The 282,709-nt window shown below is 50.3% G+C and overlaps 7 protein-coding genes and 3 long non-coding RNA genes across 14 annotated transcripts; 4 read left to right on the top strand and 6 right to left on the bottom strand.

Annotated features, from left to right (window-relative positions):
* Positions 1-6,328: 6,328 nt before the first annotated feature.
* Positions 6,329-34,844, bottom strand: BCL7A (BAF chromatin remodeling complex subunit BCL7A). 2 transcript variants are annotated; one of them, XM_082698571.1, is made up of 6 exons: positions 34,464-34,844; positions 27,207-27,288; positions 23,715-23,811; positions 19,529-19,696; positions 12,598-12,719; positions 6,329-9,375 (listed from the first exon to the last, which is right to left on the bottom strand). In XM_082698571.1, the coding sequence occupies exons 1-6, from the start codon at positions 34,553-34,555 to the stop codon at positions 9,304-9,306; spliced, it is 633 nt and encodes a 210-aa protein (XP_082554697.1). In that variant the 5' UTR covers positions 34,556-34,844; the 3' UTR covers positions 6,329-9,303. The 2 variants fall into 2 exon arrangements, with proteins under 2 accessions (XP_082554697.1, XP_082554696.1); XM_082698570.1 differs by having other exon boundaries at positions 12,535-12,719; positions 34,464-34,744.
* LOC309847792 lies at positions 23,807-24,928 on the top strand. Its single transcript, XR_014302622.1, has 2 exons — positions 23,807-24,080; positions 24,271-24,928. It is a non-coding gene; the product is annotated as an uncharacterized lncRNA (long non-coding RNA).
* A 12,612-nt stretch (positions 34,845-47,456) lies between the features above and the next one.
* Positions 47,457-111,846, bottom strand: CFAP251 (cilia and flagella associated protein 251; the record flags this gene model as incomplete). Its single annotated transcript, XM_082698182.1, has 22 exons — positions 47,457-47,717; positions 49,685-49,786; positions 51,160-51,388; positions 70,764-70,907; positions 71,119-71,209; positions 75,373-75,536; positions 76,184-76,298; positions 81,912-82,096; positions 83,284-83,457; positions 84,578-84,729; positions 85,054-85,304; positions 86,048-86,242; positions 88,585-88,799; positions 91,090-91,140; positions 92,972-93,049; positions 98,920-99,000; positions 99,265-99,376; positions 103,499-103,608; positions 105,237-105,377; positions 107,953-108,288; positions 109,191-109,646; positions 111,841-111,846. 22 exons carry the CDS (start codon positions 111,844-111,846, stop codon positions 47,593-47,595), a joined length of 3,513 nt encoding a protein of 1,170 aa, XP_082554308.1. The 3' UTR covers positions 47,457-47,592.
* Positions 111,847-112,035: 189 nt separating this feature from the next.
* PSMD9 (proteasome 26S subunit, non-ATPase 9) lies at positions 112,036-134,069 on the bottom strand. Its single transcript, XM_082698553.1, has 6 exons — positions 133,849-134,069; positions 129,809-129,911; positions 126,893-127,104; positions 124,491-124,592; positions 114,230-114,318; positions 112,036-113,717 (listed from the first exon to the last, which is right to left on the bottom strand). Exons 1-6 carry the CDS (start codon positions 133,984-133,986, stop codon positions 113,690-113,692), a joined length of 672 nt encoding a protein of 223 aa, XP_082554679.1. The 5' UTR covers positions 133,987-134,069; the 3' UTR covers positions 112,036-113,689.
* Positions 134,070-138,337: 4,268 nt separating this feature from the next.
* LOC309847782 lies at positions 138,338-180,856 on the bottom strand. The gene is made up of 5 exons (XR_014302602.1): positions 180,676-180,856; positions 176,841-177,030; positions 167,101-167,182; positions 139,557-139,704; positions 138,338-138,632 (listed from the first exon to the last, which is right to left on the bottom strand). It is a non-coding gene; the product is annotated as an uncharacterized lncRNA (long non-coding RNA).
* Positions 170,612-181,045, top strand: HPD (4-hydroxyphenylpyruvate dioxygenase). Its single transcript, XM_082698515.1, has 14 exons — positions 170,612-170,746; positions 170,861-170,887; positions 171,524-171,586; positions 171,951-172,055; positions 172,624-172,666; positions 172,859-172,941; positions 173,861-173,950; positions 175,470-175,573; positions 176,223-176,300; positions 176,837-176,999; positions 177,107-177,178; positions 178,548-178,670; positions 180,484-180,600; positions 180,698-181,045. Exons 1-14 carry the CDS (start codon positions 170,744-170,746, stop codon positions 180,806-180,808), a joined length of 1,182 nt encoding a protein of 393 aa, XP_082554641.1. The 5' UTR covers positions 170,612-170,743; the 3' UTR covers positions 180,809-181,045.
* Positions 181,046-184,385: 3,340 nt separating this feature from the next.
* SETD1B (SET domain containing 1B, histone lysine methyltransferase) lies at positions 184,386-208,049 on the bottom strand. Of its 3 annotated transcripts, none has more exons than XM_082698264.1 (17): positions 207,975-208,049; positions 207,026-207,213; positions 206,682-206,780; positions 205,716-205,986; positions 203,546-203,658; positions 201,430-202,668; positions 197,137-197,964; positions 196,517-196,778; positions 196,072-196,436; positions 195,883-195,982; positions 194,791-195,306; positions 192,254-193,507; positions 191,262-191,428; positions 189,321-189,452; positions 189,114-189,233; positions 188,898-189,035; positions 184,386-187,018 (listed from the first exon to the last, which is right to left on the bottom strand). In XM_082698264.1, the coding sequence occupies exons 2-17, from the start codon at positions 207,197-207,199 to the stop codon at positions 186,845-186,847; spliced, it is 5,952 nt and encodes a 1,983-aa protein (XP_082554390.1). In that variant the 5' UTR covers positions 207,200-207,213; positions 207,975-208,049; the 3' UTR covers positions 184,386-186,844. The 3 variants fall into 3 exon arrangements, with proteins under 3 accessions (XP_082554390.1, XP_082554388.1, XP_082554389.1); XM_082698262.1 differs by lacking the exon at positions 207,975-208,049 and adding an exon at positions 207,719-207,943; XM_082698263.1 differs by lacking the exon at positions 207,975-208,049 and adding an exon at positions 207,322-207,340.
* Positions 208,050-209,062: 1,013 nt separating this feature from the next.
* On the top strand, positions 209,063-216,891 carry LOC309847786. 2 transcript variants are annotated; one of them, XR_014302614.1, is made up of 5 exons: positions 209,063-209,129; positions 210,202-210,307; positions 212,214-212,310; positions 215,728-215,780; positions 216,324-216,891. It is a non-coding gene; the product is annotated as an uncharacterized lncRNA (long non-coding RNA). The 2 variants fall into 2 exon arrangements; XR_014302615.1 differs by lacking the exon at positions 209,063-209,129 and adding an exon at positions 209,240-209,379.
* A 1,103-nt stretch (positions 216,892-217,994) lies between these two features.
* On the top strand, positions 217,995-229,199 carry RHOF (ras homolog family member F, filopodia associated). The gene is made up of 5 exons (XM_082698574.1): positions 217,995-218,655; positions 218,943-219,030; positions 226,548-226,657; positions 226,745-226,879; positions 227,660-229,199. Exons 1-5 carry the CDS (start codon positions 218,524-218,526, stop codon positions 227,819-227,821), a joined length of 627 nt encoding a protein of 208 aa, XP_082554700.1. The 5' UTR covers positions 217,995-218,523; the 3' UTR covers positions 227,822-229,199.
* Positions 227,158-272,979, bottom strand: TMEM120B (transmembrane protein 120B). Its single transcript, XM_082698538.1, has 12 exons — positions 272,773-272,979; positions 253,502-253,620; positions 252,537-252,653; positions 248,134-248,193; positions 247,371-247,466; positions 241,681-241,770; positions 235,699-235,764; positions 235,012-235,073; positions 233,590-233,682; positions 231,765-231,829; positions 231,327-231,395; positions 227,158-230,814 (listed from the first exon to the last, which is right to left on the bottom strand). The coding sequence occupies exons 1-12, from the start codon at positions 272,839-272,841 to the stop codon at positions 230,701-230,703; spliced, it is 1,020 nt and encodes a 339-aa protein (XP_082554664.1). The 5' UTR covers positions 272,842-272,979; the 3' UTR covers positions 227,158-230,700.
* Between the last annotated feature and the right edge of the window lie 9,730 nt (positions 272,980-282,709).

Here is a 282,709-nt window from a genome sequence, read left to right as displayed (position 1 = left end):
GGGGGAATTATGTAAAGAAGGCTACTCTAAACATTTATGCACAGGCTTATGGACATCTTGATTTCTCTTAGAGTAATACGTGTAGGAGTGGGATTTCTGGGTTGCATGGTACGTTGATGTTTAAACTTTAGAGGAATCTGCCAAACTATTTTCCAAGTGGCTGTACTGTTTTAGCTCTGCCATGCGAGAGGGGTTGGAGGGGTCTGGCTGAAGCGCGCCCTCGCGGACTCTTGGCGTGGTCTGTCTTTCCAGCATTCCACTCACTGGGAGTAGACTGGCATCTCACTGTGCTTTGAACTTGCATTTCCTAATAACTCTTGATGTTCAGCATTTTTCCTGTGCTCATTTGCTTCCCATATATTTTCTTTGATGAAATGTCTATGCCGATATTTTGCTAGGTTTTCTTTTTCTTCTTCTTGGTGGGGGTATTTGCTTTCTTATTACTGACTCTCGAGAGTTCTTTATATAGGACTGGGTACAAGTCCTTTATCAGATATATGTTTGACGAAGACTGTCTCCCGGCTGTGGTGTGTCTTTTTGGCTCATAACAGCGTAACTTTAGCAGAGCAAAAGTTTTGAATTTTGATGAAGTCCAGTTTTATCAACTTTTTCTTTCGTAGTTAGCACTCTGAGGTCATGTTTACAACAGCTCTGCCTAACCCCAGTCACGGAGATTTTCTCCTATGTTTTCTTCTAGAATTTTAGAGTTACATTTTGGTCTATGGTCCATTTTGAGTGAATCCGGCTGGAAGGCACAGGGGATGGACTGAGGTTCATTCTGTTTCCAGGTGGCTGTCCAGTTGTTCCAGCATCAACTGTTAAATATTTGCAACGAGCATTCACACTATTAGGAGTCCCAGCGATCCGGGGGCTGGCAGGCAGCGAGAGGGCATCCTGGCCCCACCTGTCTGGCAAATCTAACAGCTGGGGCCTGCTGCCGGTCTTTGCTGGCAGAGGACATGGTTTCAGGTCACTTTACCTCCTCTCTCTCTTCCTGAAATCTCTAGCATAAAACAAACCATGAAAGGGCAGGGGTGGCTTAGTGGTCTGGCAGCGTCCCTTTGAAAATAAACAAGTGCAGAAGCTGAAAGCCAAGGGCCATCTCTGGGGACTACTTGGAGAAACAGTTTGGGGCCGGTGCTTCCGCCGCGCGTGGCTCTCCTGCCCCCGTCGGCTGCAGGTCGGATGCGGCAAAACAAAACAGGATCCTGATCGCTTCAGATGTCACCTCTGCAGGGAGATACCCCCACCGCCCCGACCCAGGCCTTTGCAGAGAGGCCATACTGGTGGGGGGTGTCTGATCGTGGGGGAAGCCAAAGAGGCCCAGGCTAAACTGCCCTTGACTGTTTGCACAATGGGCCTCACGCATCTACTGAGCAGCGACCTCTCTCTTATAGATAGGGAAACTGAGGCCGGGGGTGGGGGCGGCTGTGTGTGTGTGCATGCGTGGGCATGCACAAAGAAATAGAGGAGTGTGCATTTGGAATTTTGGGGGGACAGCCTTATTGAGGTATAACTTACATCCCATAGGATTTCACCCACTAGAAGCATAGAGCTCGATCAGCTTTATAGAAACACAGCTGTGTGATCCTGCCGGCCATCCGCTGTTAGAATATTTCCATCACCTCCTGCCCTTTTGCAGTCCATCCTTGCTGCTCCCAGTCTCTGACAACCCAGGCTTTACCTTCAGTCACAGTGTTTTGCTTTTTCTAGAAAGTTCGTGCCAATGGAATCCTGCAGTGTGTAGTCACAGTGGGATTTCAAACCAGATCTAATAACTAAGCCAGAGAGCCAGGACCACAAAAGCACCACGTTACCAAAGCTTTCCAGGCCGGCCGTGTCTCCAGACCTGCACATCTTCCAAATGAGGCGACGCAGGGGTCCCCCTGTCAGGGTTGAGGCCAGGCTGAGACCAGGTAATGGGGGTCCACTATCTTGCATAGTCATCTCACTGCATGGAAACTGGAAACAGACCAAGTGGCCAGCAGCAGGAGAATGGGTAAGTACCTTCCTGTGTCTTCACCCCGGGGCATCTTCTCTAGCAAGAATGGACTCCAGTGATGGGCAACCGTATTGTCAAGTTAAAACTCACAAACACCGCGTTGAGTGGATACAAAGGAGCACATCCTGTGACTCTACAAACGGAAATGTCAAAACCAGGTGAAACACGCCTGTGCAAAGAGAAGTAGGGACAGTGGTTGCCCTTTGGGAGGTAGTGACTGGGAGAGTCAGAGGGGGGCGGTTAGGCAGGTGTATTCAGCGTGCGCAAGTTCAAGGAGCTACACCTTTACGTGGTGATTAACACACCAGGAAAGCCTTGTTAGTGCCGGGCACATAGTAGGGCATGACTATTCTTGTTCTTTTATCTACACCTTGTTTCCGTGGGAAAGTGTGATCAACCGCCGGGGTTGGCAGACTTTTCCCATAAAGGGCTAGATACTAAGTATTTTTTACTCTGCCAACCATACAGCCTCTGTAGCTTCGATTGACCTTTGCTGTTGTCTTGTGAAGGCGTCCCGGGATGATGTGTAAATGAACACGCGTGGCTGTGTTCCAGTAATAACTTGATTTACAAAAACAGGCGGTGGGCTGGATTTGCTGAGCCCTCGCCTAGTGAAAGGCTGAATTCCAAAGCCTCGTTCACTGAGTCTGTGTTCAGGTCCTTCCCTGGCCCCAGTTTTCCTATCTGCATAATGGGGAGGCTGGTCTCTGTTCTAAACTACCATCCCAGGGGGCACAGAGGTCAAATGAGCTTATTACCAAGGGAGCCTTGAGGGAGAAAAGAGCAGGAATTAGAAGAGTCTCTTGAGATCCTTTGGTGCAAAGCAAACATTTCTTCCTGCCAATATTCCTGTCTGAGGAGAGAAAGCCACTGGCCTCGAGTCACCCAGTGCCTCCATGGGCACCAGCATTCCAGGGGTATCCTGGAAGGAGAGTAGGACCCACAGGCCTGACGCCACATCCTGGTCCTTGCTCCCCAGAGGCTCTTTTCTCAAGAGCCTGTGGAGGAAGAAGAGGGGTGAAGGCAGCCTGGAGAACTGAGTCCCCAGTGGGCTGCTCTTCTGAGACCCCGGGCCCCTGCAGCTCTCCACCTGGGCCTGCTTTACTGAGCAGCCAGCAAGTGCAACAGGAGTGTGTCCTCATCTCCTCAGCCAGGAGAGTCTTCCCTTCTTCCTGTTTCCTAGCAGCCTTCTATTCATTCAAGGCACGATTCAGGCCATCGATGACTCTGGGTGGATAACCCCAGGGTCAGTCATTTGGGGGAAAGGCTGGTCTTCAGAGAGACAAGCATAACTCAGAAGGCAAGCCCAAAGCAGCCAGAGGTGCGCAATTCTTGCCTTTCCCTGTGCCTCATTCTCTAGGAGTGGAACTCCCGCAGTCTAGACGTGATCCAAGATAGTAACTGTAATAGTAATAATAGTAGCCGTGAATATTTATTGAGATTTCCTATGTGCCAGGACCTGTCCCAAGCCCTTCACCTGTATTAATTCATTTAATCCTTGCAACAACCCGAGTAGGCACTAATAGTCTTCCCACGTTACAGATGAGGAAATGAGGGCCCAGAGAGGTTAAGACACTTACCTGGGGTGACACAGCTCTGAAGTGCTGGAGCTCTGAGGGTGACAGCAGTGGCTGTTTCAGAAGTCCAAAACGGGTTTGGTTATCCTGTTTATATCCTTTTCCTCAACTCAGTGAATCATCTAAGTCCTTGTCACATGGGAGCGTTAAAAGGGGAAGTTGTGAGGGGGAAATAGAGTTTCTCAGGAGTCAGAGCTACCATAGGGCTAACCACCCCTCCTTCTGGATTCATCCAGGTGGTGCTCCAAGCCCTGGGACAGATGACGGGGTGGGGGGTGCTCATGTGGGAAAAGACCCAGGGAAAATGAACCTAAACCAGCAAGGGCATTCATTGACTCACAGGATTGAGAAGCTCAGGAGGCGGCTGGCTTCAGGGCCAGCTGGGGCCGAGTGGTTAAATGCAGCTCTCTGGAAGCTCGAACTCCTCATCTTTCTTTTTTTTTCTTTTTTCCTTCTTTCCTTGCTCTCTTTCTCTCTTTCCTTCTTTCTTTTTCTATCTTTCTTCCTTTTTAAGATTTTATTTATTTATTTGACACACACACACACACAGAGACACAGCAAGAGAGGGAACACAAGCAGGGGGAGTGGGAGAGGGAGAAGCAGGCTTTCTGCTGCTCAGGGAGCTCAATCCCAGGACCCTGGGATCACCACCTGAGCTGAAGGCAGACGCTTAATGACTGAGTCACCCAGGCGCCCCTTGAACTCCCCATCTTTCAACTTGTACTAGTGCTCCCTTCATTCTCAAGCAGGACTCTCCCAACATTGCAGCAGAGGTGGCCCTTTAGGGAATTCCCTAGTGAATACTTTAGGAGGACCCGTTCGCAGCAGTTCCCACAGAAATCCCAGAGCTGACTCTCACTGGGCAACCTTGGCCCATGTGATCATCCCTGAACCAACCCTGGTGGGGGGAGGGACCATGCTGCTGGTACCTGCCTGCAACACCAGGCAGGCTGGCCCAGGGACTGAGAGGGCAGGAGTGACCCCTACTGGCAGAAGAGGAGAATGCAACCAGCAAAGAGCAAGGTGTCTTCTATGAGCCTCTAGAGAGAAATAAAGCATTCCTCACCCGGAGAAGGGGGATGGTTAGACTTGGCCTTGAAGGTCTGCAATCCCTCCTTGGTCTTGACTGTGGACGTCCAGGACCCCGTTGTGTTGTCTTAGTCTGGGCTAAGACCTGGACGTGAGTTTCCCTACCTGCCCCTTCCAGCCCACCTGACTCCACCCCACCAGGCTGCAGTGCTGATTGCCTGAGAATATCAGCCTTTTGTCAACTCCCGGCCTCCTGCATGGCCTATCGCCCCAGTTCCCTGCTTGCTTTGCCTCACCTAGTCTGGCTTTTTCCAATCCATGCCCTTCCCTGGATATACCATCCCTGTTCCAGCAGGGCCCTGGTGCAGAAGCCTCCAGCCTACTCCACAGCATTAAGGAAAAACGACCTTCTTAGCCCCATGCATGGACTCCCTCTGCCCAGAAACCTCCCTGATGCCGACCCCTCATCGAAATGCACATCCCCTAATTCCAAACTGTGCTGGCCATCCTGGCACCAGCTCTTTTTTTTGCCTAGAAGGAAAGGCTCAAGCTTGAGTCACTGCTGCCCAGGGCCCAGCACACACAGGATGTTCACAGGAACACCTGCAAAGCCTACATTTCAAGCTCTTGGGCATGACTGCTCGTGCACAAGATTAACGGCACATGAGGGCAAGTCAGAGAGCTCCACACACGGACAGGAAGCCGAAAGCGATAGGGAAGCCAAGACAGAAAGAGAATGACTGAGAAACATAATGGTGGCGGGGGGGGGGGGTGTTGGAGACAAGGGTGGTAGAGCCAGAGAGACAAGTCTGGAAGGACCTTCTTCCAAGACAGAGATGCAGACACACAGGGAAGACATCAAAGGAGGGAGCCAAAGGGCGTGAGCTGAATTTTTGCTTGAGCAAACAGGCTCCTGTGATTTTTGTTTTGTCAAGTTGAACCTTCTCTATCAGAGTTCAGGAGTTTATTTTGCTGCGTCATCACTCCTGGGAAAAACACTAGAACATGTTAAAAAGGAGGAGGGGGTGGAGAGGAGAGGCAGACAAAACAAAGGAGAGAACATTTGCCTCCAGGTGGGTCAACATGGTGAGTCTTGGCAGGCCTGGCTTAAACCATAATCTTACCCCCGCCACACACACACATACGCCTTGCAAGAGGCTCAGTCAAGTTCAGGTTTCAGGTGTAAGATGAGGCAGTGAGACGGGCCAGAGAAAAAGAAATAGTCAACTCTGGGGAAGGAGTCTGAGCTCAGGGAGAGAAGTGCCCCCACTGCTGGGAGAGGGATGGGCCTTGGGAAGGCTCTGGCTCTGGCCTGGCCACAAGTCACTTAGTTAAGAGAAGTCGAGAAAAAGCTACAATCCACCCCTGAGCTGACCCCTCAGAGCCCCTGCGTCACAACCTCCCAAAGTCAGGAACATAGCAAGCTGGTACCCTTGACCAGGGAGCAGGTGTGGCTTTTCCAGAAGGGCTCTGCCTGGCTATGTGACGGGCTGTGTTCTCACCTTGACAGGGTGGTCTCCAACACCCGCCCAGAGTACCCAGCCCATGCTTCGTGGTGGAAGCTAACAGGACAGTGGGAGTTGACAGTCCCTGCCTGCAAGGAGCTCAGTGTCCCGCACAAGGTCAGGGCCACACAGGTGGTCAGGAGGCCAGCACTGGTGCAGGACCTTCTCACCATCCATCACATTTACTATTATAATGCTACAGAATCACGTGGTGGTCATGATTTGAATTTTTTTTATTTTCTGAAATGGAACCATTGTACATTGTACAAACCATATCTACTTGATGGAATAAATAAGTGAAAAATTATACTGCTGTACAACACACCAAAAAAAAAAAAAAAGAAAGAAAAAAAGAAACAAAAAAAAAAAAAACCAACAACAAAAAACAAAACAAAAAACCCAAAACATAATAGGAAAAAAAAAATTAGGTAACGGTGGAAAAAAGGTCTTTATACCTCTAACCGGGTCCTTGGCGATAATGAACATTCCAAACCATGACATCGCTCGTAATGGGAGGTCACCACCCTATACACGGGTCCACCGCCTTCCGGGTTCCAGGTGTAAGTGCCAGCACTTTGTGGAATGTAGCTCCCTCGACGTCATGGGTGGCGGGGAGTAAGGTTGCCCTGGGAGCCCTTTAGGCCATTGGGGCCTGGTGGCCGCGGAAGGCATCTGCTGGGGACCCCCGCCCCTGGCTCGGCCGGCTGAAAGGTCTTAGATTCTGTGGTGGGAGGGGGCGAGGGGCGCAGGGCAGGCGGGGACAGTGGCTCCGGGGAGCGGACTGCGTTGGGGAAGGAAGCACGTCTGGATTTTTGCAGTCTCACCGTCCCGCGTGGAAGGCCTTCCCGGCCAGTGATGAGTGCAGGGCCGCCGCGGCGGGGGGCACAGGGGCCCAGTGGGTCCCAGCCACGGGCCTCTTCCTACCTTCAGGCACTTCAGAGAAAAACAAATGACAGCCTCGGTGTCGCGGATGTCGTCTTCATCAACGGCCTTGACTCCCCTTGCCTGTCCAGAGAGGCCACCACAACCGGAAGGGGACCCCCATGCAGGGGAGGGGTGAGGCGGGGGGGGCCTGGCCGCCGTGTGGTGTCTGTGGATGCGTGTGATTCTCCTTCAGCTGTTTTGCTTCTAACCTCTCATTTCCCAAAAAGAAAGGAAATAAATATCCAAATTCATCTTTCGTCAAAATGGAGTTTCGCTGCAAAGAAAAAAAAAAGTTACTCTAGCTTTAGAGGCCCTGGAGGTAAAGCCGCCTGGAGATATGTGAGAGGTAACGCAGAACGGGGTTCTGCATGGAGCGGACTGCCTGAGGGGCAAAACTGATAAGGGTTTTTTTCTTTTTTTTTTTTTTTAAGACAGAAACCTTTCGGCATTGCGAACTTCAACATTAAGATTTTCAAAGTTTGTGTTTTGTTTTTTGTTGTTTTTTTTTTTTTTCCCTTATTTCAGGAGACCATTTTGCATGAGGTATTTGAAATTCAGGAACATTTTGATTCTTCTTGAAGTGCAGGAAACAGATTGGCTCCCCTAGAAACAAGGGAGAGCCCACCCTCAGGAACTGGCAGACACTTTCCATGGTGGTCAGGAGAGAGAGCCCCACGTCAAAGGTCTCGAAGGTAGTACCTGGATATGCACCAATCAGCAAAACGAAAAAGAACAAAACAACAACAACAACAAAAAAAACCACAAAACAAAAGCAAACCCCCTCCCCCCGACCCGCCCACCCCCTCACTCAACTCAAAGGGAGTTGGAACTCCAGTGCAGTAAAGAAAGCTCAGGAAAAGGGTTAAGGTCCGAGGAGTCCATCTAGGAATTAAGAGCAAACCAGGCCTCAGAACCAAACAATCAGGCAGTTTGTCCAAGGGGGCATCTCCATTTTAGTGAGAGGAAGGTGTCCCAGCACAGGCAGAGGACCGAGGCGAGGAGGGGCCTCGGTCGCCCCCTTCGGGAGGCGTGCAGAGAATTCCACTCTCTGGTGCCTTGTTCTGGCCTTTGAGGCCCAATCGTCAGGGTCAGCTCCCCCGTGGGGACCATCCGTGCATCCTAGGAGCAGGAGGCCATCTGACTGCCGGCTCTGAGCGTCAGAACACTTCGCAGTTTTGCCTCCCTGGGGCGCGGGGAGCGTTGCCAAGTGAAGCTGGGGAGGCAGAGGGTAGCAGGTTCCTGCGGATTTGAAATCCAGGCAACATCCTATGAGAGAAAGTTCAGCACCGGCTCTTCCTGCCGTTGGCTCCCCGCCCCCTCGGCCCTTTTAGCGTCCTAAGGAGACAGTCCTGCAATCAGCCACAGAAGCCATTTCGTCTTCGGAGATGTGGGAGAAAGCGGTGTGGTCGGGGTAGAGGGTGCGCGTGTCAGAGCGGTCGAAGGGTTCTGTGTGTCCGTCTGGGCCACGGTGGGCTTGGAAACACCGGCCTCAGATGCCCCGAGGAAGTGAGAGAGAACATCCCGAAGCCAGCCCTTGGGGACAGCGCTCTGACATCCGAGACTCCTCGGACCTTGGACCCAGGACCCAGGGCCCAGGGCACGCCCGACACCCCCACACCGGCAAACCGGGCGGCCAAGGAGGTCCTGCTCGTGCGAGGCCTCCAGCCCCCTCCTCCCTGCCTGCTCCGCTCCAGCTGAAGTCCCGGGTCAGGGAGGAGAGAGGTGTGAGGACGGTGGCACCGGCTGCCCGGACAAAACCGAGGGCACTTTGCAAAGGGAGATGCAAAACAACCAGGAAAACATGCCAGAGGTCACCTCAAGGGCACAAGGCACAAAAAAAGAAAGCGGAAGGAATCGGGCGAACAGTGAAAAGCCCGGACGAGAACCGATTCCCTGATCGGTACGACCCTCGAATAGCTTATATCGTTAAATAGAGAGGTTGGGGCGGGGGGGACACAAAACAATACAGCAGCAACACAAATGTAATCTTGGCTTCAGAGACAGTGTGCAGACACTCCTGAGCGGTCGACCCCGCCTTCCCAAGGACAGTCCCTCCAACACCCGAGTGTTTTGCTTCACAGCAGAAAAGTTCTTCAGTGTCTGAGAAGTTACGCTGTTCTGGGTTTTCTTGGATTTGCACTTGGTAAACTTGGAAAGTTTGTAGTTCTGTCCGCGCCCCAGAGGATCCGCGCAGGTGAAGCCGTTCTGGGATTCAGCCTGCAGGTGTCTCCCCCGTGGGCGTGGACAGCAGGACCGAACGCAGGGTCTACATCTCCTCAGAGTTCTGTTGCGAGGTCTCCAGTTTCATCTTCTTCGAGGGGGGCACTCCTTCCAAATCCTTGGGGGAGAAGAAGATAGGAGGCGGGTTACCACGCCAGGAAGGCAGGCGAGGCCGGCCGTGAGGCTGCAGGCCGACCGGGGAGGAAACGGAGCACCAGCCTCTGTGGATCGAACTCACAGTTCCGACCCTGCGTCTCCCGTTCACCAAGCCCTGTGACACCTGGGCCTGCCTGTCCCCACCACGGTGGCTTCCCTCTTCCAAGCATGTGCCTCTAAGCGCCCCCGGCCCCTTCCCCACCCCAGCCCCAGGCAGGTCTCCCCATTATCGGCCTTCTGGTCTGTCATGAATTGCCAGAGTAGTCATCTATGCACGAGCTCCGAGTGGACCTCTCCAAGCTCGAAGGCCTAGTCCGACCTTGCCCTGTGGTCAGCGGCTCCCCCAATACTCCGCGTTTGGTGAACGCACACGCGTGTTACTCTGAGGAAAAGCCCATTAGCTGTGACCACATTCCGACATCCCGTGGCCCAGAAAGGTAGGGAAATCACTCCGGCACCCCGACTTTCCCACACAGGCATCTCCGCCTGACCCAACACCCGAGAGCAGCTGATGGCTACGCACCCCGACGGCCCCTAACCAAGTCTGTCTTGACCCCACGCACGCCCAGGATCAAGCTGACAGCACCCCAGTGGCCCCGTTTCCTCTGCCCGCTCCCACACCCCACCTATCAGCGAGTCCCACCAACTCCATCTCCAAATACCCTTGGGCCCGCCCCCCTCCCCTCTGCCTGCAGCCGTGCCCGCCCCGTCTGCACCTGTACGCCACCTGCCCAGACAAAGCCGCACCCTGCTCCACAGTCTCCTGACCCAGCCTTCCACATGGTTCGAGAAATCCCAAAACAGCAACCATACACAGAACATACAACCCGAGGATCCTTTCCCACTGCCTCCAGAGCAAAATCCCAACTCCTCGCCAGGTTGAGAAGGCCCAGCACCCAGCCCGCGCCTACCTCAGTCCTCAGTGCCTCGCCTGCCCGTTCTCTTCCTCGTCCGCTAGGCCCCAGCCACCCTGGCCTCCCTTTTGTTCCTCAGGCTTGCTCCTGTCTCCAGGCCCGGCCCAGAAAGCCTGCCCTCATGGCCCTCTTTTTCTCCACCTTCAAATTCCCACTCCTAGCCTGTCTCTGTGCCTACACCAGCCCGAAGAATGCTCTACCGTCAAGCCCCTCCAGCCTCATGTGGGTTCTTCCACAGCACGCGTTATAACCTCGTAACCCGCCTATGGCTGCCAAACCTGGCTGTGTCTCTTCCTGCCCCCCACCCCACGGTGGGCCCCATGACGGCGGGGAGGGACCCCATCTCCGGCTCACCCTGGGTCCCTAGATTCTGACACAGCGCCCCCCCCCCAAGTGGGTGCGCAACATATGTTTAAGGGAGCCCTCGGGGCCTGATGGGGACTGTGTGGGAGTTTCTAGTGACAGACCCCGAGAGCCGGCATCACAAGGAGGCCCGAAGAACTGCTTCTGTGCTCTCCTTGGTTCTCATTCCAAAAGCAACAGAAGCCCGATACAGATGCAACGGGAGAAAGCAGGTACTGCGCCTTCAGAGGACGCTGGGTCCTGTTGGCGAGAAGGTTCTCTGGTTCTGCAGAGCACTTGGATGGGGGAGCGTGGGAGTGGACGAGAAAGGGAAGGGGGACCAAGAGGGGCGTACGAGCTCAGGACAGTCTAACAGGGGAGAAGAGCCGGAGTTCTGCTCCTCTCGGGAGGCTGGGGTAGCTTTTTTTTTTTTTTTAAATACAGAAATGGCCAACTGTCAGTGTCAAGTTGCTTGCGCAGCTGTACGGTATCCTCCACCTTGCCCACAAACCTAAGCTCTGTGGATGAGTATCTGTGTCCGTGTGCTCTGAGAAGTGTGGAAGAGGCTCCGTTCCAGGTCTGGGTCCCCCGGAAATGGGAGCGGAGGAGGGGCGCTTGTGAGAATGGGAGATCCCTGTACCTTTCAGATATCTGGGGCCGGGCGGGGGCTACTAGATGCCCCCAGGGCACGGATCAAAGGTTCAAGCTAACCTTTCGTCCAACGAGTTCAGGAGGCCAGGAGACCCGAGCAGATGTCCTGTCTTTATACACTACACAGGAGGCTCTGATTTTTAATCTAATGGGCTCCAGCTGTGCCTGAGGTTCTAGATCTTGCTTTTCTCATTTCACATCAGGAGGCTATTTCTTTCTGGTCAGTCTGTACCTGGGTCAGCCACGCGCTTTATAACAGCTGCATACTGACCTGTTTGATCCATGACCCCCGGTTAATTTAAGCAGTCCCCTTTGAACAGACGTAGGTTGAGGCCTGCTTCCTACCACTGCAAACACACCTTCCATCAACGCTCCTTCCGTGTCTTTGGGCCTTTGGAGGTGGGCTCTGCAGGAGGAGGGGCTGCAGAGCCAAGGGGAGTTAGACCTTAGAGTCCCGGAGGCACGGCCCCCTGCGGGAGGCCTGAGTCAAGGCTCTGCACAGCCCAGACCAACTCCTGCTGCAGCCTGGACCCTTCCAGTCTTTCCGTGGCCACTTCCCATCACGTTCTCCAGAGGGACCAGACTATACTCTTATTAGTTCAAGTTTCAACACCTCGGAGTCCCCACTCATCTTAGGTGAGCACAGAAGGTAGACGGTGAAAATCCACAGACACGGCACCTGAGGCATCCGTGTCCGGCCCCACGCCGTGTGTTCGCCACATTCTCTCATCCCATGTGCCCTGACCCCAAGACAGTTCTGGGGTCCCAGTCGGCAGCTGCAGACAGGGACGCTCAGTTATGCCAAGTGAAGGAGCTGGGATTCGAACTCCGGATGTTTGTTATTAGCTACTGGCCACCTGCTCCTGCACAGACCAGATGCTGACAGAGGGGGTGACCCAGAATGAGGTGCAAGCAAGGGGGTGGTGCAGTCAGTTGCAAAATTCCAAAGGACGAGTTATCTGGCCTTCAGGATTCTGAAGACGTATCGTCCCTGCGCTGAAGGAAGTTGACTCTGGGGCCCGAGAGCAGGCAAGACGTTTGTGACAAAGTGACAAAGCTGAGGCTGGGATAAGGGCCGCCTCCTCTTCCTACACCCTGCTCCCTGAGGGTTGGGGCCCGGGACACTCACGGCTCCCGCTCATCGAATGCAGGCGAACGCCAGTCTTCCAAGCGGAAAACAACGGAACAAAATAACAAAATACCTTTCAACGTACCCCTGACACCCCAATGGGCTCCCGGCTGATCTGGCTGCCCCTCTGAGACCTTGATCGAGGTACCTGAGAGGCTGCCGACATCTCCGCAGCCAGACCCGCGTCTCCAGATGGCTGCCGCTCCACTTTCTCTGAACTGTTCACCGAGTTTTCCACTGAAGACTGCGAATTCTGCTCGTCAGAAGCATCTGAGGGGAAGCGGGATGACAGAAGCTGTTTTCAGACACGTGAGATGTGGAGCCAGATGGACCCATTACTAAAAATACCTGGAACTGGGGAGTTTTGTGGCCAGGCGGACTGCCGGGCCTGCAGCGAGCCGGGGCGCTTGGGAAGCCTCTCTTGGGGCGTTGTCCTAAGCAGCCCTGGGGCCCCCAACCCTTGCCTGCATACCCACCACCAGCCGTGTGCCCTGAGAGGCAGGACAGTTTAGGGGCCGCTCCACGCTTTGTGCCGCGTGCGGCTGGCGCCCTCTGGTGGGCACAACGCACCCCGACCATCATGGCTGCTGACTCCTCCCTTTTCCATCCCGGAGCCCGCGTCCTCCACCTGGGGAGCCCAGAGAGGTAAACTGCCCCTTTGTAGACATTTCTCTTAATAATGTGGGTATTTTCCTGATCATCAGAGCCATGACTGACGATTGCACGGAAACAGAAAACACAGGAACAAATAAAGTTAGAATCACTGATTATCTCACCCCACCCACAACTACATCCCACTAACATTTCGGAGGATTGATTTCCTAACATCTCAGAGGATTTATTTTCATCTCTCCAGATGTTCCCCCCCTCTACGTGCATATCATTCTCTGCTCTCCCCAAATAGAGATCACACAGAATTTTGGAAAACATTCTCACGTCTTTTAAAAATTCTCTAAACACAAGAGTGGACAAGATGGCTGCACGGCTTCCAACAGGCAATCACTTATTTATGAATCCTGTTTTGCCAGTCAGTCGGGCCATTTCTTATGCATCGGTCTCTCTGCTCCCCTCCCCAGCACGGTCCTCTAGCAGAAGGAGGCCGCGGGCCACAGCTGTCCTTATGAGGCCGTGCGGCTGTGGGCGAGGAGGCAGCCGTGTTTGTACCTGACGCTTATTTTGGGCACTAAGCCACAGAGCTCACGGTGGGAGCAGTGACATCTTGCCCAGGGCCCCACTCTGCTTGCACTCGAGGCCCCAACAACACCCGTCACCCTTATTTTTTTCAAAGGGCACTAGAAGACTCAGGAATGCCTCACTTTCTAAAGTTCCTGAGGCAGAAAAGAAAAAAAAAAATCAATCAATCTATCTATCTATCTACAGGCTTAACTTTTTTTTTTTAAAAGATTTTATTTATTTATTTGAGAGAGAGATCTCAAGCAGGCAGAGAGGCAGGCAGAGAGAGAGGAGGAAGCAGGCTCCCTGCTGAGCAGAGAGCCCGATCCGGGGCTCGACTCCAGGACCTTGAGATCATGACCTGAGCCGAAGGCAGCGGCCCAACCACTGAGCCACCCAGGCGCCCCTACAGGCTTAACTTTTAAAGGGAGCAGAGGGCTGGGGAGCAGGGCAGGAAGGAGGTGTAAGAGCTCCCTCTCTCAAGGAGGCTGACCTCCCAGCATGTCCATCCCCGGGGAGCTGCTCTTAACACATACTCTGACTCCCCAAACCCCAGCAGCCCTGATATCCTGAGGGCAGCACTCGGAAACCCACCACCCCGCCAGGGCCTGAGCTGGGTGTTCCTGCTGCCCCAGGGAGGCTCAGGGGTCCGCCCTCTCCCGGGCTGGGCTCTGCCTACAACCTGCGACCTGGGGGACCTAGGGTTTAGAGACAGACCCGAGTTCCCCTCCGGTCATTCCTCTGCCGCTTGTTTCCTCTGGGAGGCCTACAGGTCATCACGGCTGACAACAGCCACCCTGTGGAGTTACGGTGAGGACTTAAAAGGAATGACAGGGAAGTACTCAAGGAACAAAATAACCCCAGGGGGGACTAACTGTACCTAGGACACACTCCCTATAAACCCGGCAGTTCTTTAATATTTTGTTTTACCTTTTTAAAAATTTATTTACTTAAGGAATTTCTACACCCTGTGTGTGGGGTTCCAACTCACAACCCCGAGATCCGGAGTCACACAGTCTACTGACTGGTCCAACCAGGTGCCTCTCTTAGGTTAAGTTAAACACAGAATCCCTGTACAACCCAGCTCCTCCACCGTCAGGGAGAGACCCAAAAGAACGGGAAATACGTTCTCACACTCGTATTTGTACACCAGTGTGCACGGCAGTACTAAGAGTGTGCACACATCCCAAGAGAGGGGGATGAAAGAGCCAAAAGATGGAAACAGCCCAAATGCAAATTAACAAATACGTCAAACGACAGAACGTGGTAGGGGCATAGTCCACACAGTGCAGTATTACAGAGTCACAGATAGGAAGGAGGGAGCAGCACCTGCCATCACGCGGAGGAACCCCGAAAACATGATCCCATGCGAAAGAAGCCAGACACAAAAGGCCACATACTATACTCCCACTTCTACGAAACACCCAGAACAGGCAAAGGCACACAGATAGAAAACAGACAGGCAGATGCCGGGGTTTGGGGAAGGGGGAAGGGGGAAGTGACAGTTTATGGGCACAGAGTTTCCTTTGGGCATGATGGAAATGGTTTGGAGCCAGAGAGAGGTGAATTTCATCTCAATTTTTTAAAAAAGGAAGAAATCCACATTAATGTTATGTTCTAGCTCATAATGGATGTCTGCTTTAGCCAACTTTGAATTGTTTTTGCCCTCTTTTGGCCTCCCTTCTCTGCCCTACAGTGAGCTCTGCAGGCTGGACACGGAGGCTCGGAAATCATGGCCAACCATCCAGAGAGTCATGCTGACCCCCGGCCCGGCCGAGAGCTCAGCGGGAACTGGCCTTAAGGAGCACGCAAGGGCTCGGTGCAAGGGCCTGATTCTCCTAGCGCTGGTGCTGGAACTCACCCAGGGGAAATTATTTTCCTAGGGCCTAAATTTAGTCCAGCGAGTTAGGACATTATGTCATTCCCTGAACTCACTCAGCAGTAAACAAGTTCAAAGCAAGGTCAACAGCTGGTGACTAACCCACCCTGTCCCGCAGGCTGCACGGCCCCACCTGGGAGGCCTTCACGCCTTTCCCGTGGGGCCTCCCCCTCCCTCGAGCAATGCTGCACAACTGTGCAGGCCCAGTGACCTGGGGTCGCCAAAAGAGGACCCTCGTGTGGTTCCTGCCTGGACCGGTAAAGCTTTTGGTGGTGGAGGGGGGCAGGGGGCTTATAGTTACCAAAATGGTTCTGGAACCAGCGACCCAAGAAGCAATTTCTGCAGTTGTGCTTTAACTGGCTGTTAGGGAGAAGGAGATGCAGCCCCGAGGCAAGGGAGCCATGAGGGAGAAGGCACGTAGGACAGGGAAGGAGCCGGGATGTGTGCACACCTGGCCCGGCAGGTGTGGTGACCTCCCCTCGCTCACGCGGGGCTCAGGCCTGGGCGAACGCTTCTGCTTCCTTCCTGCCCCGCTCCCTTCCGGGACTGATGCAGGAGGCAACTTTCGTTTGCCTCATTTCATAAATAAGGAAACAGGAAAGCTCACAGGAGGTGACGCCACCAGCCCAAGGCCACACGGCCAGCAAGTGTCAGCCCAGATGTGACAGCTCGTCCTGTTCCTGGTCCCAGCCCCCTGGTTCCACCACCCACTGCCCGCAGAGCCCCAAGAGCAGGACGACACTGGGGGCCCCTGTGGGGACAGGAGAGGACGCTCACCCAGAAGGCCCTCGTCCAAGCTTCTCCTACAGCGGCTCCCCATGGACAACGATTCTGCCCCTCGGGGGGACATTTGGTAGCCTCCAAAAATATTTCTGTGTCACACCCGGGGCGGGGGTGGGGCTCGCTCCCAGCAGCTGGCGGGGAGAACCGAGGGAGGCCTCTCTACGCCCGGCCACACACAGTCCGGCCCCACAGGCGAGACCCTCGGAGCCTGAGGGCCAGCCGCACAGAGGCCGAGAAGCTCTGCGGGCCACGTCCTGGGAGGAGAACAGTGGGGTCCGCCTCACCTCTGACTGAGCACATAGTCCCTCCGCCCGCAGCGCCAGCGCACCTGAGCGCAGATCAAAGGAGGCGTGGACGAGACTCCCTGCAGGGTCACGTGTGGGGAGAAAAGATGGAAAAAGCCGGAATGATCGTCAGGGTGGGGACTGTTTAAATAAATGACGACCCGTTCCTGCCCCTGAAGAGTACGAACCTGGTAAAGAGAGTGAGACAAACCTGACGTCCCAACACGAAGCAATCTCCATGGTGACTGTTAAGGGAAGTAGTCTAAAAAAAGGAGGTTATACTCTCATCTAGATCCTTCTAGGTGCGCAGACTACCTCAAGACCGCCGCACTAGACTCGACAGCGGTTCTCTGGGAGTGGGGAGGGGGGACACTCGAGGCTCTGGCTTGGGGCCGTCGGGTCTATGTCCTAACACCTGGGTTGTTCCCCATGGGTGGGGTCGCCCGCGCCCTAGCCTGCCCCTCCCCCAGGCCTACCTGGCACATGAGCCGCCATCGGCTTCCGGCTCACAAAGGGGGTGCTGCACTGAGCACCTGAGACCCTCCCGCCTGGCTGGCTCGCCCCTTTCCCCACACGTCCCCAGGCACTGTCCCCGGTCCCTTGTGGCTGCACTGTTTGTTCCCTCCTATCCCTGCTCAGCCTTGAAGCCCAAGTCAGCCAGCACCTCCCCCATCTCCTACGGCCTCTCATGGCACTGCCCACAAACACAAAAGCCCCCTTTAGGGCCAGGCAGTGCCATGAAGGTGTCACCAGGGCTGCTCAAGCCTCAGACCCAGGTAAGGGGGAAAAAAAAAAGCCCTGAAGGAATAGTCTGTTCCTCAGAGAAATATGGATTCCCCCAACCTCTCGGGCTTTTGCTTGTCCATTTTTGATAGAGAAACATGTTTAAAAAACAGAGCAATTTTTCCTTTATATGAGCAATAAGGGGGCGCCTGAGGGGCTTGGTCGGTTAAGAGACTGCCTTCTGCTCGGGTCCTGGGATCGAGACAGCCTAGACAACCTCCAACCTGCTCGGGGGAGAGCCTGCCACTCCCCTGCTTGTGCTTTCTCTCGCTAATAAATAAAATCTTTTAAAAAATAAATAAATGAGTAATAAGGAAAGCAACAGTGATCGCGGAGTGACACAGGGCCAGGACTCTTGGGCCTCGGTGTCAGAAGGACAACAGGGAGCAGCAGGGAGTGCGGCAGTCGGCAGATGTCCGGCTGTTCACCCTCCCCGGAAGCCACATCTCTGCTTCGACCGGTTGCCGCTCCCTGGAAACGCAGAGCCGGTATCGCCGATCTTCTGATTTTCTCAAGACAAGGTGGAAATCAATCTTATTTTAAGTGCAACTGTTTAATTTTAAAGTTCTGACATCCAATTCAAATTAAAAATAAAAACTGCACCAGGCCCGTGGCCACAGCCACATGCCCTGCGCTGGATCTGGTCTGTGACCTCTGGGGTTCCAGCGGATGCCACAGCAGAGAGAGGCCTTCCTCCCATGAAGACCCGTCCCAGTCCCTCTCCAAGCACAGGGAAGCCTGGACTCCAGGCCAGCCATCGTCCCCGCGGGGTAAGCGGCCCAGCAGCCCGACCTCATGCTCAGCGTGGCTGTGTGCAGCATCCCCCACACCACTGGCCTCTTCCTCCTCCTCCCTTCACAGATGCTGGCAAGGCCATCCCCCCAGATGCTAGGGGTCACCCTCTAGCCCCCGCTCAGGCCAGGTGCCGCCTGCCAACACATCCTCCGCCTCGGAACCTTCAAAATCCACCTCGATATCAGCAAGAACTAGGGGCCCGTCTTCTCAGGTGTAATGACGGTACTTGTGATGATGTAAGAACACATTCTTATTTCTAAGAGACGTGTACTGACGTGTTCAGGGACAAAATGTTTTAAGATCTATAGTAACCTTCAAATGCCCCCCCCAAATATTTACAGACAAAACAAAACAAACAAATAAATGCCAAATTCAGCTGACACACGAGGGAGAGCACCCTGTTCATTTTTCTGTACGTTTCAAAATTTTCTTGTTCAAGAATCCAGAGATCTCAAAATAGACAAAAATAAACCAAAACAATACAGATCTGGTGCATATACGTCTTCCACAACCATACTGCTTCTTACCACCTCGTCTGCTCCCGCCCCGGACACACCAGCCTTAGCCCGACTACGTGTTCTCAATCACAGCATCCAAAGCAGTCCTCCAGACCATGGCAGTCAATCCCAATGGTTCCTGCCTCCCTTGACACAGAAGCAAGGGCCTGTTTAGGGACGTAAGAGCCACCTACACTCAAGGTCTGGCCTCTTCTGACCTCATCTCACTTTGCGAACCCCTCATCTGCCCTTCCCTAGCCACTGAGAGCACTCCTGCCTCAGGGCCTTTGCATTACCCATTCCCTCCCCTAACAGTGCTTCTCTCCCCCTTTTCCATAGGGTTTGCTCCCTTACCTAATTTTAGCCTAATCTGTTTTAATGTCACCTTCTCAGTGAGGCCTTCCCTGGCCGCCCTATTTAAAATAGAAACGCTCCCCATGGGGTGCCTGGGTGGCTCAGTGGGTTAAGCCGCTGCCTTCGGCTCAGGTCATGATCTCAGGGTCCTGGGATCGAGTCCCGCATCGGGCTCTCTGCTCAGCAGGGAGCCTGCTTCCTCCTCTCTCTCTCTGCCTGCCTCTCTGCCTACTTGTAATCTCTCTCTGTCAAATAAATAAATAAAAAAAATAAAAAAAATAAAATCTTAAGAAACGCTCCCCATAATTCACCAAGACTCTCCATTCCTCTTTCTTACAATAGTTTACCAGGGAGCTTATCTTCCCAACACTAGACTGCCAGATTTTTAAATTGTTCCATAAGAAGATGAGCTAGTCTAGGCATTATCCTTCTTCTACTGTGACCTTCTACTGTGACCTTCAGCATGTGGCAGGGCCTCCCAGACACCTGTCAACCAACCGCACGGAGGACCATGCCCCTGCGGGCACGTACCTTCGGTCCCAGGAAGCTCCTTCCCGTCGGCCTGGGCCTCGTCTGCCTTGGCGTCAGTGCCTTCGCCGGGCACGGCTGAGTTGGGCTCTGGAGCAGGGCTTGAGTTACTGCTGTTCTCCTGTTTGATCGGGGAGGCGTCTGCTATGGAGCTCTGGTTGCTGTTATCATCTGCACGGGGGGATGGGGGTGGGGAGAGAACCAGAGGCTGAAATCCCACAGCTACTGAGGAAGTGGGGGTTGGGGGCCCAGCCTCCCCAAGCCTCTCTGCCAGCAGCCCACGGGACCCTCTCTCAGGGAAGGAGACACATCCCCGCCCTCCAGACCTTGGAGATGAGCCACCAGGGGCCATTCCACAGGTCCTGCAAAGAGAAAGCTTCTGGGAGTCTGCCTGAATGCCCCCCGCTGGCTCAGCCCTGGGTCGGGGGGCAGCAGCGACACACAGTGGCCTCCCACATTTCAAGTCTTCAGGGGACATCTGAGGCCTCATTCTGGGTGAAGCAGCCAGATCTGTCCATGAGACAGCATTGCCAAGAACATCCCACTGCTCTGATCGAGCGTCTAGACCACCTTCCACTTGATACAAAATAAAAGAGGGAGAGAACATGTGAACAGAAAGTAGGATGCTATTTCACAGGACAGTTGGCCCAGGCTCCTCAAGTCAGAACAATTAAAGAAAAGAGAGAGGGGGGTGGGGAGGCAGAAGGGAGAGAGAAGCAGGGAATATTGTTATGAAGAAATTTAAGAGAATTAACAGCTAAATTAAGGACATGTAAAAAATTATTTCTGTTCTATTTTGAATGTGTCAGCTTATAAGGGACATTTTGGAACAACCAGGGAATCTGAATATAGTCTGGGATTTAGAAGATACAAGGGAATAACAGTTACTTTTATTAGGAGTGAAAACAGCACAGCGGTGTATAGAAATGTCATTTATTAGTGACGTGTGCTGAAGGGTTTAGCTGCGGACTTAAAACACAATGCAGGGAAACTTACTTTAAAACAGTTCTGCCCAGACTGCCTACAACTGTCAGAATTCCCTGAACTGAACACTCGAGAGCTGTTTTTATACATAAACTGCATTTCAATTAAAAAACTTAACCCATTAAAAAAAAAAGATGAGGCAAACATGGCGTGTGAGTGAAAACCCAGGGCGTATGCAGTTCATCCCACTAGCCTTCCCACTGCTCTCAATTACGAGATTTTTCACAATACAGAGAAAAAAAGAGAAGTAACTGGAGCCACGCCTTCGTGGTTGAGCTGGTGGCAGGGCTGGGGGTCCAGGGGGCACATACTGCCCAGCACTGGACCCTGTCTTCGGCACAGAGAATCATGTGAGGTTGCAGATACCCAAGTGGCGATTTCAGAAGTATCAGCACCCTGCTTCTCTGGGCCACGCTGCACACCTGAGACCAAGGCCACTTTTGTGAAACAGAACGAGGAGACACGGAGCAGCAGGCCCACATGTCCTGGGCCCTACTGCCTGCTGGCACTTGGGCAAAAACCGCCGTAGTCATCTGCTTCATCCTCCCGACGGCCTGCCGGGTGGGTGCTGTCACCTCCCTCGTTTCCAGAGGGGGACACTGAGGCTCTGAGCAGCAGAACCCCTTGCTCAAGCAGCTCTGCCCCCAAAAAATCCAGATTCAATCTGCCAAGGAGGCATCAGGCAGTCCCATGGTCCCAGCCAGGGAAACTGCACCTTATTCTAAGTGTACTAGTTACACGGAAGATCCTCTTGTGAATTTTGGGACTTTAAAAAAAAAGGGGGGGGGGCGCCTGGGTGGCTCAATGGGTTAACCCTCTGCCTTTGGCTCAGGTTGTGATCTTAGGGTCCTGGGATCCAGCCTCACGTTCGGCTCTCTGCTCGGCAGGGAGCCTGCTTCCCTCTCTCTCTGCCTGTCTCTGCCTACTTATGATCTCTCTGTCAAATAAAAAAAAAAAAAAACAGTGCACTCTCCTGATTTGCCTTTTAAGAAAATCTAAACTTCCTTCCTACACCAAGCTATGTGTGCATGTGTGTACAAGGCAGAGGCCTGACCCACAGGTCCCAGCACCGAGTTATGTTAATTAATGACAACAAGTACTAATGTTTAACGAGTTAGTTGCTGGAGCCTAACCTGGTCACCCGGTAACCACATGACCCTGGCATCTGAGTCAACATCAGTAGAATCTCAAGACTCGAAAAAGGTGGCTACAGACGCCCACTGCCCCACTGGGAGCCTTCCCGATAATCCTGTCCAGGCCCGCATCTTTCCTTGCCTCTTCCTGGCCGTCCGTGCCCTGCGGCTGGATGAGGGTCTTGGCCACACACTTGTGCTAAAATGTAAGGATACTGAGAAGAGGAGCCAGGGTCCGGGCCGGCAGCCACACACTGGGATTCAGCCTCCACAGGACCTCAGGGCCGGGCTGCATCCTGGGGCGGCCGCCTGCCCAAGCCCTCACTTCCTCATCTGCACAACGGGGCTTGTTTTTAGGATGAAATGAGATAAGGCATGGAATGCGCTTAGCAAGATGCTTGGCGCATTGTGACAGCTCCTAAATGTCAGCCTCTAACATGCCAAGGGCTTCGAGGGGGTTTTCTCACGGAATACACACAGGGACCTTATAAAGTGGGCACGGCAGTGCCCACTGGGCAGAGTGAAACCAGAGCTGACAGTTACATGTTAAGAAACTAGTCCAGGATCACACAGCCGGAGTGGGGGATGGCCTAGGGAGCCAGATGTGAACCCAGGTAGGATCTTGTCCTCTGCTCCAAAAGGCCCTCACCTGTGAGCCAGGTAGGGATCTAAGCATTGTGGGGGTGGGGGAGGGGGGCAGATTACATCCCAGCTCCAACACCTGGTTCAATTGTGTTCCATGTTTCAAATGGGACTGCACGGTCAGCGAGGGGCTTTCTTGACACGTGAGCGATCAGCAAGACCCCTCCGTGCTTTCTGAGGCCGGCCCAGCAAGAGGCAAGACTGTGACTGTTTTCCAGACGGGTCTATCTGGGCAAATGGAAAAGTTCCCTGGCATGCCTTCCCCAGAGCAAGGCAGCCCTGGAACCAGAGGGGCAGAAACGCAATCAAACCGAGATTCCTTTTTGATGTACTTATTTATCTAATACCACCGTGCTGTACAGAAGGCCTGGGTGGTCAAAAGGAAAAAGACGTTGAAACTGGGATCAAGAAATGGGAAGGGGGCGCCTGAGTGACTCAGTCGGCTGGGTGTCTGCTTTCAGCTCGGGTCATGGTCCTGGGGTCCTGGGATCGAGCCCCGCGTCAGGCTCCCAGCTCAGCCTGGAGTGATCACAGCCGCTGTAGGAACAGCTCTAGCCGCCTGGAGGGGAACACACTCCCCGAGTTTCTAGGTCTGATTGCTCAAAGCATGGCAGAAATGCAGATTTCCTCGTTTATAAATAAGGGAAACTCAATGTTACAGAAATTTCATGTTTGACTCTTTCAGGTCAGAAGTCGGGGAGCAGTCTTCCTCATGGGGCGGGGTGGGGGGGAGATAACCGGGGGGTGGCCAGGCACATTTCCATCTTGACCTGGGCCGGTTACATGGGTGTATACCTATCATGAAGCCAGTGCCCTTACGATGTGTGGCTGTCCTCTCCGTTAACAAGGTAAAACGGGAACTCAGTGCAAGCCGTGTCAAAACCCCAGACTGGCTAAGGCAGGCCTCCAGCCTGGATTCCATCAGCGGGACACTGGTTAGGACTTTGGAAATAAAATGGCAAAGGAAGGTAGGATGTCACTGTGGAAGTCAGGTCCCTGGGTTCCACAGTGATTAACGGGATGTGGAAATCCAGTCTGGAGTTTCCCAGCAGCCAAAGCGAAATAGGAAATGGAAAACAGCATCATTTTTACGGCAAGTCAGACCTAGGAGGGAAAAACATCGTAGACCCACAAAATGCTCCTGAGCGCACAAAGGGCTGACAGGTCACCCCCATGAGGGTTGTGTCACTGGGCTCAGAGGGTTGTGTCACTGGGCTCGTTAAGGTCTGGTTTTATGTCTCTGGCTTGGTTTACGTTTCTTGGCTTGCTGTGCTGGGAACAGCTTCCCCTCCGCTGAGCCTTCCCCTGGGCACCGAGGCCTCCCGGTGCTGCCCAGCCCTCCTACCCTTGCCTGGAATGTGCACAAACCTGCTAGTGAGAACAAAAACCGCGTGCTGTGCCACAGCCCAGGGCCTGGCGGGAGAGCTCACCGTGCATGTCCATCATTCCTGGGGAGGAGCTGTTCTCCGGCGTGGTCACCTCGGAGCCACACTTCTCATCTTTGCCCTTTTTCTTGTTCTTGTTCTTCTGGAGGAGAAAACGGAGCAGAAACCAAGTCACCACCTTGTGTGTGCATTTGCGAGCAAGCCATGGCGAGGGGGGGGGGGCAGGAATATTTTATTCAGCCAGTTCACCTTGGAGCCTGCAAGTGTCCCGAGGGCTCTCCTTGGCCTGCATTTGAATGTGTCCCATGAGGGGCCTCACCTGCAGAAGGGACGATTCTGGGGCTGGGCAGAAACCTGCCGTCGGTGAGGGAGCGGCACCAGCAGGCATGCAAACAGGTACAGCGATGCCAGGTGAGGGACAGAGAAGACACAGGTCACACACTCCCACTACCTACAGGCCCCGTGGCTGCCCTTCTCAAAGACCAGTCAGCTGACCCCCAGCACCACACTGGAAAGCCAGTCGAGGAGGGACATCGCCAGGAGGAGGGATGACGAGGATGCTTTTGTGTACGGTTCAATTTGTTTTTCACAAATGGAACAGAATCGTGTTGGAAATGACCTACGTCTGCTGGTAAGACTCGTTAAATTACAGCACATCCTTGCCATGTAACGTAATGCAGTAATTACTGAGAATAAGACAGCAGTTCGTGTACCAATACGGAATGATCTACGGAAACATCAGCATATTAGAACATCTCCGTTATCTCCAGGATGGACAGAAGGAAGGTGCGGAACACGGGAAGGGAAGGCCACTATTCACGGAAAGGAAAGGACACTTGAGTGTCTGTCCCCACGTGTGTCTGCGGGCGCGCTCTCTGGAAGGATGAACAAATGCCGGTCAGCTCCAGGGAAAGGAGCTGGGAGGCGTGGGCGCACACAGTACGGGAAGCAGATTTACAAGAAGATGTACATACATAGGTACATATATATTTGTATCTGAAAAAAAGTAGCATTTGAAGAGGACGGACACCTCTGGAGCTGGAGAGTCAGTGGGTAGATTCCAGGAGCGCGGCGCTGGTGGGGCAGGGACTGCTAGCAGGTGTGAGGTTTTCTTTTTGGGGGTAGTAAAAATGTTCTGGAATTAGAGCAGTGATGGCTAGAGGACAGTGAATAGACTAACACCGACAAGTACACCTTAAAAGAGTGAATTCTGTGGCATGTGTGTTGTCTTCAGTGGAAAAAAAAAGTTTTTAAAGCAACGTCTGAATTTTGTAAATTGCTTTCCCTATTTAAAAGAAAAGACCTGGGGCGCCTGGGTGGCTCAGTGGTTAGGCATCTGCCTTCAGCTCAGGTCACGGGTCTCAGGGTCCTGGGATGGAGCCCCACATCCCACGCTCCCTGCTCAGCGGGGAGCCTGCTTCTCCCTCTCCCTCTGCCTCTCCCACCAGCTGGCACTCTCTTGCTCTCTTTCTCTCCCTCTCTCAAATAAATAAATAAATAAAATCTTTAAAAAAAAAAAAAAAGGAAAGAAAAGAACTTGCAAGAGTTATGAAGGGGAGGGGCGCCTGGGTGGCTCAGTGGGTTAAGCCTCTGCCTTTGGCTCAGGTCATGATCTCAGGGTCCTGGGATTGAGCCCCACATCGGGCTCTCTGCTCAGCGGGGAGCCTACTTCCTCCCTCCCTCTCTCTCTCTCTCTCTGCCTGCCTCTCTGCCTACTTGTGATCTCTCTCTGTCAAATAAATAAATAAAACCTTAAAAAAAAAAAAGAGTTATGAAGGGAAAAAAAAAATGGTGCAACTATGTTGTAATTGGGTGTTTAGAAAAATGAGAAGCTACCCCCACCCCCACAATTCAGATTTCTGGCCACAGCCACCAGATTCCAAATCGGACGTCTGGGGTGCGGCCCAGGGACCTGCATTTCTCCTCTGTTCCCAGAGGATTGGATGCTCAGCGGGGGGTGGGTCCCATAGCTCTAGAGGGAAAGGGGGTGGGGGAAACACCATATTGTACATCTTGGAGGCTCAGAGACAATGGCAAATTAGCATTTTTCCAAGTGCCGCGGGTTCCCCAGCCCTCGGTTAAGTTCTCCACATTTCATGTGCTGCCTTCACACTGTTGCAGAAACCCCAGGAACTGGCTGATGCTGCTCCAAGGTGTAGAAAAGGGAACTAGGGCCCAGCAAGTTGGGGTCACTTGTCTGACGTCACAGGTTAATGGCGGGGGGACGCCTGTCTTCTACCTCTCTGCCCAGCCTGCAGCTGCCCTGACCTTCCCGGCAGCCCACATATTACACTTTCTCCTTGATCGCAATCCATTTTGGCACTTTCCTGATGTCTGCTTCATGCTATTCTATAATTATCTTTCCAACGAGATTATAAATTCCTTGAGAGCAGGGACCATGTCTTCTCAAACGCCACCGTCGTTTATACAACACCTAATGACATGCAAGGCGCAGACGGGGCCAGAGCCGGGAGCGGTCTCCGAGGAGCCGGCTGCACTCTGCTCTCCCCTCCAGGGCGGCCAGCTCCAGCCGCAGCGAGAGGCGAGGTCTCGGGGCCTCGAGGAACGCAGCCCTCGCGGCTGCAGGAGTTCAGGCTGGAACCAGAAAGGAGGACACAGACGTCCTCAGCCCAGCGTTGGGCTTGTGATCACAGCGTCAAGAATGGAGCCTCGGCCCTGCCTGGAGGCCGGAGATGGGTCAGGGCACGTGGTGGTGGGGAAGCTTGGCCTCGCCCTCATGGCTCCCCGGAAAGCCCCCGATCATGGTCATGGGTCAACCCCCCAGGAGCAGATGGAACCGTCCGTCCAAGCAGCTCAGCGTGAGCCATCTTCCTGGGGGAGGACAGCCCCCGCCAAGGTCTGCAGGCGGGCCCACTCTGGATGCTGACTGGAAATAAGAGGAGCTGACCTGGGGTATTTGGGGGTAAAATGGCCCAGGAGCCCCGAAACTGAAACACTACCCGCGAGGGAGGGCGGCAGCGTCCCCGCCGGAGAGCAGGCCCGGCTGCTGAAGCTCCCTCTAGTGGTGGTGGCCCCCTTCCCCCCACCCCAGGGCCCCAGCAGGGGCTGTGTTCCCGAGCTCTGGGGTCTCCAGCAGCTCCAGCCACGGGAAGGCTCTCCACCAGCAAAGACAGCACATGCTCTGGAGTCCAACAGACCCGACACTTGCTGTGTGATTCCGGGGAAGTGGCTCATCTCTCTGAGCCTGTGCCCTCACTTGTACAAAGGGGATAAAGAGTCAACCCGACAAGACGGTCAGGGGCTCGGGAGCAGGGGTCCAACAGGGATGGGGGAGGGTCTGCTCGGCTGGGCACTAAGGCATGTCCCCACTGGCAAGCTCTAGGGCTCTCTGCCCAGAAGAGACGACTTGCAGGGGACATGTCCCAGCTCCCTGAGGGCCACTCTGGGGCTGGACTATGAGTGGGTCCTTCTGCTTCCCAGGGGGTGTTGGCCCCAGCGGAGGACAGCACCTTCCACCTGTGCTACAGGGAGCGCAGATGGCTGGCCCCACCGCAGGCGTCTGGCCCACATACTCACATCATCCACCTTTGGCTCTGTCACAGGGACCCACTTGTAGATTCGCAGGGATGTGTCCCCCACAGTCACCCACTTCTTCTCCCTGTAGATGAGGAAGAGCTCGTTACCAGGGTGTTTCTGGGGAAGAATCCTGAGTCCCCCTCGCGGGGCACACGGGCCATACTGCCTCGGAACAGCTCCGACACGGGGGCTGCTCAGCTTGGGGTTGAGGGAAGGTGCTGTGGATCACTCTAGATCTAGTAGCGGGGCTGCTGGGACGAGGACTGTCACTCACTAACCCACACCTCAGTCTCCCCATCTGTTAGACCTCAGAGGGTCATCAGTCTCTGGGCCACCGTGAGGATGACAGGAGACAGCATGTGGGAAAAGCCTCCCCATTCCTTGAAGGATGTGCCTGGGGAGACGGTGGGGGGGACAGAGGGGCTGCCATCAAAGAGGGTTCCTCCGAATGAAGGGATCCGGGCCCCGGGGCCCTCCGGCTTTGGTGCCTCACACCACTGCCAACTCCACGGAGCCAGTGGACTGGGCCACCCCAGCCTCTGGGGCAGCAGAGAGGGCTTTAGGCCAGCAGGGCATTTCCTTCTCGGGGCTGGGGGTGGGAGGGGCCTTCACCAAGGGCACCCAGGGGCTCACCCTGTCCTCCCTACAAGGCCTCTGAGGTCAGAGGAAGGAAGGCAGGAGAAAACAGCATGAGTAACCACCCCGTGTTCTCCGAGGCAAACGCCATTTGGAGCGGCCGGCAAGGAGGGGTGGGCAAGGGCAAACCTGGATGACCAGTGGCCTTGGCCCCAAGGGTGGTCCCCAGGCCTCAACAGGGATGCACAGCCCAGACTATGGATAGCAGCCGCCCAGAAGGATGCTCTGAGACCCCATATCCCAACTCTAAGACAGGCCTGTGTTTCTGGGTCTTCCCTCCTAATACCCACATCTGCACACGGGCCCTGACCGTACACCTACCCCAGCCTAAGCTCCTAAGGGACCGCATCCAGGGATCCCCACTACCAGAATAAAGTTCATGGGTAAGGAGAAAAATCACAAGGCAGGAGAAGGAAACGGGGTGACTGGTTTCCATTAAGGATAATAATTAACATCCTTTCCTCCTCCACTGTGCTCCAAGCCACCATCATTCCCTAGATTCCTGCCACAGCCTCCAAATGTTGGTCCTGGACCCCTGCAGTCAACAAGTCAGGTCATGTCCCTTCCTGTCCCTAACACTGACAATATCAAGGCCCAGAGGAATCACCCGGAAGGAAGGCTGGGCCTCCAAACCAAGCAGTTTGGGCTCTAGGGTCCCAGTTCCAGGCACCAGGCTCTGCCATCTCAGAAATGGGAGATCACAAAGAATCTCTTGTGGCTGCTTGATTCAAGGGACCCACAGCGGGATGTCGGGGCCAGACGCACACCTAGGACAGGTGACAGAGCCGCCAGAAGCCCCCAACAAGTTTAGTGACAAGGGTTCCTCCAAAACCGAGACTTACATGTCACAAGAGCACCTCTGTGAGCTGCCAGGCACCTGACCACCTTCCCTCCAGGGGTGGGGTGGCTTTCACAGGCTGGTGGGACACGTTACAGCCACCTGGCACCCCTTTCCAACAGGGGGTTCGGGGCACCCAAGCAAACTCGAAACCAGCTAACCCAACCTACAGAAACCTCCATGCCCCAAACTGTGCCTGTTCAGATCCTACACATTCCCGACCAGAGGAAGCCACAGTCTGGCTTTTACTTATTTTAGGACTATTTCTCTTGTCTTCTATGTACTAAGCTCCCAAATACACTTGCTCTCGTCTTTCCATAACCTTGTGTGGCAGGAACAGTCACCCTCCCCATTTGACAGATAAGGAAACCCTCGTAAAGAAGGTGAAGCCATCCTCCCCAGGGCCCGTATTCAAAGTCTCCGCACCACACTGCTTAAGGAGCAGCTTCTCCCACTCCCACCCCTGCCCCCTTTTAGCCCAGAAAGAATTAAGTGAAGGCATGTATCTAAGTCACCACCCACCCATCTCCCACGTCTTGGAGGCAGGATGGACAACCCGTACCCGTGTCCTTTCCCCACCTTCATTCTGAATAATCAGAAGGCACCTGGAAGGGACAGGAGTGTTCCAAGGAACAACCTTGGTGACAAAGCAACAACCAAAATAGCCATCGTGTGCTGAAGGCCAACATCTGCTAAGTGCCTTATTTACAATAAAGCCCTCTTGCCCAAAGACTGCCCAATAAGCCTACTGTCACACCACTTTATGGGTGGGAAACAAGAGGTCCAGAGAGGTTATGTAACTAGTTCACGGTCACACAGCTAGTCCAAGGCAGAATGAGGACTGGACATGGGCTCTGACCTAGAGCCACTCTCTGCTACTCTGTCCCCTGTGAAAAACTAAGAAATCATTCCACAGAGTACATCAGTTACAGAAGCTGGACAAAGAAACACAAATTGCTAGCATCCTACGTAAATGGCCAAAGGCACTCACTACTCAAAATCTCTCAACCGGCTTCCACAGGCTAGGGCCCCAGCAGGCCAGCAAATCCGAGGTCTGGTTGTGTTAAAAACAAAAACAAAAACAAAAGTAATTGACTTGCAAAACACAGGACAAGTCTCAAGGCAGAAAGTGTGCCAGATCTGGGCTCTGCCGCCAGCAGGTGCGCCAAGATGAAGCCTCAAGCTGCACGTGCTTCCCAGAGTGGCTGACGGTCTGCAACCCATGGGCGGCCTGCAGCCGGGTTCTCGCACCTCCCTTTGTCCCAGCTGGTGACCCCTTGGCCTGAGTCCCCCCCCCCCCCCGGTTCACCCCAAGGATTAGAAACCTTTCTTCATCTGCATTTCTACCGGACACTGAGGGGCTCTAGGACATAGGGAAAGGCACTTGAGAACCCCACCTCTGCCCAGCAGCCACGCAGGGAGACAAGGCCCTGGGGCGCGGGCAGTAAGTCAGAGCAAGCACCAGGCAGGACAAGAAGGGATTCACAGACATGACCCGGGGGCTCTGGGTGACTCCTCAAGCTGGCAGCTCCCTGGCAAACAACACACACAAGGGCTCAGGGAAATGGCAGAGTTCCTGCTAGTTCCCCAAACCCATCATCCCGGAACACACGCCGCCCTGGCTCTCACGGACGGGATTCGGCCGTACTTACTGGGATGGCAAACGAGAGGCCCCCAGGTATGTTTCGTCTGGTCCGCATAGTAGTTTTTTTTAACATTTGAATCAATTGCCAAACTTTAAGAAGAAAAACGAAGACCCCACAGAAAAACCCAGATTCTTAACGACTCTCACAAAGGCAGTGCCGTGGCCATGAGGGGCCCACATGTGTGAGGAGTCGGGGCTCTCTCAGAGCGCCCAGCACTCACCCGGTCACTGGAGGCACCGGGCCCAGATTCACCACAGCCAGCAGGCCACACCCCTCACTGTGCCCCACAGTGGCCAGAGGGCACACCGGTCGGGTTCCTGCCCTGCCCCTCCCCCGCCCAGTAACCAGCCAGGCCCAGGTTCAGGTACGCTCTCTTCCCCTTCAGACCTGGGCTCCTGGACCTTGGGCAAATGGGGGTCCTAGCTGTAGCAATAAAGCCCCAACAGCACCGCCCCGCCCCCAGCATAGGCTCCCATATAAACCATAAACACCCGGCACAGATTTTCCAGGCCATGGTCAATTTCTAATGTTTTCCTGGTTCCAGGTTCAAGGGCTAGCCAGGGAGACCGTCCAAGGGTCACCGTCCAAGGGGGCCCCACTGACTCCCCCAGAGACACTATGAAACCCTCACTCTGCATTCACTTCCCAGGGCTAGTCCGTGACACCTGAGGAGGCCTTGTCTATGGCCGGGGTCGTCTTAATTAGGCCCAGGCTCACCTGACCTGCCCTACATCTGATGAGAGCATACCCCCAAACGTAAAGGGGTGAGGCCCTAAACACGGTCCAACTTCCTCCTCCCTCAGGAACGGGTGGGAAGTCTCCAGGGAGCAGGCCTCTCTCTTTCAGTAAGTCCCCGAGGGACCCTTCAGACCGAGGGCCCAGGGGTCCCAGGCCTAAGCCTACTTTGTGGCTCAAGCCTTTGTCTCCCACCCCATGACCCTCCTCCCCTGCTCTTCTCCACCCACACTGGGCCCCTAACCCTGGCCCAGTTTCCCAAAAATGGGCCCACCATTTTGTTCTTCTTCCAGCCATCTTGTGGCTGCCTCATAGCCTACCAGCCTGCCTTGCTGGGACAGCAGACAAGGGAGGAAAAACGGCTGGCAGCTAGGGACGGGGTGGTCACGGCTGACTGCCGGCTTTTTCTGGGGACGAGGGAAGGGAAGGGTTGCCAGAGGGGAGATTTTTAGGGGTCCCCAGAGCCGAGAAGAAATACTACCCTGGACCCACTGGATAAATGGTATGCTAGACACCTCTGTCCTCCGGATAAAATACAAGATGCTGAATTAAATTTGAATTTCAGATCTGTCACAGTTTAGTGTGAGTATGTCCCAAATATTGCATGGGACATACTTATACTAAAATTTATACATATGTATCACTTATTTTTTCAAAAGTTATTTCACTGTTTATCTGAAATTCAAATTTAACTGGGTGTCCTGTAATTTTATTAGCTAAATCTGGCAACCTGATGTCCCAGCCACTAGTGAAATGCATGGTTGGTGGCCACACAGTTAATAAACAACCCAAAGCCTCAAGGACTGACTGGAAGGCCTATTCTAAAAGTACAGTGAAAGTGAGATCTGGCTTCTGGGAACTGGGGAAACCCTGAAAATGAGGCAAAGTCTTTTTTGCTTAAAAGGGGCAAGAAAATGGGGTGCCTGGGTGGCTCAGAGGGTTAAGCCTCTGCCTTCGGCTCAGGTCATGATCTCGGAGCCCTAGGATCGAGCCCTGCGTCAGGCTCTCTGCTCAGCAGGGAGCCTGCTTCCCCATCTCTCTGCCTGCCTCTCTGCCTACTTGTGATCTCTGTCAAATATTTAAATAAAATCTTTTTTAAAAAGGGGGAGCAGGGGAAAAAAAACAGCAAAACACACACTTTATGGCACCCACCTTACAATAAGGACACCCTTAGTGACTGCTCCTGTTTGCAGGAACAGGTGCTTTGGGGGACGTGATCTTGTTCTAGGAGGTAGAAAGCAGCCCCAGCCCCACGGCTGCCATGGTGAACGAAGTTCAGCAGTTTGCCCAAGGTCACAGCGAGCGAGGAAGTGAACTGGAAGCCCAGCCCTGAGATCCTGAAGCCTGAGGTCTTTATCATGACCTGTTTCCTAAAACACAGGGAGGGAGGAAAACCCTTCCCCCAAACCTGGGCCAGGCCAGAGGGAACAGGCTGCCTGTTCTGCCACCGCCAGGGTAGAGAACCCAGAGCTCCATCTGGCCTCCCTGCAAAGCAGCTGGCAGACTGGCCTCAGAGAGGCAGCTGTCAGGGTGCCACAGCCTCCGTCCTGCTGGGAACCTGGAGCAGAAGGCCCCACCACGCCTCTCAGAACAGAGAAAGGCAGCTTGCCCCTGGCCGGTTTCTCACCTCCAGGCCTTGACAGAAGGGTCTCGGGCCCAGACACTGGTTCTTTTTTCGCCCCTGCACTAAGGCAGGGGACAACCCCAGCCTTCCTTCTGGGAATCCCACCGGAGAGAGGACTGCGGGCTTGTTTTCCTGTGTGTGTTTTGGCCCAGCTGCTGTTTCTGCCATTTTTAAATGGCTCCAGTTGGACCGCCCCCCGGAGCTCCCACAGCCCCGAAAACTCGGATCGCAACTTTGGAAGGCCTCTCCTTCTCACGGTTCTGAAAATTCTTTGTCCCACTGGAGCCAAACCCAGCCCTTGGCCGGGCATCCGGCCATCCGCAGACAGCCCTTTCCATAGGAGGCCGGGAAGCACGTGGACTTTATTGATTTTCCTCTTGCCTTTTTTGTTGGGTTTGACTCAGAAAGGACAGCTAACTTGTGACACGGCTAGGCTGCAGGCTTACCCCCAGCGGTTTTTAGAGACCAAGGCGTTACTCAAGAAATAGCTCCCCTAAACACAAACATACCCCACCAGGGGCCTACCCCGTTTTTTCAGTCTTTAAAATACAAGGGTCAGGACGAGCCCGCTGGGGCTGACACTCCAGATCGTCGCGGCTGCTCCTCTCTCTCCCTGACCCTGGTGAAGCCGTGGGAAAAAAAATAATAATAATAAAGTTGAAATCAAGGTGCCAGGAGTTTTCAACAAGTCTGCCCCAACCTGGCGATGTGCTCGCGCCTGGGGCCTGGCCCGTGGGCCGATTCGGAGCCAGACCCCGACCAGGCGGCGAACGCGTTCAGTCCTATTACAACAAGGCCACGCCGGACAGACTCCAGCGTGAGCTCGAAGAACACGCACGGCCGGCCCCGAATCTCCTCTCCCCCGCGCAGAGAACAAAAACAACGGCTCTCTCGGCAAAACAAACACGAGCTGCTGCTTTGGGAAAGGCAGACTCGGCCGCGGACCGGTTTCTGGCCAAAAAGATTCGCCCGCCGACCCCCGCGCGCGGGCGCCGGCGGGGCAGGACGGGCTGGGCGGGGGTGCCGGGCGCCCCGGGCCCGCGGCCGCCCCGGCGCTTCCTCCTCGCGCTCGCCCCCATCTTTCTCCCTCGCCGAGAGCCCTCGCTCCAGGCAGCCCAAAGCGCTAAATTTAAACGGCTCGCGCTCTGCAAACTCCGCAGACTCGAGGGCGCCGGGCCTGGGAGGCGGGGAGCGAGCGAGCGAGCGAGCCAGCCAGCCAGCCAGCCAGCCGGGGAGGGAGGCGGGAGGGAGGCCCGGCGCGGGCAGGGGCGCGGGGGCCGGCGCAGCGCCGCCCGGGGCGCGCGGGGAGGAGACGGAGACGGCGGCGGCCCGCTCGGTGCCTGCACAATGGAGCTCGCGCTCTCCCCTCCGCCGCCGGCATCGCGGCCCCGGCGCGCGGGAAGCCGCTTTCATGTGACTTGCACAAAACGAAATGGCTTCTGGGGCCGGCCCCGAGCCCCCCTCCCGGGAGCCGAGCGCCGCGGCGGGGCCGGCCCGCCGCTCCGCCGCCCGGCCCCGGGGCGCCCCGCCGCCTCCAGGCTGCCGCCGCCGCCGCCACCGCGCCAGGTGGGCGACAGGCGCGAGCGCACCTGGGCAGCGGCCGCGGCCCCCGCCTCGCGCAGGTGACCCGGCTCGCGCGCCGCCCGCCGCTCCAACTCCCGGGCCCGCGGCCGGCCCGCGGCGCGGCGCCCGCCGGCTTTTTGTATGTGCTCCGGGGGTCTGGGGCGGCCGCGGCGCCGGGCGGGCGGGCGAGCGAGCGAGCAGGCGCCTCCGCTTACCATTTGCGCACTTTCTCGATAGCCGCCATGACCCTCTTGATATCATCTTTGGCGCGGCTCCTGGTCTCGGCTCGAACCGACCTGCCCGACATGGTTCTGGCGGGGAGAGAGAGGCTGGGGGAGCGCGCCCGCCGGGTCCTGCTCGCGCTCCGCGGCGGCCACACTCGCGCCCGCCCGCCCGCTCACTCACTCACACACTCACACACACACTCTCTCACACACTCACACACACTCACACACATACACACAAAGCCGGAGCCGCCGCGCGCCCGGGGCCCAGTGCGCAAGCGCCGGGCGCCAGCTGCACCGAGCAGGGGGAGCAGCGCCGCCGCGGCCGCCAGCAGTGCGGCCTCCGGGCGCCGCCGGCCAGCGCCGCGGGCCTCCCCCGCCCGCCCAGCGAGGCGCCCGCGACCCCCCGCTCCCCGGGGGGTGGGGAGGACCGGCGACCCCCGGCTCCCGGCGCGCGGGTGGGGGGTGGGGGGCGGCGGGGCGCGGGGACACTCACTCGGAGGCCGCAGGTGGCGCGGGGTCCCCCGGGGAGGGGGCGCCGGCGGGGCGGCCGGCCGGCCGTAGAGGGGGCGCATTCCTCGGGAGCCAGTTCGGCGGCTGGTCCGCTGCCCCGGGTGTGTGGCAGCGGGTGCAATAATGCAAGTTTCCTGTGGGGCTCCCGACTTCTCGGAGTTGAAGGCGGCGATTCGGGATGCGAGGTGCTCTTGGAAAGAGTTAGGAAGCACGGATCTCTGCCGGCCCTCTGCCCTGTGCAAACACGCGAGCTAGGACGTCGCTTGCCTTTCCCTCGTCCTTTTGGAAAACTAGAATCGGAGGAAAGGGGCCAGGGGCGAGGCGACCACGAGACATTCGACCTTGCCTATTAAATAGCTTTCTGCGAAGGAACAGCTCAAGGATTATCAGCATTTCAACTGGGGCTCTTGCTTTCCCTCTGGGGTTGCTGTCAGAAAAGCCCGATTTAAACTGAAGCTACTCCTGCCTGGAAGTCCCAGGCTCAGACCAGGTGCTGCTACCCCACAGATGGCCCTAGCAGGTGAAACGAGCTGGGTGGCCTACAAGGAGAACTTTTGAGGTGGTTTCTTCCCCATCGTGCCTCAGGACAGCTCTGTGGAAGACTCTGCAATTATCCGGATAACCCAGGTGGCCACGTCTTTGTGTTCAGCTGCCACTACACGGACTTGACCAGAGCTTCTTCCGGCCCAGATGGTGGCCAGGGGCAAGTGAGAGTGACCCTGTTAGCAAACCTAGTGTCTTGGAGATAAACTAGTCCAACACCAGTCTTTTTCTGGGGGGAAATTGAATTGCAGGGAAGCTCAAGGTCACAGCCTTAAGCTAGACCCCAGACTCCCACTCATTCTGGAACCAAGCAGTTTTCCCTGAAATTTTGGTTTTGGGGAGAAAAGCTACTGGAGAAATGGGATGCCTGATACAAAAAATAAGAGTACCTCAGCGAGTCATTCTGAACATCATGTAGGAAAATATGTCACAGCATGTTATAAAACAGAGGTCTCTACTGTTGGTCCTCTAATGGCTTAGGACCACAAAGAACTTCTGAATATATGGGGCGCCTGGGTGGCTCAGTCCGTTGAGCATCTGCCTTCGGCTGGGTTGTGATACCAGGGTCCTGAGATCCAGTCCAGCATTGGGCGCCCTGCTCCACAGGGAGCCTGCTTCTCCCTCTGCCTTTGCCTCCCTCTGTCTCTCATGAATGAGTAAATAAAATTTTTTAAAAATCTGAATATATATATGTATATATATACACACACACACATATATATGTATATGTATATATTATCTGAAAAAAATAGGAAGATATTTGGGACACCAGGTTGGTTCCCTTTGAGGAACATGCTACTCTTGATCTCCAGGTAGTGAGTTCGAGTCTCTATATTGGGTAGATTACTTAAATAATAGAACCCTAAAAAAAAAATAAAATAGGAAGATATAAAAAATTCAAATATCAACTGACGAATGGATAAATGTGTATATCCACACAATAGAATGTTATTCAGGTGTTAAGAAGGAATGAAGTACTGATACATGCCATAACATGGGTGAACTTTGAAAACACACTAAGTAAAACACAAAACAAGCCAGTCACAAAAGGATAAATATTGTATGATGCCACCTACGCGAGCTATCTAGACTGGGCACATTCATAGAGACAAAGCAGATTGGTGGTTGTCAGGGCCTGGGGGTGGGGGCAGGGAATAGAGAGTGACTTCCAAGGGGTATGGGGTTTCTTTATGGGGTAGTGAGAAAGTTCTGGAACTATATAATTGTGATTGCCATACAACATTGGGAATGTACATAATGTCGCTGAATTGTACACATTAAAATGGTTATGGGGGTCAGTTTTATGTGTATTTTACCATAAGGAGAAGAAATCCCAATGTCCAGCTTCTCCAGAAAGAGCAGAAGATCTGCAGACTGGTCCCACCAGTGCCACATGGTAACAATCAGCTGGAGGTGAGGAGCCCAGTGCCCATCACACGAAGCTTTCCAGGTCACCAGTGTATCACCAGGTCACTTAACTCATCTGCACTACCAGATGGCCCCTGAAGGTATTTGTGTACATGATCTCTGATTAAACTATAAAGCTTTCTACAAATGTTCTAAATCTAGCTGGTCACTTTTTATAGTTCCCTGTCCCCTGCAGATATTTTTAACCTTCTCTCAACAAAGCACAGCTGTCTTACAGTCTGTATCTGATAATTCTAATATTTGAAGTATTGGAGGGCCAGTTTCTCCTAGTTTTGCTCATGGTGCCCTATTTCCTTGTGATCTGCCTGGTTCTCTTTGGCCAGGCTGGACACTGTATTTTTAAATTGATTTATAGGGATAATTTGAGGCCTAGGATGAAGTTACCTTCCTCCAGAGATGACTTACATTTGCTTCTGCCAGGCTTCTGAGGACCTTGCTCTTCCACGACTACCTATATCCAAGTTCGGGTCTTATGGGTTCCTGGACCACCCAAGTGATGCAAATACAGGCTGCCTTACTGAACTAGTCTGGTTTCCTTATTGTAGCCTCCGGAGGCACAGGAGGGAGGTAATCAGTGATGTGAGCTGACAGGCCTGCACTTCCCAACAGTGACCCCATGTTGATGGTTTGAAATCAACTGTAGCAGGAGTGTTTACACTGTGGAAATTGGCAAAGGCTATATATCAGGATCCTCTTCCCAACCCCACCCAGAGCTGACCGGCAAAACTCTACCAGCACAGGGTCTCCCAAATTACTGTGGGGCAAGTCTCATCTCCCACCTGGACTTTTATTTCTGGCCTCTTGCTTCAAAAACCATTCACGCTAGAGTTCAAATATTCTAGACTTGACAGATATCTGCCAGGTTAAGAGGGCTTCTTTCCTGGATTATCTTTCAGGATTCATCTTTATCCTTTGATTTCAGGTGTTCATTCTTATTTTGTCAGCATGTGGTGGCTTTTAGAATGTTTTCAGATACCTTTTCTACCATTTTAAGTTGCTTTTAGCTTGAGAGTTCATCTGGATCCCTGGTTACCAGAAACTGGGAAGTTGGGTTCTCTCTGAATGTTAGATATTGTTCCAGATGTTAAAAGAGAGATCATAGAGTTACAGAAGTGAGTTATTTAGTTATGGCTTGTGTCTTAACCTCTCTGTGCCTCATCTGTAAAATGGGAAAATAGAAAGAACACCTGCCTTACGGAGCTCTCATGAGAATGAAACACGGTATTTGTCAAGGACTGAGAACAGAGCTTGGCACATCGTAAGTGCTAGAGACCCGGAAGTATTTGTTGAATAAAGGACCTGGGGATCCTTCATCATTATGAACCACACAGGGTCAACTACCTCTCTTTCCTGGGCTGTTAAATTCAACCCTTAATCCACTGTGAATGGGGAAGGGGTTGGTGAGGAGGTTTCCAACTCTGGAGTGTGATACATAATTGTGCAGAAGCTCGGGCCCGGCTCCTGCTTCTAGGCAGCCTTGGTCCTCACCTAGCAACTTGCAGCAGCGAGTTGTTTTCGTAAACAGTGGTGCTTTGGTGTTTGGGGAGCAGGCCATTAGCAGAGGAAGAGTACTGAAGAGAACCTTCCATCTCCCCTCTCGGAGACAAGAGCCAAAGGGTATGTTGCAGGGTGTGAAACCCCACTCCTGTTTCGGAAAAGGACACGAAAACTCAGAAGTCACGCAGCCAGTTAGCAGAGTTCTGGCCAGAACCCTGCTCTCGTGCTGTGGTCTCCAGGATTCCCGGCTCCACATACATCCCGAGGCTGGAAATCAGCATGGCGGGAATGTGGACGCTATGGAAATTGGCAAGTGCTGTCCACCTGGCCCTCCTCCACCCAGAGCTGGCGGGTAAACACTTAACAAGCATACCACTGCTGGAGCTTAACGGGGTCCTAAACAAAAGTGAGGGACATCTCCCTAGAAATGTGGGCCTTATGATAGACTGGAGGTCTTGAAAATTTTTTTTGACAAGCCAGATACTGTAATCTGCCATCCCTATCTTTCTTGCCTGAAACTACAACTATAAAAATGGTCGCCAGCTCAAATTCCAGTATATGGGCAATTTGCCTATCCATCCACGCAACCATTGGCTTGCCCAGAAATTGGGCCACTGGAGGTTATTTAAAAATAAAGAGAGAGTGGACATGAAGTGCTTTGAAATACTGATGCGTTCAAAGGTGAGTCAGTGTAATTCAGACGCTTTTCTAACAATAATGATTAAATACAGGGCGTCTGCTCAGGACCCAATGACTTGGAGCAAAATCAGAGACCTATCCACAAACAGGCTTGGTGAGTTCTCTGGTCAGGAACCTAGAAGGCTGCCCAAACGCCTTCTGCCGCCTTCCTGCACACTACCCGGCATCTGGATATCTGTCCCAATTCTGGGTAAGCCCTTGGGGGTGAAGGCCACCCCCCCACTACAGAAGCTAGCAGTGGGGGCCTGTCTCCTTCTTCTGCCAGGGCCTTAGGTCCTGGGCATGGGTCCCAACCTTAGCCAGATGGCAGATGGTTTAGCCAGTTGGTTTTTTAAAATAATAGCTTTATTGAAATATAATTAGCATACCATAAAATTCACCCTTTTAAAGTGGTTTTTAATATGTTTACAGAGTTGTGAAACCATCACCACAATTATTTTTAGAACATTTTTGTCATCTGAAAAAGAAACCCTCTACCCAATGACAGTCGTACCTCCCCCTCCCACCCCTGCACCCCCCCCCCCCCGCCCCTGTGCCGCCCCCAAGGAACGACTCAGCTACTTCCTGTCTCTATGGATTTGCCTATTCTGGACATTTCACATAAAGGGAATCATACAATGTGTGTCCTTTTGTGTCTGGCTTCTTAGCATATTTTCAAGGTTCATCCACGTCTCACTTTGGTTCTTTTTTATGGCGGAACGATATTCCTTTGTGTGGGTTTACCACATTTTGGTTGTTCCGTCACTGGTTGATGGGCACTGGGATGTTTCCCCTGTTTGGCTCTTACGTACAAAGTTACTATGAGCATTACCATACAGGTTTTTGTGCAGATGTGTTTTTTCATCTCTCTTGCCTGTATATATACGGAGGAGTAGAATTTCTGGGCCATATGGTAACTCTCTGTTTAACATTTTGAGGAACTGCCAGACTGTTTTCCACAGCAGCCACACCATTTTCTGTTCCCATCAGCAGTGCACGAGGGTTCCAACTTCTCCGCATCCTCACCGACACTTGTTCTTTTCTGTCTTTTTTATTTTAGCCATCCTCGTGGGTGTGAAGCGGCATCTCACTGGGGTTTTGATTTTGACTTTCATTTTTTGAGGGAGCGGAGGAGCGGTAGGAAGGTGACTTACAGAGGAAGTGGCCACTGGAGAGCCCAAGAGCGTTGGAGGCACTGAGCTCCTGGCGTGGCGGGGCCGTGGCATCTGGCCGCCTTTGGTTCCTGCTCATTTTCAGAACTCATTTCTCCATCTTTCCATTGCTTCTGTGAGTTACTGGATAGGCTTCAAATAAAGTCCCTTTCCGCTTAAGCTAACCACTTTCTTTTGGGGCAAATCAAAGATCATGATGGATACTATATTTAAGCTATCCCTTAGTCTCGACACTTACTTATACTTCCCTGAATTTGTCTTATTGTAATCCTTCCCTTCTTCTCCCCAAACTGCTGTAATAGTGTCCTCGCTGTTGTCCCTTTTCCCAGCCATCCCCTCGGGTCACCCAGTCCTATGCTTCTAAGATGCAAATGCAATCCACTTCTCCTTTAATCTTCAAGTTTCACCTCCTTGTTTTAGTGCATGCGGCCATCCATAATGTAAACACTGCTTTCTCTGGGTTGCTCTCCTGCCACCACCCCGGGGACCCCTCAGATGGACTTCGAGTGCCTCATTTATGTGATTTCCTCTCCACCTACCCTGATCTCCTCCTTCCCACCGCATCTGCTCTAGATGCCCCTACATCTTATCACAAGATACTGTAATTATCATTGACATGTGTTTCCCTCATTACAATGTAACCTTCTTAAGGGCAAGAACCAGGCTCTGCGCCACATTGTATCCAGGGCTTACCCCCGCTGTGTTGACACTGAGGTCACTTCCTAAGAGGATCTGTAGGCCGCCGGTTATTGCCGTTTCATCATCTATTCTAAAAAAGTAAAAAAAGATAGAGGGGGCCGGCTGGACACTGAGGAAGGAGTGATTGGTATGCTTCGCTGAAGCTCTTTTGCATAGTAGGCTGCCTTCTGGCAATTACCAGCGGCTAGGGGCAAGGAAGAGTAAAACATGATTGTTTGTGAAGGCACAAGATTGTGGAGAGCATTGTGATTACATTTTTTAAGATACGGAAATCTCTGGGAAACTAAGGAAGATGGAGTGATGTCAACTCAACACCTAAGGTTTCTGAAGCAGGAGCCAGCTGTAAGCATTTCCACCTTTGGTCAGTGTCACACGTAAAAGAACGCGTCAGCTTCAGGGCTGGCTCCCCGCGTGACTTAGGGTCTTTCCTGGGATCCTCTATCTCACACCAAGACTCTGGATATAAAAAAACGAGAGCGGCCCAATCTTCTACTTGGGAGACCCAGCTAGCCTCCCTTCCTCCTGCTGATTGTTCACACGAAAACATTCCTGTTCAGACTCGTGAGGAAGAATCATATAGAAGAAACTTCTAGACCACTGAGGTGTCATCTTGAGCCTACAACCCTCTCTATGGTCACTGAATGCTTCTGGCTTTTATGCACACTGTCTTCTCCATCTGGAATGTTCTCCCCTATCTCTTCCCATGACTGGCTCTCAGCATCTATGTCTCGTCTTCAGAGAGACCCTTTCCGACCATCTTAAGTAAAGCGTATTCCCCCTTGGTATTCTATGTCATAGGGTCTGGGCTTTTTCTTTAAGGCTCTGAGCACAATTTGCAATGACATGTTTATAGGTTTGTTTCACATGAGCTCCCTAAAGACAATGGCCATGCCTGTCTTGTTCACCCCCGCATGCCCAGCGCTAGCGCTCAGTAACTATTTGCTGGACTCATGAATGGACAAATGGATGGATGAAGCCCATCTGTGAACTCAGGCTCTCGCAGAGGAGAAACAGGACAGCAGCCGGTCCCTTCGAAAGGACAGTGTGCTCTGGATTTGCCACGACCCCCTCTCTCCTTCGTGTTGGAGCCTGAGCTCGATGTGTTCATGGTGCTTCAGACCCCAGGGCCGCGGCTCCCTGCTCCAGGGCGGGCATGCTGCCGGGCTGGCCGGGGACACGCCCCTTGCGGCACATGCTTCCATCGGGTTTCGAGTGCTGGTGAGTCTGTGCTAGCTGCTTAGAACTGGACTGCTTCTCCTCCCAAAGAAAGCAACCCCGCTTGCTTTGAAGAGTAAGATATAGGGGCACCTGGGTGGCTCAATGGGTTAAAGCCTCTGCCTTTGGCTCAGGTCATGATCCCAGGGTCCTGGGATCGAGCCCCGCATCAGGCTCTCTGCTCAGCAGGGAGCCCGCTTTCCCCTCTCTCTCTGCCTGCCTCTCTGCCTGCTTGCGATCTCTGTCTGTTAAATAAATAAATAAATAAATAAATAAATAAATAAATAAAATCTTTAAAAAAAATATAAAGAGCAAGATATACAGAAATAAATACCATGTGTGCACTAAGGTAGTTTGTGACTTCTGATCAACAAAACAAGCAAACATGAAGGACTTGGGAAGGCCACGGTGGTTCCGTCCTGTTCTGCGGCCGCACCTGATGTAAAACGCCCCGCATCGTACACTGGTCATTGCAAACTACCAAGAACGACAGTGGGACCAGCAGTGGCCGGTGATCTTCCTGGGCCTGATGATTCTCACCTGAGCATTGATAAATACCCATCGTGACCTAGAAAGGCCGGAGGCCTGCCTCACCTATCAGCAGCTCAGGGTAACAAGCTCAAGGGCACAGGGACCCCGCTATTAACTGTCCTGTGAGGTCAGTCGGTCCTTATACTCTGTATCGCATTCTCATTGAAGAATGTCACATCAACCCAGGGTGTCATTTCAGATTTTGGGGCTCGGTCCCAGGACCCTGGGATCATGAACCGAGCTGAAGGCAGAGGTTTTAACCCACTGAGCCACCCAGGCGCCCTCAGATTTTATTTTTAAGCAATCTCTACCCCCAGTGTGGGGGTTGGACTCAACCCCGAGATCAAGAGTTGCACGCTCTACTGACTGAGCCAGCCAGGCGAGCCTGGATTGTTTTTTGGTTTTCGTTGTTTTTCCCTTCAAGCTAAGCTACCGGAGGGTAGTTCTATGACATACGAGTAGGGTGGCAAGTTGCTGTTGATTCCCAATGCCCTGTATCTATTTATTACACTCAATTTGGAAGCAGCTGCCTGCAGGGGAACTGTTAGCCAAATCCCTAAAGAGCATGTTGAGGCTGAAAACACCAGTGTTGAGGGAGCCGTGGCTTAAGGACACAGATCTTTAGAAAAAAGACCCTTCTTGTCCGCATTGCCTGGAAGCGCAGCAGAGGCTCGAGTTCGCAGAGCATAGACAACAAGTGAAGCGAGCCCAAAGCAGTTGACCCCGACTGGCTTCAGGAGTGTTTGCTTGAGAATGGAGAGGTGCAGGGCAGATTTGGAAGCAATTTGGGGGTGACTCAGTCAGAAAGGTGGTACAGATTTTTTTTAAGACTTAATTTTGAGATAATTTTAGATTTTTTAAAAATATGTTTTTATTTATTACTTTAGAGGGAGAGAGAGAATCTCAAGCAGACTCCCCACTGAGCATGGAGGCTGATGCGGGACTCGATCTCATGACCCTGAGATCATGACCTGAGCCAAAATCAAGAGTCAGATGCTTAACTGACTGAGCCACCCAGGTGCCCCAAGATAATTTTAGACTCATAGGAGAGTTGCAAAGGTAGAAGAGAGAGTTCCCAGGGACCATGTGCCCTGCTTCCCAGGTGTGTATACCCAATGTAACCACTATACTGTGATCAAAACTAGGAAATTAACACTGGTGCGATGCTGGTAACTACATTACAGACCTCACCTGGATTGCCTTCTTTCCCCAACGTCCTCCTCCTGTTCTGGAAATCTGTTCTGGGATTCCATTTCTCCACTGTGTCTCCCTAGTCCCCTCTGGTCTGTGACAGTCTCTCAGTCTTGTCTTGCTTGTCACGACCTTGATAGGTTTGAAGAGCGCTGGTCAGGTGGGTCGTAAAGACTCAGTGTGTTCATAAAGATCTGTGGGGACGGGTGAGCCTGGCCTCAGAAGTTCAGTGGCCTATGGACTGAGGCACAAAGGAGGTTTGCAGTTGCTCAGAATGGTTTTCACATTTTTTAATGGTTGCAAAAAAATCAAAAGAAGGTAGGGGCGCCTGGGTGGCTCAGTGGGTTAAGCCTCTGTCTTCGGCTCAGGTCATGATCCTGGGGTCTTGGGATGGAGCCCCGCATCGGGCTCTCTGCTTAGTAGGGAGCCTGCTTCCCCCACCCCCCTGCCCTGCGCCTGACTCTCTGCCTACTTTGTGATCTCTTTCTGTCAAATAAATAAATAAAATATTTTTTTATTTGATTTTTTAAAAAGATTATTTATTTATTCGAGAGAGAGAGACAGATATTACAAGTAGGCAGAGAGTCAGGCGGAGAGAGGGGGAAGCAGGGGCTCTGCCAAGCAGAGAGCCCAATGCAGGGCTCGATCCCGGGACCCTGAGATCATGACCTGAGCTGAAGGCAGAGGCTTAACCCACTGAGCCACCCAGGCGCCCCAATAAATAAATAAAATCTTTTTTAAAAAAATCAAAAGAAGGTAATTTCATGATATATGGAAATTATCATGAATTCCCATCTCAGTGTGCGCGAGTAAACAGGATTGGAACGCAACAACACTCACTCATTTCTGCATCTTCTGTGGTTGCCTTTCTACTCCAATGGCCAAGTCAGGGAGTTGTGACAGAGCCCATTTGACCTGCAGAGGCTCGATATCTGCTCTCTGGACCTTTATAGAGAAAGTCTGCTGACCTCAACATCGAGAGCCTGGCAGGACTTGGCGTTCGCCTTCATTTGAAAGCAAAGCCAGCTATTAAAGAGCTCCAAGTTCATCTGTCCAGTCATTCTACGGATACCACTGAGGACCCACTGTCAGAGCCAGCAGAGACCCCTATTTGAGCAAGCACTAAGGAAGCCAAAACTTTGGAACTGGAGGAGGTCAGTGTCCATCAGCGGCCTCCCCGGGTCTCCGTGCGGCGCGTCCTATAATAATAGCTGCTGCCCTATTTTGAGTTCTGCCTATGCTGGTAACGCTGTACTAGTGCCCTCTCCTTTAATCCTCTCAAACAGCCAGGAGCTGTTCCTGGAGGAAACCGAGGTTTCAGAGCCACACCCACGGGCACACAGGGAGCCACTGAAGGGCAGGAGCAGAGAATGAGCCCAGTTAAGCTCATGGGCTTCCAGAACAGAAGCCGGGCAAAGATGCAAGCCATGCTGGGGAGGAACCTTGGGGTCTGGAGCAGAGGGGCGAGGTGGAGGGGTGGCAGGGAGGGCTCCTGGGGTTTCCTGAACTCTAGAAGCACCAAACCATTGATCAGCAGCTGAAACAGTATTCTCCTTCCAAAGGAACAGCACAGTGTTCAGTGATTGGGCCTTCAGTCTTGAAGTGCAAGCCCAACGACTAAACTTCTTTGGCTTTTCCTCGCTCCCTTCCTGGTATCACTGCTCAGCCGTGCATGCTGTTGGAGGGTATGGGGGCTGTGCTCACTCTGCAGGAAGGCTACCCACCACTTCCTACGCCTCCAGCATCTGTGTGGTCAGCAGGTGGGGCCTGCCGGGGACAGCAGGCAAAGGGCCTCCTGGGGCTGAAAGGTACACGGGTCTTCTCCATGTTGGTCAAACAAGTCGAGAGATTCCCAAACAAAAGCACTGCAGAAGGGGGCTCCAAAGGTGAGATGGGGAACCCCTGGCCACGCTGGGCTGGGAGTGGTTGGAACGCTATTGACAGGAATCCTGCTGTCCCTTTTTGGCTTCCCCTCCCGGAGGAGACTTGGAGACAGGGAAGCTGGTTCAGCACAGTGGGAGCATTGCAGGGACCGTGCGACCATGGTTCCAGCTCACTGGTCCAGCCACAGTGGGTCAGGCCGCTGGCCAGTCCCTCTTTAGACAGTGATTCCAAAACATGCAGTCACCAAGAACAAAATCAGAGCGTGCCCAATTTAATGAAAGAAGCCTCTGCTTGGTGTCCAGGCTGCATCCAATTCTGAGCAATTTTTTGAAGACAACAAGTCATCTGAGAGTTTCCTGTTCCCTAAAATGTCCCTAGGAACTTTTTAACCAGCTTGGTAATATATCTCCTAAGCCCTTAGCAGCTGCAAAATTGATTCGTAAAGTTTGTTTTTTTTTTTCCTTCTCTCTTTTTTTTTTTTTTTTTTTGGTTGTTTGGTTTTTTTTTTTTAAACAAAATGTAAACCTGATTACCAAGCCTGGCACCACAATTTGATGAGCAGACGCCACGGAAAACCGGCCCACGCTGTTGGTCCCAAGGTCGCCGTGACACAGCCTGTTTTGGGGTAGACAGTTCTGTTCTATGTTCCAGAGTTCCAAAGACTCACAGAAGCCAAGTCTCCAAGTGGATGCCAGGCAGGGGGGAGCGCTCTGCGCACACGGACGGCGTCCTGTCATTTACTTCTCTCACGCGGACTCTGCTCCTGAGGAGGAAGGGCTCTTGGGGGAGCCGAGATGTCATCTCCCACGCCAGGGCCTCCGGGGACAGACCCGGTGTGGGTGCGAAGGACTGAGCATGTGTAGAGAATCACATTTGGCACACGGGTCTGCGTGAGAACTCATTACTGGGAACAAATCTCTAAAATCAGACCGTCATTTCACTTGTTTACACAAAGATGGTGCTCTATTCCCAAGGTCAAAACACCGCTGAAAACTCAGTCCTGTTCCCCCAAACATCCCCCGAGCTGGGCAACTGGGCCCTGTTTTTGCCTGCTAATGTGTTTTGAAGCCCAGCGGAAATTGAGGCAGCGAATGTCCCCACTGCTGGTTTTGGGGGGGAGGTGTGGGGGAGGGGGAGGCTCACAGACTCTGGTCGGTGAGTTCTGCCCTCTGGGGGCCAGCCAGGTGGTTTCTGGCCCAGGTGCAGCACGCAGGGCCCCAGGGGGGCTTTTTTTGCATTCTTTCTGGCAGTTGCCACCAGGGCTAAGCATGGCCAGTGATGCTCTTCCCTAACGGCCACACACAGCCGCTTAGGTGTTTTGCTGATGAGAACCCAGAAGCAGGGTTCTCTTGCTTCTGGGTTCTCCCCTTCCTCCCCTAGTCAAACTGCAGGTAGGGGTGACCCACAAGAGGTCTAAGGTCCAGGTGGCCCTCGAGGGCCACATGTGTCCCTAGGACCAGCCTACCTCCAGGTCCTTTCCAACTCTGCTCTGGTAGCTTTGCCTTACATTAGGCAGAGGGACGGGCCAGGGGACCCAGCCACCCCGTACATCCGGCTGCCAGTGTGTTTCTTGCCTCCACCCACTTTCCTATTTCAGAAACAGTGGAATGTCCAACTTTGTGAATTCCATTGCTTAACAGAAATTTGCTTTTAATGTCTAAATATCCCAAAGATTAGAGTGGGGGCAGGGAAATGCAGGAAAGCAGTGCCTCTTGGGGCGGTGGGGGGGAACACCCCACACACAAAGTCTTTTGTGCTTCAAACATTCTTTAAACTTCACTGCCCATAGGATCTTGTCTGAAATCTTGTGAAATGGTTAGGCCAAGAATGTCCGTCGTGAATATTTCTGCAGTGATTTCGTCTGGAAGTTCTTCTTCAAGGCAGATTTCTGAACCTAGCCAAACAAGAAAAGAAAACAAATGCTTTCATAACGATTAGGTTTCTAACTTAGAAGAATTTCCCCAAAATACAAAGAACCTATACTAGACAAAAGTGAGAGGTGCTTTGTGCTATGGTTTGGCTGTAAGTTCTTAAAAACCCCTGGGTGGAAATTGGCTGAAATCCCTCCTTTACGGTTTGGAGCACTGTTACCAAATCTCTGTGAACTCCATTGGAAAGCCTTAACCACATGGTTTGGTTGATTTATGTGTAACAACTGGGAGCTTTACATCCTGAGGTCCCACGGACACAAGGAATGGGGGAGGGGAGCTTGGAGGCTGGAAATGACCCACAGGATACTGGAGTCTAGAACTGTCTGAGATCAGGAACCCTGTTTAATGTGAGACTGGGAATGAACAATGAAGCTGAGGGAGGAGCGTCGGGGTGGCTCAGTAGGTTAAGCGTCTGCATTCAGCTTGGGTCATGATCTCGGGGTCCTGGAATCAAGTCCCACATCAGGTTCCCTGTTCAGTGGGGAGTCTGCTTCTCCCTCTCCCTCTGCCTCCTCCCCTGCTTGTGCTGTCAAATAAACAAAATCTTTAATAAGAGGACCTCATTATAGAGGCACCACCATTTTTTTCCCCCAAGATTTTATTTATTTGTCAGAGAGAGAGAGTGAGCGAGCACAGGCAGACAGAATGGCAGGCAGAGGGAGAAGCAGGCTCCCCGCCGAGCAAGGAGCCCGATGTGGGACTCGAACCCAGGACGCCGGGATCACGACCTGAGCTGAAGGCAGCTGCTTAACCAACTGAGCCACCCAGGCGTCCCAATAAAATCTTAAAAAAAAAAAAAAAAAAGCCACCTACAGCTATCTGAAGTCTTCACAAGGTTGTTTGGAAAAAAAAAAAAAGAAAGAAAGTAAAAAGGGAGGCAGAGGGAGAAGGAAGCCTGGCAAGGGTTTGGTAATGATGGCAGGCTCTGACCACCATGGGGCATCGGGCGGCATCTGGGGCTTGGCAGTGGAGACACCCTTGCAGGCCCGGGAGAAATGCTTATTTATTTATTTGACAGAGAGAAATCACAAGTAGTCGGAGAGGCAGGCAGAGAGAGAGGGAAGCAGGCTCTCTGCTCAGTGGGGAGCCCGCTTCCCTACCACCACCCCGCTCTTTCTGCCTGCCTCTCTGCCTACTTGTGATCTCTATCAAATAAATAAACAAAATCTTTAAATATATATATTTTATGTATTTATTTCAAAGAGCGAGAGAGAGAGAGAGAGAGAGAGAGCATGAGCAGGGGGAGGGGCAGAGGGAGAGCGAGAAGCGGACTCCCAGCTGAGCAGGGAGCCTGATGCAAGACTCAACCCCAGGACCCTGGATCATGACGTGAGCCAAAGGCAGACGCTTCACCAACCAAACCCCCAGGTCCCCCTCGGGAGAGCGGTTTAGACTGGATTCTCCAGCACTTAAATTCACAAGCCCAACTTCAGGTCCATTGTCCTCGCTCGGGTGGGCTAAAGAAGGAGGTGGACCATCCTCCAGCAGGAGGGGAGAGGAGGGGTGAGCTTTAAGAACTTCCAAGCCCTGGTGGCTTGAAGCCAGGCTGATGCTTGCTTGTTGCCTTGTCCCTACTCAAGTTTCCCAACAACGCCTCTCGCAAAACACCTTCCAGGCTGTATCTTCTCGTGCTCGGGACTCACGCACCCCAGCCGGAAAGATGGAGACCGGGTCCATGGAACTAAGGGAACGTGCGAGCAGAAGGCACCGAGGAGGGACCGCACAAGGCAACAAAGGCTTTCATCTCTCAGACACGACCCCCGCCCTCTGGTCCTTTCATAACTTATTCATGGTGGGTCCCCAGCCGACTTTGCTGTGTGCACGGTATTAAAGAGAGAGGCTTGCACCAGTCAAGAGAAATAAATGCACTTAGGTCTCCAACAAATTGGGAAGCCACAGCTGCACGCCCAGGCAGAGCCTGCCACTGTACCTTTGACGGAGGAGGCCACAGGCTCGGATTTCCACCCCTCAGGGTTCAGTCCAAACAGGGTAGCGAAGCAGTCAGACATCTCCTCTTCAGTCATGTGCTCACCTGAGTAAAGTAGAGGAAAAAGTGTCCATTCAGCTCCCGGGACGCCACCTCACGTCAGAGCTTATTAGCATCATTGTCCTGAGGTCTTAAAGAGAATTACTCCACGATTTCCTTTTCTCAAGACACAAAAACAATCTACGGGGTCCCATGTCACTGTCATATATCCTTTTTCATGTTGGGGTGAAGAACGGTGCTCCCAGAAGGGGAAGGCTGTTGGGGCTTGTAAGGAGAAAGAAAACTTTCCTTCTTTCTTTTTAAAGATTTTATTTATTGGGGCGTCTGGGTGGCTCAGTGGGTTAAAGCCTCTGTCTTCGGCTCAGGTCATGATCCTGGGGTCCTGGGATCGGGCCCCTGAGCTTTCTGCTCAGCGGGGAGCCTGCTTCCTCCTCTCTCTCTCTCTCTCTGCCTGCCTCTCTGCCTACTTGTGATCCCTCTCTGTCAAAAAAATAAATAAAATCTTAAAAAAATATATTTTATTTATTTATTTGTCAGACAGAGATCACAAGTAGGCAGAGAGGCAGGCAGAGAGAGGGGGGTAAGCAGGCTTCCTGCTGAGCAGAGAGCCCGATGTGGGGCTCGATCCCAGGACCTGGAGATCACGACCTGAGCCGAAGGCAGAGGCTTTAACCCACTGAGCCACCCAGAAGTTGCCCCAGAAGACAACTTTCTGATAAAGGCCATGTTCAGCTTCATTTCCCCTTCCCTCACACCAGGACCACCAGGACCACCAGTCTGACGGAGAGGAAGAAAGCCTACCTGACTCCCTCATGTACAATAATGAGGAAAACAGTGGGGAGAAACAGAACATTTTACATTGGCGTTCTTTTACCTCACCATTGCGTCCCAATGTCATCGCAGCCCAGTGACACTGGCGGCTCACCCTTTCGCTCCCCTTTTACAAGTGAGGATACTGATCCTCACGGGGGTTCAGCAAGTTGGGGCATAAATCACATTCTTAGGGACCCAGGATGGCACCCTTCCAATCACCCTGAGTTTGCCAGCTCTACGGACCAGCAGGTAACGTCCCTCATGGTTGAAACCATGGTTTTGGGGGGAAGCAGACATCGTCTGCTGATGCCAGGGGGTCTGCTGCCCCCCCAAAACAACTCCTCTCCAGTGGCAACAGCCCAATGGTGTGATAGGAAACTACCTATTGGGGCGCCTGGGTGGCTCAGTGGGTTAAGCCTCTGCCTTCGGCTCAGGTCATGATCTCAGGGTCCTGGGATCGAGCCCCGCATCGGGCTCTCTGCTCAGCAGGGAGCCTGCTTCCCCCCCTCCCCTCTGCCTGCCTCTCTGTCTACTTGTGATCTGTCCGTCAAATAAATAAATAAAGTCTTAAAAAAAAAAAAGAAACTCGCTATTTATGGATTTACCTTTCGTTAGAAGCAGATTCAGGAAATCTTCTCTTCGTATGGCTTTCTTTCCTTTTGAATTGGTAAAACCAAGAATGTCAAAGCTCTCCTGGATTCCACGCATGGTGTTACCGAAAGGTGGCCTATGATTGAGGTAAACTTTGAAGAAATCGGGTAAGTTGATTTTGTCAATTAGCTTTCCAGTGTCCACATATTCACTAAATCTGACTTCGTTAAACATATCTTCAATCTAGGGAAGAGAGTTAAAAAAAAAAAAAAAAGACTATGGTGAGCAGGAGAGGCACTTCGGGGGCGCCTGGGTGGCTGTCTCGGTTGGTGGGGTGTCCAGCTCTTGGTTTTGGCTCAGGCTGTGATCTCTGGGTTACAAGATCGAGCCCTGTGTTGAGTCCTGTGCTCCGCATGGAGTGAGTCTGGTTGTCCCTCTCCCCCACCCCCTGCCCCTCCACCACACACTCTCTCTCGCTCTCTAAAATAAATAAATAAATAACACCCGTTTTTTTAAAAAAAAAGAAAAGACACCTTTAAAAAACATCTTTAAAAAAGAAACACCTTGCTATATTTCTAAAAATTGGACAGTAACAGACAGATGTTTACAGTTAGCTGAAAACCTGTCTGTCGAGGGTTGCTTATATCCCCCAAGAAAAAGATGTTGATGTCCTCACCCCCAGGAGCTCAGAATGTGACTTTATTTAGAAACAGGGCCATGGCAGCCGTAATTAGTAAAGATGAGGTCATACTGGGGTGGGATGGGCCTTTAATCCATTGTGAATGGTGTCCTTATAAGAAGAGGGGAGAGACACAGGGAGGGGACAGCCATGTGATGACAGAGGCAGGGAGTGCTGTTTCAAGCCCAGGGCTGCTGGTGGCCAGCAGAGGCTGGAGGAGGTGAGGAAGAAGGGAGGATTTCAGAGCACGCCCCTGCTGACAAGTGGATTTATCCTATAAGAGGATACACGTCTGTTGTTGGAAGCCACCAGGGTGTGATGCCTTGTTAACAGCCCTAAGACAGCTGGCCAGTTTTTCAATCCTATCAGCACTGTTACTTACCTACCCATCCCATCTACTTCCTTGCTTTGGCAAATAGAGCTTAATTTCATTTAGAAGGCAGAATCCTCACAAACTTGGAAATTAAAAGAACAAGCAAATAATTCCATGTGAAACTCAAATATAGGACCAAGGGCCCTAGTAAATTTCAATTAACTGCACCATGATTCTTGTTTTCTTTCCTCTCTTTTCCATTTTCAATGTGCAATATTTTATATATACAAAGGATTACATGGAACTTATGGGATTTGACTAAAAGATGAACACCTAAGAAGCCATCATTCATTGAGAAGTTCAACAAAATTGGTAAATCTTTAGGTAGAATAACCAAGAAAAAAAAAAGAGAGAAAAGACTCAAAATACTAAAATTGGGACTGAAAGAGGGGCTACCAGTACCAACTTTTCAGAAATAAAAAGGAGGGTAGCTCTTTCTGCCCACAGATCTTGTCTTTGTGTTTTAATAAAACCTTTTTTGCACCAAATAAAGTATGAGCAACAGCCTGTTAATAGGATAACTTAGACGAAATGAACACATTCCTAGAAAGAAACAAACGACCAAAGCTGACTCAGGAAGAAATAGAAAATCTGAATAGGCCTATAACAAGTGAAAAGATTGAATTGGTAATTTTAAAACTTCCACAAAGAGGGGTGCCTGGCTGGCTCAGTCAGAAGAGCATCTGACTTGATCTTGGGGTTGTGAGTTGGGCCCCATGTTGGGTGTAGAGATTGCTTAAAACAACAACAACAACAAAAACTTAAAAAAAAAATTTTTCCTTGAAGGAAAGCCAAAGACGAGATGACTTCACTGGTGAATTCTACCAAATACTTAAAAAATACCAATTCTCCACAAACTTTCCCAAACACAGAAGAAAAGGGAACACTTCCCAATTCATTCAATGAGGACTGCTTCCTGATTTGGAAATTCATTATGCATTTGCCAAGTTTTCTAGAATGAGAAAAGGGTGCTGACCTGTCTATGGATTCGAAGGAAAATACGGTGCCCTTTAGTACAGATCTCCAATGGGTCTCCTTAGGGAACAGGCAGAATGAGAGAAAGGGAGAAATAGAAAAACAAACAAAACCCCTCCTCAGTGTCCTCCTCCTCTCTCTCTGCACTATTTTTTTTTAAGATTTTATTTATTTATTTGACACAGAGAGAGATCACAAGTAGGCAGAGAGGCAGGCAGAGAGAGAGGGGGAAGCAGGCTCCCTGCTGAGCAGAGAGCCCAATGTGGAGCTTGATCCCCAGACCCTGGGATCATGACCCGAGCTGAAGGCAGAGGCTTTAACCCACTGAGCCACCCAGGTGCCCATCTCTGCACTATTTTTGTACCATGCATATTGCAGTCAGCTGAAATTCAGAAACCCAAGTTATGTCTGGCAAAGGGCTAAAAATTAGTAATTTACTTTAATATTTACATTTTAAACTGATATATTTCCTAATAAATTTTGAGACTTGGAATTTTACAGAGAGAAAATAAGAGTCACAGAAAAGTGGGAAATATTTTTTTCCCCCTGAACATGAACTCAGTTTTGGTCTGTAGGAATAAATCAGGAAATGAATCTATATTTGTATACAACACTTACCAATAGGGAACCAATTTTTCCCTGTCCACTACATTTTAGAAAACAAAAATTGGAAGAACACCCTTTTGAACCTACATCAAATATCAGCTGGTCTGGGGCATCCTAGTGCCTTGGTCTGGTCCCAAGTATCAAGAAGAAAATGGGGCGCCTGGGTGGCTCAGTGGGTTAAAGGCATCTGCTTTTGGCTCAGGTCATGATCTCAGAGTCCTGGGATTAAGCCCCGAATCAGCCTCTCTGCTACTTGTGACCTCTTTCTCTGTCAAATAAATAAATAAAAATCGGGATGCCTGGGTGGCTCAGTTGGTTAAGCAGCTGCCTTCGGCTCAGATCATGATCCCAAGGCCCTGGGATCGAGTCCCACACTGGGCTCCTTGCTCAGCAGGGAGGCTGCTTCTCCCTCTGCCTCTGCCTGCCTCTCTGCCTGCCTGTGCTCACTCGCTCTCTCTCCCTCTATCTCTGACAAATAAATAAATAAAATCTTTTAAAAAATAAATAAATAAAAATCTTTTACAAAAAAAAAAAAAGAAGAAGAAGAAGAAAATAAAAGTCTTTTGCAGTCCAACCAACCAACCGTAATTTCTGTGGAAGATCTGAGGTATTTTCTTTCCATTCCCCTCCCACTCATACAAAATATATATGTATATGTTTTGCAAAATTCTCATCACATATGTATATAGCTTTGTATCCTGGGTTTTTTTCCCCCCTTAAACACTGTATCTTAGTGATCAGTATTTAGATTAGTACTTAGATTAGTATTTTTTTTTTTTTTAAGAAAAAAAATTTTTTTTTGACAGAGACAGAGATCACAAGTAGGCAGAGAGGCAAGCAGAGAGAGAAGGAAGCAGGCTCCCTGCTGAGCAGAGAGCCGGATGTGGAGCTCGATCCCAGAACCCTGGGATCATGACCTGAGCCGAAGGCAGAGGCTTTAACCCACTTAGCCACCCAGGCGCCCCAAGCCATTTATTTTCAATGTAACATTCTAGGAATGATCTTTTTTTTTTCTTCAAGATTTTATTTATTTATTTGACAGAGAAAGACACAGCAAGAGAAGGAACACAAGCAGGCTTCCCAGGGAGCAGGAGCTCGATGTGGGACTCGATCCCTGGACCCTGGGATCATGACCTGAGCCAAAGGCAGATGCTTAAGACTGAGCCACACAGGCACCCCTAGGAATGGTCTTTAGACATAACATCATTCATTACAGATACGAATAAACTTTAAATGATACTACATAAGTAACTTTAAGTGGTAACATTTTCAATTGGAGCACTTATTTAGTTTATATTATGTACAATTGCAAGTCATGTATAATTTTATGTATATATAAAACACTACCCAGGATAACATTATTTAGATTTTTTAAACTGTATTAATTATAATTGTATTATAAACATGTGCTACTATTTAACTATGAGCCAGGAGAGACTAGGGCTCAAAGTTTGACCATTGATGATAGACCTAGGTTCAAATCTTGACTTTCCCACTTTCTTTCTGAACTGACTCAGTTTCCCCATCTTGAAAAAGGGGGTAACGGAGTTTTGAATGTATTTATTTGAATGTATTTAAGGTGCTAAACATTAATGCCTAATACATTGTAAGCTCTCAAAAGGCGGTAACTATTCTGGTGATTATTATACTGTCTATGCCCTTGCTAATTACGACCCATGTAATTATTATATAAATTATAATTTATAGTTACATAAAGTATATGTACGACTTATAATTACATAAATAATATACATGATAAATATGAATTATAAACATCATACACGATTTAACTCAATTCCAAAATAGAAGACTAACCCAAAAACAACAAAAAGGAGCTCTAAAGCGGGAGTTACTCATACCCAGAGTGCTCCGAAGACCTCAGCGAACGTTCTCAGCACAAACCGAGGAGGTGATTCACCTCTTTACCCTCTTTTCCCATGCAACTGATCAAGGATCACTGCTCGAAAAGCACCGAGTTGGCAGTTAGAGCACCCTTGACATCTCTTTCCTGAGCCTCCTTTGCAAGCGTGAGTTGAAAAGACAGACTTCGCTACATGTCGAGACAAAGTTCACGCTGGGAGAGCAGCCCCGGAGACAGAATGGAAGGCTGTGAGCCTTCCCCGAGCCCCAGAGCGAGGCCGGGCTGGGGAGGAGCAGAGGCTCCCGCCACCCTGCCCCGAGCGCCAGGCTTCTGCCAGGCCTTTTATCAGCATTCTGGCCCTTCCTCCGCGAAGACTGTGGTTTTCATTTGGTTCACTCAAGCAGATTTAAACATGGGGGCCCCTTCCCAGAGATCCTGATTTCATTCATCGGGGTTGGGGGGGGCAGTATAAGCAGTCGTGTTTTTTAAAAGCTTCCCAGGGGATCTGAATGTATAGCCAAGGTTGAGACGCACAGCTTCAAATCAGGGGTGCTCAAGCTTTGTCAGGGGGTCAACAGGACCAGGAGGGCTTATTTTAAAAAACACTGCAGGTCCCGCCCCCGGAGTTTCTGATTCAGTGAGTCTGGCTGTTGGGGGCCGGGGTGGGTGGTGGTGGTGGTGCAGAGAGTCTGTCTTTCTTAACAAGTCTCCAGCTTGCTGGCTTGGCCGGGAGGGGCACCTCTTTGGGAACAACTGCTCTTAGACCACAGAGCTTGGGCAGAGGGAAGACACCAGCCCCCAGAAGAATCGGGACCTGGCTTGGGGTGTTCAATAGAGAGGCACGTTGTAGGGACCCAGAGAAGTAAGAAAGGAAGTGAAAGAAAGCCCAGGATGCAGGCACAGGAGGTCATGGGAGAATTGTTCTTGAAATACACAAAAGTCTTCTTTAAAATAAACACTTGCAGGCACCTGGGTGGCTCAGTCGGTTAAGCGACTGCCTTCAGCTCAGGTCATGATTCTGGGGTCCTGGGATCGAGTCCCACATCAAGCTCCCCCTGCTCTGTGGGGAGCCTGCTTCTCCCTCTTCTGCCTGCTACTCCCCATTCCCCATCTTGTGCTCTCTCTCTCTCTCTCTGTGTCAAATAAATAAATAAAATCTTTAAAAATAACCACTTGCTGCCTTCGTTGTTTTAGTTCAGTTTAGTAGCGGTAACTGAGCATTTGGTTTCGTGCTAGGTGAATGGAAAGCAAGCCACTTAATTATGACGAGAACAGCCCTGCACTCTAGCACTTCTCAGGCGGCAAATATTTATTAAACACCTGCTAGGTGCCAAGCCCTGGTCTGGGCCCTGTGAAGAGACAACGTATACGGAGAGTGAACCAAAAGGAAGGTCTTTCACTGCGGTTTGGTTCTCAGCCCTGGCTGCCCGCGAAGCACCCCTGGGGGGCTTTCCTCATCAGCTGAGCCCAGACTCCACTCCTAGATTCACTGCTCAGAAGGGCGGCCCAGGCACCGGCACGAGTGACTTATGTTTGGATTCCGCAGCTCTCAGACCTTCGGTGCCAAATGCAGGTGCTCGGCTGCAGAAGCCCTCAGTGAGGTGGGCCTAGGAAGGCCTCATGGAGGAGGTGGATGGGGAGGTCAGCCAGCAAGGATCCGGCCAGTCTAAGGTGAGGGGGAGCACGTGTGAGGAGGGGGCGTGAGCAGCTCCCCCAAGCCCCTCCCACGTCTCCTGTCACTGTTGGAACCACCACCGACAAATGAAGCGGCTTAAAGCACACGAGCTGGTCTCCTTGTTCTCAAGGTCAGAAGTCTGCCATGGGTCTGAAGAGCCAACATGAAGGTGTGCGTGTGGCTGCGTTCTTTCTGGAAGCTCTAGTGGAGAATCTGCTTGTGTTGCCCTTCAGCTTCTAGAGGTGCCACTGTTCCTTGGCCCTTGGCCCTTCCATCTTCAAAGCCAGCAGCCTCATCACGAGCTCTGGCGCCTCCTTCCCTTCTCGTGCCTCCTCCTCTGACCCCGACCTCTTGGCTCCCTCTTCTAAAGACCCTTGTGATTACACCAGGTCCGCCAGATTATCCAGGATAATCTCCCATCTCAAGATCCTTAATTTAATCATACTTGTGACATTCTCTTGCCACGTGAGGTAGTGTATTCACAGGGTTGCAGGAATGAAGACACAGACCCCTGTGGGGGGTATTATCCCTCCTGCCACCAGACCGGCAGGTCGGGATTCCCATGAAGCACCGAGAACCTTGGTGCTATCGGCAGGTCAGAAGTGGCACACTGGCAGGGTTTGTGTGGGACTTCCAGAATTAGGAGATTTCATATAGAAATCTAGCTTTCAGGGGCACCTGGGTGGCTCAGTGGGTTAAGCCTCTGCCTTCGGCTCAGGTCATGATTTCAGGATCCTGGGATCGAGTCCCGCATCGGGCTCTCTGCTCAGCAGGGAGCCTGCTTCCTCCTCTCTCTCTCTCTGCCTGTCTCTCTGTCTACTTGTGATCTCTGTCAAATAAATAAATAAAATCTTAAAAAAAAAAAAAAAAGAAATCTAGCTTTCAGACTTCTCTTGGAAAGTCGGAGTCTGATGATGGTAGGCCTGCATTTCCAGACGCAGACCTGAGAAGAAACCATCCCTGTTAGAGAGAGGGGTTCTCCGGCAGGGACACCACGGTATCCAGGCAAGAGGGGCCCCCTCTGGTTAACCTCAAATGAGTCTTGGGGCCATAGGAGGTTCCCACCTAGACGCCCTGCCCTCCATCATAACCCATGCTCTGGGAACCCGGAACCCCAGGACTACCCCCGCCCCCAAATAACCCAAGCCCACTTCCAGGGCCTGCAGGTCTCCTGAAGTCTTCCTCGGAGAGGGACCTGCACTGTGACCACGCCCACGGGGTTGAAGGCTGGCCAAGGAGGGAGCCGAGCGGGAAGACAGGCAGTCGCCACTGGCCTGGCCCTCCTCATGCCTCCCGTCCAAGTGGGAAACGCAAGGAGCCCCAGAATCTGAAGGAGCCCAAGTCAGAGGGAGAACTGTCAGGGCAGAGTATTAACAGCTTGCTGCTTGGTTTGTAACTTCCCAGGCTTAGCCACGCGGTGCCTGGGCTTCTGCAGGCCCTGCTGTGTGGCCCGTGACAGAAGGGAGACCCGGTCCTGGTGGCCTGGGTCCCCTTGCTCAGGCTTGTTTTACTCTGCCTCCTCGGCCATTCACTCCCACGGCAGCAGAAAGCCACCAATGGCCTTAGCACCGTTTTCTACTCACGCTTTCTAACCTCCCTGTGAGGCAGAGAGGAACACGCGACATTTGAGCGCAGGCCTCCCTCGGTGGACAAGCAGGCTGCTGGCTGCTGGCACGCCTCTGTTTCTCTTGGGCTGGTTTCTCGGGCTCGCATGGCCAGGAGGACTCTCCGTCTGCTCAGGGCCCCCGACCCCCCCCCCCCCGTCCCCCGCCCCAGGGTGCCCTCTAGCGCAGCCCCAGCAGATGCTGAGGAGCCCACTGTCCCGGTGCGTGTCGTCACCGGGGACCCTCTCCTGGGGCCCCGGGCAGGGAAGGAGGGCGCTGGGGACGAGGCTGCCAGGCCTGGCAGCCCCTCTGCACACTCGCATCTGGAGACACCTCCGCTATTTATGCTGGGCTCCGTGACTCACGACCGCTCCCTGCTTCCTCCAGGAACTATATTTGGACGGCGGCTGCCTTTCTCCAGGAGTGAGACGGGCCACACCCGCGGGACGCAGTGGCAGGGTCAGGCCAGCCCTTGGTGCTTGGCCTCCGTGCTTGCTCTCTCCCTGCTGTCTGCGGTGAGGGGGGCCCAGAAACGAAAGCACTGCTCACTGGGGGCCCCTTAGGAGGACCTTCCCCCAGGCCCTCATCAGAGCCCCGGGGTCAAACACTTCTAGGCTCGCCCTCCAGGAAACGGCTTTTATTTATTATTATTTTTTTTAAGATTTTATTTATTTATTTGAGAGAGAGACAGTAAGAGAGTATGAGCGAGGAGAAGGTCAGAGAGAGAAGCAGACTCCCTGTGGAGCTGAGAGCCCGATGCGGGACTCGATCCCGGGACTCCGGGATCATGACCTGAGCCGAAGGCAGTCGTCCAACCAACTGAGCCACCCAGGCGTCCCCAGGAAGCGGCTTTAAAATCTAAATGTCAAGTCCTCCAGCTTGTCCCAGACCCACAGTCGAGGGTTTGTCAGTCAAGCGCTCACCGCTCTTCAAAGTCCTGCTTCCTTGTAGCTACCCAGAAACATGCACCCAGAAACTGGTTCAGGCCAAGAAATAGTAAATAGAGACCAATCTGGTCGTTCCGCAGGGAGTTATTGATACGGCAATTCTACCCCCCAGGTACGGAGGCACGAGAAATTAAAACCCAGCTTTTGTACACAAATATTCATAGCGGCGTTACTCATAAGAGCCAAAATGTGGAAACCACCCAAATGTCCATCATTCGATGAATGAAAAAACGCGACACATCCATACGAATGAACAGAATATTATTCAGTTACAAAGAGGAAGGAAGCATGGACACCTGCTACAACCCGGAGGAAACTTGCAAACGTGATTCTCCCGTGAGGGAAGCCAGACACAAAAGACCACATAGTGCATGAGGCCATCGCTATGAAATGTCCAGAACAGGCAAATGCATAGAGGCAGGAAGGAGACGGGTGGGTGCCGGAAGCGGGGAGGTGGGAGTGGGGACCGTATTTGGTGGGTCACCGTATTACATGCGTTCATGGGTGTGGGGTTTCTTTTTTTTTTAGGGTGATAACATGCTCTGGGATTAGACAGCGGTGATGGCTGCACAACTCTGTGAACTAAAAGCCATTTCAAATGCATGAACTGTAGGGGATGGGACAGAGCTCCGCAAAAGTTGTCAAAAAGAAAGAAAAATAATGGGAGGTGAAGTCATGGCAAAGGCAAGTAACAAAGCAAATAACACTCATAATTTTTTGAATATGTTTTCCACCACCACTATGACCTATCCTGTTGCAATCATAAAACCAATAAAGATTAGTACACGCTTGTTATAAAAAAAAATTCAAGCAAAGATATATAAGGAGAAAAGAGATATAAAATGAAATAAAATGCCCTATCATTCCCCATCCCTCAGCTATAACCAGCATTCAATGTCGCAATTTTTAGGTTTTTTTTTTCCTTGTTCGCACTAACGAGTACGTGTAGAAACAGAACCTGGGAAGCCCCACTTCCCCATCTGTAAAATGGAGACCATAAAAGCATCTTCCTGCCAGAGGGTTAAACACCAGCAGGGTTGGCATAAAACGGGGCGTGTGGCAGGAGACCCAGAGAGAAGGGCCTGGCTGTTGCTGGTGGTATTATGGTATTGTTGTCCCCTGCACTCTTTTTTTGGCGGTTGTGTGGCATTTTGGGATTTCTTTCTTTAAACGCATTAAAGTGTGAACAACAGAAATTGTTTTGTCTGACCCTGATCTCTCTGCAGGGGCACACACTGCTCCCTGGTATAGGGCTCTCAGCTGACCGGGAAGTCCTCCCTAGAGCACTGGGCCATAGAAGGAACTCCCAACATTTCTGTTTCAGAGCAAACCCAACATGTTGAGGGCTTCTTTTCTACGTGCAAATCTCCCAATTCCCATGGGGTCTTGATCGGGGCAGACCCTGTGCCCATGACCACTGGTTCAGATTTCTCCTCCTTGCATGGGGAAAGCTGCGCTGGTTGGCCACAGGCCCTCCATCCCAGCTGGGACCATGGTTTAGCCACAAGATTAGCACAAAGGGCTTTGGGAGGATTTGTTTGTTTATCTTCCTGGGTTTTGTTCTAGATACAAAAGCAACACAAGCCACATGCTTGTAGCTAAGAAAAATTAAAACATTACAGAACTGTATAGTGTAAGTCCCTTTCCCCATATAACCACAACTGTCTTCTAAGGAGGGTAGAAACTACTAAATGGGTAATTTTTCATTTATAGACCCTCAAGATGGGTTTGCGTTGCAGGTTTGGACACAGAAGCTAAGAAAGCCAAACTGCCATGGCTAACACAAGGAGAACGTGGCGTTCCTGGGCGTGCACCAGGACAGAGGGGGAGCAGAGCACGGAGTCGTGCGTGGGATGAAGGCCAGCAAGGAAGCCCCTGTCAGAGTGACTGGCAGGACTGGGGGAAACGTCTAAAAGCAGTTTCTGGTACATTGCTGGGAAATCCAGGTCTGTGTCTCTTTCTGATGATTCCCAAATTTTCAAGCAAGTTGTCTTCCACAAGTGGGCTTTGTGTTTTTGTGGAAACTGAGGAATGAGCTGAGTGTCAGGTCTGGAATGACGTGGGGTAGATAGAGTCTGCCCACACACATGGGAGCCCCCAGGGGAGCCCCAAAACCCTGACTCTCATGGACCAGAGCCAGGTTCCAGCTGGTACCAGAGGCCCCTGCTGACACGGGCTTATGTGCACAAAGTGGGAAGTAAAAATTCTCCCAAAGCCCACCCCTCAGAAGTCAATGTTGTTAAGCATTTGGGGCGTGGTCTTTCAGAGTTTTGCTAGGCATGTACGAATATCTAAATTATTATTAATGAAATGAGTTCATGCTTTACACATGGTTTTATGACTTGCCCTTTTCCCTTTAATCACAAATCCTCCGTACATGCTTTTTGAGTCAAAAAACGTTGGTCATGGGGCACCTGGGTGACTCAGTGGGTTAAAGCCTCTCCCTTTAGCCCAGATCATGGTCTCAGGGACCCAGGATCGAGCCCTGCCTGCATCGGGCTCTCCGCTCCGTGGGGAGCCTGCTTCTCCCTCTCCCTCTGCCACTCCCCCTGCTTGTGCTCTTTCTCTGTCAACTATATAAATAAAATCTTTACCCAAAAAAAAATTTTTTTAAGTTCAGTGATTGTTTATTCCTCTCTAAATATTCCTAAAAACACTAAATTCCTGAATCTATCAAATGCTACTGCTGATTACCCTGAAATCAAATAGTAATGTCAGGGATTCTCCTTCCCTTGTCTTTGTGCCAGATCTGACCAAAGCCCATCACCCCCTCCCTCCCTCATTCATCTGACCAACATTTGCAGAGTGTCCCTTATGTGAACACTTGCCAGACACACCCCTCTCTGCTCACATTTATAGAACTAAGTGGTGACCCAACTGTTAATTCAATGCGAAAACCTATCAGGATTAAACAAGGAGTGCTCTGCAAGCAAAACAGAAACATTGCCACCAGTAAGCATGTGACTTGCCATGTGACGCACAGGCAAGTCCCCAACAGGGCACTCCAGAGTCCTGCAGGAAAAGAAAATGATGAAGCTAGAAGACGAAACTTTGTCCTGTGTGTACGTTTTCCTGTAGAAAACCGTGATGCCGAAGTTTTGGTTCCTTCTATCACATTACAAACCGTGCAAACAGTTCATTTTAAAAAATGAAGATCTCTAAGTAGAGTAGGCCCTCCCTGACCACACTTTGGCTGTATTATGCCCAAGTACAGCGCTCTGCAAAGCATGGGAAGGGTTAGGAATTTGCAGGGAGGGTTATATTCTTCTGTAATTTGGCTTCAATTTACCACACTGACTAGATTCAAAACCCCTAGGCAGTTAAATTGACGTAAGAGAAAGATAAGTAACGTATAGCCTGGGTGGTGGTGGGGCACTGGTGTGAACCTCTGTGACTGTGTGTTTTATGGAACCAAGTGCTGAAGTATTCTACTAGCTCTGTGTCCTTCCTGCAGCTTCTCAGGGACGGGGGAACAGCTGCATCTTAATGGGAAATGTTTCATTAACCACAACGAAGCCTGAATTTGAAAGTTTCAAAGCCCTGAAGAAGTTCTTATGGAAGTCCCTATAAATCTAATGTGAAAACAAGAGATCAAAAAGTTTTCAGATAGAAACAGACTCATCAGCTCGTGAGGTCTGCACACTGATGTGGCCACATCTGGGCTAGGGGCCTTTGGAAAACATCTCCAGAGAGTGAATGTGTTTATTTAGGTGCACGGAAAACCCTGGAGGCCAAGGGATTTATGAAGACCTCCCAGGGGGCACTGAAACTCTCCTTTGTGACAGAGAGGAGAGAGGTCTCCAACAGCCATTGGAAACCATACAATTGCCATTTCCACTTCTTTTTGTGTATAGCGGAGGCTCGATGCCACTTTACATTTGCTGCAGACTAATGTTTTTTTTTTCTGGGGACGGTTTACTCACCAGCAAGACCTGGAGAGGGTGTTAGGTCTTAGTATGTTTTGCCAGTGACTGGCTGGCTGAGGACCTTCAATCACGGCACGAGTTTGCTTCTCCAGGAAGCAGGAAAAGGCCGGTCACTCTGAGCCCTCCATCTGTCTGTAGCACCTCATGTGGTAGGTAGCGAGGGTCACAGAGGCTAAACACCAAGAATTCCCTTACCAGCCAAGCAGGACTGCAGAGGACACATTTAAATGAGCTTAGGGCTGAAAATCAAGGATCCTGGAGGAGAGGTACGTGGCTGGCTGCCAGTAGAGCATGTGACTCTTGATCTCAGGGTTGTGAGTTTGAGCCCCACACTGAGGGTGTAGAGCTTACGAGAAAGAAGGAAGGAAGGAAAGAAGGAAGGAAGGAAAAGAAAAGAAAAGAAAATCCCTTCAAAAAAATCCTGAATGAGAAAACTGCTATCAGTTTGATGACTTTTCAGTCACTTATGCAAAGTGCCTTTACCAGATGAGTCAAGGAAATAAGAAACTGGTTTTAGAAAGGAAATTGTGAACAAAGAACCACACCGTCAGAGAAGCCCTGGCCCTGAGGTGTTTCACAAGCTCGCGTCTAGAGATGAGGACAGGGTGATACTCAATGGTATTTTCCAAACGTGTAACACGCCACGGCCTGTGCTAAGTAGATGCGCAGTCACTCTTCAGTCACCCGTCCCAGGAGGTGGGCGCTACTACTACTCCCACTTCACAGATGAGGAAACAGAGACTTGGAGAAGTCAGGGATGCGACCCAATCGTGCAGCTGCCCAGTGGCTCCAGGCAGGGGGTCGGCCCTGGGGCCACCTGACGCGGGAGGCGCTGCCTCTCTACACTGACGGCTTGAACCCGAGAGACATCTGATGCCCGCCCGCAGGACGTGCGTAGCGGTGAACCTGAGACACCTACAGTGGTGGGAGAGGGACCCTCTCCCTGGCTAGATGACGGAGTAAGGGACACCCCAGTTCCAGAGGCCTCCCTGTGAAGTAAGAGTGTGTGGCACCTGCTTCAGAACAGGCCAAAGGTGCCCAGGAAGTTGGTGGGTCTGGATGTAACAGGAGCTGGTAATTGTTGAAGCTGACTGATGGGCACACGACAGTTTATTACACTATTTTCTCTGCTTTTATCTGTTAGGAATTTTCTAAAATAAAAAGTTAAAAATAAGTATGAGAGGGGCTGTCTCATGTACCTCTTAAACAGAACACGCCGTGTTGACAGGAAATACGAAAGTGAGAAAAGGGGCTAATCAGTAGCTACTCCGGGCTCTGGAGTTGTGCCTGCTGCACATGGGCCCAAGGACCTACTACGTTTACAAAGCAACACGGAGGAAGGCGAGGCCTGGGGGGGGGGAGGGGACGACGCTTCCTGGCAGCAGCATGTGGGCCTAACCTAGGTCATTCTGGGCATTACCTCTACCTCGAGACTTGGAATCCTGCGAACCAAAAACTAGTCCACATTAGGTTTCGGTAACCTGTGACCAAAGGAAGGTCCTGACTAATAATCCTGTTTTGCTTTGTCTAATCCTTCGTTGAGCAGGAGCGACCCTGGGAAACACCTCACCGGGCCAGTGTTCCAAGGCAGCTGTTTACAGCCAGCCCTGGGAGGGGGAAATGCAGACTCCCAGCCGCCCTGCTTGGAGAGTCTGACCAGCTTGGTCCAGGATGGGCCCGGGAATCTGTTCTTCCTTAAGTGCCCCGCGTACTTCTGAGGCAGTTTGCTGGTTTGGGACCTGGCCGTTCGAAGGAACGTGCTTTGGAAGTGCAGCTCTCTGGAACACTTTTATGTGGGTTGCACAAACTTTCACCATAGTCGCTGCCATTTCTGGGCATGTACTTTTACAAAATGTACATTGGTCAAAAGGCCTTTTGAGGAGCTCAGAAAACCCGCTGTGCGGAAGGCACTCGTTCAAGTCTCTGCATGGGTCTCTGGGCCCTCAGAGCTCGTTTTTCCCGATGCTATTTGGAGAATAAAAGTCACCTTCTGGTCAGACCCAGAGTACACGGAAACAGGTGGTTCTAGGTGCGCCAGGAGAAGTAACGGGGACCACAGCTTCCCTCCCTGAAATGCACCCAGCCAGCAATGTGGGCACCACAGCGGAGCTGGGTTTCAGGCCTTCTGTGTGCCTGATGGTGGGCTGCGAAATGCGACATTTTTGGAAAGCTGCTTGGCAGCGGAGCCTTGAAGTTCCTATTCTCTGACCCAGTAATTCTATTTCTAGGACTTGGAGATGGGAAAATAATCAGAGGAGTATGCAAAAACTGGAACCAGAGATGCTCATCGTCGCCATTCTCAGACAGCTGAACACTTCAGACAACCAATGTGTCTGTCAGCTGGGGACTGGTTCAGTTAAGTACACAGCCTGTCAAAAGCACGTCATCTACATCAAACCCAAAAGCTTCCGCGCAGCCATAGAAATTAGCAAAATGAAAAGGTAACCTACAGCATGCGAGAAAACATTTGCAAACCACATCTTTGATAAGGGGTTGCTATCTAAATACATAGGGAACTCACACAACCCAACAGCAAAACAAACAAACAAACAAAATACCCCAATTTATAACTGGGCCAAAGACCTGAATAAGTATTTTTCCAAAAAAGATATTCAAACGTGAAAATGTCCTCGACATTACTCACCGTCAGGGAAAGGCAAGTCAAAGCTGTACTGAGCTATCACCTCCCCCCTGTTAGAATGGCTATCCTCAAAGACAAAAGGTAAGTGCTGGCAAGGATGTGGGGAGAGATGGACCCTTGTGCACTGTTGGTGGGAATAAACACAGAAAATGTGATTTCTGGCTATATAATGGAATATTATTCAGCCATAAAAAAGAAAGAAATTCTGCCACTTAGGACATGAATGAAACTCGAGGGTATTTTACTAAATGAAGTAAGTCAGACCGAGAAAGACATGTATGTGGAATCTAAAAAGAGAAACCCCAAACTCATAGGAACACAAAACAGACAGTGGTTGCCAGGGTACAAACTTCCAGTGACAAGATGAAAAAGTCCTGGAGAATGTTACATGCAGCATGATGACTATAGTTAACAATCCTGTATTGTATATTTATGTGAAAGCTGCTTGGGGGCACCCGGGTGGCTCAGTCCTTACGTGTCTGCCTTCAGCTCAGGTCATGATCCTGGGGTCCTGGGATCAAGCCCCGCATTGGGGTCTCCACTCGGCGGGAAGCCTTTTTCTCCCTCTCCCACTCCCCATGCTTGTGTTCCCTCTCTCAGTCAAACAAATAAAATCTTTGAAAAAAAGAAAGCTGCTAGAAAGTAGGTTTTAAAAGTTTTTTACCAAGATCCCACATGCCCATTGACTGATGTGGCATATATACACACAGTGGAATATTACTCAGCCATCAAAAAGAATGAAATCTTGCCACTTGTGGTGCCATGAATGGAGCTAGAGTGTTACAATGCTCAGTGAAATAAGTCAGTGAGAGAGAGACAAATACCATATGATTTCACTCATCTGTGGAATTTAAGAAACAGATGAACACATCTGGAATGGGAAAAAAAGGAGAGAGGGAAACAAACCACAAGAGACTCTTAATGACAGAGAACAAACTGAGGGTTGATGGAGGGAGGAGGGTGGGGGATGGGACAGACGGGGTGGGGGGTTGGGCATTAAGGAGGGCACCGGTTGTGATGAGCACTGGGTGTTGTATGTAAGTGATGAACCACTGAATTCTACCCTTCAAACTAATATTATACTAAATGTAAACTAACTAGAATTTAAATAAAAATCTGAGAAAGGGACGCCTGGGTGGCTCAGTTGGTTAAACAGCTGCCTGGTCATGATCAGGTCCTGATCCCAGCACCCTGGGATCGAGTCCCACATCGGGCTCCTTGCTCAGCAGGGAGCCTGCTTCTCCCTCTGCCTCTGCCTGCCTCTCTGCCTGTGCTCGCTCTCTCCCTCTCTCTCTCTGATAAATAAATAAAATCTTTAAAAAAATTTTTGAGAAAATAAAAAATAGATAAAAGTTTCTTGCCACACACATACACAAATGTAACTGTGTGAGGTGACAGATATGTTAACTAAACTTATTGTGGTGATCATTTTGCAATAATACATATATAAAAGCACTACACTATATATTTGCAACTATATAAGGTTATATGTCAATTATATCTCAATTAAGCTAGGGGGGAAAGTATACTGTCTGGGAATTTTTACCATCATGCTCACAAAACAATAGTTACTAAGAGTGTTGATATAAATATATCCATATATATGCATATATACCTATATACACCCACAAATCCTTACATCTACACATGCATATCTGTATACTGTTGATATACATGGACATATACATGTATATACCATATAATGCCAATTTTTAATTTTAAAATAGAGATGTATCTATATCCATATATAAAACAACAGAAGGGGGCGCCTGGGTGGCTCAGTGGGTTAAGCCTCTGCCTTCGGCTCAGGTCATGATCTCAGGGTCCTGGGATCAAGTCCCACATTGGGCTTCCTGCTTGGCAGGGGGCCTGCTTCCTCCTCCCTCTCCCTCTCTCTGCCTACTTGTGATCTCTCTCTGTCAAATAAATAAATAAAATCTTAAAAAAAAAAAAAAAAAAACAGAAGGAAGTCCACCAAAATGTGAACAGTGATCATCTCTGAGGAATTTCTATTTCTTTTTTATAGTTCTATTTTCTAAATCAGAAAAAGTTATAAAATTAAGATATGTCCACCAAAGGCAAGGGAAGCAGGGGCAAAAATGAACTATTGGGACTTCATCAAGATCAAAAGCTTTTGCACAGCAAAGGAAAGAGTCAACAAAACCAAAGACAACTGACAGGATGGGAGATGATATTTGCAAATGACATATCAGATAAAGGGCTAGTATCCAAAATCTATAAAGAACTTATCAAACATGGGCACCTGGGTGGCTCAGTTGGTAAAGTGACTGCCTTTGGCTCAGGTCATGATCCCAGAGTCCCGGGATCGAGTCCCACATCGGGCTCTCAGCTCCATGGGGAGTCTGCTTCTCCCTCTGACCCCCCCCCCACCTCATGCTCTCTCTCACTCTCTCTCTCTCAAATAAATAACCAAAATCTTTAAAAAATTAAAAAAAAAAGAAATTACCAAACTCAACAGCCAAAGAACAAATAATCCAATTAAGAAATGGGCAGAAGACATGAACAGAAATTTGGCAAAGCAGACATCCAAATGGCCAACATACACATGAAAAAGTGCTCAACATCACTTGGCATGAGGGAAATACAAATCAAAACCACAATGAGATACCACCTCATGCCAGTCAGAATGGCTAAAATTAACAAGTCAGGAAATGACAGATGCTGGCGAAGATGCGGAGAAAGGGGATCCCTCCTGCACTATTGGTGGGAATGCAAGCTGGTGTAGCCACTCTGGAAAACAGCATGGAGGTTCCTCAAAAAGTTGAAAATAGAGCTTCCTATGACCCAGCAATCGCACTATTGGGTATTTACCCTAAAGATACAAAGGTAGTGATCCGAAGGGGCACGTTCACCGAATATTTATAGCAACAATGTCCTCAAGAGCCAAACTATGGAAAGAACCTAGATGTCCATCAACAGATGAATGGATAAAGAAGATGTGGTATGTATATACACAATGGAATACTATGCAGCCATCAAAAGAAACGAAATCTTGCCATTTGTGATGATGTGGATGGAACTAGAGGGTATTACGCTTAGTAAAATAAGTCAATCAGAGAAAGGCAATTATCATATGATCTCTCTGATATAAGGAACTTGAGGGGCAGGGCAGGGTATCATGGGGATAGAGAGGGATAAAATGAAACAAGATGGGATCAGGACGGAGATAAACCATTAGAGACTTAATCTCAGGAAACAAAATGAGGGGGGTTGAGGGGGAGGGATAGGGTGGCCAGATGATGGACATTGGGGAGGGTATGTGCTATGGTGAGTGCTGTGAAGTGTGTAAGCCTGATGACTCACTAAAGCAAATAATATATTATGTGTTAATAAAAAAAATAAAGACATGTCCTTTAAAAATCATGTTTTCAGGAGAATCTAGGTGGCTCAGGTAGTTAAGCATCTGCCTTCGGCACAGGTCATGATCTCAGGGTCCTGGGACTGAGCCCCCCATCAGGCTCCCTATTGGGTGGGGAGTCTGTTTCTCCCTGTGCCCCTCCCCCCACTCATGCTCTCTCTCTCTCTCTCTCTCTGCTCTCTTTCAAATAAATAAATAATCTTTTTTAAAAAATCATGTTTTCAAAGAATTACTAATAAATGCAAAATGGTTAGAACAGCAAGTGGAAATATAGAATAAAAATATGTATTCAACATGGTACCCATTTGTTTTTTAAAATTTTATGTAACTGTTACGTCTGTGTATGTGGGATTATAAGTAATTATGTTCTTCATTCCACTTGTGTACCTTTCCCAAACTTCCCACGATGAAAATGTGGTAATCTTTCGCGTCTGAAGGAAAACCCAATTGGACGACCATTTTCCCTGCGGTGCTTCTGGTCCCTGGGAGCCCCGCGCAGCTGGGATGTGTTTTGTGAGGGTCATGAGCCCCACGGCCCAGCATGAGCGCCCACCTCCTAGCAGCACCCCATTCACACAGGCTGGGGTGGACAGCAACTGCTCCCTGAAAATCACCCCCACAACACCTATTCCCTGAGCTCTCCCTCCACGCCCAGCCCTGCGCCCCATGATTCACACGCATCACCTCCTTGAGCTCAGCGCGGGCCCGTCTGCCTAATTCCAAAACCCGAGCGCTTCCCCGGGTCACACTCCGGTAAGGAATAAGACTTTCCAGAATATCTTTATGGTAAGTCTGTTTCTAAGAAGCACGTCTGGTACACCCAGAACCTTCTTTCTGATCCGTTTATGTAAGAATGATGTGAAATTTTTAGCTTGACCTATAATTGTTGTTCCCAGAGGTCGTTTTCATAAATAACGGGTCCCACCGCTGCTCGTGTTTTGTTGGTACCTACCTTCTCTTCCGACGGGTAAAAGCCAATTGCCCTCATGACAAAAGGAAGCTCCGACAGGCAAATGTGTTCCGACACCTTTCTGGTCTCCATTGTATCAATACCTTGACTACGGAGCTGAGAATAGTAAAAATAGTCTTCCAGCTCCTACGTGGAAATAAAATGGAAACACAACACACATTTTGGCTTCAGTCTGAAGCATCCATTTGGACTCCAAGGGCATTTTCTAGAAAAGTACATTTCGAGCTCAGTGGGGAAAAGAGATTGGGGAAAAAAGCGAGAAGGTTCACCCCAGGCACATTTGTTTTACAAACATAACTAGATGTTACCAGCAAGTGTTTACTCTGAGGACAATTACCCTGTAGAATTTTCCTTCCCTGCCACCAGCCACCAGACCATAGAATGGGGTCAAGTCTTCGCCCCCAAGAGAAACAGCCGCGTCCAGCGCTCTAGAACAGTAACAGAAACACGGCTGTTAGAAGGCGCGAGCGCAGGTCAGCCGGCGTCGCCTGGCACCGCGGGCCTCACAGGGCATTACAGGGCCCGTACAATTAGGGGCTCTAGAAACCTGTTAGGAAGATTCCCTCGAAAATGAGGCTGAAAATGACAAATCCCATCGCCATGCAGAATCCGATGGTACAGGGCACCCGCCTTCATGACAGTGATGCTCTCTCGCTGGTGACAGCTCAGGCACCTGGCAATTTGTCTGCAGTGTTTGGGGAGCACGGCTCTCCTGAGGGAAGGCCCCCGTATGCTGAACCCACAGTCCTCCCCGGCAGAGCAGCTGCGCCCGTAACATGAGCCCTGCATATGGCCGGAGCCAAAAACCGGGATAAGTGCAGGTACGCTGCCAACACTAATTGCTTCCATAAAAACTCGGGAGGCCACCAGGGACCCACGCCAGTCAGATAAAAATAACCCTCTGCTCTCTAACATGGGGTCAGGCTTTCTAAAAATAGGCACTGTAAATGGTAAGAAAACCTACTTTTTGTATGAGACTGACTTTGCCCCATACAAAATACACGTAATACGAAGTCATCGTAATAATCCACTAACTGGATTTCTGCTAATCAGGCCATTAGCCTCTTTGTGGGGTTATTAAAACACACTTCAGTGTAGACCACAGCGGCGAAGTGGTTTAAGTATCCAGAATCTGGAGTCGAAGGGACAAGCGTGAGCCTTGACCCTGACACCTGCAAGCGGTCCGATCACGGGCGAGTGACAGCCTCCCTGAGCTCCTGTTTCCTCATCTGTAGCATAGGAATGATTACAGGCCTGCCTCACGGGGTGGTTGTGGAAATGGACTGAAGCCACATAAAGGGCTGGAGGGACACGAAGCCCTCCGTTCTCCTGCGAGGAGCGTCTGTTAAGGTGTGCTGCTGAATCCGAAAGCCCAGGTGTGAGTCCCAGCCTCTCCGCTGACTCCAGTGCCTGGGAGGGCCCTTTAACACCGGGGAGCTGGTTTCTGGACACATGGGGATGCCGTGTGGGGACACCAGTCGTCCCTGCCTCCCAGGATGGCTGTGAGATGAAACCAGCAGCGCACAGAAGACAGGCGGCACAGGGCCCAGCCCAGAGAAGGCTCGGTACGAGGGAGTTAGGGTTATTCTTCTCTGTTGAATGGGGTGTCAGTATACACCGACGTCTTTCTTCAAATAACCTCTTACCAGGCCCTGCATAAGCAGGCAGCATTGGTGTCTGGGGGTGCTGTGTGTTCTCCAGGTGGGTCCGAGGCCTCCTCTGCAGCAGGGACCAGCCCCCCCCCCGCCCTCAGCTTGTTCTCAGCCCTTATATTCGTCATGGAGGCAGGTGTCTAGCTGAGAGGGCCTCCCCCTCTGTGACCTCTGGGCATTGCCCAGGATCTGTGGGAGGCCACTTTTAGCCATGTGGCTTGGGCACAGAAGTGACGCAGAGGAGCCTGTCACTACGAGGAGTGCCTGGGAACATCTCCCTGGGGGTCAGGACTGTCCTGCACCTCCTGCTTCCTGGCCACTGCCAACAGACATGGGACAGCCGGAGGGACAGGACTGGGGTGGTCCAACCGGAGCCAGGGAAAGAGACCCACTGTCTGTGTGGTGCGAGCAACAGCTTGTGGGATCTGAGGACTGTCAGCGGCCGTGGTCGCGCCGGGTGGCGAAATCCAGGTGTACGAGAACAAAGCCCACAGCAGAGCCGGGCGGAGAGCGAACGCGGAGTGCACACCGTTCCGGCTCTCCCCGCAGGACCGACCGAAAGATGCCCAAGACCGTCTCACGAATTCCCCTCTGTGCTTAAGCTGGGTCTCTAATGCTTGCAACAAAAAAGGGGGTCATTAGGGCACAAAGGGCAGCACGTTTATAGAAAACCTACTGTGTGCTGAGACAGACAGACAGTACTTCCGGGAAATGAGCTCAGTCAGGAGAAGCAGCAAGTACTGTGACCCGTGGTTAGGCGTTCACACATGCGCCCCAGGGGAGGAGGCTCGGGGGCGGGGACACCAGCAGCGGTGGTACCCTTTACTCTCAAAATGCTGATGGTATTCCCATTTAACAGATGGAGAAACTAAGACCCAGGAGTTAAGGGACTAGCCCGAGGTCATGCCACAAGCAGGCAGGAAAGGTAGTATTTAAATGGGGTCTTTCTGCTCCTGTCTGAGCACAGCAGCAGGACTAGCGGTGGGTGTGAGGTTGAGCATCAAAAGTAAAGGGGGTTTTAAAACAGGTGCCAGACAAGGGAAGGGGGGGGCATGCCAGCAAAGACAGGGCAAAGGTCGAGTATGTGTAGACTGAACCTTAGGAGAAGATGCCAGGGAGGAGGGGTGCGCCCCGGAGAAGGGCCACGTGCTGCAGGGATGGTCTCTGGCCCAGGAGCACACGGATGAAAATCGTGGGAACGTAAGAGGACACAGGGTCTTAGTTTCGCCCTATGACTCCCCCCCGTCGGCAGGCCAGCAGGGAATTGTGTTTGTTGATTTGTTTAGCATTGTTACATTTCTTCCCATTAGCGAAGCACTGAACATATTAAGACACCAGAAGCAGCAATGAAGTGCTAATTAGTTTATAACGATCCTTTGTCCCCACAACAGATTAAATTGAAATTCTCAGAAGCCTGGACTCTGGCCAGGCCCAGGAAAGCCATTGGAAAGCCGGTGCCTTTTTTTTTTTTTTTTTTCCCTTTAATCTCTACCATGATTATGGAGAAGAGGACAAAATGAGAAGGAGGAGATTTTGTTCTGTCCCCAGGGTGTCGCTCACTCCCACTGTCCCAGGTGACAGTCTAGCTGCCTAGGAATCAAGCAGCTCCTTCTGGGCACACCAGCGGGAAGTGCTTTTTCAATGCGCGAGCTCACCTCTAGCTTCTAAATTCCCACGTTCCCAAGATCTGCTGTCTTAGCTGAAGGCAGAGGTGAAGGTCAGAGCTCCTAATGCAGTCTGAAACCAGTGTGGACCTACAGCAGATCTACCTGGCTCTTCCTGCCCCTGTTTTTTTTTTTTTTTTAATATTTTATTTATTTATTTGACAGAGAGAGAGAGATCACAAGTAGGCAGAGAGGCAGGCAGAGAGAGGAAGGGAAGCAGGCTCCCTGCGGAGCAGAGAGCCCGATGCGGGGCTCGATCCCAGGACCCTGAGATCATGACCTGAGCCGAAGGCAGAGGCTTCAACCCACTGAATCACCCAGGCGCCCCTTCCTGCCCCTGTTTAAGCAGCTTCAATGTCTGCCATAAAAGCGAGATGTGCACTTGGCACAGGAATTGAAGGAAGGAAGGATTCTCTGGGAGGGAAGGGTCCTCCGAGCTGTCGGCACCCAGCTTTTGAGTGTGACGCCGTGAGGCAGGAGGCTTTCTGAGAGGCAGGGGCTGGGAAAAGGTGCTCAGGGGTGGGAACCGGCTCTGCCCTGTGGCAGCTCAGTAAATCTGGGTAGACGAGAGGACTGCTGTAGCCCTCGCCCCCTTTTTCAGTAAGGCTCTTCAATAAGCCCTTCATAAATAGGAGAGAGAAACCAGTTAATGTACTGAGCCCCTAGCTCTGCGTTATTCAATCCTTACAAGAATCCTATAAAAGTCCGTATTACTATCCGCCCCCCCCCACCCCTCCTGCATTTCACAGGCAAGGACTCTAACAAGCAGAGATGTTGCAAAACAGGTCCTAGGTGTCACAGCCGGCAGAAAGGAGGCTCCACACCCGAACCCATGTCTGTTTGACCTCAAAGTCCGAGTACTCAGTGGTGTTCAAGCCTGGACCTCTCCGGCCTCACCCAAGGCAGTCTCAGCTCAGGCCAGGTGGGTCAGAAGAGCAGACCGGAAACACATCTTACTAAGAATACTATTGCTGTCACACAGGCTTTGGAGATTTGGGCAGGATCTTTCTAGCTGGCGTGAATCTGCAGATGACAGTGCGGCCCGCGCGGGAACAAGGCGGAGCCATGCCGCCTTCACTGCAACCCCCATCGGTCCCTGAAGCAGAACAGTAACCTTCTGTCTGTGCACACATATAGGCAGACGTCGTGGGGGAACCACCCAAAGGCCGGGCCCAAAGTAGGGGCCCGACACCTGTCTGCTGTGGCTGGTTAAAAACAGGGGGTCTACCGCTGACACCTTCCTTGTGGGGTCGAGCTTCTCGCCTGGTCACTTACCTTAAGTTGATTTCCCACTGCACCACCGATCGGTCCTGTCCTCCCGCCGTGAAGGCCCAGCAGCCGTCATAGGACAGGGCCATTCCCGCCACCCCACTGGGATGGCATATGATGGCAGCTGTCTTGTGTGGATTGCCATCAACTGGTAAGATCTGAAGTCCAACCTAGAGAGGAACAGGTCATTGGAAATTCAGATTCAGATGACTGGGCCCCAAGCTCGGGTCTGGCACGTCCACGCATCACCCCTAGTGCGGTTTACTGGAAGGGCCTATGCGTCTGGAGCCACCTCAGTGTGTGCCAGCCTGTTTCATAGGGTTGGGGGTTCACACACACACACACACCCCTGTGGGGTCGTCCCTCAGGAGAGATGCCAGGTTGTGGTAGCAACACAGGAAGGAAACTTTTACTGGTCTTCCTGGTCAGATGTCCAAAGTTTTCCGGGAGAGTTCTAGAATCTTATGATTTTATGCTTTTCAACAGATTATTTATTAAACGTAGAACCAAGTGTAGCTAGTTTGCACGTCTTTATGAGATTTTTCCATGTCAATAAATCGGAAAGAAAAAAAATCCTTTGGTGACCCTGTGTCTTCATGGGAGTATAGAAAATGCAGTAACTCTGCTCAGAAATGCTTCCTAAGACCCAATTTTCACTCGTTTAATGGCAATTTTCAGGATCACTGTGGACCGGGAGGAAATAGGTCATAGCTAGGCTATGACCTCTGGCATCTTGGAGTGTGATCCTCGTCGGGGCGCACTGCTACCCAAACCACACAGAGCCGTCTCCCGGAGGCAGAGAGCCAAGGGCTGATACCTTGTCCCTGTTAATAAACACCATGTAGCGTTTCTGCAGTTCCAAGGTGCTTTTCACCGGGAGGATTTGTATCTGCTCAATGGGAGAACCAAAAACCGGCCCGAGAAGCGTCTTTCTGCAGGAGAAAAAAAAAAAAAAAAAGAAGAAACACTTTTTTTTTTTTTAATTCCACAAATCTGAACGTAGGCTCCCTGACTGGCTACCTTTCATGAGACTGCACACGTTTTGCATTCCCAATTTCCTGTCCTGTCACTCAGCAAAGAACCTCTCTCTCAGCCGCTGCTAACAGCCGCCATAAATGAGGGGCAACAGCTCCAAACAGTAAATGCTCCAGGGAAAGTCTGATTGTGAAGAATGCTTTCCGTGGTGGAGGCTCTGACTTGCCTCCTTGACAGCTGAGTGAAGGGAACATTATGCCTCGAGAACGTGTATAGGAACAAGGGACGGGGAAAACGCGTTGAGGAAGTGGCACGCGTTGGCGGGGTGTAGGGAGACACCCCTCTCCCAGGGGCAGCCCGAGAGATCAGAATGAGGGGCCGCCCACGGCTCCAGACCCCTGACATACATGCACCTGACTCCAGGGGCAACACATAGACTTCCAAAACACCGTCTGTGAAAATAACTGTGATGAATCATACCCTGGCAATGGTCAGGCTGCTTTAGCTCAGACTCTGCTAGGAATCTGATCCCAGGCGAGGCTCCGGCACATCACCTGCAGCCCAGGCAGGAGCTTCAGGACCCCTGGCTCCCAAAGGCACCTTCTGAGGTCTCGGAGGCGTCCTGCTGTGTTTCTTAAACTTCTTTTTTTTTTTTTTTAAGATTTTATTTATTTGACAGAGAGAGATCACAAGTAGGCAGAGAAGCAGACCAGGAGTGGGGGGGGGGTGGGAAGCAGGCTCCCCACCGAGCAGAGGGCCCGATGTGGGGCTCGATCCCAGGACCCTGAGACCATGGTCTGAGCCGAAGGCAGAGGCTTTAACCCACTGAGCCACCCAGGAGCCTCGTGCTTTATTTAACTCTTAATTATGAATCCTTTTTGCTTTTTATCAGGGCCCACGAGATTCACTTTATAACCTATGAGAGCTGGATCTTCTCCCATGTGAGGTCCGTGGCTATTGCAAACTTTTTATATGATAAGCCCCTCGTTGTTTAGATAGGTTTTCTCCCTGGGGCTCCCCATGCCCAGCCCGTGTCTGGCGGGGACAGTACACATCCCAGGCGTGTGCACTGACTAAATGAAGCGCAAATCCATTAAGCAGTCTTTTTAAAGGCCCTCCTGTGCCAGGCTCTATGTGAGGGGCTCGGGACACACCCGTGAGTGAGGTTTAGTCACGGCCACTGAGCTCACAGCCTGACAAGAGATGACAAACACTTGGAAGCACCGTGAGGGGAGAGGTGTAGGAACGCGCGAGTGCAGGGCCCCGAGACTGCTCTGAGGAGGGAGACGTGCGAGCTGGGTCTGCAGTGGTAAGTTGGGAAGGTAGAGAATATGGAAGAGGCAGACAACAGGCAGCAAACAGGTGGCACAAGGCCGCCGGAAGTGGGTTGTGAAGAAAACATAAAGGGGCAGGAGCGGGAGGAGGAGGGCAGTGAGCTGGGCAAGGGGCCGGGGCCAGCTGTGAGAGTGCCACGGGCAGGGGGCCGTCAGGTTGGTGATCCCGGTCAAGTTCATACACATGGAGACTTAGGTAAGGTGTCAGACACGCTAAATGGCCGCCTGAGGGACCACGCACCAGCTAGCTGCCGGTCACCCTGGGTAGGGATGTCCGAGGGCTTCCCCCAAGCATCACCGAGTAGACAGAGGTAGGGAGAGCACGGCTAGGGGCAGACTCTGGTTTGAATCCCAGCTCGGACCCTCGAAGAGTAGGGGCAAGGCTGCGGAGAACGTGCAACCACCACAAACTGCTGGTGGGAATGATACCTGGTGGCATTGCTTTGGGAAACAGTCTGGCGGATCCTCAAATGGTTCAACAGAGTTACCAGGTGACCTGGACATTCTGCTCCTAGGTCTTTGCCCAAGAGAAATGAAACAGGGCTCTGCTTGGAAACCTACACAAGCATGTTCACAGTAGCCCCGAACAGAGACGACCCAAATGTCCGACAACAGGTGAATGGATAAATAGGGTAGGTTTATACCATGAAATATGAACCAGCCGTAGAAAAGGAAGGAAACACTGACACACAACGGTAGCACGGACGAGCTCTGAAGCATCTTGAACGAAGCCGGACACAAAAAGTCACATGCTACACGGTTCCACTTATGTGAACTATCCAGAATAGACAAATCCACAGAGACAGAACATAGCTTGGCGGTTGCTGGGGGTGGGGCAGGAGTGGGGGAAGGGAGGAATGGGGAATGACTGCTCATGGGTATGGGGCTAAATAAGTAAAACCTTTAAAAAATTTTAACAATGGGTATGGGCTTATTTTGGGGTGGTGGAAATGCTCTTAAATTAGATAGGGTGATGGTTACACAACTTGGTGAATATGATAAAAGTCCCTGAAAAGGGGTACATTTTATGATAGGTAAATTACATCTTAATTTAAATCATAAATAAGAAAAAGGGGGGAAAACATCAAACTAAAAATCAGCCTTGGTGCCTCAGGTTCCTCACCAGCACATAGGGACAATGACACGCCCACCCCGAGACCGTGTGAACAGCAAGTCAGTTAATATACATAAAGCACTCACAACAATTTCTGGCACATAGGAGGACCCTGGAACTGTCACCTCGTATTTGTTAAACGTTATCTGACAATTTTGTAAAGTTAATATCTTTTGCTTCTGACTGAAATATGTCACATACTCCTTGCAAACCATTTCAGACATTTAGACATGCAAAAGCTAAAGCCTGATAATCTACCCAGACCCCCACACATTGCCACACCCTGAAGTCCCCGGGGACTCAAGAATCTCCTTTATATAGTCTAACTTATACAGTTTTATGTGAAAAGTAAATACATTATAGAAATCTAACTTTATAGGAAAATACATTGTGTCTTGGGAGCTATTTCCATGTCACTACACAGACAGCATACTTTTTTTTTTTCTTTTCTCAAAGCAGCATCCTGTTTCAGCACAGTGACGAGTCATCATTTAACTAATCCCCTATTAATGGACATCTGGATTGTTTCCATTTTTGAAAGTATTTTCGAGCAAGACATCCTTTTACTTATGTCTCGGCATACTGTGTGAGGGCTTCTGTGGGCTACATTCCTAGACATCAGAAGACAGGATGCGATTTAGCAAAGGGAAACAAAGCGCTCTCCCAAAAGGACACCCGCGTTTCCATGTCCCCCACAACAGGCAGTGGGACTGTCCACCCGCTTATACCTTTGCCAACACTGTGTCCTGTCAGTCATTTTTATTTCACTAATCTGATTTGTGAAAAAATGGTGTTTTGTTTTCATCTGCATCTTTGATACTCAAGTGAACATCTGCTCATAGGTTTATTGGCTTTTTTCTGCTCACTGCCTTTCAAGTTCTCAATATTTTAAGTGCATTTTAAAATTGCTTTTTATTTGTCATGAAGAGACAATTCCTTCCCAATTAAGCTGTGGTTATGAGGCCTTGTTATTCCTACCACTTAAAAGATGCTTTATGGGGACGACTGGGTGGCTTAGTGGGTTAAGTCTCTGCCTTCGGCTCAGGCCGTGGTCCCAGGGTCCTGGGATCGAGCCCTGTGTCGGGCTTCCTGCTCAGCGGGGAGCCTGCTTCCCCTTCTCTCTCTGCTCTGCGCTCTGTTGCTCTCTCTGTCTCTCTCAAATAAATAAATAAAATCTTTAAAAAAAATAAAACAAAAATGAAAATATCCCTTACGCTAATTTCCAATTCATTGTCAGTGGCAGAAATTCCAACCTGTGTGGCTTGGAGTCCCTGCTTAGTAACTGTTAGCATCCCCAATCTACCTGCAGAGTGAACTCAGATTTACTCAGGACTTGCATATCCATGGGATATTCCATTTCCAAAAAGTTTGTGTCCGTTAAAGATGATGTACGAAGGGGGCGCCTGGGTGGCTCAGTGGGTTAAGCCGCTGCCTTCGGCTCAGGTCATGATCTCAGGGTCCTGAGATCGAGTCCCACATCGGGCTCTCTGCTCAGCAGGGAGCCTGCTTCCTCCTCTCTCTCTCTCTGCCTGCCTCTATGCCTACTTGGATCTCTCTCTGTCAAGTAAATAAATAAAAACTTTAAAAAAAAAAAAAAGATGATGTACGAAGATTCTGAGATCTTCCTAAAATCCTTTCTACCTACTTCTTTCAAATGTCTCCTTCCCAGTGTTTTGATATTTTTTTTAAAAAAATGGTGCTGAATTTCTCTCCTGTGCCTGCCACATGACATGGCATTCCTCAATTATTTTTCCTTGTATCCTTCTGGAAACAAATGTTTAAATAAGAAGATGATGACGTTGATTATCTTGGGTGATATTGACCTTTGAGGACCAGAACCCTGATTCTCCTCCGGCACGGGGCCAGCTGCTGTTGGCGTCGCACTTCCTTCTCTCAGGTGAGGTCCCTACTGGGTTCTCACCTGTTGCTCTAGCCTCTGGACCTCTGTTCTTTCCGGCCATACCCACGAGGCAGCCAAACCACAGGTGGAATGGGACGCCCTCTAGGGCTGACTAGGTAGGAGCCCACGGCCAGGGCTGCACCTGGGCCCAGTAGTGCCAAGTAGAGGACGGGGTCAGAATTAGGCTCATGGGTTGAGTCCCACCCCATCCTGAGCACAAGCTCTGTCACTGCTCTGAAACTCAGTGGGATATTACTTGAGAAGCAGGAGAGTTGTTGAAGATTAATGTGGAGCCTGGTACAGAGGTGATGCACCATGATCTGTATCTGTCACGAGGAGCAAACCTAGGGAGCCCCGGGCCTAGCAGCACATGAGCCAACCATAGATGTTGACCTACTTCAAGATGGAGGAGCTGCTGCTCTGAGATGAGCAGCTTTGGATGCCCTGGGGTCAGTCCTTTGGCCCCTCCTCTACATGCTCATCCCCTCTAGAATCTTCTCTCGTCTCATGGCTCTAAAGCACCATGTGCTCCCGACCTCAAATGTGGACCTCCAGCCCAGGCTCTCCCACAAACTCCACTCCCCTACCAAGATGCCAATGCCGGGGCGGCAGGAGCACGGCTGTCAGCATCCTTACCTTCAGCACCTCGGACAGAACCTGGCTCAGGTAGGGGCTGGGTAAACACTGAGTGAGCACACGAATGCCATCAGGTAAACTTAAAAACGCCTCTAGGAAGCAAGAGTAAGGCAAATCGCACAATGACGGGCCCCTGTTGGCTCAGTGAGGAGAGCCTGTGATTCCTGATCTCAGGGTCAGTTTGAGCCCCACCGTGGGTATAGAAATCATTTCCAAAAAATAATAAAATCTTTTAAAATCGCACAATTGATACTATTCAAGTGAAAAGATGTTTTTAACGCAGGAGGAGAAGATAGGAGAGTTTATAAGGCATCAGCGACTTTGCGGGGTCCTTCCCTGGGTCTTGGGCCCGGAGCTCTGGCTCCCTCATCTCCGTGCGGGGCTGGGCTCAGAGGCAAGGGCTCTGGATTCATATCCTGCTTCTGGCGACTTCCCAGCCACGGGACCCTGGGTGAGACTTACTCAACTCTTCTGCACCTCAGTTTCCTCCCCTGGGTAGTGAGGGTCTGTAAGCCGGGACTTAGAGAAGATGGGGATGGAGAAACTGAGGCAGGCATCACGCCAGCGGGAAGCTGTTAGCGCTTACCGGCACATTTTGGTGGTAGAATTAAAAAGCTTCACTTTGTAGCTGCTGTTGCAAATGAGCAGGAAGAGCTCCTTGGTGAGCGGTGGGTACCAGACCATACAGGTGGGATAGTTGCCCTGGTCGGTGCGGTGAATGTCCAAGATCTCCAGGTTGTCTCTGCAGCTCTTAAGAAGATTATATTCAATCTGTAGAGGAGGCCAGATAGACACACATGAGGCTTGAGCCAAAGAAGGCAGTCAACAGTCCTGTTCTGGGGGACAGTACTGGTCCCCCTAAGAGAAGACTTGCCTAGACCCTCACTCCTCACAGGCTGCCCTGATGAGCATTCCTTATGAGCAAAGACAATGAGCTGCTCTAAAAACACAATGCTACTTACCCTTCCGGACTCCCCTGCCAAGTCATACTGTTGTGCCCATTTTACAGGTTAGAAAGCAGAGGTTCAGAGAGGTTCGGTGGGTTGCTCAAGGTCACATAGCTAAGAAGTGGTAGGATGAGAATTCAAATTTAGGTCCAACGGACCCCAAAATCTGAACTCTCACAGTTGTGTCCTACCGTCTCCCTTACCATTATCTCGGGAACTCTTCAAGGATAGGAATACATTCATACCTAATCTCTATACTTGACAGTCATAAATCGGTAGCTTGCCGAATTTCATCCACCGGCAGGTTTTGGTGGCCAGACCATAACGAATGGATGACTGGACGGCCAGTAAAGGAGAGATGGGAATGGAAGACAGGGAAGGAGCGAGGAACAAAGTTTAGATGCACAGATACAGATCTTCCTTGACTCGTGGTGGGGTTACGTTCCAATAAACTGTTTTAAGTTGAAACAGTCATAGACAAAAATGCACTTAATATGCCTCCCCTACCGACCCCCACAGCCTGACCTGGCCCACCCTAATTGTGCTCAGAACACCGAAGTGAGCCTACAGTTGAGCAAAATCACCTACCACAAAACCTGTTTTATAATAAAGTGTTGACTACCCCATGTAATTGATTGAACTCTGTCCCGAGCTTGACAGAACGGCTTGGCTGTGTGGGTGCAGCTGGTGGCCGGTGTGCTGGCTGTTCACCCTCATGGTCGCACGGCCGACGGGGAGCTGTGGCCGCTGCTCACCATCACACCAGAGGAAGGGACCACAGATCACGAGCCCAGGACAAGAACCAAAATCAAAATGCCAAGCATAGTTTCTACTGTAAGGGGTACTGCTTTCACGCATCCTTGAGAACAAGTGTCTACTCAGAGAGCTTTATGCTACCTCACTGTACATTCATTTTCTCCAACAAGGACCCAGACTGGGGGCCCGGTTCTAGGCCAGATGCCAGGGACCCAACCTCACAGGGGTGAGGTAAACGGACATTGAACAGCTCACCAAGAGCCTGTCCCTCCCGAGGCTCAGCAGCCTCGGCTCGTTGCTGTCCAGATGAACCCCAAACAGGAGACTGCGGATGCTTTTGCGATGAGAACGAAGCCTTGCCAGGTATTCCCAGACCCGGTGTCCGTTTCTGACTACCACCATGTAAACGGCCACAGTAAAATACACGTCCTGAATTGGAGCCAAAGAGCAGAAGTTATTCCTTTTTCAGTTTTGTAACTTAAAAATCATCACCATGTTTTCCATATTAATGCTGCCTTTAGGGCATTTTATCCAAAAGGAGATTTTAGTCTGTCTGAGCAAGTAATAAAATCACACCCATTGTATAGATGGGAAAACTCGGGTTAAAAGTAGATATGCCACAAAGGTAAGGGGGGGAGGTTAGAAAGCATCCGCCTGACACTGGGGCCTTCCTTCCGGTCCCCACCTCATTCTGTGTGGAAAACTGAAACCCTGACTCTTTTTGCTTTCTTCTTCCCTTCTCTGTATCCAGCCACACAAAATGAAAAAGGTATGATTTCCACGGCTGAGAGTGAGTTGGGAGTGTGCGCAAGACCAGCCTAAAGGGAAAGGGACACCTAACTTGGGAGCTGCAGGGGCCCGGAGGCTCGGCGGCAGGCCTATGAAGGTTTGGAGCACAAAGACCAGGGTAGAGGCCGGGCACACAGGCAGGGGTCGGGGCGCAGCAGGGACGTGGGAAGCAGCGGTGGCTCTTCCCCCTCACCCAACATCAAGGCAGGACGAGCGCACGGCAGACCAGGAGAGCTGGCAGGAAGGGAGAGGCTAAAGGTCTCAGAAAATCTTTACTGAGCTTAAGAGCCCTATTCATAGAGGGAAGGAACGGAATCCAAAACACCGGGGGAAGATGGTGCTTTGAGATAAATGAGAATGTCATCTTGTCAAAAATCAAAGAGAAAGATGAAAGAAGGGACGCCGAGGAAGGGGTCCAGAAACCAACACACCGAAATGAGCTGTCAGGATGGCAGAATCCCCGCCTGCGTGTCCTGAGGCCTAGGCTCCTTTCGAGCGACAGTCCCTCCTCTCTCTATAGAGGCCTTGTGGAGATACAGTTCACACCGCACACAGTTCACACCTTTAAAGTGTATGACTCTGTGGTTTTCAGTGTATTCACAGATCTCACCACCACAATTTTAGAGCATGTTCACGACCCAAAAAGAACCCCGAATCCATTAGCACCCCCTCCCTCGCCCCCCCCCCCATGCCCTCTCTCCCTTTTGGTGGTAAACAAGGTTGCTAGATTCCCTGGACAGTTCCCAGTGGAAACACTTACAGCAGTCGCCATGTACTGGGAGTCATGGGAGAAGCTGATATGAGTCACGCTGGTTCTGGAATATTTGAAAGGCTCTGGGATTTGGTTTTCTAAGGACATTGCATCAAGAATGTAAACTGTCCCCTCTGTGAAGCCAGCTCCAAGAAGGGCTCCTGAAATCACAAGCCAGAGAACAATGCTGGAAAAGGGACTTCATTCCTCCAGGCCAGGCTGTGCTCTAGGAGCTGAGAAGACAGTAATGAACGTGACAGACCAGGACCCCCGGAGAGAAACGGAAAAGCATGGGGCTCTGGGGTGAGTGTTCAGACACTAACTAGGCACCGAGAGCCGCAGGGTCCAGGACAAGGCGTCTCATCTAGCCTGCTGGGGGGAGCGTGGCCAAAGTAAGCTTCCTGGAAGCTGTCACAGCCAAGGGCACAGCCATCTGGGTCTGTTTTTGACTTGGAGCCCAAGATAGGCCGATATAATGAAAATACCTTCAGGATTGTAGGTTAGACTCTGGACGCCCAGCCCCTTCTCAAAGACCCTGCTGAAAAGGTACTTTTTCTCCTCATAATCCCACACTTTGATCATCCCACAGAAACTGCCAATGGCGATGAGGGGCTGGTACGGGTGGCAGGAGATGGCACAAATGGCATCCTTGGGCTCCACGAATAACTTCTCAAGTTTGGTCCCATCTGCCGTTAAGTGGTACACTGTCGCATCCGACGTTCCAATGATAAGATTCCTGTTTGCCAAGAAGGGACCCGACAGTATCAGTGTTTGCGGCGCATGGGGCACGGAGGCTATTCTGCTTCTAATTGCACACGAAACGCCTCTGTCGTCTGCAATTTAGTGACATTATTAACCCAGCGTCTCCAAAAATATACTACCAATACCCAACAGCCTCCATTTGCAAGGGAAAAAGCCCACATTTCTACATGTAAATGCAGTCATTAAGTATGCAGATGGACAGTCAGTTGTACAATTAGCTAATCTGCACATGCAAATATTCATTTGTGTATGCAAATATGGAGTGTGGTGCACACATACAGATGTGCCTGCAAATGCTGCAAGGGTAATTAAGCAGACTCGCAGATAATTCAGTCTTGAAATGTTATGGCTATTAATTATCAAATGCCTTTAACCGCAGCAACTAGGACAAACTCGGCTTCGGGAGAAGATACCAAGCTCCTGCAAAGGCCTTCAAACACAACAGAGACTGCAGCTCAGGGATAAAAGCCCTTTCCAGTTTCCAGTCGCTAAAGATCCTTAATACGCATAGAATGCTTCTTTTTAAAAAAATGACTGAACGGTGATTCTAATCAGCTGCGGAGATCCACCTGCGGGCCCCCGAGAAGGACCGAAGAGGAAATCCCGCTCTGTCTCGTGTCCCGGGAGCAAGGTGGCCATTCCACCGCGTGCCAACCGACAGAGAGGGCAGCAATCATTTCTTGGCCATTCAAAGGACTAGATTCATTAACAACCTACCTTACAATAAAAAGGTCACCTTTTAGAGTGCAGTCTGGAGGATAGTTTGATTTTTCGGTGGGGGGAGCTGCTGGGGTCTTGGAAAACGACAGGGTCCTTATGGAGCTCAGTTTGAAGTTGCTGTACCAGTTAACAATGGACAGGGTCCGATCGTAGAACTTAATGTTACCTCTAATATCACCTGTGACGATATAGCTGAAATGGAGAAAAACATCTGTCTGGGAAGGAACAGTCGTAACCACCAGGTACTGAACAGATAATTTTGTGTCCGGCTCTGCACTCCAGGTGTTGTAAAAAACTTCACTATAATATTGTCCTACAAGGTTGATTTTACTGTTGTTTCACTTTACATCTGGGAAACGAAGCCTCTGAGAAGTTGAGAAATTTGCTCAAGGCCCCGGGTGGGAGGGGGGGTGGTTTGCCAGATTTAGCAAATAAAAAATGCAGGACGCCAAGTGAAATTTGAATTTCAGTGAAGCAAGCAGTAATCTTTCAGCAGAAGTATGTCCCAAATACCGCCGGGGACCGACTTCCACACGGCAGCCCCATCAGGCCCCATGGCTAGACTGTGCGGGGATCCAGGTGTACCCAATGCAAAGCCCATGCTCCTCTCTCCTCGCCCCGCCCTCCTACATCAGCCAAGGGCAGTGACAGTGGGCGGTGACTGACATTCTCTACCACGAGACCACAGAGGACACCAGAGTCCGTCCACCAGCCCTCTGAAATCACACAGCTTGGCAAAAGCACACAAGCCGCGTTACAGGAGGGCACTGCTGTCAGAGCCATATAAAACCCTGTCCGGTCGTCACAGCCAAAGGCAGTGTCGCGTGACAAAATGGCTTTTATTTCCAGTCCTCAGATCTATCCCAAATGGGCTTTTTCTTTTTTTTTTTTTTTAAAGCTTCTGGCATAAGAGTCTAATCACAGTGGGGGGGGCAGGATGGGGAATGAATTTCCTCTTAGAGATGCAAAGTGATTAAATGCAGTTTCTGATTAATAAGCGAGGCAGGTGGGCAGAGTAATTGGCGAGAACATCGTTCACTGCCCTCTGCTGGAAAGAAATGGCAAAACAGGCCAAGTGTTTTCAAGATCTTGGTGGGCTCCCCGGTCCTGGTTGGGTTTTATTTACCATGGAAAGAGGGGAACCCAGGCCTGGTCTTCCCTGGGCCCTAGCCCCCTAACTAATTAAAGGCTGATTCATCATCAGCTGCAATTCTACTATCGTCTTTTCTGCAACCCTGAGTGAGGACAATTTGCATTTCTCTTTGTAAAGACGTGCCAGGACCTCACCGCTCTCTGGATTAAAAGAAATGAAAAGGAAAGCAGATGGCACAGTGACTCTGACCACGTGTGCACGGTCCCTATCATGAGGCAGAGTCCTCCGTCCCTGTGGGGAACTTCTCAAGCATCCAGATAACGACCATTTTCATTTAGAGCTCCTCTGTGCCAGACAAGGTACTAGAGTTTTACGTGGCTTATCTCACAAAAATTCTCATAAAATCACTCTGAGGGAGAGGGTTGTCATGCCTGTTTTGCAGGTGGAAAAATGGAGGCTCAGCCAAGTTAAGTTCCTTGCCCCGAGTCGTTCAGCAAGGGATACGTCTGGAAATTGAACCCCTTTCTGTCTGAGACTAAGGCTTTTTTATTTTTTTTTTTAAGATTTTGTTTATTTATCAGAGAGAAATCACAAGTAGATGGAGAGGCAGGCAGAGAGAGAGAGAGGAAAGCAGGCTCCCCGCTGAGCAGAGAGCCCGATAGCGGGACTCGATCCCAGGACCCTGAGATCATGACCTGAGCCAAAGGCAGCGGCTTAACCCACTGAGCCACCCAGGTGCCCTAAGACTAAGGCTTTTAATGACACTCTCTGAGCTCCCATAGCCTCTCCAGCCAGCGAGCTTTTAAAGTCCTGTTGTATTTCACCTTTTCATAATGGGTGTTATTTTGTAATTAGAAAAAACAATACGGGGCACCTGGGTGGCTCAGTGGGTTAAGTCTCTGCCTTCAGCTCCGGTCAGGATCTCAGGGTCCTGGGATCGAGTCCCACATCAGGCTCTCTGCTTGGCAGGGAGCCTGCTTCCCTCTCTCTCTCTCTCTGCCTGCCTCCCTGCCTACTTGTGATCTTTGTCAAATAAATAAATAAAATCTTTAAAAAGAAAAAACAATATAGCTATTTATGTTATTTTCTTAAAATTAAAGTATGTAATATTTAGGGTGAAAATGACTGTAATTAGTGTGAAAGGAAAAAAACCAGTTTTTGTTTCACCAACACAAAGGGATTTTTTAAAAGTAATACATGGCCATGATTTTTTTTAAAAAAGCAAACCAATTAGTACAAATGAGATCATGAGAAGAGGGGAAACCACCCCACCCTTGCTCCCACTTCTCTGGTCTTTTCCTCAGAGATACCAAACATTCCCAGTTAATAAGTAATTTCCCCAGAAATATTCTCTGCATATACAAAATATGTGTGTACATCCAAAAAGGTTTTAACATACTTTGGTAATCACTGATAGCTGCTTTTTAATTAAGTTAATTACCGATCCACTGTAGTGAGCACAGTGAGGCCCTCTTTCTGCAAATGAACCAGTTTACAAGGTTTGATTTGAGGGAAGCCCGCAGAGGCGGAGGCAGACGACGTTGGGCGGTGGATGTCCCAGACAACCAGCTTCCCTTCCATTGTTGCGGAAAGTATTTGTGTTAAATTCAAATGAAAGACTGACTGGCTAAATTTTCCCACGAGCTTGTTGAAGGTCTGCATTTCAGAAGACAGATTATAAGTTACGTTGGTATACATGTAAAACAAAGCATTTGTCAATAGGGCCTATTTTATAATATTACATTGATTTACAGTAGGAAAAAGATACAATTAGAAAAACCAATCGCTAAGAAATCTCTCCCCCGTGGATTGCCACGGTGCAGGCCATTCTGAACCTCTGAAGGTGTGCTAGGAGCGAGTGAAGGGCTGTGTACGGGGTTCATTAAACTGTTTGCTTAAAGCAAATGAAAAAGTGTTTAACCAGTTGTTTATACCTGCTGAACTTCTCTTACTGAGGTTTCAGAGACTGATAAAAGAAACTAATGTCCCTGCCTTGTGCAAAAGCATGTCCGGTTGTAAGATATCACAAAATAATTATCCCAGTCTTATAACTATAAAATTTTCCCATAAACTATTTTCCCATCAGTAGAAATTAAGTACTGTACACAGACAGGCCCCTGACACCTCAAGAAATTTGTGCTACATAAAATAAGGCATGAGGGCCATCTTTCTTAGGCACTGTCTTGGAGACGAAGTATAGAAAGAACCCAGAGCGGTGAGTGGAGTCCTGCAGTGAATGTTCAGTGAATGAATCAGTCAAAGAAATGTCTTCATTTGTCACAGGTACAACAAGTTTGCTGCCCCCTTCTCTAATGACACGGAGAGGACCCTAGGGCTCACCTCTTCTGCCTAGACCACAGGAGGGTCAGGAAAACAATAACTAGTCAAGGGAGGGCATCTGCTTCCATACAAGGCATTTTCATGGCTTGTGGGTTCTGTATTTGCAAACTCACCTACTCACAAAAAATTATTTATAACCCCATGGGGCACCTGGGTGGCTCAGTGGGTTAAGCCTCTGCCTTCAGCTCAGGTCATGATCTCAGGGTCCTGGGATTGAGCCCCGCATCGGGCTCTCTGCTTAGCAGAGAGCCTGCTCTCCCCAACCGCCAGCCTCTCTGCCTACTTGTGATCTCTGTCTCTGTTAAATAAATAATAAAATCTTTAAAAAATTTATTTATAACCCCAAAATCAACCCTTGTGGCCCCTTCATGATTGTTTGCAGATGTGTGCATATGCGGAGTGGCAAAAATTTGACTCTCCCTATGCGCACGTCCCCAGCTGAGGTCCAGTGAGGACAGGCTTTGCCGTCTTCTTCCAGCTTTCAAGCTGTAAACAAGAGTCCTTTCCAGGGTCTGCTTAGCGCCACGTTGTTCATGTTTTTGAGGTGCTTTTTGTTAGTGAGGGCAGTATTTAACGCCAAACACGGTACTGAAAGGCAGTCTAGTGATGTGCCTTCCAGAGCACATACCTGAGTTAGATAAACGTCATTCAGATATGAGTTCCAGAGCTGCTGGCTGTGAGCACTAACACATCAACATTGTGTATTAAATACGGTGTCTTCAAATGAAAATTCACGTAATACAAGGTTCTGTATCTATCTGTGGGTGAAACTGTTGTGACCCGAGGCTGGCAGGAACCCAATCCTGTACTTCTCCTAGGACCGATGACTTCGTATTCCCTGAGGTGTGCAGAGACTTTGTGAAATGGAACTGCCACACATAATGAGAATTGAACTTTATTGTTTGATAACTTTGATTTGTGAAAAAGAGATTTGGACAGAATCATTTCTCTTTGTATTCATCTATCTCAACTTTTTTTTTTTTTTTGGCATTCCCTCTTAAAAATAAATTTCTATAAATAATAATAAGAGTGAAGAAAGGAAGCAGAAGAAACACCATAAGGTGCTGACTTAGGGCAGATTACATGGGTGTCAAACGCAGAAATTGTGGCAGGAGACGGGACCCGAGGCCCACCTCAGATATGATTATGGCCCCAGGCGAGCCGGCAGGCAAGATACCTGTTTCCTCCAACACCTGCTGCACCGCCTTTCTACTGGCTCTGAAACGTCTAAATAGCCAAGATCACGTTTATTATTCTGAAAACCAGGTAGCCTAAAAAGGAGCCACTCACATTCAACTATTTATTATATCACTCCCAAATAATTTTTCATTCTTTGTCCTATGCACACATACATTGGTAAAGCCATCACTTTTTTGGGTATTTTCTCAGAGTAATCAAATTTCTTTTCCATAATATTTTATTTTGAATAATGTTTCTATTATTTTCAGCTGACGATTCAATATGGTAAAGGACCCAAGTAAAAATGTCAAATCATTTCCCCACGGTGTAATATCAAGACATACAAAGGGTAGCCCGGAGTGAATAAGCTTACACATATTTACTCTCCACAACATCTGACATATAAAAGTGTGGGAGGCATACTCACTTTTTCTGTTAAACGTGGGGCACTGTGAGCAAGTAGATCTCCCTCTTCACACTGAGGGGAACAGAAAAAATAATCACTACTACAAAAAGACCTGGTTTCTAAAAGAAAGAACTACTATAACCACAAAATCAAAAGAAATGCATCTAAACAGGGCCAGAGCTTTGCAACCTCTACAGATAAGAGAACCTGCTGCCTCAAGGAACATCTGAGAACATTCTGAAAGAAAAGCAAATACGTTAAAAAAAAAATGCCACAAACGATTGTGACTTTAAATGGTAGTAAATGAAAATCTGAATGCTATATTTATATGGCATTAAAGCTACAATAAGTCCTGGAAGAAACAACTAGCACTGAAAATTGGTGATTGAAATCAGTGTTTTTGTTTTGCATTTTTAATTGAGGTAAAATTCACATAACATAGAATTAGCCATTAATCATTTTATGATTTTTTAAAGATTTTATGCTTTAAATGTTTTTAAAATTTAAATTAAATTAATCATAAAGATTTTATTTTGAGGGGCTCCTGGGTGGCTCAGTGGGTTAAGCCTCTGCCTTTGGCTGAGGTCATGACCCCAGAGTCCTGGGATCGAGCCCCACACTGGGTTCCCTGCTAAGCAGGGAACCTGCTTCCCCCTCTGCCTCTTGTGATCTCTGTCAAATAAATAAATAAAATCTTATAAATAAATAACGATTTTATTTTGAAGTAATCTCTACACCAAACAACTCTAAGATCAAGAGCCACGTGCTCCGCTGACTGAGCCAGCCAGGAATTCCAACCATTCGTCATTTTAAAGTGTACAATTCAGGGACATCTAGTACACTAACAATGCTGGGCACCGTCCTCTCCATCTGGTTCAGGACATTTTCATCACCCCAAAAGGAAGCTTCCCTCTCCATTAAGCCATAATGCATGCCCCTCCCCTAGCCCCAACCACCACCATTCTGCACTTGTCTTAATGGATTCCCCTCTTCCGGACATTTCACATCAATGGACTCATATAGCACATGATTTGTTGTGTCCGGCTTCTTTCCTTTATCATGATGTATATGCGGTTCATTCATGTTGTAGTGGGTGTCAGTGCCTTGTTCCTTTTTATGGCCGAGTCATAGTCCGTTGTACAGACGGACCACATTTTGTTCATGCATTCACTAGCTGATGGACATGTGGTTTGCTTTTGGTCACTGACAATCATACCGCTGCTATGAACGTTTGTATGTTTGTATTTGTCTGAGTGCCTTCTTAAATTCTTTTGGATTCAAGGGCGCCTGGGTGGCTCAGTGGGTTAGGCCGCTGCCTTCGGCCCAGGTCATGATCTCAGGGTCCTGGGATCAAGTCCCGCATCGAGCTCTGCTCAGCAGGGAGCCTGCTTCCCTCTTTCTCTCTCTGCCTGCCTCTCCATCTACTTGTGATTTCTCTCTGTCAAATAAATAAATAAAATCTTTAAAAAAAATTCTTTTGGATTCAGGAATTGCTGGGTCATGTGGTAATTTTATGTTTAACTTTGATGTTTTTTTAATCTCACGATTCTGCCCTATGTCAGTATATACATTGCTGATCTGTTTGCTAATTCCTTTCTAAAAGGGGGTAAAAACCAAGGTCTTGAAAAACCCTGTATTTTTTTAAACCTGTTAAATACATTCAAATAAATATTTGCCTCAATACTTTAAAAAATTAAATGAAATTTAAATTATCTGCTTCTGATTTAATACACTAGTTTCCAATGAGTCTAAAGTAAATGCTATAATTAAATCAAAGCATTTTAATACATATTTATTGCTTCTAAGTAGATACTGTACTGTTACATTGCCAAAACATCTGTACTCAGGGAATGAACACATACTTGTCCCTACATTTAAGACAAATCAAAATATTTCTACTTACCCACAAATAATATATTGCCTGTGTTTTACTGTTGCTCACCAATTCTTTATTATTTGCTGGATTAAAAGTAAGATAGTTCTGAAATATAAGGTACAGAAATATATTACCTTACAATAAATTTTCTGTTTCTCTCTGGCTAAGCTAAATGTTAAAAATAAATAAAAGCTGAGTAGGAATATAAAACAGAAAAGACAACAGCATTTTGTAAGCAAAAGGAATAGAATTTAAACACTGAGTGTTAAAATTAATGGTCTCAAATGTGTTCCCTTTCTTATTTAGTCTTATTTATTATAATTCATTGGAACAAGCAAAAGTAGCACAATATTCACTAATAACCTTTACTCTGTGTCCTTTTGGACAAAAACTGCTGCATACACATTTCTAAATTTGACAAGGCCACAAGGTAACTTGGAATGAATGCCAAATACTGGAAAGAGTTTCTGATTCCTGCCAACACGGTGAATAGCCTGGACTGCCTGGCTCCCTTCCCAAAAATCAACCCTGCGGTAACTATGCAAGTGAGGAAACCACGAAGTACAGAAGCTGAACAACAGCCACACCACCACGGAGCTCCCTGGGGAGACTGAGGCGCATGTCCTGCAGGGGTATGTGTGTGGGAGGGGGTGGCTACAGCCTGAGGTGAAGGGATGCAAGGGGCAGCCCTGGGAGACAGCTTCTAGAAACACGACTTAAGTTCCATTCCTGCCACCTCCACACCATCACCTACTCCTTGCCTGCTCCAGGAATGTGAAGGACCAGTGCCAATGTTTGAGAAGTAATTTCAGGATAGCTCAATGGCCTCAGCAGGGGTGGGGAGGGATAGGGAAGGCGGGGGGGGGGGGGTGGGCAGTGCAGAACGGTTGGAAGAAAATGCATGGACAAGTCCTCACAAAGGCTGGAAATCAGCCTCAAATCACTGCGATCTGTGATTCGATTAATCAGTTAATCTCGTTAACTTTGCCAGATGCCAGCAAGAAGCAAAAGTGAGTCTTCCTTGGAGGAAGGTACCATCCTGAGCCTCAAATTATTCCTAGACTTTTTAAAGCATGACACTGGGCATCTGATGAAACATAAGTAGGCATATGAAAGAGACATTTCCAAATGACTGACAACTGAGGGGGAATCAATCGTCAGCAAGAGACCCCAGGAGATGCAGGCATAGCACCAACACATGCAGACTTGACAATAACTGTGGTCACGATGTGCCAGAGAGTAGAGGGCATGATGGGCAATCTCAGCAGTAATTCTCTTTTTAAAAAGAATCAAATAGAAATTCTAGATCTGGAAAAAAAAAAAAGATTTAAAAAACCTCAAAAGAGGATTTAATAGAAAATTAAATGTAGCCAAAGAAATAATTAGTCAGTACAATGGGAAGATACATTAGAAGAGGAAAGATCCAGACTGAAGGATAAAGACACAAAAGAACGGACAATATAGACAATAAGAGACATAAAGGACAAGATGGGTCCAATGTCTGTATAATTGGAGTACCAAAAGGAGAGGAAAGAAAAAAAGGTGATAAAAGTGATCTTTAAAGAGGCAGTGGCAGAGAATTTTGCAAAACTGAAGAAATAAATGATATTCCAAGTTCAAAGAACCCCAGAAGATATGTTTTGGGGTTGTTGTTTTTTTTTTAGATTTTAATTTTTATTTATTTATCCTTTTTTGTGAGTAATCTCTATGCCCAACATGCGGCTCGAACTCACAAGCCAAGATCAAGAGTCACACGCTCCACTGACTGAGCCATGCAGGCACCTAGTTTTGGATTTTTAAGAAAAATCAACAACATATCCATATACATACAGACACATCATTAAAAACTGCTAATAATCAGCAGAAACCCTTAAAAGCAGCCAGAATGGGGCAGGAGGGGAAAGACATACATAACTTTCAGAAGAGGGAACAGTAAGATTGATAGTTGACTTCTCAATGGAGTGGTGTTAAGTCTGAAGACAATAATGTCAGGGCGCCCGGGTGGCTCAGTGGGTTATCCCTCTGTCTATGGCTCAGGTCATGGTCTCAGGGTCCTGGGATGGAGCCCTACATCGGGCTCTCTGCTCAGCAGGGAGCCTGCTTCCCTCTCTCTCGGCCTGCCTCTCTGCCTACTTGTGATCTCTCTTCCTCTCTGTTAAATAAATAAATAAAATCTTAAAAAAAATAAAGACAATAATATCTTCAGAGTAAGGCAATAAGAACCACACTACAGCCCTATAGTTAGGGCAGATAGCCTTCAGAAACAAAGATAATTACCAAGAGAAACGAAGGCATATATCTACAAAGACTTGTGCATAAAAGTTCATGCACCTTTGTTTTCAACAGCCACAAACAGGAAACAGGGCTAATGTCTTTTAACAGGTGAAGAAGCAAATTGTGACATATCCATTCGATGACTACTCAGTATTCACATTTTAAAGGACATAAAGAGGAATAAGGAAGAATAAACTATTGTTGCATACATAGATGAATCTCAACAATTAAATTGAATAAAAGAAGCCAGAGCCCTCCACAAAGAGAGTCCATTTCTGTAAAATTCCAGGGCATACCAACTAACAGACATTAATAAACAGGAGGAGGGTAGTTGCTGGGAGGTGGGTGGAGGGTGAGTTTAGGGTTATCCCCATCACAAAGGGAAGTCACTGAAAGACTTTAAGCAAGAGAGAGATATGATCTGTCCGGCTCGTTTAAGAACTGTCGCTCTGGCTGCTGCAGGAAGGCAGGAAGGGCCAGGACAAGAGCGAACACGACTCAGCCGGAAGGATGTCGGAGTCACGCAGGGAGCTGTGGTGCCAGTGGAAAAGGAGAGGGAAGGGAGGATTTGGGGTGCATCTTGGGAATGAATGCACAGGCCTTAAAAGTCATGGGAATGGATGAGAACACCCAGGAAGAAGGTGTCGCCGTGAGAGGAGCTCCCACAACGCAACCCTGAGGACGGCCAGCATTAGAAGGTGTGCAGAGAAAGAGGACAAGCCCACAGAGGAGCCCAGGGAAGGGGTCTTCAACAACCACTGGGAACGGTGCTAGTAAGGATGTAATAGCCCTCGCTTGACTTGGAAACGCCAGGGACTGTGATAAGCATAGATCTGGTAGGGCCATGGGCAGGCGGAAGACAGATCAGAAGAACCAAAATGTTCATCGCCGGTAGGATAGAGAAATGAGCTATATTATACTCAGACAAGAGGAGTCTACATAGGCGTGAAAATTAGTGAATTATAGCTCAGTATTCAAAATGGATGAATCTCAGAAACAAGGCAGACAAAATGAAGCCATTATGTCCAGATAGGCACCTAACAAAACAGGTAAAACAAAATACGATAGCACTGAGGGAGGGGCGCCCGGCTGGCTCAGCCGGCAGAGCCCACAGCTCCTGATCTCAGGATTCTGAGTTCCAGCCCTATGTGGGCTGTGGAGCCTACTTCAAAAAAGTGGTGGGGGGATCCAGGTGGCTCAGTTGGTTAAGCCTCCGACTCTTGATTTTGACTCAGGTCAGAATCTCAGGGTCCTGACATCGAGCTCCGCATCAGGCTCCGCATCAGGCTCCGCACTCGGCATGGAGTCTGCATGAGAGTCTCTCTCTCTCCCTCTCCGTCTGCCCGTCCGTGCTCACATTTTCTCTCTCTCTCTCTCTCTCTTGCTCAGGAAGTCAAAAAAAAAAAAAAAAAGGAAAGTACTGAGAGATACTTGCTAGACAAAAGTATACAGGAAAGCAAGGGAATGTGTAACACAAAACCTGGGACACTCCTTAACTAGTTAACCCTAGTTAACCCTAGTTAACTTGGGGATGGGTTTGGGGAAGGAGGACAAAGGGACCCCCAGGGTTTGGGTGATGTTCTTTCTTGATCAGGCAGTAAACACACAGGTACCTTTTGTTTTGTGCCTTTAAATGCACACATTTTGCTCGTATGCCTCCTTTAGCAATGAAAATATAACGAGATCGAATATTTTGTGCACAAAAGAGTAAATGAGACATCATGAAGTCGGAAAGCAGGCACAGACAGCACCTCGGAGACATGTTACTGTGAAGAAGTGCAGGGAGCCAGAGCCAGGAGGAGACGTTCCGCCCGTGGTGTCCTTCGGAGATAGGGGGAAGCGAAGGCATGTGTGTCTGCTATGGGTATAGCCACCCAGCAGAGGGACAGCTGCTCGCTGCAGGAGACGGCCTCAAGCGCCCGAGAGGAGGGCGTCTCGGGCACTGGCTGCTCTTACAGGCAGAGGGGAAGGGGCAGTGGTGAGCCTGAAGCAGGTTGTAGGCTGGGAGTGAGAACAGGCCAGTGTTTGTATCTGATGGCCCCCATTCTCTCAACGCAAAATGAAAGAGGTCATCAGCCAAGAGGAAGAGGAAGGGCCAGGGAGGGATGAAGAGAAGGTGTGAGACAGTTCGCTCTAGACACAAAACAGTCAGCCTACTAGAAAGCTGGGCTGTGCTGAGAGCTCGCTCACCCTGTGTGACTCAAGCCCAAATCGAAGGGCTCAGTCCGGCTGGGCAGGCAGGAATGCAGAGCAGGCAGAAGATGGCAGAATCCTTCCAGACTTGGGGCCTTGCAGCGCTGTCCACAGCACATTCCGCTGTGACGGAGATGTTGGCTCATCTGTTCTGTCGAACGTGGCAGCCACTGACCACAGGGGGCTGGGGAGTACTTGAGACGTAGTGACATGGAGGAAATCAATCTGTAGTTTTATCTCACTCTACCTGACTTAAATCCAAGCAGCCACATGTAATCAGCAAAGTTTCATGGCACAGAATCCCCCCAAAATCACTTGCGTTTCTATAGACTAGCAATGAAAAGCCACGAAGGAAATTAAGAACACCGATCCACTTACGATAGCATAAGAAGACCTAGGAATAAACCTTCGGTGGAGGGTTTGTTCACTGCAAACGGCACTGCTGAAGGAAACTCGAGAAGATGCAAGTGAGTAGAAAGACAGCCTGTGCCCGTGGATTGTTTTTTGTTTTTGTTTTTTTTAAAGATTTTATTTATTTATTTGACAGATAGAGATCACAAGTCGGCAGAGAGGCAGGCAGAGAGAGCGGGGGAAGCAGGCTCCCCGCTGAGCAGAGAGCCCAATGCGGGGCTCGATCCCAGGACCCCAAGATTATGACCTGAGCCAAAGGCAGAGGCTTTCACCCACTGAGCCACCCAGGCACCGCTGTGCCCGTGGACTGTTAAGAGGACAACTGCCCAAAGCAATCCACGGATTCAATGCAAGCTCTAAAAAGTCTCAGAGCGGTTTCTTGCAGCAACAGAAAAGCTTGCTATAGGCTACTGTATCAGCTCAGCTTATAAAAGCTGTGAGGAAGTTTTTTGGAGACCTAGAGGGATGATGGGGGCCAGAAGGAGCGAGATGGACACAAAGCTGCCGCATGACGAGTGCCCAGCTAAGCCCAGTCACCCAGGCCCTCTGACTGGGTTCTGGGTCCTGCACCCAGGTGAGCACTTTGCGCAGTGTCTGGTGTATCGCAGGGACCGAGCAGCCGTGTGACAGGCGAAGGGTGCAAAGGACGAGTAAGACGACACAGAGCGGAAGAGTAGACTTGGTGGGTGTCCTTGGCAAGTCGCTTCAAGCAAACCGAGACTAATAATTTCTGGGTCTCAGGAGCAGTTAAGAGCGTGGGTCTAGAACAGGAAAGGCTGCTGGCCTGTGACTTCAGACAAATTACCTAGCACTTAACAGTAGCAGTCCACTGTGTTACTAAAGAACTCCTTCCCAGCCCGTTTGCATGGACTGCATGAGATGCTTGCTCTAACAAACTTAGCAGAACCTGGCACATAATATATGCTCAAGAAAACATTGCTCACTATCATCAAGATTAAAATGAGTTCAAGGACACGATGGTGTTTTTTTACAAGTGCTAGTGTACCGTAACTCAACACCAGCAAAACCCAAAGTAGGTTTGGACCTGGGCTCGGTGTGACTGTAGACACAGCTTTGCACACTCAAACTGAGCTCACCTGAACACCATATTCTTTGAGGAGCTTGAGGGTACACGCTGGCGTTTCCACAGCTAAGGTCCACCTCCAGATGCAAACTTCCTGTGAGTGACAGCAGATGGAGAATGAGAAGGTTCCTGAAGGCTGCTGACGAACCCAACACCTCTCGCGGTGGCCGTGTAACTTTGGCTCGGGAACATGGCACTGTGAGCTGAACCCCAGGGAGAGAACACCTAGTGAGGGGCCATGGGGTCCGGTCGTTCCCTGAGAGCATCACAGATGCCATGTGGCCTGAGCAGAGCTGCTCACCAGGACACACTTGACAGGCCGGCCAGCCCGCTGAGGTGGCCTCCAAGTGCTCCGTACCTGGATTTCAGCATCGGAGATGGTTGCCAGATATTTGGCGTCCCGGGTGATGGCTATGGCCTCGATGCCGTGGCCTTCTGGGCAGCTGTCAAATATAGTGTGCACAGGAATGCTGCAAAACAGGACCGGGGAACACCCCTTTGCGGAGGTCTGCCATGCAGAGCTTAGCAAAAGCTAAGGAGGAACCAAATGTGGTCCGCCCGTACAACGGACTGCAATGCAGCTGTACAAAGGTAGGAAGCACGGACCCCTGCTGTATCAGGGGTGGACCCCAAAAACATCACGTGAAGTAGAGAGGCCTGACACAAGACTGCATGTTGTTATGTGAATTTTACCTCAATTTAAAAAATAATAAAACTAACAGCATTACGCAAACGTGCCGTTTGTTCTCTTCATGAAGTCGACGGTCACCCGCTACTGAGCGCTGATTCCACGCCAGACACGAAGGACAGAAATATGGAAGAAAGATGCTGAGGACAATACCCGGGAAATACTCAGGGAAACGAGTGCCCTCCCACCTAAGCTTTTTTCCCAGAAAAATAATAGCAAAAGTAAACAGGGAGAAATATAAATTCATGTTCATCGTGGCACTGCTTTAGTGGCAAAAGAATCTCGAAACACAAATATCCACGAATGTGGGAACTGTTAAAAATATATATATTATGATGTAACCATATAATGAAAAACTAGGTTACTTGCAAAAAGAACGAGGCAGGGGCGCCTGGGTGGCTCAGTTGGTTAAGTGGTTGCCTCCAGCTCAGGTCCTGGGATCGAGTCCCGCATCAGGCTCCCCTGCTCAGTGCAGAGCATGTTTCTTTTTCTCCCTCTGCCTGCCGCTCTGCCTACCTATGCTCTCTCTCTTTGCCAAATAAATAAATAAAACCTTAAAAAAAAACAAAAAAAAAAGAATGAGGCCGATGTGGGAAGGTGAGAAAAAAGCAAAATTGCCGAACAGTGTAGGTAGCTTCATCCTGCACGAGGGAGAGAGTGCACACATTTCTGTGCACGGAAGAGTCTAGAGGAACAGGTTCTAAACTAAACAAGGAGGACTCTGGAGATGTGTCTGGGTGAGGAAGGACTCACTTTTTTTTTCCCTCATTCACTTCTATACTGTGTCACTCGCAGGACTGTAGAACCCTAAGAAGCAGGAAAAACCTTGTCACATGCAGAATTAAATGAGCTATTTAAATGTCTAAGTGAGCCAGAGAAACACAACAGAAGCAAGGATGTAGGTGATTGTGAGTGAGCAGGAGGGGGTGGGGGAAGGCCGGGTGGTAGGACCTCCTAATCCAGGACCGTGGGCTGGTGGTTCCCCATTGTTTTTCATTACAGAGCCCTTGTTACTGGAAATATCAGCAGGCCTCGGAGGTCACTCCAATGCCCCAAATGGCTGGGACCAAATCTGTGCCCCAGCTGAGGACCTGGCCGGTTCTCTGTCACCGGAGAGGACTTCATGCCCCTGGGAAGTAGCCCCCAAAATCATTTGAGAGAAGGCAGCCCTAACATTGCTGTGAATGACACAGTGATGTCCTTAGTGGGGAAAAGCATCTTATCCCTGTGGCTTTCTAGAATTAAACGGAGAGCCAGTGATGTCAGCTGGGCCTGTTCTGTAAACAATTGGTGGGAAGAGAATCTGTTTATTTTTCTTAGGAATGGGTGATGCTTAAGAGAATTTAACATTATCAGAGACTCTGATGGATTAAATTTGTGATTCTAATTTAAAGCCCGTGGTTGATTCAGACTTGTGATTTTACATTCAAATCACACTGGTTTATAAACAATATTAGAATGCTTATGAGAACTTAAGATTTGCCATAGTTATGTCTAATTTATTAGATTTACAAGAATCCCTTAAGTATGGGTGAAGGGCTTATTTTTTTAATCAGACTACTAAAGAACTTAGAGATAAAACCAAATATATTCAATTTGTAAGTGCAGTTTAAAAATGTTTAAAAGGAATTAATAATCAAATTTGTGAGTGGGGCCAAACATTAATCAAAACCCCCTTAAAGGCAATGGTAAAAATATGCTAGATGTATAAAAGGAGTAAGATTTATAAGCTGAATAAAAAGCTTAAGGAAAAACTATGGTTCTTAGTTTATCACTCTAATAAAGTGACTATTAATTCTAAAACCAAGTATTCTTTTCTGGGTCCCAAAGTCATCATTTACTGTATCATAAAACTCGTATTGACATATTGAATTATTAACCACAGATGCACTTTACTTTACAATTAAAAAGAAAAAAATCACTGCCAGAGTCACCCCTAGTCTAGTCGGGGAGACAGCTTTATAAGCAAGAGCAAAGTGGGGCACCTGGGTGGCTCAGTCAGTTAAGCCTTCGGCTCAGGTCATGATCCCAGAGTCCTGGGATCGAGCCCCGCATCAGGTTCCCTGCTCAGCGGGGAGCCTGCTTCCTCCTCTCTCTCTCTGCCTGCCTCTCTGCCTGCTTGTGATCTCTGTCAAATAAATAAATAAAAACTTACAATTTTTTAAAAAAATCATATTTTTACGATGGGGCGACTGGATGTCTCAGTCGGTAAAGCATCTGGCTCTTGATTTCGGCACAGGTCACGATCTCAGGGTCCTGGGATTGAGCCACGTGTCGGGCTCTACACTCAGCGAGGAGTCGGCTTGAGGATTCTCCCTCCCTCTTCTTCTGCCCATCCCCCACTCACACTCTCTTGCTCTTAAATAAATAATTAAATCTTTTCTAAAAATTGTGGAGATGGTCAGTTTTATGTTATGTGTATTCTAAATCACCATCCTGGAGGTTGCGTTGCAGAGTGAAGCTGCAGAGGAGGAGGCTGGCCAGGCGGGCGTAGTGGGGCAGGGGCAGCAGAGGTGGGTTTAGAAGGCCTCTGGGAGGAGATGCAACAGGGCTTGGGGACATTTTAGCAGGAGATATCCACGGGACATCCAGGTGGAATGTTCTCCAGCAGCTTCCTCATCCATGAAAAGTGGAATTCTGAGGTGGTTATGGAGATGAAGATGGTGTGGTATCAACCCCAGGTCTGCTCCCTCCCGGCTGGAGAACAGGACCAACCGCAGCCTCACCATCTTGGGCCAGAGTAAGTAGAGTCTCAGAAGGTGGGTGAAAACCAAGGGGACGTGGCATCAGAGAAGCCAAGGAAATGAAGTGTCAAATGCCACTGGGACGTCTAGTAAGATGAGGACCAGGATTAAGTAACAGGGCCTTAGGAGGTCACCGGTCACCTGGGGGACCTGCATCTTAGGACATCCAACCAAACTTTCCAGAACACCCGAGAGCATTTAACACAACTTCTTCCTAATCGTCCCCAACTGGACTCATCCACCCCCCACAACCCAATCAGGGCCTTACAATCTTATCAATTAATCTAGCACTGCCCTCTGCCTCTAGGACCAGGAATGAAGAAAGAAAACACACATGAACATCTACCATGGGCCATGTGCTGTGCCTTACTGGTCTTCACGACAGTTCTGTAAGGTAAGTGTAGTGTATTGAGGGCCCCATCAGTAGTCAGGTCCATCCAGAGCCTCAGGATGTGAGCATTATATGGGAATAGGGTCCTTGCAGATGTGTTATCTCAGATGAGAACGGGTTAGGATGGAGCCTAAAACCAATGACTGCTGAACTCAGAGAAGAGCAGACACAAAGAGACACACAGGGGACAACGCCATGTGAAGACAGAGGCAGAGACTAGAGTGATCGGTCTACCAGCCAAGGAACACAAGGGCTGCCAGTCACCAACAGCATCTGGGAGAGAGGCCTGGAGCAGGTTCTCCCTCAGAGCCCCAGAAGGAACCACCCCTTTGGGCACCCTGATGTCAGACTTCCAGCCTCGTGAACTTTGAGGGAATAACTTTCTGTTATTTTAAGCCCCTTTGCACGTGGTGATTTCTTAGAGCAGCCCAAGGAAACTAAAACAGTGGGTATGATCAGCCTCTTTTTTTATAGATGGGGAAAATCACTTCACTTCACTGGGTTAGAGTCAACCTCCCTCACCTACTCTGGGACACCGCCAAACCAAGTTTCTGGGCCTAAAGAGCCAAGAATTGTAAATGGAGAAATTCAAGAAGGTAATGTCACTCGACCTCAAGGGCCTCAAGGCAACAGGATGGCCAGCCTCCCCAGGCCGCTTCACCTTCACCCGGCATCCCGTCGCTGGCTTCTGCACGCCCAGACCGGCATTTCTCATTTGCTGCAGATACACTACACTGAGTAAGGAAAAACAGGCCTGCGCCACGCCTACCCTGTGAAGGAATCCCAGATGATTATCAGGCAGTCGGGCCCTTTGTCGGCAGTGGCAATCCACCGCCTGTCTTCACTGACGCAGAGGCAGGAGATCACGTTGGCATGGCCCTGCAGAAATGCAGAGAAAATGCTCTGAGACATTCAGGACGGCCGGAGAGGCTGGGGCCCCACAGAGAGAACTGAGCTCCCCCTCCAGGTTCATCAGGCTGAAAATTCCACTCCAACGGCCTTTCCCAAGCATTTCTCCACAGCCAGTGGTTCTCCGATTTTCTCTCCCTCAAAACCCCTGACGGGTAAGCCACACTCCCCAGAAGGACAGGGGCTCCCTATAGATCTAGGCATGTGCCCAACTCTGAACCCAGGTGGGGAATAAATGTTGGGGTTCTGCCCCGCCTCCAGCCCCCTTGAAGTCCTGCTGGCCTCATCTCCCTTAAACAGTGTCCACTCAGGCCCCTGAGCAGATCTGGAGCAAAAGCCTCTTCACTGGCCTCTCTGCTTTTGCTTCCATCCCCCTACAATCCTTTCCCGGTAACTGAGGAACCTTCCGGAAACAAACAAGATGCTAGTGCTCCCTGCCAGGAAACAGCCTGTTTCCTCTCCCCTTGCTCACTCCGTGTCAGTCACACCAGCCTTCTTTCTGGAGCCCGTGGGCAGGCCGGCAAACCTGAATCTCCCTGGGTCTGGACTTCTCCCCAGACTGCCCCTGGTTGGTTCATTCTCCTCAGTCAGTCAGATCTTGGCGCAAAGTGCACATTTGCCAGCCTACCCAACTGGAGGGCCATCTTTCACTCCTGATCTCTCTCCCGCAGCAGCCCACATTTCCTTTGGAGTGCTTGTTGTAATTTGTAATTGTGTATTTATGAGACTATAAGCTCCATGAGGGCTGGGGGACTAGATCTGTTTTGTTCATGACTACAGACCCAGAATCTGAAACAAAGGGGTTCTGATAAATACTTATGGAATGAATGGATGGATGGATGGATGGATGGATGGATGGTCAAGGCCACTCCCAGCCACCTGACTCTGCAGGAGGCCGGACACCTGCCTGGCATGGAACCTATTTCTCAGCCCCCCTGCCTGCTGCTCCTTCTTCGCTCTGCAGACACGAACTACCCCCTCTCCCTCCCAACAGCACTGTGCTCAGTGCTACACATTCAATGAAGCTCCAAGGAGGGCTGCTTGCTGGGCTTGTGTGTGTCTCTGGACATCTAGATCCAAACTTTGCACCCACATGGCATGGATCCCTGAATACCGACTAGGCTTTTGGGAACCCCTCTCTGATGTTTTTGACCTAGGCATTGACTTAACGATGGTCCTTATTAAAATAAATGTCCAGGGGCTCCTGGGTGGCTCAGTCAGTTCAGCCTCTGCCTTCGGCTAAGGCTTTGATCTCAGGGTCCTGGGATCGCGCCCCACGACAGGCTTCCCGCTCAGCAGGGGAGTCTGCTTTTCCCTCATGTTCTCTCTCGCTTGCTCTCTCAAATAAAAAAATAAAATCTTAAAAAGCAACCACGACGGGGCACCTGGGTGGCTCAGTGGGTTGGGCCTCTGCTTTCAGCTCAGGTCATGATCTCAGGGTTCTGGGATCGAGTCCCGCATCAGGCTCTCTGCTCAGTAGGGAGCCTGCTTCCCCCTCTCTCTCTGCCTGCCTCTCTGCCTACTTGTGATCTCTCTCTCTCTCTCTCTCTCTCTGTCAAATAAATTTAAAAAAAAAGCAACAATGAAAGCTTGCATACCTGAAGATGGTGCTGAGTATTGTTGAAGACATCGTAGATGACCGCAGTGTGGGCACAGACGTACAGAAGAACTCGCTGGTTTTCATCTCGAATGTAGTAAACAGGAAGCGAACTGTTCCATCCGAAAGACCAAGTCATGGTCTGGAAGACAAAGGCAAGACCAGCAAGACACTGAGTGCGCCGAGCCCTGAACTGTGACACCAGGCACCCCTGGCGCAGTCTCTGGAGGGCAAGGATTTCACATCATCAGTCCAAAGGGAGAGGGATCACTTCGAGAACATCCTCACCCACATGCTAGGGCGCAGAGGACCCTCGAGTCCACGACGCCGAGAGAATGGGGCCACACACAGTGCAGGGTTGGTCCGATCCATAGAGATGGAAAGGAGCCCAGTGGCTACCAGGGGCCTGGGGAAGGTGGGCGGGGAGTGACGGCTCCGGGATATGGCTTTCTTTTGTGCGGGATGAATTAGACAGTGTGACAGCTGCACAACCTTGTGGACATGCTAAAAAGGAATAAATAATACGTTTTAAAAGGGTCAGTTTTATGAGGATGTGGAGAAATTGGAACCACTGGGCATGCTTGGTGGGACTGTGAAACAGTGCAGCTGCTGTGGAAAACCCCAGGCAGAGCTCTCCAAACACTGAAAGCAGAATTAGCGTGTCATGCGGCAACGACACTTCTGGGTACCTAACTCAAAGACCTGGAAGCGGGGTCTCAAAGAGACATTCACACGCCCATGTACAGAGCAGCATACTTCGCAGAAACCAAAAGGTAAAAGGAAACCAAGCATCCAATGACGGATGAATGGATAAACAAAATGAGTGGTGTTCGAGCTTCCACAGGAAGGAGATCCGATGTTCTACAACATGGATGGGCCTTGGGGACATCACGTAAGTGAAATCCACCAGTCACAAAAAGACAAATACAGTAGGATTCCACTGACATGGTCCCAAGAGGAGTCAGATCCAGAGAGACAGAAAGTAGAATGATGGTTGCCAGGGGCAGGGCTGGGGAATAGGGAGTTGTTCGATGGGTAGGGAGTCTCCGTTTCGCAAGATGAGTTCCACGCGTTGGTTGCACCACAGTGCGAATGTACCAACTACGATGCTGTACACTTCAAAATGGCTAAGATGGTAAATTTTAGGGGCGCCTGGGTGGTACAGTTGGATCAGCAACTGACTCTTGGCTTTAGCTCAGGTTGTGATCTCAGGGTTGTGGGATCCAGCCCAACACTGGGCTTCATGAATAGTCCGCTTAAGACTCCCCTCGGCCTGGGGTACCTGGCTGGCTCAGTGGGTTAAAGCCTCTGCCTTAGGCTCTGGTCATAACCCTAGGGACCTGGGATCAAGGCCCACATCGGGCTCTCTGCTCAGCGGGGAGCCTGCTTCCTCCTTTCTCTCTCGCTGCCTGCCTACTTGTGATCTCTATCTGTCAAATAAAAAAAAAAAGACTCGTCTCTGCCCTTCCCCACCCCCCTCTTTCAAATAAATAAAGAAATATTTAAAAGAAAGAAGAGGGGCGCCTGGGTGGCTCAATCATTGGGTGTCTGCCTTCAGCTCCGGTCACAATCTCAGGGTCCTGGGATCGAGCCCCACATCAAGCTCTCTGCTTAGCAGGGAGCTTGCTTCCCTCCATCTCTACTTGCCTCTTTGCTTGCTTGTGATGTCTCTCTGTCAAATGAATAAATAAATAAAATATTTTTAAAAAAGGAAAAAAAAATACAGGAACGGGAACAGAAAGAAGGTATCCTCAAGGAGCTAAACAAATTTGCAGAGGGAGGTGGTCTAGAAGAGTTGAGTTCTGCAGTGAGCCCAAGGCTAACAGGGGACCCAAACGTCCAGCACACAGGACACTTGCTCTCATCAGCGACATCACGGGATGTCGTATTAGCTGGCTAAACAAGCCAAAAGCCTTCACGGGCTCCAAAACATTTTCTTTCAGACTGGGCAAGCCCAAGTTTTGCCCTTGAACTCCACTGCTCAGAGGAAACCCAGTCTACAGAAAGGAGGTTGTCAGGGGTCTGCATCTCCCACGAGGCTTTGCCCTCAACCTCGTCCATGTTATCATCCCTGCCAGCACCACCACGATCATCGTCTAGATGTGAACACCCGTCCAGCGCTCACTGTGTGTCGGGAACGACATTCAACACTCCAAGGGCCTTTGATTCCTTGTAGATCTTCCCAAGGCAGAATCTACAGGGAAAAGGGGAAGTGAATCCTAGGAAAAGCAATTTTCAGTAGCAGGTGGAGGAAGAAGGGAAAAAAACTCTCCTCTCCTTCCTTCTCTTGGTAAATGGTAATATTGTGCAGCGACGCAGATGCCTGGGGACCTCCTGGTGCCTTTCTCAGTGGCTTTCACTTTTTCCAGAGGCGAGGAGGGAAAGGGGAAAGGAATGGAGCAGGAGGAGGAAGGGAGAGAGAGGCGGAAGGGGAGGACGGACTGGCCTTGAGTCTCCCACAAGGAACGGCACCCGATGCAACAGACAAGCCACGTCCGGAATTTCCTGCCTGAGGAGCGACGCTGTCGGGCCCAGATGTCAGGCCCAGATGCACATGTCCCGCCAGAGTGCTGAACTGAACTTTAAAGCATACGAGTCTATTATTAGTTCAAACAGGATATTTCTGGTGGTATTTTTTTCTTCCATATGCATAAAATTCCCTTATTTCACAATGCTTTTAAAGCATTAGAGGAAATTAAAAAACACATTACACTCACCAAAGGATACACGTTGGCGCGGTCATCCTTTCGAAACAGTATGTCCTCGCTGGTAGACACCAGTGATTTCTCCGGCTTCTCTGCTTCTCGTCGCTCACTTAAGTCTGATGATCTTTTTTCCTCTCTCCTTTCCTGTCCCAGTTCATCCTGGGGCATCTGGTCGATTTTCTCCCCAAGCTCGCTTGAGGGCTGTGTTTCGGGGAAACTAATCTCTGGTTCCTCGGAACGGGTTTGATCCAAATCAAGAAATTTTAGTTTTGGGCTCAAGTCTCTTAAAGACTCATTTGTTTCCAAATGCTCTGATTCTAACGCATCCTTCGCCTCGCTAAGGGTTCTCTTAAAAAAGAAATAAAAGAAGATTGTGATTTCAAATACAGCCCGAGCTGCTTGGTTCCTTTACCTTCCTTTCTTTTCATACTCAGCCCCCTTAGAGTTGGCCTCACAATGGAACTATGAACTGTTTCAAAAAGGTGCCTGGGGGGTACCTGGGGGGCTCAGTTGGTTAAGTGTTTGCCTTTGGCTCAGGTCATGACCCTGGGGTCTAGGAGCGAGCCCCACATTGGGCTGCCTCAGTGGGGAGTCTGCTTCTCCCTCTCCTGCTCTCCCCCTTCTTGTGCCCCCTCTCACGCTGTCAAATTAATAAATAAAATCTTAAAAAATAATCATAATTTAAAAAAAAATAAAAAGGAGCCTGGGACGTTTTGTACTTAAATAACATCAATCATGTGTGTGCCAGGTTTATTCTTGGCCTACGAGCAGAACCACACAGCAAAACCATTCTTCTAAGTGGCCCTGGTCATCTCCAAGGATGGGCAAGTCACAGTCACTTCTCCTTGGACCACAGCTGAGTTCTCCTTCAGGGGGAGAGCCTACATTACTGTGATCTCGCTGACTCTGTTCTAAGACAAGCGCATTCCAACTAACCCCTAGGAACTCCTTCTGTCAGCTCCCCTGCACACCTCCTCCAGGAGGCCTTCCCTGACCATCCTCCTAGCTGGGCTAAGTGTCCTTGATTTTTGTTTTTTCAATATCTCCCATGCATCTCTCAATCACTGCCGTTAGCATATTGTTTCATGGTGTTCAGGTACCGGTCTGCCTCCCTACCCACCCTAGAGCTCCTTAAGAGAATGGACTGTTTCTTATTTGTATTATCCCCATAGCCTGGCAAATGGTAAGCATTGCAATATTCTGAATGAATGAAAGAAAGAATAGATGAATGACTTAAAATTACTACTTACTAGGGAAGTTCCTGACATGACTGACTGGGAATCAGTCAGTGTAACTATCTCCAAACTGGTTATGGACTTGGTGATTTGTTGAGGCTTTGCTGTGGTTTCCTCCTGAATGGCAGCCTCCTCACCCTGTGCTTCTCCAGACTTTTCCTCTGTTTCTTCTCTGACGGCCTCCTCCTCTAGGCCATATTCTTCCCCCTCTTCCTCCCCCTCCTCCCCTTCTCCCTCCTCCCCTGTCTCTTCCACTCTTCCCTCTTTCTCCCATTCCTCCTCTTCCTCCCCCTCTTCTCCTTCCTTCTCTTTCTCCTCTACTCCTTCCCCCTCCTCCCCTGGCTCCTCTGCCTCCACTCCTTCCTCCTCCTCTGCCTCCTCCCCTTCCTCCTCTACTCCTCCCTCCTCCCCTTCCTCCTCCTCTCCTTCCTCTTCCTCCTCCCCCTCCTCTCTTTCTTTGTCCCCCACCACCTTTCCCCCTTCCTCCCCCTCCTCCCCCACTCCTCCCTCCTCCCCTACTCCTCCCTCCTCCCCTTCCTCCTCGACTCCTCCCTCCTCCCCTTCCTCCTCTACTCCTCCCTCCTCCCCTTCCTCCTCCTCTCCTTCCTCTTCCTCCTCCCCCTCCTCCCTTTCTTTGTCCCCAACCACCTTTCCCCCTTCCTCCCCCTCCTCCCCTTCCTCCTCTACTCCTCCCTCCTCCCCTCCTTCCTCTTCCTCCTCTACTCCTCCCTCCTCCCTTTCCTCCTCTACTCCTCCCTCCTCCCCTCCTTCCTCTTCCTCCTCCCCCTCCTCCCTTTCTTCATTCCCCACCTCCTTTCCCCCTTCCTCCCCCTCCTCCCCTTTCTCCTCCACTCCTTCCTCTTCCTCCTCCTCCTGCTGAGGCTCTCTCTGTACTAATATGTCATCTTCTTTGAATTCCGGTTGCATACTTTCCACCTCTCTATCAAATTGATTATATTCTTCTTCCACTTCTGTTTCTTCTTCTTCTTCTAGTGGGAACTCCCCTGCACCTGACATTCTTCTTTGTGGAGTTTCCTTTAGAGAAATTTTGACCATAACCATCAGCAGTTCACTCTATTTCCCATTTTAATTTCCCAGTGCATGAACCTATCAATGGACTGTGTGCAATGCCAGCTCTGGCTCCTTTCCACAGGAATAAAAAGAATTTCATACTTCTGGGAAAGCCTGTACCAAATTGGAAGCATATTGATACCAGGGCCTCTCATCTTTCCAGGAATAACTTTAGAGCCCTGTAGCTCATTTTGTATATATTCCTATTCCCACAGGCAAGCAAAATGATAACCCAGGCATCAACAACAATTCTAATAATGTAAGTAAGGGGAGAAGCAGCGGCTTAGTGGTTAAAAGCGTGGGCTTTGCAGACAGCCTCCCCTACCACCCAATCCTGGTTCCACCACTCACTTGCACTTGCTCTGAGACCTTGGGCAAGTCCCTATACCCTCAGAGTGCATATTCGCTCACAGGCAGGATAAAAGTGAGAACCCTCCATTCTGGGGTTGAGATGACCTATGTAAAACGTTCAGTGCAGCTGCCGCAGAGGGCTTGAGAAAGGCAGCAATCGTTTACAAAGTTTAAAGGCCTTCTAACATAGTCTCTCACTTATTTCTTCCGACAAACTGTGGAGTTTGAGGCTCTGGGAGTTGAAATGACTTCATCAGCTCACACCGCTGGAAAGAGGCAGACCTCTCTAACGCTCGGTTCCTCCAGGTGGAAAAAGTGCTAAGATTGCAAGCCCGGGGCCCTGAGCACGGGGCATGCTCCCACTGCAAACTTTGCCGGCCCATCTTGATGCGGGGGCCCAGGGGAGGGGAGGAAAGTGTGGGGGTCTGTGGGGGAGGGGAGGGGGACACAACGCCCAGGCGCGGCTCCTTCCTCCAGCTCAGGTCTCTCTGAGGCCACCCGGTCCCTTCCCAGGTGGGGCGAGCGTCCCCCACCCCCGCGGGGCACCAGGTCCTCCCGTACCAGGAACCCCGCCCCCGACTCACGGAGTGCGCCCTCCGACAACCTCACAGGGCCGGCCCTCCCGCCGCCTGGACCCCTCGGTCACCTCCCCAACCTCCAGCGGCCACTGCTTTCTCCTCCGCGCGCTCCTTAGCTACGGTTGCCACCCAAGCCCTGTCCCCAAGGTAACCGCAGCCACGGCCAGCGGCCGTAAAGCGGGAAGGCCGGCTGGTGGTCACGTGTGCAAGGCTCCGCCGCGGGCGGGCGGCACGCCCCCTGGCGGTCCGCGGGGGAGAGGCGCCGCGGGGGCCCCGTGGCGAAATTAGCCTTCCTGGTCCCACCGTCTTCCGCTCCCTCCCCCAACTTTTTCCCCAGGCGCCCACGTCTGAGAAGCGGCATTGGGGGCTCCCTGTAGTTCTGACTTTCTGAAGGCTAAGTAGGAGCTGTTTGGTAAAATCCTCTTTGTCAAAAGCAAACTAAATTTCCTGGCCTCCCGGACACAGCACGCATCGACCCTCCCCACCTTCTCATGGGGCACTACCTGTCCTGCGCAGTATTTCAGCTAGCTGGGAGGACACACTATGTAGGCTACGTTATTTGCTGTTCCGATCACAACGTATGTCTGCAAAACCAGCTGAGTTCAACCTGTGAGGATCATTTCAAAGTGACTTTCAGCTGCGATCTCACAGAAGCCGGCACACACCGCCATCCTGAGGTTTCTAAAGGGAGATCTGCGGGAAACCAGCCAAAGGCACTGCCGCAGAAAACTCGGGTGCTCTCATTTTAGGAGAATGTGAATGACTCTCTCCGTCCCCTACCCCCACCCCCTACCCCAAGCCCCAACGCTGGTTGATTAATAACCATACATCGCAAAAAAGAAAAATAAAAAGGAACAAACTGGATGGTACAAGCTGTATTTATTATAATCTAGGGCTTATAAAAGATTGGAAAACACTTGGAAAGAGAACACACACAATTTAAACAGCAAATGCTGGTAAGCACAGCATGTAGGGTTGTGGGGGGGGGGGGGTGCCCCTGGATGTAGTTTTGAGGAACACACCCAACAGGAAGGTTTTCCCATTGAGCATGAGAATCCATGGCTGGAAGCACACCCCAGTGCTGACTCCTGCCGGGCAAGCTGGCTTCTGTATCCAACCCAAGCAAATCCATTCCCAAGGAACCCAGGCATGGTTCATCAGAATGGGCCACACCGCCTCAGAAACAGAAAGTGGTGGGCAGCAAACAGGGAAATAAACATTGTGATAAGGTGAAGAGAGAAAGTAAAACACAGGGTCACTAAGAATCACTGAAACCCATGTTGCCATGTGAAAGAAAATAAAAGGAAGGAAGAATCCACATTTCCAAGGAGTCAGATCTGCACACACTGCTGGTTCTCAACAGCGATCACGCACACCTTAGCAGTTTACAAACTACTGTTGATGTGAGGGGATGACCAGGAGGTTCAATTATAAAAAGTCAATTTAGAAGGTATTTAGAAGGTAATTTGCAAAAAAAAAAAAAGAAAAAATTATCAGGTTTGGTTTTTTTGTAATTCCAGAAACAAAGGGAGCTTGCTGCCCTCTGGTGGGATACAAGAGAGGAAGCAGACACCACAGTGGGTTACCTGGGGAGCCTCCTGATTTTCCCCCACTCTCAAAGGAGCAGTTGTGGTCCCGTAGGATGTAATTTCTGTATCCAAGCAGCAATGCCACACTGCAAATGTATGTGGTGAAACCCCATTCCCTAAAGGCTGATGTTCTTAAAGTGTCGTTGGTCAAATCTTGACTGCAGCACCACTGTTCATTTGTTCTGTCCCAACTTTTTTTTTTTTTTTTTTTTTTAAATAAGCTCTACACCCTATGTGGGGCTTGAACTCAGAGCCCCAAGTTGCATGCTCTACCAACTGAGCCAGCCAGGTGACCCTGTTCTGTTTAACTTTCTTTCTTTTTTCAAGATTTTATTTTTCTTAAGTAACCTCTGCACCCAACGTGGGGCTCGAACCTACAACTCCAAAATCAAGAGCTGTATGCTCCGCCGACTGAGCCAGCTAGGCACCCCTGTCCGGCTTTCTATAAGAATGTTCTAATTCTAAGCTTTGGTTTGAGAGGTTTTCACAAGAAATTCAGTTGGCACTAAATGTTAACTGAATTTAATTTAAATAAAAATTTAAAAAAAGAAATTCAGTTGGGGTGATAACATGGTCATATCAACACTGAAAACTGTTTATTTGGGAGAAAAAATTCCTAAAAGAATAAAGTCCTATCGGCTCCCGCCAGAATAACTCCCGCCCACTTGACCACAATCCAGAGGACTCCCCTTTAGGGGCCACGGCCTAATTCGCAAAAGATACCAAGCACAAATCAAGTTAACAAGGCCTTAAACCCAAGAGATGACACGGAGGCCACGGCATTTCCGTCACCCAGAAGAGTTCAGGCTTCCAGCCTCTTCCAGATCCTGAAGCTTCGGGGAGAGAAGAAAAGGAAGAAATTCCCAACCAGACCCATGTCCAGGGCAAGGGCAGATGTTTTCCTACTACCGTTCCCCAGGGAACATCATCTTTGCAAAGGAATAATGTTGCAGCTGGAAGAAAAAAAGAAAAGGAACAACATAAGTTTGGTGGCTCCATTCAGAAGACCAGACAGTGAGCCCCCTAAGTGTTTCACCTGTGCTCTTTTTTTTTTAAGATTTTATTTATTTATTTGACAGAGATCACAAACAGGCAGAGGGAGAGAGGGGGAAGCAGGCTCCCTGCTGAGCAGAGAGCCCTATATGGGACTTGATCCCAGGACCCTGAGATCACGACCTGAGCCAAAGGCAAAGGCTTTAACCCACTGAGCCACCCAGGCGCCCCTCGCCTGTGCTCTTTAATTCTTTTAGAGCAAATGCCCAGGTAAGGCGAGAACCAGAGTGACCAGGGCTCCCTCTGCCACCATACCTGTGATCTCACTGCTGCTGTAGGTGCTTATCAGGCGATCTGGGGAAAATCCTCATTTCCCAGAGGCCCCCCCACCTCCTCCCCACAGCTTTAGGGCTGACACGCACTCAAGTGACAGCTGACAGGGTGTCGTCAGCGAGCAGAAATGATACTTTACCCCAGCAGTCCTTTTCCTGCCCAGCGGGTCGGGACAAGTCTAAGCTGGTGTTTCTCCCCTCTGCGGATCACTGTCACATTCAAGGGTTTCTGAAAGGAAAAGAGGCTCATTTTATAGTCCACGTGTTTCGTATTCAAAGAGATTCAGACTAACAACCCGGAATACGGACTTTTCACACCAGAGTGGTAGGGATGCTTGGATTAAACATAGTCCCGTAGTTGTCAAGAGTGTGGGGGACGTGACACTCTTGGGGCAGCCGATGGGTCAAAACTTAGTAGGGTCTTCCTGGACAATTGTGTCTCCCCACCAAAAAAAATCTTTAAAAAGGTGAACACGAGATACATTTTGCAGAAGTACAAGATGATATATGAACAAAGTGTTCCTTCTAGGACTGTTTCTAAATTCAAAACCTGAAAACACTCAAAATATCCCTCGATAAGGTATTATTCAAATATACCATAGTGAATGAAGCAGTTTTAGTAAAAACAAAATGAGCAAAGTATGAACCCCTTTGAATATATGCTTTTTTGTTTGGTTTTTGTTTTTTATTTATTATTTTTTTAAAATTCTTTTTTAAGAAGGCTCCATGCCTAATGGGGGGCTCAAACTCTTGACCCTGAGATCAAGAAGTGCATGCTCTACCAACTGACCCAGCCAGGCACCCCTGAATATACCTTCTAAAAGGGGATATAAATTGCTTCATGCATACACAGTTTTCTGGAAGAAATACCAAAACACTGTGAACAATGGTTACTTGCAGAGAGAAGCACTGGGAGTTTGGAGTGAAAGAGGATGACATGTATATCTTTTTTTTTTTCCCCTCTTTTTCTTTGAAGATTTTATTTATTTGAGAGACAGCAAGCGAGAGAGTACAAGCAGGGGGAACAGAGAGGAAACAGCAGAGGGAGAGGGAGAAGCAGAATCCCTGCTCGGGCTCTGGGCCCAATTCCAGGACCCTGGAATCATGACTTGAGCTGAAGGCAGATGCTTAACCAACTGAGCCACCCAGGCACCCCCACTTTTATGTCTTTCTGTACCATTAATTTGTTTTTATCATGTGTATGTATTACTTTGATGTAAAAAATTAAAACAATACATATGAAGGAAACTTAACAAATTACAACAAGGTGCATCAAAGTCTAGAACTTCTGTGCATCAAAGGCCACTATCAACAGAGTGAAAAGTAGCTCACAGGATGGGAGAAAATATTGGCAAATCATATATCCAATAAGGGATTAATATCCAGAATATGTGGGGCACCTGGGTGGCTCAGTGGATTGAGCCTCTGCCTTTAGCTCAGGTCATGATCCTGGGATCCCGGGATCGAGCCCCGCATCTGGCTCCTTGCTCAGCGGGAAGCCTGCTTCTCTCTCTCCCACTCCCCCTGCTTGTATTCCCTCTCTTGCTGTGTCTCTCTCTGTCAAATTAAAAAAAAAAAATCCAGAATATGTAAAGAACTCTTAAAACTCGCAATAGCAAACCACCCAATTAAAAAATAAGCAAAAAACTAGGGGCACCTGGGTGGCTCAGTCAGTTAAGTGGCTGCCTTCGGCTTGGGTCATGATCCCAGGGTCCTGGGATCGAGCACCACATAGGGCTCCCTGTTCAGTGGGGATCCTGCCTCTTCCTCTCCCACTGCCCTCCTACTCATGCTTTCTATCTCAAATAAAATAAATAAAATCTTAAAAAAAAAAAAAAAGCAAAAAACTCAAGTAGATATTTCTCGAAAAAAGATAAACAAATAGCCAAAAGCACATGAAACAATGTTTCACATCACTATCACTGAAGAAATACAAATCAAAACCACAGTGAGGTGTCACTACACACCTGCTAGGATGACTACTGTCCAAAAAACAGAAAATGACAAGAGTTGGTGAGGATGTAGAGAGACTGGAACCCTTGTGCCCTGCTGGGGGGAATGAAAAATGGCCAGTCGCTGTGGAGAATGGTATGGCTGGTCCTCAAAAAACGGATGATAGGGGCGTCTGGGTGGCTCAGTTGGTTGGGTGTCTGCCTTTGGCTTGGGTCATGATCTGGGGGTCCTGGGATTGAGCCCCACATCGGGCTCTCTGCTCAGCAGGGAGCCTGCTTCCTCCTCTTTCTCTGCGTGCCTCTCTGCCTACTTGCGATCTCTCTCTCTGTCAAATAAATAAATAAAATCTTAATTTAAAAAAAAACTGATGACAGAAGGACCACATAATCCTGCAATTTTTTTTTCAAAGATTTACTTATTTATTTGAGAGAGTGAGTGAGCGTGCAAGGGGAGGGGCAGAGGGAATCCCAAGCAGACTCTGCTCTGAGCAGAGCCCCAAGTGGGGCCTGATCTCATGACCCCAAAGATCACAGCCTGGGCCAAAACCAAAAGTCAGATGCCTAACTGACAGTGCCACCCAGAAGCCCCCACATAATCCTGCAATTAAACCTCCTGGTATACACCCCAAGCATCGAAAGCGGGGACTTGAACAGGTATTTGTGTAGCCCTGTTCACAGCAGCATTATTCATAACAGTCAAGAGATGGAAGCCAACCAAGTGTCCATCAACGGACAAGTGGATGAACAAAACATGGTCTATTCACACGACGGATCATTCAGCCTTAGGAAACATGGACCCACACGACAATGTGGATGGACCATGAAGACAGTATGCTAAGTAAATCCACCAGCCACAGAAGGAGAAATAGAGTCTGATCCACTGGTAGATGCAAATCCCACTGAGAGCAAATTCACAGAGGAGTGATCTCCAGAGGCTTGGGGAGAAGAGAACGGGAAGTTAGTGTTTAACAGGTACAGAGTTTCAGTCTGGAAAGTTGAGAAAGTTCTGCCGATGGATGGAGGAGATGGCGGCAGGACAGGATGTACTTAATGCCAGAGAACTGCACACTTAGAAACGGTCTAAGTGTTAAATTTATGTTAGGTGTATTTTACCACAATTTTTAGAATTATGGCAGATCTAGCAATGGAATTTCTGAAATCTGACAAAATAAGAAGAAAAAAAGAGAAAGATGCCCTTTTTCACCTAGATGGTCAAAGAAGAAGAAAGAGCACAGGTGAGAGATGACGAGAAGCAAGCCCTCACCTACACTGCTTGAGAAAATATGAACTGATCCGAGCTTTCTGGAGGACACCTGACAACATCTATCAGATCTGTAAATGTGCACTGCCTCTGACCCAGTAATTCCACTTCCAGAAATCTCTCCGACAGAACCCTCACACAAAACAAGAATGTTTACTACCCCACTGTTGGAGGTGGCCAAACATCGGACACAACCTAAAAGTCTGCTACGGAGGGCTGGTGACATAAAAGATGGCGGACCAACAAATGGAATATGGTAATATACCCACATGGGAATCTTGGGGGGAGGACCCAGAGCACTATGTACAGTAGGTCTTGTTTGCCTCCTTTTTCAAGGAGAAATCACTATAGGTATATTCATTCATACTTAAGAAATGTGTGAGAGAAGCTGATGTGCTTCTGGTTCTAGAAATGATATCCCTAGACAAGCTAGAAACGCAGAGGTCATCCTTGACATGAGATAGGCGTCATATTAAAGCCCATATACTTTCTTCCTAAAGGTCTAATTTACCCACTTCCTTCTCCCCCCAGCCCCTACACCAAAACCATCATCACCCCTTGACCAGGCTGCTAAAACTGTCAGTCCTCCAATCAGCTCTCTGTCTACCCAGCATCTGGAAAAATCCTTCCGAGACACAAAGCTGCCTACATTTGTTACCCTCAGTTTGGAAGTGTGCATGGCTCTCTACTGCTCCTCAGGGAAAGAGAATGAAATCTTGATAGGACCACAAGGCCTCGCGCAATCTGGCCCTGGCCAACTTCCCAGATCTACCTCCTCCTCCTTGTTCTGGGCTCCAACCATCTTCTCTGGAACTCCCACCTCAGGGACATGACCCTGCTGGAAGGCTCCTCTGGCCATCTCTCTGCCAGTCTCTGGCCTTGATCAACTTCTTTTAAGATTTTTATCTTTCTAAGTAATCTCCACACCCAACATGGGGTTCGAACCCACAACCCCAAGATCAAGAGTCACATGATCCACCAACCGAGCCAGCAAGGCAACCCCAGGACTTTATCAACTTCTAACACTCACAGGTCACGTCCTCAGGAAGGTGATCCTAAAACTCATCACTGCTCTCCCAGCCTTCTCGAACTTTCCCTTCATGACACTCATGAGAGTTTATAATTACATTTGATTAATGTTTGTCTCCCCCACGAAAGGGTTCCCGAGGCAAGGGCCTTTTGTTTTTCTGTGTTGCTCCCACACCTTGTCCAGCCCTCAAGCAGAGCAGGGAAGGGACTTAGAGGAGGGACAGACCCTCTTTCTTCAAAAACGTTTGCCCTACCTGCTGCTTTTATACTAAAAATGCATGATTTTTATTTATGGGAGATATAATTAATATACCACCAAATCCATTTTGAAGTATACAATTCAGGGGGGTTTAGTATATTCAGACATTTGTACAACCATAACCACGGCCTGACTGAAGAACATTTTCAGAAGACCCCTGTGCCAAAAGCAGTCACTCCCCATTCTGTGCTCCACTCAGCCCGGGGCGACCACCAACCTGCTTTCCGTCTCCGCGGATCTGCACGGTTCTGGACGCTTCACATAAACCAAATTCTAAAACACACAGCCCTTTGGGTCTGGCTTCTTTCAGCACAAATCCTTTCAAGGCGCATCCATGTTATAACATGTCAGCACTCCATTCTTTTCTACAGCTCAATACAACATGTGTTGTTTATAATAAAGATGACTTTTTTTTCAATTTAAGATTTTTTTTTTCCTTTGAAAATACATGGATTTGATGCAGAAGCTGAGCTCTGGGAAGTGACCAAAAGACAGAGATTTGTCTACAAGAGGACTGATTTCCAGGTTTCCATAAAATTGGAAACTACCTAAATATCTAAAAACAGAAATGTGGTGGGGGTTTTTTGTATCATTTTTCTAAAGTCACACAGCGGACTCTTGATACTCAAGTTGGACTGTGGTTCCGGGAGGATGCAGGGCCTTGAGGGGGTGAGGTCTCCCGACCCCAGCAGTATGATATAATGGAATTCCCCAAGGAATTTCATTTGAGAAAAGGTGCTAATGGGGCACCTGGGTGGCTCAGCAGGTTAAGTCTCTGCCTTCAGCTCAGGTCATGATCTCAGGGTTCTGGAATCGAGCCCCGCATCAGGCTCTCTGCTCAGCAGGGAGCCTGCTCCCCCCCCCCACCTGCCTCTCTGCCTACTTGTGATCTCTCTCTGTCAAATAAATAAATAAAATCTTTAAAAAGAAAGAAAAGGTACTATTACTTACAAATGTTCAGTAACTGCTTTTGTAAAAAAGGGTTCATAGTCGCCATGCCCTGCGTGATAGCTGATAATAATATTGTATTGCCTATTTGAAAGTTGCTAAGAGAGTAAACCTTAAACGTTCTCATCACAAGAAAAACATTTTAACTACGATAATGGATGTTAACTAGACTTATTGTGATGATCATTTCTGTAACATATACAGATAGTGAATCATTACACTGTACCTCGTAACTAACATGTTATATGTCAATTATACCTCAATAAAAAAGAAAAAGGATTCATAGATCTATGAAGAGTTTAGTAATAAATTTTAACAAGAAAAGGCAGACTAAACACCAGTAGCTGTTATCACTAATCACCAAAAACTGGAAACAACCTAACTGTCCCCATGCTGGTAAATGGGCAAACCATCTGGCACTCATCTACGCAGCAGGACACGACTGAGCAGTAAAAAGGCACGAACAACAGAAACACAAAACAATACAGAAGAGATCTCAGATGTACGCCGCCAAGTGCAAGAAACCAGAGTTAAAAGGCAACGCGTACTGTGTGGTTCCATTTATATTCTTGAAAAGGAACAACTATAGGGCACGGATTGTGGGGTGGGGGTTGGGGGAGGGGTTAACCACAGATATGAGGCCATTTTGGGGAGGATGATGGAACGGTTCTGTATCTTCATTACAGTGGCAGTTCCCAGACTATGTACATGTGTCAAAATCCCCAGTACCGTACGCCATACAGGGTAAATTTGCTGTAGGTAAGTTACCCTAATAAAAATAGCCAATAGTTCTATATGCTACTATATGAACAGACCGACCCCAGAAGAACACAGAGCTGCAAAGTGGCTACCTCTGGAGGAGAGATTTTTCATTACACGTTCTTTGATTCGGTCTGAAACATGTGTAGGTATTACCTCTTCCAGAAAAAGAGACATATTTACAAAACAAACCAATAACAATGAGCCCAGGCAACTGCAAAGTTTAGAAGCGTGTGCAGCAAGGTGCACAGGACACGTGAGAAAACCATAACCCTAGGAAAGTCTGGGGAAAAGGAGTGAGAAAGCAGGAGAGACTCTGGGTAAACATAACAGAAGAATGCTACATCTAGAACCCTCACTAACATGACAGGACAACTGACAGTAACGAAGGAACACCACCACAGGACAAATAAATCACAAGAAAGGAGACTGCAAAGATGAGAGAAGGCACCAGAATGAAAAGCCAACAGAAACCGGCAAGTGGTAGCTGAGCAAGGAGAGAAAACAGAAACCCTGTGTGGTGGGTTCTAGAAAGTGCCCATAAATTCTTTGATACTCCTTTAAGAGGTAAAGGCTAATTCCCCTACCTTTGAGTGTGGGCTGGACTTGGGTGAGTCGCTTCTAATGAACAGAATCATGTGGAAGTGATAACGTGTGTCTTCAGACACTGGGTCAAATGTGGCTCTGCTGCCTCCTCTCTGCGTTCTCCAGGACCCTCACTCTGAGGGGAGCAGCGGCCACGTTGTAGGGACACCCCAGCAGCACTACAGAGGGGCCCAAGCGACGAGGAGCTGACGTGCTATCAGCCATGTGAGTGGGGCATCTTAGAAACAGATTTTCTAACCTTGACTACAACCTCATGAGACTGTCGGCCAGAACCACCCAGCTAAAACACACCTGGACATCCACCCCTCAGGAACTGTGAGAGATAATCAATTTAAGCTGCTAAGTTTACAGTGACTTTTTTTTTTTTCATCACCAATAAACAACTAATAAACCCTTCATGGCAACAGGTTAAAAAGACGCTGATACGTGTGCCTGGGTGGCTCAGTGAGTTAAGCCTCTGCCTTCGGCTCAGGTCATGATCTCAGGGTCCTGGGTCAAGCCTCATGTTGGGCTCCACACTCAGCGGGGAACCTGCTTTTCCCTCTCCGTCTGTTCCCTCCCCCTGCTCATGCTCGCTCTCTCTCTCTCTCTCTCAAATAAACAACAAAAAAAAAATCTTAAAAAAAAAAAGAAGCTGATAAAGAACAAATTAATTTGTTCTAGGCAACCCCAGAAAGGTTCAGAACAAACAGACCAATGGATCATAAAGAGTAAGAATCCCACTCATAAAAATTTGATATATAACAGAGGTGGCCATATAAATGAGTGGGTAAAGTATTAACTATTCACTAAGGGTTTGGGGACAACTCTTATCCATCTGGGGGAAGAAAAACTTTTGGGACCCTACCTCACACCATTCACAGAATCAATTCCAGATGAGGTATATACAAAGTTGCTGTATATGTAACAAATGTCTGCACAATGTCTTCTACATCAATGTTCGCAGGGGTACTATTCAACAGCCATAAAGTGAAACCAAACCCAATACTCATCAACTGACGAATGGATAAAATGAAATGGGTTGTCGCTCTCGGCCCGCAAGAACGACCCGCAGACGAGGTGAGTGGCAAGCTTCTTTATTGATAATCACGCCGGGACCTCGGCACTAGTCTAAGACCCCCAGTATATACCCACCGAGTACAAACTATATCCAATAAGAGTACACCACGGCTAACATAACTACCAATCAGAAGGGCTACCTATGACATTATCTGTGTGCATACGGCGCGCTCGTGAGCACCTATGTGACTCCATAGGTTTCCATGGCTCCCCAGATCATGTGCCTCTCCCAGGACTCCTGGTATCCATCAAACGTCACCCGTGAAAGCACTCACATTCCTTAAGTTAATCTATAGCCTTTACTCCTAGGCTCTGCTTGGTACCGGACTCCTTGCATTCCTAGGGTCAATCGGTCACATCCCTCACTCCTCAGGCCTCGCTTAGTACGTGACTCCTTGTTTCTGCTGCATGGCTCCCCACAATGGGTGAGTAATGGATGTCCACACAAAAGGGTATTCCTTGGCCACAAAAGGGATGGTACTGACGCCTGCTACAACACGGGTGAACCTTGAAAACACGATGCTAAGCAAAAGAAGTTAATCACAAAATATCCCATGTTATATGATCCCACTTAAATGAAATGTCCAGAATAAGCAGATCCATAGAGACTAAAAGTTTAGTGTTTCAGGGGTTGGTGGGTAGGGAGAAGGGGGAGTGACTGCTAAGGGGTATGGAGCTGATTTTCAAGGTGTGAAAATGTTCTAAGATTGACTGTGGTGATGGATGCACAGCTCTATGCATATACTAAAAACCACAGAGTTATGCACTTTTTGTAATCTCTACACCCAACGTGAAGCTCAAACTCAAAACCCCGAGATCAAAAGTCACATACTCCACCGATTGAGCCACCCAAGCTATGCACTTTAAATGGGGGAACTATACAGTATGTGAATTATACCTTGAAACTGTTAAAAAAAAAAAAATAAGAAAGATTGGGGCACCTGGCTGGCTCAGATGGTTAAGCAGTTGACTCTTGATTTTGACCCAAGTTATGATCTCAGGGTTGTGCAATCAAGCCCCACATCGGGTTCTACATTGGGCAGGGAGCTGCCAAAGATTCTCTCCTCTCCTTCTCCCTCTACCGCCTCTCTCCCTCTCTAAAAAAAAAAACAATAAAATAATAATAATAATAATAGGGGCACCTGGGTGGCTCAAGACAGTTAAGTGTCTTCCTTCGGCTCAGGTCATGTTCCCAGGGTCCTGGGATGGAGCCCCACATCGGGCTCCCTGCTCTCCATAGGAAGCCTGCTTCTCCCTCTCCCACTCCCCCTGCTTGTGTTCCTTCTCTCGCTCTGTCTCTCTCTGTCAAATAAATACATAAAATCTAAAACAAAAAACAAAAAGACAAAGTGTGGATCTTTGCCAAGGTAACTTCTGTTAAAGTTACATTACTGAGCCATGCGCTGAGGTCATCAGGTGGGAATGCTATGTAAAAGCCTACTGACTGCAACCAATTTTGAATCCCAAACCTTACTGTATTTTCAAGGACTGAAACTGACCATCTGCACATGAATCACATTCTAATGTACTCATCCCTGTCCCATATTTCCTTAAATTCTCAGCTATGGTTTAGGCAGGGAAGACCTTATGATCTTAACAAATTTAACAAAATGGTTATTAAGTAACTTTAAAACAAAACAAAACAAAACCAAAACACTTCCAAGTAATCAGTCACCATACACTACGTTAAAAAACAAGGAGCTAACGGGAAAAACGTATATAGCATGAAAACAGGCCACAGTTTCGTATCTGGAGTATGCAAAAAATTCCTACCCATCATTTTTTTTTAAAAGACAAATAACCCAAGAGAAAAAAAGATGGGAAAAAAGGTAAACAGACAATCCACAGAAATGAAAATAGGAACATTAATGGACATATAAAATAAAGATACTCCACCTCACTGGTAATCAGGAAAATACAAATTAAAATAAGATGCCATTTCAACAAAAATGTTAAAAGATCAGCAATACAGAGTATGGAAGATATGATGCACTCACATACTGTTGGTGGGCGTACAAATTAGTGAAACTTTTTTGGATTACCTACTATAAGTGTGTTTAATACACTGAGAGCCTACAATTCTATTTTCTGGTATTTACATCAAGAAGTAGTATGTGAACATGGATATACGATTGTTCATGTTAGTATAAAATCAAAAATAACCAAAACGTCCCCTGATAAGGCAGGGGATAGACAAGCTGGGGTCCGTTCATACAAGGGAGTGCTATGACCAATTCAGCAGAGCAAGGTATGTGAAAATGCAAAGCTCTCCAAGAAACAATGGAAACAGGGATGGGAAGCAGGGCAGGAGTACTGATACAGGGAGGCTGCAAAGGCCTCTCCCAGGTGTCATTTGTACAAAATGAGGGATGGACATAAGGGAGAAAAAGCTCTCCAGGCAGAGAGAACAGCAAGTGCAAAGGCCCGGTGCCTGAGCAACTGCTCTCTGAAAGCAGCAAAGACCACGCTGTCGATTCCTGGCCCCGGGCCATTCTAGAGTTACTGAGCAGATGTGACCTCCAACTCACCCCCTCACTGTGCTGCACCACGCTGCCAACATTATGCAGAGACTGGAAGTTCTGGGTGTTCACAGAGCCAAACTCCACAATCTCGTCGTCCACTTGCAGACCCTAAAGAAAGAGAAAATAGAAAACCAGGGTAGAGGTTAAATGTGCTTCTGGTGTTCTTTACCCTTCCATGTCCAATTTAACATCCAGGCCAAGAGCTTGTTTTCCACCAGGAAGAGTGGCAGGTGTGAAGCAAAGAGGTCAGGCATTTAGCTATCTCACACGGGAGGCGGCGGTGGGTAACTGGGCCACCTCCTCCTGCGGGTTCCTTCTAGGACAGATCTAGTAAAAGAGGGCCAGATCTGCTCAATGTCTGATAAAAGCTGGTGGCAGTACAGGCTGTAAAGCATGTGGGGTAGGGGTACCTGGGTGGCTCTGGGTTAAAGCCTCTGCCTTCAGCTCAGGTCATGATCCTGGGGTCCTGGGATCGAACACTACCTCGGGCCCTCTGCTCGGTGGGGAGCCTGCTTCCCCCTCTCTCTGTCTCTGCCTGACTCTCCGCCTACCTGTGATCTCTGTCAAATAAATAAATAAAATTTAAAAAAAAAAAAAAAAGAATGCGGAGTAAAAGCTGTTTTCTGGGGTCAGGGGTGAAAAGAGGCAGGCCAACTTCAGCCTCTTTTGTTCAAGGGTCAGAATTAATTAATTAATTAATTAATTTTAAGATTTTTATTTGAAAGAGAGTGAGCCAGAAAGAGAGCATGAGCAGAAGGGAGGGCAGAGACAGAGGCAGACTCCCCACTGAGCAGGGAGCCTCATGTGGGCCTTGATCCCAGGACCCTGGGATCATGACCTGAACCAACTCAAGAAGCTTAACAACTGAACCATCCAGACGCCCCCAGAGGTCAGAATTTAGACACATCTGGGGCACCTGGGTGGCTCAGTCATTGGGCGCCTGCCTTTGGCTCAGGTCATGATCCCAAGATCCTGGGATCGAGCCCCACATCGGGTTCCCTGCTCCACTGGAAGCCTGCTTCTCCCTCTCCCACTCCCCTTGCTTGTGTTCCCTCTCTCGCTCTCTCTCTGTTAAAAAATACATAAAATCTTAAAAAAAAAAAAATTCAGAAAAGTTTGCCCTAGAGGTCCCCACACAAGCAGCCACAGGCACAAGGCTGACCTAGGACTAGTGTGACCCTTTCACTCTAAGAATGCACTGATCACGAGTCACTCACTCCTTCAGCAAATATCGGTCATGGGCCAACTATAGCCCTGTGCTAGATGCTGTGAACAGAGCAGCAAGTAAAATGAAGCTCGAGTATAACTTACCATCCTGTGATCACTACAGACAGTGGGCAGGACCTGGATTTAGGACCCAGTTCCATAGCTGAGGAGCTACATGGCTTAGCACCAGTTACTTCTGGTCTTAGAGGGTTTTTTCATGGGTAAGATGGGGTTATGATCAGTACTTACCCCAGGAGGCAGCTATGGGATTAAATATTAACTACACAGGCACCTAAAAACTTGAACATGATGTTCAGACTCGCATTACTCATCATATCCAAAAGATGGAAACCAAATGTTCATCAATTGATGTGTGGATAAAATCAATGGCATCTATCCACATGATGGAATAGTATTCAGCCACGAAAAGGAAAGAACCAGAGATACATGTTCTCTCACAGATGAACCCTGAACGCATGATATTAAGTGGGAACAGCCAGTCATAAAGGACCATATATGATTCCATTTAGACTAAGTATCGAAAATAGGCAAATTCAGAGACAGAAAGCAGACTGGTGGCTGCCAGGAACTGGGGGAAGGTAGGACTGGGGGCTGATGGCTAACCAGCATAGGGTTTCCTTCCAGAATCATGAAAATGTTCTCCAGCTGTTGGCAGTGATGGCTGCCCAGCTCTGGGACTACACTAACAGCCACGGAACTTTACGCTCCAAATGGGTAAACTGTATGGTATGTGAACAGTTTCTCAATAAAGCTGTTTAAAACTTTTTAAAAATATGCCAGGTAAGATCTAGAACTCACTTGGCAGGACAGTTGGTGCAAAGCAAGGACTCAGTAAATGGTAATACTACTGTCCTTCTCAGGAGTACAACTCGGTGTCCAGCTGAAGTAAGAAGAGAGCCCCTTTCCCTTTCTGGGAATACTTATCACCTTCTTCCTCGTGTCTCGGGTCTCTCCCTGAGCAGGTCAGTGGGCAGCAGGGGCTGACTCCCCTCCAGAGCCCCGGCCCCAGCACAGGGCTGGACCCCCAGGGCTCCATCAGTGTTTGCTAAGTAAGTGGGTGAAGTCCGGCTACGGCCTTGTCTGTCTGTCCACGGTCCGCCCCCACCCCACACGCCCACCCGAGGCTACCTGACCCACCGTACCCTCTGGGTATGGATTTAGGGCATAGGGTTCTGGCTTACCGCGGTACTGGCTGGGGAGCCCGGGCTGACGCTGTTCACTTTGGCGAAGGCCTGCGGCGGGCTGAGGCCCTCGCTCTGGCCCAGGCTGCGGCTCATGGCCTCCTTGTGGGCCTCAGCCATGTCCCGGGCCTGCTTCTCCTTGTCGCGAGCGTGTAGCTGGTGCAGGGCCTCTTCCACCTGCTTCATGATGGCCTTGTGATCGTTCTGCAGGCCTGGGAGGAGAAAGCCACATCAGGGGACGAGGAAGACGGCCGAGGACACCAGACTCCCACGTCCGTTCACGGAAGGGTTAACGAGCACTTACTCCTGGCCAATGGACTAGAGGCAGAGGACAAATATGTGGCCAGGATGACGCTCAGAGTCCAGCAAGGGAAGCCGCTCAGGAACAAGTCATTGCTAGACCTGCCAATGACTGCCGATGAGCCAGCCAGGACCGACCCTGCCAATCTAGATCAGGGGAGACGTCCCAAAGGCAGCGCTGTTTCACCTGAGACCGGAAAGGTGCGGAGAAACAAGAAATCGCCCCTGTGAATCCAGAGCCGGCACCACAAATGCACACATGGGGCAAGTGCGCTGGTCACGCAAACAAGTGACCTGAGCTGGGCATAAGAAGGACCTCACCTTTCTCCTAATGCCCCGGAAGGAAAAAGGGATACCTAAATCCGCTAATACGCGGCAGGCAATGTTCGGTCTGGGAGAAGGAACAGGAGAAAAGCTGGAAATTAGAAATTTGGGGGTAAAATCCCCTTTTGCAGTACTGATGGCTAATCCAAAATGTGGCAAACTGGGGCCGCCTGGCTGGCCCTGTTGGAAAAGCACAAGACTCTTGATCTCTAGGGTTGTGAGTTAGAGCCCCATGTTGAATGTAGAGTTTAGTTTAAATAAAAAAACAAGAGGGGCGCCTGGGTGGCTCAGATGGTTAAGCGTCTGCTTTCAGCTCAGGTCATGATCCCAGGGTTCCAGGATCAAGTCCCACATCGGGTTCCCTGCACAGTGGGGAGCTTGCTTCTCCCTCTGCCTCTATCTCTATGAATAAATAAAATCTTTTAAAAAACAAAACAAAAGAAACGAAAACAACTTCTGAGAATAGTTTTTCAAAGAGGATCAGTAAGAATTGCTCAGAGGCGCCTGGATAGCTCAGTCAGTTAAACATCTTTTTAAAGTGTGGTATTAGCAAAGAGATAGATCAACAGAACAATATAAAAAACTAAGAGACCTAAATAGGTCTGCAAATTTCCTATGTATTACTGCTAGCATTTCACATTAATGGAGAAAGAACAGGCTATTTAATAAATGCTGCTAGAACATCAGGGGAACCATCTGGAAAAAAAATAAGTCAGCACTCTCTCTCACATGGTAGGCTCTGTTTCTCGAATTTCCCTCAGAATCCTAAATGCCAAGTAAAGCAGGCCACAGCCCTGGGGAGTCTAAGGGTTGAGCCAAAAGCCACCAAAAATTCCTCAGTCTTCACATGGTTTTTCCCTACTATGTAACTTCTACTTGTTTCAGTACAAAAAAAGGTTGCTTCTTGCCCCAAAACTTCCAAGGAAAAGTGATGCTTTAAGAAGCTGTTCTAGGGGGCGCCTGGGTGGCTCAGTGGGTTAAGCCTCTGCCTTCGGCTCAGGTCATGATCTCAGGGTCCTGGGATTGAGCCCCACATCGGGCTCTCTGCTCAGCAGGAAGCCTGCTCCCACGCCCACCCACCTGCCTCTCTGCCTACTTGTGATCGCTGTCTATCTGTCAAATAAAATAAATGAAATCTTAAAAAAAAAAAAAGAATAGGCTGTTCTAGGATCACAGGGCAGCTCTGAGGAACGTTCGACAGCTTGAGATGTACCTCACTCCTATGGTTACTTGTGTCTCCAGAAGTTCAGCCTTATACCAAAACAGGCTATGGATGGAATCAAGATTCAGACACATAAACCATGAAAAATGTGCCTGGGCAACCAGAGGTTGGGAGGTGCAGCTCTGGCGAAGGGAGGGGCTCCGAGCCATGGAACACCTCCAGAGGCTGGGGAAGATAAGGCACCGGCTCTTCCCTGGAGCCTCCAGAAGGAACACAGACCTGCCAACAGTTCCATCTTCGCCCAGTGGTACCCATTTGGATATCTGATTATTTTAAGACAATAAATTCCTGACCTCTGAAGCCACGGAGTCTGTGGGTATTTGTTACAGCAGAAACAGAAACTCAAATACTGCCCCACCACTACTCTCACTTGTTCCTCAACTACAAACAAATAAAAGACTTTATTTAGGACAGTGACACGCCCACCACAGGGTACATTCCCCAATGTGTCTTGCAGGCCTAGGGCAAGCAGAAATCAGTGCCACAAGGTGGAGGTGGGACCTGCAGGACAGATCCTTAAAAGAGGAGACTGGCTGGCAAAGGACCTTTCGCTCTTCCTACCTTCTTCCTTCCTTTCCTTCCTGCTTGGCACATGGACATGGTGACCCTAAAGACGGACGACATGTCCTACGGATGGCAGAGCCTGGGATGTGATGGTCAGCCCCCCACTGGCGACCTCCACATGTCTGTCCTGAGGGACAGAACACTCCCGCGTGAGTGACCGCAGTCAGGTCACTATCCTTCCCAGGTGAACGTCTTTCCTAACACATAACTGATTATTGATTAGGACTGTAAGCAATTTGTGACTTGGGTTTCTATCATCATTTCAGGAAAAGTTTCCACAGTGAAGTCAAGTCCTTAAAAACAAAATAAACACTGAAACCGTCAATTTCGAACCCTAGAGGCAACTTCATTTCCTCAGTTCTCCATCCCTGGATGGGGACAGTGAGTTCATCCCATGACGGAGGCAGAGAGGGAAGCAGAGAATATGGACGAGGGGGATTTCCCTCGTGTGCCTCAGTCTCCCTCGCCCCCAGCCAGGGGCTGGGCTGTGTGCGCCCACGACTCACAGGCGATGTTGTGCCTTGCGGTTCGGACTTGGTACAGGTCCACGTCTGACCGGGGGTAGTCCTCGCAGTCCACCAGCGGCTCGTTCATCCCCACGCCTTTTTGCTGGAGGGAAGAAACATGCTTCAGATTTCAAAGGTACAAAGTCCTCAAGACCTTTTTCCCTTTGCAGCATCATCAGGGGAACAGGAACGAAAGCTGTCACAGATGTCACACACAGCACAGGACACATGCTTTCCCCATAGGCTCCCGAAACCACCCTCTGGGCAGGGCATTATTGCTTTTTATTGACTTTTAATAACACAAGTAATGCAAGAATCCATTTTCCTCTTCTGAAGTTAGAATAGGACAGATAAAACTGAAGACTCTTTGGAGCTTTGTCCCCAAGGCCAGCCTCCTGGACTCCTCCAAACCCTCCTTCCTACAGCAGCTGATACCTGGCTGGTGGCCTTGGAAGCTGGAAGGGAGTGAAAGCCCCAAAGAGCATCCAGCTGTGGCGGGACTTTGGTTCTTTCGGAAAGTAAAAAGGGACCTCAAAGGGATTTCAAAGAGGTTTTTATCCCTTGAAGGACACCCTGATATCAATTGCCGCCTCCTGGGAAAGGAACTGGGCGGCTAAGGGACAGGGAAGGAAGAGGGACTTTTCATTTTCTATCCCTTTGTAGACTTTTGGAATTTTGACCATGGACGTGTATTCCCTCTTCCAAACAATACATTTAACATTTTAAAGTCTTTTCCTAAGTAAGTCAGAGCAGGCTGCACAAAGGCAATGAAACGCATCGTGTGATGGAGAGCAGAGAGTTTCCAGTCGGTTAGACTTTGATTTGAATCTGTTCTGCCGTGTACCATCTGGGTGCCCTTGGTTAAGACCTTCCCCTCCCCAAGCCTCAGCTTCCTCAATTATAAAATGGAATAGCACTCGCCTTGCTCTCCACTTGTCGTGAGAATTATGAGCTGACCTGTGGAGTGCTTAGCACAGTGCAAGGCACACTGACGGGGGGGTGAATAGTGGCCCCCAAAAAATGTGTCCCAAGTCCTAACCCTCCAGAACCTGTAAATGTGACCTTGTTTGGGGCGGGGGAACAAAAGGATCTTTGAAGATGTAATTCAGGCTCTCAAGATAAGATCATCTTGGATTTAGGGTGGACTCTTAATCAATGACAAGTGCCCTTGCAAAGAAGAGAGGGAGAGGGGCGCCTGGGTGGCTCAGTGGGTTAAAGCCTCCGCCTTCGCCTCAGGTCATGATCCCAGGGTCCTGGGATCCAGCCGGCTTTCTGCTCAGCAGGGAGCCTGCTTCCTCCTCTCTCTCTGCCTGCCTGTCTGCCTACTTGTGATTTCTCTCTGTCAAATAAATAAATAAAATCCTTTAAAAAAAAAAAAAAACAGAGAGAGAGGGCCACAACACAGAGAAGAAGCTGTGATCAAGGGCAGAGACTGGAGTTCCCAACCCCAACTGTAAGCCACGGATGACCTAGGATGGAGGCATGAACAGATTCTCCCTCAGAGCCCCAGAAGAAACCAACCCTGCCAACGTCTCACTTATTCTTAGCATGAAATAATATTCTATTGTTTAGAGGTACCACAATTTACTTATCTGTTCACCGACTTAAAGACATCTCGGTGGCTTCAAGTTTTGGCAGCTGTGAAAAAAAGCTGCTGTGATCATCACGAAGGTTTTTGTATGGACACATTTTCAACTCCTCTGGGTACATACCATGGATCCCAATGGTGGATGGTATGGTGAGAGTTTCTAGTTTCTAGGCCAGAAACTGCCCTGCTTTTGCATTCCCACCAGCACTGTATCAAAAGTTCCTCCACATTCTCACCAACATCTGGAGTCGGAATTGTGAATCCTGGCCATTCTGACACCTTTGTAGTAGTGCCTCACGGTTGTTTTAATTTGCATTTCTCTGATGACGTATGACCTGCAGCATCTTTCCATATGTTTACTTGCCATCTACAGACCTTCTTTGGCAAGGCGTCTGTTAAGGTCTTTGGCCAATTTTTTAAATCAAGCGGTCTGCCTTTATAGGATTGAGATGGAAGAGTTCTTGGTATTCTCTGCATCCCTTGTTAGGTATCTGCAAATATCCTCTCCCACATGGTGAGCTGTCTTTTCCCTCTCTTGACTGTGTCTTTTGAGACACACATTTTTAAAAAAATTTTTTTAAATTTTTTATATACATAGAATGTATTTTTATCCCCAGGGGTACAGGTCTGTGAATCGCCAGGTTTACACACTTCACAGCACTCACCATAGCACTTACCCCCCCCAATGTCCATAACCCCACCCCCCTTTTCTGACCCCCCTCCCCCAAGCAACCCTCAGTTTGTTTTGTGAGATTAAGAGTCACTTATGGTTTGAGACACACATTTTAAATTCTAATGAAGTCTGTTTATCTACTTTTTCTTTCGTTGCTTGTGATTTTGGCATCACATCTGAGAAGGTTTTGCCTGATCCAAGGTAACAAAAATTCACTCCCAGGCTTTTTCCTAAGAGATTTATAGTTCTAGCTCTACCTCCTTTAAAAAAAAAAAAAAAATCACAGAGCAGGGCTTCAAGCTTAAAGCTTTCAGCCAGCAGTGGTAAACAGTCAAAAGGAACGAACATATTATATCAATGTGATATGCATTTTAACCTTATATTTAAGGGAAAAAAATTCCCAGTTTTTTCATATGCTGTAGAGTTATAAAATTTTCATTTAAGATAAACTTATTTAGGGACACCTGGGTGGCTCAGTAGGTTAAGCCTCTGCCTTTCGCTCAAGTCATGATCTCAGGGTCCTGGGATCAAGCCCCACATCGGGCTCTCTGCTCAGCGGGGAGCCTGCTTCCTCCTCTCTCTGCCTGCCTCTCTGCCTACTTGTGATCTCTGTCTGTCAAATAAATAAAATCTTTAAAAAAAAAAAAAGTGGATCAACATGAAGAAAAATACCAAGGGAACGGCAGTACAGGATGTATTATGGATACAGCATCCTGTTTGAGGTATAAAATAAAGTTCGGAAAATTGTTAGCAGAACGCTTGAAAACACAAGTTCTGGATTCCATAGGCCTGAGATCTTAATCTCATTTTGTGACTCCAAGCAAGTGACCTCCCCTTTCTGAGCCTCAGGGTAACACATCAACTTCACAGGTGGTTGTGTGGATTTCATGATATAACACACAAACCAGCTCCCCTCAGGCATTTAGCCAGAACCCAGTAAAATGGTACCCCGGCCTTCATTCGATGCTTCCATTTTACTCCCATCACCTAAAATGCATTTCATCCAACCTACCTAGGATGTACTTATTTTTCCTCTGCAAACTGATCTGTGGTTTCACACTCATTGGCCTAGGAAAAACTACCAGTTTTGGAGTCAGACAGACCTGGGAACTAGGCCCACCAGAGCCCTAGACAAGGGTTGGCCTCACCCTAGGCCTCAGTTCCCTCCATACACAATAATGTTAATGACCCTTAACCCGTCACTCAGAGCTCGGTCTTTAGAGCAGCAGCATCAGGATGGCAGGAAATTTGCTAGAAATACAGCATCTGCACCTGCACGCCCCGTCCTCATCAGAAACTGAATTTTAACAAGATCCCCAGGTGCTTGCCAAACACATGAAAGTTTAAGACTTTCTGACATAAAGTGGGTTAGCAAAGCACAGATCTTCTGGTACACGTTCCACACCGAAGCTGGTGGTGATTATCACCCCACCGCTGCAAATGTATTAGCTCTGTGGCCTGAGGCAGGTTTAAGTTAAGTAACGCCTGTTTCCTCACCCCTAAAATGGAGGGAATGACAGACCTCAGCCCCAAAAGGCTGCTGCGAGGGTTAAATGAGCTAACCGATGTAAAGCAATTAAAACAGCGCCCAGCACACGGTAAGGGCTCCATAAACGCTGGCGGTAATACCAACACCCATTGCTTAGTTAATCCCGTTGGTTCCTCCTGCCTGCTGCCGACAGGGGCCGCAGTTGTGCCGCTATGAGCCTCCCAGGCAGGTAGCGATCCACCGCGGAGAGCTCAGACGCAGGCCGCCGGGAGCCCCGAGCCCACACTCACGCTCTCCAGCACTTCATAGTTGGCTTTGATCTGCGCCTCGATCTCCTCCTTGCGCCGTATCAGCTCCTGGACGTCGCTGACAGTCACCACGCCGGCCTGCGGGGAGCCTTCGCTCGGCCTATTTTCCCCCTCCGACATCGCGCACCTCCGCGCGGGATCCCGAACGCCGGGCTTCCCGGCTTCCTGGATGCGGACGCACGAGGAGACTGCGGCTACGGCTCCGCCCGCGGGCCAAAATTCCTCGCCACCCGCGAGCCGCCGTTGAAGGGAGGGGTGTGGTTTCGGGGGGGGCGGGGTCGCCGGAAGCCACACCCTGCTGGAACGGATCCTTTGGTGACGTGGGAAGAACAGGATGGGGAGGCAGGGGTTCCAGGTCCCTCATCAGCTAGAACAGGATGATCTCTCCCTCCGTGACTCATTTGCTTTCCGCGTTCCTTCAGCAGACATCTACTGAGCGCCTACCATATGCTTGTGCCAGAGCGCCGTGCCGGGCGCTCCAGCTCCGCTCCTCACATCTACCCAGCCCTCAGAGTTAACAAAACACATTCAGATGCCTTATCCCTCTTTTTTAAAAAAGAGACTGTAGGGGTGCCTGGGTGGCTCAGTGGGTTAAGCCTCTGCCTTCGGCTCAGGTCATGATCTCAGGGTCCTGGGACCGAGCCCCGCATTGGCTCTTTGCTCAGCAGGGAGCCTGCTTCCCCCTCTCTCTCTGCCTGCCTCTCTACCTACTTATGATCTCTGTCGACTAAATAAAATCTTTGAAAAAAAAATAATTTAAAAAGATTGTATTTTTTAAATTATTGTGGATATCACTGTTATTTTTTAGAGAGAGAGCTTGCACGCGGGAGGTAGGGAGAAGCAGAGGGAGAGAGAGAATCCTAAGCATGCTGCATGCCAGGAGCGGTGGGGAGTGAGGAGGGAGGGGGCTGTATCTCAGGATCCTGGGTCAGGACCTGAGTGGATGTCAAGAGTCAGATGCTCAACCCACTGAGCATGCTCAACCCACAGAGCCACCCAGGCACTCCAAGATTTTATTGTTTTTAAGTACTTTCCAAACCTAATGTGGGGCTGGAACTTGGAACCCCCCAGATCAAGAGGCACATGCTCCACTGGCAAAGCCAGCCAGCTTCCCCGCTTTATCCTCCATTTTACAGACCCAACAAATCTGGTTCTTGCCACTTACTGCAACATACCTGACCTTAGGTAAATTACTTCGCTGCTCTGAGCCTGTTTCCTCATCTATAAAATGGTTGCAATATATCTCAGTGCTGTGATTTTGCCAACAAATATTTATCGAATGTCTCATATATGTCATATGCTGCCCCAGAAGCTGAAAAGGTAAAGAATTGAGTTATGACTCAGTGTCTCTTACAAATGAAGGCCTCTATAAATTTTTCCAAATATAATGATGATAGGGGCGCCTCGGTGGGTTCAATGGGTTAAAGCCTCTGCCTTCGGCTCAAGTCATGATCTCAGGGTCCTAGAATTGAGTCCTGCATCCGGCTCTCTGCTCAGCAGGGAGCCTGCTTCCCACCCCCCCCCCCCCCCGCCTGCCTTTCTGCCTACTTGTGATCTCTGTCAAATAAGTAAATAAAAATCTTTAAAAAATATACAGTGATAATTTGTCAAATACTTACAATGTGCCAGACACTGTTCTAAGTGCCTTACACGTATCAATCCAACAACCTTGCGAAACCAGGATTATTATTGTCCTCACCTGACAACTGAGAAAACCCTTTCAGTAACCAACTTGCTCAAACAGAAGAATAAGCTTCCAAATTTTCAGTCCCGCTTAATGAAATGATGAAACTTGACATCTAAACATGTGCCCCCTAACATTTTGCACCGAAAAGGACACACCATCACCTATGTAGTATTCAAACATGTTTGTCCTAAATCTAATCACGGTAAATAAACACAAATCCAAATTAAAGAACACTCTTCAAAACAACAGGCTTGAACTCTTCAAAAAAGGTCAGTGTTGTGAAATACACATATACAAGCTAGGCAATTGCCTAGCTTAAAGACTAAACAGACACAACAATTAAATGTAATGTGTGATCCTTGATTGAATCCCAGTTCCCCTAAAAGAAAGAAAGAAAGAAAAAAAGAAAGAAAAGAAAAGAAAAAACCCTATAAAGGAATTCTTGGGACAACTGGGGGAAATTGAATATGGATAGGGTAGTAGTGATGGGAATTCCTAAGTTTGATACTTTGTACAGTGGTTAGATAAGACGAGGTCCTTAGCAAATGCACCTGTGGTATTTAGGGGCAAGAAAAGCAACTTACTTTCAAATGCTTCAGAAAAAAAGGACAAATATATATTTGTAGACAGAGAATGATAAGGTAAATGTGATAAGGTGTAAATGATTGGTGATTCTGAGTGAAACATATACTAACATTCTTCCTTACTATCTTTGCTACTTTCCTGTAACCTTGAAATTCTTTCAAAATAAAAACTTACAAAAGTAATCTTTACACAGAAAAAAAAAAGTAAAATTGATTACATTCCGCCTCCTATATTTTGTTCAATTACTTTTTTTATTTTTTTCGATATTTTATTTTATTTATCTATTTGAGAGAGAGAGAGAGAGGGAGCTGAAGCAAGGGGAGAGGCAGAGAGATAGGTAGAACCAGACTCCCCACTGAGCAGGGAGCCCAACGTGGGGCTCAATCCCAGGACCCTGAGAGCATGACCAGAGACAAATGCAGATGCTTAACCCTCAATTACCTTTTTAAAATAAACTAACATTTCTAACATGGACACCTTCCCTAAAAAAAAAAAAAAAAAAAGGAAGAAAAGAGAGAGACGTGATAACTAAACACAGTGCACAATCCCTAACTGGTTATTTGGTCTTTTAAAAAACAAAAAGCAGCAGGGTGCCTGGCTGGCTCAGTTGGAGAACCATGCGACTCTTGCTCCTGGGGCCTTGAGCTCCAGCCCCACACTGGGTGTAGAGATTATTTAAAAATAATAATAATAATAATTTTTTTAAATTTTTAAAAATCAAAAGCAGCAGCTTTAAAGGACATTATTGAGGAGCACCTGAGTGGCTCAGGTCATGATCCCAGTGTCCTAGGATCGAGCCCCGCATCAGTCTCCCTGCTCTATGGGAAGCAGGGACAACTGGGGGAAATTGAATATGGATAGGGTAGTAGTGATGGGAATTCCTAAGTTTGATACTTTGTACAGTGGTTAGATAAGACGAGGTCCTTAGCAAATGCACCTGAGGATGCAGGTGCTTCTCCCTCTCCAGCTACCCCTGCTTGTGTTCCCTCTCTATCTCTCTCTGTCATAAATAAAGTTTTAAAAAAAATAAAATGGGGAGGGGTGCCTGGGTGGCTCAGTGGATTAAAGCCTCTGCCTTCCGCTCAGGTCATGATCTCAGGGTACTGGGATCGAGCCCCAAATTGGGCTCTCTGCTCAGCAGGGAGCCTGTTTCCCTTCCTCTCTCTCTCTCTGCCTGCCTCTCTGACTACTTGTGATCTCTGTCAAATAAATAAATAAAATCTTTAAAAAAGAAGAATTTTAAATCAGTTACTGATACAGCTGGCACCCTCAGAAGGCTATTTAAGGGACATTTAATGTAAGGCCTGTTTATAGAGTAAACTTAAGGGAGCAAATCAGGGATAAAGAAAGCTTCTGGGACCGGCAATCCTGGAGGTCAGTTACCACCCCCAGACCTATAGGCACAGGGGGAGACAAGAGTTTCAGGACCCAGAGAGGGTGCAGCCACCCAGCAGGAGTGTGGTGTTCAGTGGAACACAGCTGCTGCTCAAACATCTGGAGTAAATACCCTTCCTTTGCCTTCTCTCCTCTCCTGCCAGAGCCTCTGATAAGCTGAGGGCAAGAGGGTATAGGATACAGAGAAGGGCAGGGAGGGAAGAGACTTGGAGGGGCAAAGGTATATCCAGCACAGTCGTCAATATTTCAACACTTGGGAAGTAGGACACAGAGCCCCACAGAGCGTATGGTCCTATTTTTATACAGCGAAGTCAATTCTCCCATATATGCCTATGTAATTGCTTGCACATGACTGCAGCAAGAGTGAGGGGCCCCTGGCTGGCTCAGTCGGTACAGCACGAGACTTGATCTCGGGGTCGTGGGTTTGAGCCCTGTGCCGGGTGTAGACATAACTTAAAAGAAAAAAAAACTCTGTATTCACCGGCAGCCCATAAACTAAAACTGACTGCATGAGAAAGGAGAAAGACAGGGGATTTTATACATGAGATTGTTAATATTTAGTACCTGGGCAGAGTGTGGGGCAGAGGAGAAGACGACTAGAAAAACAAAACAAAACAAACAAAACAGGATATTTATGAATAGGAATTCCAAGTAATTTAACAAAGAAAATAATTATTAAAGAAACAGCATATCCAAGGAAGATAGATTATTGTAGATGCTTTTTCTAATGAATGACAAGATTTTGCTTCTAGGGGTTGGTTAAAGTAATTATGATACAGCCATTCAGTGAAACACACACAGATACACAATGAACATAGGTGTTTATTAATATGAAAAGTTTTTACAAAGCACACGTCTAAGAAGTTGTTACAGGAAAGTGTATCTATACTCATAACCATCTATACATGTCCCCATACCTACGTACGTATCAATGTGTAGCTCAGTGGTTATGCCCAGATCAGTCATGGTGGTTGTTTATAGTCTGTGGAGGAAGGATCCTGGGTGGGTTTGTCTTCTGTATTTTTTTTTCTCCTTGTTTTTTTCTACTTTTAATTATGTGTATCTTCTCTTTTTTCCCCTAAATTGACTTTCAATAACTCTGTGATAAAGAATAAAATAAAACACATATCTGAGCTCGTTAAACGTGTGTTCAGTTTGTAAAAATTCAGAGGTGCTTTTTGCATCTTTCCATGTATATGAATCTTCAATAAAAATACTACCTTTCAGGGCACCTAGTGGTTCAGTCAATTAAGCATCTGCCTTTGGCTCAGATCATGATCCCAGGCTGCCAGGATCGAGCCCCACATGGGCCTCAGGGAGCCTGCTTCTCCCTCTCCCTCTCCCCTCCCCGCCCTCCTCTGCATGCATGCACTCCCCCTCTCTCTCAAATAAAATCTTAATAAAAAGTACAAATTCTACATCAATGGATTTCACATACAAATTCAAATTCCTAGCTTCATTTGAACAAAATCTGGCCAAATCAGGCGCACGTCCCCACAGGTAATGACTGCTGGAGCTGAGCAATCATCGTCCTTTTGGACAAAGAATGAGTGTAAAACTCCACAACCCCAAGCACCTCTTCTCTCTTTCATGACACCCTCCAGACATCCAGAAATTAATAACTTCTCCGAACCTTTTCATTTGTGAAATTCCTAAGGTTCTCCAGAAACTGTAGGACACGCCAAGAAAAAATGAGAAAATGGCACTGAGAATGAAGGGAATAAATCTCAACTCTACTATTTACTAGTATGTACTGCTTAGCTTCTCTGAGCCTCAGTTTCCTGAACTGTAAAATGGGTATAATAATAATAATACCCACCTTACAGGGTTGTCAAGTTAAATGCATAGTATTAGACACAGAGTCACTCCCATCTCTATAGGTAGTAGAGACTCAAAGCTCTCCCCAGTATTCAGAAATGCGAAAAGAGGGTTCAAAGAGGTGAAGCAGTGCATTGACAGCAACCTGTAGGCCAAAGCTAACTCCCCTATTGCCCTTATGGAGAAGGAAAGTCAGTCGTCTGACCTGAAGGGTGGATGATGTTTCAAAGCTTGGGGACTTTGGATGATGAGGACACAGGTTCAGTCTGGAAGGCATCAGTGTTTAATCTTGAGTAACCTCACTCCCGGCTTACGCAATGCTGGAGCCACTGACGTGATAATAGTGGTTTCACCTGAAAGGAAAAAGAAAACCCCTTTGATGTGCCCTGGGCCTCAAGCCAGAGCACTTGCTCGGCCTCCTGGCCATTGCTCTTCTCTGCCCACTCCCCAGTCACAAAGGCCTCCCACTCCCTAACCTCAAGCAACTAGAGCCCTCGAGCCACTCCTACGGGCTCAGGAAAGCCCATTATAGATTCTTCCGGAAGTTTGCAAACGGATTTTTTTTTTCACACCAGCATCACCTAAAATTAAATTCTAGGAAAAATTAAACGTTAAAACTGCAAAAATTTAGGGGTGCCTGGGTGGCTCAGTTGGCTAAGCCGCTGCCTTCGGCTCAGGTTATGATCCTGGGGTCCTGGGATCAAGCCCCACATCGGGCTCTCTGCTTCAGCAGGGAGCCTGCTTCCTCCTCTCTCTCTGTCTGCCTCTCTGCTTACTTGTGATCTCTGTCAAATAAATAAATAAAATCTTTTTTTAAAAAAAGTATCTGTAGCTATTTAACTCTGCTGTTGTACCATGAAAGCAGCCATACACAGTTTGTAAATGGACTGGTACCGCTGTGTGCCAATAAAACTTTATTACAAAAACAGGCAGTGAGGGGAAAAAAAATAGACCGTGGACCAGATTTGGACCAGGGACTGTAGATTGTCCACTCCTGCCCTGACAATCAATAAAACAAATCCAGCCTTGGTCTGTAGCATTTGCTGAATTCTGTGCTGTAAATACTCCCCATGGCCAATTTCGAGCTACCACTGTGAGGTCAGTCCCTGAAACTTGGGAGTTGAGAACAACACGTGCACCAACATATCACACAGATATGATAGAAGCTGCCTCAAAAGCACAAGTAAAATGAAAAAGTGGCAAAATAACTAGGAGGTAGTGAAAGCTTACTACCTTTGTTTTTACCTTATTTATTTATTTTTTAAGCAGGCTCCATCTCCCATGTGGAGCTCAAACTCACGACCCTGGGATTGACATGTACTTTACTGACGGAGCCAGCCAAGGGCCCCCCTGGCTTGGCATTTTCTGACCAAAATAAATTATTTGGGCAAGTGTTTGAGCCCCCATTTCCTTATCTATAAAACATGAGCAATAATATTAAGTTGTGAGGATAACACGGGCGGAGGGCTCCATAGTGGCAAATCCAATGGGGAAGAGGTACAGGCAGGTGGCAGAAGGCCACCTTGGCCAGCCCCACCGGTGGTTCAAGACACAATTGCCGGTCAGTCTTCCCCACTGGAAATTCTCACGAGCTTTCTTCTCCGTCGGTGCCCACAGTGCTTGGTCATGCCAGTGTCTTCCAGAACATTGAAGAGTGAAGAGGTAGACCAGACAGACTGGTGGGCAGCCGAGGAAGGTTTATGGAGTGATAGCAAAGTGATAGCACCAAAGCACCCATAGACAGAGGTCGGGGACCCGAGGGGCTTGCCACCGGGGGATTTTATGTCTCAGGGGTTTTATGGGCTTGTTGACGGGGTGTTTTAATTTGACCAACCCTTGGGCACCTCACCTGTCATCCAATCAGATTTTTGTCACCTATCTATCATGGGAAAGGGAGGACTCCTTCCAGGTCGTATAAAACTGTCCTAAGGGGGGGGGGGGGTCCTCGTCCTGCATGCCTGCTTTCCAACTCTCCTTCATCATACCCCCCTCTGAAGAGGTGACCCTAACTGCTATTAGGGGAAAAGGGCGACAACCGATGGCAGCCACCTCCTGCTGGTCAGGAGCCTTGGGTGGGGCGGCAGTCAGGGGTCCTGTCCTCCCAAACTATCAAGGGGTCCTCGGTAGGTGTTTGGTTTTGACCTTCAAGTGAGGCTCCATCTGAAATACCATTTGGAGTTTGACCTTTATTCTGGAAAATACACAGCGGGTTACTTAGGAGGCAAGGCCCAGAGCACAGTGCAAGACCCAGGACAGCCCGGAGTCCTGTGAGATGTAAAACATATTTCAGTGAACTCCCCCCACACCGGGAGGAGAGGGCGGGCGAAAGGAATGCAATAGGGTTGACGACTTGAAGGGAGAGAGGGGAGGTAATGTTTATCTGTGTCTTGTTGCTTCCAGACTTGTTGGAGGTCCTCTCTGGGTTTACAGAGGGATTCGGGTTCCTTGCTGTTGGGCCCTGCTGGGGACCAGGGTTTGACGCTGGAATGGTGCGTCCAGGCTTTACTCTGACTGCTGCTGGAGTGGCTAAAGTCGCCGTATGCAGGCCTTCCCAGCCTGGCTCGAACAAGCACTTGGTCCCCCCGGGGTGAAAGGGGACAGGCTGGTTATTTTGGGGCTGGGAGTTAGGAAGCTCCTTCCAAGAGGGCTAGTGATTCCATTATCCTTCTGAAGGAACCGGGGGAGCCCAAACCAAGGGATTACCAGTGTCTTTACCACTGCCGAGGCTTTTCCGGTTTTACAGGGAAAGGCCTCAGTCCGGGGCATGGAGGGACCATCTACCCACACCAGGAGGTACCGTAGCCATGCATTTTAGACAGGGGTGACGTTCATTTGCTGATCTTCCCCAGGGGAAAGTTCCCACTTGCTGTGTGCCTCCGGGGAATTGTGAAGGGGCGGGGGGGGGGGGTTCTCCTTTGGGCAGACTCCACACATCTTTAACATGTTTTTAATAGTCCTATCTAAATTTCTCCCTGTAAAGAGTTTGGGAGTCATTTGTAGGGTTTTATCTTTGACCTAAACGGTAGGTTTGGTGTAGGGTTTTAGGATCTTTCATGGGTTAGCAGCTCTGCCTGTTGACTGCGAGGGTATAACCCTGTTCTGTGGCCAGTTGTGTTTTCTCAACTGAACAGCGGGGTCTTTCCTGGGTTACGGGGCCACCCCTAATGGGGGGGAGGGGAGGAGGCGACCAGAGGGGTCTCTGACCTGACAGCCTATTTTGCTACAGCCTCAGCCAATCTATAACCGTCCATTCCTTTTTTGTGCCCTTTTTAGTGTACACCTGCTACTTCTGGGGTTTGTGTACGGCTTATAGAGCCATGTGAATTCCTGATGATACTTTAGGAGAACCTGAAGCAGTCAGAACACGTCTCTCTCCACACTGTACTATGGCACAATGGACGAACAACAAATGAGCTCCCATAGAAAATAAAGTCTATTCCGGATTTTCTGCTGGGGTTTCTTTCTTTTTCTTTTTTTAAAGATTTATTTATTTATTTGACAGAGATCACAAGTAGGAAGGGGGCGGGGGGGAAGAAGGCTCCCTGCCGAGCAGAGAGCCAGATACGGGGCTCGATCCTAGGACCCTGAGATCATGACCTGAGCCAAAGGCAGAGGCTTAACCCACTGAGCCACCCAGGTGACCCGCCTCTTGAGATTTCTAAAAGCTTTTTCTGACTCTGGATCCCATATACAGGCCTCCTGGGTGTCTTTGATCAGCCAACAGAGCATGCTTGCTATTTCTCCATGTCCTAGTATCCACGAGTGTCCTGTTATACCCAAAAAACCCTCTCCGGCCAGAGAAAGTTGTGGAGCCCGTAAGGTGTATGGGAATGGGCACTATTAAGGCCCAGCCCACTTCAGCCTGAGTTGTCCAGACCTGGGAATTAAGAGAAATGTGTGGCTCCCAAGCATTAAGAGTGAGAGGAAATTAGATCTCCCTAGGTGCATCCCAGAAGGCGAGATGAAAATTTGGCTTACGGGTCACCCAGTGACAGCCTTAATGACAACACTGCAGTTAAAAAGTTGGCCTGGAGCAGAGAGCAGAATGGAAAAGGTGGTATCAAGAAGGAAATCAATTGGTTTTCCTTCTGTTTCCAGAATTACCGGAGGTGCCGGGTTCCCTAGGGTTAGCTGTTGCTCCCGGGCCCCAGCAAATCCAGTCGGAGCACTGGCCATCTGAGCCCTCACAGACTGAGGTCCCCGAGGGCATTCAGATTTCCGGTGTCTCCCTCCATACAGGCAACAAGGGTTACAGGGCCTGGTTTTTGCCATAGGAGGCATTCTCACATCAGTGTCCCAGGCAGCTACAGAAATGGCATCTGTGCCAGAGTCTTGGGAGGTCACAACCAAAGCCTCAGACTTCCTGAAGCTTCTCTTCCTCACTCTCTCCTCTTGGTCCCAACTGTGAGAGACCCACTAGCAGTTCGTTAGAGCTCTTCTAGAGTCCCCTCAGGGCCAGCAGTCAACTTTTGCAGTTTTTTACCAAATAAGAATGATCTTGGCCTCAGGGACAACCAGGCAGGGGAGACAGAGGTGTATTTAATGAGATTCTCTCACGCTTAAGAAAAATTGTTGGGGGGCGCCTGGGTGTCTCAGTGGGTTAAAGCCTCTGCCTTTAGTTCTGGTCATGATCTCAGGGTCCTGGGATCGAGTCCCGCATTGGGCTCTCTGCTTGGCGGGGAGCCTGCTTCCCCCTCTCTCGCTCTGCCTGCCTCTCTGCCTACTTGTGATCTCTGTCAAATAAATAAATAAAATCTTTTTAAAAAATAATTGTTGGGCTTTCTTCCTGAGTTTGGGTTCACAGTTTTATTTTTCAGCAGACCCAGACATCCTCTACCAGAGACTTCGAAAACTATCTTAACAATTGCCCTTGAAAACTTTGAGACACACAAGATTAACCATTTTTTTATCGACAGACCCAAACAGCCTTTGAAAGCATAAATTGATACCCGGTTATCAATGCTTTAGCACTTTGGAAAAGACCTAGATGTAATCCCATTAATCATTCAAACAAAACTTCCTTAACATTATTACCCATGAAAGCTTTTGAGACAGACAAGATGAACCACCATTTTAAGGCCAGCTTTTTTGACCTTCAGCAAACCAAGACAGGATCACTGCCAGCTCTAAACCTCATGAGTGCAGGACAGGTGAGTAGATGCCATGGGGGTTTTTTTCCCACCAAAGTGGAAAGAGGCAGTCCATGTCAGGCCAGAGAAGACAGGGAAGTTCCCTGAAACAAAGGGAGTTTTGGCAGCTGCTTGGGAATATTCCTTACGGTCTCTGTCCTGAGGGAGACTAACCACATTTGGCTCCAACTGTACCCATTAAGCCAGGAAATGAATGAGGGAGAAATCCCCATAGACCGCTCAGTCCCTCTAGGATACAAGCTTGGGAGTGACGGTGATACCAATTTCCAAGGAGATCCTTAGGATCCTAACCAGGCTCTTAAGGAAGCAGAGCTGGACTCGCGCTGGAAACTGGAGGCACCCAGAGGCTCACCCATCCCTTGACACCCGTATCTTTCAACAGTGGCCAGAATCCCACATTTTCCTGCTTCGGAGAGGATCTGATTTAACAGAAGGATTGTGCTCAAGTTTGGAAAACTTTGAGGTTCCCCCTTCAACTCAGGTCTTGTAGCAGCCCCTCCCCTTGATCCCCCTTGGAGCACTCCCTGTTCTTAGAGATGTTCTTAGAGACGGTTCCCAGATACCGTGGGACAGGTACGGGGACCTGATCTCATGCTAGGAAGGAAAGAGGCAGGAGTGGAGATTTCCCCTGCAGACTCCATTTGCCTATCAAGTTTGTTTGTTTGTTTGTTTTCCTAGGATTTTATTTATTTATTTGACAGAGAGAGAGAGATCACAAGTAGGCAGGCAGAGAAATATGGGGAAGCAGGCTCCCGGTTGAGTTGAGGGCCCAATGCAGGGCTCGATCCCAGGATCTTAAGATCATGACCTGAGCTGAAGGCAGAGCCTTAATCCACTGAGCCACCCAGGTGCCCAGCCTACCAAGCTTTGATGAGGATGTGGTATTCCTTTGTTCCTCCCAGAGTCGGGGCAGGGAGGTTTCCAGAAGAAAGCCACCAGGAGGCTGGGATTGATCCTCCAAAGCTGAGATCAGAACAAAAGAAAATGAGCCACCTTTTCCCCAGTTAAAACCAGGAAGGCAAAGTCCTTCAGGTGGCCAAGTCTTGTCCTCTAACTTACACTGCGGCCATGCCCCAGAACAAAAGAAAACGAGTTGCCTTCGTCCAGTTAAAACCAGGAAGGCATCCAAGTAAACAAGATGGGGCGATTTATGGGGCTGATACTGTTTCTATAGCCTATAATGCCAGGATGGGGCTCTATAGGAGTAAAGGTCTTGGTCGGGGAATTACCCATCTACAAGAGGAGAGGAAAAGGCGTCCCTTACCTCATTTTCTTATAGTTGATCAGGGAGACTTGGGAAGAGAGGAAAAGACACCCCCCACCTCAGTTCCTTCTCATTTTTCCTGATGTGTGGCCCTAGTGACTCATGCGACGGACAGCCAGAGCCCCTGTCCTCTCTGTGAGGTGCTGGCAGGAGCTGACTTTTACCCAGGCTTCGTTCTACCTCCAGAGAGTGACCCTGGTTTCCCCACCCTGAAGCCTCCCTTAGAAGTCAATGCATACACTAGACTTCTTTAAGCGTTCTGTCTGGCATAGCCACCGAATCGTCTTTTAGTAGAACTGCTCTGTCTGGCAGAGCCACATGGAGGGACAAGATGGGACACCCAGGCAGGGCAAATCCACCTGGGATAAGCCCCAATGGGACCGAAAAGTTGGGGAGCATCCCCTAGATTACAGATCCTTTGCGCTGCTTGGCCATTCCTGCACATAGCTGCTGTAGCCAGTCTGATGGGTGTCCGAGTCGTGCCCAGGATAGGAGGAGTCAGAAACGGTAACAGGGAACTGTGAGTGAGGTCCCTTGCCCAGGGGACCCTCCTGGGCTTCCCCAGTCATTCTCCTGGGGGAGGAATCCACCAAGAAAATAGTAGGAGAAGGTTTTCTCTTCAGATACCTGGGTGGGTGAGTAAGGAGCCAGGTCCCTCCAAGAGCCTTTGGTTGTTCAAAGGGTAGCCTGAGGTAGCGGCCCTTAGCTGCTGCTCAGTTTTCCCTAGGTCCCTCACATCCGGTGATCTGTGCCGAGAGGAGTTCTGAGTCTTTACCAAACCAACATTCCCAACCTCAAGTCAGAGAGGAGCCCAGAAAACCTGTCACCCGAGACTTGAGAATGACAGCAGCCGTACTGACAGCTCTGACGTGGCCTCCCGGTGCCTTGCACCTGGGCAGAAGTTTTCTTCCTTGAGGGGAGCTGGGACAGGATATCTATGTGCCTACCACAGCGGAGCACTGTCTATAGAGAATTTTTTTTTAAGGTTTTTTTTTTTTAATTTATTTATTTGACAGACAGAAATCACAAGCAGGCAGAGAGGCAGGCAGAGAGAGAGGGGGAGGCAGGCTCCCCGCCGAGCAGAGAGCCCGATGCAGGGCTCGATCCCAGGACCCTGAGATCATGACCTCAGCTGAAGGCAGAGGCTTTAACCCACTGAGCCACCCAGGCGCCCCCGTAGAGAATTTTTTAAAGAATAATAAAAACTGATAAAGTCTGCCACTTTGTTTTATCATCTTGTGCCAGAAACTCGAAACAAGGTCAGTGGCAGTTTGGGTAAGTGCCCATGGATTGTGTTCTTGCTCTTATTAGATGAGTGTTCTCCTAGTGTTTGTCAGGATGAGTGGTTGTAAAGGCCGTAAATGCAACTCAGACGGGCCGAAGCCTTAGAGGGAAGATTCTGGCTCACCCAGACGCATGCCCGGAACACGGTGCTCAGATGTTAGGAATCTGCCTATTTCTTTCCCATCCCTGCATTTTCCCGGGGCGAGCTTCATACACTGGCGCGTTCTTCCCTCCGTGGAGGCAGATGGCCTCCAAAGCTCTATTCCATAAGCTTAACCACACGGAGCTCAGAGAGAGGCTCCTTCTCAAGCCGAAGTCCCACACCAAAGTAGCTCATTGGCCAGCTTTGGTCAGGGTCCCATCCCTGAAGCAATCACAGGGATTCTCCCTGGCTGGTCCTGGCTCGCCTAGCCCCAGACCACATGGACAGGAAGGCGAAGGAATGATTCCCGAAAGGAAAAGTGAGATGCTGTAACAACCCAGAGTAGGACTGGACGCTGGCAGCAAATATCCAAGATATTCCTCAGCGCTCCCAGAGCCAAGCCCAGAAGACTTCCTTCATCTCATGAACACTGAGAATCAGAGAGGATCTGGGAGCAGCCCAAATTCATGGTGTCCAGAGCCCGGGGATACTGTATCCCGTGCCAGCAACTCTCTTGGACACTCCGGGCCATCGCTGATAACTGGTAATACAGCTCCCTGTCCCCCGAAGTTCAGGCATGTGGGCTCTGTGCCCTAAGAGATAAAGACTAGTCACACCCAGCACCCCACTGCACTGCACTACCGGATAACAGACAAGCCCCCTGGCCAGCCCTCACCTGCTCCCAGACTGCTGTCTGCCCTTGTTGGCCAGGGCTGTGGGGCCTGAGTCAGAAAGGAGAAGGTCTATCCACGCGCCTTTGAATCCTCACTCTCTCTTTTGGGGGCTCTGTAGCTGTGTTGATTCTAGGAAGCAGAGCACAGGACCGTTTGGCTGTTTTTAGGTCCAATTTTAAAATGCAACTAAAGCCTTTTGGTTTATTTATGTTCTCTGAATATAATAAAGATTCATAAATAGGCCACTGGGCCGATCCACTCCAAGCACAGCAGCTAGGAACAGCTGGGTTTTTTGCTCAGCCCTCCTCCCTACGTCGACCTTGAAGAGAGGAGCCTTTCAAGTCCTAATGATGTTGCCGCTATAAAACTCAAAAAAGCCCCCCTCCCCTGCTGCCTCAGAGATAAAACCCAAATACCATAATCTAACATTTGAGACCCTCCCACATTCCTTATAATAGTCAACTTAATCAGTAATCATTAACTGGCTCTCTCTGGGGGCCAGGTAGCCAGCAAGGCACTCTGCACACGTCGGATCAGACGACCCTCGTTAACAACGCTAGGAAGGAGGACTAGTTTAATTCCTACTTTACAGAGGAGGAAACTGGCGAGGCCACGTTCAGGCAATAGGCTTGAGCAATGGAACCGGGAGCAAGGCACAAGGCACAGGGGCCCCCAGTGATCACACCAGGGGCCAGAATACAAGCAGGCTCACTAAGCCACCCACCTCGAAATAGCCACAGGCCTTAATATCCACTGGGCTACTTACAACCAGGCACAGTTAGCTTTTTTAAAAGGGACAATTCCATACGTTCCCATATGTCCTCAGCCTGCCCTGTAACTGTGGTCCTCACCACCAGCTCACGGCAGACCGTGTCTCCTTTGCCCTGGTGCCCGCTGCCTCCTTGCAGTGTATCCAATAAACTTCTATGCCCGTTGCTCTGCCTTCCCCAGCTGGGATGCCCACCCTTTGGTGGCTCATCTGGGGGAACGTCTGCTGGCCCAGGACTCTCCCCATTCTCTAGGAATTTCTCAGGACTTTCCCTCAGAGCATGGCCTCTAGGATTCCTTGGAGAACTGATGATCTCTCCAGTTGTTTCGGGAACTGGTTAGTCCTCGGCGAGGACCCCCAGTCAGTAGGGGAAGCCCTCGGATGGCCCTGTCTGAAAGGGGTAAGGATTTTCCCTCTTGCCCTTCAGAGGGATCCTTCCCTTTCTGGCCCTTCAGTGGCCTAACCCTAGTATTCCTCAGACAATTGAAAGTCTCGGGCTAGGGAGGCTCCCTGGTGTGGTCTTTTGGGCCCCTTTCCTGATGCGGAACGACTGTCATTTCCCAGGACCCTCTCCTTGGTGGGACACCCTACTACAGCCAGTCGCCCCATAAAACATCGGGCTCTTTTTCAGGTCAGTGGCCATGCAGGGACAGGAGCAAGTGGTCAAGGATGAATTCTTGAGACGTTTTGGTTGCAGAAAGGGGCTTTTGTTACAGTACGGGGACAGGACCCGTGGGCAGGAAGAGCTGTACTGGGATTGTGAAGAGTGACCGATTATAGACTTGTTAGTTAGTGGGGGTTAGGGGACAGTGTAAGTCTCTTAGGAATTTATGCATGTTAAAAGGAAGGTCTCCAGGACCTTGGAGAGCTAGCTATTGTTAAGATAAGGTTGCTTTCATGGTTTAGTAAAACATTAGTCATGAGACCCTTCAAATGTCTATCAGTGGGCTGCATGTTTGAAAGGCGATTGCTAACATGTATCTTTTGGGGGGGGGTGGTTACAGGAGGGCGTAACAGGGACAGAAGAAAAGCTTTAGAGGTAAAACATTAAAGGAAGTTCTTGAGGGAGCCGTAGGAGTGTTACAATCCGCATGCCTCAGGAATCCTGCCGGGAGTCACAGCAAGTTCTTTTCCTTCCACAGAGTGGGGCACACTGCCTGAAATCTTGATGATCTGAGCTCCATTCCCCTTGGTGGGACACCCCTTTGGGAATCCGCAGCCGGTCTCTACAATTCCCTTCTATTCCTTTGAACTTGCCCTGGGGATGTGTTTTTTTTTTTTTTTTCAAGGTTTTATTTATTTGACGGATAGAGATCACAAGTAGGCAGAGAGGCAGGCGGCAGGGTGGGGGGACAGGCTCCCCACTGAGCAAAGAGCCCGATGTGGGGCTCCATCCCAGGACCCCGAGATCATGACCTGAGCTGAAGGCAGAGATTTAACCCACTGAGCCACCCAGGCGCCCCGGGGATGTGTTTTTAATAAAAACTGGAACAGATACATCTGGGTGGCTCAGATGGTTAAGCATCTGCCTTCAGCTCAGGTCATGATCCCAGGATCCTGGGATCGAGTCCCACATCGGGCTCACCCCTCAGCAAGGAGTCTGCTTCTCCCTCTGTCTGCTGCTCCCCCTGCTTGTGCTCTCTTTCTCTGACAAATAAATAAAATCTTTTTAAAAATAATAATGAGGGGTGCCTGGGTGGCTCAGTGGGTTAAAGCCTCTGCCTTCAGCTCAGGTCATGATCCCAGGGTCCTGGGATCGAGCCTCGCATCAGGGAGCCTGCTTCCTCCTCTCCCTCTGCCTGCTTCTCTGCCTACTTGTGATCTCTGTCTGTCAAATAAATAAATAAAATCTTTAAAAAAATAAAAATAATAATAATAATGAAATAAAATAAATAAAAATAAAAACCGGAACAAATTGAGCTCCCAAGGCCTGAGGAAAAATGTCCCATCTATTTATGTCATGCTTCCTGGCTTCATTACAGACTCCCAGATCAAGAGGTATGGCCCCTCTAGGGAACTTGCTTATAATACTTTTTTTCCCGGTTGACCTCTTTTGCCAGAACTTCAAATGGTCAGAGGTCTTACATGCAAGCCTTCATGGCATTGTCCCCCAAATCTCCAACCCCCCCCCCAAAAAAAAACTGCAGAATGTGCCTTGCTGGGTTTCATGGCCCATCTGGTCCTAGAACATTCCAGATGATCTTTCTTTTATGCCATCCCATTATCTTTCCCTTCCCCCTGAAGGCCCAGCAGCTCTCCTGCACTTACACCGCCCACTTTAGACTTTCCCACGGGTACCCCAGGTAAAAACTGACAATGGGGAAGAGACTGATCGACTTCTAGTGCCCACAGATAAATAATTCTGAGTATGAAGGCTAATTTAAGTTTGTTGATGTAACTAAAATAGATATGTCTTTAGAGTTATCAGCATTAACTATAAAACTTCTCATTCAAACAAGGTTTACTGAAGTCCAATAACCTCACCTTATCTCCGTTGCAATTTGTTGGCAAAAAGATGGCTTAAAATGATGGTTCGTTTTATAAATAAATAAATAAACTTCTTTTAAAAAGATGCGCTGTGGGGGTGAGGGGGTGCCCCTGGCTGGCTCTGTTTGGAAGAGCATGTGACTGTTGATCTCAGGGTTGTGAGTTCAAGCCCCACATTGGGTATCGAGATTACTAAAAATAAATAAGCTTTCAAAAAATGATAGTTAATTTTGCCTGTCTCCCTAAAGTTCTCATAGGTCATTGCTAAGTTAGGTTTCAAAATCTTCGGTAACCTGAAACTTGGAGGTTTTGCTAAGTTAAATTATAAATTGGGTTGAATTCATTGGATATCTAAGTCTCTTCCAAATAAGATAAAATACAGAAGCATTAATTATTAAACATAATGTTTACCTGCCTTAGGATTCTTATTGTGGAGAGACTAAATATACTAGGGTCTGTAGGAAACACGCTTCGTGCCTTCCTGAGACATTTTACTAGGAAAATACATGTTCCTAAAAATGACGAAGTGTATTCGTAAATTTGCCAATCTAAAGAATCCTGTTCTAATAGTTCACGATTGAACTATACTACTTCATTTTCAGTGGAGACTAAGGTTTCTAGGAGTTAAAATTCTGCTGAATGTAATTAAGACTGATGGAAATGATAAGGAAAGCAACGCTTTATGTAAGAAAGTAGGAGACATGTAAAAAAGGTATAAGAAGTGAGCATACGTTTTTTTTTTTTTTAAGATTTTATTTGTTTATTTGACAGACAGAGATCACAAGTAGACAGAGAGGCAGGCAGAGAGAGAGGGAAGCAGGCTCCCTGCTGAGCAGAGAGCCCGATGCGGGGCTCGATCCCAGGACCCTGAGATCATGACCTGAGCCGAAGGCAGCGGCTTAACCCACTGAGCCACCCAGGCGCCCCAAGACTAATTCATTTGTAAAACAAGTCTGGTTTTTAAGATTTTTAAAAAGTTATTATTCATTTGAGAGAGAGTGAGCAAGAGGGAGCACACAAGCAGTGGAGAGGGCCAGAGGAATAGGGAGAAGCAGACTTGCCCCTAAAACAAGTCCAGTTTTAACAAACGTGGCCAAATTATTTAAATAAGCTCAGCAAGAATAGTGATTGGCCATATAGATCCTTTTTTTTTTTTTAATTAAAATTTTTTCTTAGAGAGAAAGCAGGGGTGGGGGTGGAGGAGCAAAGAGGGAGAGAGAGAATCCCAAGCAGGCTCCATGCTTGGCTCCATCTCACAACCCTGAGATCACGACCTGAGCCAAAATCAAGGGTCCAACGTTAAACGGACTGAGCCACCCTAGTGCCCCGACCATATAGGTCCTTTAAACTCTGCTTTTCTGGGGTTGCCTGGGAGGCTCAGTCCGTTAAGCCTCTGCCTTCAGCTCAGGTCATGATCCCAGAGTCCTGGGATCGAGCCCCACATCCAGTTCCCTGCTCAGTGGGGAGCCTGCTTCCCCCTCTGCCCTTTGCCTTTTGCCCCTGTTGGGTTCATGCTCTCTCTCTTCTCTCAAATAGATAAATAAAATCTTTCTTTTTAAAAGATTTTATTTATTTATTTGACAGACAGAGATCAGAAGTAGGCAGAGAGGCAGGCAGAGAGAGAGAGGAGGAAGCAGGCTCCCCGCTGAGCAGAGAGCCCAATGCAGGGCTCGATCCCAGGACCCTGAGATCATGACCTGAGCCAAAGGCAGATGCTTAATGACCAAGCCACCTAGGCGCCCCTAGATTGAACTTTTAATAGCCTCTTGATTCCAGTAGAGATTTGGGCACATGCCTCTTCTCTAGGTCCCCGAAATGCCCTGAGGTTCCTGCACCTGCCAGGAACTAATGTTCTTTGCTAATCTGGTACAGCTACCAGGAACTCTATAAACAAAGTTTCAGACCAACGTTTTCAGCGGGTTTCACTGTCCCCATAAAGTCAACCTCAGTTCTTTAGAGCTGTCTGGCCTTACCTGAGTTTACACTTATCTGTCTCAAATATGACAGTCAGTCAAAGCCTTGGCAAAATAACTAGTGTTTCCAACAGTGTCCTGTTACAAGAACAGATTCTTATTGAACTTATGCAAATAATTGTAACTGCCGTGGAAGGAAGAATACTCACAGAGAGTTTCTGAATTTTAGAGGGTTTGAACGGGAAGAAAAGTTAAGTGTTTCAATTTGTTCACAAAGGGATATTTTATCATGATATTTCTGTGTATCATGGACGTCTTAAGAGAAAGTTTCCTTCGGGGGCGCCTGGGTGGTTCAGTTGGTGAAGCAGCTGTCTTCTTTCAGCTCAGGTCATGATCCTGGAGTCCTGGACCCAGTCCCACATCGGGCTCCGTGCTTGGCAGGGAGTCTGCTTCTCCCTCTGACCTCTCCCCTCTCTCAAATAAATAAATACAATCTTAAAAAAAAAAAAAAAAAAGTTTCCTTAATCTGAAAGAGCAAACATGAGAGAACCAGCAGTGGTTCAAACAAGAATCATAAAAACTATAATCATCTTCTCTCATTCATTCGGTCCTACATTTTTTATTTTTGTCCTGTTTGAATGCAGCTTTCCCATAAGTTCTGGAGAGTCTTACCCAGTTCGGTTTTATGATCTTAAAGATAGCAAATACCTGTGTTTGCCTCACACACACACACACACACACACAAGTCCTTTTCCTGAATCTCTTTAAAGACAGAACTCATTTTGCAGGAGCCTCAGAACAAGAACTCAGAAACGGGGGCACCTGGGTGGCTCAGTGGGTTAAGCCTCTGCCTTCAGCTCAGGTCATAGTCTCAGGGTCCTGGGATCGAGTCCTGCATCGGGTTCTCTGCTCAGCAGGGACCCTGCTCCCCCACGCCCTCTCTCTCTCTGCCTGCCTCTCTGCTTACTTGTGATCTCTCTCTGTCAAATAAATAAATAAAATCTTAAAAAAAAAAAACCCACAAATGAATTAGTCTTGATTTGGCTATCTCTGGAAATAAGGGGGAATTTAGAGAAAAATTATGTTCCAACAACACAGCTTTGTGGACATCAAATTCTAGTTCTGTCTTTGAATGTTTGTTGTTTGTGTAAGCTAGACCGCTTGAGGGAAGAAACTTCAGAAAAATTGCTACAAAGGCTCATGTATGGACAATCTTCGTGCTTGTTACTCTGTGGAGATAATAACAGGACTCCATGGGCATAGGATTATTTGAACAGCTGGAAAACTGGATGGAGTCCCCAACAATTGTGTAACTCATCTATCCCCTTGACCGATTCTGTATGGCTGAGATGACAAAGTTGCTCCGTAAAATCCAGAGCGCACCCCACTCCGTGGGGTTAACTGTGGACTTGTGGAGATAAGAGATGACTCTGCTTTCCTTAGGACTTGATAGAGGACGCACCTGGGGTCACCCTTATTCCCCAAACAAGTCTTCTCCCACTGGCCAGCCATTCTTCATAATTAGGATATTGTTAAGGCTAGACACTAAACAAAGACGGCTTCTTGATGGTTTTATTCCTTAGCCATACTTCTCTCAGGAGCTGCCTCAATTGATATAAACTTGCAATTAGAGGCTTTGGCCAAGCATCATACAGCGGCCATCTTTAGTCAAGCCCAACACACAGTCACCCACAAATTCAAAAGGTAGCCCTCCAAAACTGAGAACCAGTGCAACAGGCCCCTCCCACAGAAGATCAGCAAGAACACCCAGCCAAGGCCAAGTTCATCGATCAATAAGAACTGCAAAACTCCAGCCCTAGGGGAATACAGCACATAGAATTCACGGGTTCTCCCCCGTGATTCTTTGGTCTTTCAATTTTAATTTTTTTTCCCTCTTCCCTTTTTCAACTAATTTCTTATTTCATTGACTTTCTAAAAAAATTTTTAATTGTCATTTTCACAGTTACATTCTATCCTTTCATTGTATTTAATATCATTTTTGTGTGTATGCACACACACACACACACACACACATACATACAAGTTTTTCTCACTTTACAATTTGGGGATGTAGTTTCTTCTAACAGACCAAAATACATTCAGAATCTAGTGTATGGCTCTACTCTCCTCACCTGTCTGATCATATTTTCTTTCTCCTTCTTCTTCTTCCTCCTCCCCTTCCTCCTCTTCATTCTTCTTGTTAAATTCTTCTTAAATTTTCATCTTTACAGTTACATTCTACCCTTTCAATGTATTTAATTTTTTTGTATTTTTTTTGTATTTTGTATTTTGTATTGTGCAAAAGTTTCGTATATTTTTGTATTTACATAATTTTTTCTTTTTTACAATTTTGAGATGTAGTTTCTTCTAACAAACCAACCAAAATACACTCAGGGTATAAAGTATCGCTCTGTTTGGTTCAACTGTCTATTTATATTCCTCTTTTTTTTCTTTTATTTTGTCTTTTAATTCTCATTTTTACAATTACATTCTATCCTTTCACTGTATTTTACTTTTGTATATATATGTTTTTCTTTCTTTACAACTTTGGGATCTAGTTTTCCAACAAACAGGCCAAAATACACAAAGGATCCAGTGTATTGCTCTATTCTGTTCACCTGTCTGATTATATTCTCTCTTTTTAATTTTAGTTTTTATTTTATTATTTTTGTTTGTTTGTTTGTTTGTTTCAGGTCTCTTCTACTTTGTTTAGTGTACATTTTTCTGGGGACATTGTTGCCATTTTAGTATTCTGTTGTCTCATTCATCTAGTCTTCTCTGGACAGAATGACAAGATAGAAAAACTCACCTCCAAAAAGAGAACAAGAGGGAGTAGTCACTGCCAGGGACCTAATCCGTATGGACATAAGTAAGATGTCAGAACTAGAATTCAAAATAATGATTATAAAGATACTAGCTGGGCTTGAAAAAAGCATTGAAGACACTAGAGAATCCCTTTCTGGAGAATAAAAGAACCAAAATCTAATCAAGTCAAACCCAGAAAGGCTATTAATGAGATGCAATAAAAAATGGAGGCTCTAACTGCTAGGATAAATGAGGCAGAAGAGAGAATTAGTGATATAGAAAACCAAAAGATGGAGAATAAAGAAGCTGAGAAAAAGAGAGATAAGCAACTACTGGATCATGAGGATAGAATTTGAAAGATAAGTGATACTATATAGCGAAACAATACTAGAATAATTGGTATCCCAGAAGAAAAAGAAAGAGAGAGGGAGGGGAGAAGGTATACTGAAGCAAATTATGCAGAGAACCTCCCTCTTCTGAGGAAGAAAACAGGAATCCAAGTCCAGGAGGCACAGAGAACCCTGCCCAACAATCAATAAAAATAGGTCAACACCCCAACATATAATAGTGAAACTTGCAAATCTCAGACAAAGAGAAAATCCTGAAAGCAGCTTGGGATGAGATCTGTAACCTACAAGGGTAGAAAATCAGACTGGCAGCAGACCCATCCACAGAGACCTGGCAGACCAGAAAAGACTGCCATGATATACTCAGAATGCTAAATGAGAAAAATACGCAGCCAAGAATACTTTTATCCAGCTAGGATGTTATTCAAAATAGAAGGGGAGATAAAAAGCTTCCAGGACAAACAGAAACTAAAAGAATTTGTGATCACTAAACCAGCCCTATAAGAAATATTAAAAGGGGGGCTCCTGGGTGGCTCAGTGGGTTAAGCCTCTGCCTTCAGCTCAGGTCATGATCTCAGGGTCCTGGGATGGAGCCCATATTGGGCCCTCTGCTCAGTAGGGAGCCTGCTTCCTCCCCTCTCTCTGCCTCCCTCTCTGCCCACTTGTGATCTCTCTCTGTCAAATAAATAAATAAAATCTTTAAAAAAAAAAGAAATATTAAAAGGGGACCCATTAAACAGCAAGAAAGACAAAAGTAACAAAGACCAGAAAGCAATAGAGATAATATACAGAAACAATTATTTTACAGGTAATACGATGGCAGTAAATTTGTATCTTTCAGTAGTTACTCTGAATGTAAATGGGTTAAATGTCCCAATCAAAAGACACAGGATATCAGAGTGGATTAAAAAACAATACCCAACGATATGCTGTCTGCAAAAGACTCATTTGAGACCCAAAGTAACCTCCAGATTGAAAGTGAGGGGGTGGAAAACCACTAATCATGCTAATGGACATCAAAAGACAGCTGGGGTAGCAATCCTTGTAACAGGCAAATTAGATTCTAAACCAAAGACTGTAATAAGAGATGAGGAAGGACACTATAAAATAATTAAAGGGTCTAGTCAACAAGAAGATCTAACAATTGTAAATTTTATGCCCCTTACATGGGAGCAGCCAATTATGTAAGTCAATTAATAAAAAAATTAAAGAAATACATTGATAACAATAAAATAATAGTAAGGGACTTTAATACCCCATTTGCTGCAATGGGCAGTCATCTAAGTAGAAGATCAACAAGGAAATAAGGGCTTTGAATGAAACACCGAACCAGATGGACTTCACAGATATTTTCAGAGTTCCATCCCAAAGTAACAGAATACAGATCCTTCTTGAGTGCACATGGAACAACCTCCAGAATAGATCACATACTGGGTCACAAATCAGATCTCAACTAGTACCAAAGGACTGGGATCAATCCCTGCATATTTTTGGACAACAATGCTTTGAAACTGGAACTCAATAACAAGAGGAAATTTGGAAAGAATTCAAATACATGGAGATTAAAGAACAGCCTACTAAAGAATGAATGGGTCAACCAGGAAATTAAAGAATTAAATTTATGGAAACAAGTGAAAACACAACTGTTCAAAGCCTTTGGGATACAGCAAAGGCGGTCCTAAGAGGGAAGTATTAGTAATACAAGACTTTCTCAAGAAACGAAAAAGGTCTCAAAAACACAACCTAACCTTACATCTAAAGGAACTGGAGATAGAACAGCAAATAAAGCCTAAACCCAGCAGGAGAAGAGAAATATTAAAATCAGAGCAGAAATCAATGAAACAGAAACCAAAACAACAGTAGAACAGATCAATGAAATAGGAGCTAGGTCTTTGAAAGAATTAACAAGATTGATAAACCCCTGGCCAGACTTATCAAAAAGAAAAGAAAAAGGACCCAAATGAATCATGAATGAAAGAGGAGAGAAGGCAACCAACACTGAGGAAATACAAATAATTATAAGAACATATTCTGAGCAACTATCTGCCAACAAATTAGGCAATCTGGAAGAAATGGATGCATTCCTAGAGACATATAAACTACCAAAACTAAAATAGGAAGATATATAAAATCTGAACAGACCCATAACTAGCAAGGAAATTGAAGCAGTAACCAAAATTCTCCCAACAAACAAAAGTCCAGGGCTGGATGGCTTCCCAGGGGAATTCTACCAGATATTTAAAGAAAATTAATACCTATTCTTCTGAAGTTGTTTCAAAAAACAGAAAAGGAAGAAAAACTTCCAAACTCTTTCTATGAGGTCAGTATTACTTTGATCCCCAAAACAGACAAAGACCCCAACCAAAAAGGAGAATTACAGACCAATATCCCTGACAAACACGGATGCCAAAATTCTCACCAAAATACTAGCCAATAGGATCCAGCAGTACATTAAAAGGATTATTCACCAAGACCAAGTGGGATTTATTCCTGGGCTATAAGGGTGATTCAACATCCGCAACTCAATCAATGTGATTCACTACATAAAAGAAAGAACAAGAACCATATGATCCTCTTAATAGATGCAGAAAAAGCATTTGACAAAGTACAACATCCTTTCTTGATTAAAACTCTTCACAGTGTAGGGAGAGAGGGAACATACCTCAATATCATAAAAGCCATATACAAAAAGCCCATAGCAAATATCATTCTCAGTGGGAAGAACTGAGACCTTTTCCCCTAAGGTCAGGAATATGACAGGGATGTCCACTGTCACCACTACTGTTCAGCACTGTACTGGAAGTCCTAGCTTCAACAATCAGACAACAACAAGAAATAAAAGACATCTGAATCAGTTAAAGAAGAAGTCAGACTCATTCTTTGCTGATCACATGATGCTTTATGTGGAAAACCCAAAAGATTCCATCCAATAGAACTCATACAGGAATTCAGCAGAGTGTTGGGATATAAAATCAACACAGAAAAATCAGCTGCATTTCTATACACTAACAGTGAGACAGAAGAAAGAGAAATTAAGGAGTTGATCCCATTTACAATTGCCTCCAAAACCATAAGACACCCAGGAATAAACCTAACCAAAGAGGCAAAGGATCTGTACTCAGAAAACTATAGAACATTCATGAAAGAAACTGAAGCTGATGCCAATAAATAGAAAATTGTTCCATCCCTCCTACACTGTTGTTGGGAATGCAAACTGATGTAGCCACTCTGGAAAACAGCACAGAAATTCCTCAAAAAGTTGAAAATAGACCTACCCTACAACCCAGCAATCACACTACTGGGTCTTTACTCTAAAGATACAAATGTAGTGATCTGAAGGGGCACATGCACCCGAATGTTTATAGCAGCAATGTCCACAATAGCCAAACTACGGAAAGAGCCCAGATGTCCATCAACAGATGAATGGATAAAGAAGATGCGGTATATATATACAATGGAATACTATGCAGCCATTAAAAGAAATGAAATCTTGCCATTTGCAATGACATGGATGGAACTAGAGGGTATTATGCTGAGTGAAATAAGTCAATCAGAGAAAGACAATTATCATATGATCTCCCTGATGGGAGGAATTTAAGAGGCAATGTGGGGGGGCTTGGGGGTTAGGGAGGGAAAAAATGAAACAAGATGGGATCGGGAGGGAGATAAACCACAAGAGACTCTTAATCTCACAAAACAAACTGAGGGTTGCTGGGAAGAGGGGTAGGGAGAGGGTGGTTGGGTTATGGACGTTGGGGAGGGTGTGTGCTATGGTGAGTGCTGTGAAGTATATAAACCTGGTGATTCACATACCTGTACCCCTGGGGCTAATAATACATTAGGTGTTAATAAAAAATTAAAAATTAAAAAAAGAGGGGCGCCTGGGTGGCTCAGTGGGTTAAGCCGCTGCCTTCGGCTCAGGTCATGATCTCAGGGTCCTGGGATCGAGTCCCGCATCGGGCTCTCTGCTCAGCGGGGAGCCTGCTTCCCTCTCTCTCTCTCTGCCTGCCTCTCCGTCTACTTGTGATTTCTCTCTGTCAAATAAATACATAAAATCTTTAAAAAAAAATTAAAAAAAGAAAATCATTCCATGTTCATGGATTGGAAGAACAAATAATTGTGAAAATGTCTACGCTACCTAGAGCAATCTATATGGTTAATGCAATCCCTATAAAAATGCCATCAACTTTTTTCACAGAGCTGGAACAAATAATCCTAAAATTGTATAGAACCATAAAAGACCCCAAATAGCCAAAGGAATGTTGAAAAAGAAAAAGCTGGACGCATCACAATTCCAGACTTCAAGTTCCAAAGCTGTAATCATCAAGACAATATGGCACTGGCCCAAAAACAGGCACATAGATCAGTGGAACAGAATACAGAACCCAGAAATGGACCCTCAGCTCTATGATCAACTAATCTTTGACAAAGCAGGAAAGATTAGCCAATGGAAAAAAAGTCTCTTCAATAAATGGTGTTGGGAAAATTGGACAGCCACATGTAGAAGAAGGATAATGGACAATTTCCTTATACCATACGCAAAAATAGACTCAAAATGGATGAAAGACCGAAATGTGAAATAGGAATCCACCAAAATCCTAGAGGAGGGATACCTGGCTGGCTTAGTTGGTTAAGCGTCTGCCTTTGGCTCAGGTCCTGATCCCAGGGCCAGGTATCAAGTCCCACATTGAGTTCCTCGCCCAGTGGAAAGCCTGCTTCTTCCTCTGCCTTCTCTGCCTGCCACTCCCCCTTCTTGTGCTCTCTAAATAAAATCTTAAAAAAAAAAAAAAAAAGCCTAGAAAAGAACACAAGTAGCAAACTCTGTGACCTCAGCCACAGCAACTTCTTGCTAGAAACATCTCCAAAGGCAAGGGAAACAAATGTAAAAATAAACTACTGGGACTTCATCAAGATAAAATGCTTTTGCACAGCAAAGGAGACAGTTGTCAAAAGTAAAAGACAACCAACAGAATGGAAAAAGATATTTGCAAATGACATACCAGACCAAGGGCTAGTATCCAAAATCTATAAAGAACTTGCCAAGCTCAATAGCTGAAAAACAAATAATCCAATCAAGAAATGGGCAGAGGGGATGCCTGGGTGGCTCAGTTGGTTAAGCGGCTGCCTTCAGCTCAGGTCATGATCCCGGGATCCTGGGATCGAGTCCCACATTGGGCTCCTTGCTCGGCGGGGAGCCTGCTTCTCCCTCTGCCTCTGCCTGCCTCTCTGTATGCCTGTGTTCGCTTGCTCTCTCTCTCTCCCTCTGTCTCTGGCAAATAAATAAATAAAATCTTAAAAAAAAAAAAAAGAAAGAAAGAAATGGGCAGAGGACATGAACAGACATTTCTCCAAAGACATACAAATGGCAACAGATACATGAAAAAAATGCTTAACATCACTTAGCATCAGGGAGATACAAATCAAAACCACAATGAGATACCATCTCACACCAGTCAAAATGGTTAAAATTAACAAGTCAGGAAATGATAGATGTTGGCGAAGATTCAGAGAAAGGGGAATCCTCTAACAATGTTGTGGGAATGCAACTGGTGCAGCCACTCTGGAAAACAGCATGGAGTCTCCTCAAACAGTTAAAAATAGAGCTACCCTACAATCCTGCAATTGCACTACTGTGTATTTATCCCAAAGATACAAATGTAGTGATCTGAAGGGGCACATGCACCCAAATGTTTATAGCAGCAATGTCCACAATAGCCAAACTATGGAAAGAATCCAGATGTCCATCGACAGATGACATGGATAAAGAAGATGTAGTCCATATACACAATGGAATACTACTCAGCCATCAAAAAATGAAATCTTGCCATTTGCAACAGCGTGTATGGAACTAGAGGGTATTATGCTGAGAGAAATAAGTTAGTCAGAGAAAGACAATGATACGATCTCACTCATATAGGACATTTGAGACACAAAACAGAGTACCATAAGATGAAATCAGAGAGGGAGAAAAACCATAAAAGACCCTGAATCATAGGAAACAAACTGAGGGCTGCTGAAGAGGAGGGGTAGGGTGATGGGGTAAGTGGGTGATGGACATTAAGGAGGGCCCAAGCACTGGGTATTACATAAGACTGATGAATCACTGACTTCTACCTCTGACACCAATAATCATTATATACTAATTAATTGCATTTAAATTTTTAAAAAGGAAAATAAAATAAAATAAATTACAACTTTTGTGCTGCAAATGATACCATCAAGAAAGTGAAATGAGAACCCACAGAATGGTAACTAATACTCCAAATCATCTATCTGGCTCAGTGGGTTAAGCGTCTGCCTTCGGCTCAGGTCATGATCTCAGGGTCCTGGGATCAAGTCCCACATCAGGCTCCTTGCTCAGTGGGGAGTCTGCTTCTCTCTCACCCTCTCCCTCTGCCCCTCCCCCCACTCATGCTTTCTCTCTCTCTCTCTCTAACTCTCTCTCTCTCATAATTAAATAGAATTAAAAAAAAAAAAAAAGAATAGGGGCGCCTGAGTGGCTCAGTGGGTTGAAGCCTCTGCTTTCGGCTCCGGTCAAGATCCCGGGGTCTTGGAATCAAGCCCTGCGTCAGGCTCTGTGCTCATTGGGGAACCTGCTTCCTCCTCTCTCTCTGCCTGTCTCTCTGCCTACCTGAGATCTCTGTTTGTCAAATAAATAAATAAAATTTTTTAAATAAATAAAGAAAGAATAAAAAGATATGTAATACAATTTAAAAATAGGCAAAGGATATGCATAGAGATTTCTCCAAAGAATATATGTAAATTGGCAATAAGGACATAAAAATGAAAGTCATTAGCCATTAGGCAAATGCAAATCAAAACCACAATGAAGCATCCTTTCCGGGAGAGCTGGAAGGGCTTAAGTCAAAACGGTAGCCAACAGCCGTTGGTGAGGTTGGGAAGAACAAGCAAGCAGCCCTCCTGCTTTCTGGTAGGAATGTAAGTGGCACTGCCACTGTGGAAACCAGTTTGGCAGTACCTCTAAATGTTAATGAGAGTTACATTATGACCCAGTAATTCCACTCCAAGGTGTTCACCCAAGGGAAAGACTTGGGCACCATCATCCATGGCAGCCTTCTTCGTAATAGCCAAGAAGTGGGAAATGGCCCAACAACTGAGAGTGACAGATAAGTAACATGTGGTATATGTGTTTGATGGAATATGGAGCCATGAAGGGAAATGAAACCTGCTTCAACAAGGATGAACTTTGACATCACTCTAAGTGAAGGAAGCCAGACGCTCAACCACCTGGGACATGACTCCGTTTCCGTGAAAGGTCCAGAAAAGGCACATCTACAGAGACAGAAAGCAGATTAGTGGTTGCCAAGGCTAGGAGGACAGGAGAACTGAAGAGTGACAGCTAAGGGTTGTGAGATTTTTTTGGAAGGTGATGGGAATGTTCTGGAAGCAGATACAGATTGTGCAACACTGTGAACGCACTAAAAGTCCCTAGTGGTTGGGCGCCTGGGTGGCTCAGTGGTTTAAGCCTCTGCCTTCGGCTCGGGTCATGATCTCAGGGGATCGAGCCCCACATCGGGCTCCCTGCTCAGCGGGGAGCCTGCTTCCTCCTCTCTCTCTGCCTGCCTCTCTGCCTACTTGTGATCTCTCTCTGTCTATCAAAAAAAAAAAAAACAAAAAAAGTCCCTAGTGGTAAATTTTATGTTGTGTGTAGTGTACCACAATAAAAGAATAAATCTTTTTTTAAAAACAGATTTATTTATTTAGTTGAGAGAGAGAGAGAGAGAGAAAGGGAGCACATGCATGTGAGTGGGGAGGGGCAGAGGGAGAGAGAGAATCTTCAAGCACACTCCCCACGCAGAGCCCAACGCAGGCCTCAACCCCACAACTCATGAGATCATGACCCAAGCCAAAACCAAGAGTTGGACACTCAGCTGACTGAGCTACCCAGGCACCCCACCAAAAATAAATGGGTTTTTAATTGAAATTTAAATTACATTTGAATCTACACACACCTCAATTAATTCTGACAAAGTGAACACACTTGGTAACAAGCACCCAAATCCAGAACATTTCCAGTACCCCAGAAACTCTCACTGTGACTCCTATAATCATTGTCCTCTAAAACGGCTTTAAGAAATAAACTGGTGGGTGCCTGGGTGGCTCAGTGGGTTAAGTCTCTGCCTTTGGCCCAGGTCATGGTCCCAGAGTCCTGGTACTGAGTCCCTGCTTAGCTGGGAGCCTGCTTCTCCCTCTGCCCCTTCCCCTTGCTCATGATCTCCCTCTGGCCCATGCTCTCTCTCACATAAATGAATAAAAATCTTAAAAAGCAAAACAAAACTCATCTCCCTCGGGGCTCCTATGAACCTCCTCTCTCTTCTTAGAGGCCACACCTGTTGGGGGCTCCTGGTTTGTTTCCCGAGCTCACCTACCCGCTGACGTCTCACGGTGCCCCCTTCCACTCCCTGCTTCCACAAAACACATTTTAGTTAGGTTGCAATTCCTTCTCTTCGTCACTTAAATATAATTCTACAACTTCTGTTTCTTGAGGTTTTTACCTTTAGAGACCAGGGTATAACTCTCCTCTTGGTAAGACAGAAGGATATACCTCCCAGTTTCCCAAGGTTCCCACTTTGTCAACAGGCTGATTACAGATGTTCATAAGAAGTCTTAACGAAGGGCACCTGGGTGGCTCAGTGGGTTAAAGCCTCTGCCTTCAGCTCAGGTCGTGATCTCAGAGTCCTGGGATCGAGCCCCTGCATCGGGCTCTCTGCTTATCAGAGAGTCTGCTTCCGCCTCTCTCTCTGCCTGCCTTTTTGCCTACTTGTGATCTCTCTGTCAAATAAATAAATAAAATCTTAAAAAAAAAAAAAAAAGAAGAAGTCTTAACGAGCCCTGTTATAGCCATCCAGGGAAACACTGGAACTTTCCCCCAATCCACATGTTCAGATCTTAGCCAAGGGCCAAACTTAGAAGCAGCCCTTTCTAGAACTACTAGGCTAACTCTCTTCTGCACGCTCCCTTCGCCCTTTGCCAAGCATCTTGAAAGCAGAATATGATCACTAGGGACCCATACAGCAGGGAGAGATGAGCTCAGTTACACCCCGCAGGGATCTCGGACTTAGCCAGAGGCAGAGAAACCCACAAATCGTGGAAAGTGCAGTATCTAGGCCACACCTTGCTGTCAGGTGGGCTCTTGGACGCAGAATCTAAAATTCAAAGCTAGACACTACGTGGGAAGGCAGCAAGGGGAGTTCCCTTCAGAAAGAAAGGAAAGCTTCCAGAACAGTTCTGAAAAACCAAGATCAGTAACGCTCTCTCCTCTCCTCCTATGAGCATCCTAGTACAGGGGTTTTGTTTTTCTCTAGTGTTTTTTTTTTTTTTTAAGATTTTATTTATTTATTTGACAGACTGAGATCACAAGTAGGCAGAGAGGCAGGCAGAGAGAGAGGAAGGGAAGCAGGCTCCCTGCTGAGCAGAGAGCCCAATGCCGGGCTCGATCCCAGGACCCTGAGATCATGACCTGAGCCGAAGGCAGAGGCTTTAACCCACTGAGGCACCCAGGCGCCACGTTTTTCTCTAGTGTTTAAAAAAAATCGCTTCTTGGCCTTTTGGCTAAGATCAAGTGTTAAAAAAAAAAAAAAAAAATCAGTATTGGGAGCCTGAGTGGCACAGTCATTTGAGTTCTCTGACTCTAGGTCTCCCCTTGGGTCACCGTATCAGGGTCCTGGGATCAAGCTCCATGTTGGGCTCTGTGCTTGGTAGGGAGTCTGCTTGAGATCTTCTCCCCTCTCCCTCTCTGTCTGCCCCTCCTGCTCATGCTCTCTCTCTCTCGCTCACTAATAAATAAATAAATCTTTTTTAAAAAATCAGTATGTCCCATTCAGTAACTAAAACTTTAATTCATTTTCAGTCACTCCCTACCCTCACCCAGACCTTTGTCGGGAAGGGTTCCACACAAGAAGGACAAAAGTATTTTTGAAGGAAAAAAAAATTATGCTATAAGTTTTTATATCTTTATAATAATAAATTATATAAATAATAAATAAAAATTATAAAATAAATATTTATAAAATAAATATTTATAAAAAATAAATAAATAATAAATATGTATCCAGATATAATAAATATATCTGGCTATATATTTATATAAAATATTTATAAGAATTTATATATTTTTTATATAAATATATATCCAGATATATATTTATATCTGGAAAGACTCCTTAGGTTCAGGAAATAGGGCAAAATCCTGCTTTTTCAAAAGTGTTCAAAATGGGTTTCTATAACTCTCTACCCCTTCCACCCTGACCACGGATCTAGTGAGGCCCCTGGAAAAGATAATGTCTTTCGGGGGGACAGCTGCACTTAGCACATGGCCCCACTAAGGTGTGTGTACCAAGAGAAAGTGAGGAAGGAAGAATCAGTCTATCTGTCTACCGATGGAAATTGCAGCTAAAGGAAAAATCAAATGCAGCAATCCACAGCCATGGGATGTCCCCGTCCATCAGGAGTTGGGGGAGGGTCACAGTCCTTGTGACATGCCCTCACCCAACCCGCTGCTTTGGGCAGGAATCACAGTTAGGAAGGCAACGAGTCTGCACCAGAAACAGCCAATGAGCAGCTGGGTTTTAACTTGTGCCATCAAACCTTTCGGGGGGGGGCCTGGGTGGCTCAGTGGGTTAAAGCCTCTGCCTTTGGCTCAGGTCCTGATTCCAGGATCCTGGGATCGAGCCCTGCATTGGGCCCTCTGCTCAGTGGGGAGCCTGCTTCCTCCCTCTCTCTCTCTGCCTGCTTGTGATCTCTGTCAAATAAATAAATAAAATCTTAAAAAAGAAAGAAAGCTTTTCATCGTGGACACCTGCAACAACCAGACGGTCCCTAATGTTTTCACAGAGTCTGCTGCACAGGGGGGTGTCCCAAATCTGCCCAGTTCCTCAGTTGCAGTGATTTTACCTGATTTTAGCTCCACGCAGCTTGCGATAGGGCTGAAACAGCAGCAGGTGTCAGCTTGGAGGCGGAGCCAGGCATCTGGGATCTGTGAATGCGGGATTCCAAAAGTCAGTGGCCAAAAGGTAACGTGTAAGATAATGGATACACTCGTTAGCTTGACTGTGGCAAACCTTGCACAGCGCCTACACTGTTTATCAAAATATCACATTGTATACCTTGATTATCATCAAGGCAATTTTTGTTAGACCTCCCTAAAGCTGAGGGGGGAAAGGCTCTGGCTTTTCTTCTGTTGCAGCCAAGCGAGACAGCTTTCCTAACCCTTTCTGTCATGTTGGTCTTAGAGCCCAAGTGGATGTCCTCCAAACTATGCCTCTAACGGTCACACAGGCAATTTCACGAGAGCTCATTAGCAACGAAACAAACTGCTTTTTCAAGCCTCAAAGGTGTATCTCCATTTGGAGACTGCTTCTCCTTCTCAGTGGTCTTCCCCCTTCCCCCAACCCCAGAAGCTCCAAAAGGCAAAAATCATGGTAAGAATCTAGTTACAGAAGATCGCTCTGGTTTCAATACTCAACAGATTTCACGGGTGCCTGGGTGGCTCAGTGGGTTAGGCCTCTGCCTTCGGCCCAGGTCATGATCTCAGGGTCCTGGGATCGAGCCCCGCATTGGGCTCTCTGCTCAGCAGGGAGCCTGCCCCTTCTCTCTCTGCTTGCTTGTGATCTCTGTCTGTCAAATAAATAAATAAAATCTTTAAAAAAAAAAAAAAAAAGATTTCAAATTCCAAGGAAAGTTACATCTCTTTGATGGGGACAATCCCTCTGGCACTTATTAAATTATAGGCATATGACATTTTACATCAATGTTAACCGTACATCTAAATACAATAGCTAGGAAATACAAAGGAATTTTTTAAATTCTTTCTCCTTTAATTTCATTGCAGATGAGAGTGCTGAAATCCGAGTTTCTCAGGACCAGCCAAGGCTCCAACCTTACAAGCAGGCCTTTCCGTGAATGGCAGCCTGGAGCCTGCCAGGTTCCCTCCTCTCTGCATACCAGGGCCCAGTGGAGGATGGGTCTTAAGGGCCCCTCTGAAGAGAAGGCACCAGGAGCAAGATCTCTAGGACCCACCCAGCTCCCAGCTCAGTTGGACAGAAGGTGGCAACTTGGGAGCAAAGAGAAGAGAGAGCCACCCTGGGCCACCGCTGACCTGTTACCCTACCCGGCCCAGCCTGCGAAGGAGAATTAGGAGGGAACATGAGGGCTCCAGGGACTGGGCCCTACAGGCTCTCCCTCCCTGGTTTCTGGCGGCCACTGGAAGAGGAACCTAGCAGTGTACCCACAGTGTGACTGAGATCCACAGTGTTTCTGGAAGCAAAGTCCAGGGGTAGGACAGAGACACCAGCCCAGGCCAGCTGTGCCACTCACCTGCCTTCAGCACTCTGAGGCTGCTGATTATGTGCTCCCTGGTTTCGGTAAACATTGACTGTGTGCCTAGGACACCAGCCAGGCCAGGCTGCAGAGGCGGGGGCTCGACTTGGCCACTGTGAACAAAGGGACACAGCGGGAGGCTGAGGGGGCTGCATCGAGCCCTTCTCCTCTCACGGAACCTTCTGGCCTGTGAGCTCTGTTCTGGGCTACCTCCATGCCATTTTCTTAGTTGGAAACCTAGACCTGGGGGGCTGAGGAGGACACTAGGGAAGCCTGACAAGACACCCCCAGGAAGGGCAGAAGAAGGAGGTGGGACTAGCTGGCCAGCCTCCAGACCTGCCCAGAAAACAGAGGAGAGAAGCTGGGGGAAAACTGTCTGGATTGGTGGAAAAAGATCCAATTTCAGAAGCGAACAGGCCAGGGTTTGGGTCTCTCTTCTTCCCAGATCTGCAATCTTGCAGACCTACGTTCGCCTCTCCGGGGCCTCAGTTTCCCCATCTGTCTGGTGGGAATATCAACATCTCCGATGTGTATAGGAGGCAGTGCGGCCATTAGAAGGGTGGTCTCGGAGTCAGAAAAACCCGGTTCACATTCCAGCTCTCCTATGTCTCTTGCTAATTGCACGGCCCGGGAAAGTTCTCGAAGCGTCCTGGGTCCCATCTCCAGGGTTGCGAGCTAAGCTGACCAGTAGCAGAGCTCAGCCTCAGACCTGCTGAACCTCAGACCTGCTGCTGGGGAGTGCCCACGGTTTCCTGGGGGAGACGGCAACTTGAGAGCCACTCAGGGGGCCTGGTGGGGTTTGCCAAGGAAGGCGGGAGGTAGGGTGGGGGGTCTTCCCTGGCACAAGCCCCTCTCTGTTCCCTGGTGGGAAGGGAAAGGCACGGGAGGGAAGAAAGAAGGAAGGAGGAGAGTGGCCTCGGGCACTTTCTTGCCGCTTGTCACTTTCTCTCCTTTGAAATATGGCAATGTTGGACCCACTGATCCTTGAAGTCATCACTAGACATGCTGATCTGTTTTTCTGTATTTAAAAAAAAAAAGAAAAAAAAAAACAAGGGCTGGTGCAGGACATTTTGGGAACCCAAGTGATGCAAGAGCGCAGGGGGTCATAACACAGTCATGGGCCAAGACTGAAAGCCTCAGAGACTGGAAAAAGTTTCCAGGCAATGACGATAGTTGAAAGTCAGTTCCCTGGACAGAGGGCAAGATGGCTCAGCAACAGAGTTTCTGGGGATTGGGGCAGAGCACGCGGCAGGGGGCTGTCCTGGAACCCTCAGGTGAATGCCAGGGCTGGCCAGCAGTCAGTGAGCATTCTATCTTTTAGGAATGTGAGACCTAAGGACTCGGGTGTGGCTTTGCTGGGAGAGCTCCGAAATTCCCCGCAGAGCCCTCTGCTCTCCCTTCCACCACCCTGCAGATACTGACAACCTGGGGCAGGGGGCAGGGGGCAGGGGGCAGGGCCATAACCTCTTTCCCATTACTCAGGCTGTGGCAACCCCAAGGACCCCTGTTCTCTATTGCCCAAAGCCCTAAAGAGATGTAAGTAAGCAAAACCAACATTAACAGAGAAGTGTCTGTGTGCTGGGCTCTACTCCAAAGACTTACACTTTATCTCACTTAAACCCAACCATGCTATTATTGCTTCCATTTTACACATGGGGAGACTGAGGCTCAGAGGGCTTCTGTGGCTTTCCCCAGTCACACAGTACGTAGCAGGTCCAGGATTCAAACCCCCATACCCATGCCTCTAATCACTATGGAGTACAACCCTTTTACCGAATTATAAACCATATGCTCGCTATGCAAACAGGGCTTCAATACCAATCCCTAATTCCTCCTCAAATTCTCCCTAAACAGCCACCAATGCACTCCGTCTGGCCTTGACTTCTGAACTTTGGATTCTGCAGGGCAGAGGTCATAGTCCCCACCCGGGGTCCTGGAGTGCGTCCTTGGCTCTCTGCCTTGGCTCTGTCCCACTGGCCAGTGGCCCTGAGGAGTCACTCCCCTTCTCTGGGCCTGACGACATCACCCTGTCCACTGAGGCCGCAGCCAGATCAGAGGCTCCCAAGCCTGGGAGTTTCCAGGGTTGGTGCAGATCCAGCCCATCCCTAGGAAGGCCAGGAAGCCAGGGGCGGGGTCTCCTCGGTCTTAAATACTCTGTCCAGCGCTCCACTGGCCTCTTGTCCCAATCTCGGAGCAGGAAGCGTCACCTAGATCAACCATGGTAAGGGCCTGCCCTGGGGCACAGCAGCCTCCCCCGTGATGATCTACAGTGAGACTTCCAGAAGCGCCTTATGTCTGAGCTTCCAAGTCTCACTGTCCTTTTCTTTCTCTTTAGACAACTTACAGCGACAAAGGGAAGAAGGTAAGCAGTAGGGAAGGGTGGGGTCCGGGCCCTGGGAAACTGGGATGTCAGTAAAGAGGAGAAAAGGAACCTCAGTGGGTACGTGATACCCCAAGATGCTCGCCCTAATCTCTCGCCTTCCCATCCCCCCAAGACTGAGCTGGACCCAACCCGGCTCTCCGAAGAAAAAATTACCTCTTCTTAAATTCGTGCTAATCTCTCAATCCTGTCTGGGAGTTCTTTCTAGATTGTTTTTTTTTTTTTTTTTAATGTGTAATCTCTACCCACAATGTGGGACTCAAAACTCACAACCCCAAGATCAAGAGTCGCATGCTCTACTGACTGAGCCAGCCAGGTGGCCCTAGAAGTTCTTTCAAAGGTCTAACTTAAATCCGTGTTGCTGTAGCACACAGCAACTCCCCCTCTGTGAAATCTGGGCAGGCCTCCCGGAGGGGGCTTTCCGATCTCCAACACCCAGGAGCTCGGTTTCTCCATGAGAACCCTTTTTAGGGGCTTGGCAAGGCCGCAGGGTGTTTGGCTTCTCAGTTTTGGAATTAAGGCTGGGACAAGGAAAGTGGTTAGGGGACACCTGTCCATCCACACTTTTCTAGACCCACTTCCAGAGACCGAGCCTCTCCCCCTTTCCCCCTCCTGCAGCCTGAGAGAGGCCGATTCCTCCATTTCCACTCGGTGACCTTCTGGGTTGGCAATGCCAAGCAGGTAAAAGCTGGGGCAGGTATTAGAGCAGGCAGAGGACGGGTGCAGAGGACCTGCTGGACAAGGGCGGGTCCCCAGCTGGGCCTGTGATTGGTCCCTGTGTGGGGAGGGTCAGGGCCAATGTTGGGACCATCCCAGATACACAGAGACTCTTTAGATCCTAATTACACAATCAGGGCCTTGGACCCCACCAAGAAACTTATCTGATACTGGAAAGGGCCAGGGAACCGCCTTTCATCCCAGGATGTATTCTGCCCCTGGGCCAACAGGGCCAGCAGGCTGATGGGGACTGGAGGTTTTGCGAGCGGGGTGGGGGGGGGTCCCCCAGCCTGGCCCTCAGGAACCCCTTTGCAACTCTGTGATTCAGGCTGCGTCATTCTACTGCAACAAGATGGGCTTTGAACCACTAGCCTACAAGGGCCTGGAGACGGGTTCCCGGGAGGTAGTCAGCCATGTCATCAAGCAAGGCAAGGTGAGTCCCCACCGCAGGACCCCACTCACCCAGCAGGCCAGCCTCTCTGCCCGCGCCGGTCTCTGAGCCTCCTAAGGGCTCTGGTGCCTCTGGGTGAAGTAGACCTGGAGGCCCTCTCCCCAGGCCCACCTGGTTCTCTCCCAGGATGTCTGGCGAGGCTAAGGGAACAGGAGCTGAGAGCTCCCACCGGCCCCTCCTTTGGCAACTTTGTATAACAGACCACAGGGATCTTAGTTTCGTCTCCTTCTCGCCCTGACCCGATGTTGGCCTCACAGATGTTTGGGAGAAGTTGACAGAGGCCTCAGACATCAGAGCTGAAAGTCGGACTAGTGCCCCGATCCCTGGGAGCCCTGGTGCTTTCTCCCATGGGGGGCCCAAGCAACAGCTCATCTCAGAGGAGAAACTGAGGCAGAGAAGGGGCTGAAAGCCAGGGTCAAGGAGTCCTTCCTTGCTGGGAGGGGTGATCTGATCCAAATGCCCCACGGGTGTGTCTCACACGGGGGGTGGGGAGGAGGGGAAAGGGGTGCCTGACCCACCGGCTACACGTCCTCCCTCCGCTGTGCCTTAGATCGTGTTCGTCTTCTCCTCCGCCCTCAACCCCTGGAACAAAGGTGAGGAGGCCCAGGGGGTTCAGCATGCCGGGGAGTGAAGACTCGCTATCATGAGGGGCGGGGTGCTCAGGGATAGGAAGGGGGTCTGGTTCAGCAAGGGTTCCCAGCCTAGAAGACGATGCAGCCCAGAGGCGGACCGTCGAGGTGAGGGAGCCGTGACTCCAGCGCCATGACCTCCCCCACCTGCCACAGAGATGGGCGACCACCTGGTAAAGCACGGCGACGGAGTAAAGGACATCGCGTTTGAGGTGGAAGACTGTGACTACCTCGTGCAGGTGAGCCTGCACCTGGGCTGCCCTCTGCCTGCCACAGGGGCCTCCGTGGGTCCGGGCTGGAGGGCCCGTCATGTTGGAACGACAAGCCCAGACACTGGTGAGATGCACGCCCGAGTTCCGGGGATACCCTGGCCCTCGCTAGCTGCAGGCCCTCTCGCTGAGCCTGTTTCCACATCTGTAAAATGGGGACAAGCACAGTGCCTACGTCACTGAGTTGGACACGGAGGACACAAGCCCGTAATTACCACTTCTTGAGCAGGACTCTGAACCAAACGCCGTATTCAAGAAGCAGCTCAGAGGTTCAGAGCATAGAAGCCAGAGGCTGACTGCCAGGTCTGAATCGTATTACTCTTAGACTTTTCGCAAGTGACTTAACTTCTCTGTGCCTATAGATCTCATCACCTCCAGAATGGAGGCAGGAACAGTACCTTTGCTGTAATGTTGCTAGGAGGGAGAAGGAGTTTGGTAAATACCTTCACCAACACCTGGCATGTGATAGGCACAGCCATGCACATAAATGTGGAAGCCATGCTGGGAAGGCCCTGCAGGGGGTCTGACGCACAGCAGGTGCTCAGTCAGGCCCAGCTCGGATTCTTCCTCTCCCGCCTCCCACCGCCTGGTTTACAGATGGGGAAGCTGAGGCCTGGAGAGGGGGGAGGGCCAGAGTGGGTTAGCAGAGGTGGGACACAGCCCCACCCCACCTGGTTTGTCTCTCATAGCCCCAACTCTGGGCCTGGGCCTCAGTTTTCCTATCTGCCAAATGGGCACAAGGCATAGGGCAACAGCTGATGCTGGCTGTGGTTCCTGCCTGGGGCTGGGAACGCTGGAGGAGCCTGTGGCAGGCCGAGGTGGGGAGCAGCTAGCCAGGGGTCTGGGAGGGTCCAGCACTTCCTGCCTCCCTGCTCCATCTTCTCTGCAGAAAGCCCGGGAACAAGGTGCCAAAATTGTGCGGGAGCCCTGGATAGAGCAAGATAAGTTTGGGAAGGTGAAACTGGCCGTGTTGCAGACGGTGAGTTCGCTTCGGTGCCCCTACCCCTCGTGCTGTCAGCTCCCCTGAGATGCCAGGATTCCCCACACCCCTCCCCGCCCCCGCCCCCTCATGCCAACCCACCCTGGTGCTTTGAAGCAGACATTCTCCCTCAAGTCTGACTACCCGTAAGCCTTGGCCAGTTTGCAGAGGCTGATGGGAGCCACCAGTCCCCCCTTGGTGCTTCCCTTCGTCCTCTGTGGATGGGGGTGGGGGTTGGGGAGGGCGTCGGGAGGTAACGATACACCAAGGATGTAAACTGAGGACAAGGGCTTTGAAGAGGGGGAAAGTGGGGTCTGGGAAAGCCCTACCCAGCTCTAGCAGTGGGACTTTGGGCAAAGCACTCCTCCTCTCTGGGACTCCACTGAAATGAGTGAGGACGGTGGCTGGACCATCTGTGTGGCCCGGGCAGGCCACTTCTTCACCGATAACCCCATCCAGGGTCACTGCAAGGCTCAGATGAGATCATTCACGTCCAGAACTTAGAACAACAATGCCTGGGATCTCACACACCCAGCAAAGATTCCCATGTCTGTGTTACTGCCACACAGAGATGATCATAGGTCCCACCTCCTCAAGGCTAAATACAACTTAAAGATTGTCAAGATGATCAAAAAAACCCTTTAAAAAAAAAAAGATCTTAAAGATTTTATTTATTTATTGAGGGGGGAGGGGCAGAGGGAGAGGCAGAGAGAGGATCTTTTTTTTTTTTTTTTTAAGATTTTATTTATTTATTTGACAGACAGAGACCACAAGTAGGCAGAGAGGCAGGCAGAGAGAGAGAGAGGAGGAAGCGGGCTCCCTGCAGAGCAGAGAGCCCGATGTGGGGCTCAATCCCAGGACCCTGGGATCATGACCTGAGCGGAAGGCAGAGGCTTTAACCCACTGAGCCACCCAGGCGCCCCCAGAGAGAGGATCTTAAGCAAACTCTTGAGGAGGATGGAGCCTAACATGGGGCTCGATCCCACGACCCTGAGGTCATGACCTGAACTGAAATCAGGAGCCAGATGCTTCACCAACTGAGCCACCCAGGTGCCCCTTAAGATTTTATTTTTTAAGTAATCTCTACACCCAGTGTGGGGCTCGAACTCACAACCCTGAGATCCAGAGTCTCACACTCTACCAGCGGAGCCAGCCAGGTGCCCCAGAACCCTGTGATGTCATCTGAGCCAATGCCCTCATCACTCTCACTTAGTCAGTACCTTTGTATGGAGCACCTCCAGCGAGCTGGGCATTCTAGGTGCTGAGGACTCCGTGAGGAGGAAAACAGTGACCCTGCCCGCACAGGGACTCTGGTCCCGTGGGGCAGGCGGACTGCCAAAGAGAAGTCCCAAACAAATGACAGATTGCAATTCATTTCAGAGAGGAGAAGTGACTTACCCAAGATCACACAGAGAGTTAGGGTCAGACCCCGCTTGGAGTGGTGTGGGCACCACGAGATGGGGCCCAGTCTTGGCAGGGATGGGGTCTCGGGCCAAGCCGGGCTGTTTTCCACCCATAGTATGGGGACACCACGCACACCCTGGTGGAAAAGATGAACTATACTGGCCGGTTCTTGCCTGGATTCGAGGCCCCAGTATCCGTGGACCCCCTACTTTCCAAGCTGTGAGTGCCCCTCGGGCTGGGGTGGTGGGAGCAGAAAGTCCTGAGGCAGGGGGTGAGGGAGGGGCGGATAAGCCATGCCTTACCCTCCATGCAGACTGAGCATCTCTGAGCTGCCCTGAGAGGCTGCTGGGGAACGCCTGAGGGTTCCCAAGGGTAGCCTAAAGAGGCAGCACAGAGGCTAAGCACCTAGGCTCTGGAACCAACTACTTGGGCTCGAAACCCCACTCTGCCATTTTTTAAAAAAGATTTTATTTATTTATTTGAAAGAGAGCGTGCGCACAAGCAGGGGGCAGGGGGAGAGGGAGAAGCAGACTCCCTGAGGAGCAGGGAGCCTGATGCGCAGGTGACCCCAGGACCCTGAGATCACGGCCTGAGCTGAAGGCAGCCGCTTAACCAACTGAGCCACCAGGCACCCTAGGGCTCGGTCATTTCCTAGCTATTTAACCTCTGTAGTTACTTTATTCCTCTCTGCCTCAGTTCCCCATCTGTCCAATGGGGCCAGTAATAGCACACCAGTCACGACACCTGCAAGGTGCCCCCGTAGGCGCTATGTCACAGTGAGCTGTCACTGTGGGGAAGGGGAGGTGTAGGAACTAACCCTGTCCTCACCTCCTAATGGCTTCCTCCCCACCCCCATCCCTCCCCCCAGGCCCACCTGCAGTCTCGAGATTATTGACCACATTGTGGGAAACCAGCCTGACCAGGAGATGGTGTCTGCCTCTGAGTGGTGAGTCCCTGGCCCAACCCCTCACTGCAAAGGAGACAGGCCCACTCCCCAGTTCTCTGCTCAGGACACGTGAGTGGGAAATGGAGCGCAAGGGAGAGGGAGCTTCGCCTGATGTCCCTAAGCCATCTGTTCCCAGAGGACCAGAGGCTTGAAGGCTCAAAAGGAGCCACAAGTCGTCCCTCGGAGGACTCTTGGGGAAGCTTGGCACACAGGGCATCACAGTCCAGGGAGATCTGGAGGAAGTCTGTCGCTACCCCAACAGCAGCCTCATGCAAAACAGAAACAGGTTCCCTTCTCAAAGCACTTCTCTTGGTCGGACCCGTGCCAGACCACACAGGTCTTGTCACGGGACACTTCATGTTCCCCTGAAGGAAAATGGTCAGAATCAAGGTCCTGGTGTACCATGTGTGTGAGGTGAGCAGTGGCTCCTTTTTGGAGCCTGCTCAGGAGACAAATTCTGGAAGGCGGAAGTTGGGGCAAGGACCCAGTCCCTGCTGGGCACGCAGAGCCCACGTGTCCTTACGGCCACCCCGCAGGTACCTGAAGAATCTGCAGTTTCACCGGTTCTGGTCCGTGGATGACACGCAGGTGCACACAGAATACAGCTCTCTGCGCTCCATCGTGGTGGCCAATTACGAGGAGTCCATCAAGATGCCCATTAATGAGCCGGCCCCAGGGAAGAAGAAGTCCCAGATCCAGGTGGGGCCTTTCCTAGACCCTGGGGCCCTGGCTGCGGAAGAAGAAAGCAGGGAAGAGCTTGGGTGACAGGAGCCAATGACCGTATTTGCCTGGTTTCCCGCCCACAGGAATATGTGGACTACAATGGGGGCGCTGGGGTCCAGCACATCGCTCTCAAGACCCAAGACATCATCACAGCAGTGAGAAGCTCATTCCTGGTCCTAATTCACCTTTCATCTAGCTCCAGAGCCAATCTCTGCAAAATGGAGGGGAGAGTGGGGGGCGGGTAGTGGCAATCCTGGGCCCCTTTGCCAGCCCATATGGCCGACCGGGCTCTCTTACTAGTTCCTGTGACTCAAGAGCAGGCACATTCTCTCTCACCCCAGAGAGTTCCCTTTCTCTGCTGTCAGAAACACTGCTGGCTTTACAAGTAGCAGATGCCAGAGTAAGAGGAAACCTGGATTCTAGTCTTAGTTCTGCAAGTGACTTGCTGTGTGTCCCTGGGGGATTCAGCCCCCTCTCTGGGCTTCAGTTGACTCACCTTGAAAATGAGGATATTAGGCTACAAGATTGATGAGGTCCTCTGAGCCACGTTAAATGTGCTGAGTCTGTGGAATCAGCCTATTCCTAAGGCAGCCGTATATCAGAGTGAACACGAGCCTGACTGTCCCATTCTATCCTGGTCTAACGGAGAAGTCACTGCATGACCTTGGCAACTCCATTCACTCACCCAGGCTGGGTATGGGGCACCTACTATGTGCTGAGCACCCTTTTAGGTACTTGGGATGCATGAGCCGACAAGACGACAGTCTCTGCTCTAATGATGGCAGAAAACCCAACAGGGAAAGTATATGTGTTAGATGGTGTGAGTGCTCTGGGAGAAACCAAGCAGGACGATGGGAGAGGGAGGGTGAAGGACACTGCACATTTACAGAGGACGGTCAGGAAAGGCCACGCTGAGGAGACATCCGGGGACACAGAGTTGGAAGGAGGGCAGCATGCGGACATCTGGGGAAAGTGCTCGAAGCAGAAGCGACAGGCCAGGCAGAGGAAGGCTGAAGGAGATCAAAATGTGGCTGGAACAGAACGAGCAACAAGGAGGGGGCAGATGAGGTCAGCAGGTGGGAGTGTGGACAGCTGAGGGCTTTGAATGTGACTCTGAGACAAGACACCGTGGGGTAAGCAGAGGAGGGACGTGCTTTGACTTGTGTTTTTAAACAAAACCCCTCTATTATGTTGAGAGCAGGTATTTAATCTCTCACTGCCTCAGTTTTGCCAGCTGTGAAATGGGGATAATAATTTGTCCAGGTGCCTCAAAAAATGACAGCATGGACATAATGAGGGAATACACGGAAAGTGCTCGAGACAGGCACATAAGGAGAATTCCATAAACGTTAGTGATTACTGTTCTTCTCCCCCGGGCCCACAGGGCTCCAGTGTGGAAAGGCATGAGGTCACGGGGATGCATCTTGGCCGGCAAGGGGAACTAGGATAGGGACTCTGCCTGCTCCTGGCTGAGGGTGTCGTGCATGGAGAGAGGGGACTGACCCTGATGCTTCCTTGAGACAGATTCGCCACTTGAAAGCGAGAGGCATGGAATTCTTGGGTGTTCCATCATCATACTACAAACAACTGAGGGAGAAGCTCAAGACCGCCAAGATCCAAGTGAAGGAGAACATTGATGTCTTGGAGGTGAGGCTAGTGTAGGACCCTTGAATTCCACCTCACCTCACAAATACTGTCTAAGCCTCTACCCTGCATTAGGCACTGGGACACAGAAGGAAAACCAGACCAGGTCCCCGTGATCATGGGACTTGAAGGCTGGTGGGGAGACAGAGGACAGGCAAATAAATAACAACACAAACACCATCGAAGAGAGAGATGGTTCTGCACAGAAAATTAAAACAGGTTACGACAGAGAGTGAGCTAGGGTTACTTTACCAAAGGTGATCTGGGAGGGCCTCTCTGAGGAGGTGACTTTTCAGTGAACTCTAAACAATAAGGGGGAGATGACTGTGTGAAGGGCTAGGGGAGGGACAGTGCTGGTGGAGGGAGAAGCAAGCACAGGTGAGTCAGGAGCAAGTTGCAAGTGTCCGAGGAGCAGAACGAAGGCAAGAAGGGATGAAAGGAAGTGTCTGGGGACTGGCCTAGGTCACTGAGGTAGGCAGGGGCTGATTCCTCTTACAGGCTCTTTAGAAGTTGGGATTTTGTTCTTCTGTGCCCAGACACCACTGGAAGATTTTGTTTTGTTTTGTTTTGGTCACATATAAGGCACTCTTTTAAATTTGGGGCACCGGGTGGCTCAGTCAGTTGAGCGTCTGCCTTTGGTTCTGGTTATGATCCTCGGGTCCCAGGTTGGGATCAAGCCCCATGCCAGGCTCCCAGCTCAGCTGCTCAGTGGGGCCCCCTGCTCAGCAGGGAGTCTGCTTCCCCATCTCCCTCTGCCCCGCCCCCCACGCCTTCTCATTCTCACTCTCCCTCTCAAATAATAGAATCCTTTTAAAAAGTTAAAAAAATAAAGAGCACAATTCAGTGGTTTTTAGCTACTCACTATGTTGTGCAGCTATCATCAAAATCAATTTTAGAACATCTCCATCACCCCAAAAAGAAACTTCACACCCCTCATCACCTCCCAGCCCCTCCATGCCCTCCCCACCCCCCGCCTGGCTCCCCGCAGCCCTAGGCAAACATTCATCTGTCTTCTGTCTCTAAAGATTTGCCTATTCTGAATGTGTCATATAAATGGACTCATGCACTACGAGATCTTTTATGTCGGGCTTCTCTCACTGAGCATGTTTGCAAGGCTCAGGTGTCCGTTGTAGCAGGTGTCCATGCTTCCTTCCTCTTTGTGGCTGAATTACCATTGTCCATTGTGTGGGTCTATCCCATTTTTCTTACCTACTCATCAGTTGATGGACATTGGGTTGTTTCCATTTTGGGGCTATTATTTTGAGTAACGCTGCTGTAATCATTCATATACAAGTTTTTGTGTGGACCCGTGTTTTTAATTCTCTCGGGAGTATACCTAGGAGTGGACCTGCCAGGTTATACGTAACCCTATGTTTAACCTTTTGAGGACTCGCCAGCTTTCTGCAGGGGGTTGCAACCATTTTACATTCCGCCAGTAACACAGGAGGGTTTTGATTTCCACTGGAGGATTTTAAACAGGGGAACGACATGATCTGATTTTTTTTAAAAAGATCCCTTGGGGTGTCTACGGAGAGGCTGGATTGTAAGGAGGCAAGATGGAGGCAGGGGGACCTGTGCAGAGGCCACTGGGGTGGTCCAGGACAGCCATGGGGGCTTACACATGGTCTGTGGGAGGCAGATGGTAACAGGAAAATTTAGGGATCTATTTGGAGGTGTCTGGAATTGCGGGAGAATGGGGTCTTTTCTTGGCTCTCCGGTGCAGGACTTTTCTTGGACTTTCTAAAAAGACTCCACCTTGCCCGGTTGGGGTGTGGGCCAGCCGCCCCTCTAACTCAGCCTCCTGCCTCCTACCTAGGAGCTGAAAATCCTGGTAGACTACGATGAGAAAGGCTACCTCCTGCAGATCTTCACCAAGCCCATGCAGGATCGGCCCACGCTCTTCCTGGAAGTCATCCAGCGCCACAATCACCAGGTACCAGCTAGCCCCGACAAGCCCCCGACGCCAGGAAGGGTAGTACGGTTGGCTTTCTCTAGGCCCGCAGCTCACCTTCTTCTCTCTCCCGCTCCAGGGTTTTGGAGCCGGCAACTTCAACGCACTGTTCAAGGCTTTCGAGGAGGAGCAGGACCTACGGGGAAACCTCACCAACCTGGAGACCAACAGCTCCCTACGGGGCATGTAGGCCCCACCCGCCCCGCCGACCCGCCGAGGCCCCGCCCACCCGCGACGTACGGTGGGCCACGCCCTCAGTCCTGGAACACGCCCGCCGCACAGACCCTGAACTGCAAGCCGGCCTTACTGGCCCCTCCCTTTAGATCCCGCCCACCAACCCACTACGCCCCAGGTGTTGACCACGCCCCCTAGGGTGGGCCTCTCCCTGCTCCCGCCCTCCGGAATAAAGCCAACCCGGGTCCAGTGAGCGGTCTTGGTTGTTTGAGCCGGGCTGGAGCAGTGACGCCCTTTGGCCTGCAGGGGGAGCTCAGGGCCGCAGCATTGCGGGAGGCGTAGCTTTCCGGCTTCGGAGCCCTACCGAGGCCGAAGCCGGGAGGGAGTGGACTGCGTTTTGCCAAGTGGGACCGCGCGGGTCAGGGAGAATTCTGGAAACAAGGGGTGCAGAGGGCTGACACGCTAGAGGGGAAGACTATTATTTCACAGAGGGTTATGATGATAAAGCGGCGATGATGAGATTGTGTAATGGTAAAACTGGGAGGAGTGCAAATTTCGGTTGAGAGAGCCCCTCTGGAGAGACGACATTTGGGACGCAGCCCCGGAAAAACCTGGGGAAGGAGCATACCCGGGAAGGGTAGCAGGCCTTGAGGTGAAACCGTGCTTGACAGCATCCCGTCTGATGACTTGATGATATTTAAAGACGAGCTCTCCCCAGGTTTGCTGCCCTGCGCCACAACTTCTGGGCACCAGAGAGAGGAAGGTGTTAGCCAGGGGACTTCGGGGCACATCCCTGCCCAGGAACCTAAGGACACAGTTCCTGGTCTGAGAAGTAGAGCAGGTGGGGGTGGGGAGCTCTGAGCCCCTCAGCTTCTGCCTTCGGGTTTTAAAAACCAGAAAAGGAATTGGGGGCAAATGGGGTATCTTCTGCTTCGGCAGGCGGATCATCTGAGCATAAGGAAAAATTCTAAGTTGGTAAAATAGGGGGTTCCCCCCCCCACCCCAGATTGTAGAAATCAGGGCTTCTAGGATCATGAACTTCAGAAATAAAAAGAACAGCAGTGAGAAGTCAGAGGAACAATGGCAACCCTGGTTAAAAATATTCTCCCTCCATTGTCCCATGGCTTATGCAAAGCAGAGAAATTCTGTATCTCAGGAGGTTGCAAACTGGTGGCTCATGGGCCAAATCTGGCTCACAGATGTATTTTATTTAGTCTGTATAGTTTTAAACAAATGTGAGTCATCATTTCAGAAAGTTGGATATTTCACATACAAATTCTAGGATTCTGGTTCTTCTTGGAATAACCAGGCAGTTCTGGGCTTGTCTTCCTATGCAGTAACAATCACCTCGTGCCAAGTGGTGGGTGCCTCCTTAGACGGGACATGGGCATAGCGGACCCTCATTAGCTGAGCACAGACTAGGGAGCAGGATTGCCTGGGTTCATGCCCAAGGTCAGCTGCTTGCTAGCTGTGTGAACTTGGGCAAGCTACTCAGCTTCTCAGGGCCTCCCTTTTCCTTGTCTGTTAAATGAGGATGGTAACAACACCCACCTCCTAGCACTGCAGTACCTTTAATAGCAGATGTTTAAAACAGTGGCTCTTGGCATGATGTCACTGGTATGTGTTTGCTTTTGTTATTTTGGGAGAGGGCCCTGGGTGAGGGGTCTTGCCTGAGTCTGCCTGGCACTTCCTCCTCCCCTTCCCATCCTGGTCTACACGCAGATGGCTCAAATTGGGGTTTCCTTTTTGGCGCCCACAGCAGGACCAGAGAAGAAAGGACTTGTCCTATGGGACTGAGAGGGCAGAGGGGGCAGTGGATAGATTTGAATAAGGGAGAAGGAGAACCGTCTGACTTGGTAGTGGAGGGAAAAGGAGAAGTTCGGGGTTTCTGGGGTTTAGGTAACCAGCCACAGCCGTGGTGGGTGGAGGGGACGGATAGAAGTGCCATTGACCAAGGTGGAAATTAGGGCAGGAGGAGCAGGTTCAAGAGAGAAGATGAAGGAAACTCAAATTTGGATGTTTCTTTTCTTTGCCTTTGGCTAGTTGCCCTGGGTCGTCCTCACTGCCCTGCCAGGCCCCCCACAGCGTCTGCCTCCCCCTGCCCCCAACTCAGCACCTCTCCGACCTCATTTCCTTTACTCCTGGGCCCCCGCCCCTCATTTAGCTGCAGCCGCATGGACCTCCTCTAGGCTGGTCCTCAAACACACCAGCCATCTTTAGCCTCAGGACCTTTGCACTCACGATTCCTTCTGCCTTCATTACTCTCTTTTGTGGTGTCCACAGTGCTGCCTCCCTGATCTCCTTTGAGTTTTGTTCACATGTGTGCTAAGCAGACTGCCCTGACCACTGTATTTAAAATCTCACCCCCTCTCAACTGATAAGGCCTTTCTCGTAGCTGTTTTTCTCACTATAGCATGTGTTCTTCATGTTTGCCTGACTCACAAGAACACAATCACATAAAGCTGGGGGGTGTGTGTTTTCTCCAACCCTGTGTCCACAGTGCCTAGAGAACCGTATGACACCTCATAGGTGCGCAGTCACCTTGGCTGAATGGACAGAATGGCCAGCAACTGCTCTCTTTCCTGGTCAGTCTCAGCTTTTTCTGTCCACCACAAATCCACCTTCGGTGGTGTTCCCCTGTCTGGAGGTACGATTCTGGAAAGCAGCCCACCAACAAGGGCATCTCCCCTGCCTTCACAAGTGAGGCTGCAAAGAACATCCGTGTACATTCTGTTGCCTGCGTGTGACTGTTGGGCTCGACTCCAAGCAGCAGAACACCTGTGCTGAAAGTTTTTGTGCATTTTTAAACCGATTGTTAATATCTACTTTTTCTTCTTGGAGGTTGTGGCCATTTGAGCTTACACTAATGATGTCCAAGTGCCTCCAGCCCCATACTAGCCAACGTTGGCTATTTTGTGGTAGAATTTACATGTCCCTAGTGAGAAGGGAGGTCAGGCACTTTTTTTTTTTTTTAGTCAAACTGCTTATGGCTGGGGTTTGGCATCTGTCCTTCTCAGGGGTTAGGTGGACATCTAACAAAGTCTCCAGGGACCCCTGTGGCTACCCCACCACAGGATCAGGAAGAGTTGAGATCCACGGGGCACAGAGGCCAGAGCCTCAAACACCACAAACACTAGATTCACTTAATGCTTCTCGTCTTCTATTTTATCAGTCCCTTCCCCCTCAAATGCAAACCAGAGGGCTGTCTCAAAAGGAGTAGTGACCATCTTTGAGATACTCCCTTTCCCATTGGATAGTTGAGCTTGTTTCCTAATTACAAACCTTTAGCAGTGTTAGATACCCAAGATTTCAAGAAAAGTTGTAGAAGCAAAACTTAAAAGCAAAAAAACCTTAAAAGGGTCTAACTAGGCCTAGTTCACAGAATCCACCTAACAGGCTCAGAGTTTAAGAACCACCAGTCTAAAAGAAAAAAAAAGAAAAAAAGAACCACCGGTCTGAGTGGACCGCACACCACACCTAGCTCCTTCTACCCGCTGAGCCTTGCCAGGCCCCCCTCCCTGTGAGCAGGGGTGTGCCCCATCAGAAAGAGGAGGAGGAGGAGAGGGAGAGAGGAGAGCAAGAGAGACGGCGTATCTGTAAGAAAAGTCAGTATATTTATGGTTTGCTTTATAAAAGTTACTATAATACAATGGTACATAGTATTGAATTCACAAAAATATGAACAAGTATTTACAGCAAGACACACCCACAACGGAAACACTTCTCTTCAAAACAAGTTACATACGGATGACAGAGTCTATATGCACAAACATCCCTAAATCTTATGGGTTCTCTTCTTTGCAGGAGGAGAGAGGCAGGGAGGGAGGGACAAGAGAAATTTAAGAAACAAAAGCAGAAACCCCCAACTTTTCAAAAGCAAAGATTTTTTCAATGAGTACGAAGGCATTGAAAGAAAAACGAGCCATGTTTCTGGATATGGCAAACCATTTTGGGGGTGGGGAGGGGGTTCCCAGGGACAGGGAGGGTGCAGCCCCTCACCAGTTGGGCAAGGTGAGGCCAGGGCGAGGCATGAGGCTGGCCCCCAACCCTGGTTTCCTCACATCCCCCTCCGCTTCTTCTCGGGGGAGAGGGGTGAGCACGAAGGCAGCCCCTTGGGGGCTGCACGACTAACTTAAATCAACCATCTCTACAGACTACACATTTCCTCATGTGAAAAATAAATATTTCCTCAGTTGCACAATTAGGCAGAAAACCGCAAACGGAAGAGAAGGTCGCCGCTGTGCCCAGGTCCCTCCTCTGTGTCTTAATGCCACCGATTTCATCGACCTTGAAACCTTGAAACTGGTGGGCACAATCTCAAACAGGGAGGGCATGGGGTAAAGAAATTAAAAAAAAAAAAAAACACAACAAAACCACCAACGACAAAAAAAAGAGAAAAATAACAATTCTTTGTACAGAATTTACATGATAACAAGCTTGACACAAGCTGAAGATACCAGAGGCTCCGGGCCTGCGTCCGCAGGGTTGGGGGGGGGGCGGCCCCACTGGGAGCTCTCCCGTCTGGGTGAAGATGACTCCTGGTCACAACAGTCACTTTCCAGAAATTATTTACATGCCTGCTCTGCTTTCTGGGACTTGCCTTGTGTGTGTGTGTGTGTGTCTATGTGTATGTGTGTGCATGTGAGTGAGATTTTTGGAAATACAAAGAAATGAGCAAAAAAGTCTTCCACATGTTTCTACAAGAAACAATGTTCCCGAGAAAAAGTCCTTTATGGCAGCCTATATACAGAAGTTGGTTCTGAACTTCAAAAACCTATTTCTTCCCTTCGTTTTGATTTTATACACGCACAGGGGAAAAAAAAAAAAAAAAAAAAAAGAATCCATGGAAATAAACCCTGAAGAGGATGATGGGAAGGGGGTAAAAATGGTTAAGGGGGAAAAAAACCAAACCTGTCAGACTTAGATGAGTTTTTAAATCTTCTCCAAGATTTTCCTCTCTCTGGGAGAATAATCTTCTCACTCCAAAAATAAATATGCTCTTGCCTTCTTGGGATGAGGGGGCTGCTGGCTGGGTGAGTTGGGGTGTGGGTAGGGGCAAGTGGGTGAAGCTTATAAATGAAAAAAAATGCCACATGCATATGGTCAGAGACCCGTAGTGGCGGGACTGGGGGACCCGCCTGCCCTGGGAGGCCCTCCTGCCCGGGTGAAGGTGAGGGCAGGAGAGGAGACAGGACCCTTCCCAGTGCCCCCACACCCCCACACTGGGGCCTCCGGGAGGCTCCCTCATTGCTGGCATTCGAATGAGAAAGTAAACATTGAACCCAAGATTTTGGGGGTGGCAGGGTGTGGGGTGGCAGGAGAGCCCAGAGGGGAAATCCCTGCCTGGGACCAGCTTGGCTCCAACCAGGGTCTGCGAGGGGAAATGGCGCCCCCAGGCTGCTGGGGAAGGAACAGAAGGCGGGGGTCTTCTCCTCACGGAGTCATCACCAGCAGAGAGGGGGCCTTGCGTAGTGTTCTGAGGTCAGAGCCATGTGGCCTGACCCCCCTCCTCTCTGCAGCACCTGGCCCAGCGCCCTGGCCCGGGCGTTCCGGAACGTGGGCCGACTCACCATTACACCAAGGCCTCTGCAGCCCCCACCGGGGATCCCCGCTCTCTGATTCTGCTTTCACATTTCAACGGTTAAAACGTCTTTTCTTTTGACAAGGAAGAGAGTCAAGAGAAGACAAAACAACATAGCAGCATTCATGGGAAGAGGCTGGTGGGGAAGACAGAAAAAGAGGACAGAGACAGAGAGACGGAGAGTGAGAGACACAGACAGAGAGAAGTTTACGCTGGAGTTCAACAAAAATCCTGAAGGGAGCATTTTTAAAAAACCAAAGAGACGTGGGCCGAGAGACAGAGAAGCCCTTTCCCGCTGAGGGGCTGGAGCTGCGCTGGGTCCTGGGGGTAGTGTTGGGGGCGCCAGGCCCTGACATGGCCGCTGGGTAGGGGAGAGCACCTGAAATGGGGGTGGGAGGTGGGGCTGGGCCCCGGGGCCCTGGGGTCCACGCTTGGGAGCCCTAGGGCGGCACGGGCAGCCATCCGCGGGGCCTAGTTGAGGGTCCCCCGGCAGTTCTCGGAGCCACACAGGCAGGGGATCTTGACGTCCTCGATGGGGAACTTGTAGTCGTAGGTGATCTCCTCATTGACGTTGATGTGCTGCTTCGAGTAGATGACAATCTTCTTCTGTGACTCCACCGTGATCACCTTGGCATAGCAGTTGGGCTGTGGGCGAGGCAGGAGGGGACTGTGAGCTGATGACTCACCAGGTACCCCAACCAGGCCCTCCGCCATGAGGCCCCCAAAGCCCGACGGAGCTCCCTATAAACCCTGACAAAGGTGCCACACGACCTCAATGCCCAGTGCCCACCTGCTCGAGCCTCAGCTGCCCTATCTGGGTGACAAGGGGAGCCCCTGCCTCTGATACTAAACAGGAAAGATGATGATGGTAGTAATAATAATAAATGTTGCCCAGGGCATCAATTTCCATTTATACTACAGGTGACTCCCCAAATTCTGTTTCTAGCCCAGGCCTCACTTCTGGGCTCCAGAGGTGGGGTCAGCAAACACTGGCCCCTCACTGTCCGTTTGAGCAAACAGAGTTTCACTGGCACACAGCCAACCCCATTCATTTACGTACTGTCTGTAGCTGCTTTTGTTTCAATGACAGTTAAAATAATTGCTAAGAGATCCTCTGGGCCATAATGCCAAAAATATTTACTATCAGGCCCTTTAAAGAAAAGGTTTGCTCGACCCTGCTCCAGACCTAGAAATCCAAGTACCTGTTTTTGGTATCTGCCTTTGGCAGCTCCAGGAGACATTTTTTGACTCCGTAAACTCAAACCGAAAACTCACAGGAGTAGCCACACTAGGCCCTCAGGCCCCTGGACACATGCTGGATCTGTCACGTCCTGTGGGTTCTCCCTCCAAAGGACCTACCGATTCTGTCTACTGCTCTCTACCTCCACTGCCACAGCCCCCGCCAGGCTCCTCTCATCATCAGCTGGACTTCTGCATTTCCCACTGCCTCTCCAACCTCTGAAAAAATCTACTCCTGACCCAGCAGCCAGGGAAATCTTTCCTAGGGAACAGCAGACCCTGTCATCCCCCATGGCTCGCGACCTTCCAGTAGCCTGCCTGGCATATAGAGAAGCTTCTCAGCTCTGCCAGCAAGGCTCAGTGATCTGGCCACCCCAACCCTGCCAACGTCCTCTCCTACCCACCCTCTCGCCCCCTACTGCATCCCAACTGCCAGCCTCCCAGTCTCTCAAGCAGGTGTTCTCCCCTCCTGGGCCTCCCTGAGCCGAACGCCTGCCCCACTCACTGCCATTTGGGTGAGTCCCTCCAACCCTTGGATCCCAAAGGAGAGGCAAGCAAAAGTCCCTACTGGCCCAGGTGACAATCCAGGGACGGCTGGGAGAGCTGCCCGTGTCAGCACACGCAGAGGGCCTGCATGCGGGAGCACTGAGCTCTCCCAGCAAGCTCTAGGGAGGGGCTATTTCCAGATCAGGAAACTGAGGCCCTGAGACATGACGTCACCAGCCTACGGTCACTTGCTAAGTAGCGACGTCGTGACTTCAAAGTTTGGTATCTTTGCTCTGGATCTCGCCTGCCCCGTCTGGAGCTCCCCGTGTTTGTCTTCAGCACGAGAACCAGCCCCGCTACCAGCAGCCGTTGCGCCCCCCGGGCCAGTGCCGTCCGCCACCATCACCACTAGCCACGTGTGACTATTTAAACTTAAGTGAAACCAGAGTAAACGACGAGCTCAGCTCCTCAGCAGCACCGGCCCCGCGTCCAGCCCACCCGCAGCTCGCGCCCCGACGGCGGACAGCGCGGACGCAGAGCATTTCTTTCCCTGCCCCAGAACGAAAGTTCTCTGAGGGCGGAGCCCAGGGGCGAGGAGGAACGCCGTCCCGCGAGCGGTGCAGACCGCTTCTTCGGCACCTTGGCTCTCGTTATGCCCCCGTCTGTCGAAGAGAGAGACTCCGCCAACGAGCCCCCCGCCCCGCCCCCATCACCCCGTGACCGGAACTTGGGAGGGAGGCCACGCCCATCCTGTGCCAGAAGCTTCCGGGGGCAGCGGCGGCCCGCGCCTGGCACTCACGTTGCAGCTGTGGTTGATGAAGCGTGCAAAGTTGCCGCACTTGGTGGCATCGATGATGGTGTCGTGGTCCACCCGGAACATGTAGCTGCTGCCAATGCCCTCGTCCTCGTAACGCTTTTCCCGCATGTCCGCGATCACCTGGCCGGGAGAAGGTCTCAGTCTGGGCTGGGCCGCCCGGCCCGGACCCCGATGCCCCCACCTCCGGGCAGTGCCTACCTGGCGGATGTTCTGGCCCACGTACTCAATCACCATCTCGTCGGCCGCGATGGGCTCCATGGCAAACAGGCCCCAGTCGTGAATGTGGCTCTTGCAGAACTTGAGCTTCTTCTTCCGGAACTGGGGGAGAGAAGGAGCTGAGAGGTGAAAGCTCTGGTCTCAAGAGTACCCCCCCCCCCAGGCTACCCTAGGTGGAGCCGGCCTCACCTTGAGCTGGTTGAACTTGAGCAGGTCACTGTCACAGCTGCCAGTGAAGGAGGACAGCAGACGACGCTGCTCGGATCGCCGCTCCGAGCCCGCCCGAGTGGAGGCATGAGGCTGCGCCGGGATGCTCATGCCCTGCGGGGGACAGGGGCCACGGGTCAGGGGCGTGGCTGTCCTGCGGGGGCGCGGGGGGGCGGGGGAGCTGGCCCACTCAGGGTGCTACAAGGTACCCATGTCCCTATCGCGTTCTTGGCGACTCCATGCTAAGCTCTGGGTCCCTGTCTTCCCAACTTCCCATCCCTACTTGTCACCTCTCCTCTTCGCTGGTCCTTCTGAACCGCTGGTCCTTCTGCTGGAATCTGAACGTGTTCAACGTCCTCCAGCAAAGCAAATAATACAACTTTCCCTTCACACTTTCTGTCTTTCCTGTCTCAGCCAGAAGTTGCCTTTACTTTCAGGAGGGAGGATGGTGGGTGTCTATCCACCCCCGCCCTTGTTGCTTTCACCACGGGGCCTCTGACTTTTCCAAGCATTTGAGATCACAGCTCCTTCCTCAACATCCTTGCCTCCCTCCCTTTCCCTTGGTCGCCCTTGTCCTCTGCCCTCCTCCCCATAAACGCCCTCTCCCTGAGTAAGCTCATCCTTACTGTGACCTTCCCTCAATATTGCCATCCTGATGACAGACAGCTGTCCCCCTCCTAGGCTCTCTTCTGTGCCCAAAAATCCAACTGCCTAACAGACCTCATTACCTGGATGTTCCACAAACCCCAAAACTCAAGCTTCCCACCTCAGTGCTTGGGACCCTGCTTCCTAGCTCCTCAAGCCAGACCCAGTGACATCCCAGCTGGTTCCTTTGTCCCCTGTGGCCAGTCTGGCCCCCAGGTCTGTCCTTTCAGCTTCCTAGTATTCTTTCAAACACACCCCCTTTTTTCTCATGGCCAACGCCATTGAACGTGCCCACATGTCTGGACTGGGAACTGCCACAACTGTGCCACAGTCTCCCCTCAGGACCCCTGCAATCAACGCTCCACAGCAGCCAGTGGGAGTTATCAAAATCATGGGCTGAGCCACATCACCCTCACCCTCCGTCTGGAAACCTCCATGCAGCTCGCTGTCACACAGAGAATATGTAACCTTGTCACCACTACCTCCAAGGGCCTTGATGACCTGCTCTGTCTCTGGCCTCAACTCCTCTTTCCTTCCCTTTCTCACACCACCTGAGATCCTCTCTACCTCACGGCCTTTGCACATGCAGTTCACGCTGTGCTGACTTCCAGACTTAGTGAGTCCCTCTCCTGTTTTAACTTTTTGAGGCTCCACACCCAACACAAGGCTCAAACTCACCGCCTCAAGATAAAACTCACATGCTCTACTGAGCCAGCCAGGAACCCTTCCTGTTTTAACTTTTTACTGAAGCCTTCTTCTACTTCTCTGTGGTCTTTGCCAGTTATCCACATGGCTCATTTCTTTACTCTATTCAGACCTGGCTTAACTGTCTCCTCTGACTCACCACACCTAACCTCCTCTCCTGTTTACCCCACTTGAAATTCTGCTTATTTGTTCACCTATTTCCTACCTCCCTTCTAAAAGGTAAGTTCTGCAAGGAACATGATTTTATTTTATTCACTGAACCCAGTGAATGGACCCAGCACAGTGCCTGGGACACAGCAGGCACTCAATAGACATTTGCTGAATTTAAAAAGGAAAGAATGAACCTTCCGGAAATGCAACTCCACTCGGCTCACATCCCTGATGAAAACCTCAGAGGCTCCCACTTCCCAACCTCACCGCGCTTTTCCAACCCGAGCACCCAGGTGATTAACACGCTCTGTGCCAGCCCCTCTGACTCCACAAGCCCCCCATGCTGCCTGGTATCCCATCCTGGAATCTCCACCCTCCACAGCCCAGGAGGCTCCAGTGTGGCCAGGCACCTGATGGCAGTACCTGGGTGTCTGTCGGGGGCTCATCCGTGCTGGCGCGGCTGCTGTTGAGGTATCTGAGCTTGTCCTTCTTATCGATGGTATAGAAGCCCTCGCTGCGGGCACAGCCCGTCACGTGCTCACGAATGCCATCGTCCCGTTTCTTTTTCTTAGCTGAAGAGAGGCTGGTGGGTGGGTGTGGGTTAAGGGCCACAGGGACATTCTTGAAGAGCCCCTCCCACTCCTTCCTAGGAGGAACAGCCCTACAGCCCAGCCTGCCTACCCTCGGGCTGATCTCCAGGAGGCTCCAGCCCCCCCAACAGCTAAGCCACTGCCAAGAGGCTGCCCGCAGGCTAACCCTGCTGATGGTCTGACCTCTGTTGGGTAGGGGTACCAGGTGCACCGCCCTGGTGTGGTCTTAACAATGCCTCTCTGAATGAGTACATATGCTTAGGTGCTTAGCAGACTTCCTGAAGTGGAGGTACTCAGTAAATTAGCTTGATACAGTGGTGACAATGACCACTCCCAACTTGACAGTGCTTAACTAACAATCCAGGTAGCATTGTGGTCCAGAGCCCAGAGTCTGGAAGCAGAGTTGCCTGGATTCAACTCTCAGCTCTGCTACTTCATAGCTGTGGGGCTTCAGGCAGGTCAGTCAACCTCTCTGAGCCTCAGTGTCTATATAGATAAGATGGGAATAATAGCCCACACCTCCCTGGGCTGTTGGGAAGATTAATGAGGTGACGAGGGCAGCTAGGATGGGGCCCTCAGTCTCCGCAACTGTGATATTGTACATTCACGTTGCTACCTTGGGCCCCGAGACCTGCACAGGGTGAGATGGGCCTGGCCCGGAAGGTGTGTTTCAGAGTGCCAGTGAGGACTCTGCACGGAGCACACATCATGCCGGCCCAGACTCGGCTAGTAGGTGATGGGCATTTGTGCTGGTGCCTGTGTGGGTGTCCTGGGAGACAGGGCCCAGGGAGGTGGGCGAGGACCACGCCCCGTAGGCTAGGATATAGGGATGGTAGACCCAGAGGGTGTCATTGAGCCAGTCCATGCCGTTGTCCTGCTGCAGCAGCCGCTCATAGGTGACACACAGAAAGCGGATGTCCTCCTCATCGATGCCACCATTCCAGATGTCATACAGGATGGTCATCTCCTCAAACTCTGACCGGGGCCGGAAGAGGGGTTGTGGTGGCGAGAGCTCGGGCGAGACTGGGGCCACCAGGTCCTCGTGGCGCTTCTTAGGCGGCCGGCGCCAGGGCCCCCGAACCTTGGCCAGGTCCATAAACTCCTCGGTGACTTCATCGCGCCCACGAGAGCCTGGAGGGATGGCCTCCGAGGGCCACTGGTTCTCTAGCTCCTTAAAGGGCAGCTTGGACTCAACAGGGGGTGGTGGTGGGGGCGGAGGAGGCTGGGGGGGCAGGGGTGGTGGGGGGGCTGGGATCCCCGCGTTCCGGAAGTCCAGGGTCACGGTCCGGGGGTCATGGGTGCTAGGAAAGACAGGGGTCTGTGGCTGGCCTGGCAGGAGCAGGAGGTCCCTGCCGAGGGTGGCGCCCCCTGGCGCCCGGACCAAGGGCCCATCCAAGGAGAGCACAGCCGGCGGGGATCGCCGGGGCCTGCCCGGCTTCCTCTTGATTGGGGGTGGGCAGGGGGCCAGCGGCGCCGGCAACAGAGGTGGCAGCTGGGCAGGGGCTCGTGTCTGGGCCCGCAGGACGGGGACAGGCAATGCTAGGGGCAGGGGCAAGGGCAAAGGCAGGGGGAGAGGCAGGCCCGTTTCCAGGAGCACCGGGGAGGCCAGGGGGCCAGACCGCTCATCGCGCCGGCCAGCTGGGAGGGGACAGACAGGCAGGAGCAGGGGCCCGCCAGGCTCGGGGAAGGTGGGTGTGAAGCTGAAGTCCCGACCAGGTGTCCTGGGGAGGCCCCCACTGCTCAAGCTCGGGGACTGGGAAGGGTAGGAGAAGGGGCTGCCAGGCACCTGCGGGGAGCTCAGCGACAGGCCGCTGCTGCCCCCTGAAAGTGGGGGCTCCCCGCTCGGCGTGGCCGGCACTGTCTCTGTACTCTGTGACTTGGCCAGGCTGCCACAGAGGCCTGGAGTACGCGGGGGCTGCTCCTCTGCAGAGGGCTCCAGAGGGACGGGTGGGTGCGCGGGGGCTTCTGGGGTCTCAGGCTCTGGTGGTGGGCTAGGCGGCCGGGGCGGTCGTGGGGGTGGTAACGGCGGCTGCAGGGGTAAGGAGAGCAGCGCAGGGGGGTCCACTTCCAGGTTCTCCTCTGCAAAGAGGTGGGCACAAACCAGACCATTAGTATTCGATTCAAACATCTCTTGGTGCCCTATTTATGTTGCCACACTGTGTGCTTAATACCTGACCTCATAGCCATCTGAGACCCCTCCAGTTCTGTGAGTATGAGGACTGTCCCTGTATAGCTAAACTACTCACGGCTTCTCAATGCTCAGCCCACTGTCAGGCACACAGCAGGTGCCTGATAAATGATGGTGGAATAAATGAAAGACATAAGAAGACATGGTTGCTAGCTTTTGACATTATGTCCTTAGAATGGTGTCCGTGTGAACAGGAAATGTCCTGTGGACCAAGAAAATGAGCTCTGCTAAGGAGTAAAATTCAAGTCCCTTTTCTGCAGGACTTATCAGAACCTTTCTCCTAACATTTATCTCCACTGTCATATAATACATTTTTCTAGCTTAGTACATTTTAGTACATTTTCTAGCTTAATACATTTTTCCACCCTGTAAGCTCCATGAAGGCAGATACTTTTGTCTGTTTGGCCCAGTGTTGTATTGTCAATGCCTAAAATAATACTGGGGACACAAATAGGCTAAATAAGTACCTACGACAGTATTAAAGACCCGTGGTTCTGTAGCCAAATTATACAGAATTACAGAAAATACAATAGTGTTTTTTCCCCCTAAAGGACTTATTAGAGGTACGAACTAATCACGCATGACTATGTAAGCTTAAACTAATTAAACTTAAATAAAATTACAAATTCAGTTCTACTTGCCACATTTCAAGTGCTCTTAGCAACACTGTGTCTAACGGCTATGGGACCGGACAGGGCAGAGAGGGGACATTTCTATCATTGCAGAAAGGTCCACTGGGCAGTACGTTAGTGCACTGAGTATGCTCTGTGCGGCTCCATAAAAATGGTGGAGGGGGCAGTGTCCACGGCCTCCCCCACCTGCCTGTCACCGAAATGACCATGCACGTCTGCCCCCACCCCCTTCCTCCCCACCTTCCTGGGAGCATCCCATAGGACTCACGGGCCAAGGCCCAAACGGTGGGGAATTACTCGCACCAAGGACTGTCTGGAGTTCTGGCTGGGCGCCAGGCTCCACGCTGGCACACTATGTCCCCTCCCTCTGTCGTTCCATCTGACCTCACGGGAGAGACACAATCCACTGACCCCGTGTTAACAGACGAGGAAACCGGAGCTTGGGAAGGTTCAGCGATTTACCCAAAGGAGCCTGGGCTCATTCTGTGAGTGAGGCCATCCTGCCTCCCTCCCCACCACCCCACAGCGGGTGCAGGTGTTACCTGGGGTGCGCTCGGGGGACGGCGGGGGCCGGGCCTCTGCCTCTCCTCCGGCGGGGGGCTCTGGAGACAGCAGCCTGGCCACTTCCTGCTTCAGGCCCGGCTCTGGGGGGGGCTCTTTGCAGCTAGCCAGCACCTCGATGCACACAGGCAAGGGGGGCTCTTCCGGCACGGGGGTCCGCTCCCTGGGGGCTTCCTCCTCAGCCTCGATGTCCACCTCCTCCTCCATGACTGAGGACTCTGTCGCAGGGGCCCCCGTGGCTACGTCCTCCTCAAAGTCCTCGTCGGGAGCCGCCGGAGCCATACTTTCATCCACTGCTGCCTCTTCCTCCTCCCCCTCCTCCTCCTCTTCCTCCTCCTCCTCCTCTTCTTCCTCCTCCTCCTCCCTCGCCACCAGCTCTTCTTCATCCTCCGAGGATGATGACGAGGACTCAGAGCTTGATTCGAACTCAGAAGACTCAGAACTCTCACTGGAGGACTCAGCTCCAGCCTTGGAGGTGGCGATGCTCACGGTCTCCTCTGGGGCAGGGGACACAGGCGGGAGCCCTTCAGCATCTGCTGCGCTCCAGGGACGCTTCCCCGCAGCTCCCGCAGCTCCCGCACGCGTGGCCCCTCGGGCTGCACGGGGCCCTCGGGTGGCTGGGGGACATGTGCATGTGCCCACGCGTGCTCACGTGTGGTAACTAGTCACCATCATAAAAAACTGAGATGAATCCACAGAACGTAAAACTAACCGTATTAAGGAGAGTAATTCAGCGGTGGTGAGTACATCCGCAGTGCTGTACAACTACCTCTAGTTCCAAGACATCCTCAGGAGCTCAAGAAGCCAGCCAGCACCTTTAGCGTGGGATCAGGCCTCCAGCCTCCCAGCGTCAGACCCAAGCAACCACTAGTTTCCTTTCTGTCTCCAGGACTGACCTACCCTGGCCGTGTCGATGTACACAGAACTGTCCCTTACGTCACGCCCGGGCACGCCACTGAGCTTACATGCCGAAGGCCAGAAATCCTGCCCCAAAAGTATAGCTGAGAACTGCCCAGGCTGTGTCCTGCAGGGGACCCCGGGCCGGGCCAGGCGCCTCAGCCCACGCCGCTCACCTCCGTCCGAGTCCCCTTCGTCCTTCTCACTCGCCTCCGAGAGGGCTATGTCCTCATCGTCGTTCTCAGACTCCTCCTGGTCCTCACTGTCGCCGTCATCCTGGGAGAGACGGACAGGGGGAGCCAGGGTGAGCCAAAGGGGCCCCTTCGTCGGGCCCAGTACTCCAGGCCTCCCCAACCCAAACATACCTTATCCGACATAGATGAGGTCGAGGAAGAGGAGGCCTGGCTCCGGGGGCCTTCCTCCTCCTCCTCCTCCTCCTCTTCGTCCTCCTCGTCCTCCTCCTCCTCCTCGCCCTCTTCTTCTTCCTCGGTGCTTTCCCGTTCCTCCTTGTCAGAGGCCGAGGACGACGGTGAGGTCGTGGAGGAGCCCGAGGACGAGGACGCCGATGACGAGGAGGACACCGACAGGGACTCCTTCTCGTCCTCCTCCCCACCGCTGTCCAGCTCCAGCGGCCGGGCTGGCCGTCGCCGCACACCGACACCCTTGGGGTCCCGCTTAGTGAGCTCGCAGGGAGCGTCCGCCATGTCCCGCTCCCGCTCCCGCTCTGACTCTGAGGGGAGAGAGGGGTGTCTGAGCCGGGCTGGGGAAACGCTGGGGGACAGCCCAGCCCCGGCTGAGGGGGGCATATACCTTCATCTTCCTCATCCACAGAGGTTGAAGGTCGCAGGCGCTTCTGGTCACCAGAAGAGGCTGTGTCTGGCGGCTCCTTTCTCTTGACCTTGAAGGATGGCAGGCGGATGGCCCCCCGCAGCCCGATGCCCAGGCCAAGGCCCTCGTAGCCCAGGCCCTCGCCCTTGCCCCACGACTCCAGCAGACATGAGGCGATGCGGTCCTTGGGCTTTGGCCTGTCCTCGTCCTTGTGCTCACCGGACTTCACTGGGGTCAGTGAGGCCTGGGGGTGCCAGAGAGGAGGAGACTGTCACCATGGTTACGGGCGGCCCTCTCTCAGCAGCCCGCCTTCCCTCAAAAGTGACAGCCACATCGTAACTGCTGCTTCCTTCCCTCAAAACTGGCTGCGCTTTGTGCCCACGGCTCAAGACACAGGCAGCGCTCCACTCTGCCTCCCTGAACCCCGACATCCCCACCCACAGAGCGGGTGCACACCCGTGTCACGCACACACAAGCTTCACGGAGTCACACGCACGCTGTCCTACTTAGGAGTTAGAGGGAACGCTGTTTCCAGTAACACAGCTTGGGAGAGGAGTGGGGGCTGGCCGGCCGCCCCGGGGCACTCCACAGCTGCTGCCTACCTTGGCCATCCGCTCCTTCTTGTCCCACCACTCGTCAAAGGCCCGGAAAGCCACCACCTCCACCATCTTGCGGTTCAAGTCACGCTTCATGATGGCCTTGAGCTCTTTGAGTACCACCAGCAGGACGCCATCGACAGTGGCCTTGTGTGGGTCTTCCTGGCGTGGCACGTAGCCTGGTGGCGGCACTGACGGGTCAAACTTCGGGAGGGGAGGCCAGGGCTGCCCGCGGCCCGGCCCACTGTTGCCCAGGGAGAACGGGCCACGGTAGGGCGGCAGGTTGACAAACTGTAGCCCCGCTGAGGCCGCCGCCGCCGCCGCAGCCATGAAGGGTGGGTAGGGACAAGCGCCCTGGCCGGTCATCAGCCGGCTCAGCATCTGCGTTTGCATCTGGAAGGACATGGGCATGCCACCCCACTGGCCACCCAGCACGTGGCTCATATCCACCTGCATCACCGGAAAGAGCCCGGGAGGGAAGGGCGGCAGCGGTGGCAGGATGGGTGGGGGTGGGACGCCGGGTGGGGGTGCTGGCAGGGGTGGTGGGGGCACGGTCACAGCTGGGTGGGCCGGGGGCGGTGGGGGTGGGGGCGGCGGCAGAGGTGGGGGCATGGGGAAGCCTGGCTGTGGTGGGGGCGGTGGCGGTGGCGGGGGCAGTGGTGGGAAGCCGGGGGGTGGGGGCAGCGGCAGGGTAGGAGCCAGCACAGAGGGGGCCGCCACAGCCCCTGCCCCTGGGGTCACCACCATGGGTTTGGGGCAGTCGGCGCTGGTGATGGGGGCTGAGGGCATCTCATCATCCGAGATCTCCATGTCCTCGCCCGAGGACTGCTGGCCCTGCAGGGAGAGCCAGGAAAGAGTGCCAAGGTTAAGCCTGGGAGACCACGCTGGCTCATAGAGCCCTTCCAAACACCAGAAAGTCAGAGAATTCCCCCTCAAGACTCAGAAGCACTGCAGATCCTGTGGTGCAGATCCTGGTTCCCTCCCTTCTGGACCATGTAGGCTCGGTGAGTCTCTTAGCCTTGCTAAACCCCAGTTTTCCTGTTTGCATAATGAGCATCTCAGTACCTGCCTCACGGTTCATGAGGATTCATTCATTCACTCATTCAACAAACACTTGCATGGCACCTGCTGTGGGCCAGGCACTGTTCTAGGTGCTGGGAACACAGTGGTGAACAAGATGGGTAAAATTCTTGCTGTCATGGAGCTAAGCTTCTAGAGGGAAGAGGCAAAGGATAAGCAGAATGTAGATGTGAAATACATAGCCCACCATGGAGAGAAAGGAAGCTGGGGAGGGAGACAGGGTGTGGCGAGAGAAGCACATTCCATCAGCTTGAGAGATTCTGTCTGTACCCAGAGAAGGTAATACTAAGGTGCTACACTGCTGCCATTTCCACCCATCTTTCTAACGACTTGATATATGGACTGAGTCAAGTAGTCTGCAGGACGACTCTACAAGGTAGATCTGTTATCTCCTTTTTTACCAAGGAAACCGGAACACAGAAAGCTTAAGTAACTTGCCCAAGCCCATAGAGCCAATAAAGAGATGGCACCAGGATTCAAACCAGGACGTGGCTCCCTGCCTCCTCTCCCAGTCAGCCTGCCATCCTCACTGCGACGAGGCCAGCTGTCCAAGGTGACATTTGAGTTAAAGGTTTGGCAGTTTTAAGGCTATATAAACAGGAGGTATGTCTTTTCCCTTCCTTAGTCACTCTTCGTATCTGCTCCTGAGACCGCACGCTGAGCACGGCCGTGTGGGGCTGAGTACTGTGGGTAGTGTTTCATTTTTCATCCGCGCTCTAGCCTTGTGAAGTGGGGGGTTGACTCCAGCCCCCGACAGATGAGAAAACGGCCACTGGCCAAGGAGGCACAGCCAGTCAGAGAGAAGGCTGGGACTCAAGCTCAGGATGGATCCCCATGGAATCTAGGGACACGGTACCAGGTGAGGAGGGGAGGAGCCGAGGACGAACCCAGCTCTGAAATGGGCACAGAAGGGGGCACTTTGGTGTACATGGCAGAGGTGCAGTGCAAAGGCAGAGCAGAGGTGGGAGAAAGAGGCTCTAATGTCAGGACAGGAGGTGAGAAAGTGGCTCAGGTCTTGACCTAGATGAACCTGGCTGAGGAGACAGAGCGTTTGTAAGTTGGAGACGGAGAGTGCATCTGAAGCCTGAGAAGGCGGGGTGTGTGGAGGCTCTAAGATCCGGGGTCAGATCTTTAGGAGAGCGGGAGCACCGCAGGGAGGAGGAATACCACACTTTCAGCACCTGTAGGAAGCTCTGGATTTTGCTAGACCGCCCTCTAGACACACACACACACAGTCTCTCTCTCTCTCTGTCTCAGGGTCTATCAAGCACATGGTGGACGAGACACAGGCTCAGCGTGAATCTCAGGGACAGCGCCGGGGAGGGAGATCAGTCCCGGACAGCGCCCAGCTTCGCGAACACAGCACATACAGGGTTAACCCCGCACCGCCGCCAGCCAATCGCAAGGAGACCCGGAGCCTGCGCTCCAGCCCTCGGCCCTGCCTCTCCCTCCGCCCCTCCGGCACCCGGGGGTGGGGGGTGAGAACCAGCGGGAACTAGCCTACAGCTGAAGTGCTCAGCAGCAGCCCTCCGCCGTGCCTTGAGCTCTCCTGGGGGCACCTCACTTAAGCCGCAGACAGTGGGAGGCAGGTACTTCCACCCTCCCATTTCACAGACCATGAAACTGAGACTCAAGAGAGGGAAAGTGCCTTACCAAGGTCACATAACCAGTAAGTGACAGAGCTGGGTCTCCAGGCTCAAGGACTGGAGCCTGAACTTTTAACCACCAGCCTCTGTGAGGAAAGGGAATGCCCCTTAGTGGTGCCCCCTGCTCTCTCTCTGGAGTCTTCTGCATGAGCTGGGACAGCCTCCCAGTTCAGTCTGGAGGAACGCAGCTGCCGCTCTCCAGGCTGCCAGCAGGGGGCTCCCGAGGGCCAGCCTGGATGTTATCAGTACTGTGGTCTTCCCAGGGCTACTGTCCTGGGGCATCCGACCCAACCTCTCAGACTCCAGTCTCCCCTTTCTTACAGTGACAAGATGGGAGAGCCCAGTCCGGCTGGCTGCCCCGGGCTTCCCAGTCCTGGACCAGCCAGTCAGCACGGTAAACTTCCCCTTACCCCAAGCAGCAGAGGGAAGAAAAGATGGCAGGGCTATCAGCCCCTCACCTCTGCACACCTGTCAACTCCTCCTGCTCAGACCCCCTGGCACCAGAAACCACTTCCCTAGAACCATCTCGAGGGCGTCTGGAGCACCAGCCACCCGCAGTCCCCTCCTGGGCAGGCCAAGTTCCTCTCTGTTCCTCCCTGAGGCAGCCAAACATGCCTAATCAAAGGCCCTGGCAAGGGGGGAACCCTCCTTCCTGCCGCCCACAGGAGCACAGAGCTCTAAGTCCCTGGCTGCTCAGCCACTGGGCGCACAGGTTCCAACCCAGGTCTCTGGGAGTACAGGGACAGGTGCCTGGATCAGAAATGGGGAGGAGCAGAGCCAAGGGAAGATGACCTAATCCTTCCCTCCAAGGGAATGTAGCACAGCAGTGCGCCTACCCCAACCCACCGACCCCAACCCGGAGGCTGGAGATTTGGGTAATAAGACCCCCTATGAGGTTGGGTGATGAGCAGTGGAGAATGATGTTTTGCCTGTTTCTGGCTGTGGCCCTCCCCCTGGGCTAACCCTTAACTCCTTCACTCCTGGAGACAGAGAGAGAGGGCTAAGGGAAATTTCAATGCCCTCCCCGCCCACCATGGCTTTCCATCTCTTCAGAGGACTCTAGGTTCTAGGATACAATGCTCCAGAGCTCCCCACCTGGCCTAGCCTAAGAATGCTCTGGCTAATCCCTTTCCCAAATAAGCCTGAGTGTCAGGATCATACCCAAGATCATAGCCAAGCCACCCAACAGAGGAGGCGATCCAGAACCATTACCACAGTCCCTACTGTCTGGGGTCTCAGTAAACTCCCACTCAAGAAGCTCAAGTCAGAATGGATCCCTAGAAAAGGTTTTAGCTTCCCATACCTAATAGGAGAGCAACAGAACTAGGTCATGTTTCCCTTCTCTCCATGGCTGCTGGGTTGCTCAGAGCCAACCAGCGGCTCAGTCACAGTCCCTGGTGCTTTTTGCATTCTCTTTTTATTCTCTATATTTGACCTGTTATGTTCGCTGCCCTAACCCTGATGCTTCTGTGTTTTAGCTCATTGTCCTAAGGGGAGAATGTTTTAGGGGAGGAAAGAGGGAGACACAAGAGAGACAAAACCAATCCAAGACAGAGGTGGACAGACATGGTACCTCATCCATCTTCTCTGAGGTTGGGGTCCTGTCTCCAGCCAGGTCCAAGGCTACCTCAGCTGTCTGGCCCAGAAGACCAGAAGGGTCCGGGGGGCCTGGCTCCGGAGGGGGCCGGGGCCCCAAGCCCAGGTCAAGCTCATCGTCCTCATCGGAGTCCGGCAGTGGCGTGGGGCTGATATCCTCCAGGCCGGTGCTGGAGGGGCGTGAGGAGGGTGGTGTGGGGCCTCGAAAGCCGGGCTGGGAGTTGGTGCCAAAGGGGGCCAGTGGGGAAAGCTGGGAGGAGGAGGAGGAGATTGGGCTGCCTTCCATCTGCAGCTCGGTGTCCGAGTCCTGCTCCCGAAGGAAAGGCAGCTTGGTGCGCTGTTCCTTCAGCAGCATCTCTATGCGTGAGTCCAAGCTGTCGTGGGGCTTCTCCAGCCCGGCAGGTGAGGACTCCAGCGTAGGCGTGCCTGGACTGTCACAGGGCTCAGGACTCCAGCCGAAGGTCGGCCGGCCACCCAACTCCATGCTGTTGGCTTCAGGAGGTGGTGGGCCAGGCGGGGTGCCTGGCTTCTCCTTGGTCAGGGGCTCAGCGGGTGGCAGGGGTGGGGGCACAGGTGCTCTCCGGAATTCCCCGCTGTCACGGGCCCCAAAGGTGGTTGTGGTGGCAGGCTCCTCGGGGGGTGGGGGGAAAGGGGGCACAGGGGTCTGATACGGAGAGAAAGTCGACTTGAATGTGACTCCAGGAGTGGGGGTTGCTTGGGCAGGTGGTGGAGTGTGGGCGAACGTGGCCGAGTCCTGTGATTGGGCCTTGAACGGAGGGCCACTGTTGCCTCCACTGCCGCTGACTGCCCCAAACGGGAGGTCCACGGAGCCCCTGAAGGCAGCCGGGGCCCCTGCCACCGCAGTGACGGCACAAGAGTTGTGGACATAATGATGCTCGTGGCGGCGGTTGTAGGCATCTGTGAACTTGCTTTCGTGGCGCCGGGCCTTGAAGGTCACTGTGGGGTCCTGGCTGAAGAGGTAGGAGGGTGTGGGCTGGCGGCTGGAGTAGCTGGAGTCTTGTGAGAAGGGGGTGCCCAGGCGCGGTGTGAGCGGCGTGCCCTGTCCGTAGGAGTTGGGCGTGTCTAGGCGGCAGCTGGAGTATGCCGTGTCCTGGGAGAAGGGGGTCCCGCCACTATTGGGGGTGACAGAGGATGAGCCAGAGCCACAGCCCGCAGACAGGCTACCATCCTTGAGGCGCTTCAGAGCATCTGACAGCTGAGGAGAGGGAAAGAGAGGGAGAGCGGTATGTGAGATCTGGGGTGGGTGGGGGGCGTCGTGCAATTTGGGGGGGCTGTTCTCCCTTCTCACTCTGGGGATCTCAGAGCCAAACTGGTCACTCCAGAACTGCAGCCTGGTAAAAGGAGGTGGCGGGGTGGGGCAGGGGTGGGGTGGGGGGAGCAGGAGACGGAAGAGGAGTTTCTGGATGGTCCTAACTGTTCTCTAATCTTAGGATATCCAGTTATCCTCAAGGAACCCTGAGGATTGTTTATCATCGCTAAAGCAGAGAAAAGAGAAGATCCTGACTTCTTGGTTTGAATTGGGATTTCCTCCCTGTCTCAGATTGTCAGAAATCAAAGACCTTCCAGCAGAAGAACTATGGGTTTGGGGAGGAAGGGGATGGCCAAGGGCCCTGTTCCCTCTGGTCTCCTGTGTTTTAGCAGTTAAATAGCATGGCATGGCTAAAATGCCTACTGAACACCCCAGCAAGTCAGCAAAGACCTTTCATTCTGGAAAAGCTCCTCCTGAGGGCAGCTGCGCTGTTGCCGGGGAGGGACTGGACTGAGAGAGACCCCGTGCAAGGGCCGTGCAGGTGGAAGGTAGCGGCTGGGTAAGGGCTCTTGCTCTGTTTTCTGGGGGCCGCGGCAGAGCAGTGACAGGATGTCAGACACAACACTGCACCGACACAAAGTAAGCCCTGGGAAGCTGCAGGTCTGCGGGAACCCCAGCCCCGACAAGGCTAGGCTCCTTTCCCTCCTAGACTCTGGAGTCCAACGCTGGAGATGGTGGGGGGGGCGGGCATGCCAGAAGCTGATGATGAGTGTGAAAGTGAGTGTGTGGGGGGGGGCGGGTGTGCTGATGGTGATGTACCCACCTGCAGGGTCTCATTCACGAGTGGAGAGACAGCATCCAGCTCGCCCACTGGGAGGGTCTGGGGTGTGTATCGGCCTGTGACCAACAGTTCGTAGAACCGCATGCGGGTTTCCCCTGTGAGAGGGGAGAGAGAACTGAGGGAGGCTCCAGGTTGGGGCAGACCCCACAGGTTGGCCTGAGACCCCAAGCCTGGGAAGCTCTGTGACCCTGACTGGGTAACCCCCTCTCTTTGCACCTGACTGAGAAGTCCCATGGGTTCAATGAAGCTGCTAAACTGTATGATTTTTTTTTTTTTTTTTTTTTTTTTGGACAAGATTCAGAACTTAATCCTCTGTGGGACTGGGACTCCCCCCACCACAGAAATGCCACCCCCAACACAAAGCCCTTTCCTGTCACTTGGGCCAGGGCACCCAAACAAAGGGTCAGGTCTTCCCACTTAGCAGCCAGAGGCTACAGTAAGCGGAGAGACCCAGGGACACAGAGGCAACAGTTTGTTGCTATCTATCAGGGGCCAGGTGTCGAGCAGTTTGTAAAACACACTCCAGCTCCCCTTTACTGTGAACTCCACAGGCCTCCTCCTCTGACCAGGCTCCCAGGACTCCCCAGCTCTGCGTGGGACTCAACCCTCCCCCTACAGCAGAGAGAGGCCTCTATAGACCAGGGGGCCCCAGATTATTGATATTTATAGAGCCCTCTGAGGCAGCTGCTTACATATGCAAAGGAGACACATTCCTTGAGCTACACTTTACACTTTACTGGTCTCTTTCTTGAAATACAAAGTTAGCTGGTAGTTTCTAAGGGCCTCCCACCCCCCCCCCTTTTCAGAATTGGAATTTTGGTGAGAGCTGGCTGCTCCTTAAAATGGGCAAGTGACGGGGAGAGGGGTCCACAGTCAATTCTCAGGGAGACATCAGAAAGCAGCCCCCCAAGGGAGGAGTAGATTTGGAAAGGTCTGAATGCTTCTGACAGAGACTGAGAAACTAGAGGGAGGGAGAGAGGTGCTGTGTCGTGGCCAGGAACCTGGGCTTGTGCCCTGAGGAAACTCAGATCCAGGTACAGGCTTGGCAAGACTTTGTGGGATAACTGTGCCCACCCACTTCCAGCGTCCCTCTACAACCCCCAGCAAGGGCTTAAAGACCCAGTCAACATGTATTCATTATTAAAAGCAAAAAAGAAGAGTTTGGATCTTCCTGTTTGGATCTGGTGTGCCCTGGTTGCCCTGAAACCCTGTGCTCACAGAACTCCTGGAAACTTCAGGCCGAAGCCCTCCCAGGCAGTATCTCCCAGGAGACCCCAGGAAGCACTGCACCCAAGGTGGCCTGTCCACTCACACGGTAGGCTGCTCCTCAGGGCACCCAGCACCTCCTTCAATATTGGTGGGAACTTCCCTAAAGAGGCCGCAGGCGAACTTTGGGGGATGCCCTAGAGTCTTACAAGCCCCTCTCTGCAGCATCGAGCTTCTCCTCCCAAGAACCTAAGGGAGGAAGGGTGGCTTCTCCAGCTGCACTCTCCCAGCAGCCAGCTCAGAGAGAGCACACAGCTGGATCCCAGTGCACGGGAGGCGCTGCTGTCTCTTTAAGAGAGAGGAGGGAAGGCACAGTGTCAACCCTTGAGCACCCAGAGCTGCTCCATCGGAACATTATCAATGAAACCACACTCTGGGCCCAGATTGGCTTCCACTTCCAGAGGGAAGGGGTAGCATGGGGGCGATGGGGAGGACCCTGGATCCTCGGAGGGCTCTCTTGTTAGTTGAAGGACCTACCCTTTCTGTATTTAAAGGCATTCTGGCAGCTCTCCCTCAGCCCCTCACAAATAAACAAACCCCGCCTCCTCCCCTAACACAGATGGCAACACTGGGGACTGCCTAAACCCAGGCCACCAGGGCTCCGAGAGGGGCCCGCAGGGGTGTCAGTGGTGGGGAAGCCTCTGGGTGGTCCCCAGGGGTACATGCAGTAGCCAAGGACAGCACATTTGGTAAATTATAGCTTGTCTCCTAGCAACAGACAACACATTTAGCTCCACGTGACTCTACCCTCAGGAGGGGGCAAAAAAAAAAAAAAAACAGGGCTGAGGGGGGGGTCCCCAACACTACAAGAGGGGCTCAGGGAGGGAAAGGAGTCCTAGTGACAGAACCACCTGCCGAGGAGGGGAGGCAGGACCTAAGCACTCACCTTTAGTGTCCAGCTCCACGTGGATGATATTCCCCATGACCGAAGTGCTGTGAAGGTGCTGAACAGCCTCCTTGGCTCCCCTGACCGTGGCAAAGACCACCTTGGCAATGCCCAAGTGCTTCTTGGTCTTGGGGTTGTACAAAATCTCCACCTCCTCCACCTCCCCATACTTCTTACACATGTCCCTCAGGAAGTTTTCTCGGATGTTATCATTCAGCTTGGCAAATGTCACCTGCTTTGGAGGCACCGGGCCCACGTAGAACTCATCGATCTGGCAGGGACGAGGGGGAAGGGAGTTTGGAGAACATTGAAACCAAAGGGAAACACAACATTCCCCACTTGCATGCCCGTTTAAAACAACGAAGAATTTTTAAAAAATACATATACATATATATGTATGTTTTGGGGTTTTTTTTGTTTTTGTTTTGTTTTGTTTTGGTTTTTTTGGAAAAAAAAAAAAATGCACGCGGGCGGGCCCGGGAAGCGGAGGATTAAATCGTTTGGAACGTGGAAGTCCTTTGGGTTCGAAAGGAAAGGGGAAAAAGAAACAGTTTCTCTTTCCCCACCCCCCATTCCGGCCTCCTCTCCCTGCTGCGGGGTCAGGGGCGAACCTTTGGTCTAGGAAGTTGTCCCCCTTAAGCCGTAAGGCTGCGAAGGGGGGCGGGTCCCGGGGCAGAGCAGCCCGGCTGGCAGGAGCCAGGTGGGGACCCGGAGCCCCCAGGTGGGCCGGCAGGACACTGTATCAGATCCTTGATTACAGTTTCACTGAGTGTTATTCTGTTTACAGCAGCCCGGAGGGGACACCCCTCTCGCTGCCATCTCCCCCTCCCCGCCAAAACTTCCCCAGCCGTGGACGGCGGGAACTCAGAATCTGGCTGGGCTCGGTCAGGACTGGCGTTATTTTCGAACTCGGGGAGCGGGGAGGGGGGAGGGAAGAGACCGTGGGGTCGGGGGGAGGGGTCCTACCTTGAATTTGGGCACCGACAGCTCCAGCTCCTTGTTTTTGGTCCAGATCCCAACCACCCGGGGATCTTCGACAATTTCCACCGGGCGGTTGCTGGACATCTGTGGGGAGGAATTGGTGAGGGAGGGGGCGGAATGAGAAGGCTGGTCCCACTCCCCAGGGGCAGGGGCAGACCACCCCCCCCCCTTCTCCAGGCACTTGTCAAACTCCAGGACTGGGGACCGGGCTGACAGTTGGCCCGGTGGTCGGAAGGGGGGTCCCTTGGGCCGCTCGGACCCTTTTCCCCCACGCCCCGGGCTCGGCTGGGGGTGGGTGGGGGCGGCGGGGAGGCGCGCCGGCTACTCACCGCCAGGCTGAAATGCTGCCCATCGTAGCGGTACAGTTTATGATGCCCCTTTTTCAGAGCCGGGTCAATCATCAACTTGTAACTTCTCCAATGGTGGTTCCTCCTCTCGCCCGAAGGGCCGGGCTGCGGCGGGGGCTGCTGGTGGTGGTGGTGGGGGGGGTGACTGTTCTCCATGCCGTTAACCCAACCTGAAAACGAGCAAGTTGTTGTCGTCTCCGCCGCGGCGGCGGCGGCGGCCGCTTCTACACACACGCGAAAGAATCAAATCGTCCAGCCCCCACCCCCTCCCACCTTACCAGCGCGCCCCAAAAGGAGCTGTCTCGCTGGCTCCCCCCAAAATAAGAATAGAGCGAGAGAATAACCCTTCCGGGAGAATTAGGCGCCCGCCCGCTCGGCCACCGTCTCGGGGCGGCAGCGAGGGGCTCCCGGGGGCCCCCGGTGCGTGCTGGCGGGGCCCGGGGCGCCCGGAGGACGCGGGCTCCGGCCCATGGTGTCCGTCCGGCCGCCTGGCCGCCCGGCGTGGCGCTCGCTCGCTCGCTCGCTCGGCCCGGCTCGCGCGCCGGGCTCGCGGCAGGCCTGGCGCCGCCCGCCCGCCCGCCCGCCCGCCCGCTCGGCCGGAGCCGGGGCCGGGGCCGGGGGCTTGGGGCCGCCCGGCTGCCGACCGCGGCCTCTCTCTCCCCGAGCCGCGCTTACATCCCCGCCGGGCGCCGGCCTCCCTGCGCCGCCAGCCAGTACATGGTGTCCCCCGCGGGAGCCGAGGCCGGGGCGGCCGGACGGGGGGCCGGGAGGGGGGGGACGCCGCCGCCGCGGCTGCCGGGCCCGGAGCTGCTGCCGCTGCTGCTGCTGCTGCTGCTGCTGCTGCCCGGGAGGCGGCTGGCGGCGGAGGCTCGGCTCCCAGTAGCCGCACATCCCACAATACACCGCTAAGGAGCCCGACCCGAGCGCTCACCCTCCTCCTCTTCCTCCTCCTCCTCCTCTTCCTCCTCCCCTCTCCTTCCTCGCCGCTTCCCCAGGCACTCTCCCGGCGGCGGCAGCTGCGCCGCCAAAGCCCCGGGCCCCAGCGGCCCCCCACCCCTCACTCGCGCGCTCCCACACTGCCTCCCCCCCTCCCCCGGGGAAGGCCTTTTAATTTATTTATTCTGCTGGGACTTAGGTGGGGGGCTTGGCTGGCAGGGGAGGGGGGGTCTCCCCGGGCTCTACCTCCCGCGGCTGGGGCTACCCTCCGATCCGCGGCCGCCGCGGCGTGCGCCTGGGGCCTCCAAAACTGTTTCCAAACTGCCAGGACCGGAGGTGGGCGCGTGGGGGCTCTGAGGGAAAGGGCTGGGGTTTCTTTTTGTTTTTTGGGTTTTTTTTTTTTTTTGGTCGGGGAGTGTGATTGTGTGTTTAGACTCTGGGAACCATGGGGGGAGGCAAGACGACTCAAGACGAGTTGCAATCGAGGTATCTGCTCCGGCTTCCTCCTCTGCCCTGAGACCCCCTCCTCCTTGGAGCTGAGCTAGGGAGGGGAAACCAGGATTTTAACCAAATTAGCATTCACATTCCTGGGAGGATGTAGCCCTCGCCTGGACCTGGGTGATAGAAGCTTTTTGCTCTGTTTTTATTTTTGGAGAGGAGCGCCCTGTAATTGTCCTAAACACATGCTTCTCTCCCCCCCCCCCCTTCCTCCTCCACCAGCAGAGGAGAGAGTCCCCCTTTTTTGCATTTATCTTTTCCTTCCCCTTTCTTTATTAAAGGTCCGGGAGTGGCGGCGGCCAATCAGCGCGCGGCTTCCATTTTGTGAGTTCAACTCCGAGGCTCCCGGGCTTCACGAGGACGCATTTGCAGCCCCCTCTGCCTCTCCTCTCGGGCCGCCGAGGCGAAGGAGCCGCCTTGCTGGGGCTTCGTGGTGGTGTATTTCATATTGGGGCTCTTTTCGGGGTTTGTAATTTGGCCGTGGGTAGGTAATTGGCTGGAGCAGGGCGGCAGGGCGCGGCAGCCAATCAGCGCGCGGCTTCTATAGGGCTTGAGTTATTAGACGCTGATCTCAAAACATCGTTCATCAGACACCAAGGAGAGGCCAACAGATGAGGGGAGCCATTTTTCTGCAATGGAATTAAATGGCCAAGTGGGTTTTTCCTTTGTTGCAAATGGGGAATGTTTTTCCTTTGACTCCACCATCCAGTTCAGGACGCCTCAGTGTTGTGTTTAACATTTGTCAACAGGCTAAAGGACTCACAATTGGAAGAATGAAGAAGACTTTTTAAAAAGATCTGGATTTTTCCTTATGACTTGGAATCCATCTTTGTCTTGTATAACTAGGTCATAGCACACCATTAATGTCAGCAGTTAACAATTTTGAATTCCAAAAAACCTAAGTAAATGACATATTTAATTTTTTTTCCTTTTTTTTTTCTTGGGTGGGTGGGGGGAGCTTGGAGCTGTCTTAATCTGTATTCTCTTGACTGACTGAACAATAAATTTTTAAATATATATAGTTTCCTCTATTAAACACTTAAACCTGGCCATCTTATTAACTCCTTCTGCTCTCTTTTTAACAAGGTAATGTTTTAAATGTATAGTTTTAGGACTAGCGAAATGGCAGCAACAAAAAATTGTAAGCAGTTGTTACTCTTTTAAGTTTTTAAAAACCTTTTACATTGTAAGTACCCAATCCATTGTGTCCTTCCGCAGTGCAGTTTCTATGTTAATGTTACTGAGATGTCCTTAATTTTCTGAACCTTCATCTGCATGTTATGTCTTTGTCGCTCTTGTCTAATATAAGCCAGTTAAAATGCTTTCAGACGATTTTGCTTTTTAGAAAGCTAAGGTTTTAGCTTTAAGCTTTTGAAAATGTTTACAGCCATAAATGCTAGTCAGCTTTCTTCCCAGTAACATGTACACTTTCTTTGAAAATCGATCTATTTGAAGAAAAACAGCTCTGGTTTTCTCGTCTTGGTAGGGGAGTGGGTGAGGGAAAAGAAGACCTTCTCTTTGTGTACAGAGACTAAAGCCGTCACAGGAAACTAGATTAAAACTGGAAAACAAGTCCTAGCTGGTTGGAGCCAAACACCAACCTTAACTCGCGGGTATTTTCTATGGTGGTTGGGATGGCCGTGCGTCTTTTGCCTTTTGTTTGATTTGACTGTGTATTTTCGCCTTTTGTCTCTTAATGACGATCACACCATTGCTATATCCAGAGCAGTAAACAGTCCTCAGCGAAGCCGCCTTTTGCCAACCCAACCCTGGAAAGTTTGCAGAAGTGGAAGGAGCAGAAAATGCCATGAGAGTGTAACTTACAAAAAGGTAACAACAGGAAAGACACCACCATTCTCCCCCAAATCCTAACTAAACAATCCCCCCCAAAAGATATTTTTTACATAACACGTCCAAAACCTCCGCCCAGCTTGATCTTCCAGACTCCATGGCACCGGGCTGAGCGGGTAAGTTTAAAAAAAAAAAAAAAAAAAAAGGCCTTTTGCCCCTTCGAGGAAATCTTTTTTCGAGCAGGCCAAGGGGCTGCAGATGCTTGGGAGCCGAGGGGAGAAGGAGGTTTCTGGAGCTTTAGGTTTGGCAGCCGGATGGGGAGGGGTGGGGGTACGAGGAGGGCTCCTTAGACCCTTCTGCCCCGGAGGCGAGGGAAGGTTCTCCCCCAGCGAGCTCGGGGATCCATGGAGCTGTCTGCGCTCACCACCCCCCCCCCCCGGCTTTTCTAGGTCTGCGCCTTGATGGGGAGGGGGAAATTGAAGTGTTTTGGCGGTGGGGGGGCTCAAAAGACAAGGAAACGTCCCCGCTCGGCCTAGGAACTCTTTCTCTTTTGATTGTGGGTCTCGCACTCTGAAGCCGGCTTTTCGGGGCTCCGGGGCGTGCCTGCGCTTCCTAAGCAAAAAAAGGACAAAAGGCCGGCGTCCATGTTGGCACCATGACGCAGCATCTCTCCTGCCTGCCACCGAGCGGTGCCTGCTCTCCCGGCCGCGCTCGCTCCTCCCTCCCAAACACGAGTTTTATTTTCAGGTTCAGAGCAGAGCTGTCAGCCGGGGCCCGGGGCCCGGGGCCGGGGCCGGGGGGCAGGCAGACGGGCGGGCCGGGCTGCCGGTGGCTAAATGGCGGCCGCCCTCCTCCTCCTTCCTCCCTCGTTCCTTCCCCGGTTGTCGTTGGGGGCCTGGGGCTGATGGCGGCCTCTCGCCGGGCCAGGCCACAGAGCCCCAGGTTGGAGGGTGGCCGCGGAAACTGCTGCGGGGGGCCGCGGGCTCGGGGGCGTCGCGCGCCGGGGCTCCCGCGCTCGCCTCCGCCGGGCGAGGCGGCCAGACGGGCGCCATTTCGCGCGCCGCCCGCGGCTCGGGCGGTGGCGGCTGCTGCGCGCCAGGCGGGAGGAGGGAAGGAGGCGGCGGAGCCCGGCGAGGGGGGAGGGGAGGCCGGCGCGCCGCCGCCCGCGTTCCAGGCCGCCGCCCGCGTGGACGCCCCTGGCCGGGGGAGGCCTCGACCACGACCGCGGGCTCCGCAGAGGTCTCGGACCCCGCGCCGGACTCGGGGCCCAGGCGGGCACGAGGAGGCCTCATGGCTAGGCGGGGCCGTGGGAGCCAGTAGCAAAGGACCACGGGGACGGTCGGGGCCTCGAGGCTCCCCCTGACTCTGACCGGTGCCTCCCGAGGCGGGGGCAGCCTTCCTCGGGGGCCGGCCCTGACCCTAGGCCGCTCCCCGCTGCCTACCCGGGCCTCGGCGCCCAAGTCTGGCTCTCCGAGCCCGAGGGGTGGGGGCCCCCTTTGTCCCCAGTTTGGGCTCGAGGCCCTCCCGGAGGCCACCGACGTCCTGATTTGGTCGTTCAGGGCACACCCTCCAACCCCGCGCTCCGGGAGGCCGGGGGTGGTGGGGTGGGGGGTGGGGAAAGAGTGTAGCCTGGGAAAGCTGAGCGGGCCTTCCCCGGGATCCCCCGAGGCGGAGGGCTCTAGGGTAAGCCCTCACATCTCCGGCCCTTCTCGGGGAGGGGACGTGGACAGGGCGGGCCTTTGGAAATGCAGATGAGTCGCCTCCTGCTGCTAGTCGCCCGGGCTGAACCTTCGTGACTCAGCGGCACCCCCCCATCCTTTCCAGAGTGAGGGCCGCCTGGGCAGATGGAAGGGGGGGGGCTATTGTGAGGCTCCCTTTCAAAGGGGAACCTGCCCGGTTTGTGGCTGTCAAGTCCCTAACAAACCCTCCGACTTTGTCCTGTCAGGCTCTTGGCTGGAGAAGGGCAAGCGCCCGGTACCCCCAGAGTGAACCACTCTCCTTTGGACAGCAGGAGCAGGCCTGATTTCACTCTGACAATAAAGGTAGGTGTGAGTTCTTTGCCAGCCTGTGAGGGAGATGTGGGGGGCTTGGGCCTGGAGCCCAGGGAGGGCGGGCACCCCAAACCCGCTAAGCTGGTTCTGCAGCCCCTCCCCCTCACAGATGTGCGGGAGTGTGTGTGTGTGTGTGTGTGTGTGTGAAGTTGGCTCCCTGCTGGGCCTGCTGGGTCCATCCATCCCCGCCTGTCAGCTTCTGTTGTCAAGCGTTTGGGGCGTGCAATTCTCTGCCGTATTGAGCCGCATAGGAGGCTGCTTACAAGCATTTCCCACTTGTGTGTTGGGGGTGGGGGGTGCGCGGAGGGCCCTGGGTGCCTCTTCTGAAAGGCACTGTCTGCTGCCAGGAAGCCCAGCCCTACTCTGGCCCTCCCTTCCGGTGCTGAGTGGGGGCGTGTGGGGTGACTGTGTGAGCCGGCCTCTTCCCTCTGCTGTCTAGCTACTAGGGAGGTCGAGAACACGAGGACCTGAGATCTGGGCCAGCTTCTTCTTGAGAAAGAGGTTTCTTGACCCTTCTCCCCATTCCTGGGAATATCCACCTTTCTCTGCGCCACCCCACCCCCCCAAATCCTGTTTCTAAAATCAGACAAAAGGATTTGAAACCTGGCTAGCCACTTACGTGCTGTAGCTCTGCTCGAGCTGCTTAGTCTCTGAGCCCGTTTCCCCCTGTGCACAGATGGGGCTGGGTCCTGATTCCCAGTCTTGGGCATGCGGGGTAGAACCGACCCACTGCAGGGCCCAGTTTTCCACTCGGTAGGCGGCGTCTGAGAACTTGTATTTCTAACAAGGTCCCAGGTGATGCTGATGGTTGCAAGCCGAGGACACGCTTTGAGAACCTTTGGGCTGGGTAACACCTGGAGGTTTTGTGAGGAGCTAGTGCACTTGGAAACCCCAAGCTCAGGGCCAACACAGGCGTTAGCTTCCGGGTGTTGGCAACTCTCTCCTTACTCAAGAGGACTGCTGATCCTTTCCCACTGTCTCCAGGAAGCTCCACAGCTGGAGGTGGTGTGGCCCTTGATCTCTGCCCCCTCTCCCGTGTGATCTCTAGTTAAGGGATTACTTTGATGAACCATTTGGGCCCAGGTGCCACCGGCCTGCACCACTCCCCCATCGGGACTGAGGTCTGGCTTCCTTGTGGGATGAGCCCGGCCCACTTTGATCCCACCCCTCAGTGTGAGTTCTAAACTGAGGTTTGGGGGAGCCGGAAGGGCTTGACCTGGAGGTTTGGTTGAGAGCCATCTTGGCACTTGATCAAGGGAGGCTCTAAGTCCAGTGGTTGTGCCGGTGACCTTGGGTGAGTCTCTCCTGTGTGCAATGATAATAAAGATGCAGGCTGGAAACGGGAGTGGGAGGATTAAGTGCGATTAAGGGGGCTTGGCCTCACGTTCCGGCTTCACACTACTTGGCCTCCATTCCCATGTGGCTGCAGGGAGTGGGGGTTGGGCTGTCTGTGAGCTCCTCCCCCACCAACCCACCCCCAAGGCACGTGGCAAAGCCTCAGGGCAAAGGGGAAGACTGACTTTTCCGTAGGCAGGGAGCCAGTTCCATTTTTCCTCCTGTGTGGTTGGAGTCGGAGTGGTGGCCTGCCCTCAGCTGTTCCACGATCAGGTCATGATTTGGGGTCACTCTCCCAAAACACTTAGAGTAGAAGTGATTCACCCAAGGTCACGAGGCCACCACTGGCAGCCAGGATGGGATTCCAGGTGTCTTGACTTGCAGCCCATCGCCTGTGTCCATGGCACCCCCCCACCCCAGCTGTCTGGGTTATTTTGGGCTCCCTCCCGTGCCAGCTGTCTGCTGGCATCATTGCCAGGAAGCTGGGGAAACTGTCTGGTTGAAAGTAACCAGCGTGGTGCTCTTGGCTCTTTCTGGCCCCTTCGCTAGGGCTCATGAAGGTCTCCAGTCCCAGATCAGCTGGGTTTGTCCATCTTGTGCTTTGCTGGGGGGTTGGGGGGGGGGTTCACTCTGCTGCACCTGGCACCAGACGCCCTTCCCCCTGTTGGCCAGGGGGCAGCAATTCGTAAAAGTTGATGAGGTTCACATTCTTCTTATCCCATGGGGATCTTCCTTCCACTCTGGCTCCCAACTCTTAGGATTTAAATTCGGTGCTATTGAATTGCTTTCAGCCCCCTTGATCCTCACGTGACTGGCTTGCTGCCTGAGGGTGTCCTCCCTCCCTTTAGATAGAGTCCTTAGGGCTTAGGGAGATGGGGGTCTTTGTGTCAGACGGGCATCGGGTAGTTAAATAATTGGTTTAAACTCCGCCCCCCCCCCCATCCTAGCCACAGCCTGAAGGGCTATAGCCTGCTCCTCCACTCCCGCCCTTGGCACAATTAGGGAGCAATTAGGTGCGAAACTGTGCTCTGGTGGTGTGAGGGAGAGGTGTCCCGGTGACCTGTCAGGGTCATGCCCCCTCCCTACTTCCTTTTCTTTTTTACCTCTTTCACCTTTCTTTGTCCACCCCTTCCCCCACCCCAGCCCATCACCTCCTGCGGGCAGGGAGAGGCGGAGCAGGCTGCCTGTCCTCGGGCCGTGGTTCCTCCTGGCTCAGAGGCTGGCCCCGCCCCCGGTCTCCCAGCGAGCCCAGGGCGGGGCTGCTCCTGGCGCCAATCTGGTAGGGCCGTCCTGGAGAGGGCCACGCCAGCGGAAGGGCGGCCCAAGGCTGGGAGGTGGCTGAACCTGCCTTGCTACTGGACGCCAGGGCCCCGCCTCTTCCGGCCCGTCCGCCGAGAGCCCCAGCCTGGAATACGACCTTTTGGACCCTCTGGGTGGAGACTGGCTCTCCCTGGACCGTGGCTAGAGGCACCCCGCCATCTTGGAGGCCGCCTGGGTCCGGCGCTGTCTCCAACCGGCCAGTGACCTCAGCAAGTCCCCGCCCCTATGGGAGCTGAGGTTCTCCCCATGTGAACCAGGAGGAAGAAGGTGGATGATGACCTTTTGAGCTGTTTCCGAGTCCGGCTTTGTAAGGAGAGCTTTTTGTGTCTCAGCATGATCTCCCCAGCAGCACCACCAGGTACTGAGCCCTGGAGAGAGTCCTTGACAACCAGGCTATACCCCTGGCCACCTTCCATCGCCGGTGCCTCAAAGAATAGCTCGGTTTCTTCTGTCTCATCTGGGGTGGATGACTCCTCAGGTGTGAGGTGACCTTTTAAGATATTCTGAGGTACCAGGGAAGTAGAAGCTGGAAGAGTTACCTTCCCCATCCTGTGCTGATCAGACTTTGACAAGACAGAAATCGATCTGGCCCTTAGTTCTCTCCTGGGCTCCGCTGGCCTTAAACTCTAGCACAGGCCAAGTGAGTTCACCCCACAGATGCATGCTGGCCTGCTCCCCTAGTCCTCGGTGTCGAACAGCTCTGTGTTAAGATCCAACGTACAGACTCTTTCTTGTTTTCCTAAATCTCTCCAGGAATTCCTGGTGACTAGAAGGTGAATGACTTGGGTCCTCAGAACCGCTCACAGGTAAGGGAGCAGGGCTCCCCGGCGTGTGGGCAGGCCCAGCTCCTCAGCCCGCCTGTCCTGGCCCAGCTGCCTCTGAGGAAGCTCTCAGCAGCTGGCCTGGCTCCTGGGTATTTTTAGGTACAGATCCAGCCCCTACACCACCACTGGAGCCCCGTCCAAATCAAACACACTCCAGGCCGTGTGGGGCTGGGGTTGTGCCAGCCTCTTGGCGAGGCGGGGGTGGGTGGGTGGGTGGGGGAACGGCCGGGGCCAGTGTCAGCTGTTCTGCCTCCATGCTCGCAGGGCTGGGAAGCCTTGCTTTTCCTCCCAGACACCCCTCCCTCCCTCCCTCCCATCCCCCCACCCACTCAGTTTTGTAGAAGCCATTTGTTCTGTCTTAAGTTGGGATCAGAGTCCTGTTTCTCAGGTGGAGAAAATGGCAACTTGAGGTCAGGGATTTTGAGGAAATTTCGTCAGGAGGTGTGGTTAATAACCCCCAGGTGACAGTTAGCTCAGAGGGGGGCAACTGAACTCTCTCCCGCCCCTCCTCCTCTTGCCCTCCAGCCCCTCCCTGAACTTCAGGGTCCCTGATTCAGGGTCAGGTCCAGGGCTGGCTTGTGAAGGTAAGTGGTCCTCCCCTCACTCAGAGGCTTCTTCCATCCTTCCTCTCTGTTAGCCTCAGGCTGCCACTACAGAAGTGTGACCCCAGCCCTGCCTCACCAGCCAATCACAGAGCCTCTTGGGTCACCAGAGAGCTTGCGGGACTGGCTTTGGCTGGGCACTTCTTTTCAGGAGCTTTCTGTCCCATACCCGTCTTGAACCTGGCAGCAAGGCCCTCCCTGATCTAGCCCCAGTTACCTTGACAACCATGTCCGGCCTCACTGCCCAGGTGCTGTGGAACCTGACGGGGTTTTCCAGCTACCGTGCCTTTGCCCAGGGTACCCATCCTGCTCCCACTGGTCCGCTGTCCCAACACTGCCTAGCTTGGGCTCAACCTTCCCCGAACCCTACAGAGGTTCTGGTCTCTAAATTGTTCACATCTCCCAGACTCCTTTGGACTGCTTCCCCAAGATAGCTCCTTCCAGGCAGGAACACAGTTGCCTCTCAATAAACTTGTTTTGCAAAAAAGGAATGAATGAGTTGCTGTAAATTTGTATGGGGGGGTGCTTGACCCAGCAGGTGGCCCTCTGACCCAATGAGGAGGTGGTGGGGCGGGCGTAGAACTCACTTGACCTGGAGCTGGGCCTTCCCTCCCTTTTCCCAGGTCTGGGCTCTTTTTTTTTTTTTTTGTAAGCTTCCACGAGCGGTCGCTGCTGCCCTCTGGTGGTCAGACCCTTGCCTTGCTTCCGCGAAAAACCTACCCGGCCTTTTTAAATTTGCGAACCTGGCAATTTCCTCCGTGAACTAAAGTTTACCTGATCTTTGCTGAGAACTTGAAAATTGAAAATCTTCTTGGGGGGTTGTGGGGGGGGGTCGTGGCTAGAAGATCCTGAGTCCTTCCTCTCTGAGGAAACTACCAAGAGTAGACAGGGTAGGACCTGTCTCTCACTTATCCCTGCCTCAATCAATGCCCACCAGCCACACACTGGCTCCAGAGGTCCCCAGCCTCTCCTGACTGCCGGCCTGGCTTGTGCAACGGACGGTTGGCCCAGGGGTCGCGGGGAGGGAAAGAATCGGGGACAGGAGTGATCTCAGCCAGCCAGCAGCCCCAGTAGTACCTGCACATTGCGCTCGATAAATAGCTGTTTCGATCAGGGAAGTGGGAGGGTTGGTGACAGTCCTTGGCATGAAGATATACAACACTGCTGTCTGGAGGGCGCTTAATCAAATTTCAGGCTGGGGTGGGTGTTACGAGGGAGCCCAGCTTACCTCAACTAGATCTGCCCTGGCTTTACCCATTCCTTCCTCGACGGTGTTTTCCTCGGTTCATGCCTCTGCCCCTGCTAGAAAGAGACTTCCGCCCGCGTGGTTTGGGGCCAACCCCCAAAGGGTATTGTTCCGGAGTCGTTCACCTGCTCTCCAAGCTGCCCGCCCCAAGGCGATTGCCCGCCAGAGGGCGCCAGACGTCCACCTTGCGCTCTTGGGGAGGTGGTGGGGGTAGGTGAATGGAACCGCTATTCCCCAACCCCATCACTGGCGCCCGTAGGGCTGGTCTAGGTGAGCAGACACGCCCCCATGCCAGCATCCTCCCTGGCACTAACAACCTACCTCGTGGGGAACCAGGTCAGAAGCCGACTTGCCCCAGGCCACACAGCTGAGGCGGGGCAACGACAAGGGGCTTTTCCCTGAGCCTGAGACCGAGGCTCCCCCACTCCTGGTGCTGGGGCAACGATCCGCCAATCAAAGGGTCTCTGTCCGGTGGGGGGGGGCGAACCGGCCAATCAGAGGGTCCCTGCCAGAAGGCGGAGCCTGCCAATCAGAGGTGCCGGGCAAGGTACGGCGGAAACGATCGAATCTTGTCGGTGGGGGGCGCGCCTTGACATGAAGGGAAGGGAGTGGGAGCCGCGCTTCAGGCTGAGTGCCCCCGTTTCTCAGTTGCCTCAGTTTCCCTGGGAATGAAAAGCGAACGCCCCGGTCCGGGACCGAACAGGAAGGAAAACTGAGGCTGGGAGGTGGGCCCGGGTGGCTGCCTGGCGGAGGCGATGCGGGCACATAGTGGGCGGGGTTTGTCTCGCCCCGCCCCCTGGATCCCGCCCCCGCTCCCGATCGTTCAGCCCCAGAAGTCTGCCGGGCGCGCGGTTGCGGGTGCCGGCTGCTCACAGCTATGGATGCCCCCGGGGCCCCGGGCCCGAATGCGGGCCCGGGCAGGAAGGAGCTGAAGATCGTGATCGTGGGTGACGGTGGCTGCGGCAAGACATCATTGCTTATGGTGTACAGCCAGGGCTCCTTCCCTGAGGTGAGGCCCGCCGGGGGGTTGGTGGGGGTGAGATTGCGGGGCAAACGGGCTTGGGACCACGGGGGGCGACGGACGGCCTTCAGCCTGCGCCTTGAGCCTGGACCCCGGCTCCCCGGCGTCCTGTGCGTAGAGAGGCAGCCGCCACCCCGGGGCGCCCCCTCGGGAATTCCAGAGCCCAGCAGGGTGAGGGGAGCTGAGCTGGATGGGGTGAAGGGGGGCGGCGCAGCTGAGCCCTGCCCACCCCCCCATCGCACCCCTTAAGAACCGGCCGACCCCTTCTCCGACAGGACTACGCCCCATCCGTGTTCGAGAAGTACACGGCCAGCGTGACTGTGGGCAGCAAGGAGGTGACCCTGAACCTATACGATACCGCCGGTGAGTGCGCCTGCGCACCGAGGGTCCCGGGTGCCCGAAGGGTTTCCCCCGCCGGGGCGTCCCCCTCCGGGCATCCCCGCCCACCAGCCGCTGTGGGGCCCTGACATCCCAGCACTCCTGAGGGCCGCGAGGGGCTCTGGCAGGGTGGCCCTGGAGGCTTAGAGGGCCTCAGTAACCCTATATTTGAAAGGAGGGGACTTGAATGAGAAGAGCTCCAGGGCCACCCTGCTAGCACTAATGTGCTGAGAACCCACGGCTTCATTCCTCTCCTGTGGTTCTAGAAAACCGTGGGCATCGCTTCTGCTTCCCATGGTTCCAGGCTTTCGTGTGTTGCATGCTGTGGTCTCTTAAGATTCTGTGGGCTGCGGATTTGAGTCCCCTGGTGCTAGGATCCTGTGGGCTGAATTTCTGGGTCCTGTGGTTCTAGAATACTCTGGGCTACAGATCAGAGCCTGTGACTCCAGGATTTTGTGGTTGACACTCCCGAGGCTCCAGAGTCCTATGGACATAAATTCTGGGTTCCACACTAATTCTGAGTTCCACACTCCTGGGATTCCATCTGGTACAATACACGATTCTGGAATTCTGTGGTCGTTTTGAGCCTGTAATTCTAGGATTCTGGCTACAATTCTGTGTCTTCCTCATTCCCTGGGAATAAACCAAACACCGAGGAAGGAGCAGAGCTCCCACGTCCAGAATAAGATTCTCTTGGCCACCTGTGGCTCCTAATGCAAGTGGATTTATGCTAATCCTGTCAGTTCTCAGAGACCCTGTTTGGGGAGGGGGTATCCGGCAGCGCCGGGTGGGGGGGGTAGGGGGGGCTGTTGGGTGTCTGCCCTGTATCAAGGAGCTTCCATCCTGCCCTCAGTCCCCTCCTGGGCTGAACTATTGGGGAACAAAGATCAGGATCTCACCCCACCTCTCTGACTCAATGTTTAGTGACCTGCATGGAACCACGTCATCGGGTGCCCTGTCCCCTGCCAGCCAAGCCTTGTATATGTTAGGGGAAGTCTCCACTAGCCTTGGATGGAGCCAAAATCCAGACATCCCCTAACCGTAGGCAGCCAGTGGCATCTCTTCTTTCCACCGTGCAGAGAATCAGAAAAGGGATTGGCCCATCCCCAAGCTCCTCCTCCATCCCTGATTTCAGCAGCCTTTACTGTATGGTGGGCCCTGCCCTGTAGTGGCTTCTAAGGACCCCCTCTTATTGGTTGAGGGCCCCGAAAGTGCCCCCCCCCCCAACAACAGGGGCCTGTTTCCAGCCCTGAGAACTGAGAAAGGCAAAGGTTGCTGAGAAACTCCCCTGGGAGCATTGTCGTGAGACCCGTAAAACTTACGGTGTTTCTGGAATACTTTCAGTTTCACATACTTTCTGTCGGGGACCCAGGGAGGGGCAGGCCCGTGAGCCCCACTTTGTGGGTGAGGTGCCAGTTTGTACTCTCCTCTGCCCTCCAGGACCTCAGGGCCTCTCCTATCAGATCCCTGGGCTTCACTGTTCATGGAAGCCTCCCCCCTCAGACCCAGCACAGGGACCGCTTCTGGTCTTCGTGGCCGCACCCAGAGAAAGATGCTCAAAGAACGTGTTAGGGCCGATTGTGGTGTGGAGGTTCCAGAAGTTTTCTGTTTGGTGTAAAGGACGGACTTGCACTCACAGCTGCTGCAGGAGAGACTGGAGAGGCTCCAGGCTGGTCATCAGAGGCACGTGGCCACCACAGCAATGGTGCTCTTCCCGCCACATGCTTTGGAGTCAGACCTAGGCTTTGATGCTGGCTCCCCGGCTATGTGTCATCTGGACCTCAGTTTCCTCAAATGTAATCAGGGCTAACTAGATTAGTCTTGAGAATTAAATTAGATCCATGTGATGCGTAACACAGGGGTCGGTTCTTGGGAAGGGCTAATTGTTGTCGTGATTTTTTAAGCCCCCTCCACCCGCGCCCGGCCATTCAGGCTCAGACCCAAGTCCAACCTGTTGGGATTCAAAGGCCTGAAGAGCTCCAGGCTGGCCTCCACCCTGCCCTCCCCGAAGGACCATTGCAAGCAGCAGAGAAACAGAGCTGGGGGTTGAACGACTCAGTGGAGTCCTAGGGAAGTCGACTGGCTTCATGGTCAGCAGGAGAGCCCAGGGATGAATGAATATTCAAGGAGAAAGAAATGTGGCCACTCCTTCTGGGGTGTCCCGCTGTGACCCAGGAAGCCCTGTCACAAGGAACGGGAAGGAGAGACTGGGTCATTCCTTTTCCATGTGCCAGTGCTCAGCACGGTGACTGCGGAATGAATGCAAAAGATATTGGAGGCAGAGGCTCTCCGGGAGAATGTTCCATGTGATAAAGGCAGTGAGATTGTCTCTACCTGTGGAAGGACAGAGATCAAAAACCAGTGGCAGGAAAGGAGGCCCAGTGGACCAAGTAGAGGGAGACAGTAAGCGGGGGAGGGGAGTGACTGAGCCCGAGACAAGGCTCGTAAAGGTTGTAGACGGTTCTGGAACCTGCTGAGCTAGACCCCGTGGTAGGGGCTGGTGGTGCGGAGTACCATCTTTCCAACTGACCACCAGTGACCAGAGCTATGGAACAGGATTGGCCCCGGGAGGCCGAATTTCTCCGTACCCAGGACCTGGGCCGTGGGGGTGTGCGTGGGAGGCCAGTCTGGCTGCTGGTCTCCATCCTGCGGAAGCAGACGCAGACGCCACAGCAGTGGGAGGGAGGTTGGAGGGGCGACGGAGCTCACACCGTGAGCTCTTGCCCTACCAGACTCACCTGCTGTGCGCCTGACACCCTCAGAGGCAGGAAGCTGTGGTGCGGTCGGGGGTTTGCTGGGCAGAGGGGAGGCCGAGGCTAGGTGGGAGGATAAGACACCGGCTAGGGGTAAAGCTGTCTGGGTCTTGGGGTGGGGCCCGGGGGCGGGGCGTTCAGGATGGGGTGAGAGTTGCCCCGGGAGGCGAGGCGGGGAGCTGTGGTCCCCTTCCCAGCCTGAGATGGGAACAGTGAGGTTGGGGACAGACAGAGGAGTTGCTGAGTCAGGGAATCAGGGACCAGGGGGCTAAGATCCAGAAGGCTTGGGGGCTTGAAGAGCTGAAGCCTCCGGTCAGAGTGGCCTCCTAGGCTCCAGGCTGGGCCTGCGCAGCCACCCCTTCCTCTGGGGAGGAAACGCAGGTGGGTGGGGAAGTGGGTTCCTCTTCTGGCAGCTTCCCCTTCTCACACTGCCTGCGCCCCTCCCCTGACCAACGCCCTGGCCAGAGCTGGTAACCACTGTGTGTCCCGCGGATATGGGGATCACTGTGGCCCAGGGACACGTTCTTCTCAGCTTAGCTCCAGGCCTTAGAGACCCCTGCCTCTGGAAAGTGACTGACACAACAGAGCTCCTTCCCACAAAGGAAATACTCTCGTATGAGGTGAGAGCCTCACTTGCTCCCTGCCCCACAGCCCCACCAGCTTCAGGAAGATGGGCCACTTTCAAGGGAAGCTGTGGCCCAGAAGACCTTTCCTGGCTCCAAACAAATGCATCCCTTGCACGTAACTCCGTGCAGGCCCATCTGCAGAGGCCAGAGTGGGACCCCGGTGTGCTGCTAGACAGGGGACTCGGCCCCTTTAAGTCTTGGCATTAGTGTGCGGAAACGGGGAGGGCCAGAGTATCACCTTGTGGCTGGGGGCCCCCTAAAGCTTGTGGGTCCAAAGATCTGGGGTTAGATCCCCGCCCAGGCCCCCCATCCCCTGGAAGTTTCTGTTTTAACCGGAACCATAGTAGCAGTCCCTCACCTTCGTTCAGCTTTGCTTAGCCTACGAGTCTTTTACATCCGGTATGGGGGGCAGGGTAAGCATCCCCTCTGCCGGATAACCAAGCTCCAGAGAGGGAAGGAACCCAGGTCATAGAACATGAGTCTGCGTGTAGCTTGGTTCTCCTGACTCCTATGGGAGAGGCGTCTAGCGGGGACACGAGGTCAACATGTCCATCTTTTGCAGGCCTGGTCCCCACGGGGAGGTCCACACTGAATCTTGCGAAAAGTTGAGCCAGGCCCAGTCAAGTCAGGAAGGCAGCCTGGAGGAGGGAGCTAGGATCCAAGCTGGCTGCCCATCCCCTCCTAGGGCCGCTACCCCCTTTACTCTCTCTCTCTCTCTCTCTCTCTCTCTCAATACCTGTGTTGGCAGCCTTTTGGTCAGGCCTGGGACTTGTAGGGTGAGGACAGCTCCCTAGCCTCTGCAGTGGGCCGAGAGAGAGGCATCCCCCGCCCCCCGCCCCGCCCCAGCAGTCTTACGGAGCTTTTCCTTAGCTGTGCGACCTTAAGGCGACTCACTTCACCTCTCAGTGCATCAGTTTCTGCGTCTGTAAAATGCGGTGGCAATCGCCCTACCTTATTAGCATCATAATGAGGTATGCCGGCTTAGTGTAGGCGCTGGGCTTCAAGCGAAGCGTGAGCGAGCCTAAGAGCCTTCATGACAAGGGGGCATTGCAATGTGTGTGGTTGATTGTCACCCCTTTTAGTATTGTTTTCAAACTCACGACTTCTCAAGTACCCATTTCACAGGTGAGGAAACCATTCGTATGGAAATGAGGTTGATTCCCAATTGGGAAGTCTGGAGGAGCCTTCCTGGGAGAGTCTGTGGCAGTTTTAGAGTGGCATGGCCCTGGAGTGACCCTCGTGTTGACCGAGTTGGCGCTCCAGCTCACAGGGAACCTGTCTATGACCTTGGAAAAGGTCCCTCTCGGCCTCACGGGCTCCTTACAGGAAAAACTTTCTCGGTCCTGGCTTAGCTCCCCAGGGCGGCTGCTTAAGTGGACACAGGTGACAGAAGTGAAATGCCCTTGCGGGAAACCGGAGAGGTTAGCGTGACACCTTAATCCACACTCATTTGTTCGTTCCTTCACCACTGGCCTGGCGAGGTAACTGTCCTCAGGGGCTTCTGTGTTCATGGGGCAGACAGAGCCAAACCAAAACCCAAGTATGGAAGAATAACAGAGCCAGGGTCGGGGGTGGGGCAGCAGTCAAGGGAGCTCTCCTGGAGGAGGTGATATTTCTGCAGACCTGAAGGAAAGGGGGGAGCAAGGCATGCTACCTGGGCAAGAACCTTTTGAAGAGAGATGGGCGAGAGCAGAGGCCCCCGGGGCAGGGGGCAGGCTCAGTCTGACTTCTTCCTCCCAGCCCCTGCAGCCCGACTTCTGCTGAAATCCTCCCCAGCCCGAGTTACTAAACCCCTGGGCTGTTGCAGCCCTGCTCTCTGCTGCATCAGATGGGAGCGGAAAGGCTTCAGGCAATGAGTAGCCAGGCCTGACTGGACACCTGTCAGGCGTCGGTGATGATTTTTAAGGACAGACAAGGTCCCTTACTCAGTACTCAGGGCACTTACAGGCCCTGGGGAGGCAGGCCCAGGCTGTGGACACCCAGGGCGGGGGACAGATGCTGTGTGGTGAGGGAAGGCCTTGGTCAGGAGGAAGGAAGCCAACAGAGCCCAGGAGGCCCATTTTGCAGCTACTCGTCCACTCCCGCCAGATTTCCAACAGATCAGACATGCACGTCGTAACATCGTAGGGGCCCAGAAGCTATGTTTGCACAATGCAGAACCAACTAGAGCCCCGCTGGCTGTCAGCAGCACAGCTCCACCAGGACCCAGACAGACTGGGGCTAAGCCCTGGCTGGGTCACTGGTGCAGTGACCTCGGGGAGATCACTTCTCTGAAGTTCAGTTTCTGTGGAAATGGAAATATTCTTCACTTCCTGTCTAGCCCATCAGGTGATGGCTGTAAGGATTTCTTAACTGTTCATAGGCAGAAGCACTCTAAATGTGTGAAAGCATAAAGTGGTGTTACTGGGGAGAAGTAGAGAGAAGACAATTATCTTGAAGAAGGAAATAATGTGGACATTCAGTCTGAATGTCTTAAAGTAAAAGGCTAAGAAGGAAAGGGGGGTGGTAAGTAGGGAAAGCATTCCAGGTTGGGGGAGGGGAGCAAGTACAAAGGCCCTGAGGCATAAGAGCTTGGGGGGTTTGAGAAACAGTGAGCAGGGGGTTGGGGGCTGGGATGGGGGGGAGAAGAGGTCAGGGTCTGTGGGTGCCAGGTCATGCGGACCCTTGGGAGATGTTTGGATTTTATACAAAGGACAATAGGGAGCCATTGAAGGTATTCTTCATTTGAGGGGAGAGAGGCAGGATCTTATCTTAGATTCAACCACCTGCCGGGTGGAGAATGGGTTGTTGAGGGGCAGCATGGATCACAGGAGGCCAGTGGTGGCTTGCACGGGGATGGAGCCATGCGGTCCAATAGAACTTTCTGTGGTGATGGGATGTCGGGTATCCACACTGCCTGTTACGGGAGCCACTAGCCCTGTGTTGCAATTAATCACTTGAAATGTAGCTAGTGCAATGGAGAACCTGAATTTTTAATGTTAATTAGTTTAAACAGCCACATGGGGCTAGCAGCTACCCTACCAGACAGCACAGGTCTAGAAAGACATGGACCAAGATTAGGAAAGGGGACAGTTTGGAGGACGCGGGCAAACCTACAGGACACCCCCACTGAGATGTGAATGTGGCCCGTGGGCTGGGTTGGAGCACAGAGTCTGCGGTGGTTGCCCCGGCTGGCTGCCTTTCTCCGCGAGATGATGGAACGCTAGTTCTTAGAAATCTGCAGGCACTGTCCTGGGGTGAAGCCGCTGAACGCGCACAATTACGCTCGCCTGTTCAAGTGTTTACATGGAAGAGGACAAGTGGGGCAAAATATAAACACTCAGGAATCTCAGGAAGGGAGTTTGTTTGGTTTTAAAGATTTTATTTATTTATTTGACAGAGAGAGATCACAAGTAGGCAGACAGGCAGGCAGAAAGAGAGGAAGGGAAGCAGGCTCCCAGCTGAGCAGAGAGCCCGATGCGGGGCTCGATCCCAGGACCCTGAGACCATGACCTGAGCCAAAGGCAGAGGCTTTAACCCACTGAGCCACCCAGGCGCCCCAGGAAGGGAGTTCAAGTTTGAAATTGCCAACGTAAAAAAATTACTTAAAGGCATTTAAAAAAAAAAAAGCATTAAAAAACCACACCCAGCCTTGGTGGCTGATTCAGTGGTGCGGGGGAGGGGCCAGGCACCAGCCATCCCCCCACCACTCTCCTCCTGGGGTTCACAGAAGGGCAGGAGGAATTGAACCCAAGGCCAGGCCTCTGGGCCTGGGGGTGCCCTCCCAGATCCTGCAGTGGCCTGGTCGTGCCCCAGCCCCAAACGTTCTTCTGGGAGGGAGCTGATCTGGCCTGAGTCTGTTCTCTTCCACCTGAGCGCCAGGGCAAGCTGGGGGGTTGGGGAGGGGGGGTGGCCGTACTTGCCAAGGACATAATTGCTAGCAGTTTCTCCAGCTTCTCCTGATTACCCTGTAATCAGACCTGGTTCTGAGCCCTGCCTGGGTTTTATCTCCTCTTATCTTTGCTACTGTGGGCTGCCCCCTCTGTTTTACAGAGGAGCAAACCCAGGTCTTAGAGACAGAGCCCAGACTCAGGTGGACAAGGAGGGGGTGCCTCCCTGACCCCTACCTCCTCTCCCGTTCCAGGGCAGGAAGATTATGACCGGCTTCGGCCCCTGTCCTATCAGAATACCCACCTCGTGCTCATCTGCTATGACGTCATGAACCCCACCAGCTATGACAATGTCCTCATCAAGGTGAGGCCCAGGACGCAGCCAGCCTGTCTCGGGGGTGGGGCCCCCGAATCTGGCCTTAGCCCTGAGGCCTGCCCTCTCCCTCCGCAGTGGTTCCCTGAGGTGACACATTTCTGCCGTGGGATCCCCATGGTGCTCATTGGCTGCAAGACAGACCTGCGGAAAGACAAGGAGCAGCTTCGGAAGCTCCGGGCGGCCCAGCAGGAGCCCATCACCTACATGCAGGTCAGGAAGGGGTCCCCCACCCCCACCTCATTTAATCCTTACAACCCTGGGGGCTCGGGCTGTTCCCATCCCCTGTCACACAGGGGAGAAACGGAGAACCAGAGGGACAAGGTTGAGAGGGACACGACTGACCCGCAGCGGAGCCAAGTCCCGCACGGGACTGGAGAGGCAGGCTTTGCTCGAGAGCCCGGCTCCCCTAGCCTTGAGGGGCGTGGGCAAAACCAAACCCTGCGGCTTTTCTGGGTGAGGCGTGGGACAAGAAAAGGAACACAAAGGAAAACTAGTAAGAACGTTTAATAAAAAGCAATAAGCATTAATAAAAGTAAATTTTGGAAGAAGAGCTAGTTTTTACTGTCCTCGCCAGCTCCGCTGCCTGGATGGAGCTTGTGGGAAGGGGCAAGGAGGGGGAGTGGAGGAAGCCCTTTGTGTCTGGGGGCCTCTGGCTCTTGTCACAGGCCTGGCGCACACAGAGGCCCAGCGTCGGGACGCAGCCCCCTCTCCGCCTGAGGAGATGGTGGGGATGTGGGGGCCAGCGGGGAGGGCAGGGTAGAGGCCAGGATGGGGCTTCTCCGCTGCAGCCCTTGGGCCACACCACAGGCCCTTCCGTTCCATCCACAAACACTGCTGGGGACTGGGCCTGGGATGGGGGAAGGGCCTAGACCTTTGTCCCGCTTTGGAGAGTCCCCAAAGCCAGCTCCAAGTTCCCAGATCCGTGGGGGGCTGTCAGGAGGTGCCCCGTGCTCCAGGCTCATCTAATGCCAGCCCCTCCCTCCAACCCAGGGCCAGAGCGCCTGCGAACAGATCCGAGCCGCCCTCTACCTGGAATGTTCTGCCAAGTTTCGGGAGAATGTGGAAGATGTCTTCCGAGCGGCGGCCAAGGTTGCCCTCAATGCGCTGAAGAAAGCACAGCGGCAGAAACGCCCGTTGTGCCTGCTGCTCTGACCCCTCCGGGCAGGGCACACAGCCCTCATGGCAAGACTGACAGGGCCTAGGCTGCTAGGCCCGGACTGTACCCCAAGATCCTGCTCTGTCCCCAGCTTTCCAATGGCACTTTGAGTTAGGGGTCTCCGTGTGTCTGGAGCCTGTGGCTAGACTTTTAGAACATTCTGGCGATCTCTCCTTTCCCAGCTGGGGCTCTGGCCAGGAACTCACCTCAGGGTTCCCACGCCTGCAAGGAGGTGGGTGAGGGCCCCAGACTCAGTCCCTCTGTACCCTAGAACCAGCATTTGTCCCTAGGACGCGGGAGTACATAGCCTCCCCCCAGTCATGTGCGTCCCCCTTTGCACACCCGCCAGGTCCTGTGAACCTATCCTTGAAACAGCCGCCTCTGGTACGTGCGTGGATAAATGTGGATTTGTCAGCGCTCCACACGGCCCCCCACCAAGCCCGTCGCTCCTGCGTCACCCGCCTCCCTGGGCTCCTGAGATAGGCACGGCTGCTTCCTCCAGCTTCTGGCTTCCTTCCTCCAGGAACGTGGGGGCCACAGTGGGATGGGGACTTATCGGGACAGCGCATGCATCAGCCCCGGACATGGGGGCTGGCACCGGCCCCTATCCCTACCCCTCACCCCCCCCCAGGCCAAGACTTCAGTCTTAACCTTCGGCTCAGCTGCCATCTTCCCAGAGCTGGGTGCACATGCCCAAGGGGGAGAAGAGACTTTCTCAAGAAGCAAAAGGTACCATGGCCCACCCACCCAAGCCCTGCTCCAGGGCGCCTCACCTGCAAACCCCCCCCCCCCACTGCCGGAAACTCAAGACAAAGAGTGACATCAGCTGCGAGTGATCGTGGGCAAGTCACTTCTCTCTGCAGACTGTTTCCCTATCTGCAAAAGGACAGCACGGACTCATGTTAATAGTCATCACGCTGCTTCCTATCCCTCACAGCCTCCACTGCTGCCACGCTGAGACTGTCCTGGCCTCCTGCAAGAACACGCAACCCCCGTTGAACCTTCTGGAAGGTCTGGGGCCAGGAGTTTTTAAACAAGTGCTCCAGGTGGTTCTAATGCCCTGGAGAAGGAGAGCTGCTTACTTCCTGGGTGAGCTACAGGTCCGTGTTACTGAACCTGGGATGATGGCTTGAGGGGGCTCCTGCCCCCTCAAGCCATCCCAGGGATCTCCTGCCTCAGCCTAAGCCTCTGAAGTCAGCTGCTGGAGAGAGAGACAGAGAGAGAGACTCCTGTACCCCATCCCACCGCACCCCACACTGGTTCCCCAAGGCCTCATGGACAAGTGATGGTATAGGGTGGCGGTTAGCAAACCATACTCTGTGGACCAAATCTGGCAGCTGTGTGTTTTTGTAAATAAAGTTTTGTTGAGACTCAGCCACACCCATTTATTTAGGTATTGGTGGCTTTGGCCCTACAGCTGCTGCTGAGGGAAATGGGGACCAGTTATCTGGCCCTTTACAGAAGACGCTTGCCGGCTCATTAGTCTCAGGAAAAGCCAGGTGCCTCAGGGCCAGACGGAGATCCCAAGGAGTGAGAGGGCAGGTATGAAAGGGAGCGGTGGGTGTGCGGCACCCAGAAAGCAAGCACCCCATCCTAAGCGGGCAGCTAGCCCAGTCGAGTTTTCCATTTTTCTAAGGAAAGTTGAAATCTGGATTTTTATGCAGACTCTTACTGGGGTGGAAAAGAAATTTCTTAAAAATGTAACAGTTCAAAAAGCGCAAACTCCTCTGGGGGCCCAAGCAGGACTGGGGGTGCCGGCTGTGAACTCGGCCCAGAGGACCCGTGGGGAGGTAGTTAAGGGGAGCTGAGACCCGTGTGTGGGAGAGGGCTGCAGCTCGTGGGGGCAGCGGGGCGGAACATTCCCCCAAGCCTGCCGGCTTCTTCACCCTCGCCTCAAATACAGAATCGGACACAAGGTGCCCAGCGGGTTTGTCCTGACCTCCCAAGTGCCACCTGGAAGGGGCCTGCTCAGACTCTCTCCACCGCATTCCAGAACCTGAGGGGAAGGGAGGGAAAGTGGGGAGGGTGGGTGAACTCCACGATGGCCTGAGTCTCAGCCAGCGGCGAAGTGCGGGTCCCACTCTGAGAACTCGCTGCAAGGATTCCGGGAAGTGGGCCGAGGGGTGGGGGTCAGGAAGCCAAAGGCAAGTGTCAAAAAAAACAAAAACCCTCCAACCGCCCGCGGGATGCCGAGGCTGGGGCGCCCTCTGGTGGTCACAGCGAACCCTCCCGCCTCCGGCCCACGCGGGTGGGGGCGTGGGGCCAAGCCCGGGGGGAGGAAGGGCAGCTGTCCCCGGGTGGCCGGCAGCCTGGGAACCGCAAAGAGCACAAGGCACAGACAGACAGTGGTTCTCTGAGAACTTAAATACCCGCACCGCAGAGCAGCGGCGGCCAGGAGAGCTTACAGCAGAAGCGGTGGGCCCCGGGGGCGGGAGGTTCCACAGGACGCCCGGGGCTTTCCTTCCACCCACTGGGGATCAGTAAGGAGCCGGTTGGCACCCCAGCGAGGCACATCCAGACCCCAACCGGAGGGGCTCCCTGAGGCTTTCGGCCACCCCACCCCAGGAAGACGGACCCAGGCTCCACCGTAGCCAAGAGGGCAGCGCGGGAAGACGGCGGGTTCCGGGGCAGTCGGGAGGAGGCCGTGGTGAATAGGTCATAAATAGGGAGACTGGGGCAGGCGAACGTTCCTCTTGTCCGCCAGGGACCGGGACCTTGACCCGCCTCCCCGCCATGCGCTGGCCCCCGAGCTGGCTGCTGCCAGTGGCCACAGACCCCGTGAGGAGAACTGGGCGGCAATGGGGCCGGCTGGAAGCCCCTGCAGTCTTCAACCCCCCATGGTGGGGGGCAGAGGGGGGCGCACAGGTCCCTTGGTTCACAGCTTCTTCCCCTTGTTTCTGTTCTTCTGAAGTTTCGCGTGCACGACTTTGAGTGTGGTCAGGAAATTGCCCAGGAAGAGGACGAGGAACGTGAGCGCCAACACGAACACCTGGGCAGGGGCGTGCAGGGCGACAGGGGAAGGGGTGGCAGGGGGAGGAGAGGAAAGGAAGAAAAGGTTGAGTCAGCGCTGACTCGCTGCTGAGACACCTCTCTGGCCAACCACACCCCCCTCCCCGCAACCCACCCCCGCCCCCTGCCCCCTGACCTTGCAAGCCCTTAGCACAAGCCACTGGCAAGCTGCAGAGTTCCCACAGCAGAAAGCAGAGATCTGGGCTAACTGCGTGGGAAGGTGTCTCCTCTGGCAGCCGCACAGCATTCAGTAGGGTTCTCAGATACTCGGGGGTCCCCGGCTTCCCGAATTCCCTCCCACAGTCTCCCAGGCCCCAGTGCCAGGGAGCTCTGGGCACAGGGCCCCATGGTGGGGAGCGAAGGGGTAGCTGAGGAATTCTCTCCAAGCTAGCCCAGGCTTCCCCAGGACCCCCCACCCTCATCCCACAGCCACAGGCACATGCACACGCCTGCGCGTGCGTACACACACACACACACACCCCGACCCCATACCTGCCATTCTCTGCATTCCTCGTGGCTGGAGAGCTCAAACAACGTGACGGCATTGTAGAGCTGCCAGAACTGGAAAGAGGGGAAGCAGGCAACACTTATCCCCAACGGATTCCCACAGACACACATGTGGGGAAGCCCTGGGAGTGGACCAGGTCTCCCAGCTTCTGGTATCAACTGTCCTATGACCCTGAGAGCCCCCCCCAAATGAAACTGGGGCACCCTAGGCCAGAGCAGCCTAAAAATCTGGGGCTCAGCCTGCTGGTGCTGAGAGCCATTTCTGGCTCCTGCCTGCGGCCCAGGACCCAGGGGCCATCTCTGCCCCAGAACTCAGTGGGGCCAGCTCAGGGATGGCTGGTGAATGCGGGAGACGCCTGAGGACCTTTTGTGCCCAGGGGTCAGCCCAGAACAGGGGATACGCACAAATTCCAGGGGACTCACATGGCCACAGAACAGGAAAGGCAGGAGGAAGGTGAGGCCCCGCCACATCCAGGACTGGAATCCTTCTGTGGAGACGAAAGAGGAAGTGAAGGGCCGGTGTGAGGGGGTTCATTTGCCCCCACAGCCCCAGCAAGCGCCTACTGCCTAGCCATGCCAGTCCCCCGAGATTAGCCACGTGGGACGGGGTCGGGGGGCAGCCCTCACCTGTCATCAGTGTGTGAGCACTCAAGTAGGAAAATCACCCAGAGACCGTGCACAACACCCGTCACGGGGCCTGACCGCTCTCACGCCTCAAGTCATCACGAACTCACAGGGCTTGACAACGCTTCCAGAAAGCTGACGGGCCAGGCACTGGTTTTTGATAATGTCTTTGATCTGCGTGGGGTTTTGCATTTCATAATGGACTTCTGCACCTATCATTTCAAGTAAGTCTTGACAAAGTCGGGTCTACTCTGCAGAGTAATTCGGTAGAAATGACCATCTCAAAAGATTTGAGAATTTTATTAGTTTCCTGTGAAAGTTAAGACTCCTCCAAGTTAAGAGTTAAGAAACTCTTAAGAAAGTTAAGAGTTCTCCAAGCTCTTCTGACTGGGCACTCGACCCGTGAGTTAAAGAAGTTGAGCACAGGGGTGTTGGGGTGGCTCAGTAGATTGAGTGACTGACTCTTGATTTCAGCTCAGGTCATGACCTTAAGGTCCTGAGATCAAGCCCCATGTCAGGCTCCAAGCTGGGCATACAGCCTGCTTAAGATTTTCTCTCTCCCTCTCTGACCCTCCCCATTGGGTTCTCTTGCTCTCTTTCTCTAAAAAAAAAATTTTATATATATATATATATATATTTTATATATATATATATATATATATTTACATATATGTATATTATATATAAAAGTTAAGCACACATTCCCAATGCATCTCTCTACATATTTATATGTAGCCATATTTTTTTAATTACTATTTTTTTTATTCATTTGACAGAGATCTCAAGTAGGCAGAGAAGCAGGCAGAGAGAGAGGGGGAAGCAGGCTCCCCGCTGAACAGAGAGCCCAATGTGGGGCTCGATCCCAGGACCCTGAGGTCATGACCTGAGCTAAAGGCAGAGGCTTAGCCACTGAGCCATCCAGGTGCCTCGATACATAGCCGTATTATTTTTTAAGTAGGCTCCATGCCCAGCGGAGAGCCCAACTCATGACCCTGAGATCAAGACCTGAGTTGAGATCAAGAATCAGATGCTTAACAGACTGAGCCACCTGTGCCCATATATGTAGGCATATTACACAAATTATACATGCACAACATAATGCATATATAATTACTTGTATTACAAAGCACAGACCAAAAAATAGGCCTTTAAAAAGGATAAGACATGGGGTTCCTGGGTGGCTCAGTTGGTTAGGCAACTGCCTTCGGTCAGGTCATGATCCCAGGGTCCTGGGATAGAACCCCGTCCCGTGTCAGGGAGGAGTCTGCTTCTCCCTCTCCCTCTGCCTGCTGCTCTGCTGTGCTCCCTCTCTCTCTCTATCAAATAAATAAATAAAATTTTTAAAAATAAATAAATAAATAAATAAATAGGATAAGGCGGAAGCCAGCATGGAGGCCTGGCACACAGCTGGCCACAAGCTTGTCGACTGAAACAGAATCCACGATGAATTATGAAAAGCAACTCAGGTAAAGGGCGGCAGCCCAGGCGTTGTGTGGTAGGTGCTGTTATGTTCTTACTGGCTCATGCTCCCAGGGCGGTGAGTAGCGGTGAGGTCTGGGGGAGCAGGCAGGGGCTGGTACTTGTCCCCACCTTCCATCCCCTCCCCAGGCTGGGGGCTACTCACCCACTGTGAGGTCCAGATGATTCCTCTCCCCCAGGGCACGCAACCGGTAGAGGCAGCCTCTCTGGTAATAATATTGCAGGAACTGGACACAGCCTATAGGGGGAGCACAGCGCCCGGCTCAGGGCCCAGAGGACTGGATGCCAGCACAGCATACACACATGCACACGCATGGGTCTTCACAGCCCAGAGGGCGCCCTCTCTCACCCCAACACACACACACACACACACACACACACACAACCAGCCTGAACCTACACACACACAACACACACACACACACACACACACACACACACACACACACTTCAGCCTGAACCTACTTTATCCCCTCTCCAGAATACAACGAGAGCAGGTTATCTGAAAACCCAACTAAGCGCCCATGAGATTAGAAACTTCTAGAGCAGATGCTTGCTGGAATGGTGGCACCGTGCCGGGAGCTGTGTCTAATGCCAAGATGGCAAGAGACACTTTCATACAATGGGATACTTAGTCGTTACCAAAAATGAGGTAGAATTCTGTGTCTTGACATAGAAAAATACCCTTCGTTATTGTTAAAAAATAAAGAGGTTATAAGCAAAGCTCTGTGGACAAAGGGATCCCATATTTATAGACAACATAATGAAGTACATAAGCATATATAAATCAAACTGAAAGGACATAGATCAATCAACAGTGATCACTCCTAAGCATGAGATTATACATAATTTTCATTCTTGCCTTTACAGATTTGAATTTGTTGGCAGGGTTTTATTTAAAAATTAATTGTACTTTTTGAGTCAGTAATACGTACACAATAAAATTCAAAGGGAACAAACTAGTACTTGGCAAAAAACAAAACTCTCTTTCTGTCCCTATCCCCCACTATCCAAGCTCCCCCTTCTCAGAGGGGACCCTTAGGACTGGTTTACTGAATATAAAATCCAGAGCGAATCTTTTTTTTTTTTAAGATTTTATTTTTAAGCTACCTCTATACCCAACGTGAGGCTTGAACTTACAACCCCAAGATCAAGAGACATTTGCTCTACCGACTAAGTCAGCCAGGAGCCCCAGTCTAGAGCTATTCTTAAATGAGAAAGAGAACATATACTTTATTTCCATTTTGAGGTAGTGTCCCCAACACCACTTAGATCCCCAAAGTCACCATTGGTCCCCAGCTGTGACACAGGGCAGAAAAGGCAGCAGTGGGGGTTCCTGAAGGTGGGGATAATCAGGCTGTCCCTCCCCTAGGACTGGGTGGTGATCTCGGGGCAGAGAGCTCTTTGCTGGATTTCTGGGACCATCTCCTGCCCCAAGCTCCCTTCAACACTAGACACACCCCTCACAAGGGAAGAGGAATGACAGAGGCCTCCATCAGCGAAAGACCTGGAAACTGGGAACCCAAAACCATACCCCCTCCCCTGAATCCAGGCAAGAGGCACTCACTCTGAAAAATGGAAAACGCTAAAAACTGATTACGAAACTTCTGATAAATCAGTCCGTTGGGCCTGCGGAGAAGTGGGGAAAAGCAAAGGTGAGGTGTGCTGTGAAATCAGACATTCATCCCTGCCCCTCTCCATTCCAGCCAAGAGAGAGGAAAAGCTTTTAATTAAAAATATATATATATTTAAGTAATCTCTACACCTAATGTGGGGTTCGAACTCCCAACCCCGAGATCAAGAGTTGCATGGTCCAACAACTGAACCAGCCAGGTGCCCTCAGAAGAAAAGCTTTTACAATAAAGGGAGGCCCCTGATTTCTGTCCTTCTTCAGCAGCAGTGTCCCTGGGGCTGGACCCGATCACTTTCGTCATTGCTTTAACCCCGTTCTAGAAGCAGGGGGGCCAGTATCATCATTCTGAAGTTCTCACTGATCTCCACTCTCTCCGTCTGCCTCCTTCCGAGCCTCATCCCTGTAATTCTTTCTGTCCATTGCTCCCTATCACCTCTGTCCCAGCAGGCAGGCCACCCCGACATCCCCAGAAACCTCCCAGCTGGCTTGGGGGATCCCTGTGGCCCGGTTGAAAGCTCATGCTTTCCTTCTTGGCCTAAAAGTCAGCCCATGCTAGGAGCCTCAAAGGTGTCCCTCACCCACCACCAGCTCCCCATTCACAGGCCCCCATGAGACACTCACCAGGTCAGCATCACTCCAGAGAGGAACGTGGACACGTAGTGGTGAGACACCCACCAGCCTTTAATTCTTGGAGATAAGAGAAGGAAAGGGGGTTCAGGTGGGGAGGGAAACACAGGTGGCTCTTGCTTCCCAGACTATGAGTGTATCGGCTACTCTGCGGGCCTCCAGCCAAGACACAGGCCCAAGCCATGATTTTTCCCTCTCCTTTGTCCTCCAGAGATGCACGATCACATGTAAACCACCCACAGATTGGTCAAGAGGCCCACAGAAGCACTCGGGCCTCCAGGGGCTTCCAGCTACCCTAAAAGCACATCCCTCACCGCACCCCAACTTCAAGCCCTGTCTCCCTGTCCTCTCCTTGAAGCTCTTGAACCTGCCAAGCCCATTACCACCTCAGGGACTGTTACGGACAGAACTGTGTGCTCCCCAAATTCCTATGTTGTAGTCCTAACCCCCTTAGGGCTGCTACCTTAGAATTTGACTGTATTTGGAGGTAAGAACTTTAAAGAGGTAAGTAAGGTTAAATGAGGTCCTAAGGGTGGGTCCTAACCCAACAGGGCTGGTGTCTGTGCAGGGGGGAGACACCAGGGGTGGGTACGCTCACAGAGAAACGGCTCCCCGAAGACACGGTGGCATCTGCAGGCCAAGGAGAGGCCTCAGGAGAAACCACTGGGGCTGGCACCTCGATTTTAAACTTCTAGCCTCCGGAACTGTGAGAAAATAGATTTCTATCTTTTCAGCCGCCCAGCCTGTGGTCATTTGTCACGGCAGCCCACACGGACCAACAGGGCCTTCGGACTGCTGTTCTCTCTGCTCTGAGAACTTGGCCTGCCTGGCTCCTGGTCCAAATTCAAGTTTCGGACCAACTGTCACCTCCTCCGAAAGGCCTTCTCTGGCTACCTTATCTAAAAGAGCCAGGAAGCCCCACTCTAGATCACACTGCCCAGTTTTATTTTCTTCATGGGGCTTACCACTATCTGAAATTATGCATTGCTTCCCCTCGGTTTGTTCTCTGAACCCTCTTCCCCGCTCACATGTAAACATCAGGAGAGCTGGGGTCTTGTCCATGTTCTTCATTGGTGTATCTGTGACACCTGGCTCCGAGCAGGTGCTCAGTGTGTTGAATTAACACAGCATACGTGCACATACGCGTACACACACACACACACACACAGCTATAGCTACCTGTTATCCCACACAGACACAGAGAAATGCCAGAGTGCCCACACAGCATCTCAGCATCCCAGACGCACTTTCTCCCCGGGAGCTCATGCCCTGGGCTCATCCACTCCCCCATCGGCAGCAGGCCCTAGCCCAGCCCTGGACTTCATGTGTCTAGTCCGGAGGCTGTGGGAACCCTGGTTTCAGAACCCAGTACTCCCCCAACTGAGGGCTCTCATTCCACAGCAGGGGAGGGAGGCTCGTTGTCACCCCGTCCTCCGTGTTAATGTCCCAGCCTAGGCTGAAAGCTGGACCCTCAAACTCTTACCCTTCAAAGTCCTTGAGTCTGTCTCTGGCCTCTGCTGGCCTCCTCCAGCCCCTGTCTCGGAGCTCAAGGAACACAATGTGGCAGGGATTTGCTTTGCCAAATACAGCCTGGGAACAGCGGGGCTCCTGCCTCCCAAGGACTGGGCGGTACAAACTGGGTGCCTCAAACCCTCACCAGTACTAGATTCCAAGCTTTAAAATTTCAGCCAGTCTTGGGTGAAAATTGGTATGTTATTGAGGCACGGCATTCACGAGCCCCTCAGCCATCTGCACACTCCAGGGTGCTGAGCTGATTTTGTACACGTTTATGCAACCGTATTACTGTCACTTAATTCAAATGTCATACAATTCCCCCATTTAAATTATACACGTCAACGGTTTTTAGTGCATTCACACAGTTGAACAACCATGAGCACTCTCAAATTTTAGGACATTTTTATCACCCCAAAAGAAACCTGGCCCATTAGTGGTCACTCTTTGGGCCTGTTTTGCCACGGAAATACAGCCTGCATGGCCTATGGGCATTGTAATGAGTAGACAGCAGACAACCAATTAAGAGTGGTACACACAGCTGCGGTGTGGGACTAGCGCGGCCTGCTATCTGGGAATTGTGCCCGAGCATTCCACGGCCCTCCTTTCGGGGCACCTTAGCCACGTGGGCACCACTCAGAGGCACCAGCAGCCATAGACTGTTTCTGGCTTTGAGCTTCGGGTCACGTGGCAGATGGGGGAATGGCTTCCACACTGAGGATCCCTCCCTGCTGGCCGCCCCTACACGGCTTTATCCCAGGAAAGGCCCCTCTAATAGCCAGTTGGAAGCAGGCTCCCATGGGCTGGCTGGCCAGAAAAGCTAACACGATCCCTGATTCATTATTTATTCTGGCCCAGAACTAAGTGCAGAGGACATCTGCTGTTTTGCCTCTCTGTCAATCACCCCACCTCCGCTCCGCCCCCTACGTTCTGGTTGCCCGCCAGGCCTTTCTTCGGGTGAACCACCTCATCCCCACGCTCAGTCTGGGTGGCTAAGGGGGAGCGGGAGTGCTATAACTGGGCACGTGACTCAGAGCCAGCCAACCAGGGCTCTGCATCCCCTCCCCCAGTGACACTGATTGGCTCAGGAATGTGCATGTGACCTCATCCGAGCCAATCAGAAATCTTGTGTCAAAATTACAACTCAACCTGCGAAGGAAAGCCCTCTTCCCTGTGAGATTGTCAGTCTGGCGGGGAGGTGGTCTGGGCTGCCAGAAGCCGGCACTTCCAAGTGGGGGCAAGAGATCGGGGTGGAGGACGGTTAGCACTGTGTGAGCCCTTTGCACCTCCTTGAACCATTGATATACAGGTACACTTTAGAGATACTGTGGCTTCCCTTTCAGGGAATAAAAGCAAATGTCGCGATAAAGCGAGTCGAATGAAGTTTCTGGTTTTCCAGTGCCTCTCAAAGTTACGTTTACACTATACGGTAGTCTAGTAAGTGTGAAATAGCAGGTCTAGAAGAACAATGTACATACCTTAATTTTTTTAAAAAAAATAGTGCTAAAAAATGCTAACTAACCATCATCTGGGCTTTCAGCAAATTGTAATCACTGATTTCAGATCATCATAACATAATAATAATGAAGAAGTTTGAAATACTGCAAGAATTAACAAAATGTGACAGAGACACAAAATGAGCAAATGCTATTGGGAAAATGGTGCCAGCAGACCTGCTGTACACGAGGTTGTCACAAACATTTAATTTGTAACACACACACACAATACCTGCATAATGCAATTAGACAAGGTATGCCTATATATGCTCCCCCATCATATTTACTCTTATCAGGCAGTTTCCCTCATTTGCAGGATTTCCAAGGGAACTTGATTTGCTTATTGCATTGAGCTAATGAGCTACAGCTCCCAGTCCTTCCCGAAGATAAAGCACCAAGCCCACCCCACCCATTCCAGACCCCAGACCCCACCACATCCAAACCCCTGCCCCAGGCCAAAGCAGACAGACAGGATCAGAGGAACAGTACAATTACAACTTCAGATACAAGCTGAAGTGTTAGGCACATGAGGTCTGGCTTTGGAACTTCACTTCTACCCCACCTCCAGGGCCCTGTCCTCCTCCTCACTCTCCTGGTGTGCCCCACACTTGCAGGGACCTCCACTCAGTCCTGTTCCCTTCCCTCTAGTAATCACACCACATACTGCCCCACCCCACAGATGCCCCCCACACACAGCTCGTCACACTAGATAAAGAGCTGACCAGAGTAACTCTTAATAAAGTAAGTAAGCTTTAGTAACTCTTACTACAGTAAGAGTAACTCTTACTAAAGTGTTAGTGATTGTTAGAGATGTGGCATGCCTCTGAAGACTCAATATGACTCCATCAGAAGGATGAAACTGTAAGACTGCCAGCAAGCCCATGGGAACAGGTAGAGAATTTATGACAAGGAGTCCTTGTCATTTGTCCTCGCCCTCTCTCCCCACTACCTGCCACCCTGGCTCCCCTCCAACGACACCCAAAAGCAGAAAGATACTATTCAGTAAAATTAAGGAAGACTATGAATGTTATTTCCTTGGTAAGATTTTCTACTTCAGTGTTTCCCAAAGCATGGGGCGCGTACCACCAAGTTTTAGATGACACTCAAGCCTAACACTAGGTGATACGGAACCAGGTGGCAAGAGGTCATCTGCTCAGTTCTTTGGTCTCCCGATTAAGTCAAGGAGTCTCTTTAACGCCTCTCAAGGCCCGCTAATCTCCCTTTTTATACACAAGTACGTATATGGAGAGACAGCAGGCCTCAGGCTCAGAACCTCCCGGAAGCGAGAATAATTGACTTCAATACGTAATACAAGGAAAACAAAAGGAGATTTTTTATACTACTTCCTCTTTCCTGCAACTGATGCTGGCTTCCCCCGTACAGTGATGAAATAAAATTTCCTTTTAAAATAAACTAGTATTTACTTAAGTTAAAAAGAAAAAAAAAAAGGGAGGTTGATTTAGAATGTTGAAAATTATCATCCGGATTATACACGGAAAAGGCAAAAATGGTGAGGACAGGTCCCAAATAAGTGCTGTTTGAGAAACACTGATCTTTTCTAACGGGCTACATGCTACAGGGCCGCACACCTAAAAAATCGCTGGGCCCCTGGTCCTTACCTCTGGGCTCTACCTTCAGGTTAAGGCCCGGCAGGGCAGGGATCTGCCATAAGAGACCACTGGGCAGAAAAGTGAAAAGGTGGCAAATTATTGAGGGGTTTGCAGACACCCCGAATCTTAAATCCACAGTTCATGACGGTCCTTACTAGCGCCCAAGAGGGAGGAAGCAGGGAGGGGCTGGGAGGCTGTTACCTTCCGTTTCAGGGAAAAACAGGGACAAGCTTGGTACACAGAGAGGAAACAGCGTACCCCGGAAAGGAGATCAGACCTATGGAAAATGGGTCCCACAGGTGGCAAATCGTGGGTCTTAACTGGGCCCCAAGACTCTCAGCTCAGAGAAAGGTAGGGTAGGAAGGAGAATGACAAAAGAGCAGGGCTCCTCATATTTGCAGCCCCTCAGAGGTGGGGAGCCCCCCAACTGTGCCTCCAGTCACTTCGCAATGCTGAGGCACATGTCCCCATGGGGCTGTAAAATAGCCCAGGGCCACAGAGCCACTCAGCAACAGCCGTGGGACTAGAACTCAGGAACCCTCACTCCCAGCTTGGCTGTCTTCCTCCTTAGCACCGCCTGGGTAATAAGGCAGGTTTGAACCAAGACCCTCACTACCTGTCCTCCACCCTCCCCATCTCCCTGTGGGGGACCACCTACTCTTGTCACCAGAATCCATTCATCCTTCTAACGACACTATCCCAGTTTTCCTCTGGGGACCCACCCACTGTCCCCTTGACACTCAGCTCCTAGGCTTCTGATGGTGGCCTGCAGGGGCAGGCACGAGGCTCAAGCCTTACCAGTCAGTCGTGCATTCTCTGACCACAGTGATGGGTTCAGAGACAGGCACAGGATTCAGCAGGTGCCAGTGGGACCCAGTGAGACTCTTGGAAAACAGCAAGGTGCCCTATTTTGCTGGGAATGCTAGAAATAAAAGACGTGGGCCCAGAGCTCCGGGATGCCTTTGCGTGGAGCCTGAGAATGAAGACAGCATCACAGAAGGCAGAAGGGAGGGATGGAGAGAAAGTGGATCCTGATGCCATTGTTTAAACACCTGGATTAAGCCTGACCTGAAGTCAGTCCCAGCGGACCTGTTCCTTGAGAGGAGAAAACCAGTCTTCTGTTGTGTTAAACCTCTCTGAGTTAGAGTTCTTGGTAAGCAGGAGACCACAGAAGGTGGCCCCGCAGCAGCAGACATGGTTTTCTTCCACCCTGGGGCAGTCAGGGACACCCCGCCCCTCCCCGGAGGAAGGGAATATGGGCTGAGGGTGCCAGCCCTCACATACGTCCCTTCCATGACAGACTTCCCTTTGGCTCCCCCAATCCCCCCCCCACCCCGCAAAGCCGGGCCCCCAATTACCTTGAGCCATTGCTGATGAGAATACTTTCTCGAATTGTCAGGGTGCAGTAATACCACACCAGCAGGAAGTTAAAAACTTCGTCCGTCACCCTGGTGGAAACAAACAGCCCCGGGGAGGAGCGCAGGCATGAGAACGGTGGATGGCTCTCACCAGCCCCCCGCACCCCCTCCCCCGCCACAGGGCAACAGAACAGCAAACCAGGCTGCCTCTGGGAACAACCCCCCCACCCCATCCTGCAGAAGACAGAGTAAGCGTGGCTGCCACCTAGCCTGCCTGTCCCCCTCTTCTGCCAGAATCCTGCTTGCTTTTAAGGCGCTGGCTGAGGTTTTGTCCCCTTCCCTGAGCACTGGGACACCCTCGTTCCCTTCTACGTTCTTCCTGTCTGACGTAAAATGTTTGGTGGAAGGGCAACCGGAGGACTTCAAGCAGAAAACTGAGTGTCTTAAACTGTCTACAGTATAAGTGTAATTTACAAACGTCAATTCCCTTCCTTCCCCTTAAAACATCTATAAACTTTGTTGCACTTACAAAAGAATTCTTTTTTTTTTTTTTAAGATTTTATTTATTTGGCAGAGAGAGACACTGCGAGAGAGGGAACACAAGCAGGGGGGATGGGAGAGGGAGAAGCAGGCTGCCCGCTGAGCAGGGAGCCCGATGCAGGGCTCAATCCCAGGACCCTGAGATCATGACCGGAGCCAAAGGCAGACGCTTAAAGACTGAGCCACCCCAGTGCCCACAAAAAAATGCTTATGGCCTGAATGGTCTGTAAGATGAATTAAGAACCTCCTGCCTGCTCTGCAGTCCTCGTGGCCCAGAGCCAGGCAGAGAGGCCTTAGGACAGCACAGAGGGGCTGGAGCCGGTGCTGTGCCCGGGTCAGAGCGGAGAGCTGGCAGACACGTGGCATGTGACCTCACCAGAGACCTCCCCCCCCCACCACCCAGCCTCAGCTTTGCTGTGAGATTCGCGGGCTGACCCCCTACCTGAGTATGGCTGGGTGAAGGGTCCCGGGGCAGAGCCCATGACAGACGGCCCCTCGGAACCTCCCCTACCACTGACTCTAATGGAGGCTCTAGCTTCCAACCCAAAGGGAAGCCCCTCTGTCCTTTCCAGTGCTAGATAAATCCTTTCACGAGTGTGGGGAGGGGGGTGGTATCCACCTGCACCAGGGAGGGAGAAACCCCCCATCTCCTCCATTTCCATATCCGAACTGGGACAATTACGATAACCCTGGCAGGGAAATGGAAAGGTATGACTCCAACAGTAAGAGCCGAAGTTGGAAGGTTGGCTTTTAAGCGACGTCACCCTGTTCTGTGGTCACAGATGACAGACTTTCAACCCCAAGCCCTCCTGAGCCACCGCCTGTGGAGGGCCGGGAACCATTGCCCTGGGAGGGCCAGGAACAGACTCTGGAAGCACAGGGCCTGAGTTCAAATCCCAGCTCTGCCTCTTCCGAGCTGTGGGATGAGGGGCAAGTTGGTGACTCTCCCGTGCGATCGCGCCTGCACTGAAGCGGGAGAGTGAGAGCAGCTCCCGCGTAGGCGGGAGTTTAACCCAGGAAGCATGGGGCACGGGGCCGGGGGCATAGGAAGGGCTCCCTGCAGTCCCTGCTGTAACTTTGGGAAGGATCACAGAGTACCCGAAGCCTGAGAAATGAGTCTCAGATGCTGAGTTCTAAGGAAATCAAAAGCCTACTTGACTTGAAGGGGGTGTTGGGAGGGAGAGGGCCTCCCCGGGGCAGAGGGGCGCGCAGACACCGACTTCCGAGCTCCCCTTCAGGCAGGAGGCAGGCCCAGCAGTGAGTCGTGAGCCGTGGTTACCACAATGTTTCTCGCTGGGCCTTTCCTACACCTTCTCCGTAGAGAGGGGAATAAAAGTAAGGTTTTATGGCCCCAGCACTTCAGAGAAATGCTGGAGGTGCTGGCCCCAGCCTTCTCTGCCAGAGTGTATGAGCTCCCTGTTGCGGCTGTAACAAAAGACTTAGTGGCTGAAAGCAACACACATTCATTCTCTTACAGTTTTGGAGGTTCAAGGTCTGAAATGGGGAGGGCTGGGCTCCTTCCGGAGGCTCTCAGGGAGACTGCCCATGTTGATCTGTGCCGGCTTCTAGACACTCCTGCATTCCTTGTTTGGTGGCATCACATTCTTCTCCGACTCTGACCCTCAAACCTCCCTCTTTTTTTCTTTCTTTTTTTTTTTTTAAAGATTTTTATTTATTTATTTGACAGAGATCACAGGTAGACAGAGAGGCAGGCAGAGAGAGAGGAGGAAGCAGGATCCCTGCTGAGCAGAGAGCCCGATGTGGGACTCGATCCCAGGACCTGGGATCATGACCTGAGCTGAAGGCAGAGGCTTTAACCCACTGAGCCACCCAGGTGCCCCTCAAACCTCTCTCTTATAAGGATCCCTGGACTTATTGAATAATCCAGGATAATCTCTTCTCAAGTTCCTTCACTTAATCTATCTGCAGAGATGTTGTGCAAGGTCACACATTTGCAGATTCTGGGGATTAGAACACGCACCTCTTTGGGACCCTGAGTCGGGCCACACCAGGCCAGCTTTAATTACTGGGAACTTGCAACGCCGCAGGCATTTCATGTGGACGATCTCTCTGAATCCTCGTCCAACCCTAAAGGACGGCTTCCTGTGGCATCTGTGCCCGTCGACATAGCTCCCGACAGCCAGACCTGCCGTTCCTGGCACGCATGGCTTTCTCAGGCCCCCGCTGCTGTGAGAGGCAGGTCGGGGCCAGGGGGAACTGCTGCCCTCTGGAAGCGGTCCTCAACTCCCCTAATCAACAGCAGCTGGAAGATAAATACCCTTGCTCCCTCGTCCCTCAAATGGGTAACTGAGGCATGTTCCATGCTGCCCCCCAGTTCTCCAGATGCCTACAGGGGAGCACCTCCTGTCTTACTTCCCATTCTCCTACCAATGTTTCCTGAGATCACCTCTGAAAGACTACTGGCACCCAAATGCTTGTCTTGGGGTTGCCTCTGGGGGAACACACAACAAGACAGGACAACTTCCCATTTTACAGATGAGGACACTGAGGCCCAGAGAGAGGAAACGACCTGCCCCGGAGTGAGATCCAAAACCAAGCCCCAACGAACCTGAGCTTAACTCCAACCACCTTTTTCCTGCAGCTTTAAAACCAAATCCTGACAAAGAACAGTACTAACTAGATCCAGCCTCTAGGCCTGAAGGCAGAACATAGAGGCATCGCACTCTCCAGCAGCCTCACCAAAGCCTCCCAAGGACCAGACGGTGCGGGCAGATGTCTTCTGGCCACGGGAAAGACAGGAAGCAGACGGAGAGAGAGCAAGGGCTCTACTCAAGGTCACACAATCTGTGAGGGCAGACCTGGACCTCTAGGTAGAAGGGCCTTTCTGTGGGGACCCCAGCAAGGAAACCATCCCAAGGGGGCGAGAGTAAGGAAAGAGAATCCTGCTCCTTGGATGCACTGGACATTAAGCGGCAGTCTCATACAGCCTGCCCAGCCTTAGCGCAAAATGCTGGCAGCGATCACAACTGCTCACACTCAGACGGCACTTAAGTGCCAGGCACTACTGTAAACACTGCAAATAGGGATGCCTGGGTGGCTCAGTGGGTTAAGCCTCCGCCTTCAGCTCAGGTCATGATCCCAGGGTCCTGGGATTGAGCCCCACATCGGGCTCTCTGCCCAGCAGGGAGCCTGCTTCCCGCCCCCCTCTCTCTGCCTACTAAGGATCTGTCAAATAAATAAATAAAATCTAAAAAAATAAAAAATAAAGACTGCAAATAGAACCTATCCGGTCCTCTCAGCCATCCTACCAAGGAGCTCCTGTTACCTTCATTTTGTGTGTGAAGAAACCCAGGTGGGGAGAGGTTAGGTCATCTGCCCAAGGTCACACAGCAGGACAGACTTCCCTGAAGGCAGAACAGAGAGGAGCTGCCTGTCCAGTCCCCTTCCCCTGTCCTATTTTTAACCCACGGAAGGTATACTAGTGTTGCCTCAAAATTCACGTCCACCCAAGACCTCAGAATATGACCTTTGGAAACAGTGTCTTTGCAAATTTAATTAGTTAAGACAAGGTCATAACAGGTTAGGGTAGGCCCTGAATCCAAAGAACTGGTGTCCTCCCAAGAAGGCCATGAGACAAACACAGGGACACACAGGGAAGGGGGCTACGTGACAAGATTGAGGCACAGGAGGCTGAGAGTGGCGGGAAGCAGCTTTAAGCTGAGGAAGGCCAAGGAAGCCGGCAGCCCTCAGGCTGGAAGAGGCAAGATGGGACCTTCCCCTATAGCCTTCAGAGCGAGCATGGTCCCACCAACACCTTGATTTCAGACTTCTGGCCTCTAGTACTGTGTGAGAATAGATTTCTGTTGTCCCAAGCCAACCAGTTTGTGGTGCTTTGTTATACGAGCCCCAGGAAATGAATACAGAAAGGGACGGGGAGATGAGAAGCTGAGAGAGCCAGGCCCTCGCTGAACTTTAGAACCAACCACAGGTTTGCCCTTTGAGGGCCCCAGATCTGCCAGCTCCAGGGAATCTGGCTGCACATCGAGAACATCTCTCCCTTCCAGAGGGGCATGTGAGCAGGCAGTGCCGATGCGTGCAGCCTTTAGCCTCTGGGGAAACAGGCCAGCCCGAGGCAGCAGGCAGGCATGGGCCCAGGACCTAAAAGAGGCTTTGTCTGGACATTCAAGTGGCCAGACCAGAAACCCGACTCCCAGACAAGCCCTTGCCAGCAAATAAGCCCGACACATGGGCCAGATGCCCAAGCTGTACTCTGCTGCCTCCCCTCAAGGCACAAAACCCAGGGCCGGGGGAGGAATGAAACCCCCTGAGGCACTGGCCTTCAGCCTCTCAGAGCCACGTGGCTCCTTCCTGCTCCAGAAGCAGCGGCTGGCGCCCGGCAGAGCCCTCCACACACAGTGCTAACAAAGCCTGGTGTCACCCCGTTTTACAGATGGAAAGACTGAGGCTCCCAGAGGGAACCTGCTCATGGTAACAGCCAGTCAGTCCCAAAGCCAGGATTCAAACCCAGGCAGGCTTTTTTTTTTCTTTTTTTTTTCTCTTTTCTTCCTTCCCTTCTTCCTTTCCTTTTTTCTTGCTTTCTCTTTTTATAACTGATACATAATTCACATACCAAAGAATTCACCCTCTCAAAGTGCCTAATTCATTACTTTTTAGTATATTCACAGAGCTATACATTCATTGCCTCTATCTAATTCTGGAATATTCTCTTCATTCCAGAAGAAACCGCTTCCGCATCAACAGCACCCACTCCCATCCCCCACCCCCACCAGCTCCTGACCACTAACCTGCTTTCTGCCTCTATCGGTTCACCTGTTCCGGATATTTCATATAAGTGGAATCATACAATATGTGACTGGCTTCTTTCACTGAACATAACATTGTCAGATCCCATGTTGTAGCATGTGTCACTACTGTATTCCTACTTATTATCGGAATAATATTCCATTGTGTGGCTGTGCCACTGGGCTCTTTCCTAACTCCTAGTTATAAGGTCTCTCCAGTAGTGGTTCAGTAGGTATTTGTTGGACGGATGTCGAGTAGACAGGACTGCTGTTCCGTATGAGAAAAAGCTCTTCTCTACCTACAATCGCCCAAATACTGCAGACACAGGAGAGAGCCCCACCCCCAGCCCTCACCAAACTTACACACACCACCATGTTTCCTGTTACCTGTAGTGGAGGACAAATCGACAGGCCACAGCCCCTAGGAGCAGGATGATGGTCAGGTAGAGCTTGAACTTCTCATACTCGTCCTTGTAAGCAAATCTGCAGTGAGAGACACCCCCAGGAAAGGTCACGTAACTATTACTATAGTTAACAGTAATATAACTATATCCTGTCTGGGGACACAATCCTCGGCACCATCAGATCCTCTGCCTACCACCAGCCACTGCCCACAGGAACCTCGCGATCCCACTAAAGGAAAGCTCTGGCCTTGAATGAATGGTGATGGTCAATGAGACAAAGAGGACAGATGAGCAAAGCTTCCCATGTCCCTGGGCTCCTGGGGGTAGGTCTCTGGGCTGGTGATGGGGATGGGCAGGGGGTGGAGAAGGGCTCCTCCCTAATCAGCTACGGCAGCAGAAACGCCACAACTCGACCGCCCCTGGGACTGACTGATCTCAGGTGGACAGCACTGCCTGCTTCCCAGGAGAACCGTGTGTGATGAGGGGGTGGAACAGAGCAGGGACCGTTTCTCACGGGAGAGTGGCAGTTCTGCTCACCCAATGTACTGACTGCAGGAAAAGAAGGAAGGAACACTCCCAAGGTGGTCTCCTCACTGAGCAGGAGAGGGTCAGAAAGACCAAGGGCCACAGCCCACACTATAAATTTTTTTCATTTACACAAAAACTTTAGCTAGTTCATTTCTTCTAAGTGGAAAGGGCAAAATTCCTGGATTCCCTAAAGTCAGGTGGGGGTCAGAGATACTTACTTGGCCTGGTTGCTGAGAAGGGTCACATTCACATTGCCAAGGACGAGATTTAAGTAGAGCCTGGAAGGAAAGGACTGGTGAGGGCTGACTCGTTCCTTACCAGCCCTAGGAATGGGCCCCAACCAAAAACATTCAAATAATAAGCATGCCTTGAGCACGGATGTTAGAAAATAGTGTGCTAAACTCAGCAGAAAAATTCTCACATGGAGAATAAAGACTAACTAGAGAATGAGACAACTGTGACACATGCAGTCATGACTAAACTATTTCCCCCCATCTTAGCTGGCTTAGAGACCAGATTTCCCAGGCACCCATGCAGCTCGTGTGAGCATGTGACTGAGTTCCAGCCAATGAGGTGATGGAATGTGTACAATCTCTACAAATCTCTAGGTCAATTTAAAAAGGGTTCTTTTTTTTTTTAAGATTTTGTTTATTTATTTGACAGACAGAGATCACAAGTAGGCAGAAAGGCAGGCAGAGAGAGAGGGGGAAGCAGGCTCCCTGCTGAGCAGAGAGCCCGATGCGGGGCTCGATCCCAGGACCCTGAGATCATGACTTGAGCAAAAGGCAGAGGCTTTAACCCACTGAGCCACCCAGGTGCCCCAGAAAGGGTTCTTTTTTTTTTTTTTTTAAGATTTTATTTATTTATTTGACAGAGAGAAATCACAAGTAGGCAGAGAGGCAGGCATAGAGAGAGGAGGAAGCAGGCTCCCTGCTGAGCAGAGAGCCCGATGCGGGACTCGATCCCAGGACCCTGAGATCATGACCTGAGCTGAAGGCAGCGGCTTAACCACTGAGCCACCCAGGAGCCCCTAGAAAGGGTTCTTTTTTAAAGCTGAAGTATAACCTTCAATATATTTATAGGTATACCTATAGTATATTTTATGCCTGGCTTCTTTCCCTCAATACTATGCCTGGGAGGTTCACCCACATTGTCTGTGTATAGTGTTCCCCTGAGTGGACACCCCACAACTTATTTATTCATTCTACTACCGATACACGCTTAAGTTGTCCTCAGTTTTTGGCTAATAGAAATACACTGCTATGAACAACTTTCTTTTTTTTTTTCTAACTGAGATGTAATTCACATACCATAACATCATCCTTAAAAAAAAAAAAAAAAGCTTTATTTATTTATTTAAGTGATCTCTACACCCCTCATGGGATTCAAACTAACAACCCTGAGGATCAAAAGTTGCATCCTCTTTAGACTGAGCCCACCAGGCTGTAACATCACCCTTTTCATGCATACAACTTCATGGTTTCCAGTATATTCACAACATTGTACAGCAACATCACCATGACTTAATTCTATACCATTTTTTAAAAAGATTTATTTATTTATTTGACAGACAGAGATCACAAGTAGGCAAAGAGGCAGGCAGAGAGAGACGGAGAAGCAGGCTCCCTGCTGAGCGGAGAGCCCGATGCAGAACTTGATCCCAGGACCCTGGGATCGTTACCTGAGCCGAAGGCAGAGGTTTAACCCACTGAGCCACCCAGGCGCCCCAATTCTAGACCATTTTCGTCATCCCGAAAAAAAAGCCCATACCCATCAGCAGTCTCTCCCTTTCCGCCCTCCCACAGCACCTGGCAACCACTATCTATTGCACATGTATGGATTTGCCTATTCTGGACATTTCACTTATAAAAGACTCTTGTGGGTGCCTGGGTGGCTCAGTGGATTAAGCCACTGCCTTCAGCTCAGGTCATGATCTCAGGGTCCTGGGACTGAGCCCCACATTGGGCTCTCTGCTCAGCGGGGAGCCTGCTTCCCTCTCTTTCTCTCTGCCTGCCTCTCTGCCTACCTGTGATCTCTATCTGTAAAATAAATAAATAAAATATTAAAAAAAAAAAAGACTCTTGCAACATGGGACCTTTTGTGTCTGGATTCTTTGCTGTCGACCTTCTTATATATGTCTATTGGAGGTCAGAAGCACTTATTTCCATTGGCTATGCAGACAGGAGTGAAATTTCTAGATTATAGAATAAGTGTGTTTTTGGCTTCCCCAGGAAACAGCAAACTTTTTTTTCTAAAAGGTATCCGCTTGCCCTCCGCTCCCTGGAGATGTGACGGTGAGAGCCAGCTTTGGCCGCGTAGGTGAGGACAACTCCCTGAAGGGTGGTGAACCAGCAAGCTGGAGATGGAAGCACTGAGTCCCTAGATGACCCCATGAGCCCGCCACTCTTGGTCCCCTCAGCTCTGGACTGCTGTGTGTGAGAAGAGAAACTTCCCCCTTGTTTGAGCCCCCGTATCATTGGGCTTTTGTTACAACAGCCTGTACTCTAATGGCACTAATAAAGATGCAAGTAAAGAGTTACAAAATCTCAGGGGAGGAAGGGTTTAATTCTACAGAGGGAGGAGGGGTCTTTGGAAAGGCTTCACCAAGTCGGTAACATTTGAACTGGGCTTTGAAGGGCGAGTAGAAGGCGGAGAGGAGAAAAGTCTTCTTTCTAGCTCTGAATAAATTTGAGGGGCATTTCTGGTCTGAGGTAACTGGAACAGAGATGTAAAAAGAACATCAATCCCCCCCCCCCTTCCCGCCTAGAGATACAGGCCCTACTTCCTGAAAGAGCAGTGCCATTTCCCTTCGGAGAATCTCTTTTCCCCTCCAGGTCCCGGGGTAAAGCATATGACAGAGCCTTAGCCAACCAAAGCACTGCATCCTCCTGATTGGGTCAATGATGGTCATGTGACACAATGGTCTCAGGCCAATGAGACTCCGTCCTGGGACTTTTCCCAGAACTACAAAGAAACAAAGAGGCTTTCTCTGCTGGAATTGCTAAGCTGGCAGAATGCAAACCCAGAGCGCCTGGGGCCAGCTTGTAGAGAAAGTCTCCCTAAACGCAAGACACACAAGGCAAAGGGAATAAAAGGAAAGCTCATGGAGAGACAGAGCCTAACAGTATCATTTGAGCAGCAGGATCCAGCCAGACCTGCAGCCACATCTGCACCTTGAGGTTACATGAGCCAATAAATTGCCCATTTTTTTGTAAGCACTCTGAGTTGGGCTTTCTGTCATTTGTAATCCAAAGATTTCCAACTGTCGCAAAATACGCAGAGGACTGAGGAGGCTGGAGCTGGGAACGTGGACCTGGGCCACTCTGTAAAAAAGGGTCATGGGAGGGGCGCCTGAGTGGCTCAGTGGGTTAAAGCCTCTGCCTCTGCTCAGGTCATGATCTCAGGGTCCTGGGATCGAGCCCCACATTGGGCTCTCTGCTCAGTGGGGAGCCTGTTTCCTTCCCACCCAACTCAGGGAGGATTTCCTGTGGCAAAAGAGGAGAAGCCAAGAGGAATGGCTTCAAGTGTAAAAGAACTAGTAAGCCTCCTGACCAGGGGCTCTGATTCAGCGCTTAGGCAAAACCGGGAGAAAGGGCACAGGGAAGGGATGGGAGTGCACTTAGCAGCCCACCTCGGGTTCTGATACAACACTGTCTGATCTCACTCTGGAACAGGTGGCAGTCATGTCACCTGAAATGGACTTCTCCAAAGGAGGAAGAGTATTCACATCCAAACCTGGGCTGAGCCGCCTGAGCAGAACACCCCCCTAATGTCTTTGTACCTTGTAGAATTTGGGTACCTGGGTCTGACTCACCAAGCTATAGACAATACAAGAAGCTCCCAGCACAAGGCTAGGCATACAGCAGGCACTGAATACATGTTTGTTCTCAAAAGAAAAAAAAAGAAAAAAGAGAGAGAGAGAGACCAACAAGCACACTCTTAAGTGCAGAGAACTGATGGTTACCAGAGGGGAGGGGGCTCGGGAGGGGTGAACTAGGTGACGGGGATGACGGAGTGCCCTTGTTGAGATGAGCACTGGGTGACATATGGAAGTCTTGAATCACTCTGTGGTACACCTGAAACTAACACGATACTGTTTGTTAACTATCCTGGAATTTAAAATAAAAATAAAACCCGTGGGGGTGCCTGGGGGGCTCAGTGGGTTAGGCCTCTGCCTTTGGCTCAGGTCATGATCTCTGGGATCAAGCCCCAAATTGGGCTCTCTGCTCAGCAGGGAGCCTGCTTCCCCCTCTCTCTCTGCCTGCTTCTCTGCCTACTTGTGATCTCTGTCTCTGTCAAATAAATAAGTAAAATCTTTAAAATAAAATAAAATAAATGTTTGTTCTTTGGGAGAAAACACCTTTCCTCTTCACCTCGGGTGAGACCAGGCATGCAGCCGGTGCCGGAAACCAGATCTTGTATGCGGTTCCTCACAAAAGGTCTCCTGAGATCCCCTCCTGTTCCAGGGAGGAATGCATGAGGAAGCCTCCTTCTCTTTCCTGCCCTTACTTCCTCAACCTCAAGCCTCAAGCCCTAGCAGGGAGATGGGAGTCACCAGACCAGGTACGCTAGGCCTGGGCATCTGCCCGCAGCAGGGGTCCAATAAGCTCCCAGCTCCTACCCATTCTTCTTGGGCAGGTAGGCCTCCATGTCGAAGAAGACGTTCTGCCGTTCCTTGATGTTGGCACTCATCTGCTGAATGAGCTCTGCCTCCTCCCGGCTGGCATGCTTCCTGTACCTGTTCGGTCAGAGATGTGGGCACAGGAGAAGCAGGGGTGTTACTCAGACTGGAGGAAGAATGTGGGAGCTCTGGGCACTGCCCTGCCATCTTTCTATCTCGATGCTTCTTACAACCTCAATCAGTCTCCTTGCCTGCCTGGGGATCACAGCACCCATTGGACTCCTTCACCTGTGGGGGAATGAAAGCACTTTCCAAACCATGAAGACATGAGGACTGGGAGGTGAACATATGATCCTGGTCTCAAGAACCGAACTAAGTCATGAGCTTAAGTATTTCCCCCTGGGGATCCCAGACTTCCTACCACCTACACCAAAGACCTACAGCAGCTTTCCTCCAGGAAACTACCTCTCATCCTCTTTCCCCCTCCATACGGTTCCAGTAAGGCTCTTCTGTACCCCAGGCCCATGAACTGAGCACATGACCCAGTACTGCCTAACCAGAGTCTCAGTGATTGGTTTACAAATGAACACGTGACCAATTCCAGCCAATTAGGATCACACCCAGAACTTTTACTGAAAAACAAGTTATTCTCCTGGGGTAACCCAACCAAGAGGAAGGAAGGCTGGAGACTTATATCTGGAAGATATAAGTTGGGCACTGCTGGAGGCCACCTGGGTGACCATAAGGGGGCAGTCAGCCTGAGCATGAAGCCAATCTAGAGGAAGGCAGGATTTAGAAAGGGGGGAAAAAACAAACAGATTCCTAAAAACATCTTTCGACCCCAGGATCCAGTGATGTCTGAAGCTACTCCTGGTTTTTTTCCATTAAAATTTCCATTCTCTGCTTCAGCCAGCTTTGAGCTGGGTTTCTGTCCCATAAAACCCGAGGAGCTCAGCCTCGCCTACCTCTGGAGTGTGTGCTTCAAGTCCTTCAGGCGCGTCTTCTGCTTGTTGATGGAGCCACTACACAAAGTCTGGAGCGAGGTCAGCTCCTCCAGCTTCTGCTTGTAGATCCTGTGGGTCTCCTGAGGGATGGAGGGGCCCGAGCAGAGTGTACGGGAGTGTGAGTGGGTGGTTTTGCACAACCGGACATGACCGTGGAAGTCGGTTTGAGAGCTAAGATGATACAACTACTACGATCAGAGAGGTGGCTTAGACAACTAGGACGGGAATTGGGGAATGCAGCACGGCACAGCACTTCTGTAGGGAACTCGTGGTTTTTTCCTACCCCCGTAGGAAATAATAGCAACAGCAGCCAACTATGCCTCTGAGAAGCAAACTCTTGTCACCCTCTACTTGGTCCAGGAGTCAAGAGTCTCTGCATCAACAGCAGTCATGTGATCCAAGCCTGGCCAATCAGTATCCTCCAATGCCCTAGCCACTGATTGGCTCAGAGGCAGCAGACACATGGCTCAAGCTGGGCCAATGAGAGTCAGCCCTGGGACTCTGGTTTAGAAGTATTGGTTTAGAAATACCCTCCTTCTTCTGGGTTTGCTAATCTGGGAGAAAGTACACCCGGGGCTGCTGAGCCAATGAAGCCAAACAGGAAAACAGAATTGCAATGCAGTTCGAGACAGAATTCTCACCATCAACTGAGCCCTCAGATCTAACCAGGTCTGAAATGTAATGCTCTTGATGATATGACGCAGACTCCTTTTCACTTAGGCCAGTCTGAGTTGGGTTTCTGATCCTGGCAATGAAGAGAGCTTTTGCTAAGCCAAATAAGAAAAGGACACACCTCTTCCCTTAGAGCCAGCCCTCCCTACCCCAGGCTCAGGAAATAACCACTCAGGACCGCAAGGCCTGGGGAAATACAAGAGACTTCACCTCAAGGCAAGGGGAATGAACACATTAACTTCTCAATCTTGCTGCCCCAGCACAACTCCCCCAACATTCCGCCATATGCTCAGAAACAAGCCCTTCACCCCAGTGTTCTGATAATCTAAGACAAGCACCAACAATTTGGAGGAAACAATATGAGGGACAGGGACCATGAAATTAAAAACAATAACCCAAGGAACATATTTAAAGTGTCTGTTTTCTTGGGTGGGGAGAAATGTATTTACCAAGGGAGAGAAAAAGGGGGTAGTCAAAGGATGAGGCCAGAGCCTAAACGGGGTCTCCAGATACCTGCCAAGCGGGGTCTCTAGATAGGACAGTCAAGACAGAAAATAAAGAATCGAAGGCAATGAAGTGAACACGTAACAATTAGGAGCAACATCAAAGAACACTGTGAGCAAGTCTCCCCTGAACCCGATGTGAGAGAGCCTGTCCCCTGAATTCACACAGCACCCTCAGTCTCTCCTTCCTGGGTCCCCGGAGAGGAAAATCATGTCTTTTACATAACTTTCTCTTTTTATTTATTTATTTATTTATTTTAAAGATTTTTATTTATTTGACAGACAGATCACAAGTAGGCAGGAAGGCAGGCAGAGAGAGAGAGGAGGAAGCAGGCTCCCCACTGAGCAGAGGGCCCGACGCGGGGCTCGATCCTAGGACCCTGAGATCATGACCTGAGCCGAAGGAAGAGGCTTCACCCCACTGAGCCACCGAGGCACCCCTGACTTTCTCTTTTTAAATACTTTCAACCTTCTTGCTAAAGAATTCGAATTCAAGTTCTTGCTAAAGAATTGTAGGAATACAAAGAACCTCCCCACTACCCTTCACCCGGATTCACGAACTGTTGGCGTTAGGCCATACATACTTGCTTTATCGCGTGTGTGTGTGTGTGTGTGTGTGTGTGTTTTCTTGGTCTATATCAGGCAACAGTGAACTACAATCCACAGGCCAGATCTCCAGCCACCAGACTTTGCATGCAGTAAGCTAGGAATGGTTTTTGCCTGGTTGGGGGGAAAAAAATCAAAAGAATATTTCAGGACGCATGAGAAGTCCACGAAGTTGAAATTTCGGAATCCGTAAATAAACTTCATTGGAGCACAGCCACACCCGCTCATCTGCGTATGGCCGAGGATATGCAGCTCAGCGAGTAGCTGTGACATAGACCATATGGCCCGCCAAAATCTAGGATCCTCATTACCTAGCCTTTCTGCCAAAAAAAAGTTTGCCTACTCCTTCCTAAACCGTTGGTCGTAGACCACATGCTTCTTTACTCTTAAACACTTCACAGCACCCATTTCCTAAGAATGTGGCATTCTCGGGGTTCCTGGGTGGCTCCGTTGGTGACGCATCTACCTTAGGCTCAGGTCATGATCCTGGGGTCCTGGGAATGAGCTACCAGTTGGGCTCCCAGCTGCTCCCTCTCCCTCTGATGCTCTATCCACTCCTGCTCACTCTCTCTCTCTCTCTCTCTCTCTCTCAAATTAAATAAAATCTTGACAAAAAAAACAAAAACAAAAACAAAACCCTCAACATTCTCTCATATATCCATAGTACAATGATCAAATCATCGCATCTCTTTCGGTTCCTTTAATAGTTCCTCAACTTTGCTTTTTTTTTTTTTTTTTTAAGATTTTAGTTATTTATTTGACAGAGACAGACACAGCAAGAGAGGGAACACAAGCAGGGGGAGTGGGAGAGGGAGAAGCAGGCTTCCCGCTGAGCAGGGAACCTGATGCGGGGCTCGATCCCAGAATCCTGGGATCATGACCTGAGCTGAAAGCAGACACTTAATGACTGAGCCACCCAGGCACCCCTCAACTTTGTCTTTCATGACATGGACTTTTTTTTTTTTTTAACTTGACACAGAGAGAGAGATCACAAGTAGGCAGAGAGGCAGGCAGAGAGAGAGAGAGAGTGGAGGAAGCAGACTCCCTGCCAAGCAGGGAGCCCGATTCGGGGCTTGATCCCAGGACCCTGAGACCATAACCTGAGCCGAAGGCAGAGGCTTAACCCTTTGGCTTAACCCAGGCACCCCATGACATGGACATTTTTAAAGGGTTCAGTCCAGTTGTTCGGAAGAATGTCCCTCCATTTGGGTTTGTCAGATATTTCCTTGTGAGCCAATTTTGGTTATGCTTTTGGGACAGAAATACCATTAAAGTGATGCTGTGCCCTCCGTTTCTCCTATCAGGAGGGACAGTGTCTGTGATGCTAACTTTGATTGCATGCTGCCCACTGCGTTCTCCATTCACAGTGACCAGCTTCCTATCTGTAATTAACAAGCACTCTGGAGAGTGGGAGGCTGTGATTTACTCCCTTTTGAATTCTGGGGCCCTCTACGCTCAACTAATCTGCTAGTAATAAAGGAAACCCTCCAGAAAGGGACAGGAATGAATGAATGAATGAATGAATGAATGAATGAATGAATAAATGAAACCCTCCAGAAAGGGACAGGAAGGATGGGGGCAGAGAGATCCCAAGTATGAGGCCTTGAGAAGGTGGGGCCTCTGACTCTGGAGTCCTCCACAACAGCAGCTGAGGCTCCTGGAAGATAAAGGGCTCCACTAACTCCCGGCACTCTGTGGGGTGGGGTTCCCACCACGGAAAGATAAGACCAGGACTGCAACATCAGGCAGCCAGATGCTCACCAAGCTCTCCTGGGTTTAAATTAATATTTAATTTCTTAAGTAAAACATGAAGACATTATCCTTGTTAAAAATTAAAACACTACCGCTATGCCTACAGTCGGCTCTGAATATCCCACATTCCGTCTTCCCCCCTTTCTCCAGAGGTAACTACTGGTACCACTTTCTTCTGTCTATGTATTCTTCCAGACTGTAGCCTGGCATTTCTACGTTCTATATAGACCTATTCCTATATATATGCACATAAATATATATACATACATATGAGAGATGCCCACTGTTGCAAAACCAAATTGTTCCTAATGCTTATTACTTCCTTTAGTAACAGGACCCCACTGAGTAGTAGCTGGGCACATGGCCGTCCAGTAACAGACATTTCTCAGCCTCTCCTGCAGCTACGTGTAGCAGCAGGATGATGAGCTAGCCACAGGGAGGTAGGTAGGTGGGACATGTGTAATGTCTGAACCACACCTTTATAAGGAGCTGCTGGTCCTCCGCTGTCCCTTTCCCTAGGGATATGGCGACAACAGGTGCAGTTAGTTACCTTGAAACCAGAGATGGAAGCCTCGTAATGTCAATGGCAAAGCCCACTGTCCCTTCCTCAGCCAAGCCAAGCTCATGTGACCGAGCTTTGCACCTGTGACGGTGTTAAAACATGATCGCCCATCCTTTAGCAGGCCTCTCGTAGAGGTGGGATCTCTGTTCCCTCCTCTTAAATAGAAACAGGCTTGTGGCTGGTGTGACCAATAAAATATGGCAAGAGCAACACTACAGGCTCTGAGAAAAAAAGTCGTGAAGCCCATGTGGCTTCTGCCTTATTGCTGGAACACTACCTTTAGAGCAAACAGTCCTGAGGCCACCATGTTGTATGGAAATCCTAGCCACACAGAGAAGTCACACGTAGGCACTTTGACCAACAGTCCCAAATGATATGAACATTCTCATCATTGCAGATCAGACATCTAGATGTGTGGGTAAAGAACCACCAGATGATTCCAGCCACAGCCAAGTAAGCTACTCCCGTCCATTCAGTCTTCCCAGCTAAGATCTCCGACATCACAGAGCATAGTCAAGACATTCTCCTCATCCCCTGTCTAAACTCCCGACCCAGAGACTCCATGAGCAAAATGTAATCATTGTTGTTTCATACATATGAACACACATAACTGAAAACCATTTACCCTGGACCACACCTCCCTTTGGACTGTTACATGAGGAAGATGCTATCTCATTTAAGCCTCTTTTTTTTTTTTTAATTTGGGGATATCTTTGTTATAGCAGCTTAGCTTATATCTTAGCACATACTTTTGATTTTTTTTTAATTTTATTTATTTGACAGACAGAGATCACAAATAGATAGAGAGGCAGGCAGAGAGAGAGAGAGAGAGAGAGGAGGAAGCAGGCTCCCGCTGAGCAGAGAGCCCGATGTGGGACTCAATCCCAGAACCCTGAGATCATGACCTGAGCTGAAGGCAGAGGCTTAACCCACTGAGCCACCCAGGCGCCCCATACTTTTGATTTTTAAAAATATATTAACGGGGGGCACCTGGATGGCTCAGTGGGTTGAAGCCTCTGCCTTTGGCTCAGATCATGATCCCAGGGTCCTGGGATTGAGCCCCGCATCTGACTCTCTGCTCAGTTGGGGAGCCTGCTTCCCTTCCTCTCTCTCTACCTGCCTCTCTGCATACTTGTGATCTCTGTCAAATAAATAAATACAATCTTAAAAAAAAAAATATATATATATATATACACACACACACACACACACAGAGTATCAGGGGCACCTGGGTAGCTCGGTCGTTAAGCATCTGCCTTCAGTTCAGGTCATGGTCCCAGGGTCCTGGGATCGAGCCCCGCATCGGGCTCCCTGCTCAGTGGGAAGCCTGCTTCTCCCTCTCCCCACCCCCACTTGTGTTCCCTCTCTCGCTGTTTCTCTGTCAAATAAATAAATAAAATCTTTAAATATATAAATATATATAAACAGTATCAGAATATGGACATGATTCCACATGTTTCTTTTTATCGTTCAACAATATGTCCTGAAGATCTACCAACATGAGAATGTAGAGATGTACTTCAATCTTTTTAGTGCTAGGCAATATTTCATGCTATGAACATACTACCATTTACGGAGCCGTTCTAATGCTGAAACATTTATTTAGGTTGTTTCCAGTCTCTGCCTGTAACCAACAATGCAACATTGACTAATAGCCTTGCACTGCCTCCCTGGGCACACACACAAGCATCTCTCTAGGGAAGAGAAGAAGGATCACTGGGTCAGAGTGTACAGCCTTGTTTTTAGTTTTAATAGATCTTGGCAAACTGCCCACAGAGTGGCTGTACCAATTTACACTCCTACCCACAGCTTATGACAATTGTCAACACCTCACCAGCACTAAGTGACATCAACTTTTCTACAGGCACTTCTCTAATCTGCTGGTGATACTTTCTGCTCAATCCTAAGGCATCAGACTGGGTAGGGATAGGAAGTCCATGAGCCTTGCCACTATTTTGTCCCCTGCATATGGAGTCACTCCTGCTCCCCTTTGGTTCTTTCTCTCTGCCATTAGCTAGAGCCACTCCCCAGGGGAGATCTTGTATTGGAGACCATACATCTGGGACCAATCTTGTCTTCAGTTCCAGACTCAAGATTTGTCAGTTAGGAGGAGGTCAATGTGGGGTTGGGTTGGGGGAGTCAGAAACAGGGCCCTCAACGTAACATACTCTCCACTCCGGGGGCATTCCTTGCCCACACCCAGACTCTGTGGATTCCATCTCGTACCAGTCCCACAAGCAGTAGGAAAGGTTATCAATTATTTCTTGGATCCTAACTTTTCTTCAGACAGCTGCTTCCTATTCTCACTCTTTAACTGTGGTAAAATACATATGAAATTTACCGTTTTAAGAATTTAAAATTTCTAAAATTTTTCTGATTTTAATAAAATACATATAATATTATCATCTTAATAATTTTAAAAAATATTTTATTTATTTATTTGACAGAAAGAGACCACAAGTAGGCAGAGAGGCAGGCAGAGAAAGAAGGGGAAACAGGCTCCCTGCTCAGTAGAGAGCCCAATGTGGGGCTCGATCCCAGGACCCTGAGATCATGACCTGAGCCGAAGACAGAGGCTTAACCCACTGAGCCACCCAGATGCCCCAGCATGTTAATAATTTTAAGTGTAGGGGCACCTGGGTGGCTCAGTCAGTTAAGCGGCTGCCTTTGGCTCCGGTCATGATCTCAGGGTCCTGGGATCAAGCCCCAAATAGGGGTCCCTGTTCAGCAGTGAGTCTGCTTCTTCCTCTGCCCCTCCCACTCATGGTCTCTCTCTTTCTCTCCATCTCTCTCAAATAAACAAAATCTTTAAAAATAATAATAATTTTAAGTGTACAATTAGGTGGTATTAGATGTGTTCACATCACTGTGAAACCATCGCCACCATCCATCTCTAGAACTTTTTCATCATCACAACTGAAACTCCAAATCCATTAAATAATAACTCCATTTTCTGTTTCCCCAGCCCCTGGAAACCACCATCCTACTTTGTCTCTGAATTTGACCCTCCAGATACTCCATATACATAGAACCATAGATAATGTCTTTTTTTTTTTTTTAACCCAACAGAAGAGAATATAGTTTAATTGAATCATACAACATGTGAACCCTTCTAGTTCTTCATAATCTATGTCTGACTTCTCAGAAATATTTTGGGTGGGTGGAACTAGAGGGTATTATGCTAAGCGAAATAAGTCAATCAGAGAAAGACAATTATCATAGGATCTCTCTGATATGAGGAATTTGAGAGGCAGGGTGGTGGAGTTGTGGGGGGTCAGGAGGGAAAAAAATGAAACAAGATGGGATCGGGAGGGAGACAAAGCATAAGAGACTCTTAGTCTCACAAAACAAACTGAGGGCTGCTGGAGGTGGGGAGTAGGGAGTGGGTGGTTGGGTTATGGACACTGGGGAGGGAATGTGCTATGGTGAGTGCTGTGAAGTGTGTAAGCCTGATGATTCACAGACCTGTACCCCTGGGGCTAATAATACATTATATGTTAATAAATAAATAATAAAATAAAATAAAGAAAAAATAAAAATAAAATTTTTTAAAAATACATATTTTGGGGAAAATGCAGAGAGCTTTTGGGGGAAGTGAGGGGAGATAAGTGACCACATTTTTTTTTAATTCCAATCAGTTAACATACAATGTTATATTAGTTTCAGGTGTACAATATAGTGATTCAACCCTTCCATACATCACCCGAAGCTCATCACAAGTGCCCTCCTCAATTGCCATCACCTATTTAACCCATCTCCCCACTCCACTCTCCTCTGGTAACGATCAGTTTGTTCTCTATAATTAAGTTTGTTTCTTGATTTGCCTCTTTTTTCCCCTTTGCTTGTTTTGTTTCTTAAATTCCACATATGAGTGAAATCACATGGTATTTGTCTTTCTCTGACTTATTTCGCTTAGCATAATACCCTCTAGCTCCATCTACGTTGCTCCAAATACCAAGATTTCATTCTCTTTTATGACTGAATCATATTCCATTATATACACACACACACACACACACACATACATTCATACCCCACCTTCTTTATCCATTCATCATTCGATGGACATTTGGGCTGCTTCCGTATCTTGGCTGTTGTGAATAATGTTAGTATGAACATTTGGGTATATAAGTATCTGTTTGGAGTCCCTGCTCTCAGTTCTCTTGGGTATATAACCAGAAGTGGATTGCTACATCAAATAGTAATTCCACATTTAATATTTTTTTTAGGAACCACCATACCATTTTCCACAGCAACTGCACCATTTTACAACAGCTCTCTCTCTCTCTTTTTTTAAAGATTTATTTATTTATTTGACAGACACACAGTGAGAGAGGGAACACAAGCAGGGGGAGTGGGAGAGGGAGAAGCAAGCTTCCCACAGAGCAGAGAGAGTCCAATGCAGGGCTCCATCTCAGGACGCCAGGATCATGACCCGAGCCAAAGGCAGACTCTGAACAACTAAGCCACCCAGTCCTCCTCAACTGCTGTCTCTTAATGCACTGTCCGTGGGGTGGGGAATACAATTCTTGCCCGCCCTCGGAATCCCCGGCTATCCTCTGCACATGAGCGTGTCTCCAGAAGACCCTCAAACCTGTGTTTTGAAATGCTTCTTCCAGGAGCAGGAAGAGCCACACCGCAGCAATCTAGCCCTGGCTTTCATCCAGTCGGCCTTGAACCTGTAGCCTCAAATGGAATTGGTCACCATATGGAAGCCTTCTATTGTTTCTGCCAGCTAGGCAGCTATTCCCCTTCTGGTTAATGTCTCCACAGTTTCTTTGGAAACCCAGCCCTCCCCATGTTCAGTTATTGAAATCTGGCTGGGAATGGGGTTGAACTTGCCCCAGGTTCCAGGGCATGTGATCTGGGCCTGGCCAATCAGAATATCAGCCTCAGGACCCAATTGGCTGATTCAGGGACAGGCATTCAAAACCCACAAATCTTAGCTGGGCTGGGGTGGGGGTAGCTTCTACCAGAACTGCTTAAAAAAAGCGGCTCTTTTTCCACTAGTCTGAAGGAGGAAGAGCTTGTGTGAGCCCAGAGCTAATGGAGCTGTCTTGCTTGAACATGAATCCAAATGACGGGAAAACGGGGCAGAGGGGCAGATGAAGGCTGAGCCCAGGTGGCTCCATTTGAGCCCCTGAATCAACTCGTACCTGCAGCTGGTACGCCTCTGACTTCCCAACTACATCAATAAAGCAATGCTGTTTTATTCTGATTGGTTTTGCCACTTTGGATTGAATGTCTTTATTTCAAAGGCAAGTGTCAGAATCTAGATTAAAATGCCAAAGCACAGAGTTCTCCTTCTAGGCAAAGTTAGCCACACAAAATAAGAAGAGAAGCCACAAATCTTGGACTCATTATTACCAAACTCTGGCCCTGGGTGCTATCATCCTAAAGACACCAAAAACAAGGACTTGGAGCCTCGTCTAACGAATCCTTCACCAAGCCAGTAACTAAGCAGACACCTAAAAATGTAGATCTTTGAACAATCAAACTGGGTGTTTTTTCTACAAACCAAAAACCTTAGCCATCATTTTTTAACAATTTTGAGGTGTAATTCACATACATTTGCTGTGTAATTCACTCATTTTTTAAAAAAGATTTTATTTATTTATTTGACAGACAGGGATCACAAGTAGGCAGAGAGGCAGGCAGAGAGAGAGGGGGAAGCAGGCTCCCTGCTGAGCAGAGAGCTGGATCCCAGGACCCCGAGATCATGACCTGAGCCGAAGGCAGGGGCTTTAACACTGAGTCACCCAGGTGCCCCTAATTCACTAATTTTATGTGTACAATTCAGTGATGCTTATATATCTGCCAAGTTATGCAACTATTACCACATCATTTTAGGACATTACACCACCCAGTAAGATCCCTCGCGTCCATGACAGCGCTCACTCCTCCCTCTGCTCCTCTCCCTCTGGCCCCTGGCAACCCCTACCCTACCTTCCGTCTCTACAGATTTGTCTTTTCTGAATAGTTCACATAAATGGAGTCACACAGTTTGTGTGTGGGGTCTGGCTTCTTTCACTCAGCAAAAACACTCCTGTTTCTGAGGTTTATTCATGTTGTAGCATACACAAGTGTTCCCGCTTTCTGAAAGTTCACGTGATGCCATTTTGCTTTTACGAAAGACCGCCGTTAGTAGATCAATGGCTTTTTTTTATAGAAGTGAGAATCCTCCTTGGATCTCTTTTGGTTAGCAAAAACAGGTATTAATGGAGGTCTTTCAAAAAAGCAGTGGTGTAACTCGAACTTTCGGGAAGCAGGGGATACTCTTTGCTTTACGCCATTCTGGCTTATGAAAGGTTTCCCTGGAAGGTGGTACTTTCGGATAGTAGCGGGGGAAGCATGTATTACTATGTTCTTATGGCTACTTAACAATAAAAATTTAGTATAGATGCATCACACTTCGCTAATACATTCACCTGTTATCGGGCATTCCAATTATTTCCACTTTTTGGCTATTATAAATAATACTTCCATGAATATGTACAAATCTTTGTTGTAGACATATTTTCATTTCTCTTGGGTAGATACCTAGGAATGGAATTGCTGTTCATATGGTAAATGTACATTGAACTTTTAAAGAAAATGACAAACTGCCAAACCACTATTTTAATTTCTAAACTTGGCAGCAGTGGATTGGAACACGGGAAACACCAAACATTGGGAGTCCGCTCTCTGCACACGGTGCAGGGAGTTCCAGCTTATTAAATGTGATTGACTCCCACATCAAGTTGCTACCTCTAAAAATAACCCCCAGTGCTGGGGGCACCAAAGTAGACAAGCAGCTGCAAAAGAAAGAAAGAAAAAACTCCATTCGAGAGCACAAAGCAAAGCCCCCAGCCCCTAACTTGTCTAGTTCAAGGCCAAAGAAAAGAAACACACTTGACAGAATATCTAAGGAAGGAGCTTTAAGCAATTTAAAAAAAAAAAAAGGATAATTATAAGCACTGCCAGTAAAGAATTAAATGCTAACTATATAAATTTAGTTAAAATCTCCAAAAGAGAAAAAAAGCATGGTTCACTACTCGACTCTGCAGTAAATAATATCTACATGGTCATAATCACATGTAAATGACGTTGAACCTATAGAACTGCCTTTCTTTTTTCTTTTCTTTTAGTTTTTATTTTAATATTTTATTTATTTGTTTGACAAAGAGAGAGAGAGAGATCACAAGTAGGCAGAGAAGCAGGCAGAGAGAGAGAGGGGAGGAAGCAGGCTCCCCACTGAGCCGAGAGCCCAACGCAGAGCCCGACGCCAGGACCCCGAGATCACGACCCGAGCCGAAGGCGGAGGCTCAACCCACTGAGCCACCCAGGTGCCCCCTTTTCTTTCAGTTTTATTTATTTAAGTAATCCCTGCACCCAACATGGAGCTCGAACTCGTGACCCAAGATCAAGAGTCACAGGCTCTTCCAACTGAGCCAGCCAGGCACCCCGGAGCTGTTTTTCTTTATTAGCGTTTTGGTACTGTTGGGTTACTTTTTGGCCTCCTGCTCATTGTATTGTGAAATATTCCAGGCATACAAAAAAGAAAATCATAAAATTGATAGAAAATAAACATCAGCACCCATATTCTCACTCTCAGTTTAACAAAGAGAGTTAAAGGCCCCCTAAGTATTCTTTTGAGATGGTGTATCTATCCTCTGCCCCCAAAGAGGGGAACCCATTTGCTGGTTATTTCTGTCCCCATGTTCGCCCCAGATCAATTCTTTCCCTCTGCCCGAGGAGGCTGACCCCTATGGACAGCATCTCCTGGATGCCGTTACCCTGCTTCCCACTTGAGATTGGCCCACGGGATGCATAGCAGGAAGACAGAAGCTGGGGTATTTGTTCCTCCTGCCTCCTCTGGTTTGCTGCAGCCTTCAACCATTGCAGTGCTGTCCTTCCCCAGCAACAAGCTTTGGCCAAACCCTGGTGATGCCCCCCTCCCTCTGCCCGTTTAGGAACAGGACTGGCCCCAGCTCTAGAGGCCTCACTCTTAAACTGCCACACTTCTGTAAATAGTCCCTCCTTTAAACTCCTTTGAGGGGTGCCTGGGTGGCTCAGTCATTAAGCATCTGCCTTCGGCTCAAGTCATGATCCCAGAGTCCTGGGATCAAGCCCCACATCAGGCTCCCTGCTTGGTGGGAAGCCTGCTTCTCTGTCTCCCACTCCCCCTGCTTGTATTCCCTCTCTTGCTGGCTCGCTCTCTGTCAAATAAATAAATTTAAAAATCTAAAATTAAACAAAAACAAGAAAACTCCTTTGAGTGAGATCCTTCTGGAAGAGTCATTTGCTTCTCATCAGGGCCCTGCCTGATCTCCACTATACTGAATCTGGCCCATATCAGTCCCTTGTACTCCATAAGCATGTATCAGCAAGCAATACATAGTATCGGTTAGAATGTGTTTAACTTTATCACACATGTCATACTGTGTATATGTCTCTGCAACTTTCCACTCAATGTTGCTCTTCTTTTAAAAAACATTTATCCAGGTTGACACATGTAGCTCTAGTTTCCTCATTCTGCTCATCATACCTCATTCTAAGAATGCTCGGTGGAATTATCCATTCGGAAGAACATTAGGTTTCCAGTATTTAGCTGTTAAAAACAAGTGTTCTGAAAATTCCTGAACATCTCCACTTGAATATTTAACTTTGCAGATATGTATTACTTCTTTTTTTCTTTTTTTAAAGATTTTATTTATTTATTTCACAGACAGAGATCACAAGTAGGCAGAGAGGCAGGCAGAGAGAGAGGAGGAAGCAGGCTCCCCACTGAGCAGAGAGCCCGATGCGGGGCTCAATCCCAGGACCCCGGGATCATGACCTGAGCCGAAGGCAGAGGCTTTAACCCACTGAACCACCCAGGTGCCCCAGATCTGTATTACTTCTAACTAAACATGTAGGATGGATCAAAAGAGAGGGAGAGAGAGAAGCGCTAACATTGGCTCTAAGAGCTGGGATGCCGATACCTCCTTTCCTACACAGCTAATTACCATCCTTCTATACCACGCACAGAAGACACAAACAAGCAGGTTTCTGTTGGAGGCTTAGGCAATCTGCTGCCTCTCCTGTTCTCTGAGGCCCCAAGCTCTGCCCCGGTGGGAAGAGGAGGTTAATGACGCCAGGTCTCAGCATGGCTGTGGAAATCTGGAAATGCCTGCTTAACACAACTTGGCTACATCATAAGATCCAGAACCTGAGTCCACATCTACTGCAAGAATTGTCAGCAATGGAATCTCACAGCATTTTCAGACAGGGGTTCGGCCCAGAAGCATCGCAAAGTTGGTGGGCAACCCAGTAGGTTGCAACTGAGGCATGGCCACCAGCAAAATGTGGTGTCTGATAGCTGTGTTTCTATCAGAAGTTTTTTTTTTTTTTTAAGATTTTATTTATTTATTTGATATAGAGAGATCACAAGTAGGTCAAGAGGCAGGCAGAGAGAGAGAGAGGGAAGCAGGCTCCCTGCTGAGCAGAGAGCCCGATATGGGACTCGGATCCCAGGACCCTGAGATCGTGACCCGAGCCAAAGGCAGCAGCTTAACCCACTGGGCCACCCAGGTGCCCCATCAGAAGTTTTTGAGAGATTACATTTATATAGTTCTCCTTCCAAGGAATCAAGATCAAATGAAGATTTCTTGATGCTGAGTACACTTCACTAAGACTCATCACCATGAAAACACCACTAAGGACGGCAAGTTGACTTCACCAAAATGACATCAGTTCTGTATTGGAAAGAACTCTGAGTCATGGGCCAGGATTGATTGGTGATGCCTTACAGGAGCGGTAAGTGCAGGTATTAGACAGCGGTGTCAGACATTTGGGAGGCAAGATAACCTAACTCTTCATCCCAGAGTTGTCGCTTCTTAGGTAAGTCATATAAGTTCCTTGAAGTTTCCTCAGCTGTGAAGGGGTCCTGAGATGAGTTTTATGTAACAGGCCATATACTGGTTTACTTTTATAAAATCAGTTTTATTAATGTATAATGTACATACCAGTCCAACAATTTTCAGGTGTACAACTAAAGGAAGTCTAGCAAATATATACAATTGTGTAAACGCCACCACAATCAGGACATACAACAAAGGTTCACAAACTGCTGGTTCACCATGCCCTTTGGGTCTCAGTACACTCCCCATAGTCTCCAGGCCAAATGATTGAGAAGTATTTATGTCCTAACAACTTAGTAGCCTTTGGGGGTGGGGGAGAAAAATACGCAGAAATGGACAGAAACATTTTTATTTCACTCTGAAATAACCAAAATTATTTACTAATGGAATGTGTGAGGCTATTGGGCTCGGCACAAATTCTCAGACCGTGGAATGAGATTGGACACTGTCACCCTCCTTTCTTTTTCACACGAATTTTCACACAGTACTTGATTTTTTTTTAAGATTTTATTTATTTATTTGACAAAGATCACAAGTAGGCAGAGACAGAGAGGGGGAAGCAGGCTCCCTGCTGAGCAGAGAGCCCAATGCGGGACTTGATCCCAGGAACCCAAGATCATGACCTGAGCCAAAGGCAGAGGCTTAACCCACTAAGCCACCCAGGCGCCCCATACACCGTACTTGATTTTAATCACAGATCCCTAAAAACCTAACTTTACAAAGATATGCCATCATCAGAAAAATGTGACCTAACGTGTAAGCGTGAACTACCCCAAGTTAGCAGTTTAAGCGGTGTAGGACAGATGTCACTGTGTTTCCCTTGAAAACTAAAAATATCCCATGGTGTCCCTGGGAGCTTAATGCAGGTCCTCGGGGGTGCCTTGACACAGTCTGGGAATGACAGACATAAACTACTTCTATGACCCCCCACAGAAGATGCCTGCCCAGCATCCGTCTCTCTTTTCTTACTACCAGTATTTTCATTTTCCTTTATAGATCTATCTGGATCTCCCTCATTCTTCCTTCATATGGTTTGTGTGGGACTCCTATGGGAATTACCAAGGAAAAGTCTCTCTGTTTTGGCCAGATTTGCTGAGTTGGGAGATGTCAGCCTGGGGTGGCCAGTGCACCTCTTTGCCACAACATGAGAGAGACTGCCTGAGCATAAGGCTGATACAGAAGACACAGAGAGGGGGTGCCTGGGTGGCTATTCGGTTATGCGTCCAACCCTTTGCTTCAGTTAGGGTCACGATCTCGGGGTTGTGGGATCGAGCCCCACCTCGGGCTGTACCCTCAGCATGGAGTCTGCTTGTCCCTCTTCCTCTGTTCCTCCACACACTTGCGAATGCACACGCATCTCTCTCTAAAATAAAAAAATAAATAAAATCTAAAAAAAAAAAAAAAAAAAAAAAAGAAGAAGAAGAAGAAACAGGGAGACACACACACACACAGAGACATCATTGGAGCCCCTGGACCTAGCCTGGCCTAAAGCCATTTGTCACTGGACTTCCCAATACATGAGCCAATAAATTCCTTTTTTGGCTTAAAGCCAGCTGAATGGGGTTTCTGTCACTTGCAACTAAGAATCCTGACTAATGTATTATACATATGTGTGTGTGTGTATACATATATATATATTTCAGTGCTTTACTACATATACATTATATATAAAGAGAGAGCACATATAAAGTAATGCACGAATGAAATGAGACCCCACAAGTTCAAAAGCTTCTTTGCAGAGCCAAGGGTCTCAAGATACTTTGGGAGCCCACAGTGTGAGGAACCCCCAAAATATCTGACAAACACAGCAGACCTGGGTTCAAATTCCAAAATTCCATGACTTTCAAGTTAGTTAATATCTCTTAGCCTCAGTCTAAAGCAGGGTTGGTCATTTAGATTAAATGGAAGGATCCATGTACCCTACAGTTAGCTCTTACCGTTATTATTGTCAGTCTTTGTTTTGTAGATAAAGAAACTCGAGCTCAGAGTGATGGCTTGGTAAAGGTCAGATACTAGACAGGCACAGGCCTCAGGCCTGAACCCAGGAACTGTAACTCCCTGTCCAGGGGCTTTCCACACAAAGCACTTCTAAAGCAAGAGACCCATAAGGCAATGCAAGATGGAAGAGAAAAGCCTACAAAAGTGTGCCCAGGGCACAGACCTGCCTGAAGCAGTGGTTAAGAGTATAGACCCTGACATTCAACAGCCTGGGTTTGAATCCTGACTCCAGTACTTACAAGACACGTGACTTTAGGTATATGATTTTCCCTCTGTAAAATGGGACAACAGGATCTCTTTCATAAGGTTTTCATAAAATAATACTGACCTTCTTGCTTCTACCCTGTCCCTCTCATGTCTATTGTATACACAGCAGCCAGAGAGATGCCTGTTTCATTGGTAGGAAAAGCCAAAATCTTTACAGTGGCCTACCAGGTCCCTGCATTTCTGTAAGGTCAGATTTAGGGAACAGCCTCTTCGGGCCACCTCCTTCCTGGATGGGGAGGGATGGGGTCAGGTTTCCAGTGATGCAAGTCAGGAAATGCTTATTAAATCACCTGCCACAGTGTCTGTAAGTGACCTTCTGTGGTCACACCACAGGCCACAGGGCCAAACATGTGCTGGTCTCAGACTGATGCTCAATTCACCAGCATGGATGAAACCCCAGCCAGCCAAAACCAAAGTTCCCATAGCCACTTGACCTTGCCCCTGAGTCTACTGAGGCCCTGGCAGATACAAATCAGTCCAAAGAAAACAGATCCTTTCCTCTAGAAAGTCCCAGAGAGTATGACTTTTGCGGTGAGGGGATTCCAAAGACATTTTGAATCCTCTGTGGTCTGACAATTAGGTTTCCTCTTTCCTCTATTCATTTGAAAAAGGGAAGAAGAGGTGAAACACAGAAATTAGCTATGACCCCAAGAAAGAATCAGAGAGATACAAACATGAAACCCACAAATCCCAGATTCAGAGGCAGATATAGGAAAATTAAGATACACAGGAATTTTCTGGTAAAAATAAAAAATTAATCCTTCCTTTTAGTTCCAATTTGTTCACCTGCCCCCCTGTTGTGACCTCCTTGCCCCCCAATAAATGTCTTATATCTGAAATTCTGTCCAACACATACCCAATGACATATACCCTACTTATACACATATCCCAGAAACTTTCATCTCAGGAGTTCAAAGCTCTCATATTTATTATGGGGGATGTGGAAGTGAGAAGAGAGAGTGAGACCTACCAGCACAATGACAGACATCCAAAATAAGCATTCAGACTACTAAGTTCTAAAGGCAGCTTTACCTCTCAAGAGCTGTGTGACCCCAGTTGAGTGAATTAGATTCTCAAGTTTTAGTTTCCTCATTTATGAAGATACAAACAATGTCTATGACCTTGATACACGGGGGACTCTGTGGCCTTCCATCCATCACTGTCCTCTGACCCAGGAGTTGTCCACTAAACCCTGAGGCCAGCAGAGTCCCTCCTCCCTATAGGCCCAGTCCATTCCAGTTCCCCCACTGCTGAAGAACTGAGTAACGGACACCTCAGTTTCCCCACAGTCAGATGTCCTCCAGCCCTCGCTGTGCACCAGGGGACAAACCCCAGAATTCCCAGTTCTTCTCTGTCTCTCACATACCTGAACCAAGTAAGAACACAACAACAAATCCAATGTCTCCTTTGCGAGCTCTGCCTGCCAAGACTAGCTGGCTAATTGCTGTTGATTGCATTAATTGCATGGCTCTGAAGTGTTAAGACAACTCCTCCTCCTAGTGTAAGGCAGGGCAAGGGAAAGGAATTCAGGAACGAAAGCTCCACACGGTAAAACTCTTCTCCCACTCCCGACCCTAACATCCCTTCCATGGCTTCACAGCTGAATTTGACCCAAGAGCCCAGTAGGGCAAAGTGTTAGGAAGCAGCTGAATCTTCTCGACGGGACTGGAGCCAGACGAGTCCCCTGAGAACTGGGTGGGCCCCAAGCCCCAGACCTGAAGGAGAGGGCACCAACCCACACATGCCGCACAGGCCAAGAAAGGCATACCAGTTCTGGATACTTTATTCTCTGCTCATGCCTAAAACAGACCCCTCGCCCCCATCTTCCTGCTCCATCTCTGCAGCAACCCCCTCTTTAAACATCAGGGCCTACTGCCTCAGGTCCAGAAGACCCATCACAGACAACCTCCTCTCCCCTCCTCTGGACCCGGTAAGAGGACAGTCAACTGGAGATGAGAGCGACATGGACAGGGAAAACGTCATGCTCCAGCCGGAGACAGGAAGAAGTGGGGCAGAGCTGTGCAGTATGGTTTCGGGCAAACAGAGCCCAACTTCAGAGAAAACAGGCACAATCTAGTAGCTGCAGAGGAAAAAGCCCCATCTCCAAAACTGGTCCCGGAGTCCCTCTTGGCCAACCCCAAGGTTTCATGTGTGAGACGTCTCTAGCCACCTGAGTTGGTAGCTGAGACCTGTCTGAACCTTCTTTCAGGGACAGCTTTTCCTGCCAGGACCCCACAGGGGCAATGCCATTTTCTCAAGGGGCATCTCTTACATCTGCCCTCTCCCTACTCCATATAAGGTTCTGGGCCAGATGGGTGAGAGCTGAGAACAGCCTCTATCACGGAGGGAGGCAACGCAGCTGTCAGAAGTGACAGATGCCATCCACAACGCCAAACTCAGCCTGCAGTAGCAGCACAGAGGAGGGCACAGACACCAGAGTCCCAAAGACGCAGAACAGGGGTCTCTAATCCCTGAGCAAAGCCTAGGGGTTCAAGGTGAAAGGCTCCCAAGCACATCTCTCAAAATGTAGTTGCAGAAGAGAGCACTGCTCCACCAAAATACAGAAGTTGGGCTGCCAAAAGCAGGTGGACAGGGGTGCGGTTAGGAAAGACCCCTGCGGAGGTGGGGGCTGGGCTGTTCTGAGTCCCAGCACATATATGTCCCCCCTCAGGCCTCCCCCACATGACACATCTGGAAGTTCCCCTCAGAAGCCACAGACCAACTTTCTGTAGAGAAGGAGGTGCGCGGAGCAAAGAGTCGGTGCGAAGGCGGGGTAATGGGGAGCTTCCACCGGGCGCCCCAAGTGGATGAAGAACTGAAGTGCTGGGAGATAGGAGGGTGCTGGCCCACGCGGACCACCAGCCCCCAGTGCCCAGCCAGGGGCAGCCCTCTGGACCGTGATGGTCCCCACCGCCCCGGCCGGGTTGGCAGGAAGGGGAAGGCACCGCACCGCAGGTAGCTCAGTTGCGCGACCAGGTGGCCCGGCCCTACCTGCAATTCCTGAAATTCTCCCTCCAGCTCGTGCCACTCGCGCTCGCAACGCTCCAGCTGGCCGGACATGGTGCGGCGGTGCGAGGCGGCGGCAGCGGCGGCGGCGTCAGCTCCCGCAGCGTGGCGCGGGCGGCCACCAGCACCGGAGCCCGTCCGCCCGCGGGCCGCCTTCGGAGGCACCAGCTGTTCCTGCGCAGCCGGAGCCACGCGCGCACCTGACGTCACAGCCCCCGCCCCAGCGCCCGCCCCACCCCCTCGCCAGGAGGCAGGGCCCCGCGCATGCGCACGCACCTCCCCAGCTCCGCCCCCGCGCGCCCGCGCGCCGGCTGGGGGGCGCTGTAGTTCGGCGCGGCTTGGAGGTGTCTGCTGCCGCCCCTTTGAGAATGCTCCTGCGCTTCCAGTCTCTCCTATGAGGCTGGGGAGCTTGTCCACCAGCTGCATTTGCAGAGCTTATCTTACTTAGATTGTGTTTATTGGGGATGTCTGGAGTCGTAAGGAAGATTCGGAGGAGGTGAAAGCTCACCACCCCTTGGCATTGCCTGACCAGAGTCGAAGCCAACGGCTGGGAATGCTAGAACTGACATTGACCATCCAGCAAGGTCGCCAGGCAGGGCGGGGAAGCTCAAGAGGGACCCGTCGTCTCCCCTGTCATTACTTAACTGCAACCAAGACTCCTGCCCCCTAAGATTCTGCGTGACTCCCTTGACAGCTGTGTCTGTCGCTCATGTGACACCACTGCCTCCTTTCCCTGCATGGACCTGCAAGATCTAACCCTGCCTAGCTTCGCAGTCACATCTCCTGTCTCACTCCCCTGGATCAGTACTTGGCAGACACAGTTTCTTTTTCTCTTCTTACCCTTCAGGAAACATTCCCTCCAAATCTTATGGTTGCCTTTTCCTCATCATTCAATCCTTAGTTCCAACGACACCTGTGTTAATTTCCTGGGGCTGCTGGGGAACCTGCCTGGCTCAGTAGGTAGAGCGTGCAACTCTTGATCAGAGTCCTGAGTTCAAGCTCTGCACTGGACGCGAAGACTACTAAACAAAAAACAAAAGGAAGAGGAGGGAGCAGGGGAGGGGCAAGGGGAGGAGGAAGAGAAGAAAAAATCCTAGGAGTGCCTTAACCACAAACTGCGCTGTTTAAATACCACAAACTGAGTGCCTTAAACAATAGGAGTGTATTCTGTCTCACAATTCTGGAGGCTAGGAGTGTGAAATCAAAGTGTCAGCAAACACAAGCTCCAAGACTGGGTAAAATCTTTCCTTGCTTCTTCCTAGCTTGTGGTGACCCTCAGTCCTTATCATTCCTTGGCTTGCAGCTTCATCCCTCCAGGCTCTGCCTCTGTTGTTACATGGCCTTCTTCCCTGTGTGCTCGTCTCTGTGTCCTCTCCTCTTATAAGGACACCAATCTTACTGGATATAAGGGTCCACCCACTCCAGCATGACTTCATCTAAGTTGAACTAATTACATCTGCAAAGACCCTGATTCTAAATAAGGACAACCTTCTGAGATAATGGGTCGGGAGAACTTCAACATGTCTTTCTGGGGGACACAATTCAAATGGTAACAACACCTCTGAAAAAAAAAAAAGACCTTTCCTGAATACTCAGAGTTTCATGCCTCCTCCCAGTCACTTCTCTGTCACCTGTCTTATTTCCTTCATATAAGTTACCGTTACTTGAAAGTGTTTGTCTCCATACTGGTTGTGTGAATCCCTCCGTGGGTATAGAATCAGCATGAGATCTCAGGAATCTTGTCTCTGTCTTGGTCATCATTGTATTCCCCGAGCTTGGCACAAAGTAAGTCCTTAATATTTGTTGAAGGAATAAACATAAAAGACCATCTAGTGCAAAGGTTCTCAACTTTTGGGGTTCATAAGCCACTCTAAAAACTCTGAATGGGGAATATACACATAAGCACACAGAGAAACATTCAGAAGTCTTTTTTTTTTTTTTTTTTAAGATTTTATTTATTTGACACAGAGATCACAAGCAGGCCGAGAGGCAGGCAGAGAGAGAGGGGCCAAGCAGAGAGCCTGATTCGGGGCTCGATCCCAGGACCCTGAGATCATGACCTGAGCCGAAGGCAGAGGCTTTAACCCACTGAGAACCCCGACATTCAGAAGTCTTATCTGATGCCTGAAGAAAAGCATGATTTACTCAAGATTTCCAGTTAATTAATGACCGACTTTGAATTATGACTGTCATCCCTGGAGGTTGGAACTTCAACATATCTTTGGGAGGGATGCCTAGGTAGTTTGGTCAGTTAAGCATCTGGGTTGTGGTCCCAGGGTCCTGGGATAGAGCCCCATGTCCAGCTCACTGCTCAGCAGAGAGCCTGCTTTTCCCTCTCCCTCTGTCTGCCACTCTGCCAGACTGTGCTCTCTCTCTCTCTGCAAATAAATAAATAAAATCTTTAAAATATCTATCTTTGGGAGACACAGTTCAACTCCTAACAATACCTTTCAATAAAAGTGAATTAAGGCGTGTTATCATGCCTCATTATTGCAGATTGGATGCCAGGCATCGTGCATTTTACCTTGTTGATTCATTCCCTTCATCTACCCCTTTTTCTTCTCTTCCTCCTGTCTTCCCTCCCTCTCCTTCTTTTGTATTTCGGTTTCCCTAAAAATATCCTTAAGCTTTACATTAGACGCAGTTACTTGGAAACAATTTTATCCTTTCCGATCTTGCTTTTAGCATTTATCTGGGACTAAAACAGGGCTCAGTCGAGAGCTGATTTTTTTTCCCCCACTACGTGAGGCAAGATCAGTACACCATGAAGTTTTCCATTCTGGCTGTTGGGATGAGGCACTATTCCTGGGCCAGTGTGAAGGCTATACACTCTTACTTCTAATCATTGTAGGTGGTTCCTTCCTTGGCCTCAGGTGGCTGTCCTTGCGTACATGCTGACCAGTGCTCCGCTGACTGCTGGAGGGGGTTTAGTGGGCCCCTGGGGTCTCTGTGTGCAGCTGTTTCCTCATTACAATTCTAACTTCCTTGCACCCCCGGGCTCTCAGCTCTATCTTCTCAACTCTGGGGGTCTCCCAGGCTTCACCTGGGATTCCCCGCCCTGCATCACCACCTAGAAACTCTCAAGACAATAAATGGGACAATGGTAGAGTAATTCTTACAAGTTGTTACCTGTTTCTCAGTGATCGCGTCCTCTGTTGACTGATGTCCAGTGTCTTGAATGAAAAACATAATTTCATGTGTTTTTCCCCATTTTGTGCTTGTTTCAGATGAGAAGGTAAGTCTGGTCCATGTTACTGTTTCTTGGCCAGAAGCAGAAGTCAACATAATGCATTTGGGATCCGTGTGATCAATAGTTCATTTCTTTTTTTTCTTCTGCTGAGTATATATCATTGTGTGATCAATTTGCTTCTCCATTCTTTATCCATTCACTGGTTGAGGGAACTTTGGGTTGTTTCCAATTTGAGCTGATTATGAATAAAGCCACTATAAACATTTATGTAAGTCTTTTAATTATGAAAAGGGCAATTTCACATTAAAATCCAAACTTTCTTTCTTTTTCTTTTTTTTTTTTTTTGATTTATTTATTTATTTATTTGACAGAGAGAGAGAGAGAGAGATCACAAGTAGGCAGAGGGGCAGGCAGAGAGAGAGGGGGCAGCAGGTTCCCTGCCGAGCAGAGAGCCCGATGCAGGGCTCGATCCCAGGACCCTGAGACTATGACCTGAGCTGAAAGAAGAGGCTCAACCCACTGAGCCACCCAGGCACCCCTAAACTTTCATTTTTTTTTTTTTAAGTAATCTCTACACCCAACTTAGGGCTTGAATGTCACAACCCCATGATCAAGAGTTGCAGGCTCTACTAGCTGAGCCAGCCAGGCACACTTAAAGTCCAAACTTCCACTGTCTTTTGAAAAATGAGAGGATCTGATCACACTAGGCTCACATCTCTCTCTGCGTGGCAATGGGCTGGAACAGAGTAAAATGGGCTTGCCACTTGCTCCAGTCCCCACCATGCTCAACTGTCTTGCCCCAGACCACACTTCATGTATTTATGGGAACTGTAGTCCTTGGAGCCACCTGAATTTGAGACTCCTGATAGAGTATGTCATGAAGATTACAAAACCAGATGGACCACTCATGGTGAAAAAAAACGGAAGTGGGCTTACTTAATTGGGGTTAGTGGAATCAAAAAGGAAACACGGGGCCTTGAAGGATGAGTAAAGTGGCACCAGCGGAGGATTTGGGAAGATGTCCCTCCACCTTTGCTGGCAGCCACTCAATCCAAGCAAGTCCATCTGCCCCAGGCCACCTGTGTTGGGAGAAGCTGGGCCTGCCCCCCAGGGAGATCTGGGCAGGTGCACCTTATCTGCAGGCTGGCCAGCAGTCAGGCTGCAAATCTAAGGGACTGTTCTCTCTGTGGGATCAGGACTTGGTATGCATTATTCACCAGCCCTTTTGTAGATGGCAGGGGCTGGCCACCCCAATCTGCACAGCCACTCGGGGGTGCCAAAAGTCTCAGTTCATACCTGGCTGCTGTCGCCCTGTCCCGGTTCCTGCCCAAAGTGTGTTCAGACTCTGTTGTCAGCTCCCTGGGGCCGGATCTGGCTCTGCTTAAGAACTTTGATCACTCGGGGTGAGAAAGTATGTTATCCTCCTCACCCCCTGCCCATCCCACCAGGGGGGTCTGTTCTCTTTAAGGCACTCTATTTAGGAACCTGGTAGCCTGAGACTTTGTACACCAGTTGGGAAGAGTCATAAAAGTAGCAAACACATAGTGGTCACTGTGTGCCTAGTGCTCTTCGTAGATACTTCATGTATACACATCCGTGCTCTAAGTCTTCAAGTGCCTTAAGGAAGGACCTCTATTCTCTGTTTGACAGGTGAATATTTTAAGGCCTAGTTTCTTCAGCTTTTAATGTGATCAAGAACTACCTTCTGAAGATCTGGGGCGCCTGGGTGGCTCAGTGGGTTAAAGCCTCTGCCTCCGGCTCATGATCCCAGGGTCTTGGGATCAGGCCCCCATGGCTCTCTGCTCAGCGGGGAGCCTTCTTTCCCTGCTACCCCCACTACCTGCCTCTCTGCCTACTTGCAATCTCTTGTCAAATAAATAAATAAAATCTTAAAAAAGAAAAAAAAAAAAGGAAAGAAAAGAAGAGAAACTACCTACTGAAGATCTTGTTAAATGCAGATTCCGGGGACGCCTGGGTGGCTCAGTTGGTTAAGCAGCTGCCTTCGGCTCAGGTTATGATCCCAGCGTCCTGGGATCCAGTCCCACATCGGGCTCCTTGCTCAGCAGGGAGCCTGCTTCTCCCTCTGCCTCTGCCTGCCACTCTGTCTGCCTGTGCTCCCTCTCTCCCCCTCTCTCTCTCTGATAAATAAATAAAAAATCTAAAAATAAATAAATAAATAAATGCAGGTTCTGATTCAGTAGGTGCTAGGAAGAGCCAGTGATCCTGTAATTCTACAAGCTCCCAGCCAACATCATTGGTCCGAGCACCACATTTTAAATAGCGAGAGTCCAAGTTGCGGAGAGGTGAAGTAACGTATCCAAGATGATCCAGCTACCGATAGCTGTGTTATTTACCCGTTACAGGATGCCAAGAGCTAATTCTAAAAAAAGAGCATCTGTCCAAGGAGAACTGAAAATTCCAGGGACTTTTCCTTCATCTGCTTCCCACAAATGCCCTTGCTCAAAATAGTCCCCAAAGATTTTAACAAGCAATTTGGGCAAAGATGTTTATAGCAGCACTTTTTAGATCAGCCACGCATTGGAAACGTCCCAGATGCCCCACAACAGGCAAACGATGAAGGAAGCTGTAGTCTATTTCATATAATACTATATGGCTGTTAAAATGATCACTATGGGAGCTAAATGGATGCCTCTAAACAGATATATTAAATCATGTTAAGTAAAAAAGTAGAGTCCAAAATACTGTGTATAGGGGTGCCTGGGTGGCTCAGTTGGTTAAGCATCTGCCTACAGCTCAGGTCATGATCCCAGGCTCCTGGGATCTGGTCCTGCAATGAGCTTCTTGCTCAGCGGGGAGCCTGCTGCTCCCCCTGCTTGTGCTCTCTTGCTCTAACAAATAAATAAAATCTTTAAATATATATATATTGTGTACATACTGATTAAAGGTACATGATCATTCCTGCAACCTGAAAAAAAGATTGGGTGAATTTAGTATAACAGAAGTAGTCCATCATGTAAATTGAATGAATTTTTTTGTTCTGAAATGTTTTTCAGGTGTTTGATGGAAATTATAAGCCCCTATCTTTCTGTTCATGGCTTTTTTTTTTTTTTTAAGTTTTATTTATTTAAATAATCTCTACGCCCAACCTGGGGCTTGAATTTGCAACCCCAAAATTAAGAGTTGTGCTTTGCTCTTCCAACTGAGCCAACCAGGCACCCCAGTTCACATATAATGTAAACAGCAAGCATTATTTGTTTTTTAAAATATTTTATTTATTTATTTGACAGACAGAGATCACAAGTAGGCAGAGAAGCAGGCACAGAGGAGGAAGCAGGCTCCCTGCTGCTGAGCAGAGAGCCCGATGCGGGGGCTCGATCCCAGGACCCTGGGACCATGACCTGAGCCGAAGGCTGAGGCTTTAACCCACTGAGCCACCCAGGTACCCCAAGCATTATTATTAAATTTCATTTATTTAGTGTTTACTCTTCAGGTATCAAAATGCCCTTTCTGTCCTTGCTCAGTTATTTGCACTACTGGACATACCTGGGGCTACAAGTCCTTGCTGGAAGGGCATGGGATTTCTTTGGCCCAGCAAAACCCATGTTTAAATCCCAGCCCTTCCACTTGCCAGACGTATGACCTTGAGTCCATAATTCGCCTTCTCTATAAACAGGGTTACCATCAGTAGTATTGTTGTGAGGATTAATCCATTAATGTAGATAAAGTGCCAAAACTATGTAAGTACTGGAAAGCACTGACGATGTATTTGGGTTTAAAAAAATTTTTTTTTATTTTGGGATACTTTTACATTTACAAAGCTGCAAAGAGAGTACAGAGAATTCCTACGTACTCTTCACTCAGTTTTCCCTCATGCGGACAATTTACGTAACCATGACACCTTTATCAAAACCAAGAAATCCAGTGCCTGGGTGGCTCAGTCGTTAAGCATCTGCCTTCGGCTCAGGTCATGATCTCAGGGTCCTGGGATCGAGTCCCGCATCAGAATCCCCACTCAGCGGGGAGTCTGCTTCTCTCTCTGCCCCTCTGGCCCCCAGCATGTGCTCACGCTCTCTCTCAAAAATAAATAAAATCTTAAAATTAGAAAAAAAAAAAACCACAAGAAATTAACACAGGCATGTTACTATAAACAAAACTCCAGACTTTACTCAGATTTTTCGTTTTTCCGTTGACATCCTTTTTCTGTTCCAGAATTCAGCCTGACGTGGCATTTAGGGTTCCTGTCTTTAATAGTCTCCTCTGCTCTGTGATAGTACTCAGTGTTTCTTTGGTTTTTATGACCATTATAGTTTTGAAGGGTAATATATATTGTTGTTGTTCTTGTTGTTGTTTTAAGTAAACTCTATGCCCAACATGGGGCTCAAACTCATGACCCCTGAGTTCAAGAGGCTCACACCCTACTGACTGAGCCAGCCAGGTGCCCCTATACATAATATATAATAGTATATTTTAATAGTTTGTTTTATAATAAATTTATATTTAACATTATATTGCAATATATAATTTAAAAATATATATTACACACAAGAATTTTTATAATTAATACTTTAATATTAATATTTAATATAATAGTATATTTTAATAATAGTTTTACTGAGATATTGTGATGGCTGATTTCATATGTCAACTTGACTAGGCCACACAATGCCCAGATGTCTGGCTAAATGTTACTCTTGGTGTGTCTGTGACAGTGTTTGTGGAAGAGATTATTTGAATTGGTAGACTGAATAAATCAGATTGTCTTCCCCAGTGTGGTGGGGGTGGCCCATCCAGTCAGTCGAGGGTCTGAATAGAACTAAAAGGTGGAGAGAGAATTCTCCCTCTCTCGCTCTGACTGACCGCGTTAGCTGGGACATCAGTCTTCTCTGGCCCTCAGGAGGGGATTCGCAGCATCAACTCTCCCGGGGTCTTCTCTTTTTATTAAATAAAGCTTTATTTTTTAATTTACATATTTTTAAAGATTTTATTTATTAGACAGAGAGAGGGAACACAAGCAGGGGGAGTTGGAGAGGGAGAAACAAGCTTCCCGCTGAGCAGGGAACCAGACTTGGGGCTTGATCCCACCACCCTGAGATCATGACCTGAGCCAATGTTAGACACTTAACTGACCGAGGTGCCCCTGTGTTTAACATTTTGAGCCACTGTCGAACCACTGTCGAGCCACTGTGTTTAACACCCGGGTGCCCCTGTGTTTAACATTTTGAGCCACTGTCGAACTGTTTTCCAAAGTAGCCACACCATTTCACACCCTCACTAGCAATGCACGAAGGCTCCAATGTCTCCACATCCCTGTCAACGCTGGTTATTGTCTGTTTTTCATTTTAGCCATCCTTACATTTCTGTGTGGAGTCTATCTCATTGTGGTTTTAATTTTGTGTTTTCCTAACCGCTAAAAATGTTGAGTGTCTTTTCATGTGTTTATTGACCCTTCATATATCTTCTTTTTGGAGAAATGTCTATTCTAATCCTTTGCTCATTTTTATTTTTATTTTTTTTAAAAGATTTTATTTATTTATTTGACAGAGAGAGATCACAAGTAGGCAGAGAGGCAGGCAGAGACAGAGAGAGGAGGAAGCAGGCTCCCCGCTGAGCAGAGAGCATGATGCGGGGCTCGATCCCAGGACCCTGAGATCATGACCCGAGCCGAAGGCAGCGGCTCAACCCACTGAGCCACCCAGGCGCCCCCCTTTGCTCATTTTTAAATGGGGTTATTTCCCCCCCTCTTTTTTTAAAGATTTTATTTATTTATTTGAAAGAGAGAATGAAAGAAAGAGCGCACACACATGAGAGGGGAGAGGGACAGAGGGAGAAGCAGGCTTCCCACTGAGCAGGGATTGGGATGCGGACTGGATCCCCAGGACTCCAGGACCCTGACCTGAGCTGAACGTAGTTGCTTAACCAAGGGACCCACCCAGGTGCCCAGGGCTATTTACCTTCTTTACTGTTGAGTTGTAAGGGTTCTTTATATATTCTGGATACAAGTCCCTTATCACATACACAATTGTAAATATTTTCTCCCTTTCTGTAAATTGATTACACATACATATGAAGTTTTTTTTTAAGATTTTGCTTATTTGTTTGACAGAGAGAGATCACAAGTAGGTAGAGAGGCAGGCAGAGAGAGGGGGAAGCAGGCTCCCTGCCAAGCAGAGAGCCCGATGTGGGACTCAATTCCAGGACCCTGAGATCATGACCTGAGCAGAAGGCAGAGGCTTAACCCACTGAGCCACGCAGATGCCCCAAAATCTTTTAACTTATTTAACAATCTCCAACTTAAGGAAAAGCTGCAAGTACAGTACAAAGAACGGATTTTTCAGACCCATTTGGCTGATGTGCTTTGCCCCATCACCCCTGAATATTTTAGTGAGCACTTCCTACAATCAAGAACATTTTCCTAATCAGCCAAAGCACAATCATCGAAATTAAGACTAATATATCACTACCCTCTAATCCTCAGATCCATTCAAGCTTTCCAATGTGCCAACAGTGCTCTTTAGAGCAAGATCCAAGTACTCGCTAGGTTTGGCTGCCACGCCTCTGGAAGTCTGCTTTCATATGGGACACTCCCTCCATATTTCTTTGTCTTTCTTATCTTGGTATTTCTGAAGAGGACAGGACCGTTATTTTGTAGAACTGTCCTCAGTTAGGGCTTGCCTAATACATCCTCGTGATTAGACTAAGGTTGGGTATCCTTGCTTAGGACCACCACAGAAGTGATGCTGTGCTCTCATGGCAGCTCATCAGGGGGTCTGA

The sequence above is a fragment of the Mustela nivalis genome (assembly GCF_964662115.1).
Source record: "Mustela nivalis genome assembly, chromosome: 14".
Classification (NCBI taxonomy): Eukaryota; Metazoa; Chordata; class Mammalia; order Carnivora; family Mustelidae; genus Mustela; species Mustela nivalis.
Note: the sequence above shows the minus strand (reverse complement) of the source record. Positions and strands in the feature narration are given on the sequence as shown.

Excerpts from the sequence above, each read along its gene's own strand:
- BCL7A (XM_082698570.1), bottom strand. The coding sequence starts at position 34,555 with ATGTCGGGCAGGTCGGTTCGAGCCGAGACCAGGAGCCGCGCCAAAGAT. Across the intron at positions 19,697-23,714 it reads AGGAATGATGGACATGCACG|ATGATAACAGCAACCAGAGC; the intron begins GTGAGCTCTCCC and ends CCCCCCGTGCAG. Across the intron at positions 9,376-12,534 it reads AGCCCATTGGGGTGTCAGGG|GATTTGGAAGGAGTGCCCCC; the intron begins GTACGTTGAAAG and ends TTCTCCCCCAAG.
- PSMD9 (XM_082698553.1), bottom strand. The coding sequence starts at position 133,986 with ATGTCGGAGGGGGAAAATAGGCCGAGCGAAGGCTCCCCGCAGGCCGGC. Across the intron at positions 124,593-126,892 it reads GCTCCCCAGCCAGTACCGCG|GGTCTGCAAGTGGACGACGA; the intron begins GTAAGCCAGAAC and ends CTCTTTCTTTAG. Across the intron at positions 114,319-124,490 it reads TGGTGCAGCACAGTGAGGGG|AAACCCTTGAATGTGACAGT; the intron begins GTGAGTTGGAGG and ends TTTTCCTTTCAG.
- HPD (XM_082698515.1), top strand. Across the intron at positions 178,671-180,483 it reads AGAACATTGATGTCTTGGAG|GAGCTGAAAATCCTGGTAGA; the intron begins GTGAGGCTAGTG and ends CCTCCTACCTAG. Across the intron at positions 180,601-180,697 it reads TCCAGCGCCACAATCACCAG|GGTTTTGGAGCCGGCAACTT; the intron begins GTACCAGCTAGC and ends CTCCCGCTCCAG.
- SETD1B (XM_082698264.1), bottom strand. The coding sequence starts at position 207,199 with ATGGAGAACAGTCACCCCCCCCACCACCACCACCAGCAGCCCCCGCCG. Across the intron at positions 196,779-197,136 it reads AGAAGGAGCGGATGGCCAAG|GCCTCACTGACCCCAGTGAA; the intron begins GTAGGCAGCAGC and ends TGGCACCCCCAG. Across the intron at positions 189,036-189,113 it reads TGGGCCAGAACATCCGCCAG|GTGATCGCGGACATGCGGGA; the intron begins GTAGGCACTGCC and ends TCTCCCGGCCAG.
- RHOF (XM_082698574.1), top strand. The coding sequence starts at position 218,524 with ATGGATGCCCCCGGGGCCCCGGGCCCGAATGCGGGCCCGGGCAGGAAG. Across the intron at positions 218,656-218,942 it reads GCCAGGGCTCCTTCCCTGAG|GACTACGCCCCATCCGTGTT; the intron begins GTGAGGCCCGCC and ends CTTCTCCGACAG. Across the intron at positions 219,031-226,547 it reads GAACCTATACGATACCGCCG|GGCAGGAAGATTATGACCGG; the intron begins GTGAGTGCGCCT and ends CTCCCGTTCCAG.
- TMEM120B (XM_082698538.1), bottom strand. The coding sequence starts at position 272,841 with ATGTCCGGCCAGCTGGAGCGTTGCGAGCGCGAGTGGCACGAGCTGGAG. Across the intron at positions 252,654-253,501 it reads TTGAAGCACACACTCCAGAG|GTACAGGAAGCATGCCAGCC; the intron begins GTAGGCGAGGCT and ends CTGACCGAACAG. Across the intron at positions 231,396-231,764 it reads CTTTCCTGTTCTGTGGCCAT|TTCTGGCAGCTCTACAATGC; the intron begins GTGAGTCCCCTG and ends CCCTCTTTCCAG.